The sequence below is a fragment of the Staurois parvus genome, unplaced genomic scaffold (assembly GCF_062004578.1).
Source record: "Staurois parvus isolate SC_StPar_1 unplaced genomic scaffold, SC_StPar_1.0 ptg000091l, whole genome shotgun sequence".
Classification (NCBI taxonomy): domain Eukaryota; kingdom Metazoa; phylum Chordata; class Amphibia; order Anura; family Ranidae; genus Staurois; species Staurois parvus.
In genome coordinates this window covers 5,280,827-5,520,701 of record NW_028317887.1, presented here as the reverse complement: position 1 = coordinate 5,520,701, position 239,875 = coordinate 5,280,827, and the positions used below count along the sequence as shown (strand labels likewise).

General features: G+C 42.4%; 3 protein-coding genes and 1 pseudogene across 3 annotated transcripts in view; 1 reads left to right on the top strand and 3 right to left on the bottom strand.

Moving 5' to 3' along the window:
- ERI1 (exoribonuclease 1) overlaps positions 1-7,952 on the bottom strand; it is a 21,433-nt gene extending 13,481 nt beyond the window's left edge. The window contains exons 1-2 of the mRNA XM_089670588.1: positions 7,601-7,952; positions 1,043-1,221 (exon numbers count right to left, since the gene is read on the bottom strand). Coding sequence (XP_089526714.1) covers positions 1,043-1,221; positions 7,601-7,699 — 278 coding nt within the window. The 5' untranslated portion in view covers positions 7,700-7,952. The remainder of the gene's footprint in view (positions 1-1,042; positions 1,222-7,600) is intronic.
- Positions 7,953-23,717: 15,765 nt separating this feature from the next.
- On the bottom strand, positions 23,718-58,292 carry LOC149468193 (uncharacterized). Its single transcript, XM_089670603.1, has 4 exons — positions 57,772-58,292; positions 55,484-55,538; positions 31,095-31,167; positions 23,718-25,377 (listed from the first exon to the last, which is right to left on the bottom strand). The coding sequence occupies exons 1-4, from the start codon at positions 57,891-57,893 to the stop codon at positions 25,184-25,186; spliced, it is 444 nt and encodes a 147-aa protein (XP_089526729.1). The 5' UTR covers positions 57,894-58,292; the 3' UTR covers positions 23,718-25,183.
- Positions 45,009-49,951, top strand: LOC149468194 (uncharacterized; annotated as a pseudogene).
- A 24,972-nt stretch (positions 58,293-83,264) lies between the features above and the next one.
- Positions 83,265-218,081, bottom strand: MFHAS1 (multifunctional ROCO family signaling regulator 1). The gene is made up of 3 exons (XM_089670587.1): positions 214,616-218,081; positions 88,034-88,353; positions 83,265-83,892 (listed from the first exon to the last, which is right to left on the bottom strand). Exons 1-2 carry the CDS (start codon positions 217,503-217,505, stop codon positions 88,223-88,225), a joined length of 3,021 nt encoding a protein of 1,006 aa, XP_089526713.1. The 5' UTR covers positions 217,506-218,081; the 3' UTR covers positions 83,265-83,892; positions 88,034-88,222.
- Positions 218,082-239,875: the final 21,794 nt, after the last annotated feature.

The following is a 239,875-nucleotide window of genomic DNA, read 5'->3' as shown; positions in this document are numbered from 1 at the left end:
CAGTACATGTCCGGGCCCGTCTGAAGTTTGCTAGAGAGCATTTGGATGATCCAGAAGAGGATTGGGAGAATGTCATATGGTCATATGAAACCAAAATAGAACTGTTTGGTAGAAACACAACTCGTCGTGTTTGGAGGAGAGAGAATGCTGAGTTGCATCCAAAGAACACCATACCTACTGTGAAGCATTGGGGTGGCAACATCATGCTTTGGGGCTGTTTCTCCGCAAAGGGACCAGGACGACTGATCCATGTACAGGACAGAATGAATGGGACCATGTATCGGGAGATTTTGAGTGCAACCCTCCTTCCATCAGCAAGGGCATTGAAGATGAAACGTGGCTGATTCTTCCAACATGACAATGATCCCAAACATACCACCCGGGCAATGAAGGAGTGGCTTTGTAAGAAGCATTTCAAGGTCCTGGAGTGGCCTAGCCAGTCTCCAGATCTCAACCCCATAGAAAACCTTTGGAGGGAGTTGAAAGTCCGTGTTGCCCAGCGACAGCCCCAAAACATCACTGCTCTAGAGGAGATCTGCATGGAGGAATGGGCCAACATACCAGCAACAGTGTGTGCCAACCTTGTGAAGACTTACAGGAAACATTTGACCTCTGTCATTGCCAACAAAGGATATATAACAAAGTATTGAGATGAACTTTTGATATTGACCAAATACTTATTTTCCACCATAATTTGCAAATAAATTCTTTCCAAATCAGCCAATGTGTTTGTCTGGATTTTTTTTCTCATTTTGTCTCTCATAGTTGAGGTCTACCTATGATGCCAATTACAGACCTCTGTCATCTTTTTAAGTGGGAGAACTTGCACAATTGGTGGCTGACTAAATACTTTTTTGCCCCACTGTATGTATGGTGGCTCAGCGCCAAGACCCACCCTGTTGCTGCTTATATGCAATGTGACTTTTTTTTTTGTTGCAAATCAAGTCGCTTTAAATCTCATGCTCACAAGTGATTAAAATTTCAAGTGTTACTCAGACATGCAAACTATGAAGCTATTTAACATATGCAACATTTTATTTACCTAGTGTCTAATTTCAATTCTGTAAGTTTCGTCTTCAGTTCATCTTTACTCATTCTGTTCACAAATCCATTTGCAATTGCAATTTCTTTGTAGACTGGGTCACTGAAGTCACTCACACAAGATTTTGCTGAACGATTTGCGCTGTCCTCTTGCCCATCAAGTCTACCATTCTGTCTGGCCTAGAAATAAAGTTCATATCTAATCTTTAGAGATAGGCAGACACATGTATACATATCCAGTGGCAACTTTATTAGGTACACCTATCTAGTATGGGGGCAGACACCAATTTGCCTTCAGAGCAGGCTGAATTTTCCACAGTACAGGTTTAACAAATGATTAGATTCAATGTTTAGGGGATTTTGGTCCATAATGACTTGACCACATCATACAGTTGCTGATGACTTTTGCCACATACTCCCTGAGATAGCCTTTAAAAGTGCAGGTGGCTAACACTGACACAGTACAGATGCAATCATTAGCACAGATGTTTGCATTTGAACGTGTAAATGTATGAAAATACAGCCAAACGGAATGCAAATGCAGATTTTTCTCATTTTGGTTTCCATAGCTAAACGCTACGACCAAAAACAGACCAGAGTGCAGGGGCCCATAGTATAAAATACTGCTGCGTTCATAGCCATATAAACTACACACTTAAACACAGGGAATACGCAGGGTGTGAATGACCCCTTTGGGTTTTCTAAGTAAGGTGGACAGAGACTTTCCATAATGTATCATTACAGGACTCAGCAGTGACTTGATGAGGGGGGAATGTCTTAAGATTTAATCACTGCTTAAAGGATAAGTTCACCTTTCCACAAAAAATAATAAATGCAATTTTTTTTGCAGGTAAAAAATGTGCATTTATTATTTTGTTAGGAGCCAGAAAAGCATTGCACCAGCAATCAGCAGATTGCTGATGCCATGCAGGTCTCCTGCACAATGTCGGTGTATCTGCTTGTTCGTATATCCCGTATGGGCAAGCCGATACTTGCTGACAGGAAGACTCAATAGACCACCCCAGCGCCGTGGTAGTCCATTGAGGACTATAAGCCGACAGTCAAGGCTGTCGGGACTTGTAATCCATTCATTCACAGAACACTGTGATTGAATGACGTGGCCGTGTGGGTGGAGCCTCGCAAGGCCACGCTATTTTTCAAAACTGACAGCTAGTATGGGGAACTTCTGCATGTACTTCTGTCATGGAGGGGGCCCAGAGGGGGGCAGCTGTAGGATCGGGAACATGTTACATGTTCCACCCTAAAAACGGATGGAAGATGTAACATGTTCCCAAGGTGAACTTATCTTTTAAAGCAAGACATATAGGCATCTAACAATCCCAGAAATGTTGAATAAAGAAGAGTAATGAAATAAATGATGTAGGGCTACCTAAAATATCTAATATATATTAACATGCATAAGTGAATACCAAGACATAAAACACACAAAAATACATGTGATAAATTCTAAAATAAATATACGAAAAAAATTATAAGTGACTTGATCCTCATAAGATCAAAAGTAAATACTAATAGTGTATGAAAGTGACCTGATCCTCTGGGGATCCTCTTGTGAAGAAAGTGAATAATCTACTACAGGATACAAAAGTGATACCAATAACTAAAAGGGTCTATACCCTCTCACGGCTTCAACTACCACCTCTATGCCGACGACACACAAATCTATCTCTCAACCCCCCACCTCACCCCCTCGGTCTCTGCCCGAATCACACACCTACTGAGCGACATATCAGACTGGATGTCGCTCCACTTCCTTAAACTGAACCTCTCCAAAACTGAGTTTCTTGTCTTCCCCCCAGCCCAGACCCCACCCCCATTGAGTTCTCCATCATGTCCAACAACGCCACCATCAAACCCGCCCCGCAGGCCAGAGTACTTGGTGTCATTCTGGACTCCAACCTATCCTTCCAGCCCCAAGTCCAATCTTTAACAAACTCGTGCAGACTCCACCTCCGCAACATCGCCAAAATCTGCACATTCCTAACCCCAGAAAACACTAAACAGCTCATCCACTCCCTCATCATATCACGACTCGACTACTGCAACTCCCTCCTCGCTGGCCTGCCTCACCGCTGGCTATCCCCGCTTCAGTCGATCCTGAATACGGCTGCCAGACTCATTCACCTTTCCAACCACTCTGTCTCCGCCACCCCCCTCTGCCAATCCCTCCACTGGCTTCCGATTGCGCAACGGATCAAATTCAAAATCCTAACACTGACGTACAAAGCTGTCCACCGTACTGCCCCAAACTACATCTCCGACCTAATATCCAAATACCGCCCAGCACGCACACTCCGCTCCTCACAAGACCTCCTTCTCTCTAGTTCCCTGGTCTCCTCCTGCCATGCCCGCCTCCAGGACTTCTCCAGGGTGTCACCCATCCTCTGGAACTCCCTGCCCCAACCCATCAGATTATCACCTACTCTCCTCTCCTTTAGGCGCACCCTGAAAACCCATCTCTTCAGGGAAGCCTACCCCACCCCCTGCTAACTTGCCGACCTCCTCCACTCTTCCTACCACTCCATCCCCCACAGCTATCTCCTCCTGTACCACTTTCCCCTCCCTCCTAGATTGTAAGCTAGAAAGAGCAGGGCCCTCCAACCCCTCATGTTTTGCATTGTATTGGTATTGTTCTGTCACATGTTCTGTCCCCCTTTGTAATGTACAGCGCTGAGCGAACTATTGGTGCTTTATAAATACTGTATAATAATAATAATAATAATAATACCAATGATCTCGCAAAGTGGGTGTATATATGAATTGATCCTAAATAGGATCTAAAGGTGAAGGTGAACACTCGAACAATAAGATAGAATAGTCCAACTGGGACTGATACATAAACACTGTCCAAAATTAGGGCTGAAGGCGAAAGAAAAATGCACATAAATCCAGGAAAAATTCCTTATTACAATACTAACCAAAGAATACCCCCAAAAACAAAGATCTAACCAAACATAAAAAAATTGTGTGAAACAAAATAAATCACACGTGACAAACACTAAAGTGAAATAACTGTGTCACACTGTGTGTGACAAACATGCATAAAAAATAAACGCATGACACTTATAAAAAATATATAAAAGTGAACAAAATGTCCAAATTGGTGTTTAAACACCATGTAGTCCAATATATACAGCACACGTGCAAGTGGATAGTGGATGTGCGTGACCACAGAAGGATATCCACAGATAGCTGAAATACCCGCTCACCTCCTTGCTTCAACCCGCAAGGGCCAAAACACCTGTAGGATCACCAAACTGGATCCTCCATGTACAAGACTCCTCTGTCACTGCGCACCTCTCCCTGCAGCGATCTCCTAATAGTGGCGAACTCCTCAGCAGGTATATAAGTGTGGTATAGCCAGTCTCTGGGAGCCCCAATCACCTCTGAGCAGTACAGACAGAAGAATAATACCACTTCTTTTGCAGGAGATGTTTGATTTTTAGAAGCTGACAGGGACTCTATTATTTCTGGGTGCACTCAAAGCTGAACTCTGGCAAAATCTGCCCTGCAGTGGGGTTCCCCCCACTGCTAGTGTTAAATGCGTTTTGTCTAGGGTGCTTTTACATGCAGTTTTTCTTACCTTATACTTCACTCCTGCAGGCTTTCTCCTCTATCCCCCAAAGCCTCTACCTCTGGTGCTCGGTTAGTTGGCTTCAGCTCTGATACCATTAAAAAGAAAGCAGGACCAGCAGTCTGGCATTCAAAGGGCTTTCTACATGGGTGACTGTCTCTATTTCCCTTAGAAAAGAAATCTGCAGTGCACGGCTTTCCAGAGGGTGCCAGGCATTCAGAAGGAGGTCATGCCGCCTGCTTTTTTTTTTTTTCTAGCTGCCAAGGGAGGTTTTGTACTGCAACCACAAACAAGTGGCTTGCTTGTGGTTGCATCATGATCACATTGAACCCAATGGCTAATTTGACAGGTGGTGCCCCCATCAAACACTGCAAGCTGAGTTAAATTTGCCGCATCCACAAAGCAAAGCATCACAGCATGGCATATGTATACTACACGGTTTGTTGCAATGCCAGGATTTAAAGCAGAAATAAGGCACAAATACACATCTATGATCTAACAGTCCAATGCCCCCGAGGTCCCTCGCTGGCATCTTAAGGTTCTTCCAGGTGCTTTTCTTCAGTGGTTTTGTTAGTCCGATGCAGCAGTGGTCATCCCAGCACACCGGAAGTGTGCAGCTCAGCGTACATTCTGCAGAAGATTGCGAATAGGCAGGTAAGAGTACTTTATTTCAGAAGGCACATCGCATGTCTCTCCTGCAATAAAAAAAACCTGCCTGTTCACACTTTTTTCTATTTCGTTCTGCTTTAAGTGGGTGGTTGGTAAAAACATGGAACAGTAGCCTGTGTCTACCACCCCTCTGCCACCTGTGTGAAATGGCCTTAGGGGAGGATGCTGAGGGAAAAACCCACAACTTGGGAGCATCAGAGAGGAGACCTCCAGTTGCCAGGGGACTAGTATTTAACAGTACCCTAAGCAATAATGAGTATTTACAGTGGATCTTAACCCTCCCCCCCACTTTTTTTTTTTTTTTTTTTTACATACCTCAGCTTACAGTTCTGCAGGTCCTGCACAATCAAGATACTCACCCATCCAGCAATATCCTGAAGAATCCTCATCCCTTCTGCCCCCACTCAGGCCATTTTCTTGTGTGATGTCATCGGCAGGTTGCCAGCTTTTCTTTTCCAGGTTCAGCCAACAGGCCTCCTGTTTACACACTGATAAGCCTGTCCCCTCCTCTTTCATCAATAAAGGACTATGTGAGCATACTGCTCCTCATTCACCTAGGTGAGTTATGTGCATGGGGCAGACCAGAAGTTTTTTAGAGAAAAAAAAGGAAATAAAAACATAAAAGCTCTATTTGTTTAGTGCAGTGATGGCAAACATTTTAGAGACAGAGTGCCCAAATTGCAACCCAAAACCCACTTATTTATCGCAAAGTGCCAACACTGCAATTAAACTTGAAAACTGAGGTTTTAATTTAGAAAAAAAAAAACCCACCCACCACCAGCACAAGGGGGGCAAAGTTCCACTCGCCACCAGCACAAGGGGGGCAAAGTTCCACTCGCCACCAGCACAAGGGGGGCAAAGTTCCACTCGCCACCAGCACAAGGGGGCACAGTTCCACTCACCACCAGCACAAGGGGGCACAGTTCCACTCACCACCAGCACAAGGGGGCACAGTTCCACTGACCACCAGCACAAGGGGGAAAAGTTCCACTGACCACCAGCACAAGGGGGAAAAGTTCCACTGACCACCAGCACAAGGGGGAAAAGTTCCACTCACCACCAGCACAAGGGGGAAAAGTTCCACTCACCACCAGCACAAGGGGGAAAAGTTCCACTCACCACCAGCACAAGGGGGAAAAGTTCCACTCACCACCAGCACAAGGGGGAAAAGTTCCACTCACCACCAGCACAAGGGGGAAAAGTTCCACTCACCACCAGCACAAGGGGGAAAAGTTCCACTCACCACCAGCACAAGGGGGAAAAGTTCCACTCACCACCAGCACAAGGGGGAAAAGTTCCACTCACCACCAGCACAAGGGGGAAAAGTTCCACTCACCACCAGCACAAGGGGGAAAAGTTCCACTCACCACCAGCACAAGGGGGAAAAGTTCCACTCACCACCAGCACAAGGGGGAAAAGTTCCACTCACCACCAGCACAAGGGGGAAAAGTTCCACTCACCACCAGCACAAGGGGGAAAAGTTCCACTCACCACCAGCACAAGGGGGAAAAGTTCCACTCACCACCAGCACAAGGGGGAAAAGTTCCACTGACCACCAGCACAAGGGGGAAAAGTTCCACTGACCACCAGCACAAGGGGGAAAAGTTCCACTGACCACCAGCACAAGCTAAAATCTTGTGTTAATATAAACGAATGTATAAAAACTCACAGCCACACATATATATATATATATCCCCTCGGCAGCACACTGACCGGCCATGCGAAAGCTTGGTTGAGTTGCGGCTCGTGCTGTCATTGCCTGGTGTCGCTACTTTTTTTCGAGCATGGCCCCTCTGTATACTGTTATCCAATGCTCAGCTGCTGGGGCAACATGGCTCGTGTGCCGACAGAGGGCTCTGCGTGCCATAGGTTCACCACCACTGGGTTAGTGCATGGGGAAGAGGAGTTAAGATGAGGGAACTGCAGTTGGGAGGGGGAAGATTGGCTTTAACCCTTACAGAGCAGAGAGAGCCCCACTTTAAGGGCCGTTTTAAATTTTCTGCCGGAGTTCAGCTTTAAAAGGAATCATGTGTACAGCTGTTTGGCCATATCTATACATGACGTATTCTTAGGCTTAGGAATGACGTAAGAAAACGTCGTCTTTCTCAATGCAAATCCATCAGCTGAGAATCTACAAGAAATACAAATATAAACAATACAAAAGCACACCAAATGACATCAGATCTCCCATAAGATAAACACACTAAGAAAACACACGATTGATCGTTATGAGGGTGCCCTATGAGCCCAATCCAGAAGCTGCATGCCATATAAACCCCGGACAGAGACAAGTACCCCTCCACCGAGCTCCACATTCTTCCACAACTTCCAGGCCAGATCATCCTCGTCCACGTGTTCAGGCTGTAGTGGTCTGTTCTCCTTCTGATCCTCCATGTAGGATGTTTACAAGTCCATCCGGTGTCTGTGCTCTACAAGTCTTCTGACATCACCTGCAGCACCACTCCGGGGAAGACAGACGAATGGGTTCTCCCTGTTATGGTGTGCACATTACACCCGGACAGGTGCAGGGAGCCGGTGACAACGGAAATCCCTGGAATAAACCGAACAAATACCGCTTCTAACCGCAATTCTCACACTCCAGCCCTCTGCGCTTGTCTAGCCCGCTTCTGGCAGTGCACTGACATCACTTCCGGCTTGCAGGGCACCAGAAATTAAGCTGATAGGCTGGAGGCAACACGTCTCAGAAGCCTGAAATGGCCATCTTTGAAATGGTATTGCTGGGTATTTGAAATTGTGTGTGGCGCCCTCTGCCGAACACGCCATTGCTGTCCTCTCTTGAAGAGACTGCAGAGAAATAAATCTGGCTTCACTGAGCTCTCTGTCTTTCCAGTGTTTTAAAATAGAGGAGAGGGCACCAGTCAGTGGGACTGAGGATGGAGCCAAGGGGTGGGAAGTAAAGTATAACTAAAGGGGCATTTTATTGTATTGTAACTGGAATGTCTACCTTCATTTTGTAAAGCACTGCACAAACTGTTGGTGCTGTATAAATCCTGTATAATAATATAATAATAATAATAATAATAATAATAATAAAAGCAAACCTTTTATTAGGGTGGAGATGGATTAGAATCCCTGTCAGTTTTTATTCCTGTCGGTGTCCCCAATAGGGAGATTCACTCTCTCGATCTGTGATGTTTACCATTATCATTGAAAGTAAAAGAAAATTCCAAATTTTTGGTTGTCTCCTGAAGAGATGTTCCATTTGGGAGACTAGTTCTAGCTACGTCCAGGGATTCCCTCACTTTGGAGGGATTTCCTCTCACTTCCTGTTGGGATATGGGAGATGAAGTAAAGGGAAATCTCCCCAATGGGACACAGATGGTGAAAAAAAACTGGTTTATAGCCTTCCCTTACTTCAAAATGACCCGCTTCCTGACCGCCCTATAGCAGAACTACTGCAGGGCTGCGCAAAATCATGTATATATGCATTATTTTGTATTTCCGGGTAGGGGGTGCTGCGTGCACCGCCCTACCCGCACTGCCATTGGTAGCTACATCTGTCAATAACCTTGTCCTGGATGGAGATTCTCTGCCGACACCCAGCGATCACTGAGGAACACTGACAGGGGAGAGGTGTGTATGTAAAAAATACAGATCTCTCCCTGTCAGCACCAGCATGCTGCTTAGTATTGTTCAGCAATACAAAGCAGCATGCTTACGTAGTAAAACACAGCACACAATAAAACAGCGCACAGTTAACCCTTTGATTGCCCCTCATGTTAACCCCTTCCTGCCCACTGCCATGAGTACAGTGTCAGTGCTTTTTATTAGCACTGATCACTGTATTAGTGTCACTGAAGATGTCAGTGGCAGTTAGTCAGTTCCCCCCAGTGTCAGAATGCCCGCCGCAGTCCTGCAGTCCCACTATAAGTCGCTACCATTACTAGTATAACAAAAAATTCCAGTATACCGCTATTTGTAGACGCTATAACTTTCACGTAAACCAAATAATTTACACGTATCGGGATTTTCTTTAGCAAAGACATGTAGCATTTTGGCCTAACTTTATGACAAAATTTGATTTTTTTACATTTTTTATATTTGTACTGGACATGTTTTATAGCAAAAGGTCAAAAATATTGGGTTTTTTTTTCAAAATTGTCGGTCGTTTTTTGTTTATAGCGCAAAAAATAAAATCCACAGAGGAGATCAAATACCACCGAAAGAAAGCTCCATTTGTGGGAAAAAAGGACATATATTTGATTTGTGTGCAGTGTTGCATGACCGCGCAATTGTCAATTAAAGTAACGCAGCAAAGTATCGCAAAAAATGGCCTGGTCAGGAAGGGGGGTAAATCCTCTGGAGGGCAAGTGGTAAAAAAAAAAGTTTTTTCCTATAGTTCTACTGTATAGTCCAACACCTGCATAGTAAAAAAAAAACATCACTTTTCCATTATTAAGGAAGGAAGTCATTCAGTCCACTTCCTGTGAGCCAGGTCATCAAATACGAACGTCCCTGAGGGGATGTCATCAGGCTACCCTGGACTTGCAGGTAAATGAAGCTGTAGAGGGCAGAGTTATAATTGAAAAAAAAAAAGCCCGTAGAAATTTAGAATATGAGGGAGTGACCCTGACCCCTTGTAACATCATCAACCCAGTATGCTCCTGGTCAATGATGTCACGAGGGGGCAAGGTTGCCCAGTGATGTCAAGGGGTGTACCCAGCCCTTAGTTATTTAAGAACTGTTAGGCGGTGTTGCTGTCAGACAGGGGGAGCCTTGGTCGGAGGCAGAGCCTCTCTTTTTTTTTTCCAGGGTCAACAATAGCAGCAGGCATTGTGATTGGCAATGGATCTACACCAGGGGACTTGTCAAAGACTGCCTCCTGTGTTTTTTTACACTACACTTTTTTTGGCAAATGAGAAGGAGTCTCCCCCCCGCTCGTCTCCCCCTTTCCTGGCCTGCCAGAGAGCATGCTCAGATAAGGGTCTCATATAGATTTTTTTTTATTTTGGCGTGGTGGTTCCCCTCAAAATCCATACCAGACTTGAAAGGCCTAGTATGGATGGGGAGGGACCCCATGCCATTTTTTTCCTTAATTTTAATTGCCTGCAATTCTTCTCTTTACATTCAGCTATCAGCGAGGAACCCCACTCTCTGACTCATCAGCTGTTAAGGACACGGTGTCTGCCCTCTCCTTAACAACCATGACAGTTACTGTTATTAAAGTTGAACTTCACTCTCTCAATCAACATTGACTATATTTAATCTTTATGCTGCTAGTATTAGTACATAGACAGGAAAGCATATCATATTTACTAGTTTAAACTTTTTTTTTTACATTTCGTCAGTTACTTTCTGGTTTCCTCCTTAGGAAAATGATGTCATACATCCCAACAGTCTTCAGGAGGGGAGGGAGAATTCTCAGCTCAGCCAATGCCTGAGCTCAGGGCAGATAGCTTCCAGGCAGTAAATGCAACATGAATCATCTGCCCTTACTCAAGATGACCACTGCCAGAAATGCTAGTGGGTGTTTTTCAAAATGATTTCCTAGCAAAATAGAGCTTGGAGACATGGATGGATAGATGGAGGAGTTTGCATTGACTATTAACAATTAATGAAATAGCATTTTTGGTTTGTGGTGCTCAGATGCAGTGTAGTTCCACTTTAAGTGCCGTTCACATACACTATATTGCCAAAAGTATTGGGACGCCTGCTTTTACACGCACATGAACTTTAATGACATCCCCAAACTCGCTCATCCAGCTTTGTGCACTGGTGCGCCGTCATGTTGGAACAGGAAGGAGCCATCCCCAAACTATTCCCACAAAGTTGGGAGCATGAAGTTGTCCAAAATGTCTTGGTATGCTGACATCTTAAGAGCTCCTTTCACTAGAACTAAAGGGCCAAGCCCAACCCCTGGAAAACAATCCTACAGCATAATCCCCCTCCACTAAACTTTACACTTGGCACAGTGCAGTCAGGCAAGTACCGGTTTCCTCCAAACCCAGACACATCCATCGGATTACCAGACAGAGAAGAGTGATTTGTCACTCCAGACAACACGTCTCCACTGCTCTAGAGTAGAGTGGTGACGTGCTTTACACCACTGCATCCGATGTTTTGCATTGCACTTGGTGATGTAAGTCCTCATGCACACTGGACGTTTTTACAGCTGCTATTTTTGGCTTTTCACGTTTTTTTCTACAGCAAGTAAACCCCCCAGCATGTTATCCTATGTGCCCATGCACACATAGCCTGTAATCAACATTTTTTGGCTGGGATGTTTTTTGGCTGAAAAATAGACAGGACTAGTGGGTTTCTAGAAGAGTTTTTTAGCTGTAAAAACGCTCTAACTCTGAAAATCGCTGAAAAACACGTCAACCAATTGTTTGTGGACTTTTTTTACCACAAAAACCACAAACATCGGAAAATGCCGCTAATCGCATCAAAACGCAGCTAAACGCTAATGCAAAAATGCTAAAAAAAAGCTGAAAAACTCATTTTCTTAATGTGACTTTACACAGCTAACATTACCAGCGTTATCAAAACACCCAGTGTGCATGGAGCCTTAGGCTTTAATGCAGCTGCTTGACCATGGAAACCCATTCCAAGAAGCTTTCTACGCACTGTTGTGCTAATCTGAAGGCCACACTAAGTTTTGAGGCCTTTAGCTATTGACTCTGCAGACAGTTGGTGACTTCTGCGTAATGTGCGCATCAGCTTGCACTAACCGCGCATACGTGGCCTTCCACATTGTAGCTGAGTTGTTGTTCCTAGTTGCTTCCACTTTATTGTAATACCACTAACAGTGGAATATTTAGTAACAAGGAAATTTCATGGATAGACTTATTGCACAGGTGGCAACCTATCACAGTACCACGCTTGATTTCACTGAGATCCTGAGAGCGACCCATTCTTCCACAAATGTTTGTAGAAGCAGTCTGCATGCCTAGGTGCTTGATTTTATACACCCGTGGCCATGGAGGTGATTGGAACACCTGCATCCAATAATTTGGAGGGGTGTTCCAATACTTTTGGCAATATAGTGTATATGCGGATTTGATGCGGTTTGAACCGCAGTCAATCCGCTTGACAGTGTGGATTCAGTGCAGATTGAAAAAGAGTGCTGTCCAATTTCTGAGAAGTGCAGCCCAGTTCAGGTGCGGATTACAGGCTATTGACTTCTATGGGAGCCATTTGTAAACCGCACGTTATCAGTTGTGAACAGGATAAAATCCTGACCTGAGCCTGATCTAAACCTGTCCTGAACCTGATGTAAACCTGACCTGAACCACTGAACATCTACTGTACCAATTAGCTATGAAACCTGAGCTTCAATCCACACCGCACATGTGTGAATCAGCCCTTAGGATGTCATCAGCCACCCACTCCTTATCAATCAGTACATACCGCATGCCTTGACCGCTACTTAGTTACCGCATGCATTTAATTATTTATTTGCTTCTGTGAATTGACTTTAATGTCTTTTTTCCCTTTTTCATAATTGACCATATATCCTCTGTTCTCAGCTGCATAAGGAGCTTAGGGAGGAGAAATAGCAGCACACTGATCATCCCAGTGAATGGTTTTGCAGAGGGGGCGTGTCAGCAGAAGTCTGATCATTGGAGGAGAGCAGCCTGTGTTCCCAGCAGCACAGCTAGAGAACTGGCTACGCTGTGTTCTCATTCCTAGTGTGGTCAGTTTTTAATAGGAAAGCGGGGGGCTGGCAGGAACACAAAGGAAACAGTACAAAGAGAGCAGGATACTTTTTCATACATGTACATAGATCAGCAGGCACATATCAGGAATATGAAATGTTGGAGTTTACATACTGTTTAACGCTACGGAGACTGCTGTTACCTATCAGCTTTTCTATCACTCATCATTCACATTCTTAAAGGGACAATGCACCACCGACAGAAGGCCCTACCAAAAGCTGGCTGCTCACTCACCCTGTGACCGTAAGAGATGGGCATGAGCGAGGGGAGCCACAACAATCCCACACTATTAAAAGTGTCAACTTCAGCAGGTCTGAAACAGCAGCTGGGTCTCTAAAGAATATTTCATGCTTTACTTTACTGAAAAAGTCAGAGGTGGTGACAAGGTCTCTGTGTGTCAGGCTCCTTGAAAAACTATGAGATTAGTTATTGGAGAAGTATGATGCGGTTTGATATAAAATGATGATGAAAAAAGACTAAGAGTGGATATCATTAGGAATAATTTAGAGCACTAAATAAATTATATTAACCTATTTGACCCCCCCAAAGGTCTAATCACTATTTGCTTTTGGAAGCTTGGCATACCTCCTTGATCTTCTCTAGAGCTGGATATTTATCAGTAGTTCAACACCAGTACATAGGAGATCAAGGAAATTGCTGTTGTAAGTTCTTGGGGCCATGAACCTTGAAACTACACAAGGAAGGCTTAAAAGTACATTATCTCTCCTTCCAACAAGCAACCAATATGGTTCCAACCAGAACCTGGTGAAAGCTCCATAGCAAGGAATTTACTTCAGCTGTCTTGGAGCGGTAGAACAAAGGTACCGCATACCATATTTGTGCTCTAAGGCCTTCACTGTCAGCCTGGTATGCAACTAGTGCTGAGGGAAATGCCAAACAGTCTTGAACGAAGGTGCTTGGGGAAGTGACATTTAGATTGAGCTATCTACATGCGGTTTTTCTTCAACACCAAATTTCCTATAAAATCAGCCAAGAGACTGGCTAGGGCAGCCTTTCTCAACCTTTTTAACGCAGGGGAACCCTTAATGTACCTTTCCGGTCTCAGAGAACCCCTGCTAAAAATTGCTTTATCTACAATTCATGATACATTAGTGTGATAGTCAGAGGTAAGAATGCTCCTTACACTTGTGGTCATTGGGAAGAATTGCCCCCCTACAAATTGCTAAAAAGATCAATGGTGTCAGTGGGAACTTACCTGAGAGGCAAAAATTGCTCATTGCTCAAGGAACCCCTAACAACTTCTAGAGAAACCCTGGTTGAGAAAACCTGGGCTAGGGGCAGAAGTATAGTGTCCAGGATTGTTGAGCTGCAAAGCTGTTCAGTTTTGCTTCTCAACCTAAACAAACAGAATTGATAATCATATGATTGGGATATGTATTCTTTTATTTACCATCAGTAACCTGAGCACAGACTATCTACATTCCTCGACAGATGACTCATATAACATATAGTTTGCTCTGGGTGTTGTCCACATTACTGTGTGGTTGTGATGAATTAAATAGCTATTTATACACAGACCATGTTGTGTAATAAAACAAGCATATCATTTGCTTACCCATTCAGTTTGCTTTGTGTTTAATTAGAGAAATGACTCTATGCTTTTCTAAACCTACACTTTGTTTTAGCAGCAACAGACAAGCTCTTCAAACAACAATGGGTGCTAAAAATGCCACCAACCCCTAAGCCTGGACACATTTGTTGTTTTAATGCTTCTTTACAGCTCCTACAGATACTGCAGTATAAAGATGAGCAACATACAGGTGAAACTTGAAAAATTAGAATATCGTGCAAAAGTTCATTTATTTCAGTAATGCAACTTAAAAGGTGAAACTAATATATGAGATAGACTCATTACATGCAAAGCAAGATAGTTCAAGCCGTGATTTGGCATAATTGTGATGATTATGGCTTACAGCTCATGAAAACCCCAAATCCACAATCTCAGAAAATTAGAATATTACATGCAATCAATAAAACAAGGATTGTACATAGAACAATATCGGACCTCTGAAAAGTATAAGCATGCATATGTACTCAGTACTTGGTTTGGGCTCCTTTTGCAGCAATTACTGCCTTAATGTGGCGTGGCATGGAAGCTATCAGCCTGTGGCACTGCTGAGGTGTTATGGAAACCAGGATGCTTCAATAGCGGCCTTCAGCTCTTCTGCATTGTTCGGTCTCATATCTCTCATCTTTCTCCCTGGCAATGCCCCATAGATTTTCTATGGGTTTCAGGTCAGGCGAATTTGCTGGCCAATCAAGCACAGTAATCCCACGGTCATTGAACCAGGTTTTGGTGCTTTTGGCAGTGTGGGCAGGTGCCAAGTCCTGCTGGAAAATGAAGTCAGCATCCCCATAAAGCTCATCTGCGGAAGGAAACATGAAGTGCTCCAAAATCTCCTGGTAGACGGCTGCGTTGACCCTGGACTTAATGACGCACAGTGGACCAACACCAGCAGATGACATGGCTCCCCAAATTAACACAGACTTTGGAAACTTCACACTGGACTTCAGGCATCTTGCAGTGTGTGCCTCTCCATTCTTCCTCCATACTCTGGGTCCTTGGTTTCCAAATGAGATGCAAAAGTTGCTCTCATCAGAAAAGAGGACTTTGGACCACTGAGCAACAGACCAGGTCTGTTTTTCTTTAGCCCAGGTAAGACGCTTCTGACGTTGTTTGTTGTTCAGGAGCAGCTTGACAAGAGGAATACGACATTTGAAGCCCATGTCCAGGATCCGTCTGTGTGTGGTGGCTCTTGATGCACTGACTCCAGCCTCAGTCCGCTCCTTATGAAAGTCCCCAACACTTTTAATTGGCCTTTTTCTGACAATCCTCTCCAGGCTGCGGTCATCCCTGCTGCTTGTGCACCTTTTTCTTCCACACTTTTCCCTTCCACATAACTTTCTATTAATGTGCTTTGATACAGCACTTTGGGAACATCCAACTTCTTTTGCAATTACCTTTTGAGGCTTTCCCTCCTAATGGAGGGTGTCAATGATGGTTTTCTGCACAACGGTCAGGTCAGCACTCTTTCCCATGATTGTGATTCCTACTGAACCAGACTGAGAGACCATTTAAAGGCTCAGGAATCCTTTGCAGGTGTTATGGCTTAATTAGCTGATTAGAGTGGGACACTTTGAGCCGAGAATATTGCACCTTTTCACAATATTCTAATTTTCTGAGATTGTTGATTTGGGGTTTTCATGAGCTGTATGCCATAATTATCACAATTATGACCAATCACGGCTTGAATTATCTTTCTTTGCATGTAATGAGTCTATCTCATATATTAGTTTCACCTTTCAAGTTGCATTACTGAAATAAATGAACTTTTGCACGATATTCTAATTTTTCGAGTTTCACCTGTAGTCAGTCAAGCTGGCAACACAGTCCAGTCATTCCTATGGTAAAAGTATACTGAAAAATAAAATGATTATCCAATTTTCCAGTTATCCACATAACAAGTGTCTTTGCCTCTCACCTGCAGTTAGCAGTAGCAATAGCAGGGAAAAGCACGCTGCAGTCCTTTGTAGAGTTTTACCCTTTATAAGTAGCTCCTAACTGTTCATTTACATTGCAAAATACATTTTACGTCTTCAGTACAACTTTTTACCACAGCCTTTGGAAGCCTGCAGGTGGTATAAATGCAGATAATAAAGGATTCCCTGGCAAACTCATCCAGTGATTTTTTTTTTTACTGGTATTCAGTCAGCTACAGTTTCACAACATTTGTCTGGCCTTCCACAGTCACATTTACAATAAGATAAGAGTGCATCAAGAAAACATAGCCACCGAAGAATCATTAAATCTCACTTACAGTAAATGTACATAAATGCTTTTAACATACAGGTAATTCACGTTTTCATGGCGCTGAAACTGTCACTTTAAAAAAAAGCATTTGAGCACTTGAAGTAGTTCCGCATCATGTGAAGTTGCTCCTCATTCCTATCTTACATCTCTTTTTCCTAGTCCCTCTTTTTCTCTTTCCCCTTTCCACTGGGGATGCATCCATTACCAATTGAGACTGGGATACATAATACCTCCCATTAGCCAATTACTATATTACTATGCCCTTTAATATCCTATTACTTAATGTACAAAGCCTGAATTCCCCCAACAAAAGGGTGAAGGCTTTTCAACATTTTAAATTGTTACACGCTGACATAGGTCGCTTATAGGAAGCACACTTTTCCAGATCCTCCCTTTCTAGATATTGCCATGTCTCTTTCCCTGTAATATACATGTCGCCTACTAAACAGAGAGGGGTCTTTATCTGATTTAAGCAAAATATACCGTTTATCCCTCAGCACTCAATCTCCAACCCTCAAGGGAGATACCTCCTCCTTAGGGGACCACTCAATGTTGTGCAATTTATCATAATCACATATTTTGCCCCAAATGAAAACAGCTGCACATATTTATTCAGTCTTCCAATCACACTAATTATAGGTATCTTCTCTAATGTCACCCCAGCACCCCACCTAGCCAAACAAATATTAGAATGTATGACTCCCTATCCAGGTTCTGATTTATCTTCCTGAGCTATATATGCACTTACCTCTTACCTCTCCTTAGTAAATACCTGGAGAGTATTGCATACGACTAGACAGGACTACACTTGCTTCTCCCACCCTTGACAGCTATTTCTGGAACAGACAGTGTCTTTCTTACTGCAGAAACACTACCTTAACTACAGCTCTGCAAATCTCTTGCTATCCTGTGGAGACCATGACAATATCTTATCAACACTGACAACATTGTTAAACCACAGAATGGCAGATGGACCTCTGCTGAGCAACCCAGACACAACAGAAAGTTACAGATTCGGTGAAGGAGCACTTCACTCTAAACACCTTTTCAGACACAACACCTGAAACGCTCTGCTTATTAGAGGGAGATTGATCCAACTAGCCTCCAAAGTTGAAACACAACACACTGAGAAAATCTCACAATTGAAAACAAAATATTTAGCCTTGAGCTCGCAACACAAGTCATCTTTTTTTCTCAGCTCTCTGCAAGGAATTGATGAAACCCAAACCCAATTGCATCTATGTTGGGTCTCTGAAGCTGAAAACCAAATGAGATGGACTAAAAAAGTATTCTATATTCATGCTAACAGATCTCATACACTTTTGACTAAGAGCTCTTTCACACAGACGTTCCAATTGGGATCGCCTGCTCGTTTTTCAGGCGGATCTGATCGGAACCTCCATTCTCCTCTATGGAGTGGCAGGTGTAAACTGACGTGTCAATTTACACCTGCCAAAAAGGCAAGGATGGGGATTCAATTCCCCTTCTGTCCATTGGATCAGGTCGGATGAAAACAGACAGGCGGTCCGTTTTCATCCGACCACCCATTGAGGAGAGCAAGCATCTCTGTGTCTGCTCTGCAGCATCGGAGCTGACACAGAGCTGTCATCTGCTTGCTCAGCGTGGATCAGCGGAGAGATCTCTCACTGAGCAAGTGGATCTGCAAAGGGGTCTGCTCCGTGTGAAAGGACCCTAAATGTTGTGCAGACCAGATTCATTGATCAAACCCATACACCCAAAAACCATCAAAACTGATTACACAAACAATCCAACCAAAATATTCTAGGTGTTTCATAGAACTCTCATCAAGTTGTACCAGACCCCTCAAGCCTATGTGGCTAAAAGGCAGTAGCTGAACCTTTTTTTACATATGACTTTCTTTCCGCACATTAATTTCAATTTTCCACTCATCAAGATCAATGTCTTCCTTCCAGAAGTGAAATTCACTATTAAATCCTTAAAACCACAGAAACAACCCAGACCGGTAGCTTTAAAGATTTGTGCTACAGAAAATATATGGAAATTGTTGATCTATGGTTAGTTCTATACTACCACTATATTCTAGCAGAGGGGCCTCTGTGAAGCATTGCCTGGTTGGCTTCCATCTGCATGCTGCCCAAATCCAACAGTGACAACACTATGTACAGTATGTTGATTGATTACCACCCTATCTTGCTTTTGAATTTAGATGACAATTTATTAGCAAAAAACTTTCTAATCCACATGGCCTAATAGTAGCAATATTCACCTGGTAGGTAAGGTCACAGGCATAAACTAAGTCTCCTTGCAGACGAAGTTCTCATGTTCCTTACCACAAAAAAAAATTCCAGCAAATCTCAGGACCTCAGGTTATTAACAGCAAGTGCAGAGCCCTAAATATTAGTTTCCATCGAGAGATCCTCTCTCAACTTCAGAATTCTTTTCTTTTCCCTCCGGGAACCCATTCAGTTAGCATACCTAAGGATTTTGTTACCAATGAATTTTTATTAGAAAAACACATTGAATACAAAGGAAAACTGTCAAAGATTTACAGTCAAGCGTTACATGTCCAAAGTTTCATAGTGATACACATGTGCAGTGCGGAAAGTTATGTGAACCATATAGGTTGATATTCCTGGGATTTGCTGGGATCAAGGAGGACAAACAGTAAAACTACTCTCCTGTACTGATAAAGTAGTTTCATATAACATTTGTAGAGCTGAGGAGATCCCCCTTTGGATGTCTGGAGGGCCAACAGCCCTATAGGTGGTGTCAGGTAAGGAGTATGGTGAAGCAAGAAAATGAAAACTAGACAACTAGCTTAAAGTGTTACTAAACCCACAACAGTAAAATCAGTCTGTATATTTATTTATTTATTTCAGGTACTTCTATAGTGCCATCAATTTACGCAGTGCTTTACATATATATTGTACATTCAGTCCCTAACCCTCAAGGGGTGTATAATCTAAAGTCCCTAACTTACATTCATAAATACACATACTAGGGCCAATTTAGACAGGATCCAATTAACCTACCAGCATGTCTTTGGAGTGTGGGAGAAAACCAGAGTACCGGAAAATCCACATATGCACAGGGAGAACATGCAAACTGCAGGCAGGTATGCAGTAAAGCATGCTCGTTATACTCACTGTGGAAACTAAGGGGTTAATCCTCCGCATTGTGTAAAAAGGAAGTTTGATCCTGTCTTCTCTGATCCTCCCCTTCTTCCACAGTCCTCAATATAACTACTGATAGAACAGAGCCTTGGGGGCAAGCTGCACATGCTCAGTGTGGTGAGTATTGCTAGACAGTTGTTTGTTTTTTTAGGGAGAGTGCATATGATCAGCACAGGGCCAATCAGCACTGTCCAGACAGAGGGTCAAGGGTTATGCAGCCTCATAGACAATCAGGGGACATTGAAAACTCCTTATACAATCTTTAACCAGTACTCTGCTGGACACTGGTAGAAGTCACAAGTCTGGTATATCTGCTGATGAGAAAAGGTATTTAGCAGTTTGTATTTACTAAAATAATTGCATTTCCATGTTCTATGTACTGTGGGAGACCAGATATAGTGAATGCCTGGTCCTGGGTTTAGTAACACTATAAGAAGTGGCTAGGAGAGGATTGCTAGCATTTATCTTATATTAGGATTTATCCTAGATCTTCTGACCACACACTGTATTAAGCCAATCCCATCCCTATAGAGCAAGCCAGCTTCTGATTTTGGGGCGGTGGCAGCCATCTTAACAACAAGCACTGTATGTACCTGGTGCCGGTCCCTAGGCACAAATACATGTGAGTGCGGTCTAATTGTTAGGTTTATATGATTTAATAAAGTGAGCTGCTTTGCGCAATGAACTTTTTCCCTGATACTGTTTTTCTTGAGTGGCGGTGTATTGCATGGAAAGAAATCGCATTCCTGGTACATTTGAATGGTCAAGTCGGTGACAAGACACACAGTGGGTCCAACCAAAAAAAGTGCAGTGAGACCTATCTAGTAACAGAAGGTCCATCCATTGTGGTGAGAGTAAATCCATGCGGGGTTACCTTGAGCACCTGGCAGTGGTCACCTGTTTTTTCTGTTACTAACAGCGCCAGCACCTATTCACCTATCTTTTGGCTTTCAAGCAACTATTATTTGAATGGAATTTACTGATACATTGGACATTATTTGTATTTTCTTGTGTTGTCCATTCATATATTTTTTTCCCGTTTTTTGCATTTTCACATGTGGCAAATTGTTAAGTAATTTGGTTTCACATTTTTGGCAGGGCAGTCTATACACACATGTATAGGGCTCCTTTACCCATGACAGAAATTTAAAATTTCCTGGCTTGGACATATGGCGGCAGTCAAAACAACTTTCTTTCTGTAATTACTTTACCTATTTGGGTGCTCCCTATTAAAGAACCTCCTCATATATTGTGTGTGCTCCACAACCTATTGCTTTCTTTAATAGGGGCAAAGACAGACCCCATATAAATTGTAAGACCCTATTCCAACGAAAACAGAGTGGAAGCCTCTCCCCCATTTGGCTCACTACTACCCCACGGCACAGAGTGCCCAACTTATGGTTTACCATAATGTTTTTAACCCGCCATTTTGGGTCCCCGTTGAAGTGCTTGAAAACCATCCTATTTCATTACAGCAGCCTTTTTCAACCTTTTCAATGCAGAGGAACCCTTGATATAACTTTCCGGTCTCAGGGAACCCCTGCTAAAATGACTTGATCTACAATTCATGATACATTAGTGTGATAGTCAGAGGTAAGAATGCTCCTTACACTTGCAGTTATTGGGAAGAATTACCCCCTTACAGATTGCTAAAAAGATCAAAGGTGTCAGTGGGAACTTACCTGAGAGGCAAAAATTGCTGATTGCTCAAGGAACCCCTAACAACCTCTGGAGGAACCCTACATTAGAGCCTTTGTTGTGGTTTCTCAACAAATGCAGTTTTCCAGTCCTATTATTTACCATTCTTTGCAGATATGGGACAATTTGAAATATTCTTGTAAACTAATGTCCTTTTAAGCCCTCTTTACAACTCTCATTCACAATCCTCTGTTTCTCCTGGGGTACATAGAATCATACTGATTTAAATGCTGGGTCTCCAAGGACCTGTACAAGATCTCTCACAGAAGTCCTTAGCTTCCCCTCCATACATAATTTGAACAAGGCTCCAGCACAGAAAAAATTTCAGGTACTTTGTCACTAACACAATTTAACATTCACCTTTCCTCTAGACATTGACAATACTTGAGCATACATACATGATCCTCCATATAGAGGTATTATATCTACTACTTATGCCTCAATTTTGGAAGGGCATCCACCTAATCCCCTGTCTCAGAAAACAGGAGAAAGACCTAGGAGGTGGTATGGACCAAGAGGACTGGAAACATAGCTGGCAGATGATATCACATAAATCCATGAATGCATTTGTTTAAGGATCCAACGTCAAATTGCTGATGTGGTGGTATATGGTCTCAGAGCGTTTAGCAAAGTTTGTGGCCACCTCCTCTGATAAATGTTGTAGGAGATACCAACCTCCAGGTACCCTTCTGCATACATGGTGGGAGTGCCCTAAGCTCAGGAGGTTCTGAATTACAGTAGTAGTCTATCGCACCTTCCTGGTGAACTGTTTTCAATGATCACTCTTACCACTATATAGTATAGTATAACACTTTTGGTAAATAATTAGCACATGTTGTATAATGTCCATACATCTAACTGAGGGATTTGGTTCTAAATGAGGGACAACTGGAAGCTTTGCATTTCATCAGGGGCTTTGATGAAGTGTTGGTTTTAACATGAACATTTCAAATGTTCCTTCTGTCTGTAAATGTTTATATGCTTTGAAATATTTTTAAATGGAATATGATTTAACCTATGGATCCCAAAGTTAGCAAGTGAGTTTATGAAAACTGAAAAGCCTGGTGCATATGCAACCAGCAAATCTGTTACTGCTTGGTGCTAATTTATTCATATTAATTTAATTTTATCCTTATAGCCTGTTGAATAATAGATCTTTCTTTGTCTTCTCTAGCCACTGCACATTCTGCTCAGCCCATTGCAATAACAATGTAAGACTGGAAGAGTACAAGGTTTTTATTTGTTTTGTTTGCATTTTGTACCTATAAAGTACATTTTACAGACCAATTACTGGCAAGGTAGTACACAATGGCTTTGCTTGATCTTGCCTCAAAATTAGATGGTTGTGCCAGTGAGGAGAAAGGAACCTTTTTTCTGATCCTCTATGCCAGTGGTCTCCAAACTGTGGTCTGGGGGCTGGATGCGGCCCTTTGCTTGCTTTTTTCTGGCCCAATATTTCATCCTCAGACACCAACAATGGGGCATAATTCCCTCCACTAAAACCAACAAAGGGGCAAAATTCCTCTCAATGACATTAATGATGGGGCACATTTCCTCCCAATGACACCAATGATGGGGCACAATTTCTCCCAATTACACCAATGATGGGGCATGTTTCTTCCCACCCAATCACACCAATGAGGGGGCTCAATTCCTCTCATAGACATCAAAGATGGGGCATTGTTTACTCCCACTGATGTCAGGGCATTTTCTACTTCCAATAGCCACAGTCCGGCCCCCCTAAAGTCTGAAGGACAGTAAACTGGCCCTTTGTTTAGAAAGTTTGGAGACCCCTGCTCTATGCCCTCTTTTGCACAATTACGTGGGATACATTGATGATAGTTTTTTTAAACAACGATCAATAATTCACAGCTACTTGCTGTAAAAATGTAATCACTGCTGATACCTTGTCTGAAAAACCCAAAAAGAAGAAATATATACAGTTATCTTTATGCAAAACTATTTGTTGCAATTTAGTATATACGTTAGCAAAATACATGTTACATTTCATTATCAATCATTTAAATTTATACAAAATATACAAAATATAGGGAGAAAAGTTCAGTTTACTTGTATAAATATACATCATACATAATATTATGTATAAAATTTGTAATTAGCAAATAATGTTTGGGTTACTTTGGATTAGCATGTGAAAAAAACACTTACTGGAAAATACTGCAATGTTTAGAGAATGAAATGAAGAAGTCTGAGGCTGTGCACAAACATATATCTTTACACATCATTTTTAATAACATAGAATATAAAAAATCCTAAAGAGCAACTCACCCTTAGACAGATTATCAATTATGGGTGTAACGGGTAGAGTATGATCACTTTGTTAGGAACCTAAGGGGTAGAACTGCCCCTCACCCAAGCATATTTTTGGCAGATAGAATTGGATTTTTAGCTGAGCTCCTTGTTTAAGGACACATAATACGACCTTTGCGTGTCCTGTGCCCTTCCTGGATTTGTCATGTGTCGCTTACAATGGAGTACGAATGTTGTGCTGGGTCAAGTTTGGGATAGTTCCTGCCTGGATAATGGAAATCAGTAAAGACTTATCAGAAAATCAAATCTTTTGGGTGGAGGTACTCTTTAATATACATAAATAGATGCCTTTTTGGTCTATTCAGCTTTGGCTGAGCTCTGATCCGCGCCTTGAGACATTAATGATGCTGAGGTCAGGAACACCCAAATTCTCACGTAGACAGGAGTTGGAAATTCCATTAGGGACATCTCAGGGCCCATTCATATTTGTGCATTTTGGAAATGTGTTCTAAATGTTCCACAACACATTGCTATGCACCTCGTCTACGTGTAGTGACTTGCAGTGCCATTTATTGTGCATGGCACCCCAACGCACTGTAGAGTAGGATGCAATGCATGATGCACAGCGGCACACCACATTGCACATACCATGTGTTGTGGAGCACAATTGAAAAAGAGTCATGCACTTTTTCATTGATTGTGGTATGTTGGCAGTCTATTCATAACAAATGGGATGCCTTAATGCTACACACATTAACACACCACAGCGGATTGCTATAGTGTGAGTATGACCTCGCTAGGGGAGTATCTGAACATGTATCATGTACACGTGTAAAAAGCCGGTGGCTGACCCGCTAGGCTTCACCATTAACAAAATACCAGTTGTAGGTGGATGGACGGCTAAAAAAATTAGGTGCCTGGGCTTATACTCTATATTTTGCTATACTGTATATATGTTGACCAAAGCACACACAGGACTTGGCCAAGGGAGCTAATCGGCAAATTAAGCAATTTATTGTGTGTCCGCTGTTTAGGTGGGTGCAACCCACCTTTATCATGGCATATGCTATTAAAACCTCTGTGTTAAAAATATATCTTATCATTCTTGTGTAATGGGTTTTCAAATGCTTAATTTATCAATTTTTTTCATTTTGGATTATTTGGTGTGTATACATCCTTTGATAAAACATCTTCCTAAAAATAGCTCCATCCTCAGAATAAACCGTTAAATGACAAACATTACTTATAAAATGGCACACGCAGAAGACTTCTTAGCAGGTACATTTGTCGAAGCAAAGTTCTTCTCGTTCGCTTCAGTTGTAGAAGGAAAAGTATTTGAAACTTCCTGTGCTGGCTCCATTGAAGAATTCTTTTTTTTGTGTACATTGAAGTCTGCATTGCTTTGCTTATTTCTGCTCTGCTTAGTGTTATCCGTAGCTAATAAAATAAAGTTTTTTTTTGCGTTAGAATATTTAAACCCAGTCACTAAAATCTCATATTAGCTTTAACATATTCATGTCATTTCAAAAGCAATTTTTAGTATTTTTAAAACTACAGCTTTCATTAAAATAACACCCTGTACAGGCACTTCCTGTTATAAAGTGACAAAGCCCTGTCATTATCTCCCAGTTGCTCTCCCGTGTTGTCACCCTGTCGCTCGATTTCTCTATAGAGTCCACAACCTGTTGTGCTGATGCACATTGCACATGTATGTTCCACGGCTGAAACCATTTAGGAACTCACCCTGAGAAATGTGAAGCAGTTGCTGGAGTGAATACATATGTACAGGAAGTGACTGCAAAAAGGTTACAGGATATATGTAGTGCTAACAAAGGGTAAAAAAGTATTTTATTAAAAACACATAGCAGTTGTTTATGGTACACAGTGCTTTAGCAAACTACATATCTTTTAGTTAGGATTTACATCTACTTATATTTTATTATGTTATTAAAGATAGAAACTATTTCATGATTAACCTCCAGTGGATACCTCCATGTTGGTAAAGTTTACCTAATCATCAATAAACATAGACTCACTAAGGGCTTAGAGCTCACTGTTAAACCTTCAGAGTACTCCCAAGAGATTCTTGTAGGTTAATTGGCTCCTGTTGGATGTGTATGTATGAATGTGAGTTAGGGATCTTAGATTGTAAACTGCTTGAGGGCAGTGACTGATGTGAATGTAAAATATATATGTAAAGTGCTACAAAAATATTTGGAGCTATATAGGTAACTGTAATAAAATAAATACAGGCGTACCTCGGTTTATGAATTTAATGTGTTCTGCGGGACGTTTTGTAGCAAACAATTTGTAAACTGAAATGTGGTTTCCCATAGGAATGCACTGAAAACTAATTAATCTGTTCCGGAGGTCAGAAAAAAGTGAAAAAAAGTCTTTTATCGGTTCAAAACTCTTTATAAAGTGCACTTTAAAGGCATAAATACTGTACAGGGACATATTTAAAAATTAATTCGTAAATGCATTGAAAACCAATTAATCCATTTGTATTGCAAAAAACATTTGTAAATGCATTAAAAACCAATTAATCCGTTCTGGAGGTCAGAAAAAAGTAAAAAAAAACTCTTTTTTCTGTTCAAAACTCTTTATAAAGTGCACTTTAAAGGCATAGTACTGTACAGGGACATGATTAAAAAAAAATTTGTAAATGCATTGAAAACCAATTAATCTGTTCGTATTGCGAAAAAAATTTGTAAACCGAGGCATTATTTTCAATGGATTTTAATTCGTAAACCAAAAATTCCGTTAACCGAGGAGTTTGTTAACCGAAATACGCCTGTACATTGGTTACTGTATTTTGCACTACCCTCTTAGATTTTGTTTAGGCATTTGGAAACAGTTTGATTGGTGAAAGATTTCCACCTAGACATACACATGGTGATTAGATTAATTTATTGTCATTGTGAATAAATCCCACAACGAAATTACAAGCAATGAGAGGAACTCCAAGACAAAATCACAAATTTTATTAAAACAAATTTCACAAAAATAGTACAAACTCCCCTTAAAATAACAGGAAAAAGTACCATTTATTTCCTAACCTAAAACTACATTTCCATTTACTTACCTTTATTGCCCGTAGAAAGAAGCTCTCCCTATATCTATTTTTTCTGCCTTAAATGTTCTTATATCATCTACCAGAGAGCAACAACTCAAATAAGTGATAACCAGGATGAGATGAGTCACTTCCTATTTTCTCCGTTCTTTCTAGACAGTGGGAATCATACATTTTTGCCAAGGATGGAAATCTACAACCCACTATTTTCTGCGTAGTAGAAATTATTTTTTGCAGAGAGTTCCTGTCAACTACAGTGCAGTTTGAGTACATGAATACATTCTCTAAGGAAGAGCAATAAAAAGTCTGTAATACCTTTTGCCCTAGACCAGGGGTCTCCAAACTTTCTAAACAAAGGACCAGTTTACTGTCCTTCAGACTTTACAAGGGCCGGACTGTGGCCAGTGGGAGTAAAAAAGGTCCCGACGTCAGTGGAGAAAAAAATAATGCCCCATTGTTTGGTGTCAGTAGGAGGAATTGTGCCCCATCATTGATGCCATTGGGTCATTGGACCCTATCATTTGTATCACTGGAGTGGGAGGAATTGTGCCCCATCATTGATGTCAATGGACCCTATCAATTGTGTCACTGGGAGGAATTGTGCCCCATCATTGATGTTATTGGACCCTATTAATTGTGTCACTGGAAGGAATTGTGCCCCATTGTTGGTGTCATTGGAAGGAGTTGTGCCCCCTTCATTGGTGTGAGTGGAGGGAATTATACCCAATTGTTGATATCAGTAGATGAAATAGTGCCCCAAGGGCCAGATAAAAGCAAGCAGTTTGGAGACCACTGCACTAGACCATTCTTCCTGAGCAGTCTAAGAAAATATCATCGTTGCTGGGATTTTTTTTGTTATAAGTGCTTGTACATTAACTAACCATACAAGATTCTCCAAAATATATACCCCGAGAAACTTGAAAACAGAGACCCTTTCCACACATTCACCTCTATGTACGAGTATATAAAGTATGACTCTCTGCCAGGTGATGAAATTCTAAGGCTGGCCATATGTGAGATGGGGAAACAGCTCTCATTGTTTGAACACTGTGTGGAAGTAAATTAATGTTTTGACTGATATTCTGCGGTTTAGCCACAAGATGTCACTGTTTTTCTAACACAGCCTCAGACTGCATAGATATTTGTATATTCATGAAGAGGTGGGGTTTTGCACATTGGGTTTGAGAGAACAGGAAAGAGAGAGAGAAGCCATGTTTTGTAGCATGGTGAATAAGGGTCCGTGTGAGCTGAGAATCTCATGACATTGAGGTGTGAAAGCGTCCCTCAGTAACCAGAGATTGCTGCCAGGACGCTGATGAGATTGCTGCCAGGACGCTGATGAGATTGCTGCCAGGAAGCTGATGAGATTGCTGCCAGGAAGCTGATGAGATTGAGATTGCTGCCAGGAAGGCTGATGAGAGCAGAGGAACTAAGCAACATATACAGCAAGACTGCATGCTTGTTGGAGAGACATTTGCTCTGTTCAGAGTCACCAGCGGATGAAAAGCAGACCCGGGTCGGTAAGATCGTGCACGCAGCTCATTTCAGTGTTGGCGCCTTGAGACTGAGTCCAGGCCTATAGTTAGTTAGGGTCTCTGTTTGTGTCAGGCCACAAGTGTTGTTACTGATTATTGGAAGGACTCCACAACATAAAGTGACATTTCACATTGGAGAGCTGATAAAATCCTACAAACTCAAGCCAGACTGGCATTTTGCTCAGAAGGAATACTCAGGCACATGCTACAGGACCAGTTATGGGAGAGGGAATACTGTAGATTTGTGTAAGATTGTAAGCTGTTGTGCTGCACCGCAGGCTAGCCCATACCGTACACCCATACACTGATTCCTGCTCTCTTAGGGTAATAACGGGTAAGGTGTGGCAGCTTAGTTGTGCCCGCCAGTAGGTAAATTACTACACCTTCTACCTTCATCCATCAGGAGGCGCTGTGCTGTGCAGCACAAGGGTCTCAGCCTTTGGGCTGGGTGTATGTAAATTTATTGTATGTTTCCAGCATTTGTGGTTGTGTTTATTTGCCACTTCTAAGTATAATTCTGTTGTGGCAAAAGCTGGTGTTGGGGTTGCTTTCCTTGTTCGTGACTTCACTGTATCCTGGGGAGCCCACCCCGGTACACGGCTTACAACTACATGGATCAGCTTTTTTTTATTATTGTATTCTGACAGTGGGGACTCCTCCCCCCATGCAGTGCTGATCAAACTAAAATTTTTCAACAAGCCCATTTGTGACAAGTTAATAGATCGACTTCTTGAGAACAGGAATGGCCATAGATGGCCTAAAATTTGGCCTCTGCTGAATCGGATGACAATTCATCCATCTATAACCAGCAATATTTCTTCAACTATGGGCTTACTGGCAACAAAATCTACTGAAATCACAGGTAATAGAAAACAGAGTCTAATGTTTATATAATGTTACTATAATTATTTGCATCAAATGTAATTAATGAGCCCATAGACCTTTGCATGTGGTAACATGGAGGGATCTCTATCTCACTGTCAGGAATGGACTCACCACTGGTGGTGGGACTCACCTGCCATGTGGGCTGCAGTACCAGGGCTGGCCAGCGGGTGCTCTCAGCAGCCAGAAGCTCACTCATGCAATCAAGTCATCACCTGAGGCTGATTGCAGGAAGTGTATTTAAGGAGTGGCCAGGCCTTCAGTCAGGGCCTTGGTGTATGTTTCCCATGAGCCCCTGTACCTGCTTTCTGTCTGCTTTCTGCCTGATCCTGATTCTGCTTTGATCCTGACTCTGAACGAACTCCGCCAGTCCTGACCTCGGCTATTCCTGACCACTCTTCCGCTCGCTCCTGGTACCCTGTTTGCCCGTTTGCTACCGACCCGGCCTGCCCGACTACGTTTGATTTGTATATATGGTTATCTGTTGGAGGTTGGGTTGTTTGCACTGTGTTATGTTTACCTTGCACTGCGTTTGTGTTGTTTAGTCTTTAATAAATTGTCTTGTTTACTCTATACCTGAAGCCTGCGTTTCCCTGTGTCAGTCCACACACCTCTGGTCATACCTAGAGCCCTGACACTCCTGCACTTTCCTGGTAAGCAGTGGTGGAAAAGTCATCCTACTTTCATTGACACCACTTTAGTGTACTCGATTTCATCTCTCACATATGGTAACTGCATGGCAGAATGGCATTATTATTAGACGCAATTGCAGATTTGGTCAGTAGATGAAATATGCAAATGTTAGGCTGATGAACACTGTTAACGTTTTGGCCAATGTAGAGAAATCAGCCAAAGTTCTAACTGTGTGGCCTAGCCAGCTCAAAAAAAGTCAGTCAACGTTTGAGGAAGGTTTTGATTGTCAAGAGAACAGTTCTTTCAGCCAATCCGATGCAGGCATTGTTTGAGTTTGCTAACAGATGGTGCTAGCAGCTTCAAGAATACAATAGCTCAGCAGAGGGGATTCATCCATTCATACCATTTGTGTGGATGGATAAATCTGTTAAATGTATTTTGTTCAGCTTACAGGCTAAATGAAAGGATCTGTTACTGTATGGTCAAGCATTTGTTCCAGGAAACCCTGGTAAGGTGTGTTAAAGTGGTTCTAAAGGTAGAAGGTTTGTTATTTTACTGCATTTTATGCAGTAAGGTTAAAAAAAACTTCTATGTGCAGCTCCCTCCTAGCCCCCCCTTACTTACTCATACTTACCTGATCCCGATCTCGATCCAGTGATGTGTTGAGAGCAGTGTCTCTCTTGGCTCTCTCCCTCCTCATTGGCTTAGTGACATCACAGCCAGTAAGGAGAGTGAGGGGGTGGAGCCAAGCCTTGCTCTGAGTGTCAATGGATTGCGCCTGCATGAATGCCCCCATAGCAAGCGGCACTTGTCTGGGAAAGGGTTGGGGAAGGGTCAGTAGCACCAGTAGGGGACCCAAAAAGAGGAAGATCGGGGCTGCTCTGTACAAAACCACTGCACAGAGCACTTAAGCATATATATATCATACTTTACAATCACTTTAAGGGGCTTCTTTTAATTTAGAGTATGACACAATCAGTACGACAGTAAAGAACTTATAGACAATCACATATGAAAATGTAAATACTTACCTAATCTTTCTTCCTGTTTATTCTGTAGGTTATGGAGTCTTTCAGTACTGCTTTGCCTCTTGTTAAAGTGTATCTATGGTCAAAATTCAAAAATTATTATTATACAGGATTTATATAGTGCCAACAGTTTGCTCAGCGCTTTACAATATAACGGGAGACAATACAGCAACAATACAGGTCAATACAAGAGGGCTAGGAGGATCTGCTCCGTGGAGCTTACAATCTAGGAATCGTTATATTCATTTCCACATTAAGTTTCAGTTATTTCTAGCCTATTCCTACTAATGTGAACAATATGTAGTTTTGATCTGTTACAAATGGCACTTTACACATTGACATACCTCCTTAGGCCCAGTCTGTTTGGACAGTATGGTCACCTGCTGCTTGGTACCATCCACAGGCACCTTAAAGCTCCACCCAAAAGGGAAGTTCTGCTTTAAGCCTTTTCTCCCCTGCTCCCCATTAAGAATTGGAACCTTTGGGGAGCGGGTACCCAAATTTGACAGGTACACGCTCCCATCTCCGCTGCGATCGCCTAGGCAATCGGAAGTAGAAGTTGTCCTCCCCCCTCCCTCCCCGTAGTCTTCTGGGACACGTGACAGGTCCCAGAAAACTACGGGGCCATTCACAAAGCGCAGTGCTTCTTGCGCATGCGCAGTGGACACCTAGTTGTGAAGCCACAAGCTGTCACAGCCGGGTGCCCACACTGAAGATGCCAGCGCCAGGGAGAGAAGACAGCCGGTGAAACCAGCGGTGGTGAGGACACTGCTGGACTGAGGGAAAGGTAAGTGTCTGTATTTTAAAAGTCAGCAGCTACAGTTTTTGTAGCTGCTGACTTTTATTTTTTTTTTCAGGTGGAACTCCGCTTTAACTCTTCAATACACAGAAGTTGAATACAACACAATTTTGCTTCAGCTAATTGCAGTATAGAGGACATTTTTCCAGTCTTTTGAAGAGTAAGAAGACAGACTTTCCTGAGCCGTCTCTTTGAATAACTAACACTGACCGAGGGAACATGGAAGAAGTGGGGAAGGTCTAGCTAAGACTAAACTAACTACCAATAAACAAGAAGGGTGGACAGAGGAATATACCAAAATCACATTAGTGAGCAAGGTGCAGTGGCCCAAAACCTATTATATGTCGGCATACTACAGAAAACTGATAACCTCATACACTACAATACAAGGCATACAAAATACATCAGGAATGGGACAGAACAAATTTGTAAACTTACTTTTTCCCACACATTTACTTCATTGAATTCTGTGACATATATTCACTATGCCTTGTGAATATGCACTGATGTGTCATACATTTCCTAGCGCCTGGCTTTTGAGCTACAGGGGGCACAGTCCATACAGGAAACAAAAAAAAAAGTTGGGGTTCTAAAACATCTTTCTTGGACAAAATAGTACTCCAGGCTCCCACTAAAAGCCAATCACCCGACCAATGCTGGGGTACCAGCGGTCTCTCATGGGCCGTCTCTGTGTGAATGTGAGATTCTGAACAGATTGTCAGATTGTATCATTTCTTGTCAATGGTCTCTGAGCATTCACTTCCTGTAGACCATTTCCCAGAAGCCTTCACTTCCTTGTTGCATCACAGAAGAGGGTGTGATAGGGTGTGTTCACCCCTCTGGACCACACACCCCTCATTACAATACTACCTTCCTTCCTCAGCTATGTAGTACAAGGGCCTGTCTGATTTGATACCAATTGAATAGATTGTTCAGGTGTGTCCTTCTATCCCATAGTTCTTGTAAATCTAAAATAAATTGTACAGAGATTGTACAATCAGATTGCATAGTGTACGGCCATCTGTATACAAGTACATAGGAGGAAGTGGATGAAAACATTAAGCTTTCAGGCCCCGTTCACATCTACACGTAGTGAAGACTCCCATTCCCGCATGTGTTTGTTTTGGGTGTTTTGGAGTGTTTTCACTCATCACGCATAGGTCAGCCCATTCACTTGAACGGGCTGTCATACACGCAACAATTGCCCCAGAAAAGCTCCAGAACTTTGTTTGGAACAGAGCATGGTGCGTCACCGCAGTTTTTGGTGCGTTTGCCACACTTGGGGTGCCTTTACCATGTAATGGCAACACAAAGTTGATGCACGTTTCTGAAATGCATGGCAAAGCACACATTTCCTGAGCAGATTGCCATATGTTCAGAAACACAGAGATGTGAATGGAGCCTCATTGTTCTGTGTAACCGCACCAATTTTACTTTCAGGCCCCATTCACACCTAGAGTAGAGAGAACACATGCTTTTGGCTCATTTTTCCATTGACGCACATAGGGAAGCCTGTTGATTTCAATGGGCTGTGCTACACGTGCAGGGCCATTTTTAACGCAGGGCAAAAAGGGCAGCTACCCTGGGCCCTGTAATTGTTGTGGGGCCTAATGCAGCTGCCCCTTGATCCCGCACTGCCTGCAATTAGTTTCCCCGGTGTATTGGATGCTGCCGATTTCCCCCCCCCCTTGCTCTCCAGGCTGGGTTGATAAAAGCATCCACACTGTGACGGGAGAGGCACAGCTGTGGCCTGAATGTCCTAGAGCCCGCTTCTCCCTCTGTCAGGAGCTGTAGGACCGGAATGGCTGTGACAGGGAATGAGGCAGAGCGGTTCTCTGTGTTCCTCCGCCCTCACCCCCGCCTGTCAGACAGGTTAAAGGTATGTTACACTTGTGGATTTACTCATGCTTGTAGTGATATTACTCAACTAGGTGTGTCAGAGGGGCTAAGGTTGTTTTTGAAGTTGAGGTGCAGAGCAGAGAACCCAAAATTACCAAGAGGCTACATCGGGGGTGGCGCTACATCGGCTTTCGCTTTCCAGCACTCACAATTCGCAATGTGTGGACACATACAGTAACACATGCAACCTCCACCCTGGGAGTCTACAGCATCCTACCCAGTCAGCAGCGCCCACTGGTAGATGGACAGGGCAAATGGCCAGGGAGAACAGTGGCCTGGCTCAGATAATAGGGTGGCTGCAGCCAGCGTTGGCAGGGCAGAGGGCTTGGCTCCGTAGTGCTACTGTGTACTCCAGAACTGGCGGTGGGGAAGTAAGGTGACAGCAAAGGAGGGAGATGTGCTGGCTGCTAATGAACACTTGACAACGAGCTGCACCAGGAGGACAAACTTTGTGTAAGTCTCACTTGTCCTGTATGACTTCTCTATTCCCAGCCGGTCCTTCTACTACAGACAGCAAGACTAGTCATTTATATTCGCCACCATCAATCCCACCCCACAAGCCAAAGTCCTAGGTGTCACTCTAGACTCAAACCTGTCCTTCTAACCCCATGTCCAATCATTGGCAAACTCATGCAGGCTCCACCTCTGCAACATCTCCAAAATACGTTCGTTCCTAACCCCAGACACTACTAAACAACTCGTTCACTCCCTTATTATCTCAGGTCTGGACTACTGCAACTCCCTTCTCACTGGCTTACCTCATTGCAGACTATCCCCGCTTCAGTCTATCCTGAACTCAGTGGCCAGACTCATCCACCTTACCAACTGCTCCGCTTCTGCCACCCCCCTCTGTCATTTCCTCCACTACTAACACAGACATACAAAGCCATTCATGATGCTGCCCCAAACTACCTCACCGACCTGATACCCAAATACCACCCTACCCGTAATCTTCGCTCCTCACAAGACCTCCTACTTTCTAGCTCCCTGGTCTTCACTTCTCACGCCCAACTGCAGGACTTCTCCAGGACTTCCCCCACCCTCTGGAACTCACTACCCCAATCCATCAGACTGTCACCTACCCTCCTCACCTTTAGGTGCACCCTGAAAACCCATCTCTTCAGGGAAGCCTACCCCGCCCTCACCTAACAGCCGATCTCCTCCACTCCTCCCACCACTCCTCCCTCCACTCCATCCCCCACAGCCACTTCCTCCTTTACCACTATCCCCTCCCTCCTAGATTGTAAGCTCGAAAGAGCAGGGCCTTTGAATCCCTTGTGTTCTGTTTTGTTACTGTATTGTCTCATGTTCTGTCCCCCACTATAATGTACAGCGCTGAGCAAACCTTTTAGCGCTATATAAATGCTGTATAATAATAATCATAATAATTTCTGGCAGCCAATTCTCGGGGATGCTGCTCAGATTGGACTCTGTTCCTACCTAACCTATTGGTGGGTCACCTCACCTCCCCAGTCCATGGTGTGCAGGCAGTGAGGAGATAATGTGCTTTAACCTTCAGCAACCAATCAGTGAGTCATAATCATATGTTTTAACCTCTATAAATCCAATACGTAAGTGGTAATGATGCACAGTAACCTATAGTAACCAATTCATGAGCAGTAATAATGTGCAGCAACCTCTAGCAACCAACCAGTGAGCTGTAAGGATGTACAGTAACCTCTAGCAACCAATCAGTGAGCTTGCACCAATTAGTGAGTGTGGACCAGTTCTTTATGCTTACATTATTAAAAATGTTTTTAGAGATGTCTATGTGTGTGTTTTTTGGAATGTTGGGGTGGAGGCCAAAATTTTGTGGGGGGACCCCAAGTAAATGTTTACGCGGGGTCCAATCAATGTTAAAGGTGGCCCTGTACACGTGGGAAGTAGCTCATGGGACATTTTGGCTTGGTGCATGTTGCATATTTTTTACTGCGAGTTTTTCTGCATTTGTCACCCGTTTTTTCATGTGGCAAAATGTGTGCTTGTTTCTGTGTTTTGGTGTGCCATTAACAATTAATCACACTGAAAGAGCAACTAGTTAATTTTAGTTGTATAAAGGTGGACATACACTATGCAATCTGATTGTACAATCTCTGTACGATCTCCTTTTAGATTTACCAAAACTTTATAATAGGAGGACATACCATCTATCCAATCACTCATGTATCCAGTCAAGCAGGCCCTTACATTACACTAGGGGTGTCCAGTGGGCTGCATTGGGGGCCCAGGGAGTTTAGCATGCGGCCTGAGCCTGTCTATAGAGATGCTGAGGTAGCCAAGCAAATGCACGTGGGGAGAGATGCCTGGGATGCTGTGAATAAAATAGTTGATGGGTGAAGGGTGTGTACTAATGAGGTCAGTGCAGGATGTGTGTGCTAATGAGATCAGCTGGTAATCTGCTTCCGGGGTCCTACTGGCTCCTCTGTCCTCTGTCTACATTCCAGGAATTGAAAAAGCTTTCTAAGAAATTTACCAAAGGCTAAGGTAAGGCCTTGATCTCCAGATCAAAGAGAGCTTGTATATTTTTGCAATTGAGGTGCATTAACAGTATATTGGTGCATAGGGGAGCTAGATTTAAGAAAAAAAGGTGAAAATAGCCTTTAAAAATGTTTAAAGGCAAAACTTTTTTAAGTTTTGGATAGAGTAGGAGAATTTTAAAATTGCTGTCATTTTTGTCTCACTATAGACTTTTTTCTTCACTTCCTGTCAACGGGATGAGATGACAACTTTCCAATGTGAGGGAGATCTCCTTTTAGACAGCTGTCATGGAAACAAGTATTCCCTTTATTTCTGTTCTAGCATCACTCCAAATTTTGGATTTAGGCTGGCAATACAGTGGGTATAGAAAAGAATCCCCCCACCCATTTAAAAATAATCAAATTTTGTTGCTCTGCAGCCTGAAATGAAGTTTTTGTTTTATCCAGCTGTATTTACTCAGTGCAAGTGAAAGATATAACACCAACATGTCAGGAAAAAAAAAGGAAAAAAAGAAAAGAATCACCGAGTTGGAAAAAGGATCACCCCCTGGGTCAGTATTTTGTTGAACCACTTTTTGCTTTGATTACAACCTTTAGTCTGTTGATATATGCCTCTACTAAGTTTGCACACTCTTCTTTGTAGAACTGTTCAAGCTCAGTTCAATTTGGTGGTGACTGACAACTTTCGGGCAGAGGGCAACGGATTTTCCAAAAGAATCTGACGGTATTTTGCCCCATCCATTTTTCCTTCTATCCTGACAAATACTCCAGTACCTGCTGCAGAGAAACACCCCCATAACAGGATATTACCACCTCCATGCTTTACTGTAGGAATGGTGTTATTTGGATGGTGAGCTGTATTGGATTTCCGCCAGACATTCTTTAGTGTTGAGGCCAGATAATTCAATTTTAGTCTCCTCTGACCAGAACACCTTTTTCCATGTGGTCTCATGTGGTGCATTTTTGCAAAGCTCAGTCATGACTGCATGTGGCCTTTCTTGAGGAGTGGCCTTTTTCTTGCAACCCTCCCATACAAGCCATGTTTGTGGAGAATTTGTGATATTGTTGTCACATGCACACAATGACCACGCATTGTCATAAATTGTTGCTGTAGGCCTCTTGGTAGACTCTCTGACCGGTTTCCTCCTGGCTCTTTCATCCAGATTGGAGTGACGTCCTGCTCCAGAAAGGGTCTGTGTTGTACTATATACCTTCCACTTCTTAATAATAGACTTCACTGTGCATCTAGGCATTAATAAAGCCTTTGAAATCATTTTAGATCCATCTCCTGACTTGTGCCTGTCCACAACTTTCTCCTGGATATAATTTGACAGTCCCTTTCCTCCCATAGTTGATTCTTTGCTTCAGTTGCACTACCAGGGACTGAAATGCTCCAGGAAAGCCCTTTCAATCAAAATGCCCACAGCTGATCACAGTTGAAAGTCAATGGCTTTGTGTGCCATTGAGAAGGTGATTAGCTACACCTGATTGAGTTTACAAGTAATTTTTAGGAGAGGGGCAATCCTTTTTCCAACTCACTGATTCTGTATTACATTTTTTTTTTTAAATTTCTGACATGTTGGTGTTACATCTTTCAGTAGGATGTTCTAAGTTGCACTTGTGATGGATTTGGTAAAATGTCTATTTCGTTTCCTATTGAATATATATATATATATATATATATATATATATATATATATATATATATACACTTTTTTATACACATCTTTTTACATATTTACTTTTATACTTTAATACTATTTCTTTCCACATATTTATAAATGTTTAGCATGAATATATATGTTGTGTGAATATTTTCTGCCTGCTGGGCTTTGTGGTACTTTAAGAAATCCTTGCTTAAGAAATATTTGCTCACAGGAACAGACCCCCTCCCATCATGTGATTTGGAAGACAAAAGAATGTTTTTCTCTTTTTTAAGATAAGACTGAAGAAGATCACACCTATACCATGACGGAGATTGTTTTCGTGTAAAGTGACCAATCAAAGACTAATATAATGCTTATGCTGTTATCACGTGATGTTCGCATCATTTTTCATATATAAACTCACGGTTTCATTTCAATAAATTAGAGAGAAGTTTTCACAGACCAAACGTGTCAGGGTGAGTTTCTTCATGTGCGCACATTCCAAAAGCTGGCCAGCATCATAAATTAGGACAGGAACAGATAAGCACTGGACAATTAGGTCCACAACTAAATCAACTGGTGCCGAAACCCGGGAATTCTGGGTAATGAACCTGCAGCCAGCCGACCTCAAAAGGCATTAAGTGTCAGTCAAACTGGACAGGACGGAGATTGATCGCCTCTGGAGCATGGTAAGATATATTTTGCTATCTTACCATTGGTTATCCTGTCTTTGTTGTTGATTCATACCTGTGCCTAGTACGGCTGCTAAAGGTCACTAAAAGCAGGTAACCTTGCTTGCCTGGAGTTTATTTAAATATACCTGCATGTGCTTATCTGTTACCTGGGTCTCTGTTGTGTGTTTTTATGTATCAGTCTTGAGGTGGAAGAGGAGTGGACCTACTGAGGGTTTTGACACATAATTTCTCTTGGGTGTGTGGTAACCTTGTGTGTTGACCACAAGAGAGGAGGTGTCGGGTTACGAGTCACTGTAGTGTGGCAGCGGGTGCCGTAACTGTTTGTGTGGGTTACGAAGATTTACTCAGTGATCTGTACTCATAGCCCACCAAGATAGACTGATATGTCATGTCCTAAATGTGTGTCTGGTTTAATGTTTGCCATTCATGAAGACAGTTGGGGTTTGTTAAGGGTTAAAGAGAAAGGATATAGTCAGGAATTGTTAGGACGTCATCCTCTGTTTTCTGATTTGCCTGAAGTGTTAGTTTTCTGCCTTAATGTGCATTACCCTGTAAGGGGGGGTATTGGGAAATCAATTCAGCAGATAGAAGCAGAGGCGAGAGAGGGGGGCACAGTATAGAAAGGTGCCCCTGCCAATTAGAACAGCTGGAAGATTGTGAACAGAGTGAGCAGCAGCGCGTGAAGAGTCTTGGGTTTCTTTTAGGAAGACCAGAGACAGGAGGAGATGGGTCAGACGCTGATAAAATCGGAGAAAGGAATGTTAGCATGTGACCTGGTTGCACAAAGGGAGGGGGAGCAGTATGTGAAGGGATTAGTTAAGTTAGTGAAAGTATGTGGAATCACAGATAAGGGGGGTCGTTTACAGCCGGAAGAATGGCGGAAATTGATAAAAGAAAAGAAAGGTGTATTAGTTGATAATAATTTATTGAAGACAGCGGAAGCTTGGTACAATGTAGCCAAAGCTATACACAAAGAGCAGTGGACAGAAGAGGTATTGCAACAGGGAGGGAAAACTGTTTATGTATACCACCAATGTGTTGACATTGTGAAGGAACACCCACCGCCCTATATTTGGTCTGCAGACACTGGGCTCCACCCTTCATCTACCACCCTCTCCTCTGTCCTTCCTGCCCAGCCCAGTGCACTTCCTGATGGCAGCCATCTTGCTACACCTACACTGTCATTTCCTGCCCAGCCCAGTGCACTTCCTGATGGCAGCCATCTTGCTGCACCTGCACTGTCATTTCCTGCCCAGCCCAGTACACTTCCTGGAGGTGGCCATTTTGGTACACCAAATCAGATTTCCAGAGGGCCTATGCCTCAAGTGAGCCGCCTCTACCCAGTGTGTCCGGTTTTACAAGCCGATGGTACATTCTACGTACCGCCAGATGTGCCGCGTGTCCCCACTATGCCAGTGCTTGAACCTGACACGACCGCTGGTCCCGCGAGAGACAGTTTTGTCTCCAATAGACCAAAAGGAAGTAAACATTTGCACTTAGGGTCAACCTGGTCAGACATATCTTCTTTGGATGAGGAGGCCGCAGGTCCGGAACTTCCTACGCTATCCGCATATGCCTCTCCAGATGCCCCTCTTAGGCCACAGGTGACAGGAAGGACTCCTCAGGCAGGAAGACTCCACACCCCGGCAGATGCACCGGTCCTGTATGTCATCTTTACTCCGTCCCAGGCCTCTTCCCTGGTGACCACATTGCCAGACCCCGAAAAGCAGCCCATGCCCTTTTATCGCAGGATAGCTCAGATCCAGAAGACATACTCGGCAGCCTGGAGAGACCTAGTCAGCCTATGTGAGATAAAGGCAGAAGACTCATACTGGCCAATAATGGCATGAAGTCTTAACAACACCTGGCTTGTCGATGACAAAGCCTTCTCCTCTGGACTGGAATTTTGTACGCAATTGCATGACTGGGCCAAAGAGAGACTGGCCGATCAAGCCACCACCCTTCAAGATATTACCCAAGATAAGGCGGAGTCAGTAGAAAAATTCTACACCAGATTGTCCCAGGTCTTCTCAGACCTGGGATTCAGCGCATACAACAAAGCCCATAATCAGATGCTGTCATCAGCCTTTGTTGCGGGGCTGAGGGAATCAATACGGAAGGGTCTTATCATGGCTAGGACTGAGTATCGTGTGGTGCCCCTAGACACTCTGCTGTTGGTGGCAAAAGGCCTTGAATCATCACAAGCTACCAAGAAGTCCACCCCTATTATGGTAGCAGATCCCTGGACACAAACCTGGCCAACGGCCTCAGAAGAAAATAAGCCCATTTGTTTCAATTGTGGCTGCCCAGGACACTACAAGAGGAACTGTAGAGCCCCTCCCAGACGTCGACGGCCACAGTGGAACCAGGACGCATACAACCAGCAACAGTCACAACAGCAACATCAAGCTCCTGGGCCCAGTGCGAATCACCTGGATCTTCTGCGCTAGGAAGTGGGCAAGCCTGTGTCATCCCCTATCTTGGCAGTGTCTTCAGCTGGTTCAGGGGGCCCGTTAGCAAAAGTGACCTTACCTATTGAAGGGCACCCAACGACATTCCTAATTGACACAGGTGCAGCCAGGAGCGTGATCAGATCAGAAGACCTCCCAGACCACTCATACCTTTCTGATATAGATATATCCTGCGTGGGGGTAGATGGAACCCCACGGTCTAATCCTCTTACCCGACCTTTACAGGTTGGTCTATTCCCAGACTTGCTGGCCCGGTTTGTTGTGTCTTCAACATGTCCCCTGAATCTCCTGGGAGCTGATGTGCTATCTAGGCTCCAGGCCTCTATCACATTCACTCCTGATGGCAAGGTGGTTATCTCATCACCACTAGAAGTAGAGGACATGTCTGCACTGTGCTCCATTCCCCTTCTGATGGCACTTCAAGAGATCTCTACCACCACCATCCCAGAGGATGTGCTGAGCAGAATCCCAAGTTGCCTATGGTCCACAGGATCCAAAGATATTGGATATTTAAGGGTACCCCCAATTATGGTGGAATTGAAGCCAGGAGCCCCCCTACCCAGGAAACCACAGTACCCACTGAAACCAGCACAATCCGAGGCCATTTCAAAACAGGTCAAGTCCCTTGTGGCAAATGGTGCACTCATACCTTGTACCTCTCCATGCAACACACCTTTGTTTCCGGTGAAAAAGAAGACACCTAAGGGGGAACCAGAGAAGTACAGGATGGTACAGGACCTCCGAGCAGTGAATGAAGCCACCATCTTGGAGACACCTATTGTTCCAAATCCCCACACTTTACTCACAGGGGTACCGCCAACAGCAAAGTATTTCACCGTGGTGGACCTGGCAAATGCATTCTTCAGCGTTCCCTTGCATCCTTCCTGCAGATACCTCTTCGCTTTTACCCATGAGGGGAAGCAATACACCTGGGCAGTTATGCCACAAGGGGCGCAAAATTCTCCGAGCCAGTTTGCCAAGGCCATGACCACCATACTGGACACGTGGCAAAAGGAACATTCGGCAGTGGTCCTTCTTCAATATGTGGATGACCTTCTCCTCTGTGCTGATGACCTGCCCACGGCTAAAGAAGCCTCGGAGAGTTTACTATGTTATTTGGCACACCAAGGCTGTAAGGCTTCTAAACCGAAGTTGCAATGGTGCTCTACAACAGTCGTATTCTTGGGCCACTGCCTCTCACATGGAACAAGGCATCTTACGGAGGAAAGAGTTAAGGCCATCCAAAATCTGCCACTGCCGCTAGGCCAGAAGCCACTCCATGCCTTTCTTGGCCTTATATCCTACTGTAGGTCATGGATTCCTGATGCTTCTTGGTTTATGCAACCACTCTACGATGCTCTCAAGTCTGAGCCCTTCCATCTGTCCGAAGAGGCCGCCTCCAACTTTTTGGCTCTAAAACGCTTACTTTCTTCAGCCCCAGCCCTAGGTCTACCAGACTACGAGAAACCTTTCAAACTGTTCGTGTCTGAACGCCAAGGCCATGCCACAGGAGTATTGGCCCAGTCCCATGGCGACCGCCTACGACCCGTAGGCTACTACTCATGCCGTTTGGACCCAGTGGCTAGAGGAGCACCGTCGTGTCTGCGTGCAGTTTTCGCTGCTCAAGCTCTGCTGGATAAGACCTCTGATATCGTACTGGGACATGAACTTGTTCTTCTGGCGCCGCATGACATTGCTGCCATTTTAAACCAAGTCCAACCTAAACATTTGTCCACAGCGAGGCATCTTAGACTACAATGTTCCCTCCAACTTCCTGATAACGTCACTCTCCTACGTTGCCAAACCCTGAATCCGGCCACTCTCCTCCCAATTGCTGAGGGGGGTAATGAAGGTAATGAAGAAAGTGGAGAGGATAATGGAGCCACTGAGCCTCATAATTGTCTTGAAGTGATGAAAATGGAAACCTTCCATCTTCCCACAGTGAGTGAAACACCTCTGCAGGACCCAGACTTCACCTTGTTTGTTGATGGTTCCAGATATGCAGACGATGGAGGCAAATATCATACAGGATTTGCGGTCACTACTGCAGACACAGTCCTACAGGCAAGAGCCCTATCGCCAGCAATATCTGCACAGGGAACTGAACTTCAAGCACTCACAACAGCATGCCAGATGATGGAAGGAAAAAGGGCCAATATCTACACAGACTCCAGATATGCCTTTGGGGTGGCCCATGACTTTGGACCCATATGGAAGGCAAGAGGATTTATGACTGCGGCAGGTACGTCCATAAGACATGGAGCAGCCATTGGACGACTGCTGGAAGCACTCCTTCTACCCATTCAAGTGGCTATTCTGAAGGTAAAAGCTCATGGGAAAATAAACTCCTCAGAAGCCAAAGGCAATAATCTGGCAGATTTGGCGGCAAAACGAGCGGCCATGGGACCACCAGAAATGGAAGGAGAGGTGACCGGAGAGTGGGAACCAATATTCACCTTACAGACCTTACCTGTGGACAGAAACTACCTCAAGGAACTCCAAGAAGCAGCAAGTCCATAAGAAAAAGAGAGCTGGAGACGGAGAGGAACTATTCTCAAAGACGGTCTGTTTGAGTGCAACAAGAGGTTTTGTTTACCCAAGAATATGTTTCCAGCTGTAGTCCAGTGGGCACACGGAGCAGCCCATCTGTCAAAGAGCCTCATGAACTCTCTCATCAACAAGTACTATATAGCGCCTGGAATTACCACATTGACAAATAATTTTTGCAAAACATGTGCCATCTGTGCAAAATGTAATCCGGGACGCACAGAGAAGACACCACAGAAACACTTGGCCAAACCCCTATACCCTTTTCAAAGGATACAAATCGACCATATCCAGATGCCAAAGAGTGGGCGGTTTGAGTACGCCCTAGTGGTGGTGGACATGTTTTCCAGTTGGCCAGAGGCCTTTGCTGTAACCAACATGACTGCTAAAACCAACTGCGAAGAAACTCCTCACTGAGGTTGTATGCAGATATGGACTTCCAGAGGTGATAGAGAGTGACCAGGGCCCCGCTTTCACAGCTTCAGTAACCAAAGAAATATGGGTGGCATTAGGAGTCACTCTGGCGTTCCATACCCCCTATCACCCCCAAAGTAGTGGAAAAGTAGAAAGAATGAATAGCACTCTGAAAGCCAGAATGCTAAAAATGGCCCAAGAGACTGGCATGAGTTGGCCAGACAGTCTGCCTATTGCCCTATTTAGTGTCAGATACACACCAAGGGGAGAACACTCCCTATCCCCTTATGAGATTTTGTTTGGCTCAGTCCCCAGACTTGGTTGTTATTTTCCACAACAGTTGCAATTACAATCTGATGTGTTAACTAATTATGTGACTGTATTATCACGTGAATTAACCCGTATCCATGCCCAAGTGTTTTCTTCCATTCCAGATCCTGAGTCAGATACAGGAACTCACAGCCTATTACCCGGAGATTGGGTATTAGTAAAGAAATTTGTTAGGAAACATTCCCTTGAGCCAAGATATGATGGTCCATTCCAAGTTCTGCTGACTACAGCCACTTCTGTCAAGGTGGCCGGGAAGAACACTTGGATACACGCCTCCCACTGCAAGAAAGTCCCAACCCCTGAGGAAAAGGCGTCATCTACACCATGATGATTGTGTTGTATATCCTTTTTCTAATAAGTTTGATAGAAGCTCAGCAGGTGGCTATCACCAAAACAGGTGCTCAACAGGTAGCCATCACTAGGATGAATGACACCTTCATATTCTGGTACAATTCATCCAACACATATGTGGCTACGTTCACCTTTGATTTTTGTAGTATGATACCCATATATTGCAATAGTCGTAGACCGGGATGGGCACAGCGGGCCTGTCTGGTGGTCAACTCGGATCAGATATACATATGTATACCGGATGATTATTGGGGACCGAACTGTGCCCATTGGGGATCAGTGGGATGGAGTACTGGAGCAGGTTGGGGGTATCAACCACAGAGTGCCTTAAAAAAGAAAGATAAGGTGGGGAAGCCTCTCATTAAACGTATGTCCATCTGGAAGTCAGGGTGCAGTGATAGCGGAGAAAGACTCGTCCTAAACATTGAGAATCCTAGCCCTGGTGATGCAGGACTTTACTGGTTAGGCAGGCACCCACAGAAAGGTACACCTCTAGCAAAGTTTTACCTAAAAGACATGTATAACTCATCAAAACCAATAACAAATCCCCTTAAACCTGTCATCCCTGCTATAAAAGACATGATAGCAATAGCAAACCCTACTTTTGAAGAGACAATGGCGGCTGAAACCGGGTTCTCTGACACTAACCTGTGGCTTGAGTGGATGAGATTCAGTGCCAAACAACATAACAGAAGTAACTGCTATGTCTGTGGTAGTGCCAGGCCACATTTAGGGACAGTCCCTCTCCAGATCCCACAAGACAGTGAGGAATGTTTCCTCAGCCTGTTCACTAATACATCCACCAATCATTCTGCGTGCGAAATGTGGAAAGAGGAATATCCCATAGTTACCAAAATCCCAAAGCCTGGAGAGGGCATCACTATCTATCCAGGGAATTACACCTGTTACTCGAATTACAAAGGCAAAGGGAGGTTTCTGGGTAATTTTACAGAAGGATACTGCTTTACCTACAGCAGTGTCTCAGGGAAGTTAATCAGACCCAGTCTCTCGGTGACATATACTGGATCTGTGGGGACCAAAAGATTAGAACCAGATTGGAAGGGATTTGGACTGGTGAGTGTGCTCTTGCAAAGGCCATTATGCCTCTCCACATCCTAGCAGAAAATACCCCTGACCCAATGCCTGGCCGTAGGAGGAAGCGAAAAGCTCCTTCTGGCAGTTTTGACCCACATGTGTATATAGATGCCATTGGAGTCCCAAGGGGGGTGCCTAATGAATTTAAAGCAAGAGACCAAGTAAAAGCAGGCTTCGAATCCCTGATTCCCATGATAACTGTTAATAAAAATGTAGATTGGATAAATTACATATATTACAACCAACAGAGGTTCGTGAATTACACCAGGGATGCCCTCCAAGGAATCGTTGACCAATTAGCCCCTACATCCTACATGACATTCCAGAATAGAATGGCTCTGGACATGATTTTAGCAGAAAAAGGAGGTGTCTGTAAAATGATAGAAGGAACCGGAACATGTTGTACATATATTCCTGACAATACTGTCCCGAATGGTAAGGTTACTCTGGCTATAAAGAAATTGGAAGACCTGTCAGCTGAGTTGAAGAAGAACTCAGGTATCACAGACCCGTGGGATCAATATTTCAGTTGGATGAGTGGGTGGCAAAAGATACTTGCCCAAATAGGGGTAACTGTACTAATAATTCTGGTTCTCCTGGCCCTGGTTGTATGCTGTGTTATACCATGTGTGAGGAAATTGATGAGCAAAGCTGTAGACAACAGTACACCTATCTTCCTGAACCAGGAGCAAGAGGATCCCCACATGATAGATGAAGAAAAACCTTACACCCCATTACGGTCCCTCCCCGCCAACAGTAATCTCACAATTTTGTAGGGATAGCATCTGACTTCCTTATGTACAAAGTCTGTGGCAAGGGAGGTGATGAAATAGTCATCACTTGTCTAACGTACAGCATAAAAGAGTTCCAAGGTACATAAGGACAAATGAGCTAGGTTTTATAGGGACAGAGTAAAATAGTCATTTTAAGGGGGTACTGTGATGGATTTGGTAAAATGTCTATTTCGTTTCCTATTGAATATATATATATACACTTTTTTATACACATCTTTTTACATATTTACTTTTATACTTTAATACTATTTCTTTCCACATATTTATAAATGTTTAGCATGAATATATATGTTGTGTGAATATTTTCTGCCTGCTGGGCTTTGTGGTACTTTAAGAAATCCTTGCTTAAGAAATATTTGCTCACAGGAACAGACCCCCTCCCATCGTGTGATTTGGAAGACAAAAGAATGTTTTTCTCTTTTTTAAGATAAGACTGAAGAAGATCACACCTATACCATGACGGAGATTGTTTTCGTGTAAAGTGACCAATCAAAGACTAATATAATGCTTATGCTGTTATCACGTGATGTTCGCATCATTTTTCATATATAAACTCACGGTTTCATTTCAATAAATTAGAGAGAAGTTTTCACAGACCAAACGTGTCAGTGTGAGTTTCTTCATGTGCGCACATTCTAAAAGCTGGCCAGCATCATAAATTAGGACAGGAACAGATAAGCACTGGACAATTAGGTCCACAACTAAATCACACTAAGCAAATACAGCTGGATAAAACAAAAACTGTGTCTGTCTTCATTTCAGGCTGCAAAGCAATACAATTTGATTATTTTAAAGAGGGTGGTTTTTTTCTATACCCACTGTAGATGGTTGAAAATTCAGATGGTTCAGCAAGGACTGGTCAAATTTTGATCCATCTATGACTATTCCCTCTTTGAGAGGAGTCAATCTATTTATTTATTTATTTATTATTATTTCAGGTACTTATATAGCGCCGTCAAGCTATGCAGCGCTTTACATACATATTGTACATTCACATCAGTCCCTAACCCTCAAGGGGCATACAATCTAAGGTCCCTAACTCACATTCATACATACACATACTAGGGCCAATTTAGACAGGATCCAATTACCTATCAGCATGTCTTTGGAGTGTGGGAAGAAACAGGAGTACCGGGAGGAAACCCACGCAGGCACAGGGAGAACATGCAAACTCCAGGCAGGAGGTGCCGTGGCTGGGATTCGAACCAACGACCCTAGTACTGCCAGGCGGAAGTGCTAACCATTTAGCCACTGTGCTGCCCCATCTATTGATTGACTCCTCTCTAATGGGACTACTGGTATATTTATCTGCCCGATCAGCACTTACAGCCAATTGGCTGCAGCACTGATCAGTGTACAGGAGTCCCGCTGTCAGAATACAACAGCACAGCAGGGAGGATTTCACCTCAAATGTGTGGATAGGGCAATTTTTTTTGATCAGCTGGCTGCCTGATCAACAGACAAAAAACATCTATGGCCAGCTTTACCCTCACTTTCATTCTTGGTGACATTGGTGGTTAGGACAAATAGAAAGAGTAAACCTCTTGAGAGTGGTTTTAATCCTTCACCACTCCTTCACCACTCTACCCAGAACTGAAAAATGTTTGTCTTTAGTTATACTTTAACCCCTTTGTGCTGGCGCCTCCCGGCCCTTTAAGAGGTTTCAGAAGCCGGGAGGCGTGGCGGGGTTTTAGGGTCATGTGACCACCGTGATTCGCGGTCACGGTGGTCACATGATTGGAAAAGGTCCCAATCGCATGGGGAGATCGGGACCTTTCTGTGAGTCACGGACATGTGTGCTGGGAGTGCGCAGGGCGTGAGCTCTCAGCACATATGTATTTTCAAATGGTATGTAAATATGCAGCCGCTCAGCATCAAGGCCCAGACGCCGAGAGGCCACATATTGGTGTGCGCTCAGCGTCTAGGGGTTAAAGCTTATCTAAACCCAAGAGCAAAAAAAATAATATATTGCAACTTACCAGTACTTAGATGTGGTGGCTGCATTAATTTTATTTTTTCAGGTTTGTTTGCCTTTACTTTCACCTAGTGATCCTGCCAGTAAAACACATGCTGTCTCAGGGTGACAACAAGGGTAAGAGTTTATCTGAGATTTGAGATTTTAGCTCAGTACACAGAAGTTACAAGCACAATGAATTTCCATCAGGATGAATGGGAATTTTGCTGTACTTGCAGAAAACATACTTAGCCAAAAATATAAATTGCCACCACCACATTTATGGACCTGTAAGCTGCAATATATAATATATTTGGGTTTAGATATACTTAACTCCTTTATTATGAAGGGAATCGCTGGTCTGTCCAAAACTAAAATTAAAAAAAAGACAGCAAATGAAAAGGCAACATAGCAAATGAAAGGAGCAGGATTTATTCTTACTGCTCCTTCGACACAAAACCTACTGTTATTATCATTTCAAGTTCCAGCTCTTGGCAAGCCATTTGTACATATCATTTTATATGCCCACCCTTTGACAGGTGCTTACACATTCACATTCAGGATGCTGTGCCTAGTGCTCAGAGACACTGCACATAAGGCAGAACATAAGTATATTCAAAATTACAGTATATTTATTTACTCATATGTCTATGCTGAATTTGTATGTTTTTATATGTGTGTAAATGTGTGCAGGTGCTCCATTTTTTATGTATAACAAAAAATAAATAAAGTCCAAAATAAATGAATCCTCTGTGTCCAACTTCAATATTCCCATAAATCCAGATCAAGTGAGTACCTCAAAAAAAGCAACTAAAGTAGTGTATTACCTCAATAAAATCGGTATATTATTGAGGTAATACACTCTTTTAGTTTCTTTTTTTGAGGTACTCACCTGATCTGGACTTATGGGAATATTAAAGTTGGACACAGAGGCTTAATTTATTTTGGACCAGGGGTGGACTGACAACTCATAGGGCCCCCGGGCAATAGGGGATCATGGGGCCCCTGTGTCCTTGCCCAAACTCAATAAAGCCTATGAAAAAGGTACCAGGGGCATCCCATGGGGCCCCCTACTGACCCCGAGCCCTCGGGCAGTGCCCGAGTTTCTAAATGGTCAGTCCGCACGTTTTAGACTTTATTTATTTTTTGTTATACGTATTGACTGACACAAAAAAGGTTTTTTAATAGGTGCTCCATTTTACCTGCCAAAGGATTTTTAATGATGGTAACTCTGTCTTATAATGCAGATATCTGTACCGTTCAGCAGTAGTCTGCACTTTTTGCAGACTACTGCACGGTTTAGCAATACAACTAGATCCAAGGCTGCATTAGCATGGACATTTAGCTACAGCACTAATCCCAGTGGCAGGAATCAACTAATTTCATAGCTGAGAGCAGATAGCTGTGGTTGAGGAGCCTTTACATACAGTGCATCCTGATGCAAGCACCGCAGGAAATAGCTGCGGCCGCCAATAGCCTGTCATTGCAGTGTATGGATATATGCGTGTGTGTTGTCCCCACCCCGCTTCTTCTTGCTAGAACAACAACCCTCCTGCTTGAAGTCCTAAACCTCCGCCATATTGTGCCCATTCTTTGCCAGATGCTCTCCACAACATCCCAGGCCAGTAGCATTTAAATTTCGAAGAAAGGAATGTACACACAAAGAATTATAGTTGCACTTTACTGGTTTTACTTTAGAAGATGGTGTTTACAGTCACATCCCATAAACACACTATCCAGGGTCACTTGACCGTACTTTGTCAATCACGTACAGTGGGCGATTTGCAGAAGTCACAAGTGAAAACAGCATACAACACTTCACCCTTAAGCCATCTTCTCTTTACACAGTCGCTCCCCTTCCAAAAGTCATTAGTACTCACTCAGAGATCTCTGGCTAGCCTTAGGCTATCTGTGTCCAGCATTTGACTCCCTGCTTGCTGTCTCAGAGACAGGATCACTGCAGCTGAACCTCTAGCTCCAGTACACATCACCCAGGTCCTCAAGGGGGATAGACCCACTTGGCCTGGCCTAAAAGGCCTTTTGCAATCTGATCTAGCCTCCACTTGCAAAGAGACAGGAAAACTATTGCTGGCTCTTCTGGGTGCAGAACTATCTCACCCTGTCCTCCAGCCCAGTCCAGGGTCCCTGGACAGGTGACTACATCTGCATAGATGTGGGGTAATGGACTCCAATGGCCCAACTATTCTCAGGGCCTTCCAGCCTGGCTTATATATGGCACTGACTCACCCATGACACCACTACAGGAGGGCGCTAGCTAAAAGGGACTTAGCACCTAATTACACCATCCACTGTCACCACACACTACTCTGGGACAGAGCTACTTACTGGACTCCTGACACCCTGACTGGTATTTCCACCAAGAAGCTGTTTCCCAAGCTCTGAAACATGAGGCAAAGGACTACAGCTGTAGCTACCCCAAATTACAAGAGAATACCAGTTTTTAAAGTAAACAAGAAGAACTGCTTGTAACGTACATGTGAATGATGTAACGTGCATGTGACATAAATGTACAGATTTGAGTGGGTAAGATGTGATCAGTAGCAATATGTAATCGTAACTGGAGGGACATTCCATTGTCATTAAGGATGTATATACAGTAGGGACATTCCATTGTCATTAAGGATGTGTATTCAGTCCATTGTCATTGGGGAAATGAGATACAATTAGCATCAATTAGGCTGAAAAGCCCAGCTTCTGGGATGTGACACCTTTTGTGTTAATAAGGTTGTCACCTTCTGGTGAAACCAGTTTAAAGGAAGTGGCCCCCCAGACATTCCGGCTTCATCCATACATCAAAAGGGGTATGTTCAATCTTTCATAAAAGCTAAAATATTAGTTGCAGAGAGATGAACATGCTCCCTTCTTGTAGGACATTCTGTAGGCCACATCGGCACTAAAAATCATATTTGTGGGGTAGGCAGAAGGCCAGGAACATGCAGAAAATGGTTAGGTGGTGCTGGATGGCGACAGTCTACTGGTGTTTGGCACTGTCACGATCGGACTGATGTGCTGGTGTCAGAAATCCAATCCCCGACTTGGTGTTCAAGCCGGTCTTGGCCCGACTGAACTTGGGCAGGTCAACACCCAGAACATCCTGTGGGCAGGTTCAGGAACACCCCCCCATTGTGAATTGGCCGAGGACTAATGTCCCGCCTACGTCCATATCCCCATAAATGGAGTACCCGGGCACTGGGACATTTGCTATTCGTACGGAGCTGGTTCGATCGACCAACGTATTGCTGATTCTCTGACTTGCTCCAGTCACAGGGCAAATCCTGGTAAAGTTTTACTTCTGTCTTTTATTTCCTTTTTATTTTATAGTGAATAGTTATTTGTGTGTCTTCTTGTATTTCTGTAACTTTTTATATTTTGTACATATTTTATTCACTGCCCATTTCGGGAAATTAAATCTTAAAATAATTAGTGACTTCTGAGTATTTAAGCACGTGCTCATATCTTCAGAGAGAATGGATTGGGGAGATTAGATTGGATTAGATTGTATCGTATTTTAGTGCCTTTAAACGCTTTGTCAAGCTCACTGCCAATCTGTATGCAATTGCACTGTGTGTGGGCAGATTGCGTGCAGATTGTAAAAGGTAACAGATCGGCCAGACAGAGATCTGTGTGTGAGGGGTGTCCCAGCAGACCGCCCTGCGGATAAACTGTTGGATGGTGGCAGGCTACCTTTTGTGGTGTGTCTGGTGCGGGGGGGGGGGGGGGGGTGGTGGACAGGAAGGGTGATTAACACAGGGGTTCAAGCTGTAGGTAGCTGGAGGGACCTTAGAAGGGTGTGTAATTACTAAGCTGGTCCTCAACTCTAATCAGTGCACCAGATTGTATGTAAGATTTGTATCTGCCAGTGTGTGTTCGACCAGCTGGATTGGAGTGGAGTCCCCATCTGGTGGTGGCCAAAGGTAGTGTGGGCTGTGAAAGTGTGTCACGGCTGATCTTATATATGGTTTTATATATATTCAAAGTTAAGTCCCCTTTATTCCCTCGTACCTCCCTGTCACGGCAGCACATGCGTGCCTCGGTTAGCTAGTCGCTGTGGGCGTGGGGTGTGGGTGAACCGTGACACTGCTTTATTGAAGAAACACACTGAATTTATTCAGAAAACCATCAGATAAGAGCTCATTGCATTATCATAGACAATGCCCTTTCTTTTGGGGTGATTCCAAGCCAGTGGCGGCATACCATTCGATAGCCACCGAACCCCCAGACAATATGATCCAAAATGTGACATGTTCCATTGACGGGGGCCGGAGTGACAGCTGGCTAAAAGTAACCAGGTGCCAATTGTAGAATAACTGGGCAACAGTTCCATAGCCGTAGTTACAAATCCCTGGTGAGATGTAAAGCTAAAATTCCCAAGCAAGTTCCCTTTCAGTAACCACCCCGGCCCATGTCCCACCAACAGGAGAACATAGTCCCTAAAGAGCGATGTGGCAGGACAATGGACCTTCAAAGCGGCTCCTACTAAAGTTAAAGGGTATTCCTACTGGCCCTAGCCACTATACAGTTTCATGCAAATGTGACTATGACCCAATGAAGCGATGATGGAGTACCCAGGCTAGAAGGAAATCTGAATGGGCATAAAAGTTAGCTAGTGACCAGCTCCTTCTGGATAACTTCAAAACACAATAAAACCCAGAGTTCTTTGGGCAATGGTCTCCTGCACCCTCAAGTCTGTGACATGAAGTAATGGACTATGATGGCTCAACTATCCTCAGGCGTCTCCCAACCTGGCTTTTATATGGGCACTGACTCACCAATGACATCACTACAGGAGGGCCCTCGCTAAAAGGGACCTAGCACCTGATTACACTGTTCTCTGTCACCCCACACTATTCTGGGACAGAGCTACCTAGTGGCAGAATAGCTTATTGCACCTGACTGCGTCCAGGCTTGGACACCCATCCCTAAGTGCAGATAACCACTTGGTATGCAGTTACATGCGAACAGTGATGGCTGCTATCAGCCTCTCAATAATGTTGTACAGGCCTAAAAGCCATTGCTATGCGCATGCACTTATCATTTCAACAGCATCTTGCCACTGGAATCAAATGTATGTGGCTAAATGGCTATGTAAAGGAGGCCGTAAAACTGTTTTACTACTTGTTAAAGCAAGAAAATTGATTAACTACTTCCCGTCCGCCATATAGCAGTAATACTGCCACAGGGCGGCACGGGTGCATAAAATCACGTACCCACTACCCACGCCACCATTTGCAGCTGTCAATCACCAGGTCCCAGTCGATGATTACTTGCCGGCACCCGTTGATTGCCGAGCATCTCCCACAGGGGGGGAGAACTGTTTGTAAAGAAAACAGTTCTCTTGCCTGTCAGCTCGTGCACACTGCTTTGCATGGCTGTGCATAGTACATACTTACAGTGAAGCACACATACACAGCACACAGTTAACCCTTTGATCGCCCCACATTTTAACCCCTTCCTGCCCAGTGCCATTAGTACAGTGTCAATGCTTTTTATTAGTACTGATCACTGTATTGGTGTCACTGGGGATGTCAGTGACACCAAGTCAGTTCCCGCCAGTGTCAGAATGCTTGCCGCAGTCCCGCTATAAGTCGCTGATCGCCGCCATTACTATTAAAATTTTTAAAAAAATCCCAGTATATATACCACCATTTTTAAATTCACATAAACCAATTAATTTACATGTATTGGTTTTCTCTGCTATATTTTTTTAGTCTGACGGAAAGCTATAAAGTCTACAAACTATGGGATATATATGTGAAAATTGATCAGTTGAGACTCTAAAATGCTGGACTCTGGTATGAAGTATGGCAGTGACCAGGCCGCTAGTATGGGGTATGGCGGTGATCAGGGCACTGGTAAGGCCCATGGGGTGATCAGGATGCTGGTATGGGGTATGGTGGTGATCAGGATGCTGGTATGGGGGTGATCAGGACACTGGTAAGGCCTATGGGGTGATCAGGATGCTGGTATGGGGTATGGTGGTGATCAGGATGCTGGTATGGGGGTGATCAGGACACTGGTATGGCATATGGGGTGATCAGGATGCTGTTATCGGGTATGGTGGTGATCAGGATGCTGGTATGGGGTATGGCAGTGATCAGGATGTTGGTATGGGGTATGAGGGTGATCAGGACACTGGTATGGCATATGGGGGTGATCAGGATGCTGGTATAGGGTATGGAGATGATCAGAGCGCTGGTATGGTGTTGATCAGAGTTCTGGTATGGTGTATAGAGTTCTTCAGGGTGTTGGGTATGGCACATGGCGGTGATCAGGGTGCTATTAAGGCATATGGCAGTGATGAGGGTGCTGGTATGGCATGTGACGGTGATCAGGGCACTGGTATGATGTATTGTAAGCATTGGGACAGGTGACAGGGGCTGGCAGCAATATTTATTAGGGACTACACTGGGACAGTGATCAGGGACACTGGGGTGGCTGGTACAGCAGTCTGAGACTAAACATGCAGCCTGACAGAGAGAGAGAACCGATGCTTAGTTTAATTTTCTATTGTTTACGATGTGATGTGATTGCTGTGCTTGGACACTTGTGCTACTTTGGTGCAATTTCAGTGCAAATTGGCTCCATAGAACACGCTAACCACATCCAAAGTCACAGGAAAGTCATACTACATAATCACACGAAAATTGCATCAAAATTGCATTGAGCCGCAATATGTAAACACCAACAACAAAACATAAACAATCTTAGCACATTTGTTACTTGAGCACCAGTAATAGCCATATGCTGTAATCTACATCCATGCTTGATCATAGATGCTGGTCATGTGCTTTTTATGTAGTACTGCAGTATGCCGAACCATTTTGATCAATCTCTGAAAATAATATGTATAAGTCCTGGTAAGATTTGTAAATAAATTGTAAAAATGATGTCCAACTTACTTCTGCACCTTTTTCTTGTTTAATATCCCCATCTAAGGCATGTTGTTGAAGATGCCTGTCAGAAGTACAAAACAGTTACTATATTTACAGTCATAAATATGTGGGGTACACTAGAAACGTTGTTAAATGTTTTGCCTAAACATGCTAGCCCTTCTCTACATCAGAGGTCCCCAATCCCTGGGCTGCAGGTCGGTGCCAGTCTATGCCCTGTTGGGAGCTGGGCAGTGCGGTGGGGGTTGGGCGGAGGACGAGCAAGCAAGGTACAATCTGTAAGTGTGGCCACTCGCATTGCCACCTGGGCTCTGCTTCTTGTTGGGTCAGCAGCAGGGGCCCTGCTGTGGGCTGCACACACGGAGAATCTGGGTTGCACACTCCTTGTGGTGGTCTAGTGCCTGGGGGTGGCAGGTGACAATCGAGCCTGAAATAAAGAGATCTAGGTGACTCTTGCATCATTACTAGTCTTCCTCTTTCTCCAAATCACAATAGTAACAAATTTCAACAAATCTGAAATAAATTATAACAAAACAACAAATTCATATTCATTTGTTTTATTGGGATGACATAATGCGAAAAATTGGATCTTTTGTTAATGAAGGAAGCATTTTGTTTTATTTGGCTGAAAGTAGCGCAGTAGTCCTTTTACATTAGCAGTTTCCATTAATTTATAAAATGCACTACATATGAAATGGAAACATATTGCAATTAATACAGTAAGGGCCTCTAACATGAGGGAACTGACCGCCTGCATCTGATCCAATTTGCTAAAAAGAGATGGATGGGGGATTCATTCCCCATCTGTCTGGTGGAATGGATGACAGTTGGATGTAAACTGACAGGTGGTCTGTTTACATCTGACCACCCCATAGAGAACAGTGGGCTGTGCCCGTGTCAGCTCTGTGCAAGCAGGGCAGATGTGGACCTGTTGTCAGCCTGCTCAACAGGGATCAGCGGACAGATGTGGTGTGAACTAGCAGGGATGACTTAGAGTGCTTAAAGTGTAAACCCACAACAGTAAAATCAGTCTGTATATGCAGTAAAGCATGCTTGTTATACTCATTAGGGAACCTAAGAGATTAATCTTCAACATTATGTAAAAAGGGTATTTGATTCTGTCCCCTTCTTCCAGTGACTTCTAAATATCTCCTGATAGAACAGAGGCTCGGGGGCAAGCTGCACATGCTCTGTTTGGTGTGTATTACTAGAGAGTTTCTTTTTTTCTTGGAAGAATGCATGTGATCAGCACAAGGTCAATCAGCACTATCTAGACAGAAGTCAGTGGTTCTGCATCCTCCTACAGGAGAATGAAAATTCCTCATACAAGCTTTAACCAGTGCTATGCTGGACACTGATAGAAGTCACAAGACTGCAATATACTGCTGATGAGAAAATGTATTTAGCAGTTTATATTTACTAAAATAATTGCATTTCTATGTTCTGTTTACTGTGGGAGACCAAATATAGTGGATGCAGGGTCCTGGGTTTAGTAACACTTTAAGTATTCTCTTGTTAAAACAAAAATAGTCATTCTTCTGAAACAACTTCTGAAAATACTAAACAAATATGAACATAGGGGAGGAATTCTGAAAAAAAAATCATTCTAGCATAACAAATATGACGGAACGAAGTGTTTGACATAACGAATGAATCCAAAATGAAACAAATGTTTCCATCTTGAATTTTTCTATTTAACACCTTATAAGCATTTTGTGACCACAGGTCACTTCCTCAGACATTTGGTGCACATACGGTCTCTGGACATAAGGGATCTCTGAGTAGAATACTTCAATGCCAGTGTCATTGTAACCCATGATATTTTTATTTTGGTACATGGAAATCATGCCAGGCAACATCTTCAGGTTTTTCACATACCTACTGCTATATCCCACCATGGCCACCTACTATTCTGCATGGAGACTATATTCTCCAGATACATCCAGATTGCAATCACCATTTTCATGGCCTCTAGCAACCTCGACAATGTAAGTCTTTTTCTCTATACGCATATCTCTTTGTGGAATTCAAATACTACACTATAAGGGCTCTCACGCCTTTCTTCCTTTGGATGCTTTTGTGGATTCTTTGGATATTTGTGGATGCTCCTGAATAACTGTGTTTACTAGGAACACAACTCACACTACTGTATCAAAAATTAGACATTCTTCTGTGGTCTTCCACACAGTCTAGAAGCCTTCTCCAGAACATCCCGTTCTCTAATCAAATCTGTCAAAGATCATGTTTTTGTGTCAGAATTTTTCCTTAGTGATGTACGGCTTGAATGCACTTCTTACCTTTGGAGATATGAATTGCTGTTCCTCAGACTTTCATATTCCTTGCTACCTTCTGGAATCCATTTTATGGATGTGTCTACACCAACTCCAACGTGTCCTTCAGCGCCTGAAGATATTGGCATCCTTAGTCAAACAAGTGACAGTCTTTTAACCAGTGCAATGCTGCTAAGTCCATGAATTTAAAAAGTTTGCAAAAAAAGTAAACAAAAAGTATATTGAAAAAAAAACAACTGATAAATACAAATTTAAAAGAAACTATCCTTTGTGTAGATTATTTTAGAGCTGTAAAGGGAAACAGTGAAAAATCATTTGTAAAGCAAAATGATGTAGCTTCTGTGAATGCAATAGTAAATAAATCTCTTACAGTTGCGTTGAACTGTAAAGGAAAAGATTATATCCTTGGGCTACGTGTACAAAATATTTTTTTTTCATTGTCACTCTTCTGCTTGCTCAGTGTGAATGATGTCTAGTGACAAGAAAGTGTATATTGTTCTACAGCCTGAGACATCTTGCAGACATTCCATTGGACGGAATCTGTTTGTTACTGTTGCTTTGGCTACAACAGGTTTTGGTTACCAAAATATCTCACAGTCAGAAGGACTTGTTGAACATACATGACAGAAAGCTGCACCAGCTATACTTTCATCTTTAATCCACCAAGAAGGAAAACAAAGCTCATAAGCCACACTAGAATCTGCATCCTTGTTAAATGAATGCAATACTCTCTCAACACAACATAATCAGATACCAACAGCATTAACCACTTGCCCTCCAGAGGATTTACCCCCCTTCCTGACCATGTCATTTTTTGTGGCACTGCGTATTTCAACTGGTAACGCAGTCATACAATGCCGTACCCAAACCAAATGTGTATCCTTTTTTTCACACATATAGAGCTTTCTTTTGCTGGTATTTGATCACCTCTGGGGGTTTTTTTTTGCACTATAAACAAAAAGAATGAACATTTTGAAATGTGTTTTTGTTGTATAGTGTGTCACGGAGTCGGTCCTCCGCACTGTAATATAAAGGGGACAGCACTGTAAAGGAGCACTGTATTGATTACAGTGCTCCTAGAAATCTAATCACAGTGCCCCCTCTATATTCAAAGAGATGGCCCAATCCAGCAAAGAGACATCCCCATCCAGCAAGGAGACATAAGAGACATCCCAATAAAGCAAAGAGACAGCCCAGTCCAAGAAAGGACATCCCCATCCAGCAAAGAGACATTCCTGTCCAGCCAAGAGACATCCCATCTCTTTGTAGATTGGGATGTCCCTTTGCTGGATGGAGATGTCTCTTTGCTATATGGGAATGTCTCTTTGCTGCACCCAACTGAGCAAAAATACAGCCCAGTACAGCAAAGATACATCCCCATCCAGCAAGGAGACAGCCCATCCAGCAAAGAGACAGCCTGCCCAGCAAAGAGACAGCTCAACCAGCAAAGAGACAGCCCATCAAGCAAAGAGACAGCCCATCCAACAAAGAGACATCCCCATCCAGCAAAGAGACAGCCCACTCAGCAAAGAGAGAGATCAACCAGCAAAGAAACAGCCCATCCAGCAAAGAGACAGCTCAACCAGCAAAGAGACAGCCCATCCAGCAAAGAAACAGCCCATCCAGCAAAGAGACAGCCCATCCAGCAAAGAGACAGCCTGCCCAGCAAAAAGACAGCCCATCCAGCAAAGAGACAGCCCATCCAGCAAAGAGACAGCTCAACCAGCATAGAGACAGCCCGTCCAGCAAACAGACAGCCCATCCAGAAAAGAGACATCCTGCCCAGCAAAGAGACAGCCCATCCAGCAAAGAGACAGCTCATCCAGCAAAGAGACAGCCCAATCCACTGCCGCTACAGACCTATAACAGTCTGCGACATGTCTTTGCTAAAAAAAAACCCAATACGTGTAAATTAATTGGTTTACGTGAAAGTTATAGCAATTACAAATGGCGGGAAAGATACTCAGATTTTTAATTTTTTTTATACTAATAATAGCGTAGATCAGCGACTTATGGCAGCGATCAGTGACTTATGGCGGTGATCAGCAACTTGTGGCAGGGCTGAAGGACTGCGGCGGACATTCTGACACTGGGGGGGAACTGACTTGGGGTCACTGACATCCCTAGTGACACCAATACAGTGATCAGTGCAAAAAAAAAACACTGAAACTGTACTAATGGCACTGGGGAGGAAGAGGTTAACTTTTTTATTTACTGAAAGGGTTAACTGTGTGAGGGGAGTGTTTTACTAGGGGGCGGGGGTGTGTACTGCACGGGAACAAGCTGATCGGGATAGATAAACTCTTCTCTCCCGATCAGCATGTCAGGAGCTGACAGGGGACTGACAAAGCACAGCTGCAGTGTAAACACTGCAGCCGTCCTCTCTGTCAGTGATTGCCGCTAATCGCCGGGACACGGTAGGTAATGACCGGTCGTGACCCGGCGACTGACACCCGAGGCCGCGATTGGCAGGACGGGTAGGCCCCTCACGTGTGCCCCCTACCTGTTTTGCAAACGCACGTTTTAAAACGTGGTTTTGCCCAGCCGTGCCGACCTGCCACCATATTTCTACAGTGGCTGGTCAGCAAGAAGTTAAATGTGAGCGGGATAACTAATGGTTTTATGTTTACTATGCGAGTTGTAATAAAGAGTATTTTACACTCACAGTTACACATTGGAGTCTCTCTTTCTCCCTCCTTAATACATGATACCCTTGGCGAAGTTATAACTACAGATGATAGTGGAGTGACCCATTGGAGAGGGGATATATATATACACAAACAAGCGCATATAGACCAACTCTTAATTGAGAAGGTCATGGCTGACTGGTGAGTTCTCAGAAGTGGTGGTGGCACACAGAGACAAAGAACAGAGACTGGAAGTGATTGCATGAAGCACTTTATTTTCATGGGGGAGGAGTTATATACCATTGCACTCTTTGAAGGAATTATGGCACTATATGGACATACGTATTGATTTGAAGGACATATACAATATTTAAAGTGTTACTAAACCCACAACAGTAAAATCAGTCTGTATATGCAGTGTGGAACCTAAGGGGTTAATCCTCTGCATTGTGTAAAAAGACTGTTTGATCTGCCCCTCCTCTTGTTCAATTGTCCACACTGATAAGACAGACTGAACCTGTAGCCCTTCTGCACATAGTGTGTTTTAGTGTGTATTGCTAGGGAGGCTTTTTTTTTCTTGGGAGACTGCATGTGATCAGCACAGGACCAATCAGCACTGTCCAGACAGAGGTCAAGGGTTCTGCATACTCCCATCCTACCCATCCTGAAAGGAAAGAAAATCGAGTCATCTATGGGCTGCTTTAGTGTCTGATATAAAAACAAATGTTAGCTGTAAAACAAGCAATCTAAAAGGTGAGGCATGTTGATCAAAGGTACGGAATTGCTACAGGTGAAAAAAGTTGCCTTTACTTCTGCTTGAAGTCATCATAAGGGAGTTCCAGATTCTGAAGTCAGGTACTTGTCATTTTTCATACTGTTTTTGGCACTGAACAAGCACCTCCTCTTACATTAATAACTAAACCAAGGATCCCTATAGTTTGTTACATACAGATTAATGTTCCATCTTGTTGAAAATTCTCCCTGTGAATGTCTCCTGATTCTTCAGTCTTTGAAAAATGTTTGTGTAGCGCAGACCTCTTGACTGGTCCTGCTGATTTGCCCCACGTTCTCTTCCCATCTGGGTCCCCAGGCAGCCAGGCACATAACATTTAATCGGTCTCTCTCACAATAACCAGGCACTGCATGTCTTTTCAGGCTTTATTGCTGGTTAAATGTGAATGGGGTGCAGGGAAAACTTTGGGATACTCCAGAATTTAGTGCACAAACATTTGGAGGACTCTTTCTATTCTGTCTGCTCACTTCAGGCCCCCCCTATCTTTGCAGAGACTAGAGACACAAGCACTTCTGGGACTCCCAGTAGGGCAAATACCACTTTAGCAGCACTAACACAGGTACACAAGGGGGTAAACAGCAAACAGTCACTAGGATCCCACTTCTACACCTCACTTACTGTGTCTCCAGATAGTTGAGTAGAACCCCTCTAGATAGCCAGGGGGAGCTAGTTGCTAATTTTTAGTTAGAAAGGCTAGCAGCCTTAGTTAAAGAGTAGCGGAAGATGTGAGGAAGGCTGAGATGCAGGAGCCTGGGAGTGGGCCCAGTGGGAAGGGGCCTACCTGCAGGCTAGGATCTGGATGGGAGGATCGCTCAACCTCATTAGTCCAGGGAGGGAGGACTACGTGTGGAGCCAGGAAAGGAGCCAGCCCAGCAGGCCTGAAGACAGCCACCTACCTAAACCAGCTCACAGCAAAGAGACTGAGTGAGTAATCCTACACCCTCTAGGCCAGCTAAGTGGAAAAAGAGCACTCTGGTGGGAATCTGGATTAGCTCCTTACCCAATACTGTTCAACTTAAACTGGCAGGAACTGGATCCCCTTGCCCAGAGATTCCTCCAGACAGCTGGGTAAAGAAGAGGATTTATCTGGCGTCTGAGGTGGTACACCAGGAGAGGCTGGAAAGCTCTCCCAGGAGAGGTTTGCTGTGTAAAGACTTGTACACAGTTGCCAAGAAGTTGTCCTCAGTTTACTGTTCCTTGGGCAGCCCATACACCCCTTACCCCCATCCAAATTCAACACCCCTAAAAGAACTTTAAAACCAAGCTCAATGACTGTTTACTGTCACTGGATTGCAGGCTGGTGGAAAACACATGTTGCCTGGCTTTGCAGGACTATAGGGGGACCCAAATCTTTAATAAGAGGGTAATGCCACTGTTGGATAACGCCTTTCTAATATTGACTAGATACTGTACCATGAATCTCCAGGGCAGATCCTCAGTGCACCCCTTTAATTGGCTCTGAACTGATTCCTGGAAAATAGGCCTTCCAACTGCTCCTGAGCTTGGACCTTGATGAACTCTCAGCAATAGACCCCCCAGTTCTAGCATAGCTGAGACCTTGATTAATTCCCTGCAGGCCTTCAAGGCTAGGATCTCCACCCACAGGACAAGAACCCTGCTGCTACATGCCTTGATTATGTATCTCCTTCTCATCCGCCTACTGGGCACTCCCCCCAGGGATTGTCTGAGACCTCATAAATATTCAGGTACAGGGTCAGACTCTTCCAGCTCACTATATTCTATGTAGAACATACTAAAAGGCAGAGAAGTAGTTGAGTCTGCAGTCTGTGAAACCCAGAGCAGGCAAATCTAATCAAACTCTACTCCACTGTTTACAGAGGAGCCAAAAAGACTACATTTACCTGAACCTCTCTAGCAACCTATTCTAGAAGGGAACTACATTTGTTTCTGGTATCAGGCTCCTAGTGTGACTTAGTGAGACTACAATAAAATGGCAAAAATGGCAGGGATTCTGTTAGAAATTCTAAATATAGCCCTACAAAACAGATGCAGTCCATATGTGCTTTTCTACTTCACTGCAAACGGGAAACTTTATATTCCGAGAAAAGGCAATATACAGGTGAAACTCGAAAAATTAGAATATCGTGCAAAAGTTCATTTATTTCAGTAATGCAACTTAAAAGGTGAAACTAATATATGAGATAGACTCATTACATGCAAAGCAAGATAGTTCAAGCCATGATTTGTCATCATTGTGATGATTATGGTTTACAGCTCATGAAAACCCCAAATCCACAATCTCAGAAAATTTGAATATTATGAAAAGGTGCAATATTCTCGGCTCAAAGTGTCCCACTCTAATCAGCTAATTAAGCCATAACACCTGCAAACGGTTCCTGAGCCTTTAAATGGTCTCTTATGCAGGCCATAGATGGGGAGAAAACCGGCTGTTTTTTTTTTTTTTTTTAAAAAAAACAAAAAAACGGTCGTTCAATAGGCCGACGTTACCACCAACAGTAGAAAAAATCGGCCAATTGTCTTCCTGTCTACGGTCTATCTATTTGTATCCATTTCAGATACAGATGGTTTTTTTGGATACAAATAGATAAATTGTTGCAACCGCAATACTTTTTCATGTCAAATATAATAGCGGACTGGAATTCTTCTTCTTTCTCTTCTTCTTCTTTCTCTTCTTCTTCTTCTTTCTCTTCTTCTTCTTTCTCTTCTACTTCTTTCTCTACTTCTTCTTCTTCTTCCTCTTCTTTTTCTTCTTCTCCTTTCTCGTCTTCTTCTTCTTTCTCTTCTTCTTCTTTCTCTTCTTTTTCTTTCTCTTCTTCTTCTTCTTTCTCTTCTTCTTCTTCTTTCTCTTCTTCTTTCTCTTCTTCTTTCTCTTCCTTCCCTTCTTCTTTCTCTTCTTTCTCTTCTTCTTTTTCTTGCAGGTCACGGCTCATGCGCAGATTTTTTATCGGTCAAAAGATCGTCCAATTTGCCCATCATTGCCGCAAAAATCGGCCGATCGGCAAAATCAGCCGATTTTTTCCAACTTTGCCGATCAAAAAAATCTGACAAAATCCAGAAAAATGGCCGACCAATTAACCCATTAACAGTGCGAAAATCGGCTGATTTTCGACCCATCTATGGCCTGCATAAGTCTGGTTCAGTAGGAATCACAATCATGGGAAAGACTGCTGAGCTGACAGTTGTGCAGAAAACCATCATTGACACCCTCCATAGGGAGGGAAAACCTCAAAAGGTAATTGCCAAAGAAGTTGGATGTTCCCAAAGTGCTGTATCAAAGCACATTAATAGAAAGTTATGTGGAAGGGAAAAGTATGGAAGAATAAGGTGCACAAGCAGCAGGGATGACCGCAGCCTGGGGAGGACTGTCAGGAAAAGGCCCTTCAAAAGTGTTGGGGAGTGGACTGAGACTGGAGTCAGTGCATCAAGAGCCACCACACATAGACGGATCGTGGACATGGGCTTCAAATGTCGTATTCCTCTTGTCAAGCCGCTCCTGAACAACAAACAACGTCAAAAGCGTCTTACCTGGGCTAAAGAAAAACAGACCTGGTCTGTTGCTCAGTGGTCCAAAGTCCTCTTTTCTGATGAGAGCAACTTTTGCATCTCATTTGGAAACCAAGGACCCAGAGTATGGAGGAAGAATGGAGAGGCACACACTGCAAGATGCTTGAAGTCCAGTGTGAAGTTTCCACAGTCTGTGTTGATTTGGGGAGCCATGTCATCTGCTGGTGTTGGGCCACTGTACTTCATTAAGTCCAGGGTCAACGCAGCCATCTACCAGGAGATTTTGGAGCACTTCATGCTTCCTTCCGCAGATGAGCTTTTTGGGGATGCTGACTTCATTTTCCAGCAGGACTTGGCACCTGCCCACACTGCCAAAAGCACCAAAACCTGGTTCAATGACCGTGGGATTACTGTGCTTGATTGGCCAGCAAACTCCCCTGACCTGAACCCCATAGAGAATCTATGGGGCATTGCCAAGAGAAAGATGAGAGACATGAGACCGAACAATGCAGAAGAGCTGCATAAGAGACCATTTAAAGGCTCAGGAACCGTTTGCAGGTGTTATGGCTTAATTAGCTGATTAGAGTGGGACACTTTGAGCCGAGAATATTGCACCTTTTCATAATATTCAAATTTTCTGAGATTGTGGATTTGGGGTTTTCATGAGCTGTAAGCCATACTCATCACAATTATGACAAATCACGGCTTGAACTATCTTGCTTTGCATGTAATGAGTCTATCTCATATATTAGTTTCACCTTTTAAGTTGCATTACTGAAATAAATGAACTTTTGCATGATATTCTAATTTTTCGAGTTTCACCTGTAGTATATCATAGATGCAGCTACAAACATATAAACACTGCCATCTGCTGGTTCAAGCATATATCTCTACTGAATACTGATGTAGTTGTTGCATAAAATACATAAAAACTGTATTCCAACAAATTCTGACATTTCTAGATTGTTTACCTTTGAAGGGCTGAGCCCTTAACCTATTAGGATTGGTCAATGTTGATTGATATGCTAGTACCTCCCTGTGCCATGCCTACTGAATATTTTGCAGAGCACTTCCAGTGTCATACAACTAAGACAATATTAGCAATTTAGGCATCCTCTGTTAACGATGGCATGGCAAGTATACCGGAGGGAACCTGCAGCCAGGTTCCCAGGTGTTGTGATCAGTGTCGGTTGCTCAGCCTGTACAATTTAAAGGGGAACTAAGCTCCTGAAAATACCCACCTCCACCTTCCAGCAATGCAGCAGTTACTTCCCTCGCCATCCAGTGACATCTTCTCATCGGGCTACTTCTAGGTGTTGGGTTTTTGATCTCTTGATTGGCTGGTGGACAATGATGTCATCTCACACGTGTGCACAGGAGCCGGCATGTCTGGAGCTGTAAGCATGTGTCTGCACATCCATCAATTACCTGCAGTTGGGGACAGATGTCCAGGCTTGGATGCATTCTGCTTGCATCCAGGTTTGGATATCTGTCCCTAACCGCAAGTAAATGCTGGATGTGCGCATACATGCAGATATATGCTTACAGCCACAAACAGACCCTGCTCCTTTCAGCCTGTAAATTAATTGTACAGCCTGAGCAGCCACTGGCCACGGGTACCTGCAGCATACTGATTTTAAATGATGATGTAGCTATTTGTAGCTCCTTCACAATTCATCTTTATGGTCGCACATGAGTGGGTGTAAACCCCTACATATACCCAGTGAAGTGACTGGCCCCAGATGATACATGGAGATGAAACAAATTCTCCTACATAAGTTGTACCTGGCTATCTGCAGCCCTATCTTCTCTACAGCTGTTCAATATGCAGAATTTGTACAGCTTGTCTGAGCTTTCAGGAAGCAGGGGGTAGGAAGCTGAAATTACACTCTGCACAGCTCAAAGAGAGCTGATTGGAGGGAAGGGACACACCCTCCTTCACACAGCACACAGGAACAGAGCTGAGGCTGTCAATCACAGGTTGTGTGCTGGAACCCCCCTTCCCAGTCACCCTTTTGTCTTTTAGTGTCAGAAAAATTTGTCATAAGTGATTCATGCCGATAGCAGAGGAATGAGGCAGCAGAGAGAAATGACATTTAGTGCTCTGGATTGAAACAAGTACACACTATAGAGGGATATGTTTTGTTCATATTTCATGTCTGAGGTTTACAACCACTTTAAGTGTGCATGGGATGCATAGGTGTTTCACACTGTCCGCATTTGGAGTTATGCATCTGCATGGCTGTCAAATTGGGACCATTGAGTTCCAGAAGACTTACCATAAATTGGGACTGCCTGCAAGCAGATGTGTGGAAGACCTGTGCATCGTTTGCACCCTTTGCATGGGTGTATGCTTAGATACCCCCTTGTGAAGACTGTAAGTGAAGGTTTTGTACCTGAGGTTTCTCTACTGAACTATGACATTATTCAGGAGCTTAGAGTTGTGACAAAATGACAATGCATGCTGAAACATGAATAGCAATCAAAACATTTCATGAAGCAACACGAGTGTTTATGAAACAGCATATGTCAAAATATTCTCCTGCAGGTTTAAAAAAACATTCTTTGAAGAGAATCACTTGAGACAGACAATAGTATCCATTCATGCACTGACTGTTTACATAAATGTTATGAACAGACAATGACCTAAGAGATGTCAGCTAGTTTCAGATCACTTATGACTGGAAACACCATTACAAAACACACTCTGGGGGTTACTTACTAAAAATTGTAGAGTGCAAAATCTGGTGCAACTCTGCATTGAAACCAATCAGCGTCCAGGTTTTATTGCCAAAGCTTAATTATTATTATTATTATACAGTATTTATAAAGCGCCAATGGTTTGCTCAGAGCTGTATATTACAAAGGGGGACAGAACATGTGACAGAACAATACCAATACAATGCAAAACATGAGGGGATCGAGGGCCCTGCTCTTTCGAGCTTACAATCTAGGAGGGAGGGGAAAGTGGTACAGGAGGAGATAGCTGTGGGGGATGGAGTGGTAGGAAGAGTGGAGGAGGTCAGCAGGTTAGCAGGGGGTGGGGTAGGCTTCCCTGAAGAGATGGGTTTTCAGGGTGCGCCTAAAGGAGAGGAGAGTAGGTGATAATCTGATGGGTTGGGGCAGGGAGTTCCAGAGGATGGGTGACACCCTGGAGAAGTCCTGGAGGCGGGCATGGCAGGAGGAGACCAGGGAACTAGAGAGAAGGAGGTCTTGTGAGGAGCGGAGTGTGCGTGCTGGGCGGTACTTGGATATTAGGTCAGTGATGTAGTACGGGGCAGTATGGTGGACAGCTTTGTACGTCAGTGTTAGGATTTTGAATTTGATCTGTTGCGCAATCGGAAGCCAGTGGAGGGATTGGCAGAGGGGGGTGGCGGAGATGGAGCGGTTGGAAAGGTGAATGAGTCTGGCAGCCATATTCAGGATCGACTGAAGCGGGGATAGCCAGCGGCGAGGCAGGCCAGTGAGGAGGGAGTTGCAGTAGTCGAGTCGTGATATGATGAGGGAGTGGATGAGCTGTTTAGTGGTTTCTGGGGTTAGGAATGTGCGGATTTTGGCGATGTTGCGGAGGTGGAGTCTGCATGAGTTTGTTAAAGATTGGAATTGGGGCTGGAAGGATAGGTTGGAGTCCAGAATGACACCAAGTACTCTGGCCTGTGGGGCGGGTTTGATGGTGGCGTTGTTGGATGTGATGGAGAAGTCAATGGGGGGTGGTGTCCGGGCTGGGGGGAAGACAAGAAACTCGGTTTTGGAGAGGTTCAGTTTAAGGAAGTGGAGCGACATCCAGTCAGATATGTCGCTCAGTAGGTGTGTGATTCGGGCGGAGACCGAGGGGGTGAGGTGAGGTTAATTGAACAAAGCTGAAGTTAGACGCTGATTGGCTATCGTGCCCATCTGTACCAGATTCTGTGTGCTCCAGTTTTAGTAAATCTACCCCTATATGTTGGTATTTTTTTGCAATGATCATTTTGATAAATGAAAAATCTTGACTGAATTTTAAGAAAAATAATTGTATAATTGCTCAGTGGTCTTTACTGCCAACCCTTGAATACAATTAAAATGTATCTAATGCCAAGACGTTTTCTACTTTTGGATAGATGGGCAAGAAGCCTGAACTTGTCCGCACAACGGGGAAAACCTCTTTCTATCCTGGTAACCACTGTCACTGGGTCTAAAAGTGATGGGAAATCCAAAAAGTTGTCATCTGAACAGAAGGGAAACCTTCCATTAGTGAAGTCTGTTTGGGTGACAACTGATTAAGAGAGGATTTCCATCACTTTGCAGATAATTCCTTTCATTTACTGCTGCTATATCTACAGCTGAAGAGCAATCTCCCTGAATAGCAAAAAAAAAGCCATTCACTACTCTACGCTAAAGCCTAGTGCACAGTATTTTTTTTATCATTCAACCCAAACGATGTTAGTGCAGTGATCTCCCCTGCTGTGCTATTGTGTTCTGACATGGGGACCGCTCCTCTCCTCCCTACCAAAACACCCCAGTCAGTGCTCGCAGCCATTGGCTGCAAGCACTAATCGGATGCCAGTCCTCTGCTGGTTTTCAAGCATGCTTTCAAGCCTACCCCACCCTCTGCTAACTGCCGATCTCCTCCTCTCTTCGTACCACTCCATCCCCCACAGCTTTTCCTCCCGTACCACTATCCCCTCCCTCCTAGATTGCAAGCTCCAAGGAGCAGGTCCCTCAAACCCCTCGTATATCGCACTGTATTGTTATTGTACTGTCTCATGTATTGTCTCCCATTGTAATGTACAGCGCTGAGCGAACTGTTGGCGCTTTATAAATACTGTATAATAATAATAATGCTTGTTTAACAGAAGCCAGTCATGAAATTGGCTTCTGTAAAATGGGCAGCTGTACACATGGACCTACACCATCCTCAACTCCCCAATCCCCCTGGCCCCAGCTGCACTTGCCTCCATGAGCATGCATCCAGCGCAGCAGTCCAGTGATTTAAAAATCCCGCTCTTCTTCATCTCTTTTCCTTAAGGCTTCCAGGGTGGATCAGAACAATTCTGAATGGTCGTATAACCACTTTGAACAGTCAGAATTGCTCTGATTCTTCACAGCAGCTCTAAGAAAGAAGAGTGGGGCTTTCAAATCGCTGAATGGCTGCAGCAACTGCATTGGCAATGGCAGCTAGTCACCAATGGAGGTAAGTGCAGCAGGGAATAGGAGAGTGGGGAGGGTGAAGGACATTAGTTCACCAGGGGCGGACTGACCATTTGGAAACTCGGGCACTGCCCGAGGTCAGTAGGGGGCCCCATGAGATGCATGGGGTACCTTCTTCATAGGCTTTTTTGAGTTTGAGCAAGGACACAGGGGCCCCATGATCCCCTATTGCCCGGGGGCACCATGAGTTGTCAGTCCGCCCCTGTAGTTCACCTTTTCAATTTTTGTAAAAAGATGAACTTACATTTTATATTAAATAATACTGTGCAATTACTGTACTGTGCAACTCTGCAGGTAAGGCTGAAGCTCAGCTCAAAAATAATAGACAGCCAATGGTCTTTATTTGTGTGCAGTTTCTGGCAACTCCATAATTCCCTTCTCCTATAATCTAATGTCTAAGGGTACCATTAAAAGTGAATGGACACCTCAACCTACAGGTTATCTTTGGCCAAAACAAAAGTCCTTATTACCACAACAACAATCCTAACCTGTGTTAGATATCAATGTGGTAATACATGAACTGATTTATAGTGTCTGTGAAATGAGAACATGCTTTAGGGAACTGGGAGCAAATGAAGGACAATAATTACAGTGCTTTGTTAATATAATAACATGTGTCTGGTTTGAAATTGCTTTCCATTGCCATGGGCACAAATTTATCTTGAATCCTCCCAATGATATAGTATGCATCAAAGTTGGGTGTTACTTGCTATTACTTCTTTTTCCTACATGTGCAGCAAGCCTTAACACTCTGTCATTAATGGTTATTTCAGGTAATTGGTGGTTATTAGATTGAAACTATAAGCAGCCAGATAAAAACAAAAATTATGGTTGAAAATTGTATTTGTCTGTTGGAGTTGAGGAAACTGTTTGTACATGGATAGGAAACTGGTTACTTGAACATGTCCAGAGAGTAGTTATAAATGTCTCATTCACTGTATGGTCTAAAGTTGTAAATGGTATTCCCCAGGGTTCTATCTTGGGGCCAATTTCTTTTTCCTGTCCTTCAGGCTTTTGGGGGGCTGGACTGTGGCCAGTAACAGTAGAAAATGACCTGGCATCAGTGGGCATAAACAATGCCCCATCATTGGTTTTAATGGGAGGAATAAGGCCCCACTGTTGGTATCACTAGGAAGAATAGTGCCTTTGATGGTGTCAGTGAGAGGAATGGTGTCCCATCATTGATGCCAGTTGGTAAAATATTGCCCAAGGGCCAGGTAAAGGCAAGCAAAGGGCCACATCGAGCCTTCAAGCTGCAACGTAGAGACCACTGATATAGAGGTTAGAATTAAGAACTCAATTTCAACGATTGTTGATGACACCAAATGATGCAGGGAAATAACTTTGGCATAGGAATAGCATCATTACAGAAGACCTAGAGAAAATAGGGGGTTAAGCAGCTACATGGCAGATGAAATTTTGCATTGACAAATGTAAACTTGTGCAAAAAGCATACATTAGGAGGGGCTCCCTTGGGAGAATCAGTTATGGAAAAGGATCTGGGGGTGCTTGTAGATCACAGGCTTAGCAATAGCATGCAATGCCAAGCCACAGCTAGCAAAGCTAGAAAAATACTCTCATGCATTAAAAACAACATACATTCAATAGATAAATCAATAAATATACCACTTTACAAAACACTGATTTGGCCCTCATCTTGAATATAAAGTTCAGTTTTGGTCACCGATCCTTAATGAAGATGTGTTTAGCAAAGGCCAACAAAAGTAATGGAGGACATCAGCTATGAGGATTGACTACATACAATAGACTACAGTGATTCACTTGGAAGAAGAGGCTCTTTAGAGGGGATATGATACAATGTACAAATATATCAAAGGTGACCTCAGTAACTGTGAAAAGGGGTCTCTGAAAAGGACACGCAGGCACGATTTGAGGTTCGCAGAAAGAAGGTTTAACCTTTGCTTGCAGAAAGGTTTCTTTGCTGTTGTAGCAGTACATATTCCCCCCCCCCAGAAATGGTACTTGCCAAGAGTGTCAACAACTTAAAAAAACATTTAAATGTTGAATTAAATGAATTTAAATCACACACACATTGGCAGAACTGAATGGACTTGTATCTTTTTTTCCAACCTTATAAACCATGTAACTACTGTATATGAACATGTAAACATTTCAGCTGCCAAAGTTTGCAATTCTCTCTAACTATTTGTATAATTCACATACCCCAGCCACACTGCAAAGCAAGGAATGTTACTCCAACATAACTGATAACTGGAGTTTTAAAGTAGAAATCTATGAAAAACTTTTTTTTTCATTTTGGGTATTTGGATAGAGTAAGAAAGAGTTATAACACCTGTCAATTTTTTTTGCCATCTGTTTCCCATTAAAGAGATTTCCCTTCAGTTCCTGTCACATAGTCAAAACAGGAAGTGAGAGGAAATTCCTACAAATTAAAGGAATCCCTTGGGGACCCCCTGGTTACCAGAAGTAGTGTCCCAATTGAAAGATTTGGGGTTTTCTTTTACTTTCACTTTCAATGATATCGGTAAACAGGACAAATATAGAGGGCAAATCTCCCTAAAAGCGGCACAGACAACAATAAAAACCCGGCAGGGGTTCTACTCCCTCTTCACTCTGTTCAAAACTAAAAAAAAAAGTTTTGCCTTTAGTTATACGTTAGGTTCTCTCATATGCTATATTTTGCTCAATTTGCTTGATAAAAGCTTATAGATCCAAACCAAATCAGGTATTTTCTGTAACACAACACCAATTTAGACATGTAAACCTTTTAAGATATATCTGCTGAAGATAACTCATCTATATTCTTTTTATTTCATCAGATTTCAACAACTGTGTTATGGAAAACAGATACTGATGATGCTAAATTAATAAAAAGACTTCCTTACTCTTAAGTCTGTATGAGGCTTTGTTCACACCTATGCTTTTTGCTTTTGATCTGTTTTTAAATGCTTTTTTGCATTGTGCGTTGCATTTTTACCACAATTTTTCAGCTTTTTTTTGTTAAAAGTGGAAATTTTTTTGCAGCTGGGCAGAAAAAAAAGGTGAAACATGCTAGCAACGCAGCAAAAATGCATTACGTGTTTCAGCAGCTTCTCCATTGTGCCATTGTGTTCTCTATTGTGGCAACTATGCTGATTTTTGCTTTTAAAAAAGCATAGATATGAAAATCTCCCATTGGAAACCATGTTAAATGGAGTGCAGTGTGTTTCTGCAAAAAGCACAAAAAAGCATTGGTGTGAACCAGGGGTAAAAGAGTTTCCATTTCCTGCAGATAAGAAACTAAGGCTCAGTTCACACTGCCGCGACTCAGGATCCGACTTGTGAGACCCCAAGTCGCATGATGTGAAATCCCATGTTAGTCAATGAGAGCTGTCTTAATTAGCACTATTGACTCCGACTTTAGAAAGGGTTTCTGTACTACTTCAAGGCGACCTCTATCCGACTTGTGCCTATAGACTTTAATGGAAGTTGCCTCCAAGTCAGATCCTCATCTACATTGATGTGATTTGGATCTGACATTACAGGAAGATTACCCAGACATTCCCTGAAAGTTGCTTTAAAGTTGCTTCAAAGTCGCTTCAAAGTAGTACTCACTTGCCTGGCAAAGTCGCACGACTTTCAGGTCGCAGTAGTGTGAACCAAGAGGCTTAATGCACACTAGCTTACTTTTTAAGTTCCTAGCAGCTAGTTATGAGCGTTGTTTTTTTCTGCCTCTAGAAGCAGAGTGTTATCCTATGTGTCCATGCACACTAGAAGCGTTTTTCAAGCTTCAGCTTCTAGGAGCAGAAAAAAACGCTTTTTTTTGCATTTTTGGGACTGATTTGCCAGCAGCAGAAAAAAAATGCTGAACGCTCCTAGACACTTCTAAACATTACCAAAACACTCCTAACAGCTTTTCTCTAGCTTTTTTTTCCTACATATACAGTAAAAATGCTAATGATCCTAAACGGCTACTAAAGAAGCTATTACCAGTGTTTTTTGAGCTTAAAAAAAGTTATAGTGTGCACGGAGCCTAAAACAGAAAAAACATGTCAATATTTGGACACATTACCAACAGATGCAAGGCAGTCTTATTTACACTCAAGATCCTCTTTATTAGGATAATGCAGTGACATGAAAATACTATAAATAATCTGTTCAAAATTTTTCTGGGTAAATACTGTATGAGATAAAATGTGATTGGTGCTGTGGGTTGGGCAGTTAAAGACCAATTCAGTCAAGATTATACCTCAGTTGTAGGTGAAGATAGTAGACGGGTCATCAGCTGGTTTCTTTTATGTCTTTCTTCTCTAGAAAATGTTTTTTCTGGATGCCCCAAACAATCGGAAATGGGATTCATGTGAGAAAATGGCTTTACCCCAGTCCTCAACAGTCCAATCCCTGTACCTTTTGCAGAATATCAGTATGTCCCTTGTTTTTCCTGGATAGAAGTGGCTTCTTTGCTGCCCTTTTTGACACCAGGCCATCGTTCAGAATTCTTTGCCTCACTGTGCTTGTAGATGTACTCACACTTGCCTGCTAACATTCTTGAGCAAGCTGTGCGCTGGTGGTGCCCCGATCCCGCAGCTGAATCAACTTTAGGAGACGGTCCTGGCATTTGCTGGAGTTTCTTGAGCAACCTGATACCTTCTTCACAACAATTGAACCTCTTTCCTTGAAGTTCTTGATGATCCAATAAATGGTTGATTTAGGTACAATCTTAGTAGCAGCAATATCCTTGTCTGTGAATCCCTTTTGTGGAAAGCATTGATGACTGCATGTATTTCTTTGCAGGTAAATTAATGTGTGTGTCATTCTCAAAACCTTTGACCTGGGCTGTACATTGCTGTTATGACACTGATATTCTTTCATGCATACCTGCTGATAGCAGAATATTATGTATAATACTTAAAACCTAATAAAAATCTATTGAAAAAAATACATATTATTTTAGAGATTGAATTGTTGGATGAATCAAGGAAAAGGGATAGAGGAAATTGGTGTATATTGATTTTAAGACCTTTAAATTGTACCTGTTACGAGGCTACTGACATAGTATTTATGTATTTTTACCAGCAGTAAATGAAGATTTAAAACAAGCACTCTGTAGCTAAGAGCATTGTGGAGCAACGCATCATCAAAGATCACAGCAGAAGCACTAAAGCTGTTCAAGTTTTCCTGTCAGTAACTCAGCTCACTCTGCTCCCTTTCCCAGAGCACCACTTCTGTGTTTTCAAGAGTTTACAAGGTCAGAGCTGGGCCACTGCAGGGTGAATTAGTTGGCTTATTGAACTTCAGCTGCAGCCTGCAGCTACACAGGTTAGTGATGGCTTTTTTTAAGGCTCATCTATTAATTGTTGAGAATGTATAAACACTATGAACATAGCCAAAATTATTGCTTAAACTTGCTTGGCCTTCCGTTATTTAGGGGTCAAAAAATTTGGCAAGGTTTCTTTCTGGTATGGAATACTTAATTGCATCTGAGCACAACAAACGAAAAACTGTATTTAATTAATTTTTGAGATTCAAAGCAAACTCACCCATCCATGTCTCCATGCTTTATTTTGCTGAGAAATCACTTTGAAAAACACCCCTAGCATCTCAGTCTATGGCTAACTTGAGTAAGAGCAGGGAATTAATGTAGCATTTACTTCCTGAAATCCATCTGCCCTTAGCTCAGGCATGCAAAAAGGAGGGTATGCTTAGCTGACAAAACCCCTCCTCCTCTCCTGAAGACTCCTGGGATGTATGACATCATTTCCTATCTATTAGTTTTTTTAGTTTGGATGAGTGGAGATGGATTAGAACACCTGTCAGCTTTTATTGCTGTCTGTGCCCCCAATAGGGAGATTTGCTCTCTCTATTTGTCCAGTTTACTATTATCATTGAAAGTGAAAGTAAACGAAAATGCCAAATTTTGGGTTGTCCCTAGAAAAGTAATAGAGGAAATTTTCCAATGGGGACACTAGTTCTCTTGACCTGGGGGTCCACAAGGAATTCCCTTAATTTGCAGGGATTTCTTCTCACTTCCTGTTTGGCTATGGACAGGAAGTGAAGGCAAATCTCCGCAATGGAACAAAGATGGTGAAAAAAAAATATGGCAGGGGTTATAACCCTTTCTTGCTCTATCCAAAATGAAAAAAAATATGTTTTGCCTATAGTTTAAATCTACTCCCACTCCCATTCTAAGACTATTAGATTTACCCAGTAAAAGGAAAGATGCCTATACATACCTACTCTGAAGTTGCTCTGGTCTGGTCACATGAACGGTTCCCAGCACCAGCTTCAGTGGAGAGGATGGACAGCCTACAATGGATTCCCCATAGTAAGTCTATGGGTGATGTCATCCCACAGGCTCTGCAGTGGTCAGCAATCTCCCCTTTACACTGAGGCTGGCACTGGGGAGGTCATGTGACCAGACCGGATCAACTTCAGAATAGGTAAGTATAGCCATATTATCTCTTACAGGGTAGATACAATATGCTTAGAATGGGGGTGGGAGTAATTAGGTTTTGACTTTCCTTTCACTTTAAAGCTGAATCCCATGTTTCCCTGTCACTTTAACCTCCCTGGAGGTATTCCTGAGTGTAGCTCGGGGTAAAGTTTCAGCACCACAAGCGGTAACCCTGAGCTACACTTGGGCTTACCATGCGGCGTTGCTCCGGGATCCCTTCTGCACTTACCTTGTCCTTCGCTCCTGCGATGTCCCCCCTGCAGTGTCCCCGGCAATGTCCTCCGGCCGATGCCGGCATCTGTCTTCCAGGTTACGTTCCCTGTGATGTCGGGATGTATGGGGACGGAACTGGCAGGAAATTTGAAAGTGACATTCACATAGTAAAACATTACTGTATCAAACCATTTCACATACTTTTTGTCCCTAGTGCTTTGTCCTGTGCCCTGCCTGCATTTTTACTGTTCTTTCTGCCTTGAAACTGAGAAATGTCCATGGCGTCCAAAAAGTGTCCCTTTAGGTCAAAATCGATTTTAGACCGGCTAGAGAACAGTGATAGTAAATCAGAACCACTTGCAGAATTGAGTGATAATGATTCGTGGGGAAATTTGTCATCAGACACTGAAAACGATTTTGCGATTTTGCTCAGTGATGTGCGAACTTTGCGCTATATTTCACATTTCAGTGTTTTTGGTTTAATTATATTATTGAATTAAATTTATTATTATTATAGTATTATTTTTTATGATTATTTATTAAATTATAATTTATGATTTCGTGTTTCAAATTTTAACATACCCGGGATGTTTACTAGACTCTTGTTCAGACAGATTTCAGTGAGTTATTCCTAAAAATTACAGCCTACAATACAAAAATACATATTTCCATGCAAAAAAAGTACCGCTTTGAGCACAGAAATATGGACATACTCAGACCGCTAGGGAGGTTAAATGGCTTGTTTGGGCCAAGCTATTTTGTGAATGTTCTAAGATTTTACCAAATTAATTTCCCTATATTATATCATTTGTGATATCATTGGGTTTCAAATATCAGAGTGTCAGTACTAAGTATGGCCAAATACTAATCTGGTTGTTTAGGGAGTTTCTTGCACTGAAAGAGCTTACTTACCTGCAAAAAGCAGCAACACAGTGATACGTTATTCATCCCTCTCCTCTCTTTGTGGCACATACAAATCTAGAACCCTTGATTGGATCCCGTAATGCTCCCCTTCTTCAGTCTGAATTCTGCTCTCAAGAGGAGTACAGAAGCTAATTCTAGATACAATTGAATACTTGCACTATCTGCCTTTAGAAAATTTGGCAGGTTCTTTAATGAATATACACTGCTCCAAAACATTTTCCCTACTCATCTTTTCTGGCTGTTCTTCACTAGTTTTGCATTTGGCTAGGGTCAGTGTCACTACTGATAGCATGAGGCGATACCTGGACCCTACAGAGGTTGCACAGGCAGTCCAACTCCTCCAGGTTGGCACATCAACACGTGCCATTGCCAGAAGGTTTGCTGTGTCTCCCAGCACAGTTTCAAGAGCATTGAGGAGATTCCAAGAGACAGTCAGTTACTCTAGGAGAGCTGGACAGGGCTGTAGAAGGTCCTTAACCCATCAGCAGGACTGGTGTCTGCTTCTTTGTGCAATGAGGAACAGGATGAGCACTGCTAGAACCCTACAAAATGACCTCCAGCAGGCCACTGGTGTGAATGTCTCTGACCAATCAGAAACAGACTTCATGAGGGTGGCCTGAGGGCCCCGACATCCTCGAGTGGGTCCTGTGCTCACTGCCCGGCACCATAGAGCTCGATTGGCATTTGCCATTGAACACCAGAATTGGCAGGTCCACCACTGGCGCCCTGCGCTTTTCAGATGAGAGCAGGTTCACCCTGAGTACATGTGACACATGTGAATGGAGAATGTTGTGCTGCCTGTAACATCATTCACCATGACCAATTTGGTGGTGGGCCAGTGATGATCTGGGGAGGTATATGCATGGAGGGACACACAGACCTCACACACAGACAGGTGTGTATTGTCCATAAGGAGAAGATCTACCTGACACTGAGCCTGGGTTCACACTTGTGCAGTGCGGCATATTGCATGTGATTCGCAGAGGAATGGCACTGTATTCCTGTGCAAATCACATGCAAATTATGTGCGGTGCGATTTTAGCCATACATTTTGTATGGCTCAAATCGCACCACATTCACACCAAAAAGGTGCAGGACCCTTTTTTTGGTCCGCGCTAGAATCGGATCACATGGGTGTTCACACTCATGCGATCCGATTCTGCACATCGCACCACGTTTTGATTTTGGGGAGTCGTTAACTTAAAATATACACCTGCAATGGTTCATGTGAATGGGGTGCGATTATGTGGTGCGGAAATTGCACAGAAACCGATGCAAATTTCGCACCGCATCAGTGTGAACCCAGGCTCAGGGTTCCTCCAGAGACAGAGTGCTACAGAATGTGTGTTTGTATGTTGGAGAGGGGTATGAGCTCATGGACACAGCAGTATGATTTTGCATAGGATCTTGTTAGCAGCAAGTTCCTAGACAAAACCTTGTCTGTGCACTGCACATTTGAGCCAAGGATTCCATGCATACAGTGCAAATGAGTAAACCGGTAACACCTAGCATCCTCAGTTGCTAGGACACAGGTATCTTCTGTCTCTAAGGCAGGCCAGACGTGATTCATTTTATTGTGTGATTGGTCAAAAAAAAAAAAGAGCCAATTCCCCAATTCACACACTTGATGTGGATAGGGTAATCTTTCCCTCTGGGCTATTGTATTCTGACAACAGAGAGACTTCAACACTGTCAGAATACAGTGATCAGTGCTGCTGACTATAGCTGGCAGCACTGATTGATCAGGAAAAACCCAACAGGCTGGTTGTACAAAAGCTGATCAACTTATGTACAACCTACCTCAAAATGTGGCTGGTGCCTGCTGAACCAACTCAATTTCCATCCATGTATGTCCACCTTTATGCAGCTGAGATGCAGGTGGCTTCTGCTCCTATCTCCTATATTTCTAGGGTGCAGGCAGCCCAGCCATGCAGCATCCTAGGTTGCTAGGATGCAGGCAACTCCTGCCGTCTAGTGCCCATGTTATTGGGGGTCATAGGCAAACATTTACTCTAAACGCTGCATACATGTTATAGTTAGCAGAATTGTTAAATATGGCCCATATACAGGACCGTGGGCACAGACTTTCAATATTTAATTTTTAATAAGATGGGCCCATAGTGCAATATACAGCTGTGTTCAGATCCTTAAAAAATGTATGCAATACAGATCTAAACGCAGCATTGTGCATGCGCCCAAGAGTTTATGCAAAATAACCAAGAAGCTTTTGTATTTGAATCTGAATTTTTATCTGTATATTTGTTTGTATTTGTATCTGTGTGATGCTACCCCCCCCCCCCCCCCGCAGTGTAAGTAAAAGTGTCACTCTGGCCTGCCATATGGATTGGCTCATTATAACCTCTCCATCTGATGTGAGATCTTTCAATAATAATTAATAATGTGTTGTCTAATGCATTGAGTGAACACTTTGTCACTCTCCAATAAACTATGTTGCTGGAAACGATATGGCAAAGCCTGGTTTAAGAGAGCAAATTTCTAGATAGAGTTAAGCCCTGGTTCACACTGATGCGGTGTGTAAATCGCAGTGTTTTCTGTGCAAATTCCACACCGCATCAGAATCGCACCCAATTCATGCGAACTGCTGCAGGTGTGTATGTTGACAACCAGAAAATGGTCCGCAAAACGCGGTGCGATGTGCAGAATCGGATCGCATAGGTGTGACTACCCATGCAATCCGATTCTAGTGCAGAACAAAAAAAGGGTCCTGCGCGTTTTTGGTGCGGGTGGTGCGAATAGAGCTATACAAAATGTATGGTTCCAATCGCACCGCACACAAATCGCATGTGATTTGCACAGGAATGCAGTGCAGGTCCTTGGGTGAATCACATGTGATATACCGCACTGCATATATGTGAACCCAGACTCAGTGAAGATGGGTGATGTGCTTTAAATGTCTGTCCACCTTATAGCTGAGACATCATATGTAACTTAATGTGTAATAAAGCATTTCACCACTAGAAGGAGTGCTAGGATTATTAACATTACAATGAGTAATGAATAGAAGTGTTTCTAACACAAACCAAACTGATTTAACAAATAGTAGAGATGATGCCGCTAATGAACCTTTGTTTTCTTAATACAGTTATAGCTTACTTAATAAAACCATCTGAATGGCTATTCTCTTCAGCAACAGCTTCCTTTATGTCACTTTTTTCACCTATCAGGCCCAGTATCTCTTATTTTACAGCATAATATACACTATATTGCCAAAAGTATTGGGATACCCCTCCAAATCCCAATCACCTCCATGGCCACAGATGTAAAAAATCAAGCACCTAGGCATGTAGACTGTTTCTACAAACATTTGTGAAAGAATGGGTCACTCCCAGGAGCTCAGTGAATTCAAGCGTGGCACCGTGATAGATTGTCACCTGTGCAAGAAGTCCATCCATGAAATTTCCTTTCTACTAAATATTCCACAGTCAACTGTTATTGGTATGATAACAAAGTGGAAGCAACTGGGAACAGCAACTTAGCCACGAAGTGGTAGGCCACGTAAAATGACAGAGCAGGGTCAGCGCATGCTGAAGAACACAGAAGTCCCTAACTGTCTGCAGAGTCAATAGCTAAAGACCTCCAAATTTCATGTCGCCTTCAGATTAGCACAAAAACAGTGCGTAGAGAGCTTCAAGGAATAGGTTTCCATGGCCGAGTAGCTGCATTCAAGCCTTACATCACCAAGTGCAATGCAAAGCGTCGGATGCAGTGGTGTAAAGCACGCTGCCACTGGACTCTAGAGCATTGGAGACGTTCTCTGGAGTGACAAATCACACTTCTCTGTCTGGCAATCCGATGGACGTGTGTGGGTTTGGCGGTTGCCAGAAGAACGGTACTTGCCTGACTGCATTGTGCCAAGTGTAAAGTTTGGTGGAGGGGGGATTATGGTGTGGGGTTGTTTTTCAGGGGTTGGGTTTGGCCCCTTAGTTCCAGTGAAGGGAACTCTTAAGGTATCAGCATACCAAGACTTTTGGACAATTTCATGCTCCCAACTTTGTGGGAACAGTTTGGGGATGGCCCCTTCCTATTCCAACATGACCGCACCAGTGTACAAAGCAAGGTCCATGAAGACATGGATGAGCAAGTTTGGGGTGGAGGAACTTGACTGGCCTGCACAGAGTCCTGACCTCAACCCAATAGAACACCTTTGGGATAAATTAGAGCCGAGACTGCAAGCCAGGCCTTCTCGTCCGACACCAGTGCCTGACTTCACAGTCACACTTCTGGAAGTATGGTCAAACATTCCCATAGACACACTCCTAAACCTTGTGGACAGCCTTCCCAGAAGAGTTGAAGCTGTTATAGCTGCAAAGGGTGGGCCAACTCAATATTGAACCCTATGGACTAAGACTGGGATGCCATTAAAGTTCATGTGCGTGTAAAGGCAGGCATCCCAATACTTTTGGCAATATAGTGTATTTTATTGGTACATATACAATACCTAAAATTATTGTTTTTCTGTTTATTTGTATAATAATTGGTTTTATTAGTTATGTATTTAAGTTGAAGTGTTTTATGTAGTAACTGATGACGTCATATCAAGCATGGACACAATACCTTTTGCATCTTCATTGTGCAAAAAAATTTAGCAAATTCAGTGATGGAAAAAGCCGTGTAGAACAAGACTTTAAATAGAATCTAGTCATTTCTAAAAAAAAAAAAAATGCTGTAGCTGCTGACTTATAGTAAACACACACTTACCAACCCAGAGCAGTGCTTCACTAGTCTTCAGGTTCACCACGCCACCATCTTGCTTGTGGGAAGCCGGATGTGACTTCTTGCTGCTTCCCACTATGCTTTGTGAATGGACCCGCTGCCTCCTGGGACCTGTGACATGTCCCAGGAGGTTGCAGGCATGAATGGAGGGGGGGGGAGGGTGAACCTCCGTTTAGGTTGCCTAGGTGATCCAAGTGGAAGTGGGTGCCTGTCAAAATTAGGTACTGGCTCCCTGGGAAAAAAGTTTCCAAAAATAGTGGGTGGAAGGGTGAATTTCTGTTTTAATATTAAAGAAGATGTTGTCCCTTTCCAAACCTTGCTCTTGTTATGCTTCCCTGCTGTATCATCCCAGCCTTTCAATATTCAGGCTGGGGCTGAGTATAGGCCATGGTATGATGTCTTAGGCCACCTATGTGACAGTGTTCAGGCCTGGTGTTTGGCTTCTAAAGCCTGAGCAACTAGCATCTACTTCCTGAACTGAGTGCTAGATCAATCATGTAGAACAGTGGTTTCCAAATTGTGGGCCATGGGCTAGATACGGCCCTTTGCTTGTTTTTATCCAGCCCTTGGATATAGGGGATTACTACTCCCTTTGACATGAAGCACTATTGCTGTCACTGACACCAACAGTGGTGCACTATTTCTTCCACTGACACCAACAATGGGGCCTAATTCCTCCCACTGATTTCAAGAATTGCAGACTGCATTTCCCACTGGCACCAACGATGGGGCATGATTCCTCCAAAAGATCAATGATAGGGCACTATTCCTCCTCCCACTGTCCAATGTAACTTTGTTTACTGCCACCGGCCACCAGTCTTGAGGCTTTGCTTACTCCCACTTGATGCCAAGGCATTGTCTACTCCCACTGGCCACAGTCCAGCCCTTTCAAAGTATAAGCAACAGTACATTGGCCCTTTGCTTAGAGTGTTTGGATAGCCCTGATTTAGATCATTGTGGGACCTCAGAGACTTTGGGGCTCTGGGCAATTTCTCAGTTTGCTGACCCCAAATGCCAGCTCTGGTGGGCACCCTGTTATAGAAAGTGCTAAAATACTCAATCTACCAACAGGTAACAAAACTATGTTATAGGGGACTCAGAAAAAATAAAAACGGCTGTGTTAAGGTAGTGATGGCCTGCAGAATACAGGTTGTTTTTTTATTTTGCCCACAGTTCCACTTTAATAGCAGCTTCTGTATTCCTCACAGTACAAATGTCCTTTAAAGGAGGTTGTGTTTTACAATAAGGAAGAAAACATCAGATCCATGCGGACTAAATACTGTGAGATGCATAACATTTAATGTGCTTTTTAGTTCTGAAAGTTCTAAAAACAAAACATATGTATCATTTTGCTGACGTTAAATAGCAATGAAATTTAGTGGAGTGTATTTGATTTTTTTTTTTTTTTTTTACGTTTAAAGAGCTTATTTTTCACAATACAACCATGTTTACACAGTATGGCTTGTATTTTCATGGCAAGCAAAATCCCTGAGAAATCAATAACACAGTCATTTAATTCCCACAATCCTTTTGTGATACATAACAGGTGCAACATTACTTTACAGTGGAGTTAACATATGATCCCATTCCAACAACACACTTTATTGTCCATAAAACTGTCCATCTTTGTCATTAAAAAAAAAGAAAAAAGAAAAAAAAAAGGCGCGTAAAGGGCACGGTTTACTTGTCCATGGATGCAATGCACCCGTTTTCTCCATGTGATATATTCTTCAACAAGTAAATGTTTCCTATAAAAAGAAAAAAACCATTTAGACAAATGAAATACAAATACAAAATCAATCATCTCTCAGCAAACTACTAATAGTAACTGTTTTCATAGCAAAACAAATTTTCATTTACCCTAGGTTCACAACTGTGCGGGTGGTGTACTGTAGATCCGCACGTAAATCTGTGCAGCCCCACCACCCGCACAGAGAAATGCGGACCCACGGGTAGGTGCCATTAGTTCTAAAGGCACACCACCAACACTGGAAAACGCAACTATACTGGGAACCAAGGTTTCCGTGCGGGCTGCGTTTTCCAAAGAAGTGCAGGTACTTCTTCCCTGCATGTCATGGGCACGGGACTCAATTCAAATGAATGGGCTCTTGTGCCCGTGCAAAACGCGGCCTGCACGGCCGCATATATGTTAACCGGGGGTAAAAGTGTTACTAAACCCAGGACCCTGCTCCCACAGTATGCAGAACAAGGAAATGCAATTATTTTAGTAAATATAAACTTCTAAATACCTTTTCTCATCAGCAGTTAGAGCAGTCTTGTGACTTCTATCATTGTCCAGCAGAGCACTGGTTAAAGCTTGTAGGAGGAGTTTTCATTCTCCCCAGATTGTCCTATGAAACTGCAGGACCTATGACCCTCTCATCTAGACAGTGTTGATTGGCCCTGTGCTGATCACATGCACCCTCCAAAAAACCCCAAACAAACTCTAGCAATACACACCAAACTGCAGCTTGCCCCCAATGCTCTTGTATCAGCAGATGGACTGGAGACATTAGAAGTAGGGGATGATCAGAGAAGACAGGATCAAAAATCCTTTTTACACAGTGCAGAGGATTAACCTCTTAGATTCCACAGTGAGTATAACAAACATGCTTTAGTGCATATACAGACTGATTGTACTGTTGTGGGTTTAGTAAGACTTTAAAGAAAACCTGTCATTTTAGAAGCAAGGAGCTTACCATTGCTTCTCTCCTTCTGAAAAATGGTAACTGCCTGGATGTCATACTAATCCACTGGCATCAAAATTCTGAATCATTGACCTGGAACAAGCAAATTCTGATTTGGATACTTGTTCCAAGTTAGTGATTCAAAACATTGACGCCACTAGTTCAGCAGGACAGCCAGTCATCTGGCATTTTCAAAAGGAGCGCTTATCAATGGCAGCCTTAATATTTTTTAAGATCCAAGCTTCTTGCATATACCATTTCCACATTCAAGTGTTCATACGGCCTACTGTCAGCTTGTTTTGGAAGGCCTTGCACAATAAGATCTACAGGTCATCTTTTGACATAGCCCGGTAGGCATCAGGAAGATCAGGATAAGTAAGTGAAGAGTGCAAGCCAATTAGATATACAGATCACAGGATTGGGATAATCAGATTTGTATACTTACTTATGGATTACTTCCAGTGTCATCAATATCAGATTATGTTCATGTCTACTTATGCAAATGTGAGTTATAAAATGAACAATTATCCATTGCTGAAGACTGAATGCACTTCATAGCTGCTGTGTTGTGGCATGTTGTATCAGTCATATGTTTAATGCACTGATATGTGTCCTGGGTGGCTGAACCACATTTACGGGATTCCCGTTCTCATGAGCAGCAGTGGGCTGGCCCCTCACACGTCCAACAAACAGCAAATCTGCCAATCCTTGAGAACTAGTTTTACTGGCTGAAAAAGAGCTAGTCTCAGTCCTTGACTTCGAGGAGTTATGAAAACAGAAGCTAGTTGAGCTTTGTGTCCAAAGGGCATTAGAGCTACAAAAGTGGGGTCCCATTATTTGATCAACAATGATGTGAAGACCTCAAGCACTACACACATTGGTCACTTTTCAAACCTCTTACACCTCTATAGCAATAGGAACTATTTTTCCACATACTGTAAATACAACTGGGTCACCAAGAACAGTCTACTTGGAGTGCTAAGCTTTTTTTTTATGGGTTTTTCTAGCCGTTTACCAGTTTTGCTGAAAGAAAGCCTGTTTGCAAAGTTCAACAGACTGAGCTCTAATTTACACACAAGGCTAAAAGGGTCACAGGAGGGATACATCAACCCCCTGTTGGTTGCCACTGTTCAGACAGGACCGTACAAGTATTAATTAGAAAAGGGTGCAAGAAAGAGGGGAGTGACGGAGGAGAGGGGAGGGGAGACAAAAAGGGAGGAAGAGGAGATAGAAGCAGAGGAGATAGAAGCAGAGGGGGGATAGGGGAGAAAGAGGGCGAGAGTCTGAAGGCAAACAGCTTCTGCTGTGCTTTGTGACATATGGGTGTGGGTTGCTTATAAAGCAAACACTACACCTAGAAAATGAGATAAAGCACAGTTTAAAAAAATGTATAATTTAAAAAAATAAAACTGACCGTAAAGCATTCTAATTTTCCTCCTAAACGAGAAACATTAATGGATTTTGGTCATAATTTTTTTTAAGCTTACACATTTTAAAACTGTTGTTTTACATGTGTTTTCACAATATCATGCAATATTTGGTATTCATGACTAATGATTCTTAGAGCAGAATGGGTTAGCTAATACAGTGGTCTCCAAATTGCGGCCCTTTGCTAGCCTTTATTTTGCTCTTGGGGCAGTATTCCTCCTTCTGATACGAGGCACTATTCCTCCCATTGACACCAACAGCAGGGCATAATTACTACTACTGAACTAACGATGGGCCACTATTTCTCCAACTGACACCAACCAAGGGGCATTATTGCTCCCGCTGATATCCATGATGGGAACTGATCCTCCCACTGACATCAATGATGGGGCACTATTTCTCCCACTGATACCAATGATAGGGCACAATTCCTCCAATTAACCCAATAATGGGGCACTATTCCTCCCGCTGACACCAAACATAGGACACTATTCCTCCCACTGATACCAATGATGGGGCACTATTTCTCCCACTGATACCAATGATAGGGCACTATTTCTCCCACTGATACCAATGATAGGGCACTATTTCTCCAATTAACCCAATAATGGGGCACTATTCCTCCCGCTGACACCAAACATAGGACACTATTCCTCCCACTGACATCAATGATGGGGCACTATTTCTCCCACTGATACCAATGATAGGGCACAAATCCTCCAATTAACTCAATAATGGGGCACTATTCCTCACGCTGACACCAAACATAGGACACTATTCCTCCCACTGATACCAATGATGGGGCACTATTTCTCCCACTGATACCAATGATAGGGCACTATTCCTCTCACTGACACCAAACATAGGACACTATTCCTACCACTGATACCAATGATAGGGCACTATTCCTCCCACTGACACAAATGATAGGGCACTATTCCTCCAATTAACCCAATGATGGGGCACTATTCCTCCCACTAACACCAAACATAGGACACTATTCCTTCCACTGATACCAATGATGGGGCACTATTCCTCCCACTGACAGCAATGATGGGGCACTATTCCTCCCACTGACAGCAATGATGGGGCACTATTCCTCCCACTGATAACAATGATGGGGCACTATTCCTCCCACTGATACCAATGATGGGGCACTATTCTTCCCACTGATACCAATGATGGGGCACTATTCTTCCCACTGATACCAATGATGGGGCACTATTCTTCCTGTTAACACCAATCTTGAGGCACTATTTTTCCAAGCGATAACAATGATGGGGCACTGTTCCTATGACTGATATAAGGCTTTGTTCCCCCTCCTACCTCCACTGTCCACAATCCCCCCCACTCCCCTAAAGTCTGAAGTACAGTAAACTGGCCCTTTGTATAGAAAGTTTTGAGACCCCTAAGCTAAAAAGACACCACAGAAGTAATAATTTCCTTTTAGCAAGGATTCACTAAAACCATAGACTCACCCAGTTTGTTGTAAGTCCCTGTTCATGTAAATTTCCCACTCAGTTTAAGCTACTGAGCAATGTAAACAGTAGGCCTTTTCAGCAGGAGATAAAGAGAAATTGGAAAACACATAACAATGAGCCTAAAGCTTCAGCCAGAGCTTCAAAAGGAAAATGATTTTTTTTATATTCAATATTACATATTTATCTGGCTGAATAAATGTTCATGCTTTATTCCTAATCTTAATAAGTAAGATGTGTACAAAATCACCATTCATATATAATCAATATTCATTGACTGTGTATTATATACATACCTTAAAGCTCTGAAATGACACAGTGCCTCCCAGTTAATTAGAATTGTGCCTTTTGCTGCATCGTAATATACCACATGGTCACAGTTCTTGAAAAATTGTTTGGGTACTCTGCGATTGTCTCAGTTCCAAATTTTCATTCCTTAATTCTGTTTTCCAAATACTGCGAAGCAGAAGTGGAATACTGGGGGATCATTTAGAGCAAGGGCTGAGCACTGTTGGGGTAGGGGGGAAAACCAGAGCTACATTCACTCTTTCAGTACCATTTTTGGGGCATATAATTTCGGTAATCCCTTCCGGTCGTGGCTGGGTGAGTAACTCTCCTGTAAAGGAAAAGGAAAAGCAAAGGTCATTTTTGACATTTAAATATTAATGAATATAGGTAATAAGGTAAGGACTATATAACACTGTGTTAGGACTACATAACACCTTTCTCTCTTATCCATAACCAGAGGAAGAGTTTTGTAGTTCATAGATATAGCAAGGAACGATTCCAGCTGAGGACGTATTCAGCTCAATAAAAGGTAACTAACCACTGAAAGTCTCCTTTCTATGTATGTACAGGAGTACTACTACTATGGGGGCTCTCAAAATGTAGAGTTAGGAACTACAGAATATCGGGGTGCCGTGACGAGGCTCTGCAGCTTAAGCATGTATATGCAAATGTGTGCTAACTAAACCCCTGTTTTTAATGCAAACTGTTAGACAGGACAATTTGGTTTGTTCACAAGCTGGTTGGCAAGTTATAGCTGAGAATTTTTCTCTTTTATTGTTTGACATGCGTCGCCCTTCCATGTGCTCCTTGCTGAGAAGGCCAGTTATAGATTGGGGCAGTGGCCATTTTTTGTACTGTACAGTAGTATACCTTGACTTCATCAGGACTGCCTAAAAAATCATCAATGCAGGAATTATATTATTGGGCATACTGAAATGTATATATATCCTAAACTTAAATGGTTCTAAAGGCAGAAGGTTTCTTACCCTATTGCATTCTATGCACTAAGGCAGTGTATACATCCCCACACGCCCTTCTCTCCCTCTCTCTGCTCAGTATGGGATCAGTGCAGGGAGTTTTCCTGCACCGCTCCTGTGTGAACTCTATGGCAAGCCTGGGTTCACACAGGAGCAGTGGGGAAACCGCGTGCAATTTGGACAGGAATAGCATTTCTGTTCAAATCGCATGCTGTTCTTTGCGGTGCAATTTGCGTCCATTCATTTTGTATGGACATGAATCACACTGCAAAATATCGGTTTGGGTATCAAGAGCATTTTCATGCTCTTGATACTGCTGTTTTGATATATTCCTGTCTGATTATGAATTTTTTTTGTGATTTTTTTGCACTTTATCCTAAATAGACATGCGTTTTTTGTATATTATTTAAATTTTGATCCTTTACAAATGTGGCTTTTTAGCCCATATCTTCTTGGGATAATCATTTGCTTTTATCTGTGTTTGTGTATGTTCATTTCATTTTTATTTTACTTTTTATTTATAATTTGTTCATAAGTTTTACTCATTATTCCTTTTTCTCTTTCTTTGTTTCTCTTTTTATTCCACTTTTTCTTTTTTCTTTTCTTCCTTCCTTGTTTTTTGATATCGCTGTTTTTGATACAATGGTTTTATATGTACCGTATTTTTCGCTCCATAAGACGCACTTTTTCCCCCCCAAAAAAGGGGGGAAAATGTCAGTGCGTCTTATGGAGCGAATATAAAGCGGCCGGTCCGGTATTTCTGCCGCCACCATGTCAGAATACCGGGTCGACCGCTCAGCTGTTCTCTCCTGCAGGGCCTTACCTGTTCCTCGCTCCAGCGCTGCACAGTCTTCCCGCGCTGGCTTCTGTGACAGCCGGGTGCCCACTGCGCATGTGCTGCGCTTTGTGAATGATCCGGTGTCTTCTGGGACACATGACAGGTCCCAGAAAGCGCCGGGCCATTCACAAAGCGAAGCGCTTCTCGCACATGCGCAGTGGGCACCCGGCTGTCACAGAAGCCGGCCCGGGAAGAAGAGAGAAGGATAACTCCGCGGAAGTGGGAGCGGGTACCTGTCAAATTCAGGTACCCGCTCCCCCTCCCTCCCCAAAGGTCAGCAGTCTCTGGTCATTCCCTGCACTGTCTGCAGTCTCTGGTCATCCCCTGCACTGTCTGCAGTCTCTGGTCATCCCCTGCACTGTCTGCAGTCTCTGGTCATCCCCTGTACTGTCTACAGTCTCTGGTCATCCCCTGCACTGTCTGCAGTCTCTGGTCATTCCCTGCACTGTGTCCGCAGTCTCTGGTCATCTCCTGCACTGTGTCCGCAGTCTCTGGTCATTCCCTGCACTGTGTCTGCAGTCTCTGGTCATTCCCTGCACTGTGTCCGCAGTCTCTGGTCATTCCCTGCACTGTGTCCGCAGTCTCTGGTCATTCCCTGCACAGTGTCCGCAGTCTCTGGTCATCTCCTGCACTGTGTCCGCAGTCTCTGGTCATTCCCTGCACTGTGTCTGCAGTCTCTGGTCATTCCCTGCACTGTGTCCGCAGTCTCTGGTCATTCCCTGCACTGTGTCCGCAGTCTCTGGTCATCTCCTGTACTGTGTCCGCAGTCTCTGGTCATCTCCTGTACTGTGTCTGCAGTCTCTGGTCATCTCCTGCACTGTGTCCGCAGTCTCTGGTCATCTCCTGCACTGTGTCCGCAGTCTCTGGTCATCCCCTGTACTGTGTCCGCAGTCTCTGGTCATCCCCTGTACTGTGTCCGCAGTCTCTGGTCATTCCCTGCACTGTGTCCGCAGTCTCTGGTCATCTCCTGTACTATGTCTGCAGTCTCTGGTCATCTCCTGTACTGTGTCCGCAGTCTCTGGTCATCTCCTGTACTGTGTCCTCAGTCTCTGGTCATCTCCTGTACTGTGTCCGCAGTCTCTGGTCATCCCCTGTACTGTGTCCGCAGTCTCTGGTCATCCCCTGTACTGTGTCCGCAGTCTCTGGTCATTCCCTGCACTGTGTCCGCAGTCTCTGGTCATCTCCTGTACTATGTCTGCAGTCTCTGGTCATCTCCTGTACTGTGTCCGCAGTCTCTGGTCATCTCCTGTACTGTGTCCTCAGTCTCTGGTCATCTCCTGTACTATGTCTGCAGTCTCTGGTCATCTCCTGCACTGTGTCCGCAGTCTCTGGTCATCCCCTGTACTGTGTCCGCAGTCTCTGGTCATCTCCTGTACTATGTCTGCAGTCTCTGGTCATCTCCTGTACTGTGTCCGCAGTCTCTGGTCATCTCCTGTACTGTGTCCTCAGTCTCTGGTCATCTCCTGTACTATGTCTGCAGTCTCTGGTCATCTCCTGCACTGTGTCCGCAGTCTCTGGTCATCCCCTGTACTGTGTCCGCAGTCTCTGGTCATCTCCTGTACTATGTCTGCAGTCTCTGGTCATCTCCTGTACTGTGTCCGCAGTCTCTGGTCATCTCCTGTACTGTGTCCTCAGTCTCTGGTCATCTCCTGTACTATGTCTGCAGTCTCTGGTCATCTCCTGCACTGTGTCCGCAGTCTCTGGTCATCCCCTGTACTGTGTCCGCAGTCTCTGGTCATCTCCTGTATTGTGTCTGCAGTCCATTGGTTCAGAATATTTTTTTTCTTGTTTTCCTCCTCTAAAACCTATATGTTTTGTTAAATTTAAGCCCCGGTTCACATATATGCGGCCGTGCGGGATGCATTTTGCGCGGGCACGAGAGCCCATTCATTTGAATGGACTCCCGTGCCTCGTAGGGAAGAAGTCCCTGCACTTCTTCCGAAAATGGAGCCCGCATGGGAACCTCGGTTCTCAGTACAGTTGCATTTTCCAGTGCGGGTGGCGTGGCATTAGAACTAATGGCACCTGCCTGTGGGTCCGCATTCCTCTGTCCGGGTGGTGCAGTCGACTTTCGTGTGGATCCACCTGCACAGATATGAACCTAGCCTAATAGTAGGCGTATCCTCAGGAATCAGGAGTGCTGATTAGGACAGGTGTTCTTTATTAACTAATGCAGGCCATAGATGGGTCGAAAACCGTCCGTTTTTAAAAAAAAAAAAAAAACGAAAAATCGGTCGTTCAATAGGCCAACGTTACCACCAACGGTAGAAAAAAATTGGCCGATTTTCATCCCGCATTTAATTACTTCTGTCCCTGCAGAGAACTCCGCTATTATATTTGACATGAAAAAGTATAGCGGTTGCAACATTGTATCTATTTGTATCCATTTCAGAAACAGATGTTTTATTTCAGATACAAATAGATACATTGTTGCAACCACTATACTTTTTCATGTCAAATATAATAGCGGACTTCAATTCTGCTTCTTTTTCTTCTTCATTTTCTTCTTCTTTTTCTTGCATGTCACGGCTCATGCGCAGATTTTTTTATCTGTAAAAAGATAAAAAGTTTTGAAACTTTACTGATAAAAAAATGTGGCAAAATCCAGAAAAACAGCCAACCAATTAACCCATTAATGGTGCGAAAATCGGCCGTTTTTTTTTTCCAGCCAAAAAATCGGCCGATTTTTGATCCCATCTATGGCCTGCATTACTCCTATATAAAGCAGGCCATACATGTGTCAAATTCCGAACGGTTTTACGATCGAAAATCATTCGTTTTGTAATCTGATGATGCCACCAATGATTTTGAAAATGGGTCGTTTTTCACAAATTTTCCAGCATGCTCAATAAATGAAATGGGGAGGAACCACGAAAATCGGCCAGTGCTATTGGCCTATTAACAGCAAAAATCGGCCGATTATTCTTAGGTCCGATTTTCAAAGGAAAAATCTTTCACAAATCGACCCATGTATGACCGGCCTAAGACAGCCTAAGGCCTAAGACAGCACTCCTGTTTTCTTTGTTATGATTAAGCACGAGATTGTGTGAAATGCGTTAAGAGGTTCTGTATTTATGTCCTGGTGTTTTGTGTGTCCTATGGATCAATAAATATACAATATATTCATCAATCCTCCGGAGTGTGGCTGACCCTTCTTCCTTTTACCCGTGAATACAGCCGGTATTGGCATCGGTGCATCTCTAAAACATGCTAATCTGAACAGAAAAACTCTGAAGCAAAATCCTAAAAGTAGAATTGCAGCCAAGTCCTTTTTTTACAACTTTGGATATCCTGTCAGGTTTTTATTGTTGCATGTACCCCTTTTGAGGAGATGCATTTAATTGTTTGGTCTCCTAGATTGTAAGCTCTAATGAGCAGGACCCTCTGTTTCCTCTTGTAGCAAATTGTACTGTAACTGGAATGTCTACCTTCATTTTGTAAAGAGCTGCGCAAACTGTTGCCGCCATAGAAATCCTGTATTATAATAATAATAACTGCACAGAAAGCGCAGTGCGAACAAGAACACAAACATGAATACAAACTTAAAATGGATAAAATAGGTGCATACCCAGAAGGAGGATTGGCCTGGACTAGGACCCTATCCAACTCCTAGAGGAGACCCCTGCAGTGATATCTAATGTGTATTTACTTTACGCATCTGGTGAGTACGTAATTTTACCACACGTTTTGGAGCACTGATTGTGGATTCTACAGCTAATTTGCACCTAGACCTGCACTGACTATCATCTTATTGGCATACTCATGAACATTATTACTTTATGTTTATAGTGCTGCACCTATTTTATCCATTTTATGTTTTTGAAGGTTTTTATTACTGGTTGCCTTTGGTGTTCTAGCTGCTTAGTATAGAGCGCTCGCTTTTTCCACTACTGTTTAATCCCTTCACGCCGGATCTTCCCGGCGTGAAGAGGAGTTCGTGCGCCGGTAGGTGGGCGGGACGGGCGGGGCTTAGTGTCATGTGGCCGCCATGACGTCACGGCCGGTCACATGATCGGGAAAGGTTCCGATCGAAAGAGTGGACCGGGACAGACCGGGACCTTTCCGTGAGTACCGCACATGTGTGCTGGGAGCACGCAGGGTGCGCGCTCTCAGCACATATGTTTTTCGTTACATGAACGAAAATGTGAGGCCGCTCAGCGTCTAGGCCCAGACGCCGGGAGGCCGCACATTTGCGTGTGGCTGGCGTGAAGGGGTTAATGAATACAAACTTGACAGAGGATTCTAATTTTCCCTCTCCCAAAGTAAAATTGAGGCACAAAATATTTTGCATAGATTTTGGAGGTAAATGTCTATCTTCAGAGTAATCCTAAAAATGCATTTTATATTGCTTTGAAGCAACACGGTCTTTGCTATGCCTTTATATAGGTATCTATAAGAAATGGAAAACCTTCAATGAGAACATCCTGTCGACCACTTATACCGATGTTGTATTACTAGTTTCTTAGCAACAAGTCTGTCCCCTAGGCTACGTTTTATAAGAAAACAACTCACAATTGTCTGTTGTACCAACAATCTAATATAATACCTCTCTGCTGCGTTGTTCATAATTAGTGAAAATGTTCTGACTCTCTTCTGTGAGATTATGCATGTCTGTAATATAAATCACTGGGAAATGGGATCAGGGAATGCTTCACATGAAGCCAAAGAACGAGACAGCCTGCTGATGGCAATCTCTTCTTCTGCTTATTTTTAGAGAAAGTTCATCTGTGCCCACATTTGGACATTAACACCTTCAAGTGCAGACACTTTTACCCCCTTCCCTGTCCAGGCCAATTTTCAGCTTTCAGCGCTGTCACACTTTGAATGACAATTGCGCGGTCATGCAACACTGTACCCATATGAATTTTTTAGCTTTTTTTGAGACAGATAAAACTTTATTTTGATGGTATTTATTCACCACTGGGATTTTTTTTTGATATATAAAATTAAAAAGTCCCAAAAATTTGGGAAAAAAAGTGTTTTTCTTATAAAATCTTGCAAATAAATAATCTTTCTTCATAAATCTTGGCCAAAATGTATTCAACATTCTTTTTAGTAAAACAAAACCCAAATTAGTTTATAACCAAAAATTATAATTTTTCAAAATTTTTTTTTTACATTTTTTAATATTATTATTTATGTTTTTTTGTCACCCTAGCAGTACAGTTTCACCATAGTGATGCTGTACTACTTGTGGGGGGTGATGAAGATTTGTTTATTTTTTTTACACTGATTGCTTTTACACCCATAAAGGCTGTAAAAGCAATCATTTCTCCTTCTCTCTGGCTGCATTCTTGCAGCCATTGAGAAGTACTGAGTGAGCTGTGATTAGTCACAGCTTGTCACATGGTACAAGGCTGTTGTGAATAGCCTTGTACCATGTGACCTCTGTGATCATTCACAGATTTCACTAGTAGTAAGCAATGATGCAAGGAAGTGACATCTTGCTTACTACTATTCATGTGATCACTGATTGGCCAATCAGTGATCACATGATCGAGACCTCACACAGAGGTCCCGTACAGCGATCGGTGTACCGATTGCGGTGCAGTGCGCTCCTAGGGAGCACGCACAGGCAGTGAACGCGAGTGACATTTAGAAACGTCAACCCGCTTCAGCAGCGCTCCCATCCGGTTTATCTACATGGGCCGGATGGGAAGTGGTTAAAGTTTTTATACAAGTGGTAAAAGAGCTTTAAAACCAGCCATCCCTGACCTCTGTAGCTGATTGTACTCTGTAGTTTATCCTTAAAGTAGAGCTATAGGCAACATTTTTTTCTAATTTTGGATAGAGCAAGAGAGGATTATAACCCATCAGATTTTTTTTCACCATCTGTGTCCCATTGCAGAGATTTCCCTTCACTTCCTGTCCCAAAGCCAAACAGGAAGTGAGAGGAAATCCCTACAAATTAAAGGAATTTCTTGGGGACCCCCAGGCCATTGGAACTAGTGCTCCCACTAGAAGATTTCCCCTCTATTACGTTTCTGGGGACAACCCAAAATTTGGGATTTTCTTTTACTTTCACTTTCAATGACAGCAGTAAACAGTACAAATGGAGAGGGTGAATCTCCCTAATGGGGACACAGACAGCAATAAAAACTGACAGGTGTTCTAATCCTCCACGCTATCCAAAACTAAAAAAAAAGGTTTGCCTTTAGTTATACTTTAAAGATCACAACAAAGACTCTACAGTCAGGTTTGAAGGATAAGTTCACCTTTAGGAACATGTTACATGTTCCACCTGGTTTTAGGGTGGAACATGCAACATGTTCCCATAGCTGCCACCGCAACCCCCTCCCTCTGACAGATAATACGAGGAGAAGTCTCCCCTGTCAAATCTGTCAAATTTGAAAAGATATGCACTACTGATAATCCTAGTGACCAGTCTACCTCAATCTGACTTTTCTGTTTGTGTCCCTGCTAGGTTGAAACACACACAAGCTTCTTGGTTCTCTTAAAACTGAACTCCAGGATAGTACAAGAGGTACAGTGCCTTGAAAAAGTATTCATAACTTATTGAAATTTTCCACATTTTGTCATGTTACAACCAAAAACGTCAATGTATTTTACTGGGATTTTATGTGATAGACCAACACAAAGTAGCACATAATTGTGGAGTTAATGGAAAATGCTAAATGGTTTTCAAAATGTTTTACAAATAAATATCTGAAAAGTGTGGCGTGCATTTGTATTCAGCCCCCTTTACTCTGATACTCCCAACTAAAATCTAGTGGAACCAACTGCCTTTAGAAGTCACCTAACAAGTAAATAGAGTCTACCTGTGTGTAATTTATCCACTGAATAAATACAACTGTTCTGTGAAGCCCTCAGAGGTTTGTTAGAGAACATTAGTTAACAAACAGCATCATGAAGGCCAAGAAACACACCAGACAGGTCATGGACAAAGTTGTGGAGAAGCAGGGTTAGGTTTAAAAAAAAAAATACCCCAAGCTTTGAACATGTCACGGAGCACTGTTCAATCCATCATCTGAAAATGAAAAGAGTACGGCACAGCTGCAAACCTACCAAGGCATGTCCGTGCACCTAAGCTGGCATGGAGAGAATTAATCAGAGAAGCAGCCAAGAGGCCCATGGTAAGTCTGGAAGAGCTGCAGAGATCCACAGCTCAGGTGGGAGAATCTGTCCACAGGACAACTATTAGTCATGCCCTCCACAAATCTGGCCTTTATGGAAGAGAGGCAAGAAGAAAGTCATTGTTGAAAGAAAGCCATAAGAAGTCCCGTTTGCTGTTTGTGAAAAGCCATGTGGGGGATACCGCAAATATGTGGAAGAAGGTTCTCTGGTCAGAGGAGACCAAAATTTTAATTTTTGGCCTAAAAGAAAAACGATATGTGTGGCAGAAAACTAACACTGCACATCACCCTGAACACACCATCCCCACCGTGAAACATGGTGGTGGTAGCATCATGTTGTGGGAATGATTTTTTCGGCAGGGACAGGGAAGCTGGTCAGAGTTGATAGGAAGATGGATGGAGCCAAATACAGGGTAATCTTAGAAGAAAACCTGTTAAGAGTTTGCAAAAGACTTGAGACTGGGGTGGAGGTTCACCTTCCAGCAGGACTACAACCCTAAACACACAGCCAGAGCTACAATGGAATAGTTTAGATCAAAGCATATTCATGTGTTAGAATGGCCCAGTCACAGTCCAGAACTAAATTCAATTAAGAATCTGTGGCAAGACTTGAAAATTGCTGTTCACAGACACTCTCCATCCAATCTGACAGAGCTTGAGCTATTTTGCAAAGAAGAATTGGCAGAAATGTCACTCTCTAGATGTGCAAAGCTGATAGAGACATCCCCAAAAAGACTTGCAGCTGTAATTGCAAAAGGTGGTTCTACAAAGAATTGACTCAGGGGGACTGACTACAAATGCACGCCCCACTTTTCCGATATTTATTTGTAAAAAAATGTGAAATCCATTTATCATTTTCCTTCCACTTTACAATTATGTGCCACTTTGTGTTGGTCTATCACATAAAATCCAAATAAAATACATTTACGCTTTTGGTTGTAACATGACAAAATGTGGAAAATTTCAAGGGGTATGAATACTTTTTCTAGGCACTGTATGTGAATTCTTGAATCCTAGTGTGCTTTGGCTATTTCTTCCAGATCTGGGCAGTTATCTAGTGTAAAACTCTGCCTCTATGCAGGAACGTCCTGTAGTAAAGGCCAGTCACTGCTGCTCTCTCTTCTTGTGCAGGGTGACTGGTCTTGTGTCCACCCCCTTTTATGGTTTTCTGCAGGAAGCCACTAGTGGGTAGGGCCTGCTAGACATCACTGCTAGTTTTACAGGATCAAATCTGGGTTTGCAAAGGCATTGGGTATACACAAAATGGATTTATATCCTTTGTGGCTAAAGAGAAATATATTTAAATTGATGTTTTTGTGCAGCTGAGTTCAGCTTTAAGGGCTGCTGTGGAATTCAAAGTATCTGAATTCCTGAGTACACACACCTGCTGTGACCACCATTCTTCCTGTTGGGTTTTTATTTCTCTTTCCATTATGTGGAATGAGGCGGCAGTGAGTTTACACAGAGGAGCACAAAGCTGGGAACTCCATCTGGAAATTTCATTTAGTCTTTGACAAATCAAAAAGTTAATGTTCGCTCATATAAAAAAAAACCAAAACATTTTTTCTCTTTAAGCCTGGGTTCACACTGATGCGGTGTGGAATTTGCAGCGTTTTCAGTGCGAATTCTGCACCGCATCAGAATTGCACCCCATTCATGCGAACCGATGCGGGTGTGTATGTTAAGTTAACAACACCCTGAAATCGGTACGCAAAACGCAGTGCAATGTGCAGAATCGGATCACATAGATGTGAATACCCATGCGATTCGATTCTAGTGCAGAACCAAAAAAGTGTCCTGCACCTTTTTGGTGCGGTGCGATTTGAGCCATACAAAATGTATGGCTCTAATCGCACCGCACACAAATCGCAGGTAATTTGCATCGGAATGCGGTGCGGTTCCTGTGCGAATCACATGCGATGTACCGCAACACATTAGTGTGAACCTATCCTCAGGCTTCATGGGCACAGCCGCAAGATGGTGTACATCAGAGAGTACATAGCCAGTGTAAGGGAGACAGCGGTGTAGCGTCCAGTCTCCAATTCCGCAATGAACGGCTGTATGCTTCTATAGGAAGGTTTACAGTTTGGAGACTGAACGCTGCACCTGTGACTCTCTAATGTCAGCTATTTATGTTTGATGTATGTATATGAGGGTTTACATATACAGTTTGCATCCAGTGTTGTACGCCCATATGCATTAGCAAGTTTACACAAGTACCAGCATGATCCCTTGTACAGTAGCATACACCCTTTGTTGCAATAGCTCTCTAACACCATCTATTTACGCTCAATGCATGATATATCCTCCTTTGGCCATGTGCAAGAAGCCTTATGATGACAAGGAATAGCCAAAATTACTAAGGAAATTACAAAGATAAGGGAGAAAAAGAATAGAAAACATTTTAGGCTCCATGCACACTAGCTTTTTTTTTAAGCTCAAAAATGTTGGATAAAAAATGCTGGTAATTGCATTTTTTAGTAGCGTTTTAGGAGTGTTTGTGTTTTAGTAGCAGTTTTATAGTACATGTAGGAAAAAAAAGCTAGAAAAAAAACTGTTAGGAGCATTTTAGTAGAGTTTGGGAGCATTTTGGGGCATTAAACTTTTTTTCTGCTGGAAAAATGCTCCCAAAAACATTTTTTTTTCTGTTCCTAAGGTTGCATTCACACGTCTGCGTTTGATAGCTTGAAGCTCGAAGCTCCAAAAAAGCTCAAACTTAAAAAAATCAATTGTTCTCTATGGTGCCTGTTTGTGTGATCAGGTGTGAACAGGCACCTTAGAGAACAATTGATTTTTTAAGTTTGAGCTTTTTTTGGAGCTTCAAGCTACAAAACGCTCAAGTGTGAATGCAGCCTTAAAAATGCTACTAGCTTTAACCACTTGCCGCCTGGCCTATGGTCAAATGACGGCCGGGCGAACACTTCGTTCCTCCAGGAGGGAGCCATATGATGTCCTTCCCGGATCACGCTTTGCGAGTGCCCGCAGGGCCATGCTGTGGCGAGATCTGTCACCAGCCGTGTACCTCAAACACGGCCAATGACAGATCTGTGTACCGGCCCCGTTGCCAGTACCATGTAACCTGCTGTGACCAATCACAGCAGGTCACATGACAGTTGTATACAATGGATGGCTTCCTTTCATGCCATCCATTGTATACAAGTGTGTCTAGCTGTGAATGGTCACAGTGATCACATGCACAAGCTGGTCCAATCACAGCCCGTCTGTGTCATGTGATTAGCCGTGGCCAATCACAGCTAATCACAACAAAAAAACCTGAATGAATGGATTTCATTCAGTTAAATGCTAGCTTATAGCAAAGAAATTCTTTGCTATAAGCAATCAAATTGTGTGAAAAAAAAAAAAAAATACTGATCACTTCCCCAAAGTAGTACAATGTTAGAAAAAATAAAAAAAATAAAAGAGAATTGAAAAAAAATTATAATTTTTTTTTGTACTGTCACCAGTCAGTGTCCCTGATCACCGCCATGCCAGTTATATGCTGACACTGTACTGCACTGGTGAGAGTATGTAAAAAAAAATTGTGAAAATAAATTTTGGAATTTCTTCATTTCCCGAAAAATTATGACAAAAAAATTAAAACTTAAAAAAACTCGCCATGCCTCCTATGAAATACGTCAGACTGTCTACTTTGAAAAAAGTGGTCATTTGGGGGATATCTGTACTGTTCTGACATTTTTGGGCCTCAAGAAATTAGATCGACTGTCAGTACTTCAGGACTTATCAATTTTCAGATTTATCCCATAGTTTGTGAACTCTATAACTTTCCTACACACTGAATAATAAATACTAATTTGAGTTATTTTCACCAAAGACATGTAGCAGAATACATTTTGACCTAAATTTATGAAGAACAATTATTTATTTGCAAACTTTTATAACAGAAACAAAGAAAAAAGTGTTTTCAAATTTTTTTTGTTAATTTATCAAAAAATAAAAACCCCAGCAATGATTAAATACCACCAAAAGAAAGCTCTAGTTGTGTGAACAAAATGATAACATTTTAGTTTGGGAATAGTGTGCATGACCGCAAAATTGTCATTCAAAGTGTGATAGCACTGAAACCTGAAAACTGGCCTGGGCAGGAAGGGGGTAAAAGTGCCCTGTATGGAAGTGGTTAAATAGTGTGCATGGACATATAGGATAATACAATTTATCTTCTAGGAGCAGAAAAAAATGCTGATAACAACCTCTAGGATCTTAAATAAAAAATGCCAATGTGCATAAAGCAACATTTGGTTAAGTTACAGATAAGCAGAGTTTGAATCCAGCACCATGTTGGAACACTTTTTTGATAGATGTTTCCAGAGAAAGCAATCTGTAATGAACATTGGGCTTTTGGCAGAACTCATTTACTGAACAACTGTAGCATCAGTCAATACGACAAATGCATAAAAAAACTACACCGTATATATATAACTGCACACACCAGGAAAACAAATCATTTACATTATCTCGACAACAGAACAATAGGTGGGATTAACAAAGACTGGTGCATGCCAAACTCATATTTATCTATGCTAGTCGATTTAGCGTTTTTTGCAACCAATTATTAAACGTGGCACACAATCCGTTATATGGTGGTGGTATGCCAGATTTGAGCAGGCTTACAGCAACACGCATTAAAATTATGGCTCAAAGAGGAGGTAATCTTCTGATGGGATCATTCTAAATGTTCTTCTCTCCTGACTGCATTGCTGCACCGCATGGGCCGTCCATACATGTTCCTCTTTCCTCACCTTGCTGCAGTGCTGATCGCCACTCCTCACTACAGTATACAGTCAGGTCCATAAATATTGGGACATCGACACAATTCTAACATTTTTGGCTCTATACACCACCACAATGGATTTGAAATGAAGCGAACAAGATGTGCTTTAACTGCAGATTGTCAGCTTTAATTTGAGGGTATTTACATCCAAATCAGGTGAGCGGTGTAGGAATTACAACAGTTTGCATATGTGCCTCCCACTTGTTAAGGGACCAAAAGTAATGGGACAGAATAATAATCAAAAATCAAACTTTCACTTTTAATACTTGGTTGCAAATCCTTTTGCAGTCAATTACAGCCTGAAGTCTGGAACACACGGACATCACCAGACGCTGGGTTTCATCCCTGGTGATGCTCTGCCAGGCCTCTACTGCAACTGTCTTCAGTTCCTGCTTGTTCTTGGGGCATTTTCCCTTCAGTTTTGTCTTCAGCAAGTGAAATGCATGCTCAATCGGATTCAGGTCAGGTGATTGACTTGGCCATTGAATAACATTCCACTTCTTTCCCTTAAAAAACTCTTTGGTTGCTTTGCAGTATGCTTTGGGTCATTGTCCATCTGCACTGTGAAGCGGCGTCCAATGAGTTGTGAAGCATTTGGCTGAATATGAGCAGATAATATTGCCCGAAACACTTCAGAATTCATCCTGCTGCTTTTGTCAGCAGTCACATCATCAATAAATACAAGAGAACCAGTTCCGTTGGCAGCCATACATGCCCACGCCATGACACTACCACCACCATGCTTCACTGATGAGGTGGTATGCTTAGGATCATGAGCAGTTCCTTTCCTTCTCCATACTCTTCTCTTCCCATCACTCTGGTACAAGTTGATCTTGGTCTCATCTGTCCATAGGATGTTCTTCCAGAACTGTGAAGGCTTTTTTAGATGTCATTTGGCAAACTCTAATCTGGCCTTCCTGTTTTTGAGGCTCACCAATGGTTTCCATCTTGTGGTGAACCCTCTGTATTCACTCTGGTGAGGTCTTCTCTTGATTGTTGACTTTGACACACATACACCTACCTCCTGGAGAGTGTTCTTGATCTGGCCAACTGTTGTGAAGGGTGTTTTCTTCACCAGGGAAAGAATTCTTCGCTCATCCACCACAGTTGTTTTCCGTGGTCTTCCAGGTCTTTTGGTGTTGCTGAGCTCACCGGTGCGTTCCTCTTTTTAAGAATGTTCCAAACAGTTGTTTTGGTCACGCCTAATGGTTTTGCTATCTCTCTGATGGGTTTGTTTTGTTTTTTCAGCCTAACGATGGCTTGCTTCACTGATAGTGACAGCTCTTTGGATCTCATCTTGAGAGTTGACAGCAACAGATTCCAAATGCAAATAGCACACTTGAAATAAACTCTGGACCTTTTATCTGCTCATTGTAATTGGGATAATGAGGGAATAACACACACCTGGCCATGGAAGAGCTGAGAAGCCAATTGTCCCATTACTTTTGGTCCCTTAACAAGTGGGAGGCACATATGCAAACTGTTGTAATTCCTACACCGTTCACCTGATTTGGATGTAAATACCCTCAAATTAAAGCTGACAGTCTGCAGTTAAAGCACATCTTGTTTGTTTCATTTCAAATCCATTGTGGTGGTGTATAGAGCCAAAAATGTTAGAATTGTGTTGATGTCTTAATATTTATGGACCTGACTGTATATACCACTCTGGTGATGGTGTACATTTGAAAACTTTTTAAATTTGAACATTGGTGCAAATGCTTCTAAGTGTTCTTCTCTCCTGCCTGCATTGCTGCACCTCATGGGCCGTCCATACACATTCCCCTTTCCTCACCTTGCTGCAGTGCTGATCGCCACTGCCCACCACTCCTCACTACAGTTTATATACCACTCTGGTGATGGTGTACATTTGAAAACTTTTTAAATTGGAACATTGGTGCAAATGCTTCTACATTTTCTGCTCTCCTGCCTGCATTGCTGCACCTCATGGGCCGTCCATACACGTTCCCCTTTCCTCACCTTGCTGCAGTGCTGATCACCACTGTACACCACTCCTCACTACAGTATATATACCACTCTGGTGATGGTGTACATTTGAAAACTTTTTAAATTGGAACATTGGTGCAAATGCTTCTAAATGTTCTTCTCTCCTGCCTGCATTGCTGCACCTCATGGGCCATCCATACACGTTCCCCTTTCCTCACCTTGCTGCAGTGCTGATCGCCACTGCCCGCCACTCCTCACTACAGTTTATATACCACTCTGGTGATGGTGTACATTTGAAAACTTTTTAAATTGGAACATTGGTGCAAATGCTTCATTATTTTGGTACACACTGGTGTACATAATCAGCACTTATAAGAGCCGCCCAGCACATCTGAAGGCTGATGGTTTTTTTTTACCTTGATGCATTCTCTGCATTAAAGTAAAAAAAAAACCTTCTGAATGAAGCCCTCCTCTATACTTACCTGATCCTGATCTCTTTCCAGTGGCCAATCACAGGCAGTGAGGAGGGAGCGGGGGGGGGGGGGGGGTTGAGTCACACTCTGTGTGTCAATAGACACACAGAGCATGGCTGGGGAACGAGCCTGCACAAGTGCCCCCATAGCAAGTAACTTGCTACGTTGAGCACTCAGGGAGAAGCCAGGAACGGGCGGGGGACCTGAGCAGAGGAGGATTGGTGCTGGTCTGTGCAAAAAAATTACACAGAGTAGGTAAGTATGACTTGTTTGTTATTAAAAAAAAAAAAAAGGTTTACAATCACTTTAACATGATGAACACCACAATGAACCTGTCTTATAACACCAGAAAACTGACATAATTTGTTAATTCCACCAAGTGTGTCTAATTTCCACAATAGGTGATGACATACAGATTACACTTTGGTTGTAGTGGATTGTCTATGTTATAATATGCATGCATATGTATATAATAAATGATGTGTCTGATAACCTGTTCTGAAGTTACCTGCTTAGGGCCAACAGTAAGGATAGGTTCACACCTATGCAGGTTGAGTTTCAGCCTTTTCTGCATTGCGTTTTGCAGTTGTGTTTTTGACGCGTTTTGCGTTTTTCTTGCTAGGGAGATTTAAAACGCAAACTCATCAAAAACGCGGCAAAAACCCAATACATGCTTTTCTGCAGCATTTCCGTTGAAGTCTTTGGAAACAAAAACGCAACTTTTTGTGTTGAAAAAAGTCCCTGACCCTTTCCAAAAACGAACCAGGTGAAAATGCACAGGTGTGAACATGTCCTGTAGGAAATCATGTTAAATGGACTGTACTGTGTTTCTGCAAAACGCTGTAGAAAACCCATAGGTGTGAACCTGGGGTAATGCTATGTTTACACAAGGATCTGGTGATTGAGTCATCTACCTCCTACTCTCCAGTTCCCTGGTCACCTCCTCCCATGCCCGTCTCCAGGACTTCTCCAGGGCTTCCCCCATCCTCTGGAACTCACTACCCCAATCCATCAGACCTACCCTCCTCACCTTTAGGCGCACCCTGAAAACCCACCTCTTCAGAGAAGCCTAACCTCACCTAATTGCTGATCTCCTCCGCTCTTCCCACCACTCCATCCCCCACAGCTATTTCCTCCTGTACCACTCTCCCCTTCCTCCTAGATTGTAAGCTCCAAGGAGCAGGGCCCTCGAACCCCTCATGTATTGTATTGTTACTGTACTGTCTCGTGTATTGTCTCCCATTATAATGTACAGCGCTGAGCAAACTGTTGTCCCTATATAAATACTGTATAATAATAATAATCTACACTTCACGGTTATGAGCACACAGTGAAGATCACAGTCAAATTTATTTTATATACATATATATATATATATTTTGTCTTTTTTGACCCTTTGGAATTTTTTATTACCCTATTTTGGGACAGTTACAAGTGTAGTGGATTGTGATAGACAGTCCACGTTTTATTAGATGATCAGTAAAATGACAATTTTATAGTCTTGCTACTTTCTGCTTCTTGCTCTTTAAAATTCCTTACTCTCTTAAGTAAACAATCAGATATAGGTTGACAGAACAACGATGATAATTAAGATGGCGCCTTCATCCGGAGTCTCACCCTTGGTGACTCATTAGGAGAAAAGTATCTTTTAATGTAAACAACTCCCAAAAAAGGGAATGAGTCTTTTTGGGGACAATGATTGGAAGATATCAATACGGATGGAAGAACACGCAGAAACCCAGTGGACTTTTCACCCAATCAATGTATATGCTTTGCCTGCATCATAAGCCCTATAAATGATACTATTAGTTCCTCAATAAAACAGAATTTTAGGAAGTTGGCAAACTGCAACAGTGTCAGTGTCTTTCTTCCACGTGCACGTAATTCTATATTAATTTGGCTCACTGGTAGATCACGGTAAATGGTGATCACAAGAGTTCTGTTTATGGCTTTTTTTACTATTTACGTCACATGTTCACTATTGGTTGAACTGCTATATGGAGGGGTTACAATATCTCTTTGGTCTAAGCACATTTAGCCACCCATGGCCACATCACCCTGCATGCACCTGATCTGAAGCTACGCAGGGTTGGACCATGTTAGTATCTGGATGGGAGACTGCCTGGGAATGCCAGGTGCTGTAAGACTTTTTTGCATGGATCACAATTGAGATAACCCTCAGGTGGTACAAATCTTGTAGTTATTGCACTACATGAAATTTGTTTGAGCAACTGTAGCACCTATCTTTTTATATTTAATTTGTATGTTTGCACTTGCAGTTGGGTGTGGTTAAGTCGCAAAGGCAGCCAGATGGGGTTGTATTCTCGTAGTACTCCACTGAACACAACCCATTCACCAGCCTCATGCAATGCAGTTGGTTGTGGTGCCTTGATGTGGGCTTTTAGGCGTTCAAAAAGTAATGAGGAGGTGAAATGAATAGGCCACACATTTGAGCAGTGAACAGCAGACTTAATACAGGGGAAATTCCAAAACAGCTCCAAAGTTTCAATGGTTTTGGGATCTGTACTGACAGATTCAACATGTCACATGAGCGGATCTGATATTATGGTGCAACCATATGGATACATGAAAACTATGATTTATGAATGGTTAAACTCCCTCCCACTGATTGCTTGCTGTCCCTTACTATGTGCCTGTGGGGGCTAGGGACTCTTCTGTGTTACTGAACTATGATCACCATGTAAACAGGTGGTTGCCATGTAAACTAGATATTTTCTTTGTAATACAAATAGTGATATTCAGTAGCCCTTTCCAACATTTCCTTTAGTAAGTAGCTCACATATCTCTATTATTCGGTATTTGGTACTGCTACGACATTGATGATATTCCCATTGCCTACTTGTTGTCCAGTGGTTACCTTCTTCAATCATTTTCGATACTAAGGACATATAGAATAGAGACTTGCACATCGATCACTGTATAAATAAATTTTGTGGGGTTGAGGACAATTTTTTAAAATTTTATGACACAGAGCAGGATAACGAAAGCAATTTTAACAGACTTTTACTCTAGTACAATGTAGAAGCCTAGCTTGTTGTTATTCTGCTCAATGAGAAGGGTAGATTATTATTGCAATCAGAAATACTGGTGGGGTTTTTTTTTGGTTATTCAACCCAAAGTTATTAGTGGAATTCTTGCTTCTTTCATCTCCAGAAGCAAGACCTCAACGCCTGTTTCAACCCCTGAATTTGTACAACCACACGACAACCACGTGCTGCTCCGTAATACTTTTTAGCACAAATACGTGGTACAACAGACACATATCCAGGCAGGTAGTGCTGTGGTTGGGACTTGAACCAATGACCCTACTGCTGCTTGGTGGAGGTGCTAACCATTTAGCCGGTTAGCACCCCCACCTAGCAGCAGTAGGGTCATTGGTTCAAGTACCAACCACAGCACCACCTGCCTGGAGTGTGCATGAAACCCACTCCTCTCCTGTGCCTGCGTGGGTTTCCTCCAGGTACCCTGGCCTCCTCCCACACTCCAAAGACATGCTGGTAGGTTAATTGTCTAAATTAGCCCTAGTATGTGTATGTATGAATGTCAGTTAGGGACCTTAGATTGTATGCCTCTTGAGGGTCAGGGACTGTGAAAGTACAATATATAAGTAAAGCACTGCATAAATTGATGGTGCTATATAACTGTAATACATAAATAAATCCTAATCTCTGTGTGAAATACTTGGTGTTCCTGCCAGTTCCCCCACCTTCCTTTCAAACTGGCAATGCCAGTCATGAAAGCACATCCCTCGCAGTGTGGTCATTTTTCAGGCTGTCCTGGGAGAACAACCTGCCTGTTCTCCAATGGCCAATACCTGTGCTAACACTCCCCCCTGCACAACCATTTACTGGGTAGATCAGTGTATTGCTGCATCTCCACCCCTAGCCCCCCAATGCCCCATACACACGATAAGAAAATTGTATGAAACATTTTGTGGAACCACTGATCGAGCGATTTTCTCTTCGTTGATGGACAGGATGTTTTAACCGATAACGATATTGTGAACTAAAAAATCCGGTTGAACAACAGTGAAAACTTTTGTCGTTTTGCATACACATTTTTCTATGCGATGGTATGACGGTCGTAATAAAAAAATCTATCAAGCGCTATCACATATGAGTGGAAACAGAAGATAACCCAGATGTTTATGTCCAAGGAATCTTCGTAATGAAAAATCCAAATGTTAAAAGTAGATTGGCCTAATGAAATAATGAAACCAGAATTATACATATTATATTTTTATGTACCACTATTTATGTATATAGATAATGTAATAAACTATACTATACTCATTGCTGTTAATTGTTGTGTATATCGCTCGTTCTGGCCGGAAGGTCGTGGCTACAAGGTCACACGCACACTGCATCACTTCCACTTGTACAGAAGATGTCAACACTATTGCCCGATGAACGATTTTTTTAGATTGGTTAATGTGGGCCACGATTTCGACCAACGAACGCCTCTTGGTCGTCGGATGACTGATCAGTTGATTTTCTAATCGTCTATTCCCACATTTAGTCTTTTACGCAGCTGAGAAAAAAGGTCATGTGATCATGTATAAAAATAGGGAATTTATATTGTGTTATTTTTATTATAAGTACTGTATGTACACAAATGTTTGGCCTTTCATTTTTTCTTTAACTTGAATGAGTTGTTTGACATGGTGAGGGTTGACATACTTTAAAAAAGGCATGATAAAGAGAAAAAGACTGAATATTGGAAAGCTTTGCAGGGAATTCGAGCATGAACGATGTTTGTTCAAACAAAAACTACTACTGTGAAATGTTGGTATAGCAAAGGAAGTGAAGCTGTAAGAAGATACATCACACACTAGGGATCTATCTTTTTATCCAAAGCCTTGAGGACGTCTACTATATCCCCAAAAAAGGTCCTACCACAGATCAAAAACACTGACTCTCTCTGGGCTTACGAGTGAAATCATGATAAAAAAATACCTTTACCGTAAGCCTATAGCTGTTAGCCCAAAAGGCATAAAAGACAATAAATAGGACAAGTGTACAATGAGTAAAGCTGGCTATTTCTGTTCCTCCATATATGCTACACAGCGCAAATAAACAAATCCTCCCTGCTGGCCTATAGTACTCTGACAGCCAGCAGCAGTTGTCAGAATACCTGAACAAAGGCTGCATCTGATTGGATGCAGCTGCTGTCTGGCCAAACATTTTTCAATCGAAGGATGTCAGAAGGGTGGTGGCCAACAGGCAGGGCTGTGGATAAGGGGGTACCACCAGTACGGTACGGGGCCCAGGCCAGCAGGGGGGGCCCAGGCAGCTGGGTGAATCAGATATGGATAGGTAGGGTGATCTGCACGGCTGGGGGGCAATTACTGGATCCGATCCCCTGTATGGTTCTCTCTGCAGCAGCTGAAAGCTGACGGCTTCTCCTCTCCCTCCCGCTGGCTTTCAACTGCTGCATAGAGAGCCATATAGGGGACCAGTTCCAATAATTTCCTCCCCGCCACACCCATCACCCTCCCCGTGTATCATACATTTCTCCCTGCTGCCCAGGCCCCCCGCAGTGCTACCGGCCCCATTCCTCTCCTTCTCACTGGCAGCTGCAAGCACACAATAGGATCCCTCAGGATTGAGAGTGGGTGAAGGGTCCTGTGTATATGTAACATTTACCAGCCTCTTCCTTTCCTAAATGAACACAGTGAGTGATCGGTAGCTATCACTCACTTTGTTGATTAATAACTGAAGCATAGTAAACTGGTTTTTTTTAGGGGGCTGTGTGGGGCCCTGTGGTTTCTAACAGCAGCCCTGCCAACAGGGATACCCACTAAGCAGATTTCGGCTGGTTCATCAGGAATAGTGTATAGCCAGCCTAATATTAAGAAAATCTAGATGCTGCAGAACTATTAAGAGGGATGGGGGGAGCTGGATACATTTATAGGTAAAGCTGAAAGTACCGAGCTCTGCAAAACAGACCATCATGCACTTTTGTGAACAATGGCTCTTTTGAAATGTATGTATTTCCAGATAAAGCTGTTATTGAATGGTCTAAGAACTTTCCAGACAAGCGATATTCTGTTTTCTAAGTAGTTTCTGTAATCATTTTGCAGTTTTGCTTTTTTTTTCAGATAGTAAAAGATAGTTTATTTCTAAAATCACATGCTATTTGCTGTGGAAGCAAAAGACCTAGATTAGATCTTCAGCAACAATTTATCAAATACATCATTTGTTCAATCTGTAAAGAACTGCTTCTACTTGTACAAACATGGTTTTCATATAATAAAAAATAATGTGCATGGCTCCCTAGTCCTTACTGGGTAGTGGCAAAAAAAAAACTTTAACTGCAATACCAATGCTGCAGATCACTTCAAGTGGTTTTAAACCTCTGAATTAAAAAATGAACAAAGCATATCCTCTTATTGTGTGTACTTAACTCACTCCAAAGCACCTAGTGTCATTTCTGTCTGCTCTGTCATTACTCTGATATCTGTATGAGTCACTTTTGACAGTTAACCTGTACATTAAGAAAACCGAGGAGATCCCCCTCCCCCCCAGCACATAGCAGGTGACTGTCAGCCTTGGCTGTGCATGTTTCCCCGTGAGACTGTACAGAAGGGGGGAGGTTTCCATTCTCTCAACTCAGGTCTCAGATTACACTCAGCTCCATGCTGGGGGGGGGGGGGTGTTGTGGCCTACAGAGTGCAGAGATCAGGAGTGTGTAACATAATGAATGTAGAGGTCAGGAGTATGTAAGATACAGAGTGCAGGGGTCAGGAGTTTGTAATGTATAGTTTGCAGGGTCAGAAGTGTGTAATGTACAGTGTGCAGGGGTCAGGAGTGTGTAACGTACAAAGTGCAGGGGTCAGACAAGTAATAACAGTGTACAAGGTGCAGGGGTTAGGAGTAAAAGTAACGTACAAGGTGAAGGGGTCAGAGAAGTAAAAGCAATGTACAAGGTGCAGGGGTCATGAGTGTGTAACGTACAGAGTGCAGGGGTCAGACAAGTAAAAGCAATGTACAAGGTGCAAGGGTTAGGAGTAAAAGTAACGTACAAGGTGCAGCATTCAGGAGTAAAAGTAACAAAATCCAGTGAACAGAATGTAGTCAGGAGTATGTAATGTACATAGTGCAAAGGTCAGGACTGTGTAATATACAGAGTGCAGGGGTCATGAGTGAGTAATATACAGAGTGCAGGGGTCTGGTTTACAGCACAAGACGGTAGAGGCTAGGAGGTGGGGCAGGTCGAGACTTGGAAGGCAGAACCGATACAGCCTTCCCGTCACCCTCTGACTTTGTCATGCTTCTGGGGTGAGCTGTGGATACACCTGTGGGGAAACAGTGATTGGGGCTACAGGCTGTAGCACATCTACTGACAAGCGGGGCATTTTTTCTGACGTGATATTGTGAAGCACCCCCTTTCTGCACTGAGGTTTTGCACACCCCAGTTTCACTGTTCCATGTGGTGCTGGGAGTTTGTAACAAGACATTGGTACATGCAGACCACATATAGTGCCATATGGCAGCCAGCTATATTTGTTTATAGAGCATTTCATAATTAACCGCTTCCTGACTGCCCTATAGCAGAACTACTGCTACAGGGCTGTGCATTTCCAGGTAGGGGGCACGTGCGCCATTGGTGGCTACAGCTGTCGATCACCGGGTCCCGGACGGAGATTCCCTGCCAACACCTGGCAATCGCTGAGGAACACTGACAGAGGAGAGGTCTGTATGTAAACAATATAGACCTCTCCCGTCAGCTTCAGCATGCTGCTTTGTATTGCTGTGCATAGCAGAGCAATACAAAGCAGCATGCTTACGCAGTAAAACATAGCACACAGCACACAGTTAACCCTTTGATCACCCCAGATGTTAACCCCTTCCTGCCCAGTGTCATTAGTAAGGTGTCTGTGCTTTTTATTAGCACTGATCACTGTATTAGCGTCACGGGGATGTTAGTGACAGTTAGTCAATTCCCCCCAGTGTCAGAATGCCCGCCGCAGTCCTGCAGTCCTGCTATAAGTCGCTGATTGCTGCCATTACTAGTATAAAAAAAAAATGAATAGAAATCCCAGTATCTATACCGCCATTTGTAGACGCTATATCTTTCACATAAACCAATTAATTTACACGTATTGGGATTTTTTTTAGTATAGACATATAGTGGAATACATTTTGGTCTATATTTATGACGAAATTTGATTTTTAAAATTTTTACTGGACATGTTTAATAGCAAAAAGTCAAAAATATAGTTTTTTTTTTCAAAATTGTCGGTCTTTTTTTGCTTATAGCGCAAAAAATAAAAACGCACAGGCGATCAAATACCACCAAAAGAAAGCTTGATTTGTGGAAAGAAAGTGCAAAAATGTAATTTGAGTGCAGCATTGCATGATCGTGCAATTGTCAGTTAAAGTAACACAGCGCCGTATCACAAAAAATGGTCTGGTTAGGAAGGGGGGAAATCCTCTGGAGGGCAAGTGGTTAGACTAACTTGATCTATTTGTACTTAACCTGTGCACCAACCAGTTCTACATACTGAGCTCACTGTGGTCATTCACTCTCTTAACCTAAGCATTATCTCAATGAGATGGATATGTTTCAGTCTTTAAGCTGTTAATTCTAATTCGGGATCAGAGTATTACAGAAGGAAAGCTATTATCCAAGAAAGAGCTTTGTTGGTTTCAAGGGAGCTAATTCTTGGTTTGTATCCAGTTAATACTGGACAGGTGTCCATGAGGTCAGCTTTGTTCCAGCTTTTACTACATTGAGAAGAGTCTGAAGACTGGTACAACCACTACAAACAATAGTGCCGCGCTCCTAAAACTATTATATCATATAATAAAACAATAATCTTTCAAAATATATACATTAGTGATATAGTCCTTTGTGTTATAGTGAGACAAATTATATCCAAATAATAAGTGACCATTGAAATATGCTAAAAAAAAATGTGATCAGTCCAAACGTGACAAATTCAAAAGTGAACAAATCTTCATTCCAAGTGACTTCTTATTGTGATCTCAATATGCGCTCACCTCCTTTGATGCCTCCTAAAAGGCAAAACTCGCTTTTGTTCACCTATTGGAACTATGGATCATATATTGCATCACAGCAATAGTGGTGAGTATCTCCCAATTGCTGCTGGAAACGTGACTCTCCTCTCCTATTCACACCACCGCAGGAATCCCTTGCTCAAGACTCCTCCCCTACGCGTTACGCTGCAGATGACGCAGCTTCATCAGGGGGATATGATTGGGAATGCCAATTATATCCCCCTGATGAAGCTGTGTCATCTGCACCGTAACGCGTAGGGGAGGAGTCTCGATGTCACCCGGCACCCAAGGAAGGCAGGCACATACGCTGAACGGCAGACACGCTAGCAGAATATTCTTCGGAGGAGATTGAGCAAGGGAAGATTTATTCACTTTTGAATTTGTCACGTTTGGACTGATCACATTTTTTTAGCATATTTCAATGGTCACTTATTATTTGGATATAATTTATCTCACGATAACACAAAGGACTATATCACTAATGTATATTTTTTGAAAGATTATTGTTTTATTATATGATATAATAGTTTTAGGAGCACAGCACTATTGTTTGTAATTTTATTTATACACATTGAGTAAGTGTTTTTTGTGCTGACGCACCTTGTCAAACGGAAGTAGTGGCTCACAAGTTTTTCAAAATAGCCTTGGTACAACCACTGATAAATGCTTTGTCACATGTGCAAGCTTCGTTCTCCATTCTAGTTTAGTGGTAGATAATGTTAAATAAATATAATATGCATAGCAAAATTGTTATTATATTATAACCACTTGCCCTCCTGAGGCTTTACCCCCCTTCCTGACCAGGCCACATTTTGCGTTATGGCACTGCATTACTTTAACTGACAATTGCTCTGTTGTGCAACGCTACACCCAAATGAAATGTATGTCCTTTTTTTCACAAATAGAGCTTTTTTTGGTGGTGTTTGATCACCTGTGTGGTTTTTATTTTTTGCACTAAAATTTTGAGAAAAAAACAATATTTTTTACTTTTTGCTATTAAACAAAGTCCAGCAAAAAAAAATGTAAAAATCTAATTTCGCCCCAGATGTTAAGGCAGGCCATACACTATATAATTTTCTTACAATTTTCTGTCCAATTTTTGCCCAATTTCCTTTAGATTTACCTTTAACTGTGTAGCTTCCCTAATTGGATACAATTGAAAGTGTTGTTGGGTTTAACCTCCTATTATTATATGGTTTTTGGTAAATCTAAACCAAAAATCTCAAGAAAATTGTATAATGTATGGCCAGCCTAACCCCTTCCTGCCCACTGTCATTAGTACAGTGTCAGTGCTTTTTATTAGCACTGATCACTGTATTAGTGCCACTGGTGATGTCAGTGGCAGCTAGTCAGTTCCCCCCAGTGTCAGAATGCCGCCGCAGTCTCGCTATAAGTCGCTGATCGCCGCCATTACTAGTATAAAAAAAAATTAAATTAAAAATTCCAATATATAGATCGCCATTTATAGACGCTATAACTTTCATGTAAACCAATTAATATACACTTATTGGGATTTTTTTAGCAAAGATATGTAGCAGAACACATTTTGGTCTAAATTTATGAAGAAATTTAATTCTTTAATATTTTTTTATTGGATATGTTTTATAGCAAAAAGTCAAAAATATTGTTTTTTTTTTCAAAATTGTCAAGTGTTTTTTTGTTTATAGCACAAACAATTAAAAACAAAGAGGTGATCAAATACCACCGAAAGAAAGCTTTATTTGTGGAAAAAAAAATTACATAAATTTCATTTATTTACAGCGATACATGACTGTGCAATTGTCAGTTAAAGTAACGCAGCGCCACAGTGCAAAACATGGCCTGGTAAGGAAGGGGGGTAAATCCTCAAGTGGTTAGTTTCGCCAGATTGTACTTCAGCTTACTAGCAATCATGTACCATGATATTAAATGGTGGATGGCATCGCAATTTTTACCTTGGCCCATCAGAAGAGGCAGAAGTTTATTTCCTGAAGCCTGCTGTACATGAACATTGAGGACCCATTCACACCCTAGGAGTTGTGGTGTTAGGCTGGCCATACATTATACAATTTTCTTGAGATTTTTGTTTAGATTTACCAAAAAACATATAATATGAGGTCAAACCTAAACAACACATTCAATTGTTTCCAGTTAGGCAGGCTCTTGTACTACATAGTTGAAGGTAAATCTAAAAGAAATTGGGCAGAAAATTGTATAGTGTATGGCCAGCCTATGCGTACCATACACGTTAGCATGTTGCAGTGCCATTCATTCTCAATGGAATCCCACATGTGTTGCAGGGACCACAACTCACGGTCATGCATTATTGTGCCCTGCGTTGCTAAAAATGGTATATGTTCATTTTTTGTCTCTGTTCCAGTGCATGGCCATTTTGTTCAAATGATGAATGGGCTGTAAATAAACATGACACACAATAAGTCATTGTGCCTGAATGCAAAGGTGTGTATGGGCCCTTAAACTTCAAAGGCAGTTCTCAATCTGTTTGGTGACTGTGACTGTTTCTTCATGCAGCACCTTTTCAGCAGGGTTGTTTCAGTATTACCAGCAGGTATGTTTTCCACCATGATTAGATTACAGACAAGAGTTTAAAAGGAAACGTGATGTACAGCAATGTCTGGAAGAAAAACTGAAGGTTAAGCCCTGGTTCACACTGATGCGGTGCGGAATTAACAGCATTTTCAGTGCGAATTCTGTGCTGCATCAGAATCACACCCCGTTCATGCGAACCGCTGCGGGTGTGTATGTTAAATTAACGACACCCTGAAAGCAGTCCGATGTGCAGAATTGGATCGCATAGGTGTGAATACACATGCAATCGGATTCTAGTAGGGACCCAAAAAAGGGTCTTGCGCGTTTTTGGTGCGGTGCGATTAGAGCCATACAAAATGTATGACTCTTGATCGCACCGCACACAAATCGCATGTAATTTGCACAGGAATGCACTGCGGTTCCTGTGCGAATCACATGTCATATACTGCACCGCATATATGTGAACCCAGGCTAAATGTTAAGTTTATTGGAGTGTACCTTTAAGAGAACAAATTGGTAATTCATGTCTAGCATTACATCTAACATCACAAGTATGCGGATGTCCTCCTATGTTGAAATCGCTAATCTATTTACACAGAGAAGCACTGTTCCAATACATACCTATGAGGTAATATTCAAACAGTTGATTCTTTATCTGATAAGTACTAAGTGCTCAGCTCAAAACCATGTAGTCATTAGGATGGCTCTTGGCCAATTATTGTCTGTTAAAGCCGATGTAAACCCTAACCGAATACCATTTTGTTTGCCAAAGCACTGTGTATAATAAACATTTTCTGGTTTGTAATAAAAATACTTGTTTTGCCCTCTTTACATCACTATAACATAAATCTCCATAGCCTCTTTGCTGCCACTTCTTGTCTACATGTATATATTGGTGCGCCAAACCGAAAATTCAAAATGCACTTGGCCGAAAACCGAAACCGAAATGCGCAGTTTTTAAAAATAAATATATATTTTTTGGAAAAAAATACACTTTGATTAAAAAACAAAAAAACCCCGCAACATATTTTTTTTGTAAAATATGAAAAGGATGTTACGGTGAGTAAATAGATACCCAACATGTCATGCTTTAAAATTGCACACGCTCGTGGAATGGCGTCAAACTGCAGTACTGAAAAATCTCCATGGGTGATGCTTTAAAAATTTCTTTAATTTTTTTTTGCACTATCCCTTTAAAAAAATGTTAATCACTTTTATTCTTATCACAAGGAATGCATGCATCCCTTGTGATAGAAATAATTATTGACAGGCCCACTTTATGGAGAGATATGGGGTCAATAAGACCCCACATCTCTCCTCTGCAATGTAAAGCATTAGATCAAAAAAGCATTGATCTGGCGCTTTAAATAAAAAAAAATGGCAGGAACCGGTAGTGATATCGCTCCGGTCCTCCAAGGGCATAGAGATGAGTGGTGGCCATCTTTCCTTCACTAATCTGTATGCCCAGCACCGGGATCGTTCAATGGTTTCTCAAGTAAGGCTGAGAACTACCAAGCGGCGACCGGTGGCATCAGTGGCGGACGGGTGGCAGTGAGGGGAGGCGGCAAGGGGCAGGGGTTTTTCGGCACCTGTATTGGTGCTTTTTTTCATATCGGCTGATAGGGGTGTTTTTGGCGGAAACGTTTCAGCCACCGAAATTTCACTGCACCCCTACTGCAAAGAATCTCTCAGGGCAATTTCCGTGACAGCAACAACAGTGTACTGTGCCTGTGGTATAATGTGTGTTGAAATGGCCACTTGTTGTCTTCATCAATATCCCATGTGTCAAGGCGACAACACAAGAACCCAATCGGGAGACAAGGATATAGCGTTGTCACCCTACAACGGGAAGTGCCCAAACAAGGACCTTTTTGGCAGGATTACCAGTTGTTACTTTATTGAAAGCTAAAGATTTAAACATATTAAAAATTACATTAAAGTGGTTGTAAAGGCAGAAGATTTTTTTACTTTTGTGCATTCTATGCATGAAGGTAAAAAACCTGTGTGCAGCAGCTCCCCCAGCCCCCTCAATACTCACCTGAGCCTCATCACGATCCAGCGATGTGAATGACAGCCTTGGCTGTCCTGGTTCTATGCCTACTCATTGGATGAGACAGCAAGCTGGAGCCATTGGCTCCTGCTGTTGTCAATCACAGCCAGTCAGCCAATGAGGAGAGAAATGGGGCGGGGCCAAGCCACAGCTCCGTGTGTGAATGGACAGATGGCACTTCGGGTGCCCCCATAGCACGATGCTTGCTGTTGGGGCACCTGAATGACAGGAGGAGCCAGGAGTGCCGGTGGGGCACCTGAGAAGAAAAGAATCCAGGCTGCTCTGTGCAAAACCACTGCACACAGTAGGTAAGTATAGACATGTTTGTTATTTTACAAAAAAAAAAAAAAAGAACCTTTAGAATCACTTCAGCATGTGAAAGCTTACATAAGATTTAAGTGATTGGTTTTACATATACTTTAAATAGAAGATCGTTTAGTGCTCCTAATATTATATTGCTTTGTTGAACTGTACAATGGAGATGGAGGAAGAAGCTCCTCCGAAAACTGGAGAGAATAAATGTTTTCAAACTGTGCACAGTCCCTTACAGTAGAAATATAATTGGGTCCTCACAATGTCAGCTTTGTATCCTTGAGGCTAGGATTTCGACTGCTAAAGTGAACAATTCTGTATGCATCCTTGCAGAATCTGGGTTAAAAGAGTGTGAAGTCTGGCATAAATCCCATTTAAGATAACAGCATAATGGAAACTACAATTGTCTGCAAAGACAAAAGGATATCTTCTAAATGGACTATATTATCTCCAAACTTGATGAAAGACAGACACAGATTTATACACATAGCTTATAGTGATTCGGTGTCTCCTTTAAAATATTTTCCAGTCTCATGAAATACATTTTTTACCAGTCATAATGATGTCTTCTTGCTCTGAAGATTATGTCTTAAATTTACAAATATATTTGGTTACTTAATGTCCACCAAAAATGCATACAGTATACAGTGGGTAAAATAAATATTGAACACGTCACCATTTTTCTTGGTAAATATATTTCTAAAGGTGCGATTGGCATAAAATTTTCACCACGTCGGTGACAACCCATGCAATCCATACATACAAAGAAACCATTCAAATAAGTTCACAAATTAAGTTATGTGTAATAAAATGAAATGGCAAAGGGAAAAAGTACTGAACACACTAACTGAAATTTATTCAATAATTTGTACAAAATCCTTTGTTGGTAATGACAGCTTCAAGCCACCTCCTGTGTGGAGAAACTAGTTGCATGCATTGCTCAGGTGTGATTTTGGACCATTCTTCCACACAGTCTTCAATTCTTGAAGGTTCTGTGGACCTCATCTACGAACTCTAATATTTAATTCTTTCCATAGATTTTCTATCGGATTCAAGTCAGGTGATTGGCTGGGCCACTCTAGCAGCTTTATTTTCTTTCTTTGAAACCAATTGAGAGTTTCCTTGGCTTTGTGTTTGGGGTCATTGTCTTGCTGAAATGTCCACCCTTGTTTCATCTTCATCATCCTGATAGATGGCAGCAGATTTTTATCAAGAATATCTTGGTACATTTTTCCATTCATCCTTCCTTCAATGACATTAGGTTTGCCAGTACCGTATGCAGAAAAACAGCCCCACACCATGATGTTCCCACCTCCACATTTCACTGTTGGTACGCTGTTTTTGGGATGATGTGTAGTGCCACTTGACCTCCAAACATGGTGTGTATTATGGCATCCAAAGATTTCAAGTTTGTTCTCATCTCTTAGATTGTAAGCTCCAAGGAGCAGGGCCCTCCTATCCCTCTTGTATTGAACTGTATTGTTGCTGTATTGTCTCCCATTATATTGTAAAGTGCTGAGCAATTTGTTGGCGCTAAATAAATCCTGTATAATAATAATCTGTCCAGACTATATTCTCCCAGTATTGTGCATATGTATCTCTAAATCCACTCTACGCTTGTTAAACTCAATCAATGAATATATAAATCATATATAAATCATAATAATAATCATGAGTGATAAACCATAAATTAATCAATTCAATGAAATTATTACCAGTGAGTTACCAATACACACATCATAACCTAGATGTGTGTAATGAAAAATGTTGAACCTTAATATAATGTGAATATTAAGTGAATATTGAAAATACATATAATTAGTGCCATTCTAATTATATAAACAATCCAGTAATAATTGTGCAACTATACACTCCCATGTGCACGTGCATAAGTGTGATGAATAAATAAATAATTAAAATAAAAGTCTTTATAAAGAAGTGCCAAAGTGAGGGTGATTCCTTGTTTCCTCTCGCCAGGTGTCTTATGATCTTCCTATGCGCTCACCTTTATGTTTGCCTGAAAGAATTCAGGCAAATACGCTTTTTGATCCTTCCAGGATCGATGAATAAAGGCTCTGTATTATAGATGTGCCAAGGTGTGGATGTAGGTACTCCTGTACTCTCCTCTTTCTCCTTTGTTCCACTGCTCATATATCAATTGTGAGACCAGCTTTATCTCCTTATTCCCCTCCAGGGGTCATCTCCTTCTCATTTTCCTCCTCTCACCCATATGCAATTTGGGGGTCAGATATAGAGAAAATAAAACAAACAATGGTGCCTTATCCTTTAAAATGATGGAAATTTATTTCTGCCTGTAGCGGTATTGCACAGCTAGGTACATTTCCTTGGTGGTACAGGGCGGCAAATATATCATATAACAATCCTGGGTGAGCGATCCTCAGTCTCTGCTCTCCCTCCCTGCCTGCCTCTGTCTGCAGTCGGAATTACCGAGCCTCACCGCTACCACGTCGTGACGTCAGAGCCCCTCCCCTACGCGTTGCGTCACAGGGTCACGTGACTTCATCAGGGGGATATATGTATTTTCAATATTCACTTAATATTCACATTATATTAAGGTTCAACATTTTTCATTACACACATCTAGGTTATGATGTGTGTATTGGTAACTCACTGGTAATAATTTCATTGAATTGATTAATTTATGGTTTATCACTCATGATTATTATTATGATTTATATATGATTTATATATTCATTGATTGAGTTTAACAAGCGTAGAGTGGATTTAGAGATACATATGCACAATAATAGGAGCGCGGCACTTTAAATACCATTTATATTGATTTGACACCACTAAGTGAGTTTGTGCAAGTGCTAGCGCACCACACATTAAAGATTAGTATATAATTAGTATTTATAAACACCTATTGGATTCATAATAGCTCACAAGGATTCACACCATATAGCATATTCTCCCAGTATTTCACAGGCTTGTCTAAATGTTGTGCAGCAAACTTTAAACGAGCTTCAACATGCGTTTTCTTCAGCAATGGAGTCTTGCATGGTGAGCGTGCATACAGGCCATGGCGGTTGAGTGCATTACTTATTGTTTTCTTTAAAACAATTGTACCTGTTAATTCCAGGTCTTTCTGAAGCTCTCCATAAGTGGTCCTGGGCTCTTGGACAACTCTTCTGATAATTTTTTTTACTCCTCTGTCAGAAATCCTGTGAGGAGCACCTGGACGTGGCCAGTTATGGTAAAATTATGTTCTTTCCACTTCCGGATTATGGCCCCAACAGTGCTCACTGGAACATTCAGAAGTTTATAAATCCTTCTATAACCAATGCTATCAGCATGATATGCAACAATAAGGTTGAGAAGGTCTTGAGAGAGCTCTTTGCTTTTACCCATCATGAGATGTTTCTTGTATAACACCTTGGTAATGAGAGACCTTTTTATAGGCCATCAGTTGAGATGGAACCAGCTGATATTAATTTGCACTGACAAGGGACAGGATTGCTTTCTAATTACTGATAAGATTTCAGCTTTCCATGCCTTCTTGCACCTCCCTTTCTTCATGTTTTCAACATTTTTCCCCAGTGTCATTCCATTTTATTACACATAACTCAATTTCTGAACTTATTTGTTTTGGTTGCTTTGTATGCATGGATTGCATGGGTTGTTACTGATATAGCGGTGAAAATTTCATGTCAATAGCATCTTTAGAAATATATTTACCTTGAAAAATGGCGACGTGTTTGATACTTATCTTACCCGCTATATTTAATGTAAGTCCCTCTCTACAGTAAAAAGGTGTATTTATAGAAAAAAATTGCAGAGCTATTTATCTGCAATATTGCAGGTACGTTTGTTTTGTGCAAGTCCTGGTAAAAAATTCTACTGGGCTACTTTCTCTCCAGGTTGGATGTTCATTCATAGGAATAGTAAGAATCAGAAAAGCACTGATTATGACCACTAAATGAAACTGACAACCATAGTAAATATGTATTTACTTTCTATAATCATCAGCTCCATCTATTGGCTACATTATTGTATTTCTCAATTAAGGCTATTCTCATGAACAAAAAACATTCAACCTGGATAGAAAATAGCCTAATAACATTTGATTTTGTCAATATTCACACAGAACAAATGTACAGGCACTTTTGGAGGCTGAAGAGCTCTGCATTGTTTTTGTGAATACAACCCTTAAAGTGTTACTAAACTCAGGACCCTGCATTCACGATATCTGGTCTCCCACAGTACACAGAACATGGAAATGCAATTATTTTAGTAAATATAAACTTCTGATTACCTTTTCTTAACAGCAGTTAGAGCAGTTTTGAGACTTTTTTCAGTGTCCAACAGAGTACTGGTTAAAACTTGTAGGAGGAGTTTTTATTCTCCCCTGATTGTCCTATGAGGCTGCATAACCCGTGACCCTCTGTCTGGAGAGAGCTGACTGACCCTGTGCTGATCACATGCTCTACCCCAAAAAAGAAAAATACTCTCTAGCAATACACACCAAACTGAACATGTGCAGCTTGCCCCCAAGGCTCTGTTCTATCAGCAGATGGATTGTGGACAATAAAAGTAGGGGAGGATCAGAGAAGACAGGAATAAACAGACTTATTACACAATGCGGAGGATTAACCCCTTAGGTTCCACAGTGAGTATAACAAGCATGCACAGACTGATTTTACTGTTGTGGGTTTAGTAACACTTTGTTTGCAAGAGTGAAAACAGGACTTTTTACGCCAATGTTTCTAACTGCAAATCACGCAATACATATTCCTGACTTTAAGGCTCCATTCACTCTAGGTTGTTTCAAATCGCAGGTGTAATCGGCACATTTCTGCCTACGATTTGAAAATGTGCTGTGAAAATGCGATCGCGCATTCAGTTGCCATTCATTTCAATGGCACCCGAAACCGCGGGGTGTTTTGCCGCGATTGCAGTGCGGATTTCCATGCTGCAGATGCGTCACAATCGTGCAAACAAAAGTGTGTGACGTGCGACACCCAAAAAAGGTTCTGGAACTGGCTCCGGAGCAGGGTGACCTGCTTGTGTACTTATCCTGCTGGTCAATGGGGGCCTCTCTACTGTTATAGCTACTGCTCTCCTAGCCTGACCCCAGACTGTGACAGCTGGCTGCTGATAATGTAGGATGGCACGGGACCGGGTGTTCAACAGTCCACTACAGCTGGATTCATTGAGCAAGTATGTATGTTCAAGGAGGATGACCAAGTGACAAAGGTCAGAGGGGTTTGGATTAAAAAAAATACACAGTAGTAAAGTTCCTCTTGTAAGAGCTACTCACATGTTGGATTAGAAAAAAATGACTAGCTGACCTTAAAGAAGAACTTCATTAAAACCAGCAACTGTTCAGATAATAAATACCATAATCAGTTTGATATACAGCATAATGAATAGAGTACAGAATAGGAGTCTCCACTTACATCAAAATCCCCAGCATTCCACCTATACATCAGAGTCTTCCCTTACATCTGTGTCTCCAAAGACCCACCTTACATTAGTGTCCCCAAAGCTGCACCACCTTACATCAGAGTCTGCAGAGTTCCCCCTTACATCTGTATCTCCAAAATCCCACCTTACATCAATGCCCCCAGAATTCCACCATCTTATGTCAGAGTCTGAAGAGTACCCTCTTACATCAGTGTCCCACCTTACAACAGAATCCGACAGAGTGTCCTCTTACATCAGTCCCTGGCAGAGTGCCCCCTTAAATCAGAATCCAGTGGAGTGCCCCCTTACATCAGAGCCTGGCATAATTAAAACATGGCTATGTCTGTGTTTTTCAAACACGTTTAGGCACGTTTAGGACACATTCAGGTGAATCAAGAATTTGGGAGTTTGTTCATTTCATAGGCCAGAATAGTAATTAATTCTAGTCACTGAAATGAATGAACGCTCAAATGCTAAACGTCCCTAGTGCTTAGGGGTGATTAGATGCGTCGGGCATTTTTCTGCCCAAAAGCTCCTCTCCTGAACGCGATTATGGTGTGTCCAGATATCTGCTTCTAAATGCCTGGAAGTGTCTATGTAAAACAGGCGTTTGACAGCTGCAGTGTACATGAGCCTTTAATTACACGACTGTTTAGAGAGGAACTCTGTCTCCTCTTCAGTAATCTGTCATTAAAACGTTCATGCACACGTCTGTAAACCTGTTGCTGATGAAGACCCAGCCCAATTTGTGATTTATTGTGCTTGAGTTGATTGTAGCTGTATTATTGCACATGCGACAGAAACAATTGGGTATTGTCCATGATACTTTTTTTATTTGCACTAACATACAATTTTTCAGGAAAAGCTTTCGGGGCATGTAGTGTTTTGGCTTTTTTTTTCCTCCTCAGAGATTATCATTTTAACATTCTGCTAAAACTTTGCGTATCAGTACCGCTTGGACCTTGAAGAAGGGGACATACCCCAAAAGCTTGTCCTGAAAAATTGTATGTATAAATCTCATGGACAGTACTCAATTGTTTCTGACTAGTTGTGCCAATAACTTACTTTTTAAGTGTCCCACGGCCTGGGTTTACATATATGTGGTGTGGTACATCGCATGTGTCTCGCACAGGAACCGCACCGCATTCCTGTGCAAATCACATGCGATTTGTGTGTGGTGTGATTAGAGCCATACATTTTTTATGGCTCTATTCGCACCGCACCAGAAAAGGTGCAGGACCCTTTTTGGGTCCGAACTAGAATCGGATCGCATGAGTATTCACACCCATGCAATCCGATTCTGCACATCACACCGCGTTTTGCCGAGCGCTTTCGAGGTGTTGTTAACTTAACATACACAACCGTAGCGGTTCGCATGAGCGGGGTGCGATTGTGATGCGATGCGGAATTCGCACTGAAAACGCTGCAAATTCAGCACCACATCAGTGTGAACCAGGGCTAAATCTTTCTTTGGGCATCCAGTTGTAAAAATTATACACTGTGGACAGTTCTCTTCACACTATAGGATTGTGCTTATATTGAAGTATGACCCGTTAACCTGTGACAGAACAGCAAAACCTCAGGAACTAAGTGCTTTGTTGTGGCCCCAGGAAACCCACTGATAGATCCCAAAATGCTGACCAACCTTTTTTTATGACCCTCTAGTGACAGTTCGCTTCCTTCAGCAAAAAAAATAAAAATTACACACACATTTTAGGCTGATATGAAGAAATGCTGTAAAGTTATGCTTTCGAAAATACATATTTTAATTGTTTATTTTACAAAATTTACAAAATGCAAAGCGAGCAAAGAGAAGAAAAATCTAAATCAAATCAAATATTTGGTGCGACTACCCTTTGGCTTCAAATCAACATCAATTCTTACACTTGCACACTTTGTACACTTGCAAAGTTCAGGGATTTTGTAGGATTAGAGTCAGGTGTATGATTACATCAGGCAGGTGCTAATGATCATCAATTTCATATGTACAGTGTGTGTGTGTGCATATATATATAAAATATATATACATGTACAATATAGAAAAGAAGAAAGAGCACATGAGGCAGCTATTCTAACAGAAGAGATAGGATTATCAAAGTATGTGTGACATCATTCCACCGCAATATAACGATTTTAGACTGTAAACACATATAATTATAATTATAGTTGTAGATAATCATACTGAAGTGACTGAGCCACTGCTCAATATTCAATTCCATTACACAGCAAAAAGCCACTGTAAAGAACACTGCAGCAACAAATGTATTGCAGATGTGCTAGGATATGTTTCCTAACATGTCAATAAGAGCATGTTACAACAGAACTTCACTCAAAAAGCAAGTACTGCTGATTTGCTCCCTCTACTGCAGGGATGTCAAACTGGCAGCCCTCCAGCTGTTACGAAACTACAAGTCCCATCATGCCTTTGCCTTTGGGCAGTAACTGCCAATCTTGCAATGCCTCATGGGATTTGTAGTTTGGCAACAGCTGGAGCGCCACCAGTTTGACACCCGTGCTCTACTGCTTGTAACTGAATTACAGGTTTTTTTTTGGGGGGGGGGGGCAAGCACCAACTTTTATCGGCACCTGCTCCAACCTAGGTGAGAATGATGCTGTTTGTCCAGCCCCACTCCCTGCCTGCAGCCTCCTGGGACATGTTAAACACCCTAGGAGGCTGCAGGACCAATCACAGGGTGCCGTGTGACCGTATTTGTAGCTGGTGACTGTTAATGTTAAAAAAAAAGACCAACGTTTTTCTTTAAAGCTGAAATCTGCTGAATTTTTTTTAACCTCTTCCCGGCCCATTAAGTGGTTTGAAATGCCGGGAGGGGCAATCTGATCATGTGACTGTTGTGATTGGTGGTCACATGATCAGAAATCTCCAAATTGCAAGTGTGCATCGGGGGCTTTCCGTGACACTTCAGTTACCATGCTGGGAGTGCGGTAAAAGGTTTACATACAGAGGCATTTATGTGGTCACTCCGTGTTAAAGCCCGCCTGCCAATATATATATATATTTGTGTGGCCAGCAGGAAGAGGTTAAATCAGCACCAGGGACAGTACTATACTACTTACATGCATGATGAGTGTCCCGTGTGCTGGTGTTTGCTCTGTTCCTGGAAATCTGCAGTGCTATGCCCCCCCCAGATACCCTCCAGTGGTGATCTTCCAATACTGTGGGGGTTAATATGAGGGGCTACACCTTTCATAGACAACTAGTCAAAAGTGCCGACTATGCCCGACCCTTCTATTCCTCTCCTTCATTTATAGAAGCTGGGCTTTCAATTCCCTCAATGAAAAGTGTTTCATGAATGTCTTCTACTCATAGAGTGTTTTTCATTGATGGAAGCTATAGTACAGCTTCTATGAATAAAGGAGGGGGGTGCAAAGGGAGTCAATTTTCGACCTGCTTTTGGGCACATCTGCAATGCTGAATTACTGACTACCCACACCCAGAAATGGCGGGGAACCTTGTTGGCAGACTTTTAGTATAACTGCAGGCAAACCTTTCTTTAAAGTGTTACTAAACCCAGGACCCTGCATTCACTATATCTGGTGTCCCACAGTACACAGAACACGGAAATGCAATTATTTTAGTAAATATAAACTGCTAAATACCTTTTCTCATCAGCAGTTAGTGCAGTCTTATGATTTCTATCAGTGTCAAGCAGAGCACTGGTTAAAACTTATTGGAGGAGGTTTCATTCTCCCCTGATTGTCCTATGAGGCTGCATAACCCTTATACCTCTGTCTGGAGAGCGCTGATTGGTCCTGTGCCTATTCACATGCACTCTCCTAAAAAAAAAAACCTCTCTAGCAATACACACCAAACTTAGCATGTGCAGCTTGTCCCCAAGACTCTGTTCTATCAGGAGATTGACTGGGGAAAGTAGAAAAAGGGGAGGATCAGTGAAGACAGGATCAAACAGCTTTTTTACACAATACAGAGGATTAACCCCTTAGGTTCCACAGTGAGTATAACAAGCATGCTTTACTGCATATACAGACTGATTTTACTGTAAAGGGTTTAGTAACACTAAGTCTTGGATGTAGTGCAAAGAGATTAGAACCTTTTGGTTGGTTTTGTTGCGTCCCCGTGGAGATTCAACCTCTCTGTTTGTCCTGATGACCTAGAATGAATATTGTAAAGCGCTGAGCAAACTGTTGGCGCTATATAAATCCTGTATAATAATAATAATGAAAGAAAATTAAAAATTTTAACGGTCACCAGAACAAGAAATAGAGAGGAAATCTTTTAATGCTGGCACTAATTTTAGTGACCCTGTGACTACCAGGGACTCCCTTACTTTAGAGGGGGTTCCTCTTACTTCCTGTTGCACCTATGTAACTGGAAGTGAAGGGAAATCTCCCCAGTGGGACACAGATGGATGGAAAAAACTGACAGGGGTTATAACACTCCCTTATTAAACAATATCCAATAAACTACACACCTGCTATTTAATAGCCCTTTAATCTATTTTTCATTAAATCTGCCTCCAAGAGCTTCTGAACCTCTCCTTTTCCTCCTCTCTTCCCGTTTCTTTGGAATAAACAGTGCACATTAGTTGCGGTCATGAGCACTGCTTAAGCACACTACAAATCCCATTGTCCATAGTGTATAGTCTTACATACAGTCGGACCATGGAGGACGAAATGTCATCCTCTAACAGGTAGAAAAAAAAAGGGATTTGGAGAAGGCCGAGAGCAATGGTACTGAATTAAGAATATATACTTGAATAGATTTTTTTAAACTGGAGTTTAGACCTGGTTCACACCTATGTGTGTTGCAATCTGCTACAGGAAAAAAAAATTCCTGACCCTTTACAAAACCGCAGCGACTGAAAATGCATAGATCTGAACGTGTCCCATAGGAAACCATGTTAAATGGCCTGTGGTGAGTTTCTAAAGAACGCAAAAAACACTTAAAAACGCATAGGTGTGAACTAGGCCTTAGTGTCACGTTAAGTGTTGCCTAGATGTGGGCATTAGGAAGGAAGGAAATTCTAATTAAGGTGCATCTTGAACAATCACTGGCTCATCAGACTAGAACAAATTCCAATCGCATGTGTATGGACACTGTGAAATCTGCAGAACCTGCTACGGAAAATAATTATCTGATTTGGATTTATGTAACTGAATGCTATTTATTTTCCTCCAAGAAAAGCATTATTTGGGATGTCTTTCTTCTGTTCTCACTCCTGCACAGACATAAACATGCATGCTCAGCTGATCCAATGTTGAACGGCTTTCTGAGGCCTGTGGCTTGCTTTAGATTCAGATTGGAAGCCTCAACATGCACAATACAATCAGATTGTACAATCTCCTGTAGATTTACAAAGAAGTATTTAGTGCCGGGAGCAGCTTCACTTGATATAAACTGTTTACTAATAATAATAATCATCCATTTTATTTATAGGCACCTTTCAAAACACCTACTGAAATAGCAACATAGCAACCTAAACGTAGTTTCCCATAGGAATGCATTGAAAACCAATAATCCGTTCCGGAGGTCAGAAAAAAGTTAAAAAAAAGTCTTTTATCTGTTCGAAACTCTTTATAAAGTGCACTTTAAAGGCATAAATACTGTATAGGAACATGATTAAAAATTAATTTGTAAATGCATTGAAAACCAATTAATCCGTTCCGGAGGTCAGAAAAAAGTTAAAAAAAAGTTTTATCTGTTCAAAACTCTTTATAAAGTGCACTTCAAAGGCATAAAGGGACATGATTGAAAAAAAAATTTGTAAATGCATTGAAAACTAATTAATCCTTTCGTATTGCAAAAAAAATTTGTAAACTGAGCAATTATTTTCAATGGATTTTCATTCGTAAACCGAAAATTACGTTAACCGAGGCGTTCGTAAACCGAGGTACGCCTGTAAATAAATATACACTCACCAGCAACTTTATTAGGTACACCTTGCTTGTACCGGGTTGGACCCTCTTTTGCCTTCAGAACTGCCTTAATTCTTCATAGCATAGATTCAACAAGGTGTTGGAAACATTCCTCAGAGATTTTGGTCCATATTGACATGATGGCATCACGCATTTGCTGCAGATTTGTCAGCTGCACATCCATGATGCGAATCTCCCATTCTATCACATCCCCTAGGTGCTCTATTGGATTGAGATCTGGTGACTGTGGAGGCCATTGGGGTACAGTGAACTCATTGTCATGTTCAAGAAAAAAGTTTGAGATGATCTGAGCTTTGTGACATGTTGTGTTATCCTGCTGGAAGTAGCATCAGAAGATGGGTACACTGTAGTCATCAAGGGATGGACATGTTCAGCAACAATACTCAGGTAGGCCGTGGAGTTTAAATGATGCTCAGTTGGTACTGAGGGGCCCAAAGTGTGCCAAGAAAATATCTTCCACACCATTACACCACCACCACCAGCTTGAACCGTTTATACAAGGCAGGATGGATCCATGCTTTTATGTTGTTTATGCCAAATTCTGACCCTACCATCTGAATGTCGCAGCTGAAATTGAGACTCATCAGACCAGTCAACATTTTTCCAATCTTCTATTTTCCAATTTTGGTGAGCCTGTGCAAATTTTAGCCTCCATTTCCTGTTCTTAGCTGAAAAGAGTGGTACCCGGTGTGGTCTTCTGCTGCTGTAGCCCATGTGCTTCAAGGTTTGATGTGCTGTACGTTCAAAGATGATATTCTGCATACCTTGGTTGTATCGAGTGGTTATTTGAGTTACTGTTGCCTTTTTATCATCTTGAACCAGTCTGCCCATTCTCCTCTGACCTCTGACATCAACAAGGCATTTTCGTCCACACAACTGGATATATTCTCTTTTTCGGACCATTCTCTGTAAACCCTAGAGATGGTTGTGCGTGAAAATCCCAGTAGATCAGAAGTTTTTTAAATACTCCCACCAGGCCATCTGGCACCAACAACCAAGTCACTTAAATCCCCTTTCCAACCCATTCTGATGCTCAGTTTGAACTTTAGCAAGTCGTCTTCACCACGTCCAGATGCCTAAATATATTGAGTTGCTGCCATGTGGTTGGCTGATTGGCAATTTGCGTTACCAAGCAATTGAACAGTTGTCCTTAATAAAGAGGCTGGTGAGTGTACATTACATAAAAATTAATTATAAAACAAATCAAAGAAGTCAAACAGAGTACACTAGTTTAATGAGATGAGTTTTGAGACGTGATTTGAAGATCAGTAGGAAGTCGATGTTGAGGATGTCAGGTGGCAGGGTGTTCCAAAGTTGGGGGGGCAGAGCGACTAAAGGCACTCAGTTCTACAGTGCCCAGGAGGGTGGATGGAACATTGAGGTGGATGGAAGAAGAAGACTTGAGAATGCAGGAGGGTCTTTTGCTATGCAGGAGTTCAGTAAAGAGGTTGGTGCTCATATTACATAGTTTTGGTAGATTGTACAAAGATTGTATGGTCAGACTATAAAGTGTATGGTGAGCCAATAATAGAGGCTATAAAACTGAGACCAGACTAGTCTTTATACCACAAACAAATGTATATCTTGATTAAAAGAGAACGTCTTACAATCTAGTGACATGATACAGGCTGGATCCTCCATTGAAGACAATAAGGATGTGGAGGATTTAGGGTATTTTTTCCTTCTTACTTCCCCAGCCACCTGGAATAGTCCTCTGTGCAGGAAGCACAGAAGTGTTCTAGTCCATTATTTCCTGTGACACAAGATAAATGATTTCCTATCTCTGGGATTAGTTTCCTTTCATGGATGAAATGTACTTTAAAGTTTGTCCAAGGCGTTAGACTGCACCTCTACAAAGTGACCTGTCAATGGATGATGCAGCTGACTTTACTGCCATTTCCTCTCAAATTTTGCAAGCTAAAATTAAACTCCTCAAGATCAAATGCAGCTTCAAAATAAAAGCTAATTACAGTATATGCTGTGTATTCATACCAGTGCAGGTTTGAATCACACTAATTGCTGTTTGGAAACATGGACATATTTCTATTTGAAGTGATAGTAAACCCTTTCGGCAGCTGATTTAATCACTTACTGAGTATGCCACTTGTCTATTTTCCAGTTTCAGATGGTGTCATAGAGAGTAAGAACGGCATTGGCTTTGATAACGTGCAAGTGCACGAAACACGTTAGGCAGGAGCCAAGCCAGTGATGTCACACCGCACGAGCCACGAGGGAGGCCGGCGGCCATCTTTGTTACTGATCTGCATTCCTGTATACCGGATGTGAGTGCTTTCTGTTAAATTACGTTTTTACCATAAAATTAATAAACATACTGCACTATCTAGTACTTCTATTTCTGGCTCATTTGTGATGAGCTATTAATGTGGATTCCTTAAGTGCATAATTTGAGTACATACACACTTGGAGTGGAGTTGTCTTGGAAATCCGGAGAGTAGCAGTGGATGATCAGCTGATGTGCAGACGCATGCCAGATGATCCCCGTGGTTACCCCTAGGATGATGATGACCAGGAGTGGTCTATGTTACTCAAAGGCGCTTTAAATTGCGCTATCTGGTTAGTGCAATATATTCTCATTCCCACACTCACTGGAAGCATGGATTTTCACCTACTTGTTTAGTGGACATTTGCTGTCACTTACGCACCTATTTGCATCATATCCAGACACAATCAACACTATTATTGTTGCGCTCCAGTGCGCGTTTATTATTATCCTCATTTTATAGGACTGTGCACTTTCTGTTTTTTTATATTTATACGCAGGTTGTCACCACTGCATCATGTGCGTTATACTTAGACACTTCTTTTATTGAGCATGTATTTTTATTTTATTTTATTGTGTTGTTTTTATCCTACTGTCCTATTAGTCTTATACTCCTATAGAGTGCTGCATTTTATGTTATACAAGAACAGCATTGGCGCTTGGAGGGAACCACAAGAGGGGAGATCCTAGTGTGAATAAATGCAGCAAATACATTCACATACAGTACAGATAAAACATGACATCTTAGGCATAAGGTCCAAAAGTTCAAGTCCCAGATAGGGAATGAGAGGCGAAGGCAGCTCCCCATAGAGTGAAGCAGTACTCTGCAGGAGATAAAATCGGACAGAAGGGGGCACCAATCTGAGTGTAGAGGGTTAATACTTTAATGGTATCAAAAGGAGTAAACACTACTCACAAACGTATGTACTTAAAAGGCATGATATAAAATCATCCAAAAATGGACTGGACAAAATGTTATATTTGGTAGCACACCCATTGGAAAAAAATAACTGAAATCAATCACTTCCTGTAACCATCAATACATTTCTTACACCTCCTACTGGAATTTTGGACCACTCTTCTTCCACCAACTGCTCCAGGTCTCTCAGATTGGAAGGGTTCCTTTACCCAACTGCTGTTTGAGATCTCTCCACAGGTGCTCTATGGGATTGAGATCTGGACTCATTGCTGGTCAGTTCAGTACTCTCCTTGGCTGAAGACATTTTTGGGTGGTTTTTGATATGCGCTTTGGGTCACTGTCTTGCTGAAAGACCCATGACCTCTGATGGAGACCCAAATTTCTGACCCTGGGCTCTACACTACACCCCAGAATTCTTTGGTAGTCTTCAGATTTCATAATGTTATGTACACGGTCAAGACATTCAGTACCTGAAGCAGAAAAGCAACCACAAAACACCAGTGAACCTCCATGTTTGACCGTAGGGACTGTATTCTTTTCTTTAACCACTTGCCTATTGGGCACTTATGGGCACCCCCTTCCTGCCCAGGCCAATTTTCAGCTTTCAGCGCTGGTACACTTTTGTACAATGACAATTGCGCAATCATGCAACACTGTACCCATATGAAATTTTTATCATTTTTTTGTGACAGGTAGAGCTTTATTTTGGTGGTATTTAATCAACTCTGGGTTTTTTATTTTTTTCTTAAACAAACCAAAAACCACTGAAAATTTTGAAAAAAAAACCCATCTTTGCTTAGTTTTTGTTATAAAATTTTGTAAATAAGTGATTTTTCTCCTTCACTGATGTGCGCTAATGAGGCTGCAGTGATGGGCACTGATAGGCTGCACTGATGGACACTGATAGGTGGCGCTGATGGGCACTGATGAGGAGGCACTGGTAGGTGGCACTGATGGGCATTGACAGGCATCACTGATGGGCACTGAAAGGCAGTACTCATATATGGCACTGATAGGCGGCATTGATAGGCGGCACTGATAGGTACCACTGACTTGCACTGATAGGCAGCACTGCCTGGAACTGTTAGGTGGCACTGACTGGCACTGTTAGGTGGCACTGATAGGCACCACTGACAGGCACTGATAGGAGGCACTGATGCACACTGACTGGCACTGATAGGCGGCACTGACTGGCACTGATAGGCAGCACCGATAGATGGCACTGACTGGCATTGATAGGTGGCACTGACTGGCACTGATGGGTGACACTGAAAGGCAGCTCAGATGGGCACTGATATGCGGCATTGATGTGGCACTGATGGGCACTGGCAGGTGGCATGGATGAGCACTGACAGCTGGCACTGATGGACACTGACAGGTACCACGGATGGGGCTACACAAATCATCAGGGTACACTGATCATCAGTTCCCTGATGATCAGTGCACATGTCCCCTCTGAGGGATGCCGATTACCGGCTCTCCTCTCGAGCTGTCAGCTTGACAGCTCATGAGGAAAGAAATGCCTATAACCGGCATTTCCCTATTTACATGTGATCGGCTGGGATAAGACACAGCTGATCACATGACCAAGCCGACATCTTCAGCTCTTTCCGTTGATAGGTGATCCACTGTGTCCGAGGGACACAGCGCACTGCTGATCGCCACTCGCTCCCGGAGCCACGCATGCGCAGTTAGTATGGGACGACATCATTTGACGTCGTCCCAGAACGAGAGAACCACCTTGCGCCCGTCATTGTACTATATGGCGGGCGGGAGGCGGTTAAAGGCCTCATTGCTTTTTCCAAAAATAGTGAGCTTTACCAAAAAGCTGTAATTTTGTTTCGTATGTCCACAACACATTCTCCCAAAAGGATTTTGGCTTCCTCAGGTAAGTTTTGGCAAACTCTGCTCTGGCTTTTTTATGTTTCTGTGTCAGCAGTGGGGTCCTCCTGGGTCACCTACCATAGTGTCCCTTTTCATTCAGATGGCGACATATAGTGCGAGCTGACGCAGTTGTACCATGACTGAAGGTCAACTTGAATTTATCTGGCAGTCGAATGAGGTTCTTTAGCCACTATTCACACAATCCTTTGTTGCAATCTTTGATCAATCTTTCTCTTTCATTCACGTCCAGCGAGATGAGCTACAGTGCAATGGGCTGTAAACTTCTTGACAATGTTGCGCACAGTGAACGCAGGAACATTAAGATCTCTGGAGATGGACTTGTAACCTTGAGATTGTCCATGCTTTTCCACTATTTTTGTTTTCAAATCCTCAGACAATTCTTTGCTGCTCTTTCTCTTCTCCATGCTCCATGTGGCACACACAAACACACAACAGAAATGTCACAAGTTAGCTTGCAGCCTCTTGTGTGTTTACTCTTACCTCCATGCTGCCCTTGATTCCTTCACATGTGTGTTGTCTGTGCTCACCTATGGGCGTCATCTGCTATTCCCTGGGTTTTATGTCATTCCCTTCCATCACTTCCTGTCCCACCTCCTTGCCTGCCTGTCTATTTAAGATGTGCTCAGACTGGGCCACATTGCCTGAGCAACTTTGTTTGTTGTTGGAGCTCCCCTGTGTTCTACTGAGAATCCGTTTAGTATATCTGTGTACCAACCCCAGCTTTGTCCCTGACATTCCTCCTGTATTGTCTATCTGTGTACCAACCCCGGCTTTGTCCCTGACATTCCTCCTGTATTGTCTATCTGTGTACCAACCCCGGCTTTGTCCCTGACATTCCTCCTATATTGTCTATCTGTGTACCGACCCCGGCTTTGTCCCTGACATTCCTCCTATATTGTCTATCTGTGTACCGACCCCGGCTTTTTTCCTGACATTCCTCCTATATTGTCTATCTGTGTACCGACCCTGGCTTCGTCCCTGACATTCCTCCTATTTTGCCTATCTGTGTACCGACCCCGGCTTCGTTCCTGACATTGCTTGTTTTCTGCCTGTCCTGACCTTGGCTTGCCAACTGGATCTCCTGTCTCTACTCCCATTGTACCCTGCTCCTGCTAGCGGTCTCCTCTACCTCTGGGTGTACCTGGGGGCCGCGTCCTGGTTCCAGCCTGCTCCAAGTCCATCCCCACCATCAGGGGCCCTGGTGAACAAGCGGGCTGGGGCTTAGATTCCGCACCCTGGGGAACCCAAAGCTGTGGTTTGATAGAGCTCACTACCATAGACGTGACAAGAAAGGTTGAGTAAATTTTTCACCATTTTAACTGGTTGCCAGAATGATTTCTATATTGTCAGCACCTGATAATTGATGCAGGTAAGTTTAATTCCAAATTAGAGAAGCATCACAAACTTGGAATGCAATTATTTCTTACAGATTTGGAAGGTGCCAATAATTTTGTCCAGTCCATTTTTGGAGTTTTGTGTGGAATGTGGTAGATTTGGCTTTTTGTTTCCCCACTTTTTTGTGTCATATCAATAGAAACAAAAGAAATAAACATGAGAATGCCAAAACATTTGTCATCGCAACAATTTTATGGGCAAAGTGGTGCATTATCTGAAAGAAATGCAGTAGTGCCAACATTTTTGACCATGACTGTATATAAATATTTCAGCTGTTTGGCTAGAGTTCTGTTTTAACAAAGATAACGGCATACAATTTCCATAAAGTGGATAAACTGTAGCACTACTGACCTTAAATAAAAAACAATTAGTGGTAAAATAACCAAATTTAAATAATGTGGGAAGAAAGTCTATTATGAAAGTAAAGCAGTTGAATGCCCACGTTTGTGCCTGGAAAGCATCCACATAGCTTAGTTCTAACATGTCATAACTGGCAAGAGTTCAAAAACCAGTTTAGCACAAAGCTGCAGTTAAGACATGCAAAGCTTTGTTCCTGAACTGAATAATGTACAAACGACACTTCTAAATGTCATCTAACACAAACTGGATACCAATGGACTAAAACAATTTTTGTTACGATCTCACATATCTCTAGAAGTTGGTACGTTCCAATTAAATTATATTAAATGTAATACTTATCTGATGAGCTAAATGTTAGCTTGATTAGAAAACTGCAGGAAGTGGTTCTAGAAACGGGAGAACAATAAACCAACACACACCACAACTTTTCTAGCCAATAGAGAAAACTATTACTGGATAGTTAGTGCAATACCGCCTTTGTCCACCAGGTGCTGCAAAGTGACTTGATTGTTTACTTTAGACCAAGGGTCTCCAAACTTTCTAAACAAAGGCCCAGTTTACGGTCTTTCAGTCTTTAGGGGGGCCACACTGTGGACAACGGAAATTCAAAATTTCCCAGCATCAGTGGGAGTACACAATCCCCTATCATTGTATGACAGTGGGAGAAATTGTGCCTCATCATTGGTGTCATTGGGAGGTATTGTGCCCCTTCATTGGTGTGATTGTGCCCCATTATTGGTGTCATTGGGGGGAACTATACCCCATCATTTAACTCATTGGTAGGAATTTGCCCATCGTTGGTGTCATTAGGAGGATTGTGTGACAGTGGGAGGAATTGTGCCTCATCATTGGTGTCATTAGGAGAAATTGTGCCCCTTCATTGGTGTCATTGGGCCCCATTATTAGTGTCATTGTGGGGAACTATGCCCTATCATTTATCTCATTTGTAGGAATTTGACCATCGTTGGTTTCATTAGGAGGATTGTGTGATAGTGGGAGGAATTGTACCTCATCATTGGTGTCATTGTGAGGTATTGTGCCCCTTCACTGGTGTCATTGGGCCCCATTATTGGTGTCATTGGGGGGGAACTATGCCCCATCATTTATCTCATTGGTAGGAATTTGCCTATCATTGGTGTCATTAGGAGGATTTATGCCTTTCATTGGTTTCAGTGAATTAAATAGTGTCCCACGGGCCAGATAAAAGCAAGCAAAGGGCCACAGTTTGGAGACCACTGCTTTAGGGCAAATAAGTGCATGAGATGACATAGCTAAGTAGTGATGATCAAAGCAGGAAGCAGCGATTCACCTAAGTATTTAAATTAAGAGCTCTCTGATCTGCTGAAAATAACTAAAGTAATAATAATGATAATAATAATGATAATAATAATAAAGTAACTGCAAACCAGGCAAGTGCATAACTTCAATGGCAGTAGCCAAAGAGCTTTATTCATACCTCCATCATTTCCATTTATTCACATTTAACTTGCATTTTGAATGCTATACCATTTATGCCCATGGAAGATAAACTGGAAACAGCAGCAAAAATGCAGCAATTACAATTTTTTTGTAACACACCATACAAAAATGCAGGGTCGTGACCTGTGCCTAATGGTTGATTAGTATGAGGCACTGCACTTATCTAATCAGCTGAGATCATAATTAGAAGTAGACAGCCCCAGGATACTTTGGTCACAATGTAAAGACCACAATTCTCCAGACCAGGCCTGAAAACAAGCAAAGTTATCCATATACGGACTGAAATTCAGCAGGAACCGGATGAATTTCGACGAATGTATGGCCATTCCCATTCATGGGAAGTAAATCTATCAATCGGCTTCTCACGAATGGGGCTGCTGGAAAATTTCAGTTTGCTCAGCACTTCAGCCAATAGGTTGTAGCACTGATTTGTGTATTCTGATGGTGGGGAGGCAGAGGAATCTCCCTGCTGTCAGAATACAAGGACCTGTGATGATGAAATGTGTGAATGTAGGAAACGGTTCATTTTTGTATTTTGCTGAGCCAGCTGGCTGAGTGAACAAACTGAACCATGTACAGGTGAAACTTGAAAAATTAGATTATCGTGCAACAGTTCATTTATTTCAGTAATGCAACTTAAAAGGTGAAACTAATATATGAGATAGACTCATTACATGCAAAGCAAGATAGTTCAAGCCGTGATTTGTCATAATTGTGATGATTATGGCTTACAGCTCATGAAAATCCCAAATCCACAATCTCAGAAAATTAGAATATTGGGAAAAGATGCAATATTCTCGGCTCAAAGTGTCCCATTCTAATCAGCTAATTAAGCCATAACACCTGCAAAGGGTTCCTGAGCCTTTAAATGGTCTCTCAGTCTGGTTCAGTAGGAATCACAATCATGGGAAAGACTGCTGACCTGACAGTTGTGCAGAAAACCATCATTGACACCCTCGATAAGGAGGGAAAGCCTCAAAAGGTAATTGCAAAAGAAGTTGGATGTTCCCAAAGTGCTGTATCAAAGCACATTAATAGAAAGTTATGTGGAAGGGAAAAGTGTGGAAGAAAAAGGTGCACAAGCAGCAGGGATGACTGCAGCCTGGAGAGGATTGTCAGGAAAAGGCCATTTAAAAGTGTTGGGGACTTTCATAAGGAGTAGACTGAGGCTGGAGTCAGTGCATCAAGAGCCACCACACACAGACGGATCCTGGACATGGGCTTCAAATGTCGTATTCCTCTTGTCAAGCCGCTCCTGAACAACAAACAACGTCAGAAGCGTCTTACCTGGGCTAAAGAAAAACAGACCTGGTCTGTTGCTCAGTGGTGCAAAGTCCTCTTTTCTGATGAGAGCAACTTTTGCATCTCATTTGGAAACCAAGGACCCAGAGTATGGAGGAAGAATGGAAAGGCACACACTGCAAGATGCTAGAAGTCCAGTGTGAAGTTTCCACAGTCTGTGTTGATTTGGGGAGCCATGTCATCTGCTGGTGTTGGTCCACTGTGCTTCATTAAGTCCAGGGTCAACGCAGCCGTCTACCAGGAGATTTTGGAGCACTTCATGCTTCCTTCCGTAGACGAGCTTTACGGGGATGCTGACTTCATTTCCCAACAGGACTTGGCACCTGCCCACACTGCCAAAAGCACCAAAACCTGGTTCAATGACCGTGGGATTACTGTGCTTGATTGGCCAGCAAACTTGCCTGACCTGAACCCTATAGAGAATCTATGGGGCATTGCCAAGAGAAAGATGAGAGACATGAGACCAAACAATGCAGAAGAGATGAAGGCTGCTATTGAAGCATCCTGGTCTTCCATAACACCTCAGCAGTGTCACAGGCTGATAGCTTCCATGCCACGCCGCATTGAGGCAGTAATTGCTGCAAAAGGGGCCCAAACCAAGTACTGAGTACATACGCATGCTTATACTTTTCAGAGGTCCAATATTGTTCTATGTTCAATCCTTGTTTTATTGATTGCATGTAATATTCTAATTTTCTGAGATTGTGGATTTGGGGTTTTCATGAGCTGTAAGCCATAATCATCACAATTATGCCAAATCACGGCTTGAACTATCTTGCTTTGCATGTAATGAGTCTATCTCATATATTAGTTTCACCTTTTAAGTTGCATTACTGAAATAAATGAACTTTTGCATGATATTCTAATTTTTCAAGTTTCACCTGTATAAGCAGCTCTAAGCTGGTCAAAGATGGATGAAATCTTGGCTGGTTTAGCAGAGACTGGCAGAGTTTTGATCCATCTATGGAAAAGCTAGCTGTACTGAAGTGGATCTATCAATTGACTTCAGTACAACCATGAGTACAAAGGAAGTCCGATTGACTGCACTCCAAACAATCCACTTTATTGAACCAGAAAAAAATAATACAGACAGTGGAAATACAGTGGGGGGACTGGCAGGTCCCTAAAGACAGAGCTTATTCAGGGGTAATGAATAAGTGGTCTTTAGGGTGAAATGCATTTACCTGCGAGTCCCTAACTGTACTTCCACTGTCTGTATTGGTTTTATCTTGGTTCAATAAAGTGGATTGTTTGGAGTGCAGCCGATTGGACGTCGTTTGTTCTCATCTATGTAGCACACGAGCTGGGCTAGCACCTACAGGAGGAGTTGTGCTTGGAGATTGGGAGTCTCTCTACCATGAGCAGCGGTAGACATATAGGTGTGAATGTACACCAGTACAACCAGACTGTCTTATTTTTTATAAGCAATTACTAACAGCTATAGCCGCTAGCAGTGGAAGCCTCCCCGCCGGAAGAACACAAAAGTGGATTGTCCCATCAAAACTGACTATGTTGTTGGGGAGTGATATTCTTTCGTACAACCCATGGTTGCAGGAAAGAGAATTGCATCATCTATGGATTGCTTTAGGCAAGAGTTAAGCTGGTCATAGATGATTTTTTTTAAATTTTTGATCAGCCACCTGACTGATAGAAAAAAACAAATGAATTCCTCCATTCACACATTTGAGGTGGATGGGGAAATCCTCCCTGCTGCGCTATTGTATTCTGACAGTGACATGCGTTGCCCTTCCATGTGTTCCTTGCTGTGAAGGCCAGTTATAGACTGGGTCAGCGGCCATTTTTTGTACTGTTGAATTGTTGGTGAGCGGGCGCACTGGACACCTTAGCTGCTATTGTGCTACATGCTGGGTGTCCGGTGCGCTCCTGTACATTTAAGGAAGGGTGGGCTCCCTCAGGTTCACCTGCTCTTGTTAGGACTACAGAATATCGGGGTGCCGTGACAAGGCTCTGTAGCTTACATATGTATTTGCAAATGTGTGCTAACTAAACCCCTATTTTTAACGCATACTGTTAGGTTAATTTGGTTTGTTTGCAAGCTGGTTGGCTAGTTTAGCTTGGAATTTTTCTCTTTTGTTGTTTGACATGCGTCGCCCTTCCATGTGCTCCTTGCTGTGAAGGCCAGTTATAGACTGGAGCAGTGGCCATTTTTTGTACAGCAGGATGTCTCCGCTGTCAGAATACACTGATCAGTGCTTCAGACAATTAGCTGTATGTACTGGTCTAACACAAATTTTCCAGAATTCCTGTTTAAAAGGAGTCGATCACTAGGTCGACTCCTCTTGAAGGGAAACAGCCGTAGATGTATCGAAATTCAGCCGGTCCCTGCTGAACCAGCAAAATTTTAATCCATCTATGGCCAGCTTTATACCACTAGATGTGCATTCTTCTTTCTACCATTCGCTGTCTTGAATCACATAGGGGTGTGGGGAGATTATTAGCTAACCATAGTTGGGACTGAACCAGAGAAATGAATAGGTTTCTCCATCCACGCTAAACAACACTGATGGATAAATCTGCACTGCAGCTATTCTATTCAGTTGCAGTACCCACAGCTGTTTGAATGCTCAAACAGTGAATAAATCTGATAATTTTCCACCTTCTTTATTTAATCGACTTTTGTGGTAGCAGGGGGTGCCACCTGCAGCTCGAACATCTGCCATGCAGAAGGGGATCTACTAGCTTAAAGTGATTGTAAAGCTTGATTTTTTTTTCCCCTAACATAATAAACATGTTATACTTACCTGCTCTCTGCAAGGATATTGGCTAGAGTGGCCCTGGACTTCCTCTTCTGAGTATGCCACCATAGGAAGCCGCTTCTTATGGGGACACTCATGCAGTCTCGCTCCGGAGCTGGGCTGCGTGCATCCATAGACACACACAGTGCAGAATAGAGAGTAGTGTCGTTGCAGACGGGCACAGTACTGGATTGAGACAGGACTCAGGTAAGAATGTGGGGAGGTGAGGGGGCAATACAACCATTGAGACATTTTTAACCTTAATGCAGGGAATGCCTTTAGTATCATTTTAAGAGGCAGCTTGCTTCTAGCAGTTTGTGATCTACAATGATTACTTGATTGCAGTAGGGCATGAAAAGCACAGTTTTCTAGCACTAAAAACACTGAATCAAACAAATATCTGGAGCAAATGCCTCCCCAGTGGCACTCAGTCCGGGTGTGCAGTTACCGTGCAGACACAGATAGGCAGTAATGTTTACACTGGCTTGAGCTTGTGACCAATTTCAAGGCACAGATAAGAGGTTTATTTTCAAAAGATACGTGTTTCTGTTTACAGCCCTGGCCAAAAGTTTTGAGAATGACACAAATAATAATTTACCTGCAAGGAAACACGTGCAGTCATCAACGCTTTGCACAAAAAGGGATTCACAGGCAAGGATATTGCACCTAAATCAACCATTTGTCGGATCGTCAACAACTTCAAGGAGAGAGGTTCAATTGTTGTGAAGAAGGCTTCAGGGTGCCAAGAAAGTGCAGCAAGCACCAGGACCGTCTCCTAAAGTTGACTCAGCTGCGGGATCGGGGCACCACCAGTGCAGAGATTGCTCAGAAACGGCAGCAGTCAGGTGTGAGTACATCTGCACGCATAGTGAGGTGAAGACTTTTGGAGGATGGCCTGGTGTCAAGAAGGCCAGCAAAGAAGCCACATTTCTCCAGGAAAAACATCAGGGACATGCTGATATTCTGCAAAAGGTACAGGGATTGGACTGTTGGGGACTGGGGTAAAATCATTTTTTCTGATAAATCGCCTTTCCGATTGTTTGGGGCATCCAGAAAAAAATCTTTCCAAGAGAAGAAAAGGTGAGCGCTACCATCAGTTCTGAGTCATGCCAGCAGTAAAGCATCCCGAGACCATTCATGTGTGGGGTTGCTTCTCAGCCAAGGCAGGGGGCTCACTCACAATTTTGCCTAAGAACACAGCCATGAATAAAAAATGGTACAAAAACATCCTTGAGAGCAACTTCTCCCAACCATTCAAGAATAGTTTGGTGATGAACAATGCCTTTTCCAGCATGATGGAGCACCTTGCCATAAGGCAAAAGTCATACGGGGAAGGTGCTCCGGAACAAAATATCGAAATTTTGGGTCTATGGCCAAGAAACTCCCCAGATCTTAATCCCATTGAGAACTTGTGGTCAATCCTCAAGAGGCCGGTGAACAAAAAACCCCCCACAAATTCTAACAAACTCCAAGCATTGATTATGCAAGAATGGGTTGCCATCAGTCAGGATGTGGCCCAGAAGTTGATTGACAGCATGCCAGGGCGAACTGCAGAGGTCTTGAAAAAATAAGGGTCAACACTGCAAATATTGACCCTTTGCATAAACAATGTATTTGTCAATAAAACCCTTTGACACTTATGAAATACTTATAATTATACTTCACTATACCATAGTAACATCTCACAAAAATATCTAAAAACACTTCAGAAGCAAACTTTGTGAAAATGAATGTTTATGTCATCCTCAAAGCTTTTGTCCAGGGCTGTATATTATATGAGTGGTAAACACAGCTGCTTGCATCCATGGATTTACACCCGGGCATGTGTATATGCAGATACAGAGTATATCTGGGTAAGCTAGTGTACAGTTGATCATTACTATGAGCAGTGCAGCTCGTTCTGTCAGGTGTATAAATATGCCTGCAATTTACCCAGTATGGCCTCATGCGTTTGCATAAGGCAATAATATGCTGCTGAAATCTGAGGCTCCATGCACACTGGGCATTTTAATAACGCTGGTAACGTTAGCTGTGTAAAGTCATATTAAAAACGTGAGTTTTTTGCGTTTTTGTATTAGTGTTCAGCCGCATTTTTCGCATTTGCAGTTTTTAGCAATTTGTTGTTAAAAAAAAGTCCAAAAACACTGGTTTGCCATGTTTTGCAGCGTTAGAGCGTTTATAAAGCTAAAAACCTCCTCTAGAAACCCACTAGTCAAGGGTTTTTTTCCAGCCAAAAAACGTCCCAGCCAAAAAATGTTGATTACAGTCTATGTGTGTATGGACACATAGGATAACATGCTGGGGGAGTTTACTGGCTGTAGAAAAAAAAAGCCAAAAACAGCAGCTGTAAAAACATCCAGTGTGCATGAGGACTGATAATAAGTACAGTACAGTCCTACGTGTGCACTGCCAGTACAGCATATACTGAAAGGTCGGCATTAGGCTATTTATGGCTATGGCAAATGTGTACCACTCAGCTGAACTCGATGGATAGAGATGAAATATCTTTATGGTATTAGTTAAACAACAAAACCATATGTGCTAAAGCTATGTATGTCGTTTCTATTAACAGTCGGCTTTATGGACTACCTAAAGTGTTTGTAAACCCTATTAACGAATGTATATTATTTGGCCTCTTTTGGTTTATTAAAGTGTTACTAAATCCAGGCCCGTGAACTATATCTGGTATCCCACAGTACACGGAAATGCAATTATTTTAGTAAATATAAACTGCTAAAATACCTTTTCTCATCATCAGTTAGAGCAGTCTTGTGACTTCAGCAGAGCACTGGTTAAAGCTTGTAGGAGGAGTTTTCTTTCTGCTCTAGGATGATGTGAAACCTCTGTCTGGACAGTGCTGATTGGCCCTGTGCTGATCACATGCACTCTCCCAAGAAAAAAAAAAAAACCTCTCTAGCAATCCACACCAAACTGAGCATGTGCATGTGACTACAGTCTGCATTAGGTGGGCATTTCAACAAGAGGAGGGGCAGAGAACAATGGATCAAACAGCCTTTTTACACAATGCAGAGGATTAACCCCTTAGGTTCCACAGTGAGTATAGCAAGCATGCTTTACTGCATATACAGAAAGGAAAAAAAAACCTCTCTAGCAATACACACCAAACTGAGCATGTGACTACAGATTCAGTCTGTATTGCGTGGGAATTTCAACAACAGGAGGGGCAGAGAACAACGGATCAAACAGCCTTTTTACACAATGCAGAGGATTAACCCCTTAGGTTCCACAGTGAGTATAACAAGCATGCTTTACTGCATATACAGAAAGGAAAAAAAAAACCTCTCTAGCAATACACACCAAACTGAGCATGTGACTACAGATTCAGTCTGTATTGCGTGGGAATTTCAACAACAGGAGGGGCAGAGAACAACGGATCAAACAGCCTTTTTACACAATGCAGAGGATTAACCCCTTAGGTTCCACAGTGAGTATAACAAGCATGCTTTACTGCATATACAGAAAAGAAAAAAACTCTCTAGCAATACACACCAAACTGAGCATGTGCATGTGACTACAGATTCAGTCTGTATTGGGTGGGCATTTTAACATGAGGAGGGGCAGAGAAAAACGGATCAAACAGCCTTTTTACACAATGCAGAGGATTAACCCCTCAGGTTCCACAGTGAGTATAACAAGCATGCTTTACTGCATATACAGACTGATTTTACTGTTGTGGGTTTAGTAACACTTTAAGCAATATCTGCTAGAGCTCTGATAAAAAAATAATAGTGTTTGTAATACTAGCAGTGTTAAATTAAGTAATGAAGTATGAGGTGAAGAGCCAGCAACTCGTCCAGAGGATAAATATACTTTATTAATAAAGGGTGCAATGTGCAATTTACAGTTGTGGGTTTAGTAACACTTAAGAGGCTAAATTCATTTTTAGTAAAAAATAATAAATGCACATGAATTTGCAGGCAAAAACGTGCATTTATTTTTTTATAATATTTTTATATAAGGGAGCCTGCAAAGCATTGCACCTTGGATAGCGGGTGCAATGTCAGGCTCCTGCAGACACTGCTGCCAGCTTCCTACCTTTACTTCCCTATGGGCAGACAGTTACTCAGCTGTAAGAAGTCTCAGTGAGCTAAGAGGGTGCTGATGAGTACATGCGATGATAGGTCCTAATAAAAATGCTGTGTCCCTGTAAACCCAATGGCTTTTCCGTTTGGATTTATGGATAATAGGCCAAGTGGTGGTGTTCATGATGCTGGCTATGTAGCCCAGAGCACTGCTTAGCCTGACATAGGTTGTGGCTCCTGCACCAGATTGCCCCTAATGTAAAATGCATACCTGAGGTGAGAATAGTTAACCACGTGCCCTCCACCCTATAGTTGAAGAACTGCTACGTGTATATATAAGTGGTTTGCATTTCCGGGTAGGGGGCACGCATGCTGCTATTGGCTGCTGGGGATGTCAATCACCAGGTCCTGGCTGGCGATTCCCAGCTGAGCTGAGAGGGGAGAGATCTTTGTGTAAACAACACAGGTCTGTCCCCTGTCAGCATGGACATTCTGCTTTGTATCTCTCTGCAGAGCAGAGATACAAAGCAGCATGTCTCCCAAGTAAAACAGCACACAATGTAAACACACACAGCACACTGTTAACCCTTTGATCGCCCCATATGTTAACCTCTTCCTGCCTAGTGTCATTAGTACAGTGTCAGTGCTTTTTATTAGCACTAATCACTGTATTAGTGTCACTGGGGATGTCAGTGGCAGTTAGTCAGTTCCGCCCCAATGTCAGAATGCCGCCGCAGTCCCACTATAAGTCACTGATCACTGTCGTTACTAGTATAAAAAAAAAAAAATTCCAGTATATATACCGCCATTTGTAGACGCTGTAACTTTCACATAAACCACTTAATATACATTTATTGGGATTTTTTTTTTAGCAAAGACATGTAGCAGAATACATTTTGGCCTAAATTTGTTAAAATAAGATTTTTTTATTTTTTTATTGGATATGTTTTATGGCAAAAAGTCAAAAATATATATATTTTTTTTTTTTCAAAATTGTCGGTCTTTTTTTGCTTATAGCGCAAAAAATATAAACCACAGAGGTGATCAAATACCACCGAAAGAAAGCTCTATTTGTGGAGAGAAAAAATCACATAAATTTATGTACAGCATTGCATGACCGCGCAATTGTCAGTTAAAGTAACAGCGCCGTATCGCAAAAAATGGTCTGGGTCATGAAGGGGGGTAAATCCTCTGGAGGGCAAGTGGTTAAAATAAATCTTTTACAAACATGGGCATTAATGAAAAAAAAAATACATAAACTCGTGTTAGGTCTACTTTAACAGATGAGGCAGGATGGCTTCAGCTTGTCTGTCATCAATTTGTACAGGCTGTATGGTACACCGGTCATTTTCGGGCCCAAATATGCACAAATGCACGCTGTGCATGCATCACGCCTTAGTCTATTGTAAAACCGTGTTATACATGCTGCACCCATATTAAGCAAACAAAACACTTTTAATGCTACTCTGTAAAAAGAATCTTAACTGCCTATGCTTACTTCTGTAATAACCAAACCATTTAAGTTTTATAGATAAAGAACAAAATATATGGTTGTCACGCTTCTTAAAGTTTTTCTCTACAACCATTTACAAGCGTGGGTTACTGAATGTTTTGTTTAATCAGTTGTGGAGCAGCAGTTGCCAGGAAACATTTCCTCGAGCAGCAAAGTCATCAGGCTGAAGCTTGGCTTTCCGCAGTCCATGACAGGGAGTTTATACTGAGCATCTGCACAGTCCTAATGCAGAGAACTGTATACTGATACTTACTAGGGCACGCAGCTCCTCTTACAGTATGTGACACATCACTTTGATTTAGTACCGCTGCTAAGCCAGGAGTTGTCACTGTATTCCCCTGCTTACCTAATGATCTAAACTTACTGAAAACTGTTATGGACCTGGGCAATACACCTGAGCATTTGATGAGAAAATGCATAAGCAAGGGGTCACCTTCAGAGAAAACGCAAATCAAAATGATCAGGAGATCCTGAGATACAGGCAATTACAAATGCCAAGAATGGCACCATCACCACAACTTCCTAAGCATCCCATAATATAGCTAATGAGGTTGCCTTCGGATCCAGAGATATAGTATAGGCAAATTAGCTCATATACAAAAGCCAAGAATGGTCCCACTACCACAACTTCCTAAGTATCCCATAATATAGCTAATGAGGTTAAAAGTAATATTCAGAATAAGTGAGCGCTTAAAACAATTAATAAAATCACTAAATAAGATCACTAAATATGAATAAGAAAACAGCAGCTGAACACCAAAGAGGTACCATATGAACCTACTCAATAAAATTGCATACAAGGGAGAGGTGCAGCGCTAATTAAATGAATAAATATATATATGCTTAGGTAAACATACAATATAAATCAATCAATAAAAGTGCTATTAAAGTGCAAAACGGTGACTAAAACGGTGACTAAATGATGAATCTAGTCCATAGCGTGCTCAGAATCCAAGAGAGTCCTTAAGAGCTCCAATCCCTGGATTCGTGGATGAGGTGATAAAAGGTAAAAAACCTTTACCTTTTATCACCTCATCCACGAATCCAGGGATTGGAGCTCTTAAGGACTCTCTTGGATTCTGAGCACGCTATGGACTAGATTCATCATTTAGTCACCGTTTTAGTCACCGTTTTGCACTTTAATAGCACTTTTATTGATTGATTTATATTGTATGTTTACCTAAGCATATATATATTTATTCATTTAATTAGCGCTGCACCTCTCCCTTGTATGCAAGCTAATGAGGTTGCCTTCAGATTCAGAGATATAGTATAGGCAAATTAGTTCATATACAAAAGCCAAGACTGGTCCCACTACCACAACTTCCTTAGCATCCCATAATAGCTAATGAGGTTGCCTTCAGATCCAGAGATATAGTATAGGCAAATTAGCTCATATACAAAAGCCAAGAATAGCCCCACTACCACAACTTCCTAAGTATCCCATAATATAGCTAATGAGGTTGCTTTCAGATTCAGAGATATAGTATAGGCAAATTAGTTCATATACAAAAGACAAGACTGGCCCCACCACCACAACTTCCTAAGCATCCCATAATATAGCTAATGAGGTTGCCTTCAGATTCAGAGATATAGTATAGGCAAATTAGTTCATATACAAAAGCCAAGACTGGTCCCACTACCACAACTTCCTTAGCATCCCATAATAGCTAATGAGGTTGCCTTCAGATCCAGAGATATAGTATAGGCAAATTAGCTCATATACAAAAGCCAAGAATGGTCCCACTACCACAACTTCCTAAGTATCCCATAATATAGCTAATGATGTTGCCTTAAGATCCAGAGATATAGTATAGGCAAATTAGCTCATATACAAAAGACAAGAATGGTCCCACTACCACAACTTCCTAAGCATCCCATAATATAGCTAATGATGTTGCCTTAAGATCCAGAGATATAGTATAGGCAAATTAGCTCATATACAAAAGACAAGAATGGCTCCACCACCACAACTTCCTAAGCATCCCAAAATATAGCTAATGAGGTTGCCTTCAGCTCATATACAAATGCCAAGAATGGCCCCACCACCACAACTTCCTAAGCATCCCATAATATAGCTAATGAGGTTGCCTTCAGATCCAGAGATATAGTATAGGCAAATTAGTTCATATACAAAAGACGAGAATGGCCCCACCACCACAACTTCCTAAGCATCCTATAATATAGCTAATAAGGTTGCCTTCAGATCCAGAGATATAGTATAGGCAAATTAGCTCATATACAAAAGCCAAGAATGGTCCCACTACCACAACTTCCTAAGCATCCCATAATATAGCTAATGATGTTGCCTTAAGATCCAGAGATATAGTATAGGCAAATTAGCTCATATACAAAAGACAAGAATGGCCCCACCACCACAACCTCCTAAGCATCCCAAAATATAGCTAATGAGGTTGCCTTCAGCTCATATACAAATGCCAAGAATGGCCCCACCACCACAACTTCCTAAGCATCCCATAATATAGCTAATGAGGTTGCCTTCAGATCCAGAGATATAGTATAGGCAAATTAGTTCATATACAAAAGACGAGAATGGCCCCACCACCACAACTTCCTAAGCATCCTATAATATAGCTAATAAGGTTGCCTTCAGATCCAGAGATATAGTATAGGCAAATTAGCTCATATACAAAAGCCAAGAATGGTCCCACTACCACAACTTCCTAAGCATCCCATAATATAGCTAATGATGTTGCCTTAAGATCCAGAGATATAGTATAGGCAAATTAGCTCATATACAAAAGACAAGAATGGCCCCACCACCACAACTTCCTAAGCATCCCAAAATATAGCTAATGAGGTTGCCTTCAGCTCATATACAAATGCCAAGAATGGCCCCACCACCACAACTTCCTAAGCATCCCATAATATAGCTAATGAGGTTGCCTTCAGATCCAGAGATATAGTATAGGCAAATTAGTTCATATACAAAAGACGAGAATGGCCCCACCACCACAACTTCCTAAGCATCCTATAATATAGCTAATAAGGTTGCCTTCAGATCCAGAGATATAGTATAGGCAAATTAGCTCATATACAAAAGCCAAGAATGGTCCCACTACCACAACTTCCTAAGCATCCCATAATATAGCTAATGATGTTGCCTTAAGATCCAGAGATATAGTATAGGCAAATTAGCTCATATACAAAAGACAAGAATGGCCCCACCACCACAACTTCCTAAGCATCCCATAATATAGCTAATGAGGTTGCCTTCAGATCCAGAGATATAGTATAGGCAAATTAGTTCATATACAAGACAAGAATGGCCCCACCACCACAACGTCCTAAGCATCCCATAATATAGCTAATGAGGTTGCCTTCAGATCCAAAGATACAGGCAAGTTATCTTATATGCAAAATCCAACAATGGCCCTGTCGCCACAAACTTCCCCAGCCTCTCCATCATATAGCAAATGAGGTTGCCTGCAGATCCAGAGATATTTTATAGGAAAATTAGATCATATACAAAAGCCAAGAATTGTCCCACCTGCACAGCTTCCTAAGCATCCCATAATATAGCTAATGAGGTTGCCTTCAGATCCAGAGATATGGTATAGGCAAATTAGCTCATATACAAAAGGCAAGAATGGCCCCACCACCACAACTTCCTTAGCATCCCATAATATTGCTAATGAGGTTGCCTTCAGATCCTACAGATCCAAAGTTACAGGCAAGTTATCTCATATGCAAAAGTCAACAATGGCCCTGTTACCACAAACTTCCCCAGCCTCTCCATCATATAGCTAATGAGGTTGCCTGCAGATCCAGAGATATTTTATAGGAAAATTAGCTCATATGCAAAAGCCAAGAATTGTCCCACCTGCACAGCTTCCTAAGCATCCCATAATAAAGCTAAAGCCGGACATACATGGATCGAAATTCAGCTAGTTCATTAGGGACCGGCTGAATTTCGATCCATGTATGAGCAGGCTCATTGTACAGAAGTCAATCTACTGATCTTTCTGCAAGATCAGCACCTCCAGTTATAGCTGGACGTGCTTATCAGTGTATTATGACAGCGGGGAAGTACCTCAGCGGGATCATTTTCAAGTAATTTTTTTTCTTCATTCGACCTACTGGTTGAACGAACAACAATGAATCATGCATGGGTTGCTAATGAGGTTGCCTGCAGATCAAGAGATATAGGCAAATTAGCTCATATGCAAAAACCAAGAATGAACCCGCCACTACTTATAGCACAAGCCGCCCCATTATATAGCTAATGGGTGCTCATCCTGTGGCCCTCCAGCTGTTGTGGAACTACACATCCCATCATGTATCTGCCTTTGGGAGTGATACTTGTAACTGTCAGCCTTGCAATGCCTCATGGGATTTGTAGTTCTGCAACACCTGGAGGGCCACAGGTTGAGCACCCATGATATAGCTAATACGGTTGTCCGCATATTTAGAGATAAAGTCAAGTTAGCTCATATGCAAAAGCCAAGAATGGCCCCACCATCATACCTTCATAAGCATCCCATAATATAGCTAATGAGGTTGCCTGCAGACCCAGACATATAGTCATGTTAGATCATATGCAAGGGTCAACAATGGCCCTTTCACCACAAACTTCCCAAGCCTCTCCATTTTATAGCTACTGACTTTGCCTATGGATACAGAGATATAGGCAAATTAGCTCATATACAAAAGCCAACAATGACCCTGCCACCATTTACATCCCAAGCCTCACCATTATATAGCTAATGAAGTTGCCTATCTCATTAAAAGGACCAAAAAGGACCTGGAGGCAAACTGATCCTTTAGACATGCAGTTATTACATATAGGAACAAAAGAACTGAAAGAAAATCCTAAGCATTTTACATTGTATATTTAGATAAAATTGGCAATACATAAATTTAAAAAGTAACTATGATTAACCACTCGCCTATCAGGCACTTATACCCCCTTCCTGCCCAGGCCAATTTTCATCTTTCAGTGATGTCGCACTTTGAATGACAATTGCGCTGTCATGCAACACTGCACCCATATGAAATTTTTTTTTTTTTTGCACAAATAGAGCTTTCTTTTGGTGGTATTTCAATGCCGCTGGGTGTTTTATTTTTTGACCTATAAACAAAAAAGAGCAAAAATTTGAAAAAAAAAAGTTTTTCTTTGTTTCTATTATAAAATTTTGCAAACAGGTAATTTTTCTCCTTCACTGATGTGTGTTGATGAGGCTGCACTGATAGGCAGCACTCATGGGCACTGATAGGCAGCACTGATGGCCACTGATGAGGTGGCACGGATAGGCAGCACTGATAGGCGGCACTGATGAGCTGGCACTGATAGGCGGCACTGATGAGCTGGCACTGATGATGTTGCACTGATGGGTGGCACTGATGAGTGGCACTGCTGGGCATCACTGATGGGTGGCACTGATGAGCATAGGTGGGTGGCACTGCTAGGCACAGGTGGGTGGCACTGCTAGGCACAGGTGGGTGGCACTGCAAGGTACAGGTGGATGGCACTGCTGGGCACAGGTGAGTGGCACTGATGGATACAGGTGGACGACACTGATGGGTACAAGTGGGTGGTACTGATAGGCAAAGGTGGGTGGCACAGGTGGGCAGCACTGCTGGGCAATGATCATGTCTTAACTATGGGGTTTTACTGCCCTTCAAACCACAAATGTAATGAGCCTTTACTGTCCTAGGCCCCCTATAAGGCTGTTTGCACACTGATGCGCTGTGGTTTACCTGCACCGCAGTGCAGTGCACGTGAGTCTTTCTTGCTAGTTAGCTGCACTTTGCCATAGACTGCTATCACGTCTTGCGGGTGTGGTGCACGTTCTGAGAGTGTGCCAAGCCAGGAAGCACAGTGCCTAAATGGTTAGCACTTCCGCTGGCAGTACTAGGGACGTTGGCTCAAATTCCAACCACGGCACCACCTGCCTGGAGTTTGCATGTTCTCCCTGTGCCTGCATGGGTTTCCTCTGGGTACTCTGGTTTCCTCCCACACTTCAAAGACATGCTGGTAGGTTAATCGGATTCCATTTAAAGTGGCCCTAGTATGTGTATGTATGAATGTGAGTTAGGGACTTTAGATGGAATGCCCCTTGAGGGTTAGGGACTGATGTGAACATACAATATATTTGTAAAGCACTGCGTAAATTGATGGAGCTATAAATAATTACCTGTAATAAATAAAATAAAATAAGCACGCTTCCCTGGTTTGAGGTCGAGGGCCACATCAGAAGGCTCCGAGGGACACAGGTTGAGCACCCCTGCCCTAGGCTGCTCACTGATATAGACTACAAACATGTCTGTATCTCTTCATCTCCATTACATGGGGAGCATGGCAATTGGTAGTTTACAAATGATAGCTAAGAAGGAAGATATGTTTCCATGCAGCTTACAGAAAGTGACAGGGGTACGGCATTTTTGGCAACATCGAGTATTTTTTCTTTTTGCAGAAAATGCTCTTAGCTTGAAGAAAAAAGAAAACTAATATGGCCGCAGCATCTAAGGACTGTAAGCTGCAATATATTACATTTTTGTTCTTGGGTTTAGTTACACTTTAATCCTACAGGGCTTTTTTTAGGTGACATATTGGAATATTGTATTATTATTATGATCTAGTTATACAAAGCAAAAAATTTGCCATTTTTTTTTTCGGAAAAAAAAAAAAGATCTAGCAAGCGCTACAATGTTCTTCACGGTTTCCTAATTTGTCGTATTTTAAATGGGCACATGCCATAGTCATTTAGCTGATTTTAAAGGGTATCCAATTCCAGGAATACTGTCACCTGCAATCCAATGTCAGGAATATTGTCACCTGCAATCCAGTGTCAGGAATACTGTCACCTGCAATCCACTGTCAGGAATACTGTCACCTGCAATCCACTGTCAGGAATACTGTCACCTGCAATCCAATGTCAGGAATATTGTCACCTGCAATCCAATGTCAGGAATACTGTCACCTGCAATCCACTGTCAGGAACACTGTCACCTGCAATCCAATGTCAGGAATACTGTCACCTGCAATCCAATGTCAGGAATACTATCACCTGCAATCCACTGTCAGGAATACTATCACCTGCAATCCGCTGTCAGGAATACTGTCACCTGCAATCCAGTGTCAGGAATACTGTCACCTGCAATCCGCTGTCAGGAATACTGTCACCTGCAATCCAATGTCAGGAATACTGTCACCTGCAATCCAATGTCAGGAATACTGTCACCTGCAATGCAATGTCAGGAATACTGTCACCTGCAATCTACTGTCAGGAATACTGTCACCTGCAATCCAATGTCAGGAATACTGTCACCTGCAATCCAATGTCAGGAATACTGTCACCTGCAATCCAATGTCAGGAATACTGTCACCTGCAATCCAATGTCAGGAATACTGTCACCTGCAATCCAATGTCAGGAATACTGTCACCTGCAATCCAATGTCAGGAATACTGTCACTGCAATCCAATGTCAGGAATACTGTCACCTGCAATCCAATGTCAGGAATACTGTCACCTGCAATCCAATGTCAGGAATACTGTCACCTGCAATCCAGTGTCAGGAATACTGTCACCTGCAATCCAGTGTCAGGAATACTGTCACCTGCAATCTACTGTCAGGAATACTGTCACCTGCAATCCAATGTCAGGAATACTGTCACCTGCAATCCAATGTCAGGAATACTGTCACCTGCAATCCAATGTCAGGAATACTGTCACCTGCAATCCAATGTCAGGAATACTGTCACCTGCAATCCAATGTCAGGAATACTGTCACCTGCAATCCAATGTCAGGAATACTGTCACCTGCAATCCAATGTCAGGAATACGGTCACCTGCAATCTACTGTCAGGAATACGGTCACCTGCAATCCAATGTCAGGAATACTGTCACCTGCAATCCAATGTCAGGAATACTGTCACCTGCAATCTACTGTCAGGAATACGGTCACCTGCAATCCAATGTCAGGAATACGGTCACCTGCATTTCAGGTGTTCCAAACCTTCTCTTTTACACAAAGAATATTGCTGCTGTGTGCTAGATTTTAGCTGAAAAAGCTGTTGCAGTTCTCAGGGACACAGAAGCTGTAAAATAAATCTGAAACCTTGTAACTCAGCAAAGAGGATCAGAAGTTTCCCTGGTACAGTAGAGTGAAAGCTATAACATGAGCCATATTTAAATGGCATTTAATTTGCAGCAGGATTAGTTGCCCAGCTCATGGAGCCTAATCAGCATTTTTAGCACCTCTCTGCTTGTAGATCTGGAACATACAAAGGTTAAAGGGAAGGTGAAGGGGGTCGCCAGCTCTCAAGTTTATTTTTGTTCAAGGGGTTTCTAATTTCCTCTGTGTTTGTAGTATGTGAAGTCCCATGGCGTAAAAAATTCACAATGTCTTTCTGTTGGTGAGGCCAAATAAAGGTAGTAGCAATAAAATGTGCGTGTCCAGGTTACATCCAAAATAACACATTTCATTTTAAAATCATAAATAAATTAAATAATAGATAATGTAATAGAACCATATATCAATGCACATGTTTGTATATGCAAGTATTAAAGAAGTAACAAACCCCAAAAAAATTTATATATTGCAGCTTACCAGTCATTAGATGTAATGACTGCATTAGTTTTCCTTTTTTTGCTTTGTTTCCTCTGTTGTCACCTGATTATTTTGCAAGTAACACACCTACTGTATTAGAGTGCCTCCACTCTGGATGAAGGAGCACAGGGGGCACCTTTGGACAGCAGCATTGTCAGTCTGGGGGGGGGGGATAGTGTTAGATGCACTAGCAGAGTTTAATACACTACTAAAATGAACTCCAGCTAACACTTCACAATCAACAACAAATAGTATTTCCTTTTGGCAGCAGAGTGGCTAAATGGTTAGCACTTCCGCCTGGCAGCAATAGGGTCGTTGGTTCGAATATGAACCACGGCACCACCTGACTGGAGTTTGCATGTTCTCCCTGTGCCTGCGTAGGTTTCCTCCAGGTACTCCAGTTTCCTCCCACACTTCAAAGACATGCTGGTAGGTTAATTGACTCCTGTCTAAATTGGCCCTAGTATGTGTATGTATGAATGTGAGTTAGGGACCTTAGATTGTACACCCCTTGAGGGTTAGGGACTGATGTGAATGTACAATATATATATGTAAAGCCCTGCGTAAATTAATGGAGCTATATATAAGTACCTGTAATAAATAAAATAAGTGCGCTTCGCTGGTTTGAGGTCGAGGGCCACATCAGAAGGCTCCGAGGGCCACACGTTGACCATCCCTGCCCTAGGCTGCTCCCTGATATAGACTACAAACATGTCTGTATCTCTTCATCTCCATTACATGGGGACCATGGCAATTGGTAGTTTACAGATGATGGCTAAGAAGGAAGATATGTTTCCATGCAGCTTACAGAAAGTAATAGGGGTACGGCATTTTTGGCAACATCAACAAGTATGCTTTGTTTTTGCAGAAAATGTTCTTAGCTTGAAAAAAAAAAGAAAACTAATGTGGCTGCCGCATCTAAGGACTGTAAGCTGCAATATACTACATTTTTTTTCTTGGGTTTAGTTATCCTTTAATCCTACAGGGCTTTTTTAAGGTGACATATTGGATTATTTTATTATTATTATGAGCTAGCTATACAAAGCAAAAAATTTGCAATTTTTATTCTGAAAAAAAACCCCCAAAAAACACAGAACCACCTGCCTGGAGTTTGCATGTTCTCCCTGTGCCTGTGTGGGTTGTGGGTTTCCTCTGGGTACTCTGGTTTCCTCCCACACTCCAAAGACATGCTGGTAGGTTAATTGGATCCTGTCTAAATTGGCCCTAGTATGTGTATGTATGAATGTGAGTTAGGGACCTTAGATTGTACACCCCTTGAGGGTTAGGGACTGATGTGAATGTAAAATATATATGTAAAGTGCTGTGTAAATTGACGGCGCTATGTAAGTACCTGTAATAAATAAAAAAATAAATAAACAGCTGACCATTGTAAATACCCCCTGTCAGGGTTAAATGGTTTGTCTCAGCCTTCTAACTTTTACATCTACAGGGCAGCTTGTTCATTTGGAGAACTTACTGGCCAGATCACCAGAGGAAAATAAGAAGAAAGAAAGCCTAAAAATGAAAATAAATGCAGCCATCACATCTAAGCAATGTTAAGCTGCAACATAATAAATGTTTGCATTTGGGTTTAATACCACTTTAAATTTATAACTACAAATGTATACACTTGCAAGAAAAAGAGATACCGTATATAGGTGGTGTTCAAGTGTCTTGAAGGTGGCGTTGTTTTCTAGGATAACTGACCATTTCACTCTAGCTTTAGCTGTGCTATTCCCAGATGACCCCATTTGCACCTAGACTAGGACCGTGTATATTTCATTTCACTTGCAGTGCCATCTGCAGGTAAAATCTCATGCCACAACACTTATATGCAGATAACGAATGCCATGTTCATTTTTGCTATTTATTGCATGTATAGTACTGACAATTTATGTAGCGCTTTACAAACAGTATATTGCGCATTTGCCTTAGTCCCTGCCCTCGAGGAACTTACATTCTAAGATCCCTAACTCACGTTCATACATGCACATACTAGGGCCAATTTAGACAGCAGCCAATTACCTACCAGCATGTCTTTGGAGTATGGGAGAAAACTGGAGTACCCAGAGGAAATCCACGCAGGCACAGGGAGAACATGCAAACTCCAAATTATCGCTGACATACTTTAGTCCACCATTTATGCATCTATTACAGGTATTCATATAGAGCCAACACTTTGCGTAGTGCTTACATATAATCAGGGGAACACAGAGCATGATTAACAAACATTCATCACATATCATTATGTGCCATTACTCAATGCTGCTACACAATTTCTTCTAAATTAATTAGGTTATTCTCTAAGCGGTTTTTAGCCCGGGTGACATGTTTCCTCCATGGTACATTCTGCAGCAGAGGTGCCTATAAAATAAAAATTAACAAGGACGCCTGACAGCTGCTGTAGGCCGGAGAGGGCTCTAGGCTCGCTGTCACTTTGCTAATGCTTGCTCCAAGTCCTGGTTCCTCACTGCTGCCTATTGGCGTATGGAGAGAGCCAACAGGCATTTTGGAACATGCTGCATGTCAAATCATACCTTCAAGCACAAAATGTGCAACTCGCAGGAATTAGCCTTTTGTTAAATGAAATAAAAAATATTTTTTGGAAACAAGCAATACGTTTCTGTCAAAGAAAGATACAGTTATGCAGTGTCAGCAGCAAGACCTTTCTCCTTCAACTACATGTAAACCCACTGAATTCTCACATGCGCTTTAAAATGTAAAAAGTATTTCCAAAAGTAATTTTCAATATTTCTAAATCTGCAGCTTTCATTACAATATTGGCTGATGATCCTGCCCTTAAATTGTGTTTGCTGTTTTGCAGTAAAGTTTGGGAAAACCCCAATAAATGTTTTAAAATTAAAAAAAAACATTTCTTGCCTTTAGGATGCCTCATTGTTGACTGCAAATATTTATGAACAACGTCAGAGTCATTCTGTCCCAACTGAAAGGTTTAGGAAAGACTGAATGTCTTCTCATTTAAGTTGGCAATCGATGGATCAAATCTCGGCGTGTTCAGCAGGGACTGGCCAAGTTTCGATCCATCTATGGGCAGGCTGACTGTACCCAAATTGATCCATCGATCAGCTTGGGTACAACCAACATATCAGATTTTCTTGGCAAGCATTGCTCTCTGCAACCCTCCACCAGGAGAACACAATAGCTCTGTGGGAGGGATACAAAGAAAAACCCACAAGTAACCTCAGGAGAAATACAGACTGCTCTGGAAAAATACAGACTGCTCTGGAAAAAGACGGTGTGGCTGTTTCAAAGCGCACAATACAACAATATTTTAACAAAAATTAGCTGCATGGTCAAGTTGCCAGTAAGAAGCCTTTACTGCGCCAATGCCACAAAAAAGCCCAGTTACAATATGCCCGACAACACCTTGACACGCTTCACAGCTTCTGGCACATAGTAATCTGGAGGGACGAGACCAAAAGAGAGCTTTATGGTCACAACCATAAGCGTTATGTTTGGAGAGGGGTCAACAAGGTCTATAGCAACAAGATTACTATCCCCACTATGAAGCATGGTGGTGGCCCACTGATGTTTTGGGGTGTGTGAGCTCTAAAGGCACGGGGAATCCTGTGAAAATTGATGGCAAGATGAATGCAGCATGTTATCAAAAAATACTGGCAAACCATTTGCATTCTTCTGCACAAAAGCTGCACATGGGGCGATCCTGGATTTTCCAGCACAACAATGACCCTAAGCACAAGGCCAAGTTGACCCTCCAGTGGTTACAGCAGAAAAAGGTGAAATTTCTGGAGTGGCCATCACAGTCTCCTGACCTTAATAACATCGGATCACTCCGGAGAGATCTCAAACGTGCGATTTATGCAAGACGACCAAAGACTTTGCATGACCTGGAGACATTTTGCCAAGATGAATACTAATTGCAAGAATTTGGGGTCTCATAGACAACTATTACAAAAGACTGCACTGTGTAAATGATGCTACAGGGGGCAGTACACAGTATTAAGAACTAAGGGTATGCATATTTTTGGCCAGGGGTCCACTAATTTGTTTACATGATTGTGACATTCTGTTATAACCTACAGTTGGATATGAATCCAAGAATTGTGTTTGCCTGCTCATTCATGTTTTCTTCAAAAACAGTACATTCTATTACCAATTCTCCAAGGGTATGCAAACTTTTGAGGTTAACTGTATATGTATGTAGGTGAATTACACACACTGTATTGAATATACCCGAAAAAAAGTTTTCATTTATGTAAACACATTGACTTTGTAGATCACCACAGTTCTCGTACAGGAGCTTTACAACCTCACAACCCAAGCTCCATTACTTGGCTGGCACTCTACCTTGGCAGTGTGCCCCATATTTTACATGACCTTGCTGCAAAGTTCAGCCTTTGACAAAGCATTGCTAAGGATTCCCTTGTGCCTCCACCTCTTCTTCAAAATAATTTTTCTTTTACAATGAATCAGATATATGGGATGTATCTGTTTTGCATTTATCTGAGTCTTGAAGAGCTTTCCCTAGACAGATCATTATGCCAGTTTATTTTAATTCCTTTTATTTTTTATGCCAGCGTGGCTTAGTTCACACGGGTGTATCACAGCATATATTTGTGCAAAGAGCCATGTTTGCCTGCATAGGATGCATAGGTGTTCTATGCATCTGAGTGCAGGCAGTCCCATCCATGTCTACTGGACTGCAGTTGCTCCATGGACACAGCCCTTGGTTCCACATTGTCAGCTGTACAAGTGAGGGTCTCTGAAGGCCAACAGCGTGGATTCGGTGATATGCACCCACACCTGCACATCTGTCAAACTGGGAACAGTGGCTGTGTCCATGCAGCTGCTGCAGCCCAATAGGCATGAATGTAGATGCATGTAACACTTTTGCAGGCAAACACAGCCCTTCACACAGAAGCACACTTAGAAATGCCCTTGTCAACAAGGCCTAAAGGTTTTAGACTAGTGTGCCCTATGTGTTGGATTGCGTGACTAGCTATGCAGATTACAGTTAGGTCACAGTTCATGTCTGAACAATATAAAACATACCTGAATATGCATCAACAACAAGTAAGGTAAAGTTCAAACAAGGGAGGACTTGTGGTGACAACAGATAAAGAAATGCAAGATATTCAATAACTATATAGTATTCAATAGTACTGATCAACTCATACTCAATATTTTCTGCTATTCCTAAAAGAAAAGGAAACAGAAATCGGTAGTACAGGTAATATTCCAATTCTGGGTCAATCTACTAATATGGCACCAAGGGACTAAAGCTGGCTATACAATGATCGCATTTCCAGTATCTGATGAACCAGACAAAATTGGAACAATGGGTGGCCTGTGAGCACCATACCACCCTACATCATTCAATCTGAAAATCAAAATAGCTGGGTGGACAATTCTTGGATGACCACCACTAACCACCGGCACTGGTTGTCAGAATACAATAGTCCCAGAGGGAGATTCATTCATCTGCACTGTTAGCATGGATGGAGGAACAAAAAAAACCATTAGTGGATGGCCAGCCTTATCTTAAAGCGGACCTTGCACTCCATACAAGGTCTGCTTATTCACCAGCAAGTACTGAGTGTGCACAAGATGACTACCTCACCTCTTACGAGTTCTGTTCTGTGAATGGGTGCTAATTCCCGCAAATATGCCCAAGAGTTATGTTATCCTAACCCAGCCAATAAAAAAGAGAGAAGACTCCAAACCTGGAAGAGGACCAGGAGAAGATTTCAGCAGTGGTGATGAGGGAGAGGGCAGATTCCTCATTGCTGCAGAAGGGCATTTTGCTAGATACACCTGTGGGCCCCAAACCATAATTCCAATTTAAGAGCTGCACACTGACGGGGAGGAAAGAACAAGTCCAACTGTATGAGTAAGGTAAAATATGGAAGCTTCTTCTAGTGAGACAAAAAAAATGGCTTTGCTACACATAGTGAGAGCTGTGAAAATGTGGAATAGACTCCCTCAAGAGTTGGTTCTGGCCAGCTCAGTGGATTGCTTTAAAAAAGGCCTGGATTCTTTCCTAGACACACAGAATATAACTGGTTACTAACATTTATAGGTGAAGTTGATCTAGGGAATATCCGGTTGCCTCTTGGGAGATCAGGAAGGATTTTTTTCCCCTGCAGGAGCAAATTGGATCATGATTTGCTGGGGGGGGGGGGGGGAGGGTGGTTGCCTTCCTCTGGATCAACTGTGGGTATAGGATTATAATTCTTTTTTTTTTCTTTTAATTTTTATGGTTGAATTGGATGGACGTTTGTCTTTTTTCAGCCAGACTAACTATGTAACTATGCACACATTGTGGAAAAAAGGTAGCAGTCCTGGCATGCATAGATAAAACAGAGGAAAGAGGCCTTATGATTCCAGGAAAAGCTCCCAGAATTCTAACTTGTAGTGTACCAGACACGACAGTTTTATCTATGGTGTTCTAAAAATGCAGCACAATACCAGAACATGTGTTTACTTGGAACTAAACAGTGCATTGTCCAGCAGAGGCTGTAAAAACAAGTAATATTTTCCTTCACTGAATGAATAGAACAATTCCAGCGCGTATTTTGTGAGCATGTTTTTCTTTATTTTGTGTCATGGCACAGTCATATAGGCAGGAAGAGACCTCCTCTACAATGGCTGTATGTGCTTGCACCTCTATTATTGGGAAAAGACTGACTCTACAATGGCTGTATGTGCTCGCACCTCTATTATCGGGAAAAGACTGACTCTACAATGCCTGTACGTGCTCGCACCTCTATTATCGGGAAAAGACTGACTCGACAATGCCTGTACGTGCTCGCACCTCTATTATCGGGAAAAGACTGACTCTACAATGCCTGTACGTGCTCGCACCTCTATTATCGGGAAAAGACTGACTCTACAATGCCTGTACGTGCTCGCACCTCTATTATCGGGAAAAGACTGACTCGACAATGCCTGTACGTGCTCGCACCTCTATTATCAGGAAAAGACTGACTCTACAATGCCTGTACGTGCTCGCACCTCTATTATCGAGAAAAGACTGACTCTACAATGCCTGTACGTGCTCGCACCTCTATTATCGGGAAAAGACTGACTCGACAATGCCTGTACGTGCTCGCACCTCTATTATCGGGAAAAGACTGACTCTACAATGCCTGTACGTGCTCGCACCTCTATTATCGGGAAAAGACTGACTCTACAATGCCTGTACGTGCTCGCACCTCTATTATCGGGAAAAGACTGACTCTACAATGAATGTACGTGCTCGCACCTCTATTATCGGGAAAAGACTGACTCTACAATGAATGTACGTGCTCGCACCTCTATTATCGGGAAAAGACTGACTCTACAATGCCTGTACGTGCTCGCACCTCTATTATCGGGAAAAGACTGACTCTACAATGCCTGTACGTGCTCGCACCTCTATTATCGGGAAAAGACTGACTCTACAATGCCTGTACGTGCTCGCACCTCTATTATCGGGAAAAGACTGACTCTACAATGCCTGTACGTGCTCGCACCTCTATTATCGGGAAAAGACTGACTCTACAATGCCTGTACGTGCTCGCACCTCTATTATCGGGAAAAGACTGACTCTACAATGAATGTACGTGCTCGCACCTCTATTATCGGGAAAAGACTGACTCTACAATGAATGTACGTGCTCGCACCTCTATTATCGGGAAAAGACTGACTCTACAATGCCTGTACGTGCTCGCACCTCTATTATCGGGAAAAGACTGACTCTACAATGAATGTACGTGCTCGCACCTCTATTATCGGGAAAAGACTGACTCTACAATGCCTGTATGTGCTCGCACCTCTATTATCGGGAAAAGACTGACTCTACAATGCCTGTATGTGCTCGCACCTCTATTATCGGGAAAAGACTGACTCTACAATGCCTGTATGTGCTCGCACCTCTATTATCGGGAAAAGACTGACTCTACAATGCTTGTATGTGCTCGCACCTCTATTATCGGGAAAAGACTGACTCTACAATGCTTGTATGTGCTCCCACCTCTATTATCGGGAAAAGACTGACTCTACAATGCCTGTATGTGCTCCCACCTCTATTATCGGGAAAAGACTGACTCTACAATTCCTGTATGTGCTCGCACCTCTATTATCAGGAAAAGACTGACTCTACAATGCCTGTATGTGCTCGCACCTCTATTATCAGGAAAAGACTGACTCTACAATGCCTGTACGTGCTCGCTCCCCAATTATCAGGAAAAGACTGACTCTACAATGCCTGTACGTGCTTGCACCCCAATTATCAGGAAAAGACTGACTCTACAATGCCTGTATGTGCTCGCACCTCTATTATCAGGAAAAGACCGACTCTACAATGCCTGTACGTGCTAACACCTCTATTATCAGGAAAAGACTGACTCTACAATGCTTGTGTGTGCTTGCACCCCAATTATCAGCAGGGCCGCCATCAGAGGGGACAGTCCATACACATTTAGTGGGACTGGAAATCCTGAGGTGCCTACTCTGCTACAGCTGGTGGGTGACACATGACCGATGGTGGAGCACAGTTCAAACAAACTGAGGGAAGGGCCGCGAAGGTCTGATAGGAAAGGGACGCATCTGGCATCACTGACAGCTGGGATCGAAACTTAGTTGGTTGGTGGTGGTGAAGAGGAAAGGGGGATCTTTCACAGACCGGCTTGCCCAATCAATGTGTTGGTGTTACATTGCTGCTGCACAATTCCTATACCTATGGGCTGAGCTGACGTTCCTGCAGACTAGGATTATATGGATGCTGAGGGGCTAAATAGGGATGTGGGCCTGTGCTGTGACAGTCTCTTTATTGGATTCAATTGTCTCTTTGCTGGATTGGGCTCTTTGCTGAATATATGGGGATGTCTCTACTGGATTGGGCTGTCTCTTTGCTATATGGGGTGTTTCTTTGCAGGATTGGGCTGTCTCTTTGCTGAATATATGGGGATGTCTCTGCTGGATTGGGCTGTCTCTTTTTTATATGGGGATGTCTTTTTGCTGGATTGGCATGTCTCTTTGCTGAATATATGAAGATGTCTCTGTTGGATTGGGACATCTCTTTGCTTTACTGAGCTGTCTCTTTGCTGGATGGGGATGTTTTTAGCTGGATGAGGATGTCTCTTTGCTGGATGGGGATGTCTTTTTGCTGGATAGGGATGCCTCTACTGGATGGGGCTGTCTTTTTGCTGAATATATGGGGATGTCTCTTCTGGTTTGGGCTGTCTCTTTGCTATATGGATTGTCATGGGCTGTCTCTTTGCTGGGTTTGGACGTCTCTTTGCTGAATATATGGTGATGTCTCTGCTGGACTGGACCATCTCTTTGCTGGATTAGAATTAAATGGTCATGTGGAGGAAGGATTGGGGGAAAATGAAATGGGCAAGTAAAGGAAGGTGGAGTGAAAATTTTACCCCTGCTTTTCCTTTACATGCCCATTTCATCCATTTATTTTTCTTTTACATGCCCATTTCACTGTGAAATGGACATGTAAAGGAAGGAGTGGTGAAATGTCATGGAGGCAAAAGACCTCCTCTACAATGTTTGGATGTGCTCGCACCTCTGTCATCATGAAAGTCCTCCTCTACAATGCTTGGATGTGTTTGCACCTCTATTATCAGGACAAGATCTCCTCTACAATGCTTGGATGTGTTTGCACCTCCATCATCAGCACAAGACCTCCTTTACACTGCTTTGTATGTGCTCATACCTCTATCACCATGAAATAGCCTCCTGTACAATCCTTAGATATGCTCGCATCTCTATCATCATGAAAAGACCTCCTCTACAATGCTTAAATGTGCTCGCAACTCCATCATCACAAAAGACCTCCTTTATAATGCTTGGATGTGTTCGCACGTCTGTCACCAGGAAAAGACCTCCTCTACAATGCTTGGATGTGTTTGCATCACTATCATCAGGAAAAGACCTCCTCTACATGCATTATAACCTATGCTTGTATGTGTTTGTATGCATTATAACCTATGCTTGTAACAAAGGAGAAAGTACAAACAGTAATGATTTTGTGCAAACATACTGTGCTACACAGATGAGTGTTTAAAGTGTGATTCCAAGCAAGTTTCTGTTCTATATTATCTTTTACGGCAAAATGTAACAGATAAGGTAAAGTTGTAAACCTGTTTTTCTAGATTGAAAAATTCAGTATTTATCGTCTTTGTATCATTTCTTTTTAACTTTTTCATATACAGTGTAAATACAAATACTTTCTAAAATAAGATTTTAGATTTTCATTCATTAGGCTCCATGCACACTGGGCGTTTTAATAATGCTGGTAACGTTAGCTGTGTGAAAACGTGAGTTTTTCAGCATTTTTTGCATTAGCGTTTTGCCGCATTTTGCAGCAGCAGAGCGGACAGAGACTTGTCATCCGCATGCTCAGCGGTGATCTGCAGAGAGATCCCCCGCTGAGCAGGCGGATCACGCTGACAGATCCACCCCATCTGAATGGGGCCAAAAAGTATAAAGGCAATTTTACATTTTGAATAGAGGGATTAGAGCATTTGCAAGGTTTTTACTAATGTCTGTTAGAGAGATTCACTCTTTCTATGTGTCCTGTTTACCGTTGTCACTGAGAGTGATCCCAAATTTTTGGGCTGTCACCAGAACACAGATAAAAGGGAAATCTTCTAATGGTAACACTAGATCTGGGGACAACCAGGGATTCCCTCAATGTGGAGAGATTTCCTCTCACTTCCTGTTTTGGCTATGGGGCAGGAAGTGAAGGGTAATCTCCCCAATAGCACACAGCTGATAATAAAAAAGACAGGGGTTAAAAGCATCCTATCATCTATTCTAAAATTATAGTTTTCCTTTTAGTTTTGCTTTGAACTAGACCTACAAAAAACAATCCCATCTCACAGGCAAGGCAGTCATTAAACTGCAATAATCTCCATAGCCAGGCACTCACTGACCGTGCAAGGATTGTATGCTTTTCAAATCAATTTGTCAAGATTTTTAAGGGAACTGGAGATTTTCTCACCCCTTGACCTTAGGATTAAAGTGACGCTAAGTAATATCCTTATTCTGTAAAAATAAACCATACGCACCCAATACCTAATGACCCTGTAATCTATTTTTCATGAAATTGTTCCTTAGGCCTGATATGCACGGGCTGAATATTGGCCATCATTGGCCAGTTCAACAGAAACAGAAACAGTCCAGCCTAACTTCTGGCTTCTGTCGAACAGGCATACTGGAAAACCAGCAGTTGTTCGGTATCCAATCAAAGCTTCCAGCCAATGGCTGCAATTGCTGACCGGTGGTGTGTTCTGGTGGGGGGGGGGCAGTCCCCCTGTCAGAACACAATAGTTCAGTGGGGAGATCACTGCACTAACATCGCATAGTTAGAACAGCAAGGTCCTCAGTTTTTTTTTCATTCTGCCCACTGGGTTGAATGAAATTAAAACTATCTGTGAGTACCAGGCTTAAAGTGATGCTAAACCCACAACAGTAAAATCAGTCTGTATATGCAGTAAAGCATGCTTGATATACTCACTGTGGAACCTAAGGGGTTAATCCTCTGCATTGTGTAAAAAAACAGTTTGATCCTGTTTTCTCTGATCTTCCCCTTCTTCCATTGCCCCTCTCTTATCTCTTGATAAGACATATTGTGTGGAGTCACTCTGCACATTCTCAGTTTGGTGTGTATTGCTAGAGTGATTTTTATGTCTTGGGAGAGTGCATGTGATCAGCATAGGGCCAATCAGCACTGTCCAGACAGAGGTCAGGAGTTCTGCATCCTCCTAGAGCAGAAAGAAAACTCCTCCCACAAGCTTTAACCAGTGCTCTTCTGGACATTAATAGAAGTCACAAGAATGCTCTAGCTGCTGATGAGAAGAGGTATTTAGCTGTTTATATTTACTTAAATAATTGCATTTTTATGTTCCGTGCACTGTGGGAGACCCAGGGTCCTGGGTTTAGCAGCACTTTAAAGTAGAGTTCCAGCTGAAAAAAGAAAAAAATAAAAGTCAGCAGCTACAAAAACTGTAGCTGCTGACTTTTAAAATACAGTCACTTACCTGACCTTTGGTCTAGCGGTGTCCTCACCACCGCTGGTTTCACCAGCCGTCTTCTCTCCTAGGCACTGGCATCTTTAGTGTGGGCACCCGGCTGTGACAGCTTGCGGCTTCACAGCTGGGTGCCCACTGCACATGCGCAAGAAGCACTGTGCTTTGTGAATGGCCCCGTAGTCTTCTGGGACCTGTCACGTGTCCCAGAAGACTACAGGGAGGGAGGTCAACGTCCGCTTAGGCGATCGCAGCGGAAGTGGGAGCGGATACCTGTCAAATTCAGGTACCCGCTCCCCCAAGGTGCCAATCCTTAATGGGGAGTGGGGGACAAAGCATTAAAGCGGAACTTCCCCTTTTGGGTGGAACTCCGCTTCAACTGTGTTTTTGTACTTTACTAAACATCCTTACTTCCAGTTGTTTAGAATGAGAAGTGAATTTGTAGGTGTTTGGCAGAGTGTACTTCAATGAGGCGTGCAGTTGGAGGGCAATAAAAATGCATGGTTGGTCGCATTTTTGTTGCTGGCCAACTGCCCCCCTCTTATGCCGCAATAGACAGTGGATGGATGTTTACATGCCGTAGCCACGAAGCTTCACTGTGCATATGCGGCAAAGTCACCCAACATCTAGTGATTGGCAGGTGGCAAGCCCACCAAACGCAATACATTCAGGCAAGGAGGGAATCATCGCAATTGAATGCAATGTACGCAGTTGTGGCGCATTTGTCTGCGAAAATGGGATTAACACAGGCAGTGAGGTGGAATCACATCGTTTTCTCAGCGCCTCTCAGTAACCTCTGAAGCACGATCCAAACATGGATCGTGCTCAGAGCACAGGTAGATTTAGAAGAACGTGTAAATCTACCCCAATACTTACTTGAATGGATTTTTTTAAGCCAGTCTCTTTTCACAATATCCTATGCACTTGCAAGGGATGACAATGATTAGTCCTATATACAAAAAGTAAAACGTATGGGAATTATTGCTTAAAGATCTTGGTGATTTAACTCCAGATATAAGAAATGACTACTATGTAGATCAATACATTATATTCTACCAGCACTGCATTTCTTGAGCTTCACTAAATTATATAAAAGCAGTGTATTATAAATTCAACAATACTCTTTTATGTTCCCTCTTAGGCCACTTAAACATCCTTAGGTATCGAATCAATAAAAATGAGAATTCACTTCAAAAGAATTCTATGAATCTACTCAGCAGTGGAAACTAAGTTTTTAAAGGGGTTGTCTAGATGAAAAAATGAACTGTCTTCATATATTACTAAACATGATCATCATTGGTGGAGAAGCTTGGTGCACTTTTTGGAGCTAGGTTTACACTCTTTGCAAAGCTCTTCAACAGACTTCAGTTTCTGAACTCACATCTTGTTCTCCTTGTTCAAAGCAATGATACAGTGTGTAAGATTCCTGGGGAGAGAAGTACAGCTAGCCCATAGACAAGAGGGCAGATGGACATTCATGCAATATCAGATTAGCCTCAAGTACATGCCACACTATGCTTCCAAATACCAACATTTAGCACTTCCTAATGCTAGCATTTGGGATAGGTAACCTGATATGACATCATGTGATCTTGTAAAAAAAAAAAAAAGAAAAGGCTAGACTGAATGACTGTCACGTCTTTGAAGGCCTTAAAGAGGAACTTTACCCCCCTGGGATTCATTATATTAAAGCAGGCCATAGATGGGTCGAAAATCAGCTGAAAATTCACCGAAAGAATAATCGGCCGATTTTCGGATCGTTAATGGGTGAATTGGTCGGCCGTTTTTCGTGATTTTGACACATTTTTTTTTAATCGGTCATGTTAGAAAAAAGACGGCCGATTTTGTCCATCGGCCGATTTTCACTGCAAATCTTTTTACCAATAAAAAACTGCGCATGAGCCGTGACCTGCAAGAAAAGAAGAAAAAGAAGATTTGTATCTATTTGTATCCATTTTGGATACAGATGTTTCTATTCGGATACAAATAGATACAATGTTGCAACCGCAATACTTTTAAATGTCAAACGATTTTTCGTTTTTTTTTTTTAAAAACAGACGGTTTTCTCCCCGTCTATGGCCTGCTTAACTCCTTCTTACCAGGCATGCTGGGATGGGGTGAAATGACATACTCACTCGCCTAGCAAATCCACCACTTTTACTTCCATGACCACCAACATAGGAGGGATGGGAGGGTAACTTGCCATGACCCCCAATGCATGGGGAGGGGTTTGATGTTAACATTTACTGCCATGACCACCAATGTGTTTGGGGTGGGAGGGGGGTTAACTTTCACTGCCACTGACCATCAATATAGGATGGGTGAGGTTAACTTTCACTGCCGCTGACTACCAATGTGTGTTTATGTTAATAGTACTGACACCAATGTTGGGGGTGATTATTTCAGCACTGGACACAAATGCTGAGGGGGTTATTCTACTCCAACAACTTTGGTGCGCACTGCGTTACACTGCATGAACAATATATTTGGGTCTTGAGGTGCAAAAAAGTGACCCCTGGAAGTGTCAGGGGCCACACTTGTGGCCCTCTATAATTTTCCAGTACATTATTATTATTATACAGGATTCAGATAGCGCCAACAGTTTGCTCAGCACTTTACAATATAAAGGGAGACAATACAGCAACAATACAGTTCAATACAAGAGGGTTATGAGGGTACTGCTCCTTGGAGCTTACAATCTAATAGTCACTACTGCTATAAAGGGTCCATCAAGGCCCACTGCTCAGTCACTATGCTGTTGACAATGGATTGTTCTTTTTACCTTGACCTTGCTGGTATCTTCTGACCTGCTCCATGGGTTCATGCCTATCCACCAAGAAGTTAACTCTTTTCGGGTCCTAAACAAGCCTTATGAGGATAGTCTCCACACTTATTTATTTAGGGCATGTAGGATCCGGTCTCCTAGGGGTACCTATTTCATCATGGCGTAGCATTTAGGACAACAAGCTTGCTTCCAGTATGTGGGAGCAGTCATGTGCTGGGGCTAGGCTGGTTGATCGGTTGGCCTGCGTCATCATCACCTGATGATGCTGCGAACTTTTGCGTGGTGGGTGACACAGTGGCATGGCATTGCCTGGCAACTCCCAACAACATCTCCAGATGCCAACTGAACAGAGTAACTAAATGACACAGAGAGAAGCCAATAGCACACAGTGGGACCAAGCTCAATCTTTTATTCTTTATATGCCTAGTTACTGCTGCCATTGGTATGTCCTTACACAGTCATGAAGGTCATCCAAGGTTTCTATAATGGCTAAGCTGTGCTGACAGTGCATCTCTATTCAGTTCTCTGATGAGCAGAGGTTACCGAAGGGCACAGTGCAGGTCAGCGGAGGCCCTTACATTAAGAGACAAAAATATGTGGACCTGAATTGACATGCAACATTCCCAGCACTGACCTCTGTCCATCACAGATATAAAGTGAGGTGCTCTGATAGCCCTGAACGGAGGTCAAGACTTATGGCAGGAATACATGGTAAGAAAATCATATAAAAACTTTCGTTGATCAAATGATCGACTGATTTTCTCTTCATTGATGAGCAGGATGTTATAACCGATGACGATATTGTGAACGAAAAAATCCGGTTGAACAACAGTGAAAAATGTTGCCGTTTGGCATGCGACCGACCGATTTTCTATGCGGTGGTATGACAGTCGTCCGAAAAAAATCTATCAAACGCTATCACGCATGAGCAGAAACAGAAAATGACCCAGGTGTTTATGTCCAAGGAATCGTCGTAAACACGAAAAAAAAATCCAATTGTTAAAAGTAGATTGGCCTACAATGGGCGTACAAAGATGCTTCCACTTCGGAGCCCGCAAAGTATCTATTAATAATACGTTCTAATGCCGGTCACAAAGGATAACGCTCGTTCTGGGCGGCAGGGCGTGTCTAGAAGGTCACACGCACACTACATCACTTCCACTTCTACGGAAGATGTCAACACTACGTATTGCTCGACGAATGATTTTTTTCGATTGGTTAATGTGGGCTACGATTTCGACCAACGAACGAATGCCGATCGGACAATTTTCTTACCGTGTATTCCTGCCATTAGGCTTCATGCACACTAGTGTTTTTTTAAGCTCCTAGAAGCTATTATATGCAGGTTTTTTTCTGCTCCTGGAAGCTAGTGTTATCCTGTGTGTCCATGCACACTACTTTAGGCTATTAGCATTTTTCAATTTCAGCAATTAGGAGCAAAGAAAAAATTGTTTTTGTAGTGTTTTTGGAGCCTTTTTCCAGCAGAAAAAAAAGCTAAATGCTTCTGAACGCTACTAAAACACTAATAAAAAAAACACTATTACCAGCGGTTTTTATCCAGCATTTTTCCCAGTATTTTTTTAACGGAAAAAAAAAAACACTAGTGTGCATGGAGCCTTAGGCTCCATGCACACTAGCATTTGTTAAGCTCCTAGAAGCTATTATCAGCATCATTTTTTCTGCTCCTAGAAACTAAATAGTGTTATCCTATATGTCCAAGCACACTACAGTACTTTAGGCTATTAGCGGTTTTTTGAGCTTCAGTGTCTAGGAGCGGAAAAAAAGATTGTGCTCGTAGAGTTTTTTGGAGCATTTTTCCAGCAGAAAAAAAATGCTAAACGCTCTTAAACTCTACTAAATGCTACTAAAACACTCTAAAACAGCTTTTTCTAGCTCTTTTCTTGTTCTTCCACATGTACTGTAAAAAAGCTAATAAAACGCTAAGGCTCCTAAACGCTTATGAACGCAACAAAAAAATGCTATTACCAGCGTTTTTTGAGCTTAAAAAGAATGCTAGTGTGCATTAAACTTTGAACCCAGGTTCACACTGATGCTATGATGCACATCGCATGTGATTAATACAGGAACTGCACCACATTCCTGTGCAAATCACATACGATTTCTGTGTAGTGCAATTTGAACCATACATTTTGTATGGCTCAAATTGCAACGCATCCGCACCAAAATAGTGCAGGACCCTTTTTTTTGTCCGCACATGAATTGGATAGCATAAATGTTCACACCCAGGTGATCTGATTCTGTACATCACACTGCGTTTTGCGAGCCGATCTTGGGGTGTTGTTAAAATACACACCCACAGCAGTTCGCATGAACGGGGTGCAATTATGATGCAGTGCAGAAATCGCATAGACACTGGTGCAAATTCCACAATGCATCAGTGTGAACCACGGCTTACATCCAAGTGCACCTTTATGTTCATTATTTACTTATTTACTATTTCTTTAGCATTTGGCATGCTTGGGTACATGAACATAAACACAACGAAACCCATATCTAGGGATATTAGAGCGTTTAACAAATATGACACATTAGGCCACGTTCAAGCCTGAGCTTCAATTGTTCATCACCCAAAATTGCACAGTTTTCAGTTGTGACTGTTCATACCTGAACGTAATATTGCTTGAAGCTTTTAGCTCTTCCCTCTGGTTCACATATCTGAGTTCCTGCGGGCCGCGTTTTTCATTTGAATGGACTCCCATGCCCCGGGACACGCAGGCAAGAAGTCCCTGCACTTCTTCTGAAAACGCAGCCTGCACAGGAACCTTGGTTCCCAGTACGATTGCGATTTCCAGTGCGGGCGGCGTGCCATTAAAATGAATGGCACCCGCCCGCGGGTCCGCATTCTTCTGTGTGGGTGGTGCGGCTGCATGGATTTTTGTGCGGATCCGGAGCGGCACCACAAGCACATATGTGAACCTAGCCTAAAAGGTGAGAGCTTCAAGCTTCTTTTGACCCCAACAGACTTCAAAGAAAGCCCTTGAAAAAAACACATGTATCACACATTTGTTTCCCATAGTATCTAGTCTTCCATTGACTAAAAATAAAAGAAAAAGAAAAAAGCTCAAGCCTTAGTTTCCCACAAAAATGCCAGTGCAAACAGTAAAAAAAAAGCCTGCAAAATGATGAGACACTCGAGTGTGAGTGCAGTTGTAAAGTATATAAGAATATGTGAATCCCAGCCCATTCAGTTTAAAACATGTATGTATGTATGTGTGTATGTTTTTATAAGTGATCACATAACCGTCATTCTCAGCTGCGTAAGGGGCTTGGAGAGGTGGAGGTGAAGAAAAGCTGTACATTGATCTTCCCAGTGAATGGCTGCACAGGGGAATGTATCAGCGCAAGTCTGACTACTGGAGAACAGGCAGGCTGTACTTCCAGCACAGTCAGAAAACAGACCACGCTGAGATTGATGTGCTCTCCTGCCCAGTGTGCTCAGTTTGAAATAGGAAAGCAGGGAGGCTGGCAGTATCACCAGGTTTTTCACACAAAGGAAGCAATACAAAGAGAACAGGATACTTTTTAACACAAGTACATGGTACAATAGACACGTCAGGAATACGAAATGTTGGGGTAACATATTCCTTAAAGATAACTAGCAAATTTACTTGACAGAAAATAAACTATACTTCTAAGCTGACTGCTTTTATATTTTACGTGGGTACAGCAGCCTACAAAATCACATCACTAGCATTTTTGTCAAAGTCTATCTTTAAATGTGCAGGCTGTCTACTGCATTACAAAAAGGCCCCTGAAACAGAACACATCATTGCCAAACAGAAGGACAAAGTCTGCAAACAGTATCATATAGTTACCTGATAACCTGAAGCACAACACGAATATGTCTAACCATATCATAACCATTTTATGTACTTTTAGTTCAAAGTAGTCCTCTCACCCTACCATATCAATAAAAACTACAGTTGCCCAGAGTATAAATGCCCTCTTGACCTTATTGCCCCTGCTGCTAAACTCTGAGCCCTTATAAATTTCTAATGTTAACAGAATGCAAAACACCAAAGAAAGTCTGTTCTGGTAAACTGTATTTAGGGAAAGAGCAATGCAAAACAAAACATACAGTGCTCAGCATAAATGAGTAATTCCTTCTGAAAAGTAAGATTTTCATCAATATCTCAATGAACACAAGAACAATTTCCAAAATTTTGACAAAATTTAGTTTTATAGAACATTTATTTATCTCCTTACATTAAATTAAGGTTACTAATATAACTTAGATTACAAAATCTTCCGTTTTACTCAAATTAGTTGATGCAAAAATGAATACACCCCACAACAAAAACTACTCCATCTAGTATTTTGTATGACCTCCATGATTTGTAAGGACAGCACCAAGTCTTCTAGGCATGGAATGAACAAGTTGACGACATATTGCAACATCAATCTTTTTCCATTCTTCAAGAACAACTTCTTTTAGAGCCTGGATGCTGGATGGAAAGTGATGCTCAACTTGTCTCTTCAGAATTCCCCATAGGTGTTCGATTGGGTTCAGATCAGGAGACATACTTGGTCACTGAATCAACCTGTTCTTCTTCAGAAATGCAACAGTGGCCTTAGATGTGTGTTTTGGATCATAGTCATATTGGAAAAGTGCATGACAACCAAGGGCACAGAGTGATGGTAGCATCTTCCCTTTCAATATAGAGCAGTGCATCTGTGAATTCATGATACCATCAATGAAATGCAGCTCCCCGACCCCAGCAGCACTCATGCAGACCCACAGAAGGACACTGCCACCAGAACGTTTCATTGTAGGCACCATACATTTTTCTTTCTACTCACCTTTGCGACACCATACAGTTTTGAAGCCATTAGTTTCAAAAACATTTATCTTGGTCTCATCACTCCAGAATCCCAGTAGTCTTCTTTTTCAGCATGGGCCCTGGCAAATTCTAGGCGGGCTTTTTTGTGCATGGGTTTAAGAGAGGCTTCCTTCATGGATGACACCCATGCATGCCATTCCTCTTCAGTGTACGCCGTATTGTGTCGCAGGAAATATTCACCCCAGTTTGGCTTTCTACTTCTTTAGCTAACTGCAGTGAACTTGCATGGCGATTTTCTTCAACCCTTCTCATCATTAGACGCTCCTGTCGAGGTGTTAACTTTTGTGGACTGCCTGGACGTCTCTGTGAGATGGTTGCAGTTCTATCTTTGTTAAATGTTTTTATCACTTTTGCTACAGTGTTCTGGCTGATAAGTAAAGCTTTGCTGATTTTCTTGTAGCCTTCACTTTTCTTGTGTAAAGAAATTATTTTCTTTCTCAGGCCTTGTGGCATTTCTCTTCCATGTGCTGCCATTGCTGACAGCATGAAATGGAAAGGGATTTTCTTTGTTAAGTAAGGCCCTTTAATAATCAGCTGTCTGCTGGACACCTGTTTGATGAATAATTAGACTCGCCTGTAGTTGAATTCTTGTTCATTAGGATTTTGTTGTCTAAAATTTATCTTTGCTCCTAAGACTTTCATTGGGGTGTATTCATTTTCGCAACATGGTCTTGAATAAATTTGTTAGGAAAAATACTTTCTCGTGTGTGCACATTAACAAATCTTATTTGCAATCAATGGCCCACATTTGTGGGAGTATTTTGCAGTATAGTGTCCCATAGAAAATGTTGATTCTGAAAGGAAAGTAAAGGTTTTCTGACAAATCTGTTGGGGTTGTACTCCTTTAAGCTGAGCACTGTATAATGTTGTAATTATATTGCTGTTTACAGGTCCTTCGATGTGGTGACTACATTATTTTCTTCTTTCTCAACACTGTTTTTCTTTTATTTTAACTTGGTATTCCTGCCAATAACTCACTTCCTGTCCAAGGGTGACAACTGTATTGAGCTGTGTTTTAGGAATCCTTGTAAGTAGTCCGAACACATTCATCCTGTCCCTGTGTGTTAGGACTACATAACACCTCCATCTCTTCTCCACTACAGGGGGAGACAATTTGTAGAGCAGGAAGATAGCGGGGAACAATGCTAACTAATAACAGTCCAGAGAGTACAGGAAGTTTTCAGTACAAGGTTTCTAGCTGGATGAACATCTATGCTTTCGTTTTGGAACAGATATAATAAAACACTTTCAATGGTACTATTTAACAGACCATAAAATTTGGAACCAGGAATTTGGACCAGGAAAAATGTATTGCTAAACCTTTACATACACTTTAAGACAGATGTAGATCAACTAATACTGTTCTTTAGAGGCCTGTAATCTATTCTCATCAACAGCCACTACTACCTCAAGAGAAAAACAGAATATTTATGAGTACATTGTCTTTAAATAGGAAAATATTGATTTTCCATTAACTCTTACTGAGACTCTCAATACTTTTAAAATCAAATTCCATAAGACAAACAAAAGTGTTCCATTTCCTCCGCATATAAGCTGGCAAGTATGTTACATTTCAGTTATCAGAAATTCGCTGTTTAAATGTTAACAAACCCAGCTTCTAAATTCTTGTCATATTTTATACTTCCCAATCAACATTTCAAGAACCAGCTTGGAAAGGAATTCCAATTATAGATTTGCAAATTCTACCCAAGCCAATTTGTAATTTATTGTTAATAAATATTACCTTTCCATTTAAATCTGACGCAACTTTAATTTTCTAAAATTGTCAAAATATAAAATGTAATATGGCAACCTGAAGGTATTGTACACCATTGGTGTACAGAAGGCCCCCAGAAATGTAATTTTCTTTTTCTTTTCTTTTTGTGTAATCTTTCTTTATTAAAGATTTTCAAATCAGAAGGTAAAGCAACATCTAGTACGTTAATTACAGAAGCAAACTAGACAAGCAGGACCCATAATAGGCCCTGCATACGTTGATGCAAAAACAAACACAGACCAAGCATATAGTACATTACAAATGTCATGCCACGCACCCCCCGCCCACTGTCAGGGCAGCGAGAGCCGGCTCAATACTCAGCACCAAGGGCCCCAGCTACGTCTCTGCACGTGGCCAGCAAGTCCCAAGACGACAGGATGAGTGTGCCCCTCACACCATACAACATACAAACTTTAAGGCAGCGTAATTAGCAACAGAAAGTACGTAGGGCACATACATGAAATCTCAGCACACGTATGCAAGGAAACAGGAAAGCAAAAAGAGTAAGAAAAGGAACGAAAAATATCAAAGGCCTCAGAGGGCCATCTTGAATGAGAACAATAGCAAAGGTCTGAGGGTCCGATGCATGGGGTATAACGGAGTAGGGTTTAAAACCAGTAGTCAAGGCTCTGAAGAAAACACTGCATGGGATACCCCATTGGCAAAACCGCCAAGCCCAATATTGCAGAATTATAACCAACGGGGGAAAGTGGCTAAGCCTAAGCACCAAACCCAAGAGGGAGGTTTAGGGATTTTAGGGAACCCTCACCAGAAAGAAGGTCTGTCGGGCTCGCCAATTCCATATAGTATAACCATCCAGACCAAATGTCATGAAATTTCTCAAGGTCGTTTCTAACGATATAGATCCAACTTTCTGCTTCATAGATCCTATCTACTTCCCGTTTCCACTCTGCAACAGTAGGACACCAACTCTGCTTTCCGAATTGCGGTATCAAGCTCTTGGCAGCATTCAGAAGTTACTGTGTTTATTTGATATAATGAAGGAAGGGGTGGCAGAATGTAAATTTCTAACAGGCTCATTTATTTTCTCAGAAGTCTGCGCTAAATCACTTTTTAGGCATCCTCTGCAATAGGTGTTTAATTTTTGGTAAGAAATTATTCAAGGGTCGAATACATCCAAAGAGATGCAGACACTGAAACTTCAGCACATATAAAGTGCATTGAGTGGCTATTATGAATCAGACCCTCCCATTCCGGAATCAGTCTTGAAAGGACATAGTGGAACAAGCAGCTTTTTCTTCAGAACAGAAAAAGGTCAGGCTCTGCTGCAAAGTTTGTTCAAATCCTTCCAATATACATATATTACCCAGAGTTTATTGTCTTTTTCTTAGCAAAAGTACACTTACACTTTAAAGTTAACTTGTCATAATAAAAACACAAAGGCCGCTATTGATGTCTTTTAGATATTGCTAGAGTCTTACATCTTATGCTCATCCGGTGGCTTTGCTAAAGTGATGCTGACCTTTTAATTCATAGAAAAGCAGGTTGTTGAGAGGCAAGAAGTGCAGGCACCTAGAGTCAGTGATTAGGAGGCAATTCTGATTGAACAAAGCTGGTAGCGTTGGAGTTAGTTTTCTTCCTCCTGCCCTACACATACCTGCTGGACCATTACTATGAATGATTCCTCACTGGCCAGCAGAAATGCATGGGAGGAGGAATGCCTGGACAAGCCACAGCACTAATAGAAGCAATAGGAGTAGAGCAGGGCCCCTCTAGATGCCTATTTATTAGAATCAATGACAACAGGCCTTTGCTTGCTTCAGAATTGCTTTTCTCTGCATACAGGTCTATGGGGATGCAAAAGCGGCTCTACCAGGTCAAATGCAGGTAAATTGCACTTTCAAAAAATTTGAAATGATCTAAGAATCTCTTCAAATTGATGTCGAGAGCAAGCTGCATTTGCCCATCGAAACCCATCAACAAAGACCCTCATTTCTGTCTGCTGCTTTTTTGGGTGGTTTAATTGGAAAGTCACTTTAAAGGCCAAGTCCAACTTTCTGACCATGTTTGGCAGGGTTGTCAAACTGGCAGCCCTCCAGCTGTTGCCAAACTACAAGTCCCATTATGCCTCTACCTTTTGGAGTAATGCTTGTAACCGTCAGCCTTGCAATGCCTCATGGGACAACAGCTGGAGGATCGCCAGTTTGATACCCCTGATGTTTGGTAATACACCCATATCATCCCACAAAGCAGTGTCATTCAGTCCCAGGATCAGTGAATGAAAATACTACAAGTCCCACCTGCCACCGCAGCAGTAGGATTCGTAGATCTTAATGATGTACAGGTGCACATCACTACATCTATAGTTCCCATGATGCTTCCTCCAGCCCTGTAACTGAAGGTCCATACACAGTAAATACTGCGCTGCGCTGGGGATGGACTCAGCAGTGGCTAGGATGGCAATGAAAATGTTCTGGAATATGCACTCCTTGCTGCCCTCAACGGACTGGGGTAGTCCAAAGTCACTGAATGCAAAAGAAAAAAAAAAAAGAGGTCACACCGGCCTAGTGCATTATCGTAAAAAATATTTATTGAAAGAATAAAAAAGTAGGTATTATAGTCACAATGGACTTATAAAACACAGGCACATCACAGTGAACAGTAGTGTTGAGTCCACAACGATAGAACCCTGGATGACCAAATTTCAGATGCGTTTCGAGGACTCAGCCTCTTCCTCAGAGCCAACACTCCAAGAATCTGCACTTCTCTTATATAAGCTAACTAATGCTGGTATTAGAAATAAATGTGGGCTTTTCTTTTGCATTCATTAACTGAAGGTCCATACCTGGGTTGGAAAAACAGTCTGCAGGAGCCTGAGTGTTGTATCCACAATTTGCTGATCATGGGTGCAATGCTTTGCAGGCTCCAAAGCAAAACAATAATAAATCAATCAATATGAGTGCATTTATTATTATTATTATTATTAATATTATATTTGCAAAAAGTGGAATTAGCCTTAAAAGAGAAGTGTGGGATTGACTTTTCCCCAATTATACTCACCTAGGTGGATGTAGTTGGTCCGATGCTGCCGTCCCCCTGCCGGCTCTAAGTGTGAGAACTCAACGATCACATGACAGCTGATCGCTGATTTCTCACAACCGCTCTGGTGGATCGGGATCAGAGGATAACCATGAGCATACTTTGACCATTTATAATATAATGGTCCAACAAAGTCGGTAAGAGACATCTGTGTGTCTTTATTTCTGGTGGTGGACACCTTGCGGTGGAAGCGATCGCACCTTATGTGGCTGGCCTTTCTCACCGAAGGATTACCCATTATGGACACTTTTTTGGCAAATATAAGGAATTTATTTGATTTTCTTGTATGCACAGGACACTTCAAAATCCATTGCTATGCACCATTGGGATGATGATTATTTAAAGTTAATTACTTTTGTATCACCTATGATTGTACACTTTTAATCACTTATTTATTGTTATGGGTTATGTATACGCGTATTTATTTATTTGGATATATGACTCCCTATAGCCTTCTATAAGGCTATTTAAAGCGCTGCTGTCTTTTGGTTTTGTTGTAGTTTTAATTGGCATCACAGTTGTTTTAGTGGCTTCTTGAGTAGTGCAAATATTTGTCTGACCTAGCATGATATTTTTTCTTTATAGTCATCGCTGTCTGCTCTGCCTCCCCCTTGCGCTCACTGGACCGCTGGGCTGTGGAGGGAGCGGCTGGCTCAGGCTCTCAGCGACTCACTGAGAGGTTGAGCCAGCTGCTGCTCCAGACTCAGGGATGGATCCCGACTTTAAAGCCAGAATCTTCCCCCAGCCTGGACCAGCTAAGTCAGGGGTGTCAAACTCCATTTTATCGCGGGCCGTATCAGAATTATGGTTGCCCTCAAAGGGCCAGTTGTATCTGTAAGACTAGATGTCCAGAGCACCCCACCCCCCCCATCAAATCAGATGTCAAGAATCCCACACCTTCCTAACATCACCGTGCACCCCCTTTGGGGCAGAGTTGGAAAGCAGAAAGTGCAGGGTCTGGAGGAGGACCAGAGAAGGAGTGGAGTCAGTTACCAGAGTCTGCTGAACGCTGAGACCAGGGGAGGCAGAGATGAGGGGGTGCTCCAGCTGGGCTGAGAGGTGCAGGATTTGGCAGAAGAGTTCTATTCTCCTCTCTGCTGCCAACTGCTGAGACAAGCTGGGGGTGGAGACAAGGGGGTACCTTCGGGAAAGGTGCAAGGGCCACATGAAATGGCCTGGAGGGCCTTTGTGTTTGACACCTGTGATCTAAGTGAAGTCAGCCGACAGCTGAAAGCAGCTATGTCATATATTTATAAATGCATTCCAAATATATATATATATATAGCAGCACAGTGGCTAAATGGTTAGCACTTCCGCCTGGCAGTACTAGGGTCGTTGGTTCGAATCCCAGCCATGGCACCACCTGCCTGGAGTTTGCATGTTCTCTCTGGGTACTCCGGTTTCCTCCCACACTCCAAAGACATGCTGGTAGGTTAATTGGCTCCTGTCTAAATTGGCCCTAGTATATGTATGAATGTGAGTTAGGGACCTTAGATTGTACACCCCTTGAGGGTTAGGGACTGATGTGAATGTACAATATATATGTAAAGCGCTGTGTAAATTGACGGCGCTATATAAGTACCTGAAATAAATAAATATATTTATATTGAATGTGGCCAAAATTGTAGCATTTCAAATATATGGCAATATATTTGAAAATAATATTTTTAAAATATATTTCAAATATATTTTTCTTCCATGTGGGAAACTACAACCATAAGGGGTTTAATTTACTAAAACTGGAGAGTGCAAAATCTGGTGAAGCTCTGCATAGAAACCAATCAGCTTCCAGGTTTTATTGTCAAAGTTTAAATGAACAAGAAAATGTTAGGAGCTAATTGGGTACCATGCACATGTGCACCACGTTCTGAATGCACCAGCTTCAGTAAATCTCCCCTATAGACTAGTCAGGAAGCATGCCCTGTATGAGCGTTCCTACAACAGCTTTGCCTTCTTCGCTGCTTGTATCCCTAGTGTCTGTACATTCAATGACTGACAGTTAAAGAGACAATAAAGAGCAGGGGCACTGAGGTACAAATGACATTCTCAATTTAGAGACGGTAGCTCAGAGACAGGGAGGAATTTGTAAGGATTAAAAAAAAAAACAACTTAAAAAGGAAAAAGGTCACTTCAAAATAAGGGCAACTGGATGGTTTATGTTCTTGTTAATGTGCGATAATAATTGGTGGCAAGAAAAACACAAACACAAGAACAGAAGAAACAACAACCTCTTAGAATGTCTAATATGGGAGTGCCCCCATGAGAAAAAATTCAGGCTACAATTTCAGGTAGGGCAGGGTGGGGTTACTCACATAACAGCTACAATTTTCACTCTTCTAAGCAGCAGGTTATAACTGTGTCAATAGTTCACAATGATATTGTAATCACATGCAGCACCCTTCCTTTAAAGTTTACACTCGTTATGACATGTTTGAAAATTAAAAAGACATAGTAAACAAACAATGCTCCTTTTTAACCACTTGCCCTCCTGAGGATTTTCTCCCCTTCCATACCAGGCTATTTTTTGCGATTACAGTGCTGCGTTACTTTAACTGACAATTGCGTGGTCATGCAATGCTGCACCCAAATGAAATTTATGTCCTTTTTTTACAAATAGAGCTTTCTTTTGGTGGTATTTGATTGCCTGTGCATTTTTTAATTTTTGCGCTATAAACAAAAAAAGACGACAATTTTGAGAAATGTTTTTTTTTTATTTTTTGCTATTAAACATGTCCAGTAAATAAAATGTAAAAAAATAAAATTTCGTCATAAATTTATGCCAAAATGTGTTCTGCTACATGTCTTTGCTAAAAAAAATCCCAATACGTATAAATTAATTGGTTTACATGAAAGTTATAGTGTTTAAAAATGGTGGTATATATACTGGGATTTTTTTTCTACTAGTAATGGCAGCGATCGACAACTTATAGCGAGACTGTGGCGGGCATTCTGACAGTGGAGGGAAATGACTTGGTGTCACTGACAGACCCAGTGATACCAATACAGTGATCAGTGCTAATAAAAAGCATTAACACTGTACTAATGGCACTGGGCATGAAGGGGTTAACATGGGGGATGATCAAAGGGTTAACTGTGTGCTGTTTCACTATATTGGCTGTGTGTGTGCTTCACTGTAAGCACACTGCTTTGTATGGCTCTGCTATGCAGAGCCATACAAAGCAGTGTGCAGGAACTATAGGGGATAGATCAGTGTTGTTTATACACAGGTCTCTCCTCTGTCGGAGATACTCGGCGATCACCGGGTGTCGGCTAGTAATCACTGGCCGTGACCCAGTGATTGACAGCCGAGGCTGCTAGTGGTGGCACGGGTAGGGCGCATATACGTGATTTTGCGCACCCATGCCACCCTGTAACAGTATTTCTGCTATAGGGTGGCCTGGAACGGTTAAATGATGGAACCCTCAGGAACCAATCAGACTAAGTGCCGGTTCACATATATGTGGATTGGGTGCGGTTTGAACTGCATCCAATCCACATGACATGTAAAATAACATTGCTTCCTATGGTGCCTGTTCATATATGGCAGGCCACTGGCGGTGCGGATTCAGTGCGGATTAAAAAAGAGTCTTGCATGATTTCTGAGTAGTGTGGTCTGGTTCAGGTGCAGATTACAGGCTAATGACTTAGAAAGTAATCTTTCTAAACTGCACATCATCAGTTGTGAACAGGATTAAATCCTGATATGAACCTGATCTAAACCTGTCCTGAACCGCTTAACAACTACTGTATCAATTAGCTGTGAAACCTGAGCTTCAGTCCGCATCGCACATGTGTGAATCAGCACTAAAGATGAATTCCGACTGACCACAGCATGTTACTGCATTTAGGAATTAGCACTACCCTCTGGTTAGAATAGACTTAAAGTGGCTGTAAACCCTCACATATACCCAGTGAAGTGATTAGCCTCAGGTGATACACAGAAATAAAACAAATCATTCTGTATAAGTTGTATTTGTTTATCTGCAGCCATCTCTTTTCTACAGCTGTTCAAAGTCCAGAGTTTGTAGCTATACTCCTGGGGAAGATTAGATTCTCCGTTGTGTTCTAGAGGTCACTTAGATACTGGCACACTTATTCATATGCTATGGCGTTGTCCTAAGCTTCATCGATACTGGTCCTGTATATTTAACACCCTTAACTCGATCTGTTCCATGCGAGTGCAACTTGATCCCAAAGTTGCGTTATTGGGTATCATTTCTGAGGATATCCTTCCTGTAGAGATGCACTTGTTATGGATTAGATCTCTGTACATAGCCCGTAAACCTATCCTTCAAAAATGGATTTGCCACCAACTTATAGTCAATGGCGTAATGCTATAAATGCTACTTTGAGGAGAGAGAAGTTGACCTACAAGCATAGGAACTGCCCTAAAACATTTAGGAAAATATGGTCGCTGTGGCTGAAGTCTAGTGATTCCACATTTTCATCACTATCCATGGGGACGGATGAGGGCTAGATTTCTGCTGTGGTGGGTTCAATGGTACTACTGTTGAGGGATCCTTAGGCTATGACGTGCTAGGATACGGGTCTTACTGGTGGTTCTGAGTATCTTGTATGTGTGTATTGCGATTTTGCACGATCTCTGTATATGATGAAAACGTTTTTTTGTTTCTTGATTTATATGGCCTATAACCTCAGTTATTGTATTTTTTTCTTTTATTATTTGGACTGTTCATTTGATCTTCAGCTTGGCGTCTGCTGACATATTGTTGTTCTATGTCATAGTTATGTTATTTGTTTGTTGATACGTTGTATGACTTGCAAAAGTACCTTAATAAAAACTACTTGATTAAAAAAAAAAAAAGTCCAGTTTGTACAGCTTGTATGAGCTTTCAGAAAGCAGGGGGCCGTGAGCTGAAGTTACATTCTGTAGAGCTTAGTGAGAGCTGACTGGAGGGAAGAGACACACACTCCCTTCACACAGCACACAGGAACAGAGCTGAGACTGTCAATCACAGACTGTATGCTAGAGCTCCCTCCCCGTCACCTTTTTTACCTCTTGGTGTCAGGAAAGTTTGCCAGAAGTTACTCGTGCAGACAGCAGAGGAATGAGGCAGCAGACAGAAATGACACTTAGTGCTCTGGATTGAGACAAATACACACCATAGAGGGATATAATTTGTACATATTTCATGTCAGAGGTTTACAATCACTTTAAGAAATTTCTATTTGCAATGAACAGGAACAGCTGAACATCAGTTTCCATTTTTTCAGGATATCCCAGGAACCCTGAATACTTTGATATGCAAACAAGGACCAGCTCCCGAAGTACCAGACTCTGATGTGCCCTCCTGTTTTGTACTCCTCACTATTGGTTAATAAAGCCGTCCATGATGGGTCAAGTGGGAAGCACAGAAGGATGCAAGGAATAAGGCAGAGACAGTTATCATGGGTGCGTCCTAATACAGGAATCAAAAAGAGGAAAAAAATGGAAACTGACGTGCAGGCTTTTGGAAGTCCATGTTGCTCTTTAGAAGTGGAAGTTCTAGGTACACATACACTTCAGCCCCCACTCACACTCCAGCATGAGCATTTTCAGGCAGGTTTGAAGAGCTTTTTATTTAAACACATATTTTAGTTGTTTCAGGCTTGAGCATTTTTGTTTTAACCATTGGAAAACTAGTAAGCAAACAAATGTGCATAAAACACAGGTTATGCACTTTTTTGGGCATTTTTTAGGAGCTCCAATTGAAATCTTTAGGGGGCCAAAAACAAGCTACTCTTCCCCAATATGGCTCTATGCTTCTTTGAGCTTCGAAAGGATACGCTTCAAATGGTGCGATACTCAGGTGTGAATGGGCACCACTGAATATAATGGGGTAGAGATACTAAAACTGGAGCCCTCAGAATTTGGTGCAGCTGTGAATGGTAGCCAATCAGCTTCTATCTTCAGCTTGTTCAATAAAGCTTTGGCAATAAAACCTGGAAGCTGATTGGTTTCTATGTAAAAGTGAGCCCAAAGACTTGTTTTTAAAATGCTAAGCACTGTATTGCGTGAGACAAATGAGAGTGTCATATGTTCCCATATACCTGAATGTACCAGAGCTGGAGCAGCAGATAAGAAAAATGGGGAAGGCAATTACAGAGTGCTTATTGCATCTGCCAAAAAGTAAACCAGCTACTTTGTCTAGGGCGGGCAAAGTAAAAGGTATGCTTTAAAGTGTGACAAACCCACAACAGTAAAATCAGTCTGTATATGCAGTAAAGCATGCTTGTTATACTCAGTGTGAAACCTAAGGGGTTAATCTCCACACTGTGTAAAAAGGATGTTTGATCCTGTCTTCTCTTATCTCCCTTTTCTTCTACTGCCCAAATCCATCTGCTGCTAGTACACAGTTCTAGGAGTCATTCTGCACATGTTCAGTTTGGTGTGTATTGCTAATTTTTTTTTTCTTTGGGAGGGTGCATGTGATCAGCACAGTGCCAATCAGCACTGTCCAGACAGAGGGTCAGGGGTCATGCAGCCTCATAGGACAGTCAGACCAGAATGAAAACTCATACAAGCTTTAACCAGTCTCAGCTGGACAATGAAGTCACAAGACTGCCATATCTGCTGATGAGAAAAGGTATTTAGCAGTTTTATTTACAAAAAAAACTGCACTTCCATGTTGTGTGTTTTGTGGGACACCATGTCCTTTGCAAAGGAATTTTCACCTAGCTAAGAATAAAACTGGATGATGGAAGTTAGATGTGCGGGTGTGTTCATACAACCACCGTGTCTCTGTTTACCAACATAGCTACCTGCACAGAGCCCTTAGCACCCATGTAAATGAAGCCTAAGGTAGAAATCCCTTGCAAAGTGAAAAACCTATCATTATTAAATGGACCCCATTGCAACTACTGCAAAATTCCATTTTCAGAAGTGTATGCCTAGATGACAAATTCACAACAGAAGCTAAAGGACAAATGGAAGGTGTAAAGGAGAAGTTTTTATGCTGCATCCACCTAGGTGAGTATCATTTTATTTTTTTTTTTTTAACCCCTTCTCCTTTAACAATGTATGCACATACAACCATTGTGCAACCAGATATTTTACCTCTTACTGAGGATGTGTGAACAACCGAGGAGGGAATAATTTGCTCCTCCACAGATACGCAAAATATTAGCAAACTGGGTCTAAAAAAACAGGTAAAATTAGCCAAGATGTCGCCTGTTTATGGGTAATCTTTCTTGTGATAAAAATCAGGGAAGCTTAAAGTGGTTGTAAAGGCTAAAGTTTTTTTTACCTTAAAGTGGTACTAAAGTCATTTTTTCATGTTTTACCTACAAGAAAGCATTTAATAAGGTTTGAAAAAAAAACAGACAACCGGGCGCTCAGACAGATGTCAATGGAATACTAATGAATAACACCACAGGGATGGCCACTTTCAAATTCCGTATGAACCGAATGAAAATAAACTATAAAAGTCAACAAGGAGCATCTTTTGGAAAGTTCCAGGTAAAAATGTCATAGACAGAGCCCAAAAAGACAAAGAACTTGCACAATTTATTGAGACCATACAAATTAAAACATCCAAAGAAGAGGCAGCTTACAGACACAGATGCTCCAAACCTGGCAGTACTGGGCAGCGTCCACTAATGGATGACACAAACTCAGGTGGCCAACGGGAGGTAGGTGAAAAAGCACTGTTGTCACCACCGCCGGAAGCCACTGTAAAATCTCCAACAGCCTCTGTGTATCCCCGGACTGTCGGGGCTGCTAACCGGAAATGGTACAAACGAGACAGACGGAAGTAATGCCGCAGTACTGGCAGAAGGATCCGAAGGAGAGCCGGAGTCAGGGAAAGGAGACCGCTGATATATCCAAGAGCCATCTGCAAGTGAGTACCCCACATGGGACAAGCCGGTTGCTTTGACTACATGTTTCTGGGCAAGCCCCTTCCTCAGATCATGTCATGCCATGACCTGAGGAAGGGGCTTGCAGACGGCTCTTGGATGCATCAGGATATATCAGCGGTCTCCTTATCCTGACCACAGCTCTCCTTTGGGTACTTCGGATAGGAAGCGCTATCAGGTGTATGTTATATTTTGGATCTTTTTTGAGAAGGGATAGAAGCTGCAATTATAAACTTATTGGTTATTTGTATTTAATAATCATAGGCGTGGGTGGTTATTGGTGTAATAATTATTACTATTATACAGGATTTATATAGTGCCAACAGTTTGCTCAGTGCTTTACAATATAAAGGGAGACAATACAGCAACAATACAGTTCAATATAAGAGGCTATGAGGGCCCTGCTCCTTGGAGCTTACAATCTAAGAGATCCTTTTTAACAAGGGTTCCCCAAGAACTGAAAACTATTTCAATGGTTTCTCGCTTTTAGAGTGGAACGTTTAACATGTTCCCGCTCCTGAAGCCACTTGGTGATCCAAGCCCACTGTGTGACAGCAGTATGGGGAGAAGTTTCCTGTACCAGCTGTCACTTTTTGAATGCGGGGTTCTGCCCACGCAGCCGCATTATTAGTTCACAGAGGTCTGTGAATCAATAGACTACAAGTACCAAAATCCTTTGTGGATGTCGGCTTGTAGTTCTTAATCAGGCATGTCCAAAGTGCGGCCCGCGTTCCGGACTGAAACGGCCCCACAGGTGAGCTACCCAAATATATAACTTACGGCCCCCGGTAGTGATTCCCTGAAAGCTACTGAGGACTCCAGCGATCTCTAGCTGCGGCACTTGACATCATCAGCTGGCGCAGGAAAGAGAGCCCAAATCTCGCGACGTCCGAGATCTCGTGAGATTTGGGCTTTCCTTCTCTGTGTGCCGGCTGATGACGTCAATTCCCGCTCGACAGATCCCTGGAGTCCTTAGTGGCGTTCGCAGAATCACTAGTGGAGGGCCGTAAGTTATATATTGAGCTCATCTGTGGGGTCCGGAACGTGGGCCGAGGGATCCCAGGTGGTGCGCAGGGAATTACTACTGGGGCTACCATTTATCAATTTGGGCTATAATGGATTGGTGCTCAGGATCGCTTGACGTCATCAGACAGTGCAAGGAGAAACAAAGCCCAAATCTCGCAACCTCCGAGATCTCACGAGATTTGGGCTTTCCTTCTCCCTGTGCAGGCTGATGACGTCAAGTCATTTGCATTTAATTTTAATGGTTCATCAGAATGTCGGGCAAAATGGTCGGCCCTCGCACATGTTCACTTCATCAAATCTGGCACTCTTCCAAAAAAGTTTGGACACCCCTGTTCTTAATGAACTACCATGGCGCTATTGAGCGCTCCAATATTTGATTGATTCTTCCTCCCAGTGTGAAAATGCCTGCCCATACGATGTACAGGTAGACAACTTACTCTGTAGGAGTCCGACATGACACCAGCGATTTTACCTGCAAAAAAAGTTTATTTTTTATTATTATGTGAATTTAACCTTTAAACAAAAGTTGAGAAAGGCTGTACTGGATAACACGCTGGGTGAAAAGTGACAATCTGACCATCTAATAGTCCTTGGAAAACATAAGAATCCCTTGGCCATAAGCCATTTTTCCTTAGCAAGAATCAATCTGCTCAGTCAGTACTCAAAAACTGGTTACAAACAGAGGAAATTAATTCTGAACAGTGTACTAACCCACAAACATTCAAATTCACCAAATTAAATCAGATATAACTAATCAGACTGATTGTTTTAATGTGATCATTTTAGTTGGTGGACAATAGACAGAAGAAATCGATAGTGGATTGTAAACTGTACTGATAGCAGGTTTTAACAAATCATTGCACCTGTGAAAGAATACGTAACATAACTATATCCATGTGAAACGGTTGACTGCATAAACACATTCAATCCCAGAGGTTGCCGAATCTGATTACATTTCTCTGGAAACGCAGTGCCGTCATACCACATTAGTCATATGGGTTGGAATGCCTACAGTCACACCACTTTTAAGTATCTTGATCTTATTTGAAAAAAACTGAAGAGTATGGCTTTTCAGTAGGTGCAAGAAATGCCAGCCTTTGTAAAAAACACTGTAAAGACATTTTTGGGATCAAAGATCTACCTACTTAGAAATGTATGGTGGACAAAATGACAGTTCATAGAATGCTTATGGTTTGGATAAAGCCATTAAGGTCTGCAATGGTTATTAAATAAATATTATACCACAAATTATGAGCTGAAGGTAACATAGAATATTTTTCTATTTCAGGAAAACAAAAACTACTAATTAGAAACGGATCTTTAAAGCAAAAAAGCAGATTTATACTGCTCACCAGACACAATTTTGAGCATCATAAAGTGTCAGGCCAATCTTTTTATTCCTATTACTGTTTTGGAGCCCATAGATGGATCTTTTTTTTTTTTCAAACAGCCAACAGGCTGATTAAAAAAAAAAAACTAACAAACTCCCCCATCCACACAAGCGAGGTAGATGGAGGAATCCTACCCACTGTGCCATTGTATTCTGTATTTGTCCACTGTCAGTATACAGGTGAAACTCAAAAAATTAGAATATCGTGCAAAAGTTAATTTATTTCAGTAATGCAACTTAAAAGGTGAAACTAATATATGAGATAGACTCATTACATGCAAAGCAAGATAGTTCAAGCTTTGTCATAATTGTGATGATTATGGCTTACAGCTCATGAAAACCCCAAATCCACCTGGGCAGCATAGTGGTTAAGTGGTTAGCACGTCCATCTGGAAGCACTAGGGTCGTTGGTTCGAATCTCAACCACAGCATGACCTGCCTGCAGTTTGCATGTTCTTCCTGTTCCTGCGTGGGTTTCTTCTGGTTTCCTTCCATACTCCATGACATACTGGTAGGTTAATTGGCTCTAGTATGTGTATGTATGAATGTGAGTTACGGACCTCAGATTGTAATCTCCTTAAGGGTAGGGACTGATGTGAATGCACAAATATACTGTATATTTAAAGTGCTGTGTAAATTGACAGCACTATATCTAAAATAAATAAATAATGCCAGCGCTGATCAAATGCTGGTTTTCCAGCATGTCTATTCAACAGAAGCTGTCGTGAGATCGGCTTCTGTCAGATGAGGAGCTGTACACACAGGCCGAAAGTCGTCCAACCGTTTTCAGCCCTTGTGTACTCATCCTAAGGCTGATTTTGCACATTGATATTTTACTTTCCTAATACACACATTCACATGCTGTACTATTTGTGTTGTGTTGCAGTGTCATTCCTTTTAAAATGGCACTCGCACACAGTAACTGTTAGCACACCCAATGCACATATTACAATGGGGATGTCCTCTTGTTGGTAGGACTTTAACGGCACAATTCTCTTATACGAATAAACTGAAGAATTCAAAAGTTTAAAAGATATGCAGTTTTATTTTTACAATATTAATAAAAAAACATGAAGTTACAGTGCGAATTATGGAGGTGTCATCAAACATGGTATTTCCAATGTATAGGTAGGTCATGAGTAAATTGCACTTTTAAACTTTTGAGTTGTTCAGTTTATCGTATAAGAGAATTGTGCCGTTAAAGTCCCACCAACAAGAGGACTTCCCCATTGTATCTTCTAGGGATGTTGGCACCCTTTGTATCATACCCCTTTCCCTCTTTAATGCACATATTAGGTTCCATTCACAAATTGGGGTTTTTCTTGTTCTGATGTGCTTTCCTGATACTGTGATTCCAATTCACAAAACACACTTTACTTAGTCAGCTCTTTAAGGCAGCTTCCAAATGAGTTTTCTGATCAGGTCCACTTGTCAGTTTTTCAGGCAGACCTGATCAGAAGGTCCAAGCAGCCATATGGATAGGCGGGTGTAAACGGACTTGTGTCTGTTTACCCCCTACTACTTTTTGGGCCCAATCAGGTCCACTTAAAAAACGGAAGAGGTAGCGGGATGTAAACAGATACCAGGGTTAGCTGCTCATTTTGATTTAGGGCAGGGGTGGGCAACCTGCGGCTCTCCAGCTGTTGTGAAACTACATTTCCAATGAGGCATTGAAGTTACAAGCATGACTCTATAGGTCCCAAGAGACATTGCAAAACTGACAGTTACAGCTATGACGTACAGAGTTCTGCAACAGCTGGAGAGCCGCAGGTTGCCCACCCCTGGTCTAGGGGGCTTAAAAAAGAAGATTTACTTACCCATTCCTTCACTCAACTCCACTGCTAGGCTGTCACTGTGGTAATTGGAGGTCCAAGGCCCCAATACAGGGTCTTTAGCCATGAATAGGTCACATGATGACAGCAAGAGGCAGTCCACCTATGAAGCATGGGGAAGCGCTGTCTGACCGGAGAGTTGAGGATTGGGAACATAAAAGTGCTTTTACTCTCCCCTAGAATAAACGAGAAGTTACCCCTTGCTGTATGGACACAGCCCCACTGCAAACAGAGGGTTTTGAAGTTTCCTGGGGTTTAAGAAAGACACTGAAAAGCTCCAGAATTCAGCTAGTATCTTTGCTCATTTTCATATACTTAGTTTTAAAATAACTTTACTGTAGGCTGTACCTTTTGTTACCATTTGTAAGCAAATTGCGGACTTTCCCAGAATTAAAAATCTTAAAAAGAAGACACAGTAAATATTAATGTCCATATTGACTAAACAAAGATGGAAAATCCAATGCTAGTTCTTTGACTACTTAGGATCAGCGTGACCTTTTCTGTAATTAGCTGGAAATTTTGGCAGCCTGCATAATGATTGAATAATCACAGTTTATGGGAAGTAAAACTGTTTACAGTGTATTAGTGACATTTCAGTGCTATGCCATTCCACAAACACAATCATAAAGGCGAAAACAAATGCAACAATACATCAGCACTTAAGGTGCCTAGAGACATTAGAGGAAGTTCATAGATACAATGCTCCTAAATTCCAGCTACGGTCAATTTGCTTCAGCTTGTGGGAGGGTTAGAAACTTTTTTCAGGTTTCTAGTGCTATTTCTGTTTGGAAGATTACCCACCAGTTTGTCTTGGTGGCCATGGCAGAACTGTGGGGAAGACCCTAAGGGGGCACAGACAGCAGTAAAAAAAATATTATAAAAGTTTAAACCTTCACCATGCTCATGTTCGAGAGATTCCCCTTATGTCCTGTCTCAGTAGCCCACATAGGACATTAGAAGAAACCTTCCCAAGATGAGATTCCTCTTCTTTAGAAAGTTGCTCAGAGTGTTTAAACACAAGCTCTTTTGAAGTTTATTTGCTATAATTTAAAAATAATATTTCTGCGTAAAAATTAAAACAATAATAATTATGCCATCAGTGATAAAATAATGGAAAAAAAAATAGATTAAAAAAAAAAATTTTTTTTACTAATAATAATGAAAAAGTCCACTGTCCCAAATTAAATGGTGATACAGTGCTCCAATCAGAAAGAACGGTGCCGAAGAAAATCAAATGTATTCCTTAAATAATATCCCCACACCATACATTATCACCTTCCACTACAATCCATGCTCACCAAATTTGATGGACTCTTAGCTTGTATGGCTTAAGAGTCCAATAAGCCTTTATGGTGAAGTGTGTTCTCCAGAATGAACCAGACCAGAAAATGCTCGCTTGACAATCTCCAACGACCACTGAGAACACTCAACAGCACGCCCATGTTCTAACGCTCCTCCTCAGGTAGATTACTCTGCATTGGCAGTAACATGGCATGCAGATCATCTAGGCGCGGGTTAATTTTAGGCGCGGGTTAATTTTAGGTGCGGGTTAATTTTATACACGTTATTTGCTATAATTGCATGTCAGCAAGGGAACACATGAGGATGGAAATAGTGGAAGAGGTCAATACAAATCTGTTTTTTAAAGATGCATGTACTGTCATCTTGAACCCTGGCTTCAATGCCAAGCAGGTCAATGAACTAAAACAAGGATGCTCAAAATGAAGTGTGCACTCCTACTCTACTTGCTAGTTGCAGGCCAATAGCTGACAAGTTAGTGGAGCAAATATATATTTTTTTAAATATATTCTTCAGATTTTTTTAACATATAAAAAAGTAATTTTAACATATATTTGTAAATGCATTCCAAAATTGTAGATTTGTATCTTTAAAGACATACAGTATATTTGAAATGTATTTTTAAAAATATTTTTCATACATTTTGTAATAAAAACGCATTTCAACATGCAATATATATATATACTGTATATATATATATATATATATATATATATATATATATAGAATATGCCCAAAATTGTAGCATTTCAAATATATGGCAATATATTTGAGAAGAATGTCTTTCAAATATATTTTTCTTCCATGCAGGTATAAAGATCTGTCGAGTGCAATTTAGAAGTCCACAGTGTTCGGCATTCGCATACATGAGATAAATTAAAATATTCTCAAAGTCATGCTTTAAAATGTAGCCTTCCCTGTATCTAGGCATCTCTGAGCAGTGGGTGGTTGTGGGCACAATACCTTTTGTGTTTTTTGCTATATATATTCCCCTCCTCCTCCTTCGTTTCCTTCCTACCTCTTCCTCAGTGTTAATTTTGTTGACGAAAATATTTTTGGCATAATTTTCGTCAGCTGCATGTTTTCAGTGACGAAAATCAAACAAAAGTCAATTCCAATTTGCGTTGATTGACGAAAACTATGACAGAAGTCTATTCCAATTTTCGTCAACAAACGAAAATGGAACGAAAACATGAGAGAGGGACCTTTACTCACCTTAACTTCCGCTTTCCTCTGAGCTACACCTGTCTGGTAAAGCCACAACCTCCTGATTCCTGAAGCTTTATTGGCTGAAAGATGCAGGCTTCCACTGTCTGCCTGCCTGCTGCCTGGGAGTCCTTGAACAATGTTCTGCAAACCACAGAAGAGGAACCCCTCCACTGGATTCTTCTCTGTCTAGATGTGACATGGTGAGTGTTTCCCCTCCAAGCAAGGTAGCAGTGCTTAGTACTATGTAAAATAACAGGCTCTCCAGTCCATCCAGTTCTCTGCCCTGTGCACTTCCTCACTCCCATTTACTTCCCCATCCCCACTTGCAGCCTAAATCTGTGTGTAGTGCAAGTTCAAACCTTAATACCATAAATAATAACATGTTATTAGATTTTAACTCCGGGAGTATATAATGAATTTGGAAATTCTAGAGAAATGCTTAAATAATGCATTACCATTTAACCAAACCCAACAGATTTTAGTCGACTATAATATACTGGAGATTTTGGTTGACTAAAATGTACTAGAGATTTTAATCAATTAAAATATGACTAAAAATAAAACTGTTCAGATGACTAAAATACAACTAATACTAAAATAGCACTTTATTCAAAAGACTATGACTAAAACTAAATCGAAATTTGACGGTAAAAATAACACTGCTCTTCCTTTCTGGGGTTTACCCTTTCCCACTTCATCGCTTTTGGTTAAGTTGGAGGTTTGCATTGCTCCTGTAGCATAACGAATGTAAATTTGTGAGGTGTAAGGAGCAATTTTTTTTCTTTACTACTGCTGATCTAAGTCTTAGCACTTGCGAGTTAAACAATAAGTTCACCTTTGGGAACCTGTCACATATTCCACCCGTTTTTAAAGGTGGAACATGTAACATGTTCCCATAGCCGAAGTCGGCGCCCGCCGCCCCCTCCCTCTGACAGATAGTATGGGGAGAAGTCTCCCCATACTATCTGTCAAAGTTGAAAACAGTGCGACCTACACTGAACCGCCCACACGGCCGCATCATTAATTCACGGACTTCCATGAATGAATGAACTGCAAGTCCCAACATCCTTAGTGGCTGTGGGCTTGTAGTTTTCAATTAACTACCACAGCACTGTGGAGCACCATGGTAGTTCATTGAATCTTCCTGTTAGAATACCTGCTTGACCGTACATCCCGTACAGCAAGCAGATATTCTGACAGGTCAGCAGGAGACCTGCATGGCATCAGCAATCTACTGATCACTGGTGCAATGCTTTCCAGGCTCCTGTAGACAAAAATAATAAATGCACGTTTTTTTTAACTGCAAAAAAATGTGAATTTATTATTTTTGTCTAAAAGGTGAACTTTAATTCATTTCAAAGACCAGAATTAATGCCCAAATGCTTGCCACAGCTAAACGTGGCTAATATACTTCTACAAACATCAAGCGTTTTTTTTTCTGCAAAAATGTAGCTGCGAGGAGGAAAGATGTCTAGGAGAGATAAAAAAATGTCTAGTGTACAAAGGCCTTACACTCTTTTTGTATGTTATGTATCTTTGTCTGTGCTATAATGTCATTTGGCCTATACGGAGGGAATATTAGATCAAGGATGTCTGTCGATCCCCAGCACTCATATGTATGTTGTAGGGTGGGTGCCTGCAGGCCTGTTTGCAATGCAAACCACTATGTGTCTTGAAATTTTGTATGTGGTTCAACCCCACTGTTGTCTTCTTGCACTCTTAACTGCTTCCGTGCTGCCCTATAGCAGAAATACTGCTACAGAGCGGTACAGGTGCGCAAAATCACATATATATACGTGATTTTGCAGTTCCAGGTAGGGGGCGCGCACGCACTGCAACGCCATTCACGGCCTCAGCTGTCAATCCTTGAGTCCCGGACAGTGATTCTCCACTGGCACCCAGCGATCTCTGAGAATTACAAAAGAGGGAGAGACCTGTGTATAAACAACACAGATCTCTCGATAGAGAGAAAACAGGTGGCTCACACACCTAGTGCATTATCCAAGGTTTATTGTAGGAATTAAATCATAAAAACATACTCACAGACGAAGCATGTATCTAAAAAGCATCGAAAAATGACAATGGCCACAACGGCGGGCAAGGTGTTCTCACTGTCAGTGCGGTCAAATGGCTGACGCGTTTTGGGGACGAATCCCTTTCCTCAGAGCCGATGACCAACCTCTGATGCTGATGTATGATGAATGGAAAGTAAAGTAAGAGCCTCGCTGTCGTGGTTTTAGACCAGCTAGAGAACAGCGATAGTAAATCAGAACCACTTGCAGAATTGAGTGATAATGATTCGTGGGGGAAATTCGTCATCAGACACTGAAAACGATTTTGCGACTTTGCTCAGCGATGTGCGAATTTGCCTCTGTATTTCAAATTTCACTGTTTTTTGTTTGATTATATTATTTAATTAAATTTAATATTATATTATTATTTTTTATGATTATTAATTAAATTATAATTTATGATTTCGTGTTTCAAGTTTTATCATATCCGGAATGTTTACTAGACTCTTGTTCGGACAGATTTCAGTGAGTTATTCCTAAAAATTACAGCCTACAATAAAAAACTACATATTTCCATGCAAAAAAATGGTACCGCTTTCAGCACCAAAAATCGGAAATCATACCGCCAGGGAGGTTAAAAATACACAGGTGATCAAATACCACTGAAAGACAGCTCTATTTGTGGGAACAAAAAGGATGTAAAATTTCATTGGATGCACCGTTGCACGACTGCGCAATTGCCAGTTAAAATAACACAGCACCGTATCGCAAAACATTGCCTGGTCAGGAAGGGGGGGGGGGGGGTAATCCTCTTGAGGGCAGGTGGTTAAACAGTAACAAAAACAGGTTAAACATAAAATGTAGCCTAAAGACAAGACTTGTTACAAAGGCTGATAATTTGGTCGGTTAGCAAATACTATAGTGAAGTAGCTTAGTTCAGTGTCTATGTCAAGATAAAGCTCTTGCAATATACACGTCAGCCTTTTCCAGTTTGGAACTTTAATTTGTGGCACTTCAGACGTCTACATCAGCTTTCCATTTACCCAATTTAGTCATGATGTAAGCGCAGTCTGTCAGAAAGGAACTGAATGAGTGTGACAAGAAAAGGGTCTGAGAGGAACTGAGGCAGGGAAAATCCAGGGTGGTGCACACCAGCATGAGTCATTTTCATCCAGCCTCTATTACTGTAAACACAGGGAGCTCATACAGCACACAGTAAAAGCCTTCGTTCTTTTTGTGCTCAGCTAAATGCACAGACTGATTGTCTGACATGACACCAAGTGAGGTCAGAAATAGAAGGGTCTGTTAATATCCGGATCGTTAGAGGCAGCCTTGAGAAGACTAGACTTGATAGAAATGAATAATGCAGATGAGATAATAACCCAGGTTCTCATTCAAATTTGAAATACGCTTCTGCTTCTCACCTGGATGACTACATTTTCAGCTGCCCTTTTCAAATGCTAGTATCTAAATCAATGCAGATCTGTTTTGATTGTGACAATGCAGCAGCAAAAATACAGGCGTACCTCGGTTTACAAACGCCTCGGTTAATGTAATTTTCGCTTTACGAATGAAAATCCATTGAAAATAATGCCTCAGTTTATGAATTTATTTCGCAATATAAAGTAAGTTTTCCTAGGATGCATTGCACCTGGGAGGTTTATAGCACCGGCCCCGTGCCTTTAAAGTGCATTTTATAAAGGGTTTTGAACAGATAAGATTTTTTTTTTTACTTTTTTCTGGCCTCCGGAACGGATTAATTGGTTTTCAATGCATTTACAAATGTTTTTGTAATCATGTCCCTGTACAGTATTTATGCCTTTAACCGCCACTCGCCCACCATATAAGGAAATGACAGACAGGTGGCAGTTCTCTCGTTCTCTGAGGACGTCATATGACGTCCTCCCACTCTAACCGGGGCGATCGGTGGTGCGCTGTGTCCCTGGGACACAGCGGATCACCAGTCAGCGGAAAGAGCCGAAGACTTCGGCTCTGTCATGTGATCAGCTGTGTACAATCACAGCTGATTGCATGTAAATAAGGAAATGCCGGTTATCGGCATTCCTCTCCTCACGCTGACAGAGGCATTCCTCAGAGGGGACATCTACACTGATCATCAGGGAACTGATGATCAGTGCCCTGATGATCAGTGTAGCCCCATCAATGCCACCTGTCAATGTCCATCAATGCCACCTGTCAGTGCCCATCAGTGCACATCAATGCCACATATCTGTGCCTACCAGTACACATCAATGCCACATATCAGTGCCACCTAACAGTTCCAGTCAGTGCTGCCTAACAGTGCCATATATGAATACTGCCTTTCAGTGCCCATCAGTGATATGTGCCAATGCCCACCAGCAATGCTTGTCAATGCCCACCAGTGATGCCTGTCAATGCCCACCAGTGCCACCTACCAGTGCCTCCTCATCAGTGCAGCCTATCAGTGCCCATCACTGCAGCCTCATTAGCGAACATCAGTGAAGGAGAAAAATTACTAAATTTACAAAATTTTATAACAGAAACTTTTTCTTTTCAAAATATTCAGGTTTTTTTGGCTTGTTTAGCAAACAATAAAAAAGGTGATTAAATACCACCAAAAGAAAGCTCTATCTGTCTCAAAAAAATGATTGGAACTGCGATTACCTGCGTTTATGTACAGATAGCTGAGGTACATCGCTCCTGGACGCTGTCAACTTTATTTTTCCTAAACGCATAAAACCGTATGTTGTGTAAACGTTGCTAAACGCAGTATGTGAATGGAGTCTTAGGGATGCATTGTCTGCATTTAGCTGTGGTAAATAACTTCCTCTAACCGCAGCTAAAAGCTGAAATCTAACAGCTTGTGTGAAAGGGGCCTTATGCAGGCCATAGATGGGTTGAAAAAAACGGCTGTTAAAAAAAAAAAAATCGGTTATTCAATAGGCCGACGTTGCCACCAACGGTAAAAAAAAAAAAAAAAAAAAAAAAAAAAAAAAAAACAATCGGCCGATTTTCGTCCCGTCTATAGCCAGCATTTGATTACTTCTGTCCCTGCAGAGAGCTCCGCTATTATATTTGACATGCAAAAGTATAACGGTTGCAACATTGTATCTATTTGTATCCATTTTGGATATAGATGTTTTTATTCGAATACAAATAGATACATTGTTGCAACCGCTATACTTTTTCATGTCAAATATAATAGCGGACTGGAATTCTTATTCTTTTTCTTCTTCTTCTTTTTCTTGCAGGTCACGGCTCATGCACAGAATTTTTATCGGTAAAAAGATCGGCTGATTTACCCATCATTGCCGCGAAAATCGGCCGATCGGCAAAATTGGCCAATTTTTTTCCAACTTTACCGATAAAAGAAATGTGCCAAAATCCAGAAAAACGGCCGATCAATTAACCCATTAACGGTGCGAAAATCAGCCAATTTTTTTTTTCGGCCGATTTTTGACCCATCTATGGCCTGCATTAGTCCTCATGCACACTGGGCGTTTTTACAGCTGCTGTTTTTGGCTTTTGGTGTTTTTTTCTACAGTCAGTAAACTCCCCAGCATGTTATCCTGTGTGTCCATGCACACATAAACTGTAATCAGTGTTTTTTGGCAGGGGCGCTTTTTGGCTCGAAAAAAACGCAGGACTAGTTGGTTTCTACAGGACTTTTTTAGCTGTAAAATTACTCTAATGCTGAAAAATGCCGTAAAACATGGCAAACCAGTGTTTTTGGACTTTTGAGCAAAAAAAATTTTTTTTGGTAAAAAGCCGCAAACAAGGCAAAAAACGAGGCAACTCTTACAGTACACTGAACATGGAACTGCAAATATTTTAGTAAATATAAATTGCTAAATAACTTTTCTAATCAGCAGCATATAGAAGTCTTGTGACTTCTATCAGTGTCCAGCTGAACACTGGTTAATCTTGTAGGAGGAGTTTTCATTCGGCTGTGACTGTCTTATGAGGTTGCATAACCCCTGACCCTCTGTCTGGACAGTGCTGATTGGCCCTGTGCTGATCACATGCATCCCTGCAAAGAAAAAAAAAAACCTCTCTAGTAATACACACTAAACTGAGCATGTTTAGAGTGACTCCTAGAGCTCTGTATTATCAGCAGATGGATTGGGGACTGTGGAAGAAGGGAAGGATCAGAGAAGAAAGGATCAAACAGCCTTTTTACCCAATGTGGAAGATTAACCCCTTCGGTTCCACATATAACAAGAATGCTTTACTGCATATACAGACTGATATTACTGATGTGGGTTTAGTAACACTTTAAGGGTCCATGCACAAAAAAAGCTCTTGGCAGAAAAAAATTCTACTTTTCCAAAAAAAAAAAAAAAATTTATAATCCTATACCCATAGTTGATCCAGGAGGAAGGCAAAAAAACCAGCAAAGCATGATCCAATTTGCTCCTGCAGGGGAAAAAAATCCTTCCTGATCCCCCGAGAGGCAATCGGATATTCCCTAGATCAACTTTATCTATAAATGTTAGTATTCAGTTATGTTCTGTGTATCCAAGAAAGAATCCAGGCCTTTTTTAACCTCCCTAGCGGTCTGATTATGTCCATATTTCTGTGCTCAAAGCGGTACATTTTTTTGCTATAAGCAAGCATTTAACTGAATGAAATCGATTCGAGGTTTTTTTGTAGTGATTAGCTGTGATTGACCACGGCTAATCACATGACACAGATGGGCTGTGACTGGCCCAGCCTGTGCATGTGATCACTGAGACCATTCACAGCTAGACACAGCAGGTCACATGGTACTGGCAACGGGGCCGGTACACAGATCTGTCATCGGCCGTGTCCGAGGTACATAGCCAGTGACAGATCTCGCCACAGCGCGGCCCTGTGGGCACGCGCAAGGAGTGATCCGGGAGGGGCGTCATATGACGCCCTATTGAAGGGATGAGAGGATCGACGGCCATCATTTTACTATAGGCTGGGCGGGACGTAGTTAAAACTGCACCTCAGAGGCGTTTTTAAGGCATTTTCCATTGATTTCAATGGGAAGAGGCATTTTTGGGGCTTTTTTAACTCCCCAAACATGCCCCAAAGATACTTCAAGCATGAGTTTTTACACCGCACCGCAAGCGCAACACCTCAGTGTGAAAACATACATAGATATTCATTCAAATACACAGGGAAGCCATTTTCTTGAGCTTTTCAGGTGCTTTTTTTAACGCAAAAATGCTTCAAAAACTCCTCAGTGTGAAAGTAGCCTTACTGGTGCATTTTTGGCTACTTGAAAAATAAAGTGTGAGCTCAAAAAGATAAAATTAAAATCATAAAATTTGCTGCTGAGTCTCGTCCACCAAGGAGAGAGATCCAATTGTGCAAACACACTACATCAGAAAAACCTTTCATATGAAGAAGAAATGCCATGGTGGACCCACAACATGGCAGTTGAAACAAAGTTCCAATATTTACAATTTGAAATATATATATATATATATATATTAATATTATACACTGCTCAAAAAAAAATATAAAGCAGAACACTTTTTAATCAGAGCATAGCATCAAGTCAATTCCTGTGATATTGATCTGGTCAGTTAAGTAGCACAGGAGGTTGTTTCAGCTGCTTTGGTGTTAATAAAATTAACAACAGGTGCACCAGATGGGCAACAATGAGACGACCTCCAAAACAAGAATGGTTTTACAGGTGGAGGCCACTGACATTTTTTCCCCTACTCATCTTTTCTGATGGTTTTTCACTAGTTTTGCATTTAGTCAGTGTCACTACTGGTAGCATGAGGCAATACCTGGATCTGACAGAGGTTGTACAGGCAGTCCAACTCCTCCAGGATGGAGGAGCCATTGCCAGAAGGTTTGCTGTGTCTCCCAGAACAGTCTCAAGAGCATGGAGGAGATTCCAGGAGACAGCCAGTTACTCTAGGAGAGCTGGACAGGGCCATAGAAGGTCCTTAACCAATCAGCAGGACCAGTATCTAGTGAGAATATCTCACATACTACTCTGGAAAACAGCAGTTTCCTGTACTTGAACCAGCAAACACGACAACTCATGGGGAGGAATTTTCAATGCATATCACTGGGAAAATCAAACATTTTATCTATATTTTCAGAGCTATGCATATAGGAAGCACAAAAAAATAAAGGATAACTAGGGAAAATGTGTATATATATCACAAATTTGCTTACGTCTACAGCGTGTTACCTGTAGACAATGGTCACATATAAAAGTACCAGTCACGGATAAAAGAGTGCCCTATAGCATGATGAGCTGACATTAATTCTGTGTGACAGGTCCACTTTTAACATTCTCTTGAAAGCATTTCCAAAGGTTCAAGAGAACCAACAGCGGGAATTCCTTTGTGCTCTACTTGTCAAACTAAAAAGTCTATTCATAAGAGAGCTTTACAGAATCATCAGAAGATCAACAGTGCTACAGAAACATCCCGTGCTGTTTACACATGCATGTAGGCCTTATCCTGCAAGACAATTATAATAAAAGTGATTCTTTATTGTATACTCCTTTGTAATACACAGGCACAAAATAAAGCTGCCTGTAGAGGTCTGCATGTGCACATATATCATGAAGCCAAAGTAACTGGCCAAGGTCACAAGGGGCAGGCGGCTCATTGCACACACCAACAGCTTGCTCTGTAGCAAAAAAAAAATTAATACACATTAGGACTCTTGCACGAGGGCACCAAAAATGCAAGGCATTCCGACACTCAGGCAATTTATTTTTTACTGATCTGAATGCAACCATTTGTTTTTCTATGTTTCTATGCACACATCCTCATAAGGGCCAATTCACACTGACTGCATTTTCACACGATATCCTGTGCATTGCGTTGATATCTGCTTACATCTCCTAGATTGTAAGCTCTAATGAGCAGGGCCCTCTGTTTCCCCTTGCACCAAATTGTATTGTAACTGTAATGTCTACCTTCATTTTGTAAAGCGCTGCGCAAACTGTTGGCGCTATATAAATCCTGTATAATAATAATCTGTTGCGTTGTGCTAAAATGCATACCTTTTGCATTTTAGCACAACGCAGGTCAACGCAGCAATATGGTGTGAATAGGACACAGTGGAAATTATTGTTTTTCAGATGTCTTTCTGTTGATCTGTGTTGTACAACTGCACTAGTGTGAATTGGCCCTAAATGTCAGCAAACTAGCGTAACATTCAGATCCTTACAAAAAAAAGGGGGAAAAGAAATCTGCACTATTAGTCAGTACTTGTGAATATGCATATACATGTGTATACATGTAAATCACACCCCTTGCAAAAAAATATATATTTTGAATATTCATATATTTAACCTGGGAAGGTGTTTAAATTTGCATTCTGGGGGGGGGGTAGAAGGATTTTAGACACTTACAGGGATATGCAATTTCTATAGCCTGATGCCTGGGACATGCAGTTCAGGGCGCCAGGCAAGAGGTTTTTCCTTACATGTAGCCCTGGAATTCAAGCGATGGTCGGCTCTCTTGTAAAAGAAATCCAAGCAGCTAACTAGCCACTGGATTGCTTTTACAAGCAGCGGGAGGGGACATCACCCCTTCTGCAAACTGTCCTGTCGCACCAGGACATCTGATCGACCATCTGGTGTTTCCACTCTGATATAGGAAACAGGAAGCAATGAGCATACATCGCTTCCGGTTTCTCTGGATGTAAATGGCACCATCTTTTACAAATTAAAAGCATTTGCTCACACCAATCTTGTGTGATTAAATGCTTTTAAGGGCAGATGAGGAATCTGGGGTCTTATTGATCCCAGATCTCTCGATAAAGAGCACCTGTCACTGCCTATTACTGTCACAAGATATGTTTTTATTCCTTGTGACAGCAAAAAAAAGTAATAAAAAAAAAAATGAATGCGAAAGTGTTAAAATAATAAAAAAAAGTTTTAAAGCACCCCCATCCCTGCACACAAAGGCGAACGCAGCATTTGGTCCACACATGTGATGCATCACTAAGAATGTCAACTTATGGGCAGTAATTCTAGCACCAGACCTCCTCTGTAAATCTAAAGTGTTAACCTGTAAAGACTTTCAAAGAGTCGCCTATGGATAGTAAAACGGGCGTGCGCAATTATAAAGCTTGACATGTTTGGTATCTATTTACTCAGAGTAACATCATCTTTTATATTTTACCGAAAAATTGGGTTTAGTATTGTATTGTTTTTTGCATTAAAATTCAAAAAAGTGTATTTTTCCCTTTACATCTGAAAAGCTGCTGCGCACATATCGTGTTACATATAACATTTTTTTTTTTAAAGTACCCCCATCTCCGCACGCAAAGGCAAACACATGCGTCGGTCCTGCACACAGAATTTGGTCCACACGTGATGCATTACCGAGAATGTCAGCTCATGGGCAGTAATTCTAGCACCATCTGTAAATCTAAAGTGTTAACCTGTAAAGACTTTTAAAGCGTCACCTATGGATAGTAAAACAGGTGTGCGCAATTATAAAGCATGACATGTTTGGTATCTATTTCCTCAGAGTAACATTACTCAGAGTAACATTATCTTTTATATTTTACCAAAAAATTGGGTTTAGTATTGTATTGTTTTTGCATTAAAATTCAAAAAAGTGTATTTTTCCCTTAAAAAATTGTTATTTGAAAAGCTGCTGCGCACATATCGTGTTACATAAAAAAATGCAAATCCCACCAATTTATTCTCTAAGGCCTCTGCTTTAAAATATATATATATATATATATATATATTAATAATACTAATTAAGAAATGTTATATCAGTTTAAGTCGCCATGAAGCCCCTTTTGTTTAATGTTTTGTGTAATAAAAAAACATCAACCCTTCATTCTTAGATTGTAAGCTCCAAGGAGCAGGGCCCTCCTAACCCTCTTGTATTGAACTGTATTGTTGCTGTATTTTCTCCTGTTATATTGTAAAGCGCTGAGCAAACTGTTGGTGCTATATAATTCTTGTATAATAGGAATAATATTTTCCAAACTGGCAAAAATTGTTTTGCTTTTTTTTTTTTTATCACGACAAGCAGATTGTCATGAGGGACAAGTAGATTGGAACCCTGATTTAGTCCTTGAACAAGTAGTTTTTTAAAAAATTTCCACACCCCTGATTTATAGGAGTATGAACGTGTACACCCCTTTGCACATTTAAACACAAGCACTATACAGACCATACTTTTTTGTTTTTTAAACAGGAAGTTTCTTCCACGAAGATCCAGCATAAAACATCAGTCCCCTTCACAAGATGCCTTGTATTTACCTAAGATCTGTTTTGATAGACTATAGTTTTTCAACAAGGGCTTGATAAGATGCACTGACAATTTAGGAAACAACAACCTCCATATCTTAAATTGATCTATGGCAATTGCACTGGAGCTGACTTTAATCCAGCACTAAGTTATTCAAAGAATCTGCAAGGCCTGCTGCCAGAGCGAGAAAATGTTTAGTCTTAAGCTATGCAGTAAATCATCCATGCTAAAAAAACGAGGCTCATGACCAGCTCGGGTAATACAGCTACAATCACATATCGATGGACTACACGCAAGTTCTTTTCAAGTGGGATTCTGGACAGGATGTGGAATTGTGCAACCAAGACCTTAAAAATAGTTTGAATTAGAAGACATGTTTAGAAAAAGATATAAATGAAAGCATTTTCAGAAATTCAATTATCTGATACATACAGACTTTAAATTCACTAAAAGTTACTGAACGTACACTCATGTTGTCTTAAAATTAGCATCCCATAATGAAATGCAGCCATCTGAAAGTGTTTGCTGTTGGTCTAGGCCTCTAGGGCAGCCTTTCTCTAACCAGGGTGCCCAGGCACCCTGGGGTGCCTTGAGGTTTCTTCAGGGGTGCCTTGGCAAAATCTCTGAAAATTGCCCAAAACGTGTATACAAGCCAGCGGGTGGACAAGCCTGCATTTTAGTTACACAAAGCCACGGGTTTTCATTGTACACCATTATGACCTTCCACCAGCCGGGGTCCTGGCAACCAATGACATCATCAGTTGATAAGGAGGATGTCAGCTGCCTGCACAGCATCCTAGCTTGACCCTCCCCTGCCCTTCTCCATCAGTGCTGGGGTCACATTAGCTCAGAGATGGAGAAAAACAGAAGAAGAAAAACACTGGAATACTAGTCAGTACCTGTGTGCAAAAGTGTATTTGCTTTGGAAAAATAAATCACCTCTAATGTTGGGTGTCCTACATGTGTGGATGTTGCGGTGTTATATAAAACTATTAGAATAGTTTTTCACATTTTAGAATGGGGTGCCCTTTTAAAATTATGGACAGTCTTGAGGCACCCTATTTTAGAATGGGGTGCCTCAAGACTGTCCATAATTTAAAAGGATGCCTCAGGACTATCCATAATTTTAAAGGGCGTCTTGACTGAAAAAAGGTTGAGAAACACTGGTCTAGGGCAGGGCTTCCCAACCAAGGTTCCATGGAATCCTAGGGTTCCTTTGACATTTGCTAGGCCTTCCTTGAGCAATTTCTGCCTCTCAGATAAGTTCCCACTTACACCATTGATTTTTTTTAGGCATCTATAAGGGGGTAAGTCTTTCCAATGACCACTAATGTAAGGAGTATTTATTCCACTGACCATCACACTAATGTATCATGAGTTGTAGATATAGTCATTTTTAGCAGGGCTTCCCTGAGAGGGAAAAGTTATTTCAAGGGTTCCTCTGTGCTAAAAAGGTTGAGAAAGGCTTTTCTAAGGACATGTGCATACTACTTAGTCACGTCGTTAGAGAGTTTGGTGACCAGCAATACAGTGCATTACTGAACTTTGCTGCTGAGGGGTCACCAGCTGGCTTCCCACAGTAAACATGCTGGAGCAGGGGACCCGAAGACCGGCAAAGAACTGGTTCAGGTGAGGTAGGTGATGGATTGCTGATGCTCACAACTTGCCTGTATGGAGCCTAATATTTCATACTGTTTTCCTGTGCTTGCAAAATGCTGGTGTGTAACACTATAGGTCTGATTATGAGCTGGGGAGTGAATTATATTAGACATTTGATTACTGTTGATAAAAAAAAAAAAAATTAAGCATCGAATATGATTGATACAATGGGCACAACCTCCATTGTTCTTAGATATAGCATGCAAAAGTCAAAGCTTCCCTAGGGGTTAGTGAGGGAAATGCCTACTTTGGACAAGAATATAATGAACATACAACACATTACCTTGGTTTCTCTGACTTTTCAAGAGTAATAAGGATCTAAAGAAATACCTATTCAACTGTATTCAAAAAGTGGACAGTTGCTCCAACACTGCCTTTCTCAACCAAAGTTCCATGGATCCCTGGGCTTCCTCAAAAGGTTGGCAGTGGAAAAGTAATCTTCAACTTAATCTGAATATTAATGTAAGGGGTCACTTCCACACTGACCATCTATGTAAGGGGTCACTTCTCACTAACCACCAATGTAATGAGAGTCACTTCTACACTGACCACCAATACAAGGGCACTTCTACATTTGACCCCCAATGTAATGGTCACTTCTACACTGCCCATCAGTGTTAGAGTCACTTCTATTTTGACTGCCAATGTAAGGGGTCACCTCTACACTCACCCCCAGCGTAAGGGTCACTTCTACACTGTCCATCAAAGTAAGGGTCACTTCTACATTGATCACCAACGTAAGAGGTCACTTCTACACTGACCATCAGTGTAAGGGTCACTTCTATATTGACTGCCAATGTAAGGGTCACATCTACACTGACTATCAAAGTAATGGTCATTTCTACATTGACCATCAATGTAAGAGGTCGCTTCTACACTGACCATCAGTGTAGGGGTCATTTGTATATTGACTGCCAATGTAAGGGGTCACTTCTACACTGACCGCCAATGTAAGGGGTTGCTTGCTTCTACACTGATTGCCAATGTAAAGGGTCACATCTATATTGACCACCAATGTAAGGGTCACTTCTATACTCACGGCCAATGTAAGGGATTACTTTCACACTGACTGCCAATGTAAAGGGTCAGTTTATTGCCTGTGTTTCTTTTCTGCCCAGTAATATTATTAGTTGTTTAATTTCCTGATTACAAAGTAAATCCCACTCTTTATTTATTATACCATTATCATGTTAATGTACCATGAGCTTTAGGTTAAATATTTTTGGTAGGGGTTATCTGAGACCTGAACACTATTTTATGTGTTCCTCCATGGAAAAAAGGTTGAGAAAGGCTGCTACACATGGTGCTAAGATCAGGGGGAAGAAAAGCATAGGATTGTAGGGCAGCAGATGACACCAACACATTATTATCACTACATGTAATTGGCAGCACTATACACGAACATACACTCCAAGCACTCGGGAAAAAGTAGGTGGCTTAAATATTTAAAATATAGGCTACAAACACTAATCTGTTGTGCTTCAAAGTTTATTATGCTTAGCATGATGTCTAGTGTAACAAAGTCACGTGAAAGCCTATAGTTCTCAAAAGTTTTGTATACCAAGCTGGAGGTCAGTTTGAGTCTGATTTAGATGTAACAGGGACAGATAATGGAAGGTTTTAAAAATGGCCTGAAAACCGAAATATGAATAAGATTTATATAAAAACTGGCAACATTGTACCATTTGTTTTTAGAAAGCCCTTACTCGTCATCAATATTAGGCATGCTAATAGTGCAGCTGATAATCACAGGAGCAAACAAAAAATATTATTTGTGGAACTACACCAATGTTTTATCTAAAACATACTGTGTACATTTGAGGTCATTGACCTGAAAAGAAAGAACACATTCAAGAGTTGCTATTAGGAAGACATGCAGCTGTTCATAAGTAGAGTCAATTTTCCATAAAAGGAACACATGTATATACTATTGTCAGCCATATACAAAGTACATAGACATTACATGTGCCTTATATGCTCCAAATACAACACAGTCATACTTACACTATATTGCCAAAAGTATTGGGATGCCGGCCTTTACACACACATGAACTTTAATGGCATCACAGTCTTAGTCCATAGGATTCAATATTGAGTTGGCCTACCCTTTGCAGGTATAACAGCTTCAGCTCTTTTGGGAAGGCTGTCCACAAGGTTTAGGAGTGTGTCTATAGGAATGTTATCTAATTCATCCCAAAGGTGTACTATCAGGTTGAAGTCAGGACTCTGTGTAGGCCAATCAAGTTCCTCCACCCCAAACTCGCTTATCCATGTCTTTATGGACCTTGCTTTGTGCACTGGTGCGCAGTCATGTTGGGATGGGAAGGGGCCATCCCCAAACTGTTCCCAGAAAGTTGGCAGCATGAAATTGTCCAAAATGTCTTGGTATGCTGACGCTTTAGGAGTTCACTTCACTGGAACTAAGGGGCCAAGCCCAACCCCTGAAAAACAACCCCACACCATAATCCCCCTCCACCAAACTTTACACTTGGCACAATGCAGTCAGACAAGTACCATTCACCTGGCAACCGGCAAACCCAGACACATCCATTGAATTGCCAGACAGAGAAGTGTGATTGGTCACTCCAGAGAACACTTCTCCACTGCTCTAGAGTCCAGTGGCGGTGTGCTTTACACCACTGCACCCGACGCTTTGCATTGCACTTGGTGATATAAGGCTTGGATGCAGATGCTCAACCATGGAAACCCATTCCATGAAGCTCTCTACGCACTGTTGTTGTGCTGATCTGAAGGCCACACCAAGTTTGGAGGTCTTTTGCTATTGACTCTGCAAACAGTTAACAACTTCTACGCACTGTGAGCTTCAGCATGCACTGACCCCGCTCTGTCATTTTCCGTGGCCTACCACTTCGTGGCTGAGTTGCTGCTGTTCCCAGTTGTTTACACTTTGTTATAATACCACTAACAGTTGACCGTGGAATATTTAGTAGCAAGGAAATTTCACAGATGGATTTATTGCACAGGTGGCAACCTATGACGGTACCACGCTTGAATTCACTGAGCTCCTGAGAGCGACCCATTCTTTCACAAATGTTTGTAGAAGCAGTCTGCATGCCTAGGTGCTTGATTTTATACACCTGTGGCCATGGAGGTGATTGGAACACCTGAATCCAATGATTTGCAGGGGTGTCCCAATACTTTTGGCAATATAGTGTATGTTACATTTGCCATTTGTTTAGGCCTGAAAATACCTATAGCTATACATGTACAATCAATATCATTGCCTGATTGTCTTTGGGAGGAAAGCACTGGAGTTGCAACAATTCATTAAAATTATGTGGTCACTGCTTACTGTTAAAGCTGAACTTCAGGGAAAATAAAAAAAATATCCCTTGCAATGCGGATCCCCCTGCACTGCAAGGGTTAAATGCTTATTTATGCCTAACAAGAACATTTACTTACCCTATCGCTGCCAGGGCCTATAGCCTTCTCCCTGACTTTTCAGTGGTAGAAGGCACTGTCAGGTTAAGTACAATGCAGTGCAAATAGCCAAGGACACTGAAGGATCTCCCACAAGCTGGAGCACCAGGGAGATATCAGCGCTGGTTGCCAGGGGGAGCAAAGAATAACTTTTTAAAATAAAAATTCTTGTTATGTGTACCCTAAGCATAAACAAGCATGCAATCTTTGCAGTCCAGGGGAACCCCATTGCAATGTTTTTTTTTTCTTTTCTCCAGAATTAAGTTTCAAATTAATAACCATCCCTTTTTACAAAGCTAACCACAGGAAAAAGTTTCAGATTAATATACTAGTTTAGGGTTGAATCTAAGTTCCAAAGCTGCTGGATCAGCATGAACAACAGGTAACTAATATTTTTAGAAAATCAGCTATGACCTCCATATTTTTCTCAATAATAATTTCTTTAAAGTGATACTAAAGGCTTTTCTTTTTTTTGTATAACAAATATATCATACTTACCTGCTCTGTGCAAGGGTTTTGCACAGAGCGACCCTGATCCTCCTCTTCTCAGGTCCCCTGTCGCCACTCTGGGCTCCTCCCCCCTGCCGAGTGCCCCCATAGCAAGCCACTTGCTAAAGGGGCACTTGTGCGTGCTCACTCCCAAGTTGGCTCTGTGCCTCCTAGAGAATGGGGCTTGGCCCCACCCTCACCTCACTGGCTGTGACTGACAATGAGCCAATGAGGAGGCAGACAGCCATGACAGCAGTCGCTCTGGTGCACATCGCTGGATCAGGATCGGGCTCAAGTAAGCATTAGGGGGGACTGCGTGGGGAGCTTGCATACTGAAGGTTTTTTACATTCATGCAAAGAATGCATAAAGATAAAAACACATTCAGGCTTTACAACTACTTTAACATATTACTACATACTACTAACATAACTACTTGGGGTCATGGAGAGATACTACACATTGAGGTTGATTTACTGAATGCAAATAGGCTGTTCACTTTGCAAGGGAATTTTGCCTTTCCTTAGTGGCTGTGGGCAAGCGCTATTGACTTTCATCATCTAATCATGTGCAAGAGAAAATACTGTTTTTTTTTTAATTTTTGGTTCGTGATTGGGTATCATTTGCAAAGTGAATTTTCACCACATTCACTAAACTCTGGGGAAAATTACCTTGCAAAGTAAACCATCCATTTGCCTTTAGTAAATCAGCCCTAGTGCTTCAAGAAAGCTTAAAATGGTTATAAAGGCTGAAGATTGTTTACCTTCATGCATTCTAAACATGAAGGTAAAAACCTTCTGTGTGCTGCCCCCCCCCCCAGCCCCCCTAATACTAACCCAAATACTTTCTCAATCCAGAGATGTGCACAGGAGCGTTGGCTGTCCCGTGTCTTTCTCTCCTCATTGGCTGAGTCACAGTAGTGGGAGCCATTGGCTCCCACTGCTGTCAATCACAGTCGGTGAGCCAACGAGGTGAAGCCGAGACTAGGCTCTATGTGTCTTATGAACGCGTAGAGCGGGGCTCAGGGGTGAGCACTCACCAATCCCCCCATAGCAAAAGGCTTGCTATTGGGGCACTGGTCAAAGGGGAGGCGCACCAGCATGGGACCCAAGAAGAACAGGGAAGCTTTGTGCACAACCACTGCACAGAGCAGGTAAGCATGATATGTTTCTTATTTAAAGAAAAAAAATTACCCTTTAATATCACTTTAACGATGACATGACCAGATAAGGCAGAGTGAATCCTGACTGTAGCTTGTGAGCCACATTGGGCACTTACTCCATTAGGCCAGGTTCACACCTATGCAGATTGTGTTTGACCAGTTTCTGCATTGTGTTTAGTGTTGCGTTTTGCATTTTTGCACTTTTTGATATTTTTTTATGCGTTTTGCATTTTTTTTTTCTATTTTCATTTTCTGGTTGCTAGGCATATTTAGAAACACAAAACGCATCAAAAATGGTGCAAAAATGCATTACATGCTTTTCTGCAGCATTTTAATTGAAGTCTATATAACCAAAAAAGCAACTTCAAAAATGTCACTGACCCTTTCCAAAAAACGCACCGGGTGAAAACACGGAGATGTGAACATGTCCCATAGGAAATCATGTTAAATGGGCAGCACAGTGGCTAAAAGGTTAGCACTTCCGCCTGGCAGTACTAGGGTCGCTGGTTCGAATCCGCACCACCTGCCTGGAGTTTGCATGTTCTCCCTGTGACTGCATGGGTTTCCTCCGGGTACTCTGGTTTCCTCTCACACTCCAAAGACATGCTGGTAGGTGAATTGGATCCTGTCTAAATTGGCCCTAGTATGTGTATGTATGAATGTGAGCTAGGGACCTTAGATTGTACGGCCCTTGAGGGTTAGGGACTGATATGTATGTACAATATATATGTAAAGTGCTTCGTAAATTGACGGCGCTATATAACTACCTGAAATAAATAAATAGACTGTACTACATTTCTGCAACACGTTGCAGAAAACGCTTAGGTGTGAACCTAGGGTAAGTTGTATCTAACCCACACACCAGTGATTACGCTGCCCTGATCACACAGCTAAACAATTGTACACTATTAGCCCCATTTCACACCTTTATTTTTCAATTCCTGTTGTGCTGCAATGCTCAAGATGAAGAATCCCATTAATCTCAATAGGCTTGTTCACACCTGAGCTTTGTGTCACTTGTTGCATGTCACGTGAAGCTCAAACAGGTGCATGAGCTTCCTTGGGGCAAAATCATACATTTTTGTACCCATAGATTTTAACAACAGCCCCTGAGAAACACATTTACACAAGCTTTTTAGGTGCTCTCATTTAAATGTCTTGGTTGCCAAAAACATGCAACTCTGCTCCTATACCACAACTGGCATGAATTAAAAAAAGCATCTAAATCACCTGGCTATGCTTATGGTCAAGTGTGAATGAATGCTTGGAGATCAAACAGGGATCCACAGCTGCTCAACAAAACTTACTACAGTTCACATACACCTAAACGTCTTCCATTACTGCACTGGGTTTCATGGTGTGGTCTGCAGAACTGCATATCTAAAATCTGCAATGTATACATGTTCTCTGACATTCTCATTATTTGTCCATAAATGATCACTTCAAGGTAGCGTATGTTAACTGCTCAGTACAAATATATAACTGCATATACAATTAAACTGAGAAAATGTTATTAACGGCTATATCCAAAATGCAAAGGAGACAGTGACTAAACAAAGTCATATATGCACACAAACACATAGAGATGACATTAAACCTACCTGGGAAGGTGTGTGGATTGGGTGACCCCCTTTTAAGGCACTTGGAACATAGAACTTGTACTGTGTAGTAAAGGCCGGGCCATTCTTGTAATAGTGCATTCAGTTCTTCAACCAAGGGTGTTATAGCTTGCCATGCAGTCCATATGTTAGGCAATGACGCATGGCTGGCAATAGACAAAACGTCTGACTGTAAGGCTCCTCTGGAAGGACGAAAGCTCACTACAACTGGCACTTTTCCCCTATAGGCAAAGATCTGAAATTTACCATCTGAGCGATGCACAACATGATTATTAATGTGAACGCTAAAGCGGGCAAACAAGCCAGGGGGAAATATAAATGGAAAGTTGTATTCTATCTGTAGTTGTTCTACTGCTAGAGATTGTCCTGATATGTTGGTACCATTGATCCAGGCTTCTGCATGAGGTACTTCATTCTTCACATAGCATGGGAATTTATACCAAGCCGTGGCCCCATTTAATGGTTTGGATTTGGATCTATTGATACAGTAACACAGGCCCATCTTTTCCAAAAGTTCAAGAATAAGCTGCAAGTCTTCTTGGGTTTTGATATGTGGTTTAAGCAGTAGTTTAATGATATGAGTGGGCAGAAGTCCATGAAGAAGAAAACCTTCTACATAATGATGAAGCTGTGTGGCCCTCAACTCATCTATCTTAGAGTCACTCATTAGCTTTTGTAGCAGAACAGATGCATCTCTCTGGAAAAAGACATTCAAAATGTCAATCAGTTTTGTCAGATTATGAAAAACATACTCTTTAAGAGTCACATTGTCTTCAAAATAGAGCAACTTCCCACTCTCATGCAAGTAAGACAGGGCACTCTGCAGCCGGTCCTCGGTCAACCCTGCTTGTAGGCCTAGCCTTGCCGAGTCCCACCATGTCAACCAGAGCTCCTGAGGTTTAAAGTGCAATTCTTCCAGCATTTGCCAGGATTTGGGAAGAACTCTATGCAGGTTTGGGAAAATCTCTCTGTGTTCAGCCACAGAAAGGAGTTTGTCTCGCAAGCGTCTGATGTTTGAATAATCGTGGCAGCTGACAAAGAGGACAGGTGAGAGAATCTGAAGACGATTATTCATTAAATATTGCAACTGAGCTTTCTTCCTCCTCAGGTTCTTATCACTAACACCATAAAAAGCTGCATGAGGGTTTGACACGCGCATGTCATAATTTTGGCTAAGGGCTTCATCAACAGTCTGTGCCAGATTTTGTAGGGATTCCATATCCTTCTTTTCCTGCAGGGAAATCTGGTGGTGGATATCAAGGCATTTTTCCTCGATCTCCTTTTCCTCGCACAAGTCTGCATGAGTCCCTACTATGCATACAACTGCATGAGGTACCTTGGCACTGATAAAATGTAGAAAATAACCTACAGATTTATAAAAATGCCTAGAAACATAAGACTTTAAATTAACAACAAGGATATACAGAGCACCAGGGGAGAGGAAGAAAGGATTGATTATGTCATAACTCTGGTCCCCAGCTAACTCATACACAATAAATGTTAGTCCCCGTTCTACATCAGCTGTCCAGTTAGTGACCTCAATCCCTGTATTTCCCTGTATACAGCTGCTTTGATGACCATCCGTGAGGCAATGTCTAAGCATAGTTTTGCCGGCATCCTTCTGGCCTGAGAGGACTAATTTTAACCTTGGCTTTACTGCCGGCTGTGAATTGGCTAGTTCTTTCTGATATGCAGCAATGTAAGGGATCCCTTTCATACAAACCTCATAAGGAGGTTGAATCAAAGGGTTGTCTTTGATCTTCCAGATGTTGACTTTGGAGAGTTTCCCAAAGTTGTCCGGAAGAATTGCTATTTGGTTACCTTGCAACACAAGCTCCTCCAGCAAGCCGAGCTCCACTATTGTGTCAGGCAGATACCTTATTCTGTTGTTATCCAACCACAAGGTTACCAGCCTGAACAAGCTGGAGATGCCCTCTGGTACCACTGTCAGTCTGTTACGGCTCATGTACAGCTCCTCCAAGTCCTGCAGTTGAAGCAAAGCCTTAGGAAACTCCTGAAAGGCATTTGAAGACAGGTTAACCATCCTCAGCTTTTGCAACTCCTCAAAGCCATTGGGCAAGGAGCAGAGGTTATTGTTGTCCAGCATGAGGCTTTCCAAGCTGCCCAAACTACAGAAGGAGTCCGGTAAGGAGCAGAGCCCAGTGCTACTCAACCACAAGACCTTCAATAACTTCATGGTTCTGATGCCATGGGGCAACGAGCCGCCACAGTCGCTACCGAGCATTTTGTTGCCAGAGAAGTCCAGCTCCTCCAGCGCTGGGAGATGCAGGAGCTGTTGAGGGAAGCTGCACAGTTCGTTGTGGTCCAGATCCAGGACTCTAAGGCGGGGAAGGCCCTGCATAGTGTCAGGTAGCTGGCTGATACGGTTGAAGCTCACATCCAGCTCCTCTAGGTGCACCAAGGAGCCCATCTGCCTAGGTAGAGTCTGCAGTTTGTTGTGACTCAAGCACAGCTTCTTCAGCTGGCTCAATAAGCCCACTGCTTCGGTCAGACAGCCCAGTCGGTTGTGACTCATGTCCAGCTCTGTCAGCCTACCTAGTTCATACACAGCAGAGGGCACGTTGAGGAACTTGTTCCTGCGCAGGATAAGGACGTGAAGGTTGCCCATAGACAGGCTCCGCAGGCCATCCGGTACCTCCTCCAGGGAGTTGTTGCCCAGGTTAAGCACCTCCACATCCCCCAGGTCCTCAGGGAGGATGAGCTTGTCCTGATCCCCACAACTCAGGGTGAGCTGTCTAAGGCTGCTCCTCAGCTTCCTGGAACGCAGGGCGGCATCCCTCCATAGCCTAGCAGTCTTCAAGTCACAGCTGTTGTTGTAGCCATCCTTTCCTGCTGCTGCTGCCATCATCATGATCAACAGTGAGGGAAGGAGGGGATGTCAGCGATGGTGCATCATAGTCCTAGGCATGACATGACACCCTCCACCTTAGATCACTCCCTGTGATGGATGACAACGCTCCCCAATGTGCACACAGCGGTGACACCCCCGATCCCTGCACCTCCACTCACCAGCCATGTATATGCCACTGTGCCCCCCTCCATCAGAACAGTAGGAGGCTGCTGTCACAATAAAGCCGGATGATGAGCCCGCACATCCACCGCACAGATCATCACAAAGCAATGGCAGATGATAAAAAAAGATGCACTTCCTCGCCTCCACCGATCCTTCCCAGCAGCCTCAGTACACAGGGAGGAGGAGGGGAGGGGATCCAGCTATTGTCTGTGGATTGCTCTGTTTTCCCTCATTCCCATTGAGTTGATGTCCTTGTGATGGAGGAGTGGCGTTGTCCCGCAGCTTGATAACGTGGATATTGTCACATCCATGTAGATTGACTCTTAACCTGTATCTCCCTCCCCTCCTTGTCACATCACAGGGTGGGGACTGCCAGAGAGCACACAAGTGAAAGCGATCGTGCTGCCTCGTCTACTGGCACGATGGGTAGCCGCCCCCTAGTGGCCACGGCTGGGAATGACCTACCTAACGCCGTGATTTTCCGTTTTCATCAGTAACGCAAGACCAACATAGCAATGGGGAGACCCCACTCTCACCCAATGGGGAGACCCCACTCTCACCCAATGGGGAGACCCCACCCTCACCCTATGGGGAAGACCCCACCCTCAACCAATGGGGAGACCCCACCCTCAGCCAATGTGGAGACCCTACCCTCACCCTACGGGGAGACCTCACCCTACGGGGAGACCACACCCTCACCCTACGGAGAGACCCTACCCTCACCCAATGGGGAGACCCCACCCTCAGTCAATGTGGAGACCCCACCCTCACCCAATGTGAAGACCCCACCCTTACCCTATGGGGAGACTCCACCATAACCCAATGGGGAGATTCCACCCTCACACAATGGGAAGACCCCACCCTCACCTTATGCGGAGACCCCACCCTCACCCAATGGGGAGACCACACCCTCACCCAATGGGGAGACTCCACCCTCACCCTATGGGGAGACCCCACGCTCACCCAATGGGGAGACCCCACCCTCACCCTGACTCCATAGGGTGGGATTGCAGACCCCAGAAGCACCCAATAACTACTTCCAGTCTGGGACATTTCTGGCACTTTTTGTTCACATGTAACAATTGGGGGTTTTTTTGCTAGAAAATTACTTAGAACCCCCCAAACTTCACATACACCGCTCCAAAGAATTAACTGCTTGCCTACCGGACACTTTTACCCCCTTCCTGCCCAGGCCAATTTTCAGCTTTCAGCACTGTCGCACTTTGAATGACAATTGCACGGTCATGCAACACTGTACCCATATGAAATTTGTATCATTTTTTTCACACAAATAGAGCTTTCTTTTAGTGGGTTTTAATCGCTGCTGGGTGTTTTATTTTTTGCGCAATAAACAAAAAAAGAGCAAAAATTTGGAAAAAATTTTCTTAAATTTTGCAAACAGGTAATTTTTCTCCTTCACTGATGTGCATTGATGAGCTGCACTGATAGGCAGCACTGATGGTCACTGATAGGCAGCACTGATGGGCACTGATAGGCTGCACTGATGAGGCTGACAGGCAGATGAAGCTGCATTGATATGCAGCAATGATGGGCACTGATAGGCGGCACTGATAGGCAGCACTGATGGGCATTGACAGGCAGATGAAGCTGCATTGATATGCAGCAATGATGGGCACTGATAGGCGGCACTGATAGGCAGCACTGATGGGCACTGATAGGTTGCACTGATGGGTGGCACTGACGGGCGATGCTGACTGGCGACACTGACAGCACTGACTGATGGCACTGACTGGCGGCACTGATGGGTGACACTTCTGGGCACTGGTGGGTGGCACTGCTGGGCGGCACTGCTGGGCACTGATCATCAGGGCACTGATCATCAGTGCCCTGATGATCAGTGCCGATCTGTTCTGTGACATTTGCTGGTTATCGGCAGTACTTTCCTCACACTGTCACACAGCAACTGTATTTAATTGGTGATCTGCTGTGTCATTGGACACAGCTGATCAGGTGGTAAAAGGCCGCTGTGATTGGCCTTTTACTTCATCATGTAATCAGCTGTATCCATAGGACACAGCGATCACGGAGAGCGCTAGGTGCCTGGGGGCACGCGGGATGGCATGTTCTGGGAGCCGCCATTCGGCTATAGTGAAGTTGGCAAGTGGTTAAAGGAACACTTTGAAAACACATCAGATCTCAATGGGGAAAAATCTCATGCTGGATATCTATACTGATATGGACTGGGTAATGTGTTAGGAATGTAAGGGTGCCCGATCGTTTGATGGAAATGAAAATGATCAACCTACAGAGGACTGAATTCAAAGACACCCCGAAAATCAAAGTGAAAAAATGATCCAGCAGGCTAGTCCATTTTGCTGAAGTTTCATTGCAACTCAAAATGGTACTCAGTAGTTTGTATGGCCCCCACATGCTTGTATGCATGCCTCAACATCAGGGTATGCTGCTAATGAGACAACGAATGGTGTCTTGGGGTATTTCCTCCCAGATCTGGACCAGGGCATCACTGAGCTCCTGGACAGTCAGAGGTGCAATCTGGCAGTGTCGGATGGACCGAAACATGATATCCCAGAGATGTTCTATTGAATTTAGGTCAGGCGAGTGTGGGGACCATTCAATGATATCAATTCCTTAAACCTCCAGGAACTGCCTCCATACTCTCGCCACATGAGGCCAGGCATTGTCATGCACCAGGAGGAACCCAGGACCCACTGCACCAGCGTAGGGTCTGACAATGGGTCCAAGGATTTCATCCCGATACCTAATGGCAGTCAGGGTGCCATTGTCTAGCCTGTAGAGGTCTGTGCGTCCTTCCATGGATATGCCTCCCCAGACCATCACTGACCCACCACCAAAACAGTCATGCTGAGAGATGTTACAGACAGCATAATGTGCTCCACGTCTTCTCCAGACCCTTTCATGTCTGTCACATGTGCTCAGGGTGAATCTGCTTTCATGTGTGAAAAGCACAGGGTGCCAGTGGCAGACCTGCCAATTCTGTTGTTCAATGGCAAATGCCAATCGAGCTCTATGGTGCCGGGCAGTGAGCACAGGGCCCACTAGAGGACGTCGGGCCCTCAGGCCACCCTTTTGAAGTCTGTTTCTAATTGGTCAGAGACATTCACACCAGTGGCCTGCTGGAGGTCATATTGTAGGGATCTGGCAGTGCTCATCCTGTTTCTCCATGCACAAAGGAGCAGATACTGGTCCTGCTGATGGGTTAAGGGCCTTCTACAGCCCTTTCCAGCTCTTCTAGAGTAACTGCCTGTCTCCTGGAATCTACTCAATGCTCTTGAGACTATGCTGGGAGACACAGTAAACCTTCTGGCAATGGCACGTATTGATGTGCCAACCTGGAGGAGTTGGACTGCCTGTGCAGCCTCTATAGGGTCCAGGTTTCACCTCATACTACCAATAGTGACACTGCAAGCAGTGGCCCTAGAGAAAAAAATGGTGGGGAAAAAATACACTTTTTTGAATTTTATTGCAAAAAAACCCCCACAATGCATAACCCATTGTTTGTAAAATATAAAAGATGATGTTACAACTAGTATATAGATACCAAACATGTCACGCTTTAAAATTGTGCATCGCCATGCAATGGTGACAAACGACTAAAAATTACTATCCATAGGCAATGCTTTAAAAGCCTTTACAGGTTGTCTCTTTAGATTTACGGAGCAGGTCTGGTGCTAGAATTACTACCGATTACACTGTTCAACAAATTTTTATTTTTTGCCAGTTTTGGAAACAAAAGGATCCATTTCTTAATGAATTTCACATTCTGAGTTCAAATATAACAATGAAATTTGTCAATTGGCTCTAGTTTTTCTGTAAACGGAAAGTTTTCTACTATAGGCGTAATGACTACTTAATGCACAATAATTATATAGATAGATGTCTTTCCACAAATATAAAGCAAGTGATATTGACTACATAACAAAGCCTAAATGGCATAATATATTGCATAGGATTACCAAGAAAAATTATAGCCATAAACTAAGTTGAATCATTTTAATACTTAGGATTCTCACTAGTTTTGTCTTCAGTTTGTGTCGGTTTTGCTTCTCTTGGCTTTTCTCTTGTATTCGAGGAAAGGGCTATCTCTTACAACTGTCCAGCAATAGTCAGCAAGCATTGATGGGCTCCATTTACCTTGATATCTTCTTTCCATAGCTGCAATGTCTTGATGGAAGCGCTCTCCGTGTTCATCACTCACTGCTCCACAGTTTGGTGGGAAAAAATCCAGATGCGAATGTAGAAAATGAATTTTTAGAGACATGTTGCAACCCAGATTTCTGTAAGTCTGGATGAGTTTTTCTACCACTTTCTTGTAGTCTGGTGTTTTATTGTTTCCAAGAAAATTTGATGTCACTGATACAAATGCTGTCCAGGCAGCCTTTTCCTTTCCACGCAACAGAGAAAGAAACTCATCATCATGAATAAGTTTACGAATCTGTGGCCCAACAAATTTATTTTTGCAGCACTAAGTGCTGGAAATTTGCTAATCAGGTACTTGAAACCTGCTTTATTCTTGTCCATTGCCTTAACAAAGTTTTTCATTAATCCCAGCTTGATGTGTAATGGAGGTAATAAGATCTTATTGCTGTCTACAAGTGCTGGATAGTTAACATTTTTTTCTCCAGGCTGCAATGACTGGCGTAATGGCCAGTCTCTTTTGGTATAGTGCATTTCTCTCGCACGACTGTCCCACTCACAGAGGAAGCAGCAGTACTTTAAAGTGGTTGTAAACCTCAGACGTGAAATATGAATAAAGTGTATCCCTCTGTAGTGTGTACTTGTTACTATTATCCACTTGCCCTCCAGAAGATTTACCCTCCTTCATGACCAGGCCATTTTTTGTGATACAGCACTGCATTACTTTGACAATTGCACGGTCATGCAACACTGTACATAAATTACACTTATATCATTCTTTCCCCCCCAAATAGAGCTTTCTTTTGGTGGTATTTGATCACCTCTGCATTTTTTTATTTTTTGCTCTATAAACAAAAAAAACAATATTTTTTACTTTTTGCTATAAAACGTATCCAATAAAAATTACAAAAATAAAATTTCTTTATAAATTTAGGCCAAAATGTATTCTGCTACATGACTTTGGTAAAAAAAAAAAATCCCAATAAGTGTATATGAATTGGTTTACATGAAAGTTATAACGTCTACAAATACATACTGGATTTTTTTTTTTTTTTTTCTATACTAGTAATGACAGCCATCAGCGACTTATGCGAGACTGTGGCGGGCATTCTGAAACAAACTGACACTAGATGGGAACTGACTAACTGCCACTGACATCCCCAATGACACCAATACAGTGATCAGTGCTAATAAAATGCACTGACACTGTATTAACCTCCTCGGCAGTATGATTCTTTCCGATTTTTTGTGCTGAAAGCGGTACCATTTTTTTGCATGGAAATATGTCGTTTTTTATTGTAGGCTGTCATTTTTAGGAATAACTCACTGAAATCTGTCCGAACAAGAGTCTAGTAAACATCCCGGATATGATAAAACTTGAAACACGAAATCATAAATTATAATTTATTAAATAATCATAAAAAATAATAACATAATAAGAAATTTAATTCAATAATATAATCAAACCAAAAACACTGAAATTTGAAATACAGAGGCAAATTCTCACATCGCTGAGCAAAGTCGCAAAATCGTTTTCAGTGTCTGATGACGAATTTCTCCACGAATCATTATCACTCAATTCTGCAAGTGGTTCTGATTTACTATTAAAAACATTGAAACAGCAATGACAGCAAAAATGACATTTCTTAAAAATTTCAAATTTCCCGCCGGTTCCGGTGCCCGTACGTCCCAACGTCACAGGGACCGGAACACGGAAGCCGGATGCCGGCATCGGCCGGAGGAGATGGCCGGGGATGCTGCAGGGGACACATCGCGGGAGCGAAGGACAAGGTAAGTGCTGCAGGGAAGCCCCTGAGCAACGCCGCATGGTAAGCCCGAGTGTAGCTCGGGGTTACCGCTCTTGGTATTGAAATTTTACCCCGAGCTACACTCGGGAATACCGCTAAGGAGGTTAATGACACTGGGCAGGAAGGGGTTTACATCTGGGGCGATCAAAGGGTTAACTGTGTACTGCTGTGTGCTTACTTTGTGGTGTTTTACTAGGGGATGTGCTGCTTTCTATCTCTCTGCTTTGCAGAAATAGAAAGCAGCATGTCCCCGCTGACAGGATCTGTGTTTTTTACACAGATCTCTTCCCTGTCAGCTTCTCTGCCAATCATCGAGTCCCAGTCATGAATCACTGGCCGGGACCCAGTGATTGACATTTTCGGGAGCCAATGACAGCGCAGATAGGGTGACACCCACGCGCCCCCTACCCGGCAATGAAAAATCTTGTATATTTACGTGATTATGCACAGCGCAGCCACCCTGTAGCAATACATTTGCTATGGGGCGGTCTTAAAGTGATTATGAAGAAGCCTTTTGACTTCTGATCATCTGCTATGGAGATATTGATGGATAGTGTTGATGTAAGACCCCACAATCCTTCAAAGCTAGCATCCACATGGAGCATATACAGCTTCTATATGCTAAGATTGGTGATTCTGTCAGCTTTTTCATTTGAGTAAAAAACCTCTTCACTTGCAGATTTCCAGTAGTCCCCAAAAGGACTTTTGCAAGACCCCCTTTGCTTCCCTTGACTGCACATATTCTATTTTGAAATACTCTCCTAAAAATCTGTGGCCGTATCAGAATATAATTCTGTAATATTCTGAGGGAGAGGCCAGTTCACTACTGCTTTCATTTAATTTAAATTCATTGCTACCACCAAGTGGCTAACAAGTCTATTAGACCCCAATGTCACCTCTGTCTTCCACTGCGACTAATCAAGCACAGATCATGCTTGATGAGCTGCTTCCCTGGCGACAGTATGTTCCCTGATCTGTTCCTGTGCTTGCTGTTGTTGAGGTTTATCACAGTCCTGGGCTCCCCAGAGCAATGGGAGAACCCAAGAAGCATGGAGGGGGGGGGGGGGGGGGCTCCACTGTACATAGGTACAATTCTCTGCAAGCATCTATGAAAAAAACTATAAATGCACATATTTTTTTCCTGCAAAAAATGTATTATTTTTTTTTTACAAAGGTGACCTTAGCCTTTAAGTATTAAAAGTCCATTGTATTCTGTTGAATTAGAAACACATCCGACATTTCTTTTTAAATCGACTAAGCTGGCTAGAACTAGCTCCTGTAGAAGTCTATTCCACATTTTCACAGCTCATACTGCAAATATTTTCTTTGTGCAGAGGTTAAACCTCTTTTCCTGCAGATGCAGAGCACCTCCTTGTCATCTGTAATGACCTAAAGCAGTATTAAACTCAATGGCACACATTTCTTATATTGCAGCTTACCGATCCTTTGATGTGATGACTGCATTCATTTTCTTTTTCGGGATTTCCTTCTTCTATTTAAATCTGGTAACCCAGACAGCAAGTCTTTTGTTCTTCAAAAGCTTCAGCTCTCCAGCAGAATGTATCAGCTTTCATGGATGAGACAACCCACTTAATACTGGGGTGATCAAAATTATCAGCTTTTATTTGTTCATGTAAAACCTGTATCCCATAAGAAAAAAAAACCTGTTTGCTGTAACTGATTATAAAGTGTGAGCTGTTACTGTTTTTAAATCTGCTTATACATTTAGCACTCCCCTCCCCCCAGGCTGACAATGATGCTGTCTGCTGTGCAAACAGGTAATTTTTCTCCTTCATTGATGTGTGTTGATAAGGCTGCACTGATAGACAGCACTGATGGGCACTGATAGGCAGCACTGATGGGCACTGATAGGCGGCACTGATGAGCTGGCACTGATGATGGGTGTCACGATCGCACAGTAGCCGCAACCAACATGCGACAATCACACGACCGCGACTAACAGTAATACGTCACGCCCACGGCGTCAGACCCCAGACCTCCTCACCAAACTCGTGACCGAAAGACCGGCCGATCTAAAACCGCAGTGTGACGTGCGTAACAAGGCCCCACCCAGCTGCACCCTGCACAGCGATTGTCCAGCTAATGGTCTACAAACGGTGCCTGCAGCCTGAATGCGCTTGTTACTGGGTCAGGTTAATTACGCCACTAACCCTTCACACTGCCACCACCGTCTTGAATTGTACAGAGAAGACGGACTCTGTCAGAAATACACTATAATGACTGAAAAGTCACCTGTCCAATATGGTCAATTGGGCAGGGAGTATACAAACACAGTAGCTTCTCTGCAAAAGGCAGGAATTCGTGAATTGCAGGTAAGCGCTTAAAAACAGTTTAACACTTTCAGAAAGAAAGATTTATTACTAAAAGAGTCAAACAGGTGCAATAAAATATTTACAAAGAGATGTCACAAAAATATATATATATGTATATAAAGACACAGCAAAGCGATAATTAGGAAGGAAATTACAGGGTTAAGTTACTTGCCCTTAGCCTGGGTTTGCAGATCCAAGTTGCAGAGCAGGATGATTCTTTATCTCCTCCTTCGATGTTAGCTGGGAGAACTGTTACAACTCTAACTTTCAGACTTGCTATCCTGTCTCTTTTTAAAATCCCCCCCGGCAAGGGGGGGTGGCTCTGCGTCTGCCCAATACAATATGTTGGCCAGGATGTCAGTGGACTCTCAGTTATAATCCATGACATGAAACATACAGTTGACCTGAGGAATGTTCAATTCTCTTTTAAGTCCGGGAGAGAAGCTATTATCTGTTTTATGATGGGTGAAAAAGGTTACACTTACACAAACGGCTGGTACCAAACTAGGAATGCTTAACCTGGGCTGACCCACACCATCTGTCAGGAGATAACGTTTGCCTCTCAGGACTGGAGGGGGGTAGGGAGTGTGAGGAATACTTTCCCTAAAAGAAAAGAAAAAGGGGAGCTCCGCGTCCAACTCTGATGAGCAAGTTTGCTACAATGGGCACTGACTGGCGGCACTGCTGGGCACTGACTGGAGGCACTGCTGGACACTGATGGGTGACACTGCTGGGTGGCACTGATGGATGGCACTGCTGGGCACAGGTGGGTGGCACTGCTGGGCACTTGTGGGTGGCACTGCTGGCACTTGTGGATGGCACTGGTGGGTGGCACTGCTGGGCACTGATCATCAGGGCACTGATCATCAGGGCACTGATCATCAGTGCCCTGATGATCGGTGCCGATCCCCCTCTGACAACTGCCGGTTCTCGGCAGTACTTTCCTCATGCTGTGACAGCGTGAAAAAAGTGGAGCCGATAACCGGCAATTGCATTTCCTGGTGATCGCTGTGTCATTGGACACGGCTGATCATGTGGTAAAAGACCGCTGTGATTGGCCTTTTACCATACCACGTGGTCATCGTGGCGATCATGGAGATCGCCGGGTGTGCACCCCAGGGACGCGCAGGAGAGTGGGTTCTGTGAGGACGTCATATGACACCCACCCAGAACTGGCCGGCCGCAGCGAAACCATCATTTGGCTATCTGCGGTCGGCAAGTTTAAATACCGCTTTAAAGTGAACAGCTTTGCAACAAGTTCACTTTATGGACCATATATGTTTAAGCAAGATGATCACATTCCCTCTAAACACCTCTTCCCAATAGTAAATACATTGAATTCAATTAATCTCTCCTCATGACTGAGGTCTTCCATGCCTCTTATCAGTTTGGTTGCCCTCCTCTACACTCTCTCCAGTTCCACAACATGGTTTTTGTAAACTTATACTCAAAACTGAACTGCAAATTTAAAATATGGCCCTTCTAGACTTCTGTATTAAGCAGTTCAGATGCATTTTACTAAATGTATAACAAGAGACATTCTACAATGCTTTGCAAATAAATGGAAACAGTGGATTTGAAAACTGTGAGTCTATCTGACCTCATCAGTTTTAGTGTAGCAATTTGAATGGGCCCTTCTTAAAACAGAAAGTGTTTGATCCATAGAATTCCTAAGCCGGGCAAGGATCATGGTGACTGCACAAATTACCACCCTATCTTGTTAATAAATTTGGACCTGAAAATCATGACACCAACCCAATGCCTCATAGCATAATGGATAATGTTAATCGAACGTCTCTCTTCCATTCTGCAGGAAAAGATGTCCAAATTTGATAAGATCTGGGACCCTTGGATTGCTTAACTGACAGGGCCAGCTTAGTCGGGTTTACTGAAAATCTGTCTGGGTCACAGGGGAGGCCCACTGTCTTTTCTTCTCCCTCCAACACCCCACCTTCTTCTCCATCCTTTCCTTTTTTTCTTCTTTCCTGTCATCAAAATCTACTTAATTCTCTATATATAATTTTTTTTGTTCTCTTCCTAACTCAGGAAGGATAGTGGGACCACAGGTGGATGGACAGGTCCTCTCCTCTCCTACTGATGGCTGAATGTTAAGTCAAAATGATCAGACCTTAAGGTCTACTTATGGTTAGGGCTCTCTCCCTTCTCAGACGATGGTGACCCCCGTTTAAGAGGATCCTTTTGAGGAGACGATTATGGTTACTCTTAGAGAATTTGACTTCAGCTCAACAGGTTACACATTGGAACTTTTGTGTATAAGAACGCATAGAAATGTAATCATTGTGTAATGGTACCTTCTTTGTACTGAATTTTTTACACTTTTGAATTGTAAAAACTTAAAAGAAAACGATTATGAAAAAAAAAGAAAGTGTTTACATATTATCACTTCTTCACAAATACAAAAATAATGGGATACAGCATAATTACTGTATATAAATGTCATGGGTGGAGTCTTACCAGATGTGCAAGATTTTCAGCTCTTATTATTACAGGGTATGCAAACCTTGGCAACTAGGGCTGTAAGATGTTCATCAGAAACAATGGGTGAGTTAATGAAGATTTTGCTGCCACCAGTTCACCTGATCTTCTGAGCTGCTCTTTTTCTTGTTTATTTTTTTAAGTAAGACCATAAAATATTGGCACTTTACCCCCAATAAGATACCATACCCACCTTCCATATATATATAGTATATGCGGGCAGATGTTTCAAAAGGGGAATCTTCTCCAAAAACCTGCCTAGTGATCCTGGGCAATAGATTCATCCTCACGTCACAGATTCTAAGAGGATCCCACATTTGAAGAATTAAAGTGGTTCTAAAGTCCAAACTTTTTTACCATAATGCATTTCCTGTATTAAGGTAAAAAACATTCCACTACCTATTTCCCCCCATCCCTAAACACTTACTTTGCTCCTCTCTATGACCCAGCACTGTCTTGTCTGTGGCACCACTCCTTCTCCACCTGGTTTTGCAGGGGACACAGGTAGCAGTGGAAGCCATGGACACTGGAAGCCATAGTGTGTTTTATAGATGCACACAGCTTGGCTTAGGAGCATACCGGCTTGCTGAGGTGGCACTCAGAAGAAGAAGGTGCAGAAAGTGCTGCTGGAAGCGGACCCCATAAGAGAAGGTAAGGGACCTAAGAGAGAGGAGAATCACATGAAGCTTCTGTGGGAGATGGTCAGCCTACCTCACAATCACAATTGCTTTGACTGACAGGCCAGACTGAGGCCTTTCACATAGTCATCATCACCCTACAGCTGTACAGCCACAGGTTGTTTGGGGGCGACAGAGGACACCATGAGGGACTGAGAAGAGGGACACAGTGAGTAAACAGGGCAAGTCTGCTCTACCAGCAGCAAACCAGTCTTTCACAGTCTACTGTAGTATGTTTGCAGTCTCTGACCATCTGCTGTAGTATTCCTGCAGTCTCTGATCATTTCTTGTTCTATGTCTATGGTCTCTGACCATCTCCTGCAGTATGTCCACAGTCTCTAATGATCTCCTATAGTATGCCTGCAGTCTCTAACCATCTACTGTACCATGTCTGTGGTCTCTCATTATTTCTTGTGCCATGTACGCAGTCTCTGACCATCTCTTGTGCCATGTATGTAGTCTCTGACCATCTCTTGTGTCATGTACGCAGTCTCTGACCATCTTCTGTAGTAGGTCTGCAGTCTCTGTGGACTGTGATGTAAGGGGGAGCTCTTGTTGTGTAAGGAGGGGGCTGTGGTGACCAGAAACCCCCTTACATCAGAGTTTACCTTTACTCCAGTCCCCTTTACATCAGAGTCCGCAGAGCTCTCCTTTACATCAGAGTCAACAGTGTTCCCTTTTATGTCAGGGTCTGCAGAGTTTCCCCTTGCATTGTAAAGGGGAACTCTTTGCTGGGGTTATATTAACCTGAACTTCATGTAAATGGGGAAATATGTTTTTTGTCTTTTGTGATACCTTAAACACATTGCTAATAACACTAGCTTCATGTTTGTAGCCTAAATATTCATGTTTGCATTGCTTTGCACTTAAAATGGACATTTTATGTACTTATGTGTCAGTACAAAATGTTGCTCTGTCAGTAAATGTCATGATTTTTGTCAGTGAAAAATTGGTGCTGTAAGTAGATTCTGTGTGTCTTCTCAGTAGGTTTCACTTCAGAGGGTTGGCAACACTGTTATATCTTCATTAGGCAATGCTTACATGTGTGGTTGGGGATTGGTAAAAATATGTGGTTGAGCCATGTTTTTCCTCCTCTCCAACTGTTTCCCCTGAAGGCAGTGGATGGGGCTGTACACATGCCTTGGCCGTGATGCTTTTCATTTCAGTGTGGCAAATATTATCCCCTATGTAGTGTTCAACTGAATAGGGCCACACCACAACCCTGTGCAATGCACGCAGTTGGCACACAATGGTGCAGGGTTTTAGGGGTTAGAACAGGCAGTGAGGAGGCAACATAACTCCTCTTCGATCTCCATTAGTGAGATCTCTGTGCTTGTGTTTCTGGGTCTGCATACCTGCTGACTCATTGTAACAGATCCCCACTCTTCTTGCTAGTTTTGTATGTATTTTATGTCATGTAAATTGCATCAGAAGGAGCTGCAATATTAAAATGTGGGGTCACCCCAAAGCCCAAGAAGGACAGGAATGCTGGCAGGGTAGTAGACAAGATTAGACATAGCACTCACACCTCTCAAAGGCTTTGGTGTGACAATTGAAGTAAAAGATGAACCACATGCTACCATCAATATGTCCGGACAAATAGTTACAGCACAATTCTATTTTTTATTTGATCTGCAGTAAATACAATAGTTTTGATGAACTACTTCCCTTGACCTCTGCTTTTAACCCGAATAGTGAAAGAAATAAAACTAAGTAGCTTGAAAATGTGCTGGATACCCCCATGTAGTGTTTTGTATATTGTCCTGCCCATTTCCAGCTAGTTTCAAACATACTGTATATAATATATATATACAGTTGCAAGAAAAAGTATGTGAACCCCTTGGGATTACGTGGAGTTTTGCATGGATTGGGCATAAAATGTACTCTGAACGTCATCTAAGTCACAACAATAGAAGAACACAGTCTGCTGAACATAATACTACACAAACATTAGATGTTTCCATGGTTTAATTGCACATAACATGTAAACATTCACAGTGCAGGGAGGAAAAAGTATGTGAACCTTTGGACTTAATAACTGGTTGACCCTCCTTTGGCAGCAATAACCTCAACCAAACGTTTCCTGTAGTTGCAGATCAGACCTGCACAATGATCTGGAGTAATTTTGGATCACTCCTCTTCACAAAACTGTTTCAGTGTAGCAATATTCTTGGGATGTCTGGTGTGAATCACTCTCTTAAGGTCATGCCACAGCATTTCAATCGGGTTGAGGTCAGGACTCTGACTGGGCCACTCCAGAAGGCGTATTCTGTGCTGTTGCAGCCATTGTTTTGTTGAATTACTTGTATGCTTTCGGTCATTGTCCTGTTGCATCACCCATCCTCTGCGGAGCTTCAGTTGGGGACAGATGGTCGTATGTTTTCCTGCAAAATGTCTTGATAAACTCTGGAATTAATTTTCCCATCAATGACAACAACCCGTCCAGGCCCTGAGGCAACAAAGCAGCCCCAAACCATGATGCTCCCTCCACCATGTTTTACAGTAGGGTTGAGGTTTTGATGTTGGTGTGCTGTGCCTTTTTTCTCCACACATAGTGTTGTGTGTTCTTCCCAAACAACTCAATCTTGGTTTCATCTGTCCACAGTATATTTTGCCAGTAGTGTTGTGGAACATCCAGGTGCTTTTTTGCAAACTTCAAATGTGCTGCAATATTCTTTTTGGACAGCAATGGCTTCCTCCGTGGTGTCCTCCCATGTTCTCCATCCTTGTTTAATGTTTTCCTTATTGTAGATGTGGCAACAAAAATGTTAGCATGTGCCAGAGATTTCTGTAGGTCTTTAGCTGACACTCTGGGATTCTTCTTTATCTCATGCAGCATTCTGCGCTGTGCTCTTGCAGTCATTTTTACAGGACGACCACGGAGAGTAGCAACAGTGTTAAACTTTCTTCATTTGTAGACAGTCTGTCTTACCGTGGACACATGAACATCAAGGCTTTTGGAGATACTTTTGTAACCCTTTCCAGCTTCATGCAGGTCAACAATTCTTGATCGTAGGTCTTCTGAGAGCTCTTTTCTGCGAGGCATGGTTCACATCAGACAGTGCTTCTTGAACCAGTAAACCCAAAACAGGTGTGTGTTTTTTAAGGGCAGGACAGCTGTCAGCAACACATTCAATATCATCACACTGATTGGAGTCATGGTTGGCTCACTCCTGGCTCCAATTAGCTCTGGGAGACGTCATTAAACTAGGGCCTCACATACTTTTTCCTCCCTGCACTGTGAATGTTTACATGTTATGTGCAATTAAACCATGGAAACATCTAATGTTTGTGTAGTATTATGTTCAGCAGACTGTGTTCTTCTATTGTTGTGACTTAGATGACGTTCAGAGCACATTTTATGCCCAATTCATGCAAAATTCCACGTAATCCCAAAGGGTTCACATACTTTTTCTTGCAACTGTATATATATATATATATATATATATACAGTGAAGGAAATACGTATTTGATCCCCTGCTGATTTTGAATGTTTGCTCACTCACAAAGAAATGATCAGTCTAAAAATCGAATGGTAGGTGTATTGTAACACCGAGAGACAGAATTGCAACAAAAAATTCAAAAGAAATGTATGTTTAACAAATTATGCACTGATTTGCATGTTCATGAGAGAAATAAGTATTTGATCCCCTTCACAAAACATGACTTAGTACTTCATGGCAAATCCCTTGTTGGCAATCACAGAGGTCAGACGTTTCCTGTAGTTGGCCACCAGGTTTGCACACATCTCAGGAGGGATTTTGGCCCACTCCTCTTGGCAGATCCTCTCCAAGTCTTTAAGGTTTGGTGGCTGATGTTTGGCAACTTGAACTTTCAGCTCCCTCCACAGATTTTCAATCAGATTAAGGTCTGGACACTGACTAGGCCACTCCCGGACCTTAAAGTGCTTCTTCTTGAGCCACTCCTTTGTTGCCTTGGTCGTGTGTTTTGGGTCATTGTCATGCTGCAACACCCATCCATGACCCATTTTCAATGCCCTGGCTGAGGAAAGAATGTTCTCACCCAAGATTTAACGGTACGTTGCCCAGTCCATCGTCCCTTTGATGCGGTACAGTTGTCCTGTCCCCTTAGCAGAAAAACAACCCCAAAGCAGAATGTTTCGACCACCATGTTTGACAGTTGGGATGGTGTTCTTGGGGTCATAGGCAGCATTCCTCCTCCTCCAAACACGGCGAGTTGAGTTGATGCCAAAGAGCTCGATTTTGATTTCATCTGACCACAACACTTTCAACCAGTCCTCCTCTGCATCATTCAGATGTTTAGTGGCAAACTTCAGACGGGCCTGGACATGTGCTTTCTTGAGCAGAGGGACCTTTCAAGCACTGCAGGATTTCAATCCTTGGCGTAGTGTGTTACCAATTGTTTTCTTGGTGACTGTGGTCCCAGCTGCCTGGAGATCATTGACAAGATCCTCACGTGTAGTTCTGGGATGATTCCTCACTGTTCTCATGATCATTGACACTCCAAGAGGTGAGATCTTGCATGGTGCACCAGACCTAGAGAGACTGGCAGTTGTTTTGTGTTTCTTCCATTTGCAACTGTTGTCAACTTCTCACCAAGCTGCTTAGTGATAGTTTTATAGTCCAACCTTGTGTAGGTCTAGGTCTACAATCTTATCCCTGACATCCTTGGACAGCTCTTTGGCCTTTGCCATGGTGGAGAGTTTGGAATCTGATTGTTTGATTGCTCCTGTGGACAGGTGTCTTTTATACAGGTAACAAAATGAGACTAGCAGCACTCCTTTTCAGAGACTGCTTCTAATCTTAGCTTGTTACCTGTATGAAAGACACCTGGTAGCCAGGAATCCTGCTGAATGATAGGGGATCAAATATGTATTTCCCTCAAGAACATGCAAATCAGTGCATAATTTGTTAGACATGCATTTCTTTTGAATTTTTTGTTGCTATTCTGTCTCTCAGTGTTACAATACACCTACCATTTGATTTTTAGAGTGATCATTTCTTTCTGAGTAGGCAAACATTCAGAATCAGCAGGGGATCAAATACTTATTTCCTTCAATGTATATATACAGTGCTCAGCATAAATGAGTACACCCCTTTTGAAAAGTAAGAATTTAATCAATATCTCAGTGAACACAAGACCAATTTCCAACTGTTTGACATGCATTTTTCTTTGTACTTCTCACCTTTGTGACGCTATACAGTTTTGAAGCCATTAGTTCCGAAAACATTTATCTTGGTCTCATCAGAATACATAGTCCCAGTAGTCTTCTTCTTTTTCAACATGGGCCCTGGCAAATTCTAGGCGGGCTTTTTTGTACATGGGCTTTAGGAGAGGCTTTTTGTGGACGACACCCATGCATGCCATTCCTCTGCAGTGTATGCCATATTGTGTCACAGGAAGCAATCACCCCAGTTTGGCTTTCTACTTCTTTAGCCAACTGCAGTGAACTTGCATATTGATTTTCTTTAACCCTTCTCATCAGAAGATGCTTCTGTCGAGGTATTAACTTCCGTGGACGGCTTGGAAGTCTCTGTGAGATGGTTGCAGTTCCATCTTTGTTAAATTTTTGTATCACTTTTGCTACAATATTCTGACTGATATGTAAAGCTTTGCTGATCTTCTTGTAGCCTTCACCTTTCTTGTGTATAGTTATATAGTTACTGTCAGGGCTCCCAGGTGTGACCAGAGGTGTGTGACTGACGCAGGGAAACGCAGACTTCAGATATGTGATAAACAATATAATTTATTAACACTAACAATACAAACATAAACGCAGTGCAATACTAAAACATAATACAGTGCAAACAAACCAAACCAACCACCCACAGATAACAGTACATACAAGCAAGCGTCGTCAGGCAGGCCGGGTCAATATCAATAGGGCAGGTAGGTACAGGGGGAGCAAGCGGAGATGGGTCGGGGTCACAGGCCAGGTTCAGCAGGTAGCTAGCAGCGTAGTACAGAGGGTCAGGCAGAGGGATGGTCAGGGTCACAAGCCAGGGATCAGAACAGGTAGCAAGCAGCGTGGTACAGAGGGTCAGGCAGAGGGATGGTCAGGAGCGAGCCGGGATCAGAGCAGGAGAAGTCAGCAGCGGTTCAGATCAGGCAGGGTCAGCAAAGGAACAGAAACAGGATGCAGGACAGATACAGGGCCCAGGACAAACACAACACCAAGGCAGAGTCTGCAAGTCTGGCCATCCCTTAAATACACCAGTATCATCAGTTCCAGGTGTTAGCTGGCTGAAAGGTTGAGTCTCTGATTGCTGGGAGCACCCGCTGGCCAGCCCTGGTACTGCAGATCAAAACTGTGAGGAAGAACAAAAAAGAAAAAAGAAGCGCACCAACCTTGCGCATTACCTCAGTAACCAAAATTTATTAAATAAAAGAATGGTACTCACAAACAGCGAATAAAAACAGGCATGTCAGTCCTCAAAGGGACTTTAAAGGCAAGATGCAAATGCGAATCCCATCATGGAGGAAGCCACTCAGTACAGCTGACGCGTTTCGAAGGACAAGCCTTCTTCCTCAGAGCTCTGGGGAAGAAGGCTTGTCCTTCGAAACGCGTCAGCTGTACTGAGTGGCTTCCTCCATGATGGGATTCGCATTTGCATCTTGCCTTTAAAGTCCCTTTGAGGACTGACATGCCTGTTTTTATTCGCTGTTTGTGAGTACCATTCTTTTATTTAATAAATTTTGGTTACTGAGGTAATGCGCAAGGTTGGTGCGCTTCTTTTTTCTTTTTTGTTCTTCCTCACAGTTCTGTTTGGGCTTCCCCAGCCTTGGTGTGGAGCTGCACGACCTTAACTATTTCGGTGGTCCCTTCCTTGCTTTTTTGGAGTCTGATTCCATCTACTTACCACCGGTCTGGGTCCCGGAGCGCAGGAGATATCGCATTTGGTTCACTGCAGATCAAAAGGCAGGTGAGTCCCACCATTGCTGGCCAGTCCATTCCTGACAGTTACATAGTCAGTCTGGCTGAAAAAAGACAAAAGTCCATCCAGTTTCACCATAGAGAGAAAAAAAAAAGTTATAATCCTATACCCACAGTTGATCCAGAGGAAGGCAAAAAAAAACCCTCAGCACAGCACGATCCAATTTGCACCTGCTGGGAAAAAAATTCCTTCCTGATCCCCCGAGAGGCAATCTGATATTCCCCGAATCAACTTTACCTATAAATGTTAGTATCCAGTTATATTCTGTGTATCTAAGAAAGAATCCAGGCCTTTTTTGAAACAATCCACTGAGATGGCCAGAGCCAACTCTTGAGGGAGTCTATTCCACATTTTCACAACTCTCACTGTGAAGAAACCTTTCCATGTTTGGGCATTAAATCTCTTTTCCTCCAGATGTAAAGAGTGCCCCCTTGTCCTCTGTGTTGACCTCAGGGTAAATAAATAATTTTCTTTCTCAGGCCTTGTGAAATTTCTCTTCCATGTGATGCCATTGCTGACAACATAAAATGGGAAGGGCTTTTCATTGTTAAGTAACTCCCTTTTATAATCATCTGTCTGCTGGACACCTGTTTAATGAACAATTAGACTCACCTGTAGTTGAATTCTTGTTAATTAGGATTTTGTTGTCTAAAATTTAGCTTTGTCCCATAGACTTTTATTGGGGTGTATTCATTTTTGCAACATGAACTTGAATTGATTTGCTAGGAAAAAAACTTTTTTGTGTGTGCAAATTAACAAATATTGTGGGAGTATTTGTGGGAGTATTTTGTAGTACAGTGTCCCATAGAAAATGTTGATTCTGAAAGGAAAGTAAAGGTTTTCTGACAAATCTGTTGGGGTGTACTCATTTATGCTGAGCACTGCGTACACATACACACACCTATTGGCTATAATTCTTTTTTTCACAAGTACTGCTAACGTCATTCTATGCTAGTGCCTTTCTATAATAAAGTATCACACATTTCCTAGACTGATTACATCACCCTGCCAGTCCATTCTCCAGAAAGAAAAAAAAAGATCTTTGTGTGTTGCCAAATTTCCATGTAAGGAATACCTTTGTGTGGAATTTGTTTGGCTTGGGATCATTCGTTACAGGCACCAACAGGGTTCTTTTCCTATGACACTGCATGATGGAACATACCTCAGCTCTTCCGTAATTCTTACCCTTCAGCTTCAGTATAATCATTCAGAACATTACAATACCACTTGTTAAAATGAAACAAAATAATTTGAAATAATTTATGCTGGTTGTAAAATAGTCAGTACCTACTGCAGTATGTTTAGTTTGTTGCTATGTGATCAAACATTTATGCAAAGCTTCTCAGTAACGGTCATTCAATGTTACATAATCAGTATTATTATTATTATACAGGATTTATAGCGCCAACAGTTTGCTCAGTACTTTACAATATAACAGGAGACAATACAGCAACAATACAGTTCAATACAAGAGGGATAGGAGGGCCTGATCCTTGGAGCTTACAATCTAAGATTATTATTATTATTATTATACAGGATTTATATAGCGCCAACAGTTTGCTCAGCGCTTTACATTATAACGGGAGACAAAACAGCAACAATACAGTTCAATACAAGAGGGATAAGAGGGCCCTGCTCCTTGGAACTCACAATCTACAATCTAGTAGAACACAGTATGATGTGGATGGTTATAATATCCTTATATATTCATAATATATTATGAATAAAAATTAAAACAATATGCTTATGGGGTTTTTTTTTTAACTTGCAATTATAGACATCTATAATGTCTATAGATGAATAAAAGCCCAAATCCAGGAATTAGAAAAAAAAATCTACGCTAGCAATGCGAGCCCCACCCCCACACTGCAAGATGGGGCAAAGAGGCTAGTACTGCAAGGGTAGAATTTTAAATGCTCCTTATGTCTAGAGGTATCAGAATAGGAAAAATTACTTAAAGTGGAAGTAAAGTCTGATTTTTTACTTGTGCCTACAGGTAAGCCCAGGGGCGGACTGACAACTCATGGGGCCCCGGGCAATAGGGGATCATGGAGCCCCTGTGTCCTTGCCCAAACTCAAAAAAGCCTATGAAAAGGGTACCAGGGGCATCTCATGGGGCCCCCTTCTGACCCCAGGCCCTCGGGCAGTGCCCGAGTTTCCAAATGGTCAGTCCGCCCCTGGGTAAGCCTATATTAAGGTTAGGACTCTGAAGTAAGAGGGATGCTGTGAACTTTGATGTAAGGGAGTCTCTGGTCACCAGAGCCCCCCCCCCCCCTTTGCAATAATGTAAAAAATCAACAGCATTCAAATCCTGGTGTTCCTGAATGGGACACAGTATCTGTCACTTGAGGAGGTGCAGCCCTCCACAGATCAGGGAATCTAGGAACTGTCAGGAAAAAACACAAGAGGGTGCACTCTCCTTGTGCATTACCGCGATAGCAGATTTATTAAATAGATATATCACAAATAGATACTCACAAGCAAACCATAAAAACAGACATAGAGCCAGATCTTTCAGTCCCAAACAATGGGGTCCTGTCCCAATAGCTACCTGGTTGGAATAGCTGATGCGTTTCGGGAGATGGACTCCCTTCCTCAGAGTTGAACCAACCAAAGGTGCCAATGCCTCATTTATAGGGGAAATCACATGCATTATCCATCACCACACTCCCTCCATGTGGGAATGAACAGGGGAGGGGCGCTCCAGAGACCGCTCAAGGTGGACACCCCCCCAGCAGATGAACTGCCCAGATAAACACTGTAGACCACTCACTGGCAGAAATGTAGCATACTAGCAATTGTCGTGATGTAATCTGCCCGAAATCACACGAAATCTGTGTGAACCAAAAAAGAGAGAAAGGAAGCAGCGCCATCTAAGTGCAGCAATATAAGCAAATAATTTATTTCCACAAAATTGGCAACATACAATAGTAGTAGTCAAATGAGCACTTGTCAAACTGGTGTCAACCAATGTGCAACTCCTGGCTGGTCCCGCTGCAGGCAAGTCTCCAAAGTGCTGTCCTTTGGAGGCCTGATGAAGGAGCATGCATGTTCCAAACGCGTGTACCTGGAGCAGACATCACTCCCTCCTGCCCTAAGGATCCACACTGACCAGAAAGTATAAGGAACTGGTGGTTCCTAGTACTTCCTGGTCGGTGTGGATAACACCCACCTTCCTGGTCGGTGTGCATACCACCCACCTTCCTCAATACACACTGCCGTTTAGTGCCAGTTCAGCACAGCTCAAAGTTTCAATGCTGTGTAATGTCCTTCAGGTTGTGCTCCCAATCAATTAAGAGAGAGAAGCAGTGACATCTAAGTGCAGCAATATAAGCAACTCACAATAGTAGTAGTTAAATGAGCGCTTGTCAAACTGGTGTCAACTGCTGTGCAACTCCTGGCTGGTCCCGCTGCACGTAAGTCTCCAAAGTGCTGTCCTTTGGAGGCCTGATGAAGGAGCATGCATGTTCCGATTGTGTGCCACACCTACTGCCACTGTACCTGAGGCTGACATCACTCCCTCCTGCCCTGAGGATCCACACCAACCAGGAAGTACTAGGAACAAGACCTACCAATAGACAGAAAATTCTAGAACTTGTTATTAGCAATGAACATAGCAGAGAACACACAACAATGAAGGTGACTGAGTGCAGGTATAAACAGAGCCCAATGTGAGCAGCATCTCCGAGCATGGGCTGCCAGGGTATTTAAAGAGTGCAGGGTTGAAGGGGACACTATGTACAAAATGCAAGGTTGAGGGGTGCGCTTTGTACAGAGTTCAGTGGGGCGCTGTGTATGCAGTGCTGGATTGAGGGGTGTGCTATGTATACAGTGCAGGGT

What these genes read in the sequence shown, in the direction of transcription:
- LOC149468193 (XM_089670603.1), bottom strand. Translation starts at nt 57,893, where the DNA reads ATGCCAATATCTTCAGGCGCTGAAGGACACGTTGGAGTTGGTGTAGAC. An exon ending in AGCAATTCATATCTCCAAAG is followed by an intron (nt 55,539 to 57,771) that starts GTAAGAAGTGCA and finishes TACTTCTGACAG; the next exon opens with GCATCTTCAACAACATGCCT. An exon ending in AACAAGAAAAAGGTGCAGAA is followed by an intron (nt 31,168 to 55,483) that starts GTAAGTTGGACA and finishes TTTTGACCATAG; the next exon opens with ATACACTTTAACAAGAGGCA.
- MFHAS1 (XM_089670587.1), bottom strand. Translation starts at nt 217,505, where the DNA reads ATGATGATGGCAGCAGCAGCAGGAAAGGATGGCTACAACAACAGCTGT. An exon ending in CAATCCACACACCTTCCCAG is followed by an intron (nt 88,354 to 214,615) that starts GTAGGTTTAATG and finishes TTTCCTTTACAG; the next exon opens with GAGAGTTACTCACCCAGCCA.